Consider the following 288358-nt stretch of genomic DNA (forward strand, 5'->3'; position numbering starts at 1 on the left):
AATATTTTAAGCTAGGTTTTTAAACATTACGTTATTACATATTCATATACCAACATATACTACACGCATTACATATACATTTAAACGTTATGATTTATTTTACAGATTCTCTAAGGTGGTAATGCCTGGAAAGCTCTTTTCTGACATGAATTCGTTACTATCATAAAAGTAAAACAGGAATTAGGAGCATATTTAAATACTATACGAGGGACAAATAGGTAAATTTATTGACCTGGCTGTGAGGTGTCCATTGACTCCGCCTCCTGTTTTACTTTGATCTCCGGGAGGGTGGAGCTAAGCGCTGCTGTGCTACTGGCTGCTGGCTGAGTGGGAGAGGAGACAGCATTGGCCATAGAGGCAGGAACAGGAGGCGTTATGGCCATGGCTGCAGGGAGGGCAGACAGAACTGCTGCAGACTGAGAGGGAGGTGGAGGTATGGGTGGGGCAAGAAGAGCAGGAATAGCCTGTGATAGGTGCTGAGCTGGAGAGGAGAGGGGCTGTTGTTCACCACCATGAGTTGGCAGGGCCTCCACGGTGGCCATCACTGGAGGCGTCATGGCAACATGAATGTCAGGCTTGGGCTTCACTCTAACCACAAACAAAATAATTGTATTCAATGTTAACTTTTAATTGAATCATCTGTAAGGCCAGGCAAGGGCTCTAAGAGCATCACACACAGGAATATGAAGACAGTAACTTCTGGGAATAAACATCAGTCAGGTGTCCTTTTGTATTAATCTACATAAAGAAGGGTCAGCCTGAGCTTACCCCGCTGGTCGTGGGGATCCAGCAAGTCGCACGCCACTATCCACTCTTGCAGTACTAGGCTCGCTCGACTGCGCCTGGATCAAAGTTTTACGCACAGCCCTGGAAATACACCCCAAAAAGACCAGACTGACACTCCGACCCAGAAATACATCCCAAAACTTTATGGTTACTGGTAGGACTTTGGTTAATAAGATGGCACTATGGGATACACCCTGCTGCTTATACCTCTGCTAGGACCTCAGTGTGTCCCACAGTGAACTACACCTCAGTAGAACAAAATGAAATACACAATCACCAAAACAGGAACCAGTGTTTGTGCAGGTTTTGGGGATTGTATTTATGATACAGGAGGCACAACAGAAAATCTTTTAAATTTTTGTACGATGCCCAACATCCAGGGAAAATAAAATGCATCTTTTCACAAAATCAGTTAAAGCCATTATTAGAACCCAGAAGAGAATGGTCATGGGGTGGCCGAACATTCTAATGAACATTTTTAATTGACTAGAGACAATTTAATTTCTCCACCTAAGACTCCCAGACTGATCTAATACTCAAGTAGAAGCTCTGCTTTGAAGGTTATCTTTTACTTGCTAGACTGCTCAGACTCAATAGAGCCTGCTCAAGTGGTTCATTTGAAAAGCATCACGCTTACCATGTGATTTGTGAGGGAAAAGCTTACACTAGCTACAAAACGGGAGGAAGTCGTGGAAACCTTTAGACATCGCACTACTTTGTAAAGCATACCATGTGTCTATAAGACCAAAATGAACCCAGCTCAAGCTGAAATTGAAAGTGATGATTGAAGGAGCATAATTTATGCTCAGTAAATCTTACTGATTTAATAACAGCTCGCTTACCCCTCATTCACAGGTTTCTTGCGGAGGATGCTGGGTCTGGGTGAAGAGACTTGCGTGGGGGCACCTGTGCTTGTCCCCTGGGGGTGAGTCTGAACTATAGTGGTGACAGGCTGTGTAGGGCTGAATGTACTGCCAATTGGGTTGGTCACAAATGCAGTGCTCTCAGCCAGAACTACACCTGCTGAGAAATGCAATTTTCAAAAGTCATTTCAACAGTTTAAAACCAAAACGTCTGAAAATTCTGAAAAAATTGTTTGTTTATTTATACATTACTTGATTGTTTTGACTCTGCCTGTGGCTGTTGTGTGGTGACTGGTGCCTGCTGAATCCCCTGCGTACTGATTGGTGCTGTGGCATGCAGACCTTGTACTCCAATTGGTGCAGGTTGAATACCCTGTGGAGTCATGGAAGCTGCCTGGATATTTTGAGTACTGATCTGAGCTGACTGCAGGCCGATGCGATCCACAGCCATTAGCTGCATGGGATTTAAATGCACAGTGGTGGCCACACCCACACCAGCTTGAGCAGGAATTGCCGAGCTTGGAGCCTGTGCTGTGACTGGATAAAAGAGATACAATCAATAAATCAATCAAAATGTCTGTAAAGAAGTGTTTTTAGTAAAACTCTATTTGGGTAAAATATTAATTCCAATTCAGAAAGCTAAAAACTAGAGCATGTAAAACCTTAAACAACTTTATATACTTTATAAACTATAGCCGTATGCGACAGCAACAGTGGCTTACATATAGCCTTATTTTGCAAACAATGTTCTGAGAGTTACTGTGTTTACCTGGATAGGGTCGGATGGTGGAAACAGAGCTAGTGATTGGTGTATAGGTATGAGTGAGTGGATAGGCGTATGGTGGGTTCGTGGGTAAAAAGTACTGAAACTGGACAGGCACAGTGGGTCTACATGCAAACACACACAGAGAGAGAGAGAGAGAAAGAGAGACAGATATCAGCATGTGTATATCTGTAGTAAACAGGTTGTCTGAGACAGATCAATTTAAGTCTTCAAATAATTAATCAATCAGCACTTTAAAAACTTTATGTTAAAGACCAGGTGTTACCTATTGTCACTGCGGGCCTCCATAGTGACAGGGTTTGGGGACGAGCGGTGGCCAGAGATGGAGATCAGGTTTGTTCTTTCCCCGGAATATTCAGGTTGGATCCGAGGGGAAGTGTGGGCAATCGGTTGAGGAACGACTTTAGCTGCACCAAAAGACAGGTCAGAAACTTGTTAGAAGAAAGCACAAACAGGACAATGATGTAACAGATATAAGAACCAAACAAAGTGGGAACTTCGACTAGTTGGATGTTCAAAAAGCAATAAAAAGTAATGAAGCTGATAAACTGTTAAGTGCTTGTGCTTACCAACAGGAATTGTAGAGCTTGTTACAGCCGTTGCATGTGAAGAGTGGGAAGTCATCGTCATAGTGACTATTGTACTGCTGCTCATCTGGGTATGAGGTGCAGAACCTTTGGAACATAGGATGGATTCAGAATCAGTTTCTCACAGACTCGCACACATATGATAAGTGAATCCTGTTAGTAAATGGACAAAAAAAAAAGGTATACCTGTGGTGGCAGTTGATGGCACTGTATTGGTAGCTAGGATCGGGGCAACCGTTGCTGCAGCAACTGGAGCCACAGTGCTGAAAATAGACTTCTGAAAACAAGAATCTAATCATATATGGTATTTTTGTATTCCAAAATACATGGCTGGTTGTGATCACATTCACTAATTTGTTGTATTTGAGCATTACCTGTGTCATGGTGTGTGCAGGCTGGGCTTTTTGAGCTCCCATAGCTGGATGGGAAGGCAGTGTGATGCGTGCAGTTTCTCTTGGCGTTGGAGGCCTCTGGATACTGATGGTGGCAGGAGGAGGAACAGGATGGATTGTAAGCCCTGCACGCCTGCATAAGCAACAGTATCTTATTACAATGTTATGACAAATAAATTACCCAATGCAAGTAGTTTTGAAAGCAGGATAGTTTGAGATAGTAACAAACCCATACATTATTTCTGCAGTGTGTGTAACTGGAGGGCTGATAACAGGAGACTGGGTTCTGGCTGTTGAAATGGGGGCAACCACAGTAGGCAGCACAGCGGTGGAGGTGGTGGCTACAGGTCGAGACTGTAAAAATGTGCATTTGTAAAATTACAATGCTTATATTGCATTAAATATAACAAACAACCCAAGCAACTTGTTCGATAAACCAAAAACGATAGAGAGTAGGAAAACAAACAGTAGGAATAAAGCAGACAAATATTTAACAGTGGAAACTGAGTGTGCTGCTCTTAGTAGGATATTGGAGCAGGAAGTGTACCGAAATGGACTGGTGGTTGATGTGCTGTACAGCTGCAGGTTGACCAGGCGCTGCATTTGCTCCACACGCAGGTCTCAGTACAGTAGGGCCTTTAGTGCTCGACATCACGGCTGCAGCAGCTGCACCTGAAAATCCAAATTTTCAATTGCAACACACCTGCCATGAAACACCGTGCAAAATGTTTGCTTATTCAGGTTAACATTATGGCGAACAAAAAAGAAGTTATGTCGATTATCTTAATAAAAGTCAATAAAGTATACTTAAATAGTTTTACTTAATGAAATATTTTAAATGAATAAAGTTTACCTCACTACAGGACACTAATCTAAACTGAACTAATCGCTTTATTACTATCCTAAATCTGTTTTTTGCCCCCATTTTTCATATGTTGTACATGTAAACACTGACATACACAGTACATTTTGTGATGTATATTTAAGCTGACCTCTGGGCAGGTGGGAGGTGAAAGTGTGAGGGGAAGCAGTAGGAGAGCTGATCTGCAGTGCAGGTGTGTTGCCTCTAATAATCTGCACAGCGGTCAAGTGGTGCACATTACCCTGTCCCTGCAAGAAAGGATAACAGAAACGTTCATGTACCATCTCCACTTTAAGGACAGTGAGCAAGTAGAAATATTCCTAAAATGCCAATGTATTGGGCGTACCTGCTGACCGCTGATGGTTGCCACAGGGATGGAGGCTGGAGCCATACTGCTTTCTAGAGTAACAGTAATATGACCAGGGACCTTTGCTGGGCCGGGAAGGTGCCCTTGACTAGTAGCTGGAGCTGGTGCAATAAGTCGACTGGGCATACCAGGTTTTAGGCCAGCCTATAGGGAAAATCAGCCTGAATTACAATTCACACAGAAATTGGCTAAAAAAAAAAATATATATATATATATCATCAAGCTTAGATAACATTCAAAATTGTGCCCCTTTTCCTCAAGGCAGTTTGAGTGCTGGTTCAGGAAAAGTGGTTCTTAAGTAGCACCCAAACATTGCTGGTCTAGACTTAAGAACCGCTTGTGTCAGGGGCTGGGGGCGAGGTTACTGTGACCAACAAGACAATAGAGAATGTCATGAGTGCCATTTTTAAATCATTTTAAATCAGGATTTGCAGTGTATAGATGACAATGTAGGTTCGCAAAGCCATGAGCATTAACAGTAAAGCAACATCCGATGTTGTGTTTGCCGCTTCTGCACTAACGTTGCTGATGTTGCTGGTAAGACTTGGCTCTGTGATTGCTGTCTGTGATTGCTCATGGAAAAGCAAACCGGTTCTTAGTAGGCTCGCCAGTGGAACCAACTTTGAACCAGCACCAGCCCTGAACCAGCACCCAGTTCTTTCTGGTGGAAAGAAGGCATTGGTGTGCTTTTTTCATTACTCCATTCTGACAACATTCTTTCTTCTCCATTTTGGTTCTTATGAAAACTGGTTAATGAACAAAGAACAGCCTATTTAACATGCAATACTGGTACCTTGATTGCTCCATCAGTAAAGGGAGGCTGCTGGCCAGGGGCCAACTGAGCTGGTGGTGCAGCTACAGTGACTGTGGCACTCGGCTGGATAGACATGTGTTGCGCCAAAGCTGGAGTTTGGCTCAAAGTCTGCACTTGAGGATAGGGCCTAACCACTACTGTCTCCTGTTTATCATCACGAAACTGCAAAGCTGCTCCAGACAATCTGCCACTAGGCAGAGGGTCCTGAGGGTGGTCTGCATCTCTGGTGCCTTCTTCTCCACCTACAGGAAGTAGACAATGCAGTTTATTACAGTCAAATTTGTTAATCATAACAAATCATATGCAACTAAATGGTGTAACAAAAAAAAAAAAAAAACAGAATGGATATGGCATAATTTGAGCTTTAGCATTTAGCCACAGAAAAAGATTCATTAAATAATATCTTCTTTGAAAAAAAAAATGACTGAGGTATGACACGTTATTTTCCTAGAACAAGTTACAAGCAAGTTCAAATCAATTAACTATACACAAAGTCAAACGCATAAGGGTTAATGTGCCGGATAGCACAATAAGCATGTAAATAACATGTACTAAACTGTTCATTGACAGCAAATCAAAATATATGATACTATTGCTGGAACAAACTGGAAACAAGCCACTACCTGGTTGGCCTCCAGGAATGAGGGTGCTGTTGCCAGCAGGTGCTGGGCCTTGTCCCACTCCTGTAGGAGGCAAGGGTGCCCGTGGAAACTGCTGAGAACTCATTTTACCTCCAAAACCTACAAGCAGAGAATATCTAATGAGAGAAATACTTCAAGCTCTAACAATCGAAATACCAATTATCCATGTTAGTCAGAAATCATTTTGAATTCTGTACAGTGCAATTTTCAGGAATTCCAACTATTGTTAGAATATTTAATAATATTTAACACACTTCAGAAATCCCACAATGCACTGCGTCTGGTTACTCTCAGGAGAAATTAAATTAAACGCCCTGTGTGTGACTGTTTAATAGATTGGTGGTTTACATTATTTTCAGCTCCACCTGCATGTTCCCTCTTGGTAAATATGGTACCTGGATAAGAGGATTTTCCATATTCAGCATGTTGAATCTGAAAATGAACTGAAACTGTTCTGGTACCCATTATGGAATCCATACAATGTTGAATCTGAAAATGAACTGAAACTGTTCTGGTACCCATTATGGAATCCATACAATGTTGAATCTGAAAATGAACTGAAACTGTTCTGGTACCCATTATGGAATCCATACAATGTTGAATCTGAAAATGAACTGAAACTGTTCTGGTACCCATTATGGAATCCATACAATGTTGAATCTGAAAATGAACTGAAGCTGTTCTGGTACCAATTATGGAATCTGTACAATGTTGTCCCAGTGATGGTTCTCTCACACACACCTGTTAGTCCATCCAGTGCTACCAAATTAGAGAACTTGCCACTATATTCGATTAATTTTTAAACCTCTTTAATGAAAAAAGGAGATCCTAGCAACAATCTACTGACTTTTTGAACACAAGTGAATGTTTTGAACTTGAACATTTTGAACTTCTCCAGTGCAGATACATCAGTGTTGAGACCAGTCACTGAGCACCATTGCTCCTGACGCATCATTCTTCACTTTTAAACTTTCTTCTTGATGTTGTTTACTAAGCAACTGTTTACTTCGTGATTACTCACCTTTCACAGCTATATATGAATGTATAAAATCAAGATTAATTAAGGAAATAATATTATTTTCTATTCTGATAAATTCCTATTCTATTTTATTAGACTACGAGTCTTATAAATCTTTCATGTAACCTTATTTGGTATGCCAATGACCATCATGATTATTATCAATATGCCAATGGACACGTGACGTCATCACGTGACCCTTTTTCAGTACGTTAGAGCTCGTAGTCTTGCAGCAAATCTGCAAAACACAATTACAGCGTGTTCCTTCAGGCAGGTGAATCGATTCAGAGTCGAATCGCTTTAAAATGAATCACGACACGGTCGGATCAGAACCGGACCGAGACCACTAGGTTGTTTTGGTCTACATCCGAGTGTGTTTGTGGTGTTCTCATCTGTCCAAACTCACAAAAATAAAACAAAGAGGACAACATAACCAACAAAAAAGCCAGATCTACCAAACCGTACAGCAAACTAAAAATACAAATTTGGCTTTGACTCGGATTCAGCAAACTGGGGAAATGAGTCGTTAGCGACACAACAGTTCCTCTGGAGGTGTCTGAACTTCTCTGATGTCTTCGTGGTGCTTTTATACATGAAAACACTGTGTACTGATGATGATGATCTCCAAACACGTACGAGTAAACAACGCAGATCCATTACACTGCACAACACAAGCGCAGCTAACTTTAGACTATCTAGGTAGCTAGTTAGCTAATTGTAGCCTACCTAAAAATATATATAGCAAAATTTACCAAATGACCAAACGTTTTGTTTTGAACACAAAAACACAATTCATCGGTGCTTAGCCTTATAAGCAGCTCTTTAAAACGAAAATTAAGACGAATTTAACTGCAATAACAACAAAATATATAGTTGATAATCTCGCTAGCTAATTTCGAAATAGCACTGAGCTAGCCGTCGGTCTACTTCAATAAGTTTTACATTTTATAACATTAACAGCGAATAAAATATCAGGCATTTAACATGTAAACAACAACAACAAAATGCAAAACAAATACCTGAACTATACAGTTAGGTTTAGAGGCAGCGTCGGATTTAAGTAGGCTAGCGATGCTAACAAGTCACAATCTGATAACACACCAAGCTAAACGCTGACATGCTAAGCTAAACTAGATAATGCTACCATAAACAGAAGGTAACTACCGAGATAGATCGGTGTATTTATTGTCAATATGTCGCAAACAGAACTAATATATAAACAGCTCTGAAATCTAACGTCGGCTAGCTAACTTACTAGCTTGTTAGCTAAGTAACAATTAGCTAGTCGTTAAACGCTATAGCTAATAGTGATCTGTTTTATGTCGCACAGCATTTTTATATCATGCAACACAATTAGAAGAACTTGAAGTATTATTAGGAAAAAGATACCGTGAGTCCGTCATTTAGTTCTGCTCCATAACTAGGGGCTGAAAGTAGCAGCAATGCACCTGAGAGAAAATGGATAAAGGGACACGACTTTTTACAATAAAAGTCTAACGTAATAAAAGTCTAAGTCTCACTTATTATTCCTCGCATATATATTTAGTCTCATCAGTTATTCAAATTATTTATCATCACTATCTAATTTTTAATCTAATTAAAACGAACGACACCTAGCTGATATTTATTATTTATTTATATTAATAATACGTCAGTAATAATATTCTCATAATTTGATCGTGTTATTGTTTTAATAATAAAGGTTCTGTTTTGGCTTGACTATATAGAGTTTGACAAGAATAAAATTAAACAAAACCCAAAACAACAACCGTTGAATTAGTAACATCTTGCGACCAATCAGATTGCAGATTCGCTGTGTTTCTACAGCAGCGCTGTTAAATACTTGAATCTGATTGGTCGCGAGGTGTTGAGTATTTTCTATATCAGGTTTGATAATTGTGATGGCGGTAATTAAAAATCACAACTTTATATTAAGCCATACGGTGGTGACCCAGGGCCATATCCTAATAATTCATTGGCTTTTACCACGTTATTTAACAAAGACTTACATTACTTACAGTTTGACATTATAGCTACAATCTTCTGCAATGAGATGGAGCTTATTCAATATTTATATAAAGAGTCCCCAGTGTCAGGGCTTTGTAACTGTAAAAGTTGTTTTGTTTATTATTGCTATAGGAAAGACTTCAGGATCTCGATAACATGACAAGAAGTATTTTTTTAACCTCAAAAATATCCTTTGTAGCTTTTCTATCATAAATGATAACAGAAACTAACAGCAGATATTCAAGAGCAAATGTTTTGTCATTCAATCTAAAAGGGGCATGAATGACGTGTAGGTGAAGAATAACCCCAAAAGCATTTTCTAACTTCTATCACTAGATGGCAGAGTAAGATTAAAGGCCATTTTAAAAATTCCTGCATGACTTGTTTTCTGTAAGGTTTATGCTACACATGGTCGCCCAGAGCCTGGAGACTATCTCAGGGGATTCGGGGCACAAGGCAGAGGACAATCTGGATAAGATGCCAACCAATCGCAGGGGGCAATCCCACGCTACAGACAATTTAGAGATGCCAATCATCCTATAACTCATGTCACCAGAGTTTCACATCAATCCCTACAAAACCAGCATCCTGAAAGTGTGTGAAATTATAATTAAGAAAAAATGAAAAATATAAGAACATTATTATTTCTGTCTAGACATATTTACTTATTTCAAACTTAAATTTATCTTATTCTATTGGCAGATCATTTTGCTTATTTTCAGAAATGAATGCTTGAAATAAGCTGGCTGCAAAAAATGCCTGCCTGTAGAATAAGACCTTTTCAAGTTTAAAATCTAGTATTAAAAATAATTATGTCTTATATAAGTTTAGAAACAAAATGGAAAAATATTAGTTGTTAAATGTGTCTTTACACAAGTTATATTTACCTCCAAAGATGTGTACAAAATTCTTTCAGACATAGAATTTTAATTGTTTAATGTTAATTATGGAGCAGTTGTTCTGTAGAAACTGCTACATTTCAACAGAATGAAAAGATTTAGACTTCACTGTTTCTAATCTGGCAATCAGCGAGGAAGTGAGTTCTTCCTTTTTTGTCTAATGTGACATTGTTTCCCATTTTTTTGATTGCCGTAACACACTTCCGCATTCCACAGCACATTGTAACAAGCACAAAGCCTGGGTAGTTCCAGTGGAATTGAACAGCCATAGGCACCATTTGTATTTGTATAAGATACACTGTCATCTATTTTGTCATCTAAGTTAAATTCTATTGTTTTGTTGTATAAGAGGTTGACACAAAGAAGAAATCTTTTACGTCTTCAGTGGGATTATAAATCATTACTGTTATAAAATAGTTCTAAAAGTGTCCTGAGATGCGGACACCGGACAGTCTTTTTGGTAATAGCATCAATTCCTAGGTTCATATAAAGTATCCAGCTGTGAACATCCTCTGCAACAAGGGCAATAAACTGTTTTTGGGAAGTACAAACTTTAGGGTATGCAAGTGGAAACTGTCGTTTACTATCAGATAGGAGATAATAGATAACCAGATAAGAGCAGGAGTCCATCAAACGAGCTGAAAGATCCAAATAGAGGTTCAGGATAAATCAGGCAGCTCTGTAGGTCAAGAGAAGCCACAGCAGTAGAAGTGTGTATCAGATCATACAGCAGGATTCAGTACAGTTTATAGTAATAACCAATGTGTCAATGTAACTGCTATAATAAACACAAAATAACCAAACCAAGTCTACAGTCTCAGTGATTTGAGACTGGAGTTGTGTATATTGACCCAGAAGTTTCACAGGTCCCATGGCAGGAAGCCGTTTCCCAAAATATCTCATAGAGCGACTGTCCATAGAAACAGATCAGGAAAGCAAATGGTTCAGTACTTCCAGCTCACATTCCAGAGCCCTCCAATAATATTTACACAAGGCATTCCTCTATATTTCCCCTCAAAGTCAGTAGCATTTTTCATTCTATATCTAGTACATTAGAACCTTTATTATTTATGCTTTAATCAGCCAGGTAAGTTCCAATGAGATACAAGATCTCTTCTTTCAGAGAGCCCTGGACAAGACGGCAGAACAAACTGTTTCACATATAAGAACAATTTTACATATTAAAACCTGAACAATACATAAATCAACATAGGAGAAATAGCAAAATGGGAAATACATAAAGGCCACACCAGCTGTATGCATAACACCTTTCTCTTTAGGTCAATTGTGTAAAATAGCAATATTTTACATTTACAGCATTTGGCAGACGCCCTTATCCAGAGCGACTTACATTATCTCTTTTTTGAGCAACTGAGCAATTGAGGGTTAAGGGCCTTGCTCAGTGGGTGATTGGTAGCACAACACCATAACCACTAGGCTACCACATGTCCTACCTTTAGGGCAGTGTGTAAAAGGCCTTTGGGTTTCTAAGAAAATAATATTTTGCATTTAAATGAAGTAAATGACAGTAGACCTACTGCTATAATTGTTAATATGATAAGATAAAATGCTAAAGATTTAAATAAGTAATTTGTCTAAAGATATCTTGGCAATAAGTAATAATATGAGGTAAAAATGTTCTCCTTTGGTATAAAGAGGACCATCCTAGAGATTCAAATAAAATACAATGGTGAGTAAGTTAAGCTGAACTTGTAACAAGGCAAAATGCAGCATGATTATAGAGACAGAATCCAGTTTTTTATACACTGAAGAATAATTTTCACACATATAAATCACATCACCATAATCTAATACAGATAGAAATGTTCTTTGTACAATGTTCTTTCTTGGCTCATATAATCTAGTAAGAACAATGTGTCTACATCAGCTTTAATCATACTCGGTAGAATATGATAAGTATAATCCCAATAGACTTTCCACAGATGTGAACTAGGTTAATGTTAATAAAGTTAATGTAGATTTTCAACATTAACTTTATTAGTTTATTATTTTATTAGGATGTAGGACTAAATGCAGACTTTAGAAAACAGAAACAGAAAAAGAGGATGTATGAACACAGTATACACAAATCAGCAGATAATACATAACGATAACGACTTTGAAAGCTGTTCTTTTTAGCACTCCTCATGACTTCATGTCTGTAACAACTTGAGTTTTATCAACTCAGTATTAGAAATGTCAAAACTCAAAGTCATCTCGCATCGTATAAATTTTTTATTCTTCTGCTACAGGTGAAAGACAGATACCTTTCACTGTATGCAGTCAAAGGCATGATAAGTTCAGCATATGCACAAAAGCCCAAAGGATTGTTGGGACCATGATGTCAGGTGCATGACAGACCAATTTGGACCTCGAAGGCCTACAGCAATGTCATAGCTTCAGCATCAGGTTGCTATTACATCATCTGGATATCAGAGCAAGTTGGCAACCCCAGGGTGATGTGTGATCCGAGACGTTGTAGCTATTTTTCCAGAGGACTAGTGTGTTATTTATAGGGACGTGCATGCTATCCACGATCCCCCCTTGCAGATATCCAGCACCGAAACTCCTGAGAAAGGTGCTTCTGCATGATGCATGTGCTGATGCTACATCAGTCATAAAGTCCTTACCCTAAGCACCTTATTACAATTATATCCTCATTGTTAACCGTTTTTTTTCTTCAGTTTAATTTTAGTCCAAGTCAGAGACAGAGATGATTTAATCAATGTGCTTTTTGAAAAAAAAAAGAAAAGAAAATATTGTTTCTTTACATGTGTAAGCATTACAGTAATGCATTTTATAGCCTATTTCTCCCTGCATAATTTGGATTGTAATGGACAAATAATGAAGCCAAAAGGACAATAAAGTGTCCTTTTGGACACTTTACTATATGTGACGACAGTCACATATAGTAAAGTGTTCTTTACTATAAAGAACAACAAACAAGGTTTGCAGAGCCATATCCGACAAGTGATAAAACATTTATGACCATGTGTCCATAAAACCATTAACAATTTTATCAGTTGTGATTGAGGATAAACATAATTCAGTAAGAATGACCTTAGATTTTCCTAAATGTCTAGGGTGTTATTAAGCCAATACATAACTGAAACTGAACTTTGAAGTTTTTTAAACCTTCTTCCATAACAGAATGACATCTTTTTTACTCTGTTTACTCTGAAAAACGACAACCTTCACCTTTATGACTGTAGAAAAAAGACAGAGCAATAAAAGAGATTTGATGAATGCCAGATTTTCCTAAAGAATGCTCCTTTGCCCTACATGTGTAGACGATAATTTATCTATGAATGAATTACTTTCCAGGTTTCAGAGTGTTGCTGAGCCTTGCTGAACATTAAATATTTTTTGCGCAATGCTATGCTGCATGTTGGAATTCCTGGCAGCTTCACTGGGAGAAGTCATCAAATGGGAAACAGTGTACCAAATGATTAAAGATCTGATACTGTCCTGTTGAAGTAAATGATAAAAGCAAGACATCAACATGCAGGTGCTCTGAGCTAGAAACAAAGAATAATTGGAAAGAGGAGGGGGATGTCTGTGGTTCTAGGTGGACATTCATGTTTCTCATGATTTAAAAAAAAGGTTAGCATGGTTTAAATGACAAGTTTTTTTCTTTCTGTCTTTCACTGTTTAGTTATACTGCTAAGAAAAAAAGGTGGAAAAAATCTATTTTAGAATATGTATAATTTTAGAATGTTTAATCCACTAATTCACAGCAGCACTAATTCATATGTATGTGCTGTGATCTTTATTTTGAATTAGTATTCCATTGTTCAAATGGCACAATTATCGCAATTCACTTAAAGATAATACACAATTAATATTTATTCATTCATCTTCGGTAAACATTCAGAGTCACGGTTGATCTTAAGTATGTCCCATTTAATGCGCCATTCACATACACATTCACAATTGTGGGAAACCTGAAGACCTGCTACTGTCTTTGGCCCACCTTGAAACCAGACAATCTTGGGAAACCCATGCAAACCAATGGAGAACATGTTAAACTCCACGTAACAAGGGACCCTGGAGCTATGACGTAGCAATGTCATTATGCCAACCATGCAAAACCTGCTAACATTTCAGTGTTATAGTCTTCCTCCACTCTATAACTCACCACTCACAAGTTGCAGGAACTCCAAACATTTATGCTATTTAGGGGGCATTCGGTATTCCTGGGGCCAGTCATTTTGAGAACTATCCTCTAGGCTGAATAAATTGAAACAAACTCTGGGAATAAACTCACGTTATATATTTAAAATTTAAAAAAATTAAAAAAGGGAGTGTTTTGTATACATAAAACGAGTCATGTATCTTTAGGCATGCAGGTTACTTGAAGAAAACCTTTTCAGGGAAGGAACATTTTCATGTTAATGCAATAAATTGATTTTTGAATATACCCAGGAGAGTTCGGTCTGAAACTATGGGCTCTCACCCTGGAATTTAAATGGTGTTTTCAAGTATTAATAAGAAAATACAACAGCTGAAGAAGTTATACACATCAACAGAGGGAAAAACATTCCATAAAAATAAAACTATGATGGAAAATAACCTTTATAGCCTTTTGTGCTTTATTCTGTAAAATATTTCAGATTCTTCAAGGGGTTTAGGAAGTTGAAGGTGTGCATTGCTGGAAGGCACAAAATATCCATCAGTGTCTGCCGAGGTTCATCTGCAAGTAAAATGCACGTGCACATACTGTACCATCCATGCCTCCGTCCCGCACATGGGACCTTTGTCCGTATGAGGTCTGCATGTCTCCCTTAATGCTACATCACTGAAGTTATATGAAAACTGCCTCTTCTGTCCCTCAACCCTACCCGGCTACCAAACTCAAAAAGTGTGACCACAACCCCTAAATATGTGGCAGCATGCCTTTGCTCACCTGTCAGACTGTGGCTCTAATAGAGCTCTTGTGAAAGAGACATAGGGAACATTCCTGTGTGGAGCCAAATTCCTTACCAGCTTATTATACATGCTCATAAAATAGAAGGTGTGAATGAATAAGTCTCAAAAAGAAATATGATTCGGAATTGGTTACCTGATATAGGCATTAAGGCTACATAATATGTTGTTATTGGCCTTGTGATATGGGAATGGCTGCATTATACATATAAGCCTTTTAATCTACCAGTAATGTATTTATCCTGCAAGCTTCCTGACCAGTCCAAATGAATCAGGCACCAACACTACTTGATGTGCCAATATGCAGCACCTAATCACTGTATAGACTAGTATTATGACCATGTAACCCTATTATACAATAACATACCCAGCTATCCATTTTATGTATTGCATATCCTATGCAGGGTCAGGTGGTACAAGTGTACAAACCACTATCCCACTGTGCCCCCAACATTTCTTTATACACATAATACCTACCATAGATTGTCTTTATTATTAGATCATTATTGTCCTGTTTTCATCATATTTATTAACTCTTTATTACCTAGACACATTATTCCACATGACTCTGCATGCACTTATCCTACTTACTGACTTACAGATACATGTGGAATAAAGTGTCTAGGTAATAAAGAGTTAATAAATGAATGGCTGTAATCTGAAATGTCATGTATAATATCTGTAATTGTCTGTGACAAACATTACCAAAGGGCTCAATAAAGTATCTATCTATCTATCTATCTATCTATCTATCTATCTATCTATCTATCTATCTATCTATCTATCTATCTATCTATCTATCTATCTATCTATCTATCTATCTATCTATCTATCTATCTATCTATCTATCTATCCATCCATCCATCCATCCATCCATCCATCCATCCATCCATCCATCCATCCACTTACTACAGTACATGGCCAAAATTTTGTTGACACCTGATAATCACAGCCATATGTGGTTTTTCCCCAAACTATTACCACAAAATTGGAAACACAGAATTGTTCAGAATTAAAAGTTTTTCCTTCAATGGAACTAAAGGCCAAAATCTGCTCCAAGCATGACAAGACACCTGTACACAAATGGTTAGCTACAACAACAATGGTTGTTGTGGAAGAGCTCGAGTGGCTTGCGCAATGTCCTGACTGTAACCCCTTTGAACAAATTTGGGATGAACTGGAACACAGATGAACACCAGTGCCAAGCCTCACTGATGCTCTTGTGGCTGAATGTGATCCACTCCCTATGGCCACACACCAAAAACTAGTGGAAAGCCTTCCCAGAAGAGTAATCGTTATTATACTAGCAAACAGGGACTAAATCTGGAATGGGATGTTCAACAAGAGTGATGGATGATTAAACTGGTGTCCTCAGAACCCAGCTTGTTGGAGCCAAATAATTACTTACACAGTGCACCTGTATAGCAGGTATAAATAATACAATAGCAAATAATAGTGATTACATAGTGTACATTTAGGTAAAGGTTTTAACAAGGTTTACTAACTGGCAGAAGATTTACTGCTTCGGCCAACAAAGTAAATATGAAAAACTGTAACCGAGTTTTCCCATGGAAATTTTGGAGGTATGTTGCGTACAGTATATAAAACACTGCAATTGCACACCTGGTTTTGCGGTTCTGTGTCTCATTGCTTCACCAGTACATGGCAGCGTGACTCACAATCTGGTTCGGCTAATCTACACACTGCTAAAGTGCGAGACTCTGTTTCACTTCACCTAGATGTTACAGCTCAGACAGGAAGGCTTGTAAAACACTGTAATGCCAATTAATTTCTCATTTTCCTGTGTGAAAAATTTCTCTGTCTGGTGGAACTGTTTGACTCAGAGATGCACCATACCACTGGGATGTGTCGTTTGGGAACAAATGTATTTCACGGGTTACATGACACACTAGGATCTTAAGATAGTCCAGGAACAAGCAAAAAATAATGCAGAAAGGGTTTTTGGCGGTTTGGTTGTCTATGCAGCATTCGTTATGTAGTAAAATTAGACGTTGAAGGCAATATGATTTAATGTGTGTCTGACAAATAGATAGATAGAGATATAGATAAAAAGGTTGAGGCCAAATGACAGAGGAAGGGGAATTTTTCAGCAGGAGCAGGAAGAAGAGGAGTGGGGAGATGCATTCCATGCACAGACCAAGCAGGAAGTTTTGGAATCTCCATGGTAATCAAAGTACAACACAAGACTTTACTGAGCCATTTTGTCAAATATTTTTGGTAGAAATCTTGAACAAAATGTATGTGTAAAGGTCAACATCTCAAGCCAAAGCTCTGCTAGTTTCAATGTGTTTTGGATTACTGATGCTAATAGAGAAACAATGTAATAAAATCCAATAATATATTTTCTACTTGAATATAGAAATTAAATTTGGCCCTATTTTATTACCAGATTTATCGTCTCTGTGATTTGTATTTCCCTGGAAAACTAGTCATTTCTTGGTATGTATCTGAACAATGGCATTCTGCAGAAATTTTAAAGGAAAAAACTTTGATTTTGAGAAGGTTTCACACAAAGATCAGAAGATATTTACATCGAGTTGGTGAACATCTTATTAACAACATCACCTAAAGTGCAAAAGAAAGCTGCAGAAGATTCAAATGAATACTAAAAGCAGTCAAAGAGAGAAAGTGACCTTGAAGCATGCCTAGACCACCTTGTTCTGCTTAGTAAGGACAGAGTGAGACATTCCTCAAGTAACTTTGCTTCAGTTTCCCCTTCCTGAGCTGAGGAAAGTCACACCCATATGCCACAAATAAACCCACCACCCAAAAAACCTGCAAAACATTTAAGGAATGCGTAATTGCGTTTGTCAACAAAAAAACGCACTAAGGATTTCGTGTGAAAATCAAGACATTTTACTCATAACACACATAAGGCTTTAAACATGTGCAACACACACACACACACACACACACACACACACACACACACACACACACACACACACACACACACACACACACACACACACACATAAACAAAGTTCATCTCCTGCCTTGTGAATCAACCGTCTGAATTCTTGAGGTGACTATTTCAAAAATGTGCCGAATGCCTAGAGTAAAGAGTTCTTGTGAGATTATCGCTACAGAAAGAAGCCAAAAAGGGAGGAAAGGTGAAACCATTCCAGACAGATTGTCATCATTAATCACTGGAGTAGTTTCAACCATAATAAAAAAACAAAAAAAAAAACAAATGAAGTAGTGCTCTCACAGTGTTGCCTGAGGGAACAGTTACAAGCACTAAAATGTAATAAAATAAACCTTACTGTTGTGGGCTCACCAGGTTACTAACCTCAGTTCCCCACTGTTTTAGTGCAACATTTTACTGTATCAAGATAATATTAAATCCCAGATGTTCATTTGTAACTCAGTGAACATTCATTCCTCATTGTGCTAGATAAAGATCATTTGTCATTGTGTAAAGTGCTTTGTTTTTACCACTGCTACACTCAGAGTGTGAGTAATACTTTCCCAGTACAAGCTGAGCTGTGTTGTACTGGACCATTCACAGAGAACTCCACCCTGAAACATGTGAAATATGTTTATTTTAAAATATTTATGTTGTGCTTAGCAATTCTGGTGCTAATTATTGGTTGGTGCTGTATTTTTGTTATTGCTCTGTAATGTTTGTGGTTGTCTGCTGTGCTAACATTACACATGGACATGGATAGGTGGGGAAAAAATTTGAAAATATCAAGCATAATGGATAGGATAGCTGACAGGTTTCCTTGTTGGCTCCTCAGATCTAAAGTGTCTTTTTTTTATGTATTTAGTTATGTATTTAGGTTATTCAAAATAAAATAAAATAAATTTATAACAATAAAGTTATTTCAGTGAATGTATAAGCTGCTGCTCATTTTCTAATTTAGATTTCTAAAGGAGACACTGCCACGTGTGTAGAGCAAATTATGACACTGGGAGGAGTCTGTAATTTACATGACTGTGTTGAACAGTAATTTGGATAATTAAGAAAGCTAAGAAAGTCTTTTTTTCATTGGCGTCTGTATTCATCTTCTTATGTTCATTCTCATGTTAATGGCTTGAAATAAAATTTGTGTATGTAGAGATATATACATAATCAATTATGAATCACAATCATTAATATGTATATCGGAGAAGCATATGGAACAATAACAGCATTACTCTAAAGTAAAGTTATTAATACATTTTATACGTGAGGCAAATACCAATCTGTTTTAGGTTAGAGAAACTGAATGGTTCACAGAGACTTTTCTTTGTTTCATGCAAACTCTCCAAAAATTCCAGCTCACTGTGAGTAGTATGTGAGACCCTTTGTGTGAGCATTCTTGCTAAAGCATGGTGACTATAGGGGCATGAGTCGAACCTGAAGTGATGGAAATATTTTGAAATGCAGGGTTGCCCATTTGCACACAAGCTAGTGGTAGAATTGTTTTTCTCATAGCAAACCTGCTTTCTTTCGTGCATGGTGAAAGATACCATTCATGCCTATGAAGGGACTCAGATTAGAGAAGTTTGTACAGACTTGCACTGATGAAAAAAAGGCAGTTGGTCAGAGCACAACAATCCTCCTTCTTCCCCTGAGTACATTCCAAGCAAGTAGAAAAAAAACAGAGAGAAAGAAACAGAGAGAGAGAGAGAGAGAGAGAGAGAGAGAGAGAGAGAGAGAGAGAGAGAGAGAGAGAGAGAGAGAGAGAGAGAGAGAGAAAAGCAGGCAACACAAAATTTTTGAAAATATATATTAAAGTTTTATTCAATTAATGAAATGTTAATGGCATACAAAAATCCCATTCCAGAAGTTCACAGCAACATCTAAGTATGGGTCAACCAATTTGAGCAAGGTGTTTACACTTGACCTTACTAGTTCTAATATTCTTATTATATAACTTAATTGTAATGCAAATCTTTGGCATTATGTTCATGTCACTAGATACTATAAAGGCATAATAATATACAAAATATATTAACATCTTTTCTTTTCAAACAGCCCTTTCTGTAAACAGTCCAATTTGAGCGTAAAACATTATGCCTCCTACTACAAATAATTGGCCAGCAAATAATTTGTGTTGGAGACAGGGTGAGGGAGAAAAGTAGCACTCAGTGACAGTAAAGGACATGGTACAATACTGATTAACCACATTTCCAGTCTAGAGTGAGAATGGCTTTCCACAATGGACAAATGTGTCTACCCTTATTTTACCATCAAAATCCCACACAGCCTTACTAGAATTACTAGAAATAAATTCGCATCACACAGCTCACACATGCAGCCACTTTGACCACAGAAATGCAAGTTAGACAGTAACAATTTTATAATAATACCATATCATATCAACTACCATTTTAGCTGCATTCCCTATATAAAATGTATGTTTTTTATTATTAGTACTATAACAACCAAGATGATGAAACATGGTCAAATATGTTGTTGCATGTGGTAGAACCAGCTACCATAGCGCTGAAAAAATAAATAGACCCAGAAAGAGAATAATAATGTGAATGCCACTCATTTCACACAGACCAGAGGTCAGGCAGCAAAGAGCCTTTTTCACCAAGCAGGAACATTCTTGCATGTGAGACTGTAGCTCCAGCTTGTCAGGACAGAGGCATGCTGAGTAGATGCTGTAAGAGGCCCAAAATGATAATCTGGCATTTAAAACATCAGCCTCCCCTCTGTGCCTCAGACGAGTGACATCTCTTAAGTGTCACTAAAAGAGACAAGTATGTGCCCAGCAGCCTAAGTCCACAAAAGGAGGCTTCTCATTCCTCTGCTTAAAACAGGGTAAGAGAAGCCCATTGGCAGCCAATTATAATAAGAACACCAACTGTAATGTTAATTTAGTCAAAGGGAGTGTCAGAGTTCAGTCAATCGGTATTTACCCAACTATTCTGGTAAATGGTGTAACCCTAGGCCTGCCAGTTTACACTATACTTGGCTTTCCACAAACCTTATCGTTCTTTTTTGGGACACTTAATTGTCAGAGTGACCAAAGTGACTGTGTGTTTTATCCAGGAATGCAGGATAGTCTTACACAGAATGCTATACTAAGATGTTTCAAAAACACTGCCCTTGGATAATGCTTCAAGGAAAACTGGACAGTTGGGTGTCAAAAACAGACATAGAAAAAGGTCTTACTACAGTTGTTTCCTACTCACATACAACACTCTATATAAAATCTCACACAGTTCAGCAGCAATTATCATAAATAAAAATGCATGGCAAAAAGCTCACAGATATACTGTTTTATATGTTCTTATGCCATTTCACAGCAGCCTCTTGGAGTTCTGCACAGTCCTGTACAAGTACCTCAAATTTGGAGGTCAGCCAGGGGAGAGTTCCCAGCACTGTCTGTTTTATTTTAAGAAAAGGGAGCTCAGCTCTCCTCTCTGTGCTGGGCAGAAATCTGGGGTTCCTCACTCTCTTTTAGCTCATTTAGTCCATCACAAAGCAGGCCGGCTTCTCGAGCACCATTATAGATGAGAAGATTTTGCTTGGCGATCCTTACACATTTTTCACAGATTTAGTTGGCATCAAGCTGAATGCTATTAACGTGTACATGAGACAAAATCGGACTTGGTTGAGTGTAAGTTCCTTTCCAAGGTTTTTAGATGAGGATCTCCAACATATCACTCTCTGCACTCTTGGTAGCACTGACAGAAGTTTGGATCTGAGGCTTTTCTGTGGTAGCATCTGCAAAGATACACATCATCAGTTAACATACATATTTCGTAAAAGGTTGTAGAGAGTCCACTTTAGCTACAGGTTACTGTTCAACTTTGCTGTGTTCAAAAAAGAAAATATGTGCTGTCTTTGTTGGCAGAAGGAGCCACTAACCAAATAACCAAAAAATACTCATGTTTGTTTACTAATATAAAGTTCTGAATGAACTTCAAGGAGTACAGTATTGCCAGGTACACACCAGAGCTGGGTGCGGTTGTGTGTTGAGTAACATTTGTTGAAATGGTAGGCTCTGTCTGCTCTTCGCACTGGGTGCTGCAGTCTCGGTTCTGGGTCTTAACAAGTACATGAGCAGCAGAAGGCATCGTCACGGCTGCCGTCTGGTCATCTGAGAGGCTCTTCCCTGTCAACGAGACAGAAAAAGGAAGCAGTTTAATTGCTGGCTCCCACACACAAGTGTTCCTCCACCCTTCCCTTAAACACATCTGCTCTCCTGTAGACATCCCTATCTATTCTGGCTAGTCTATTCCAGAATGGTGAGTTGAAAGCGCATTCCAATTCACAAGACCAGGCCTATTTGAGGTGCATCAACGGCAGCCTCTGCAACATTATTTTGGAAAAGCACATTCTTTCCAGGGCAACTTTACATAGCTGTCTATTGAAGAAGCTACCAGTTGTCAGGATAAATGTACACACAGTATCACTGGCATTTCTAAGCCTGGCTTGCTAACCCCTGACCCTCTCACCTTTGGGCTGTGAAGTAGTTGTGGTGGCGATGGTGTTGATGGAGGGGACGGATCGGGCTGGGCGAAGACATGCAACTTCAGGACGAGCCTGCTCCCGCCGTGAGCGCTCCTGCAGGACCTTAATCATGGCATCCTTCTCCAGAAGCTTGGCATACAGGGCTCGGATTCTAGTCAAAAGAACACAATGGTTTGAACTGTCATGGTCGTGTACAAAAAGTTGTACTGGTAGCATAACCCTATTGTTTGTCATTCAACTGTGAATTAAAAAAGTACCTGTTCTCCATCTCCTGATGTCTGTGGTCAGATGATGGAAAGACTCCATTGAAGCTGTTATTGGGAGAGTGTCGGGGAGAATGGTTAATGATGGTTGTATCCCTGCAAGAAAGGAGTAAAATATATTACAGTCATGCTTAGAAGGTCAAGATAGTTAGATCTCTTTTTCTCTGAAGGCACGTTATTAGAAATACTGACCTCTGGGCAGCAGCAGTGGCTGCAGCATCCATGGCAAACTGTCGCATTGTGCTCTCCTCCAGATATTTCTGTTCCCAACGAGTGATGTCAGCCTCCAAAGCCAGGATGCGCTCTTCTCTCTCCCTTAACCTCTGCTGCAAAGAGATGACATTCAGACTTGATGTAGAAGTGCTGATTGGCTGCTGGCCTTGGGAGTTCCTCTGAAAATGAGAAAGAGAAATGGTTAGTTAGAAAAAAGAACGCCCAGCCAGACTGTTATTTCCAACATATGAGTGAGGATTTACCTGCTGTGCTCTGAGGCTCTTCAGCTCCTGCTCAAGTCGAGTGCGAAGCTTCATTTCCAGAGCCTCCCTTTTCTCACATGCGGCCTGTAGTTGGGCCAAAGCACTTTGCAGCCTCTCCACCTTCTCTACATATGCCCTCTTCTTACGCAGCTCTTCCTCCAGCTGTCTGTTTCGGGTCTGAGCAGATACCAAAGCCTGCTCTAGCACCTCACGACGCCGACACCACTCCTCCCCGGAAGCCCTTAGACACTGCAACTCACGCTCAAGTTGCTCCCGTTCTCTCTGATGCTCCTCACCTAAGCATACAACAAGAAAGAGACAGAATATGAGACTTGTTTTTTTTTTTGGGATTTTACAATACTACTACAGATGTACAACAGAAGCATTTTTGGCATGTATCCTCTTGTTCTCAACTTGAAATGAACTGCGTCATTGAGGCAGAGATACTGAGCATAGTTGTTAAGAGGGCCACAAAATGAATAGTAGCACTTAAGTTCTAGGGTGTGCCTGCAGCATTCCACAGGCCTCAGCTTCATTCTAACGGATCCTTATGAGACAACCTTCCCACAGGAGCTTGGAACAAAAGATGACTGCTTGATTTACACATGTCTGTCTGGACTGTCCTCTGACCCAACATTCCAGAGATCCGGCAAAATTCCCAGACTGTGTGCACCAAATTCAGCCACCCCAATTAGCACTTAACATCTTTTATTATCAAGAAAACACTATTTTTTGGGGCAGGATATGTTGCAATTAAGAAAAAAACAATACAGCGCATTAGTTATTCAGCTCTCCCCAGAACTCAAGCCCTGATTACATGACCCAAAATGCTGAACTGGAATGGAATGTAGACTTCCTCTTATCCACTTACTCACACAGGCACATCTTCATATCCAATGAGACTCTGGAATGCCTTTGGTCATGTGGTAAACAAGTAAAAGAAAAAGCTCCTCAAGGTCAAAGGAGTGTTATTGAATGACTTGCTTCAAGATATGAGGTGCTGAATCACCTTCACCCTTGAGCTAATAGTAAGATTCTAAAAGTAGATATCAGAATCTGCAATGCTGAAAAATGTCAACACTTGCATATTAATATTTATACGAATAGCCATGGTGCCTTTAAGACAAACATCTTAGTACTTCAGGGAAAGCTTTCCATCATATAACAAACTAGGATCACTTTGAGCAGATTACTTTCCAGCTCAAGGTCCAAATTAACATTCTTGTGAACGGGCCGAATTCACAAAGGGTCAAATCAAACAGCTTGGCCCGAGCAGCGGGGGTGAGCAACATACCAGAACATACCAGAACCCCTTCAGAGATGCCAGTGCCATCAGCAACTGAAAACCTCACTCAGCATTGCACAATAGCTGTTTACTCCATGCCTGTTTCTGCATTCTTTAACACCACTATGCCCAAACAAGGAATGAAAGTGAGCCAGGTATTGCTTAAATCTGGACTGGGTATCTTAGGCTTCCACAGAAGGGTAATCTGGGCCTCTTCCACTGAGCTGAGAGGGTGGGAGGCATTCCAGGAGCATGGAATAGCCCAAAATACCTGAAAATATTTCTGGAATCCAGGCCACATTTACTGACGCTGTTAATAATGGCTGGCTCTCAAGTTCTGAGAGCAGCTCCTTTAGTTGGATGAGAGCATGTTCTCCCTTTTACTGGGCCTCAGCTACCACAAACGAGCCACAACTCAACGTGCTACTATAATTTGTCACAGGAGAGCTGGCCTTTGCAATGCTAATGGGCGCGTAATCTTGGAATGTGATTTGTCAAAACAAAAGCTTTCTCAGGAATTACAGCTATCATAAACATGTAGAGGAGTGTTGCTTGAGGAATGTTAAGGTATGTACTAGTAATGACAAAAACTGCTACAGCATTCGTAGGGTTGAACAACAAATTAAAAGAACAATCATCCGAACTGAATTTTGTACGTACTTTGTTGAGCCAGTTTGGCAAAGGCATGCTGGCTGTGGTCTTGATCTTCCATGGCTGCTCTCTGTTTATTAGCCGTTTCCAGGCGGTCTAAAATAAGACACAGATGTAATGTAAATTCATATTTGGCAGAAATCAAAGCATGTAGCCAATGGCGCAATGTAAAACAATATGTTGTAAATCAAAACAGGATTAAGTGATGTATGAGAAACATCTTCCAAACAGAACTTACCCCTAAGGTCTCTGTTGAAGTCATGAAGTCTCTTGATTTCACATTCAAGCTTGTTCCTCATGGTTTTCTCGAGTGTCTCTCTCTTTGCCGATCCCCTCATAAGTGTCTCATATGCTTCGGATATCCTCTGAATCTCCTGCTCCAGCTAGGTGGAGAGGGAAAAAAAAGAAGCCTTAAGTCAAATATTTACTTTTTACATTTGATCACAGGAATTCCTCAGTGGCCACCTGAATAAGATTAAATTAAACTCTTTATGTGTTACACCTAAAGGTAATTGAGCTGCGATCAGTGAAAATGATAGACAGGGAAGTAAATGCTCAGCTCCAATGCTCATTGTGTTTCCTACAAGTGAATTATTCTCAGGCTCTTTGGGGACTGGGAATTGAATCAACATTCCAGAAAGAGTACTTATGGGTCCCAGGTGTTTGCACACTCATCTCTTCTGCATGACATGGCAAGTCAAAGGAACAAAGGAACAGGATACATTAAAGACATGCCATTCATTGTACACTTACTACATATACCAAAGAGATCAATCACAAGTACAGAACAGAAATGCTGCTTTGATTTGCCTGCTTTACAAACACAGCAAAAAAAAAAAAAAAGACAGAGGCTTCCATGTGGGGTCATGCTTTGGGGTAAAAGTGAAAGAGGCCATTCAGTCTGGGAATCCACAGCTGTGAGGTTCAACTAGTCAGTTACAGGCTGCCCAGTATCCTCTCTGTACTCACAGGAACACAGGGATGAGCTCAGACATCTGCTTTAACCAGCAGACAAAAGAAACCTCAGAAGAGCTCAGCAAAGCCCCTCCTTTTTGTTCAGTTTATGGGCTATTGATTTAGAGGAACATGGTCTGCTCTAGAGAATCTGCATTATCATAGGCAACCCACTTTTGGGACGAGATCAAATTAGTAGCCAAGGTAAATTTATTTTTTCTCCCTCGATTTACCATGCCATACCACATTTGGTACAGGCATAATCATATTACAAGAAGATTCAGGGAAATTCAGTTATAAGTGAATTTGTTGAGTCTTTGGACAATAAACAATATTCTAAATTATTGCACCCTGTTACTGAGAATGAAGGTGTTTTAAACTAAATTTAATGTGACTTCTGTACTGGTCATTTTATGGGGTAATGTGCTAATCTCCATGAAATGCAGAATGCTGGTTGTCATTAACACACTTCTTTCATCTATATCAAGTTCCAGTTATATAGCAATTGTTCAAAACCCAAAGTGACTACACAAATGCATAAAAACTAGAAAAAGACTAGTATGAAGAAGAAATGGAAACAAAAATAGGTATTTTTAAAGATGCTAGATTTAGCATTTTACCAAGCGATTACCTTTTGCAATCTTGCGGCTTTCTCACTGTAACTCTCCACTTCCTTCTTCAACCTCTCATTTTCTTTTATCAGCTGCTCCATTTGAGGAGAGGGAGCAGGGATACTGTAGCCTCCAACTATCACCTCCTGGCCAGCAGGGGTCATTGTAGGCAGGATGTTTTGTCGAGCCACCTGCGTTTGGGCCTGAACATACCTAGTACAAACATAGAGTCAGATTAGATTAATTTGATAAATACACTGAATATATTAAGTTGATGAATTCATTGTGGAATGTGTTGTACTGTAACGTGGCTGAATGCTGGCTCATGTACCTGTGATGCTGAGAATGGAAGGAAGGAGGTTCCCTGTAATAGAGTCCGTTCTCCTGAGAATGGCTCAGCATATATCCAGGGGCTTTAACCATAAATGGGTACTCTGGGGGTGGCCCACGTTGATCGGGCCCATCATGCACAACAACAGCAGCATTGCTGGACAGCTGGGGGAAGCTGTGTGATGAGCTTATAGACACCTGGTCATGGGCCCCATTCCTCTCCAGCGACAGCTGCATGAGGCGCTCACTCAGTGAACGCGCGTGCTCCCGTTTCATATCCCACATGATCTGGTCCTGTTCAAGACCTGAATCTGGACTGAGCATCTCTGGATGAGTCAGCTGAAGCCCAATCTGACCCCTCTGCGCAGCCAAGTACTGTGAGTGAGCCTTCGCCTCCTCGTAGGTAGGCAGCTCCTCTGTGTGGAGCTGGTAGAGATGGCACGCTGAGCTCTCTGAGTGCTGGTAGTCACTCTGGTGCTCTTGTCCTTGAGGCTCCTGACGCATGGATGTCTGGAGGAAGTGTGACTCCTCCTGTGTGAGGCTCTCCAGAGATGAGCGTGGGCTCCCAGTGCCTCCACCACTACTGCTGCTACTCCCACGAAGAGCTTGCTGCTGTATGGCCAGGAGAGCACGGGTGTCTGTAGGGTTTCCGTAGCGCAACTGCTCCTGGATGAGCCGGTGCAGCACCGTGCCTGATGACTCCTCTGCAGTTCTCATTTCAGTCAATTTGTTGCACAAAAAGAGCACTTTATGTACAGGTATTTCCCTATTTTGCCTGGTCAATCTGGAATAGAATAGGAAAAACATCTAGTTAGCACTACACAATCAATAACATAATTTGCATTGTGTACCGTTGGCGGTCTGAAAATATCCACAACAAAACAAATGTATTTTCTAGATCATGATCCTATTATGCAAAAATTCTGTTACAAAATACCCAGCAGACTATTGGACCTCAGGTCAATAGTGGAGAGTGAGTAGCATTTCTGCACCAGTCATTGCGTCAGTTGTTTCCTGCTGCAAACGTTTGCGAATTCTTTTCCATTGCCTCACCTTCTACAATATCTCTTGGATTATTGTGAAAAAGGCACTATTAGAAAATATATATATATATATATATATATATATATATATATATATATATATATATATATATATATATAAATTGCTTCATAACTTTAATCCAGAGGCTGTTGAGTGCAACGAGTCAACACTTGATTCATGTTTGAAAACCATTAGATTATAATTTATGCTCTTAGAGAACATTTTAAACATTTATGAACATACCTAGGATTACTCTTAAAGTACCAGCACTGAACATCAGGGGAAAATTTCCATTATGAACCACTTTTTTTTTTTTTTTTTTTTTTACTGTTTTTTATTTTTATTCAGCAAAGTGCATAAATAATAATCAAACAAACAAAAAGACTTTGATCCAGATGTTGCAGCACAGCTTCTGCAATCAGTCTATTCTAAAACATCTGTAACCTGAACTATAAAGTTCATTGTTAAGATCGCACGCTTTGGCTTCTGTGAAGCAACACAAAAATGCAAACCTGCGGGAGTTTCAGCGACTCTTCCATTTAAAAAGAAAAATAGAAAAACAGAAAAGTGGAAACTCACCGAAATCAGTCTCATCACGAATGAAAGAGAGGTTAGGACGGCGTTATAATTTCTGAAGAATATAATCCTAAACGAAGAGAAAACCCAGAGTATATATTCCCATTGGTGTTTCCCCGTTCAGCTCCTCCGGTAAAGTGAAGCCCGGAGAGCTGCGCCACTAATAAAGCGCGAGGCGCGATTGTTCGCCGCGTCTGGAATGTGTGGAATGCGGAGCTGCGCGCGCCCCCACCGGTCCAACACGCGGCCACGGGAGCGCAAAGAGGAGGGAGGAGGGGGAGGAGGAGGGGAGGGGGAGGGGGAGGGGTGGAGCGTGCGTACAAAGGGACCTACTACAACTCCACACTTACTTTCCCTGGCAATGCTATAATAATAATAATAACAGCAGCAGCAACAACAACAACAACAACAACAACAACAATAATAATAATAATAATATTACTACTACTACTACTACTACAAATAATAATAATAATAATAATAATAATAATAATAATAATAATAAAGTCGAATATATAACAATTGTAATATATACAAATATAAGTCGAATATATGTTTATTGATTAATTGAAACTTATTTTAGCCATTTCTTTTTCATATGCAGAAAACAAATGCTTATAGACTGTACACACCGTATGGAAAATAAAAGTACTATGAGTTTATGTATAAGACCCAATACAGATAAAGATGCTGCATCGTGTACTATAATAACCATTGTTTCTTATGTTAAATACGAGCAACCTCAGCAAACTTTTCCTTTCTTGTATTTTTTTTTTCACGCTGTTTGCAAAGTAATAAAAATATATATATATAAAAAATAATGAGTGAATGCTTGTTAGCCCTTAAAAATTATGGAGAATTTTTTTGTTAGTGAAGTGCTGAAAGATCATTGGGTCTTCTGTGGTGTCCTGTTCAATAAATGACAAATTAGGTAAAGAATTGGTTTTAAGCTTTTCTGTGTGTGTGTGTGTGTGTGTGTGTGTGTGTGTGTGTGTGTGTGTGTGTGTGTGTGTGTGTGTGTGTGTGTGTGTGTGTGTACATATATGTGTAGTTTTTGTGTTTGAGGCATGCTGCCTGCCAGCTGTCCATAGAGTGAAAAAGCCCACCCCCTTATTAAGCTTTCAGAGACACGTATTGTTATCCCCAAGGCAGACATTACAGCGAGAGGTCTACCATCTGCTCCTGAGAAGTCCAACCCCCATTACATCCTGATACGATTTACACACACATGCACCCACTGCTCCATCATTCACATATATACAATGTTAAAATGCATATATATATTCACCACCACTATTCACCACCATTTATGTGCTCTCTTACTCATAAATCCAAATGTTACCAAATGAGCTTTGTTATGGCTGAGTCTGATTTCATCGCAGTTACATAGAACATGCCTGAGGGACAGCAAACTGTACCAACAGCCACATGGCACGAGCAGGTTGAACACTGAATGAAAGCACATGGCTTGGGCACAGCAGCTATGTAGAAAGTTCTCACTTGTTATTGTGCGCAGTTACTTTCCTGAATGTGTAGGTACACACTGATCAAGGGATATGTTTCCAGACAGTGGGCAAAGCTGGACAGAAACATAAATACCTGATCGTAAAAGGAAAAGAATTTGTGTAGCAGGTTGGAAGTGTAGCAAAAATAAAGTTTATTATTAAGGCTATATCTGTATTTTACCAAATATAGTGATATATAAGAAATGCTTACAATATTATAATAAGATCTAACAAAGTTTAGTGGTCTTTAGTGGTGTTTAGTGGTGCTTATAGGACCACAGTTGTAGTAATTATGGGTTGTTGAATATTAGCCAAAGCACAAAAGAAGCAATTTTCTAAATGATCTATGAAGGTGGAATAATATATCTCTTTAGTTATTTTTGCTAATGTTAAAAGGCTAATGTTATGAACAAGTAGGGGGAGGTTATAGATACTAGATTAGCACTGTGTGTCTTAAAGTTCTTGTTTCAGAATATTTATTTTTATTTTATTTTAAAAAACTTTAAAAAACAATAGATATACATTTACATATTATTATGGAAGTACAGTATATGAACACATGTCAAAGTCCATCTTTAAACGTTGGGCCATGGCTCCTTCCTGACACTTTTGCCAAGTGAAAATATAAATATATGCTGAAAATGGTGGGATCTTTTATTGCTATGTGAAATACTGTTTTTTTATTAGAAGTTTTGTAATGTTTTAGCCTGTTGGCTATGTTAGCCATGAAGCTCCAGTGTAAAACTTAAAGAATTTAGAGGTAAGCAATTACCCTTAGAACATATTTAGTTCATTTATCTTTCAAAAGTAAACACATTAAAGTGTGTGCTCAGAGACAGGCACATACCGTCCGATTTTACAGTCCTTTGAATTACACTTGTCCATGTGTTAATGATTAACCATCACTAAAATGTGAATCACTGCACAAGCTTGAGAAATAATCCAATCCTCATAGTTTCTCTAATCGAGCTAGCGATTAAAATCATTACTGTATATTCAATCCATTTCTTCAGCTTGTGTAGTTGGCAGGTAATGATGATGATGCCCTCACGCCAGAAATTTGCTAATACATATAATTGTAATATGCTAAGGACATACTACGAATATGAACAGAGACACACAAGGCATCATTTGTCCAGCAAAGTTAGGTCAGAGGTGAGAGAAAGATGGACCCGACTGCCTCGACCTTGACTCTCTTTGTCTTCCTCCACAGGGAGGAAATGGCTGCATTCCACACATTAGCATGAGCAAAGGGGGTCGGCATGTTGGCTATTATGCCCAGTAGAAGCAGGGCGAGGAGGGGTGCTCACATTTTCTACTTAATTAGGCTTTTCTCTACAAACAACACTTCTGCACGCTTGAACGCCTGAGCTGCCACATGTACACCACACAATAGCAGCAGTGTGTGTGTGTGTGTGTGTGTGTGTGTGTGTGTGTGTGTGTGTGTGTGTGTGTGTGTGTGTGTGTCCTTAAGGGATAGAGATTACATCAGAGCAGAATTTACTTCTTTTACCATGGACTACATGATACATGAGATCATATCCATATAAAATTCAGATGAATCATTCAAATTTAATTCATGATTTAAAGTCATTAATACACAATCTTATATCTGACTAAGCGACATTCATAAGTCACATTCATTCATTCATTCTGAAGAGAATTAAAGAAATGTCAATTATATTGATTTTTTTTATTCATTGTTTATGTTGTTCATAGCTAAGAGTAATATTTTAAATAAACAATCTATTTGTTCTACAAGACATCTGAGCAAGAGCAGATTCTAAGAAATCTCCCTCTCATTTCTGTGCACATTCTTTCCTTTTGTCCCATTGCAGTGCAGCTGTGAAATATGTAGATAAGCACCTTTCAAAGTTATATAACACAATACAGTAATCAAGTGTGGCTTTTATGGCCGTGCTCAAACAATAAACGCATTCCTGTGACAATGTGAGCAGGAAATAAAACACAGCATTAATTAGTAAAAGTTTTTTCTTTTTTTTCACAAAAGTGCTAACTTTCTATACAATGTACATCAAGTATTTCATATAATAAGCAATAATAAAATTATTATTATTATTACTATTATTATTATTATTATTATTATTATTATTATTATTATTATTATTATTATTATTATTATTATTATTATCAGCACATTTTAACACAATAATTATGGTAACTAGGATGGTTCTAAATAAGAAATAAATAAAAGTTTAACAGCTTATCAGTTAAATACAATGGTAAACAATGTTTTCAAGAGTCTGATGAATGGCAAAGGTAGGGCGTTGTTGACTTTCTTGAATGAAAACAGAGCTCTTACTGTTTGCTAGGGCTGTAACAGACAAACAGCAAACACCAGAATAGCATGAGGAGTGTGTTAAACAACTGGTCTTAAACTGTATTTACACGAGCGTGTGCCGTTGAATAGACTCGCAGTGCACCTGCCTACAGCATGAATTCCTTACCAGAGCACTGAAGACAAACAGATCGTCCATTGAAAGCTGCTCAAGCAACTCACAGACCATTTCTATTAGCAACACATAGTGCTTTTTATATTTGTACTGACTTTATTTGTTAACTCAACAATTGAACACTGAATCACACAACACTCTTCCACTTAACCTACCCTCAATAGTGTAAGAGAACCTCTCTGCTCCTGAGACATTCATTAGTATGCAAAAAACTCTTCAAGCTCATTCAAACCTCTAAAACTGCCACGGTTTGGATTTGCATATTTCCCCTCAATGTCACAACCATTCGTTAGAGCTTATCAGAAAAGAGCTGTGCACCGAGCCACTGGGCCTAGAGGTCATATCTTATCAGGGGTCATAGTGCAGCTGCTAGAGGAGAGAAGATCCTTATCAACCATATTTCCCCTAGCCCATTGACCTCCTATTTGACTAACCAAATTCATCTTTGCCAGAGGGCCACCGTTGTCCTCTAATGGCTCAAGGAGCCCCCCACCCCCACACAAACACGACAGCTGCATGCGTCCTTGAGTCCCTCTTAGAAAACTGAAATTGTCTGTGACCATCCTCATCACTGGCCTGCATTGTCCTTGCCTCTGTCTGAGTAATCTTGCTGGTTTTCTCAGCTGTCACTCAGGTTCCCTACATCGTGCTCAGCATGTGTTCCTATTATGTATATCACAGGTCTGGCTGTTAACATTCTGAGCAGGTAGCACCACTCTATAAACAAGCAGTGTTTATAATACAGAGCCAAATCTACAATAGACTTTAGACAGGTGGAAAATGGAAGAAGAGGAGACTAATGAGAAAATCCCGGAAACTAACAACAACTGAAAGAGACTGTGGTAAAAACCTGTAGAAAAGCCACAGTTTAGATAGATAGATAGATAGATAGATAGATAGATAGATAGATAGATAGATAGATAGATAGATAGATAGATAGATAGATAGATAGATAGATAGATAGATAGATAGATAGATAGATAGATGCAACTTTATTGTCATTGCATAGTACAGGTACACATCAGTGATGTCAATGAGTCATAGGCTTGATACAGGAATTGTAAACAAATGATATACATTTAAGAGTTTGAAATTTTCTATTTATTTACAAGACTGATCTGATTCCATGTATTTTGCTAAAAATTGGGTGATTAGATATAAAAGGTTCTATACTTTATGTCTAATAAATTGTGTTCTATAACCAAACATATTTATTCCATGCTACCTAAAAATTGTTAACCAGAAAATGTTCAGTTACACTAATCTTTTCAGACTATGGCACTTGTGGTGATAAACTGTATATTTGTTGGCTTGTGTATGTTTATGATTTGTTGCCTGTTTATTGTAGGTTTTGTAATTGTACTAATACTAGTAAATCTTAAAGATTTTCATACATCACTGAAATGTGGATGCTGATCTGGGCCTGAAACCTAAATATCAGTATCAGTTCTCCAGGTGTATACTCAAAAATAAAGTTCATTTCCTGCCCTCTGTGACATATATATGACGTCTGCTCCTTCAGATCTTCAGTGGACCCAAATGTCCCACTGACAGCCACCTTCAAAGGCAGGTTACAACTTTCTCCTGGATCGTAAAAAGAGTACAAAGGCATCTTTGGCCTGTGCTTCAGAATCCACACAAAGAACAAAGAAGCAGTGTGTGTTTGGGACTGAAGCTCTGATCAGTAGGGCATACTTCCTGACATTTACTATAAAAAAACACAGGCAAGTCTGAATTGACATCTAATTATATACTTTTCATTAAACACCTTTACAAGTTAGAGAGGATTGTACGTCTGTGTTAAGTACAACCTGTCATGCAGTGTGGATGCAGTGTTTTACGTACTGGGTTGTGCTGATAGATTGTGTTTCATTTTTTTACAGTTTTATTTCTGTTTTAACCTTTGTGTTATTGGTACAACAACAGAACATCACGGATGCTGAACGTTCAAAAATGAGTCATGCTGGAACTTGTCCTTACTTTAACTGCAGGTAGGACATTCCATGACATCAGTGTCCCATAAAAGTATTCCAATACTCCGAGATCTCTTGTTTGTATTATAAACACAAGCTTTTAAAGTTCGGACAAGATTCCATTTTTTTTTATTATTATTATGATGTTTGAGGACAAAGCTAACCCATCATCAGGCAGTGTTTAGTATACACAGGGTCAATTTTTGGCTCTAAAAGCATGTGATTCATGTTTTAACTGATCAGTATGTGAGTCTACCAACATTAACAAATTCTAAAGGTTTACAGTGAAAGACGTGTTCCATTTAGGAAAAATAATACATTTAAAATATAACACATCACTTATGCATTGATGACATTTGTGTTTAACAGTTCATTAAGGGCTCTTTGAATGTCTTTTCAAAGACACAGGCATATTTGTGTCACATGTGCAGATGATTGGTGAGTGACTTTGGATGTGGGATTGGTGGGTGCTGCTGTTTTTGTGTAAACAATGCGAGAGGAAGTCGAGCCCACAGCTTTAGCAGGAGCTGCACCTGTTCATCCTCTAGCACCATATGGTGTGTGTGTGAGTGTGTGTACATGCAACATCGCTTTCTCTGTAATGTACTTTTACAGTGGGGAAAAACCTTACACATTATTCAGTTACACATTTTTAAAATTGAATGTAAATTGAAGTCACTTACAACACATCAGAAGGCTCTGTGGTATAAAAAACAGTCCATCACATTGATCCGCATTTCCTGGCTGACTTATTGCTGCTTTAAACTCGACTCCTTTAATGTGTTTACCAACAGTCCTCATCCCCCAGCCAGGCCCGGACAAAGCCGTAGCCGCAGCACCTGTCCTTCTCTAAGTAGCTTTATCAATGAGAGGTATTCTCTCACTTTCGCTCCACATTCCTCACGCCTATTAGAGCAGAAGCAGGTGGGAGAACAGCATGGTCTGAGGTGCCTTGTAGACTCTCTACTCTGTTTCACAGAACAACCAGCCTCCTCAACTTCATTACTGTACTTTGAAAACTTTGTTCAAATGTGTTATTTCTCAGCAGCCTATTTTTATTATTATATGAAATGATTTAAACATGGTGTGCTTAACAGAGTCCTGGTGACATAAGGATTTGTGGTATGTGATGTTTTCATTTCTGCTTAGTAGGTGTTCCATATAATTCCAAAAAACTTCCATCTATGGGCTAACATTTTTACACCTACACGGTTCATACATAAGTAAGCCAGAAAAAGGGTTTAATGTAAAATAAAACAGAGAAATTGTTTGGTATTTGTACTGCTCCTCAAAGCTTAACGACAAACATTATTTTATACAATATTTTATATAGTCTTATAACATACATGAATAATTGATACTAAATATTATTTAACAAATATAAAACAATTTTTTTCACTATTTCATAATTTTTTTTACAGAGTTTGCATAGTATGTATGTATGCATCTATGTATCAAGTCTTCTTCTTGAGCCTTAATATGCATTTGATCCTTGCTGAACATATCCACCCCCCCCCCCTCTATACAAAGGTTTAATATTATACAAAGATTTAAATATTATGAAATCTAATGATGGTTTACAATCTAAATTTGTGATCATTTGATTCTCATAACAGCACGCCTTCTCTTCATGTTTAGTGTGTGTTCTGTAAAGTGTGTGTGCTGTGCCACACCTGATATTATGTAGGAAATGGACGAAAAGGAGTTTTGCATGCTGTGCTTGTCCTACACTCCTGTTGTGTTATCTACACTAGAAAGAAAGAAAGAAAGAAAGAAAGAAAGAAAGAAAGAAAGAAAGAAAGAAAGAAAGAAAGAAAGAAAGAAAGAAAGAAAGAAAGAAAGAAATTTCATTCAAAAGAAAGAGAAAGAAAGAAAGAAAGAAATTTCATTCAAAAGAAAGAGAAAGAAAGAAAGAAAGAAAGAAAGAAAGAAAGAAAGAAAGAAAGAAAGAAAGAAAGAAAGAAAGAAAGAAATTTCATTCAAAAAAGAGAAAGAAAGAATGAAAGCAATAAGGAAATAAAGAAATTTCGTTCAAAAGAAAGAAAGAAAGAAAGAAAGAAAGAAAGAAAGAAAGAAAGAAAGAAAGAAAGAAAGAAAGAAAGAAAGAAAGAAAGAAAAATACATGTTCCGTCACCAAAGGCACATCCTCTAGCACCATATGGTGTGTGTGTGTGAGTGTGTGTACATGCAACAGAAAGAAAGAAAGAAAGAAAGAAAGAAAGAAAGAAAGAAAGAAAGAAAGAAAGAAAGAAAGAAAGAAAGAAAGAAAGAAAAATACATGTTCCGTCACCAAAGGCACATCCTCTAGCACCATATGGTGTGTGTGTGAGTGTGTGTACATGCAACAGAAAGAAAGAAAGAAAGAAAGAAAGAAAGAAAGAAAGAAAGAAAGAAAGAAAGAAAGAAAGAAAGAAAGAAAGAAAGAAAGAAAGAAAGAAAAATACATGTTCCGTCACCAAAGGCACATCCTCTAGCACCATATGGTGTGTGTGTGAGTGTGTGTACATGCAACAGAAAGAAAGAAAGAAAGAAAGAAAGAAAGAAAGAAAGAAAGAAAGAAAGAAAGAAAGAAAGAAAGAAAGAAAGAAAGAAAGAAAGAAAAATACATGTTCCGTCACCAAAGGCACATTCTGGTCTTTTCCTGTGGTAACTTGATCATATATCATGAGTAGAATTGACTTTAAACCTGCCTTTTGAGTTATTACGCCTAGCTTTGTCTTCAACAGAAGATCGATAATAGAAGGGATCAGCTTTCTTCTCTCTACAGATCCCTTTAAGACCAGATGGTCCACTAAGCGATCACTTCCAGGGCAGATAAAGTTGTCTCCCAAGGCCATACGGTCCAGAGAGCCTCAGGCACCACATCAACGGCTGAAATGAGATGGATGCTTTTAAGCTTGTAGCCTAGTGACAGTACACACACACACACGCCAGGTGGTGGGGTGGTGGGGATGGGCGGTGTGTCACAGCACCCAGCTGCTGAATGTAATCTCTTTGTATTGTGCAGAATGTTTACAGCATCTGGCATCTACAGCATACACATCATACAAGGGGCATTTACTTATTAGCTGATCTAAGTCTGAGTTTTTTGGACCATTGGCAAACTGAGACTTCTGAAATACATAATCAAGTCTGGAATGTGCTTTATTCATACTAAGATTTGATATAGTGAATGGTTCAACAATGATGTGTAAAAGACTAGCAGCTGGTTGTGTTGATTTCGATATGGCATGGTTTACATTTTCAATGCTATTTTATTTAACAATTTATTCAACAATATATATATATATATATATATATATATATATATATATATATATATATATATATATATATATATATATATAGTTTGTTATTTATTTATTTACTTATTTATTATTTACTTTCTTTCTTTCTTTCTTCTGTACACTGTATGTTTAGACCATAAGCTTTCAGTTTCTTGTTTGCCATTTTGCCTTTTTTTTGTCAGTTTATCTTATTAAAGCTAGCTGATAAGTTATCAGTTGCATATAAGCAGCACTTCACATTGTAATAATAATAACTATCATTTTTTGATGCTATAATTAACATTTCCTTAATTAAATGATAGGGGGGTCACGGTGGCTTAGTGGGTAGCACATTCGCTTCACACCTCCAGGGTCGGGGTTCGATTCCCTCCTCCCCCTTGTGTGTGTGGAGTTTGCATGTACTCCCCGTGCCTTGGGGTTTCCTCCGGGTACTCTGGTTTCCTCCCCCAGTCCAAAGACATGCATGGTAGGTTGATTGGCATCTCTGGAAAATTGTCCGGTTTGTGTGTGTGTGTGTGTGTGTGTGTGTGTGTGTGTGTGTGTGTGTGTGTGTGTGTGTGTGTGTGTGTGTGTGTCTGTGTGTCTGTGTGTGTGTGTGTGTGTGTGTGTGTATGTGTGTGTGTGTGTGTGTGTGTGTGTGTGTGTGTGTGTGTGTGTGTGTGTGTGTGTGTGTGTGTGTCGATGTCGATGAGTTGGCACTCCGTCCAGGGTGTATCCTGCCTTGATGCCCGATGACGCCTGAGATCGGCACAGGCTCCCCGTGACCCGAGGTAGTTCAGATAAAGCGGTAGAAAATGAGTGAGTGAGTAAGAGTAATTAAATGATAGTATGAAAGGTCTGCTTGGCTTTTTATACATTACTAAAAGGTAAAATTTGCATGTGGACAATTATGAATTTTCTTCCTGCTATTTTAAAGAGTAATTTCTGTAATTTTCCAGCCTGCCAAGCAGAGCAAGCACTTTTCACTGCACAGACTAGACTTTTTTTTATTGCTGGGTTTCTCTATTTGCAGTGATCACCCTTGTTGTACATGCTTTACAAGCATTCCTTTTTTTTAATGGAAGTCAAGAGAAATGAATGAAAAATGGTTTTATGTTTAATTTTGATTCTTACATTGAATTTACACCTAAGCACATCTCAGTGATTAGCAAATTGATCTAACAAAAACAAAAAAGAAAACAAGTACAAGAAAATGTTATATCCATAAATAAATAACACACAAAATTCACTTACTTTTAGCTAAAATGAGATCAATTGATCAAATGAGATCAGTTTTATCAACCGCAGTTGATACCACTGTATAGTCACCCAGAGTAAGTATGATTCCAGGATTGGGTACATTTACAACTATGTAAAAAGGTGAAAATCATTTAAGACATGGGTAAAGTGTCCTTCGCAATGTTCAGGTTTCAGCTTGAACCTATCTAAAGCATTTGTGCCTATCCCAGTTTGCTGTAACTGCTCTACACTTTTCTCAAAATATAATCATCAAAACACTAAAAAAATCATATTACGTTTGCATTAAAATTTTAATCCGTGCACAATCTATACTTCATGTATTGAAATACATAATATATATTCTTTTCTATGAGTCATTCATTAGTCCAGATTAGTGCACATTCACCCAGTTTAAATATTTGGAATGCACTACAGGTCATAATTTCAACAGGAATTTATATATATATATAAAAGAAAGATCGAAAAAACAGAACAAAAGACAGATAGAAAGCCTGTTGACTGAGATGTTAGACTTTCTTAATATTTAAAAATTAACTTTTAGTTTTGAGAGTTTGTACTAATCATGGAATCACCCAAGACAAACCACATGGTTATTGCATAAACATTGTTATATGCATTGTTATTTGGCCTTGCAATAACAGCAATGAATATTCTGTATGCCCAAATAATTTTCTGATTTATATCTATGGTATAAACATTAGATCCTGAAGGTAAACTTTGCATCTAGGTATTGTTGTGAATTGTGAGTGGTCCATCCTTCACTGCTGAATGTGGATGGGGGAGGAATAATAGCTCTGTGACTCTACAGCCCCCTCCACATCAAGCCGTCTGTCTGACTACGTGTTTCTGCCACTCTGCTCCCATTGTTCCCCACTTCCTGATAGGAGGCACTCGGGTCGGGAGGCTCACTCAACTGCAAAGGAATGCGGACAAAAATTACTGACAGTTCCTGAGATTTCAGGGCGTAATTCCTGTCGTTTTATAGCTCGCCGTCTGGAGCAAGCACTTCCGGCTATACACACGCACCCCTCAAATCTCGTGGTCGTGAAAGTGGGTCACGTACATCATGTGAGACAAATATGCACCCAAGGACAAAGAGAGTATGTGGATCAGTGTATGGGTGTAAAAAGGCTTTTGCAAGTAACAAAAGTTCATTAATGAATAACGCCCTGTGAAATAGCTTGCATAACTGTCTCACAAACACATCGCATGGAATTTCACTGGAAGAATTTTAGCTCTCTTGCAGGCTTTACTGCATCTGAAATTCAACTGTGGGCTGTTGAATGTCAGAAAAAAAGTATTTCTCATGCAGTCTAGACTGCCATGTAAAGAGATAATAACATGACCAGTCCCATCCTAGACATTCAGACCCCATGAAATTCACCTTTATTTTCTATCATTTCTCCAGTGGTGTTGTGTTTCTCATCAAAAGTCAACCCACCTTTTAACATTAGGACAATTAGCATTCAGTGGGCAGGAGGAAATGGGCCTCAGAGCCGCAGGCCAAGTGAGCACAAAGGAATCTCAGGGAAAGACAGTTCAATGCTTTTGACACCAAGTGTCTCACCAACCTTGGTGTCAATGACTCAAGCAGACTTTCTTTCTTACTGAAGTTACCTGAGACCAAAAAATTCTCACCCCTGAAACCCTTCCCAACCCCCAGGCAACAAAAGGAGCAACAGGAAACCAGAAGAGACATTTTAGGTAGAAATAGAGACTTACAGCTAGTGACATTTAAAGATCCACTTCTGCAAACGAGGAGTATTTTAGTGTCTATAAATCCTTTATTTTCTGAATGTTAATCATAATGAAGAACGATTCTCAATTTCCACAAATTAACAAAATGGTTTTGTGGCTTTTTATCATTTAAGTTTGAAAACTGACAGTTCCTTATATTGTAGATTAAAGCAGATAGGTCTTAAAATGGATTTATCTATTCTTTGATAACTGCATCTTAGTCACATTATCTTTCAAAATGTAAGTTAAGCTAAAGGAAAATTCTAAAATTAGACCAAGATAGATAAACACAGCAGAGAAGAGAGAAGATACTGCTCCTGAAATTGAGTGTCCACTACTGTGTGTTGTGCAACATCAATCAACCAATAAAGACTCTAAAATTCTATAATAAGGATTTCAGATTTATTATCACAAATAATTTAGGAGGAAAAAGTTGTTGGGCTTTAAACAACAAACAATCTTTTTTTGTGTTCAGTTTTATCTGGTAAGGCATCCTCCATCTGTGAAATATGCAGTAAGACCCAAAGAACTGCACTTTTCTAAGAACTGCAGCCTGATGTTCTTACTGTATGTCACTTCTCTGAAGTGTATTTTCTAGAATTACAAACACTCAGTCAAACAGAACCATCATACAATACAGCACTGTGCATAGACTATAAATAAAGTGTATATGAATAATGTTCACATAGTGTTATTAAGTGTGCATAAACCCTGGATGGAATGTGAAACAGTAAGAGAGGGTCACATGTTTAGCCGACATCACAATTTCATGTGTCACCTAGTAGGATGGTAAACTAGCTGAAAATAATGGTACCGCCAGTATGCATGTTTAGGGTAAAACATAGATATATGCTAATCGATGAAGTGACAGTTGGTTGTACTCAACTGGCATTATAAAGAAGGTTACATGGGAGAAGATAATCCCAACTGTACTAGAATTATGTGAACATTCTTGCTTTTACTTAATTTTACTCAAAACAGTTGGAAAATAAAATCTACCCAGCATAACCGTTATAGGGTCATGATTGAGGACAATGTCCCGTTCAGAGACAAGCTGTTTCGTGTTGAGGTTTTGTTCAAACCGACCATCAAAAATACCCTCTCTAATGAATGTTTTTTTCATTGGTTGTTGCGTTAAATCTTACCCAGATAGTGCTATTTTCTGATTGGCTATTGTGTAGCCTCTTTTTTTTGATTGACTGACAAATGTCATTCTCGATTAAGAACTCCAGGGGAGACACGCTTGATTCCTGCCCAGTTCCACAGAGACAGCGGTGCAGGCAGATACATTTTGGGCGCTGCGGCATATTAAATATATGATAAATAGTCAAAAAGTTTTTCTGTGTGAGAAATACGATGTGTGGCGGGAGAGCGTGACAAAAGAACCAAATGCATGACTGTCACCCTCAATGCATGACACTTGACAGCCCTGTGGAAAGGTTGTGCCAGGAAGGGCATCCAGCTTAAAAAACTGTGCCAAATCAAAAATATGTAGACTAGATGATCCCCTGTGGCGACCCCAAGCAGGGAGCAACAACAACAACATTAATGTAGACATTTATGATAACTAGCAAGCTAGTTATTTCCCGAAACAAAGAAAACCATGAATAGTAGACTAAGCAAACTCTAAAATCTTTTTTCAATGATTGTTGTTTTCTCAGTAAGAATGGTGTATTACTATTTAGAAGAGTCGAAATCTCATTGTTATAGCATACAAAAGCACATCGTACATTCACATCGTAATTGAAATTGAAAAATGTCACTGTTGATTATCTTCACTTATTGTCTTCACATATCATCTAATTTGGAACAGTATCTTTAGAGTAGTTTGCTTTTTTGTTTACTCTTAGTGAAGTCAGTTGACCCAACAAAAAGGTAATACAGCTTTAGCTTTGCTACTTTAAATCATGTAGCTTGTAGCTTTAAAAATTATAGTTGCAAATAAGCTTCCACAACACTTGCACTGGGCTATGAGGTCAATGGCATTGCTAACAAACTAAAGGAAGCTTTAATCACTGATTTAGCATTGTACAAACTACAAATTCTAAACTGACTTCAAACAGACTTGCTTATTGGTTTCTTCCACTAAATGAGCTAATAAATTGTCAACAAAATCAAGTCACATAGACGGACACAGTAAGAACAGCCATTTTGCAACCAGAATGTGTTCCTTCCTTGTTTTTATGAGGAAATTTCAAATGAACAGCTCACTTTTATGGTATTTTGTTGATGATTCTTAATATGTTGCAGTAGTTTGATTAGCAGCCAATGCTAAGTGTAATTATAGCTGTATGCTGGCTTTCATTAATAATCTATCAACACTTCTGAGGAAAATATTGATAATCCTGGTAATCCTGTTTTTCTTTTTCACTGTACATCTGCTTAGTTTTGATCATGATTGGATCCATATTTCTCAGTTGTCTAGTAACAGTTTACACACAAAATTATATCACATGCTCCACTAAATGTCAATGACAGAAATCTATAAGTTCCATTTGAATTAGTTTGTTTTCAATCTGCACAACTCTTGGGATTAAGTGTGGCTTTATAGTTAAAGATAAACTAAAGATGAACTGAAAAGAAAATAAATAGATAACAATGCTTCTGTGTTGAGGCACGAAAATCACAAAATTGGTTGGAAAAAAAACCAAAATGCTGGAATCTGGAAAAGGTGCTAGGGAATTTTGTGAACAGTGTATGAAGATTACAAAATCAAGCATGACATCTTTAGCGTTACAAAGTTTAGAGGAGTCATAATGTAAAATTCCATGTGAATTAAACCATCATTCCTTTCATATAAGCTGTCTTTCAAATTTTTTATCTGTGTTCCTGTCAGCATGATAGCTATATGAAACTTCCCTCTTCGAGGGTGAGTTTTCTCAGCATTAAACCTGAATTTCCACATTGTTGAGCAAAGGACGAGCAGAAACCGGTCTCATATGTCTCTGCTGTGTGTTTTTGTCATTTCACAGATAAGACTTTGCGGCATGAATATGTACCGTTAACGTGTGTAAACAGCACAGGAAGATTTTGTACATTCTGTACATTAACTGTCATGTTAATGTCCATAAAAATACTAAAAAATACTTTTATTTCACTGCTCTATTCAGTATGTAATATACAATTGACTCATCCTGTGAATTATATCATTGTACATCTGTAATATGTAATATGTAATAGGTAATAATAGAACAGTGCTGGACTAAGAGCCCTGCTAAAGACTAAGGCTCTCAAAGATGCTGAGACACAGTAACAGCAGCCGAATTTATCACCTTCCATGAACAATCCCTGAGCAGGGGATGAGTGGAGCTTGCTTCTCTATTCTGGCTGTATGCTAATTATGTCTGCTTATTTCTCAGCATTCCAGTGATGCAGCACGGAGTCTAAAAGTGGGAAGTGAAGGAGACTGGAACCGGAGACACAGGGACAGCATGTTTACTGTTCCGCACTGGTTTCCATTCCAGGGCCTTCCACCGTGTGCTACATTTGGCAGGAGGCTTTACATGACCGACATTCCTGTTCAGAGCAGCATGGACACTCACAAAAGCACACGTTTACAGCCAATAACCAGGCCTCAAGGTCGGAGCTAATATGACTCTTTCTGGCAAATAAGCTGTGCAAACATTAGCCTGGCTTAAAAATGCCTTTCTTAATAGATGTTATATATCTACAAGTTTAAACATTTTTGTATGTTTGAAAGAGTAGATAAAGATTAGTCTCATATATAAAATATACAGCAAATTGAGTATAACTATTCATAAACATTTTGTATTTTATCTGTATGGCTGAGTACAGTGCTTGTAAATAAAATGTGCTATACTTAATAAAAATAGATGAACACTTTTAAACAATTGGGCATCATTCTGTATTAATACATGACTTTTTAAACAGGTCAAAAACACACAAGGCTTTTCAAGCTAGGAAAATATAGATAGATGAACAATCTATCTATCTATCTCAAAGATGCTGAGACACAGTAACAGCAGCCGAATTTATCACCTTCCATGAACAATCCCTGAGCAGGTTGCTGAACATTCCTCCCTCAAGGTACAACCAATCACACAATGGTTTCATAAAACATTAGGAAGTTTACAACAGTTGTAACTTTGGCTTGCTTGTTACAGCCATGATAGCTAACAAGTTAGGAATCTCTGACAAATAATAGTAACTAATAGTATAATAGTAAAAGCACATTTGGTAGCATAAAATGACCACTGGCTTGGCCAGTTTAGAATGGAATATGTAAACATTAAAATGATAAAAGTTTGCTTCACAGAAAAATAGGGCAGTTTTGAAAACAGAACGCTTTTATTTTCAAGATGAAAAAGAGGATAAAAGCTGGAGAAAGTTAGAGAAAGGTGGTGCTTGTAAAGCATTATCAGACTCTCAGTATCGAGCTGTTTCCCTCTCATGAAGCATGTGTGACCCTCACAAGTACAGAGCTTGGCCTGAGAAAACACTGCGGGCCAACTGAGCAAACATCGTATGGTTGTCCATGGGAATGCTCCTGCTGACCCTTCATTAGTCCAAAATCACCAGAGCCAGAGAGGTGAAAGAGGGGAGGAATCAGGGGGTCTGTGACAGGAATGAGAAAACATACAAACACACACGTGCACACACATACACACAAGAGGTAAGAGGTCAGGAAAGTTCTGCATGTTCGAATGATGAGCTGTGACATCTTTTGTGCTCTGTGTGTGTGCGTGTGTGTGAGAGAGAGTGAGAGAGAGAAGTATTGTGAGGTATTGAGGGAGTAGAAGAGGAAGGAGAAGTGACTCTGACCCACTGATAGCCCTCGTCAGACGGCCGATGGAGCGGCTGATGTCATGCACAGGCCTGGAACTTTCTCAGGCAGCGCATCAGCAGGCGGCAGATAAGACGTGCTCTCAGTACCTCTGCCATCTGTCCATCAGACAGAGAACAAGAAAGAGGACATATCAGTAGAGAGAAGGCCGTGGGAAAGTGCCCAAGCCTGTTAAAAACACACCACTGCTTCTCCTGTTTTTCCATCCAACAAAACCAAACAAGAAACAAATCATAACATTCTAAAACTATGGATAACAGCCTTCCTTGAGCACACCGTGTGCATAATTATGAAAGTTTAAGAATGACTCAGAAAGGTGTGAATGTATAAATATGTCCACCATCCATCCGTGTGAACAATATAAAGATCAAAGTTAACAGCTGTCCTATTGACCATTAACTATGTAGGAGTTTGCAGGCTTTATGTGAGCACACATTAGCATTTTCACTACTATTGTATGCTATCCTGCTGGGGATCTGCATTCCTCAAATTCCTCTGGCTCACCCTACACATTCTAAGAAGCAATGTGCCATGATTTCCTGTTCATAGATGGATGGGACAGGATTGTATATGTGTCCTTTCCTATGCAGATGCTTCTTTCTCCCAAAATATTCTTTTTTCCTAAGCTCAGTCAGTCATATCTGTAATATACGCAGGATCGTTACTGAAAATAGTGTTGTTAAATTTTCACGTACTTAAGAAAAAAAACAACAACAGAAAACCAGTTTAGTTAAAAAAAAACTCAGGTTAGTTCTTGGCACAGACCATGCTGACAGTTTTGGCATTTCTATCTCTGGGTTTTTCCAGTGTTTCTATGTAACTGCAGATAAACATGCAGATATGAATATTTGGAGCACTAGATACAGACAATGGTATTCTGTTACACCCTATAAGCACATATTTTAAAATGTTCAGTTACAGAATACAACAACTGCTCATTGACTTCCATTATAAGAGAGTTTTATTTTTCTAATCATCCATGTACCAAAGAAGTGGTGGAAAGATTGTAGGCTGTAAGTTTCAGCACCTTTAACCCTTCATCTTTTTCTTTTTCATTGCATTGTTAATGTATTTGTTCAGGTACATTTGTCATGTGAGAATGTTAAATACATTCTTGAGACATACGATTTACGTCAGTCGGATTTATATACGGCTAGCCTGGCAGTGGGTGCAGCATTTGGATGTCAATCAAACTGATTCCACATAAAACTATTTATTTTCAGATTCTCTTCCAGCTCATGTCAAAGTATTGAAACATAACACTTTTTTTCAGAGAATCATCAGAGCATTGATAACAAGATAACACCTAATACCTACACCTAAATTAACCTACATAGCTTCTTGTCTCACTACATGTTGTCTGTAATGTTAGTTGTCACTAGGTTTGGTAGTTTGCAATTATATGAGTCATTCCTGCATTCTTGAGCTAATGATGTTGTTTGCTGAACACAATGATGTGACAGTTACATCCAGATTACAGACTAGAAATTAAGCTGGCTAGGACCCATTGTTTTCTGTAATTATTTTCAAGCATGGTAACAATATTCTTTTATTTATTTTCTCAGCAAACATACCTGGGAAAGTGATCGAGCGCCAAAGAAGGCCAGTGTGTTAGCGATCAGAGAAGCCATGCTGATTTATGGCAGAGTTCCTCAATGGAGTTTCCCCTGCAGGTGACTAAACTCTGCTCTCTCATCTTCTCAACGAAACACCACTTTATGATAGGCATAATGAAGGCTTTACAATACTATTAGGACTGAGTGGACATGAGCATAAAACAGAAAGAGAATCACTGGTATGCTTTTCTTACAATACACTGTTTTTGGAGGAATGAAAGAAGGGCTAAAAGTCAAACAAAGGAAAAGATGTGACAGTTTCAAGAAAGAAACACAGACATATGACTTAAAGACAAATGGCCAAAAAGCCTGAAAAAGTGACTCAAGCACTTTCTGAAAGAATCTAGAAAGCAAAAAATTATTAGCGTTTGCATCAATCCAAGCTGAAACGAATGTGAACAGGCAATGGCTGTCACCTTCACAGGCTTCTATGGATGTGCTGAAATGTTAGATATGTACAATGTGTGAAGATTGCTTGTATTTTACCCTTGCCGGCCTGGCACACCCTATTCTTATAGTGCTTTTTACATTCCAATACACAATCAAACTTCCTTTCCGCAGTTATTCTGGAGGGTAAACAAGTCTGTGACACAGGATCACCAACACTTGAGAGAGGAATGTACACCAGGTATTTTCTGGTTAAGATAAGGCCGAGGTCACGCGGCATTAAATCGTTGCATAACTTAACTCTGAATGATAGGTCGAGGCAGTTCTGCACTTCAAGCAATCAAATCTTAGTTACTACAGTATGACTTGCACCTACAATATTGTTTTATACAGTAGGTGAAAGTCTGCTACATGTGCAACACATCCAAGGAACTGCTATGGCTGCAAAGCTGTTCACAATTAAAAAGGAATCTGTTTCGCAAGGATTTAGGAATGATGACTATTTCCTTTTTTTCCTTCCAAAAAGACACGTCCCTGCATCTCAAACGCTCAGTGATTTCTGGATGTTAAATTTTGCAATTGATTCCTGACAGATGTGCTGAAAGAAGAACGAGGACATGGTGAAGTGAGGATTTTACTGGTAGCGTTATGGGTAGAAAAGCTAAAGACAGCAGTCATCAGATGGCTTGATTATGAATAGCTGCCTGTAGTTTGGACCTGAGCAGCTGGCATTCATTAGCAAATGAGCACATTCACATGTTTAACTGTTCCTTTAGTCTTTACTCAAAACAATGCAATCAAAGGGGTAACATTCCTCTACACACATTAACTCCAGTTACTTCAAACCCCCACACACACTCAGCCACAAGATATGTAGCATGCATTTTTTTTTTTTGCCGATTGGACTTACAGTACTTGTACAGTACAATACTATGGGAATTTGTGCTAAACAGGATGCTTAAGGTTGAGAGCTTGTGATATAACCCAAGGACAGAGCAGCGGAATGCTAACAAGGTTAGCATCCGTTAGTACACAAGGCATTCCAATGTAATTAAGGCCAGTATTCAAATGGTCGCCTTAATTAGTGGTCAAAGGGAGAGACACACAATACACTTTTGCATAACAGAAGCTGCTGCCAAGCGTTACTAAGGGTGTGCACTTGAATCTGAATGCAACAGGATATTTCTAAAGATGTCCTGAGGGGAGAAAAATACCTTGAAGAACAGAGCATGACAGTTTTCCTGTATTAACACTTAGGTATAAAGAACAACTCTTGACAACTATTTCATGAAAACTGTAAGAAAGGCACAATTTTAATCCGAACTGTCCTGAGACAAAGTGCAAGGGCCAATATGCAAGTTCTGACAAAAACACTACTAGTTAAAGATTTTTAAAAACCTCAAACATCATAAATAGGTGTTGTATTGATGTGAGGATTAAATAAGAAATCATATAAAATTATTAAAACTACAAAGGCAACTGATGTTTATACACAACTGATTTGAAATTCTGTACTGCTTATACTACACAATCAATTTCAAGATGCTAGACAGGCTTCAGTGCATATCTTTGGATTGGAAGAGGAAACAGAGTACCCAGCAGAAACCCTTAAAGCACACTTATGTGTATCTGTTAATTTCATCTTTTTATGTCAAGCGCTTTGAGATGCTACTTTTAAAGGGGCTATACAAAACAAAGTTGATTATTATTATTATTATTATTATTATTATTATTATTATTATTATTATTATTATTATTATTATTATTAGTCCACACACAGGCTAAATGCAAGAAAACAAAACCCCAATTCGAACCCCAAAGCAACAAGAATCCACTCAGTTTTGGATTTTTTTTTTTTAATTTTAAAGAATTTACTTTTTATCTAAATTTGGCAAAAAGAACCAGGAAGTGTGTAGTATGCTCCACCATTGTGTGTAAACAATGTGTTTCTTCACACACGTTTCACTCTATACTTCTTTCATTACTATGACCTGAAGGCTGATTATTGTGAATCAAAAGAATGTATTCATCCAGAGTGTGTGTAGATTCATTTCTGTGTACATTTCACCATGAGGGAGTATATGCTCATGCTTAGTTCGAAAGAATCCATACAGAAAGGGCTGAAAAACTGGAGAATGTTCCTTAGGAATTAAAATACTCAAACTGTGAAAATGACCAAAACCCAACTCTACAGCTTCTCTCTTCAGGAAAATAAGCTTAATAAGAAGCATAAGAGACATTTCTATGATTAATTCACCAATGTGTACATCAGGGCATCCATTGGCCGTTGACACAACAGGTATCTAACCTGAGGGACGTAATGCAAACAGCAATATATGTAGTTGGAGTTGATTTTGATCTAAAACACAACCACAACACCACAGCAGCACTAGGTGGCACTGTGCAAGTCTTCGTAGTCACTGAGAAAATTCACAGCATGTGTGTGTTAGTTTTGGAAATTTTTCTCCAGGCTTCCAGATACACATCTGTGCCATCTTTTTCACATTACTAACAGGCGCCAAAGTAATCTCCTCATTTCTCTCTCTTTCCTTCACATACACCACCACTACACATGCCATTCCATGGCCCAAGTCCCATAACTACAGCTATCTTCCAGCATGTTGCAGATTGGCATCAATCACCTATCTGATTTTCAGGGAGGCCTGTTTCCTATCTAGATACCAACAAAACACGGCTTGGCCCATTACCTTTTTATCGTGAGACACACTCCAAGTGTTTGCAGGAGGACTACTGTGGATATTAAACCATTAGTCAGTCGCATTCCAAATACACCTCTTCTATCTAGGTTACATGTAAGACTCAGATAAGAGGCAACTACAAATGGTGCTTACTGATGCTCGAACAGACTCCCCCTGGACTAAGAGATAAGAAAATGTAATCATAATGGGGTCAAATGGAACTAGACAAGAGAGGAATGACCATAGCACTGGAGAGGGTGTGTGTGTATGTGAAAGGGTGGAAGAGGTCATTTCCACATCTTTAGTTCTGAGAATCGCTGGCGTCTCTCACACACAAACATGCTCTCTTTGAATCACGCTGATAAGACACCCACCCTTCTGTCTCTGAAACTCTGTGAACGTCCTGTCGAGGACGTGTGGACAAGATTCCCGCTACACCGAATTCAGCAGGGATAAACGATAAAAGCGCAAACATGCAAACATACACAACAGGAAGTCGGTCAGGGATGCAAGGCAATGCCAGGTTGCAAGATGAATAAAATGGCATGAGTCACGGATGTACAGCGGCAGACAATCCTGGGAAAAAAGCTATCGCTTCAGGTCTTATCTCTCTGAGGAATGTCAGACAGTTATCCTAAAGCAGAAATATGCCCCAACACTTCCACTACATCAATGACCCAGAGAGGGTGTGTGAAAAATGTGTAAAGCAACACAAAAGAAACAACAATCATTTGTTGGTTAAATACTTAACTAAATCTGAAGAAAACCAGCACCACAGTGTCCTTCTACAAAGATCTAGGGCAAACTAAACTCTGTTTACCATTGGAGCTAGTGTAAGGGTAAACAGCCTTTATTTTACCCAGCATCTTTGCAGAAGGACACTGTGTGTACTAACACTTTATCTTTTTTTATGTGTTATACTTCAGTCACAGTCTAGCAGTAATTTTTTTTTTCATTTAGCTCTTGCTTTTATCTAAAGAGATTTATAACTGAGGCAAAATCCAATAATGAAATGAACTGACAGCAATACATACACTCGTTCTTCTTCAACCCTTTTAATCTGATCAGGGCTGTATTGGATTCGGAGAGATTCCAGAGAACGCTCGATGTGGAGGTGGGGATACACCATAAATTGAACAATCCATCACAGGGTAGCTTTCACAAAAACATTTACAACTAGGAATTTAGCATAGTTCACCCATCTGCCAGCATATTTTTGGACAGCAAAATCAGTTTTTGCCCATGAACCACCATGACCTCTGGCATGCTTGGTGAAAAATATAATAAGGACTGCATCTGATATCTTTTGTACATTATTTTGGTGGATTATTGATGCTTGGGTCCAAGACTTTAAATGTCGATTGATTGCATCATAAATGACTTAATAAGACCAAAAGTAAAAAGGTTGCCTTGTTTAAGAGCTACATGTATAAAGATACATTAAAATGTCCTCTAGGAGACATCTAAATAGACACAGAAACAGTTAACATAATCTTTGTGGATTTTTGGTATTACATTTTAATTAAAAACAGAGCTTCTGCATGCACAAAACTAATGATATAACCATACACTTTATTGATTGATGGATAATAATATAAAGAATTTAAACTAGCATGAAATGTTTTGTATGGAAGGAGGGTCCAAATTTAAAAAAAAAAAGTTATCCAGTTCGTTCAGATTTTAGAAGAAAAGACTCACTGATGTTGGTCACTGCCTTGGAGGCTTTGACAAATATTAACGTTGGGGGTCCCAGTAATTTCACAATGTGTTTAGAAGTAAAAAAAAAAAAAAAAAAGAAAGAAAGAAAAGAAGAAGAAGAATGTACTACTTGTGCCAATACTTTTGGAGAAGACTGAAGTACCACATGGTGGTGATATCCCCAGGCACCATTCACTCACAGTAACATTGGCCCTGGTGTGTAACTCCATATGAACACGATTACTCTGTCAGACTTGAGTAATCAGTGAACTGAGATAAAGAAATGCCGAGCATGTTTTATAGACACACTTCCTTCTCCATTCAGGGTTTTCAAAGGTAATTTGGCCTTGATAGAATAGTGTAGTCCAAGAGCTTAGAGAGAAGAATGTGTGGCTAAAAATATAAGCAGTGAAATATTTGCAACAAGCTGTTAACAGTTCGAAATCCACATTTTAATTATAAGAAACAGACTTGGGTTAAGCAGCTCCACAAGCTGTGAATTTATGGAACGAGGAAAACCCGTGGAGAAAAACAACTCGGCACGCCACAACGAGCAAAGATGTGGCAGGCATCTGGTTTGAGATATGACCCTGTTTGCTTTGGCTGGAGTCCTCAAATGTCCCAGTGAGCATCAGAATTCCCTTCCCTTCCCATGGCCACACAATATACAAAACTCTTGGACTTTCTATTGCTCAGCCAGGTCACCATATCATCAGAGCTTTTCTCTTGAGTTTATGCATGACATTGTGGGGAACGGCTTTTTGCAAGATTGTGGCTGTCTCAAATTGTTGGATAAACACAGGTCTGTTTGATTTGGATGATCAGGAGGTTAGCAAATACTCCAAATGCCTACCTCTTTCTGCAGGACATGTGATGAGAGAGAAAGTCCAGTGCTACATATTATTCTCATAGTAGCAATGTTTCATGAGCATTCTAGCCGTTATCCTCCATAATTAACTGCGCTTGGGTGAATAGTCAAGTACGCAGCATTCTGCACAATACAATCTGCTTCACAAGGCAGTATTGTATGCTGGAATGCAACTTTTATTACTTCGTTCCAGTTTGACAAAAATATGTTCTGTACAAACATATCACAGCAGATTTGTGATTGTGTGTTTCGGAATGTGGTAACCGTCATCTGAACTTGTTTTGAATGCTAGGTAAGCACAGGCAAGTGTGACAAGTGTGTGTATGTGGGATTGCACGTGTGACTGCATGAACAGATTAAAGAGGATTGTTGATATTTGGCAGAAACAGTGTTTAGGCATTGCAAGGAAGGGAGTTGACACCAGGAGTTGAAAACAACAGACTTGCAACAACACACTGTACAATACACACTCGAACATGTCCGTCTGTGCAGCCGATAAGACAGATGTGAATATTTAGATGTGAATCCAGCTGTGCTTTTGTCAACACCTAAGAAATGTGAAAGAAAACGAATAAAGGTCAAATCCAACAAAACACATATATGACACATCAGCACTGACGTGTGTGAAGCACGAGTGTTGTAAATCGTCACGATTCTCATTGAGCTACTGACAGATCTGACTTTAACTAACAGTCCCGTTACAATACTTTGATTACAAAGGTCTGGATTAGTGACGTGATGTAACACTGATAGCAGTTTAGTGCTAATGATTAGTTCATGGCTATAAATAAGACAATTAAACTACATATTTTTTAATATGTAGAACTTGATCAACATGATCAAGTACTACATATTTTTTAATATGTAGAACTTGATCAACATGATCTTTAATGTTTTTTCTTAGTGCCATATCTTCTGAATATCGTAACAACAAACATAAACTCCCTTATTCACTGACTCGGGCAGCAAAATTTAGTTTAGCATCAATCTGACCAACATGCAGCTACAACATGAGGAAATGTGTTACAGAAGAAAATAAGAATACAAGACTCTATATACCAGAAAAGAAGAAGAAATGTGAAGAAGAGTGAATTCATGACTCAGATCAGATGTAAATAAAATAAAAAATGGGAAATCTCTTTCGGACCCATACCCAGTTTCATCTCACTGTCTAGCTAGTCTTTGGTCTGATGAACTGCTTTAGATAAATAATTTACATAAGATTTTTCTGCTGTCACAAAGGTTCGTGTTTAAAAAAAACAACAAAAAAGTATAGGCAGTTTTATTATATGCTGATTAGCCCCTATATAGAGTATTTTATTATTTGAAGTATTTTAAGTACTTCAGTCTGCTGACATACTTTGCTGGGTCTGCATGTGGACCGGAGTCCACTTGTTAACAGCCCTTAGATTGTAGACCTTCTTTGTGTACAGTACATTCCTGCTCTTACTAAACACAGCTGGCTGTATGTTCACGCTTATCTTTAATCACTATAAACTGCACAACATACATACAGTGTTCTTCAGCCAAAGTGTTTGATCTTTACATATTCCTATTTAAATACAGTGCATTTCTCGAAGAGTGAGTTAGCAACTGGTGATTTAGGGTAAAGTAACTGCACCAGTTGAAGTTATGGTTATCATTTTGGCGCCCTCTATTGGGGGAACAGTAAAGACTGCAAAGGTAAAGCTTAGACATTTTTCATATATGGCCTGTTTAATGTACACCATTTAAAAATTGTAAGACTCCGTCATAAGAACACTGCATTACAACAGGCCACATCGTATTGACCAGATTATATGTCTGGAAAGTAGGTCTAGAAAAATTGTCATAATAAATTTGTCTGAATTTTAAAAACAGATGGTATTTATTACAAACAATTTTCCAAAGATTCCTTAAAATAAAGCAGCAGAAATCTCCATGGCACTAAAGATTAATCCTGATAGGATCCATTCTCGGTTCCGTACTCTGACATTCCGATGTCACTTAAATATCTGTGCAAGTCATTAGGTCTTTAAAATAATGCTGCAAATCAAAAACGGTTCTTTTTCTTCTTGAGAGACAGAGTCAGCGGCTATGCTGCCAAATTCCTCAACATTGTTTGTTGGGCCTTGCGGCTGTTGTAGCCTGGGTTACCAAATACCATTCGGAAAAGTGCTGGACTAAAGCCTAGCGAAACATACTTCCAGCACTTGGTAATCTTAGGAAATTAAGACTGAAGCAACAAAAAGGGGGAAAAAACACAGATTCCACCACAAAACAAATGGGGGATAATTGTAACCCCCTTCACTTGTACCTCATTATGACTAAAGCAGAGTTTCTCTTAAAAATGCCCATCGTGCATCACTGCTTCAATACATATGACTCTTTACCCTGTGCATCACATCAGTAATGGGCTATCTGGCCACATTACAAGTCCAAAATCCCACATGGATGCTATTAACATACCCCAACTGGTCTTATGACGTACAGTATCGTTTAGGACATCAAGACAGCTCTGGCGTGGCTTATACATTCTTAGAATGAAGCTTGGTTAAATGACTAAGATTACATAGTTTGACAGAATTATTGAGTCAGTAAGGACATAGAACAGAAGGGAAGGTCTGCGATGTGCACTGTTGATGTGTAATCCCCAAATGTGTCATAACTTACTTTCCCAGAGGACTTGTTTTTAGCTATACAATAGTAAATGTCTGTTTTCGGTCAAACAAAGCAATCTGATTTTAGAGAAATCTGCTGTTTACAACATAAGTGGAGTAATTATATGTTCAGTATAGCTGTTAGAAAGTGCACTGTTTAATGTCCACTCCAACCATGGTCCATCTCTAGATAGATTTCCGCAAAAGGTCTTGAAAAGTTCATGTGCATTGTCGGTGTATCACTAACAAAACTACCATCTACAAGTAAATAAATAATTATCAAGGAAAGTTTTTTTGTCCTGCCTTTTCTTTAAGGACATATCATAATTACTGCTTCAAACTTTTTCTCCTTTTTTTTTTTTGGGTGACCGCTCATGTTGTAAACTTTTGGTGTATTGTTATAATTTTTCAGAGCCCAACAATTTATAAATTATACATCTAAATCTACATCTTATACATAAATTTACAGGGTGTCCAATAAGACCAGCATCACAAAGATAATGTACACTAATGTTAATGTATTTTTTTATTACTGAAACTAGGAAAGACAAATCCAGATCATTATGTGCATGTTCCATAAATAAAACCTTTTATTTAGCCATTTTAGTTTTTTTTTCTTCATTGTTGCTGAACCATTAGAAAAACAACAGTTATTGTAAATTGTTTTTGCTCTTTGAGACCCTGTGTTACTCAGAATGACTGATACAGCAGTATGCGTGTGTGTGTATTTGACATCAGCCAGACATCTATATCCAAAGATGCGGCCTTCGTGACCACATGTAATATTTCATGTGCGGACCGCATTTCTCCCAAAAGCACCACCGTGACATGGAGGATGAATCATCTGCATAAACATATCCACTCCTATAAACACATTGCCAAAATAAGCTCATTTAATTCAGTCACTCCAACAGGCTCGTCAGAATATCAGAAAAATAATAAAAAATGCTAAATTTTTCAAACACATAAATATATACCATATCAAACAGAAGAGGAAGAGAAAAGGATAAAAAGTAAACAAAAAAAGGAGTAAGGCACAGAATAACATCATTCTAAAGTGCTACATAATAAAAGGAGAGACTACGGTCAGAAAACAAAACCTTGTAAATCTGTGGTCAGAGGTTAAAGGTCATAATGTAGGCCCACATCCAGGTCATTCAATAGTGCAATAGCTATAGAGGTATTGTAACCTTCAGTGGTGTGTGCGTAACTGCACAGGCTACCAAACATCCAGCAGTCAAAATACGGTCCCAATCAGTTTGGCCATTCTTCCTCTTTTTTTGTTTGGCAATAATCAGATTTACTGACAATGATTTTCACTTCCATGACACCGAATACAAATAAAATCCCTTAGCTGATTTTTAAAAGGCACATTGTGTAAGTGTGTGTAGGATCAGTGCTGGTTGCTGGGGCTGCTGTCTTTGGCTAGGTACTTGCGGACAGTCTTGACATTCTCCTGCCTCATGCTATGGATGTGGTGGTCCAGTCTCTGCAGCAACTCCTGAGAACGCTGTGTCTCTTCCTCTACAAATCGAGCAGCCACAGAGCCTGCTGGTGAGCCAACACAATGCTCCTGCATACCAGAGAGAGAGAGAGAGAGAGAGAGAGAGAGAGAGAGACAGACAGACAGAGAGAGTGAGAGGCTTACCAAATCTCTCACATTACTCACACTCATGTGTGCATCACAGTTTATGTGCAAGCCTTTATCTCTAATTTACCAAAGGCAGTGGGTCTCCAACAGAACCCGAGCCCTGAGTTCTCTCCTCTTTAGCTGCAGCGCTCAGTAGAGCCACTATCTTCTGTGCTTTACTAGCTGAGGAAGATGAGGATATGGAAGACGAAGCAGAGGGTGTTGGTGAGACGGCAGGTCTGCTCTCCTGTGATTGGCCATAGGGTCGGTGGGGAGAGGAGGAGGATGACAGGTCCTCCAGTTGCTTGAGAAGTGTCTGGATCTGAAGCTCATAGTGTGAGGAGCTCTCCTGCAAGCGACTCTTCATGGCCTTCATCTCCTCCTCACACCTGTAATACAGAACAGCTGGAGGAATCAACACGAATGCACTCGGAACAGAGGACTGGAACAAGGCTACAGGCCGTGTGTTGATAATTGGTTATACTATAAACTGCAATATTCAATAAGCAAAACATCATTGTCTGCAGTAGAACTAATGTTCTACCGTATTTTAGTCTCATATTATGGCTGTGTTGCATTTTTTATAACCATTTAAAATGATTTAATAATTATTTTAGTACTTTACCGCTGATATAATGAAGCCTTCTGTAAGGAGATGTTTATTTCACATGCAAGGAGTCTATAGTGTCAGCACTGGAGTAAGCATGCCTTCAGTATAGAGATTTAATTATAATCACGCTGTTTTTCTGGGTCTTACTAACTTTCTATAACAGCACACCATGTTTCTTGATAAATGTGTAGCTGGTAAACATACACTGATAAACAGACTCGGGGTATGTCCACGTTTAGACAGAACATTTGTCTACCTTTTTTTTATGTACCAAATGCAGAACATCATGAAACATTATTAAACAGACAACTAAATTTAAAATTTACTGAAGATAATATAGGATGCTCATTCAGCACAATCTAAACAACACTATTTGTGAAAAATCCTTATTCTATAATAAATAATATTCATAACATGCAGAATCCCCCCACCCCCCCCCACCCCAAAAAAAAAAAAAAACACTAATTATACACAACATTCTGACTGAGTAGACAAGAGTCTGTTCACATAATACTAAAAATGACCAGTGCAGATGCGCTCCTCTGAGTGGGCAGATTCAAATATACTGTGGTTCTACCCTCATCTGGTTGGTATCGGAACTACAAGAAACAAAATAAATCTTAGAACTCGCTCCAACATGGCTTTTTCTGGATTAATCAATGTTACAGTAAAATATTAATAACAATGGTTTCAAAATATAAATATAATATTAATGACAAACAAAAGCAAAAAAATTGTTGAGCAACACTTTATACTTCTGCTATTAGTAAATGGCCACATTGGCTAGTGTTGAGTACCTGTCATGGGTGTGCAAATTCTTGCTGTGGCTCTGCATCAGTGCTCTCTCATATTTGTCCTGCCAGGTCTGGTTGCTGGCGTCCATACGGGCACGAACTTCTGCCAAATCCTGCCTAAGCTGCTGATTCTCTTGCTCCAGACTGTTCAGAGAAGAAACATAACTGTCCCTCAAGCTCACCAGCTCCCCATCTGTCCTCTTAAAGAGAGAGAGAGAGAGAGAGAGAGAGAGAGAGAGAGAGAGAGAGAGAGAGAGAGAGAGAGAGAGAGAGAGAGAGAGAGAGAGAGAGAGAGAGAGAGAGAGAGAGAGAGACAGAGAGAGAGGGTTGTAAACAAACCTTTAAAAATGGCCAAAATAAGAAAAAATAAGTTTAAGATAAAGAGCATTATTTTTAAGATGGTAGTATGTACCTTTGGGGACCGGGACTCAACCCTCTCTAGCAGGTCATTCAGGTGCTGATTTTCCAGCTTTAGGGTTTCCAGCTGTACTTGTGTCATCTGCGATAAGCACTGAAAGTGTCTCAACACATTTTTGAATGACCTTAACCAGAGCTTCTTTGTCTAAAAATACTGTACCTTTAGTTCTGCTGCTCGGCGCTCTCCCCGCTCCACCTCAGCCCTCAACTGGCGTTCTACGCTGGAGGTGGATCCTGTAAGCGTGGCAATGGTGATATCACGCTGGTGTAGTTCACCTGTGAGCTGTGACACCTCCTTCCTCATTGCCTCTACCTCGGCACAGCGAGTCTGCTCAGCCTGCTGTAGTGCCTCACGTAGCTACACATACAACAACAAACAACAGAAAATTACAACAACAACAAAAAATTAGAACTAAAGTGAAATATCCAACAACAAACTTCTTTATTCACCCGCTTGATTTCGGTCGCAAACTGAGCATGCTCCTCTTCCAGCTTTCTCCATTCCTGCTCTCTTTTACTTCCTTCTGTTTTCTGCTTCCGTATGCTTTCAAGCCTGATCAAAAGTACAAACATAGCCACCTCTCAACTGGCACAACATTCACAAAGAATCTTACTAATTAGATCATTTAGAACTACTTGCTTTTCTCGGAGTCGGGAGACTTCAGTTTTCAGGTGTGCCTCACAGGTTTGAGAACAGTGAAGCCTTGTGATGATTTTCTCCAGTTCCTGTCTGATAGATGCCAGACCTGGAGAACTCCGAGAGGTCAAACACTCTTCCAGAGATCTGTAGTTAATAAAAGGACAAAAATAAGTGATCTATTGGCTTTCATCACATTGTTCTTTCTCAGTAAGCTTAAAACGATCCTGGGTTTCATCCAAATGACATCTTGCCATTGTATAAATTTTCATTATAAATACAATTTTTAACACTTACTTAATAACTCAAAGTATAATGTTGAAATATTTGGCTGATTAAGTAGAAAAAAAAACCCAGCAGCTTGTCAGTCCTGTGTACCTGATGACATGTTCCTTGGCCTGCAGCGCCTGGTTAAGGCGAGCCACCTCGTTGCGCAGCTGCTGATGTTGCAGATCTGAACTCCTCACAAAATGATCCTGAGCATCCAGTGTAGCTCTCAACTCCTCCCGCTCCTCACTCAGAATCTAATCAGTGACAACCATACAAAACATTCTCCAACTGCACACGAAATGTATTACTGAAGAAGGCTAGCAAGCAAGCAAGCAAGCTACAAATCATTCTATCATACTTTAAACTCTCCTAACATACCAACACTGCTGTATAGTTGCACAAGCTGCACCAATATTATGGCTTCCACCACCATTAACAGTGAAACTGCAATTTATTATGACTATTTTTCCTCACTAATCCCAAATGGCCCAATATATGCATGAGCCATAGTGGTGGCATACAAAGATTTATCAATTATAGACATTAGTAATTAATATAAACAGTAATAAAAAGTGAGTCTCAAACCGATATTGGTGCATCCTTTGCATAATCCTTGACCCTGTCTGACTCTACCTGGCATGAAGCATGAGCTGCAGCACCGCAGCTGACCTGCTGTTCTCTTCGGGAGTCTCCCAGTTCGTCCTGCAGCAGCCGTAATCTCTCTAGCTCTAGTTCTTGTGCATGTAGGGAGTCTTGAGCCCGCTGCAGCTGTGACCGCAACTGCTGTATTTCCCCCTGCTCCTGCAGCCATGTCGCACCCTGACTCTGAGGCTGAATAGAGGATGCACATATGCAAGATTCAGCCACTGTTATGTCTTGCTGATAATTTAGATGATCATTAATTGCTCCATAACTATTTGGGCCATTAACATCTGACTGCCTGACTCAAGAATTTGAGTTTCAGAACAGAAATGTTATAGTTCATATTGGAAATAAATAACACTCTGCGAGTGCTTTGTCCATTTTTACCATCACCTGCATTTTAGTGAACTGCTCTGCCAGGGTTTTCCTCTGGGCCTCTAATGACGCAACCTGCCGCTGATACTGAACCCGCTGCTGCTCCCACTCTGCTGAGCGCTGACGGAACTCCTGCAAATACAGGACATGTAATGAGACAATCTGGGGAAGACAGACCATATTTTAAGTTCACCCTGCACTTCATAAAACATAGTTATTAAGATTTTATTTTAATTCCTCTTTTTACATGAATTTATTGCAGTATGCAGACTGGTCAAGTATGAGAATTGCCACAGCAATAAAAAATAAAATACTTTACACACACTGACACATTAATTGGTGGATGGGTTATGATAATATGCCCAAAATGGGGACTAAATCTAAAATAGGATGTTCAAGAAGCACATATATTTTCAGTATATATTCCCCCTTAGTGTGGAACAGAGCAGACACAATGAGAACTGACAGTATCACTGTGACATTACTATCCCAATTTCACAATATGTACGACAATATAATACCATTGTGCAATATCATACTATGTGCAGTATGTTATTAGTTCTCTAGCACCTTTTTGTACTCTTTTTATGTACTTTTGTGCATATTTTGTATATCTAGAATATTTCATTATATTTACTTCTCTTGGAATCTGAAGCAGTCTCTGGCAAAAGAATTTCCTTCAGGATTAATAAAGTTCTATATTATCTTATATATGAGTTTCAGTGGTTACATATCTGCACACTTTGATTGCTAAGACATTAACAGATAAGAGACCAAAAGAAAACTTTTGGGAACGTGTGTATATCCTACTCCAACATGGTGAATGAAAAACGTGCAATTATTGCAAAAACTGAGCCATGCTGAATGCATCTCCAAATTACCTCCAGTTTTCTGTTCAGGTGCAGAACTTCACTCTTGTCCTCCTCTCTGCTTCGAACTCCTTCTCGTGCCTCCTTTATCTGCTTGCGCTGGAGTTTCTCATAGCTGCGCTTTAACTTGGACAACTAGAAGAAGTGGTTTTACTTTGATGTGAAAACAATCAACAATTATGTACATAAAGCCAGAGTTCTAATATACTGTGTATACCATAACACACACTCCATTATTTCAACTGCACTAATTTAATTGCCTAGCATCTAAAATTCTTGTTTTGTCATTTTACTCAGGTAATAACAAATGAATCACAATGTTAATTTAAAAAGTAACTCTAATAACCACTCTTTACAACCTTGGGTAGGAGAAAAGCATCTTATAACACACAGCATGTTGAACTGGAAGAGACTGGATACATGAGGATAAATGAGGATATGTACAAAAAATGGTCATGTTTGGCCAGTGGCCAATGAGTGTATGCTGAGTCTCAACATACAGCTTCATTTTAACTTTCAGTTAGAGATGTCATGTTGAAATTTCTTACCTCCTCTTTCACATGCTGCAGCTGCCCTTCATACTTTGTGACCAGTTCCTTTTTCCCAGCCTGCATCTCATCTAGCTGCTTTCCGAGCACTTGGACCTGACGGGTGGTTGTAGGGAATCGTAAAGCAAAGGAATAAAGTATGGATACAGTTCTTTATAGAAAGGATTACCCTATGAAACAAGTATGTTAGCTTCAGAATACCCTTTCTAAATATGATAGGAGTTTTATTTCCTGAAGCATTAATTCCACATATTCACACAACCTCTCTCGGGGTTATTTGGAAGATTAGTAGTTTTATTGATGCTTGAAATAAGGCAGATGTATATTCAGGGCCAGTCAAAGTACTAAATCTCAAGAGCTTGATAAAAGCTGAGAAATTAAGATGTTCATCACACTTTTATCCTGAGCACAGACATGGTGAGAGGTATTAGGGAATAAACCCTGCTGGCCATGCAGCTAAGAGCTTTCCTGTTCGGCAGCAACGTGCCATGCAGATTCACCTGCATTAATCCCTTCTCCACTACCAGACATAAATGCTGGAAGCCAGAGTCTTGGAGCTGCAGCAACGAGACAACAGCCTCTCTCACCCTTAGCATCTGCCGGGGTAAAGGATTAGGAGAACAGAAAGTGCCCAAACCAAACAACACCCTCAAATGTGTGGGAAATTTCTAAAATAGTTTTTTTGGTGCAACAACGCAAACTTGGTTTAAAAAAAAACAAAACATTTTACTGTATCCAAAAGAAGCAGCACAACTGAGTCACAATTTATACCGAAATATTTGGTATATGCTTTGTAATTCTGGTGCTCATTTGTCAATTTGTTGGTTACGCTGATATCACAGGTAAAAAAAAATTTTAAATAAGATTTTAATTCTAAATATAGATATGCAAGAAAATAAATCAGGGTTGATTTTTCTTTTAATGCGCATGTTACAAAAACCACATGTTCTTATATCTGCATTAGTAAGCAACTAATTGGGTTTGTTAACTTATTAAGCACCTCCAAGTTCCTTTTGTCCAGAAGGTCCCTGGCCGTCTGGAGCTCTTCCTGTCCATCACGCAGCCGCAAGTCCAAGGCTCGTACCTCTGCCTCCCATTCGCTGCGCTTGTGATTAACCATGAGATCAATCTGCCTCATGAGCTCCTGGAGTTCAGGCTCACAGGATGACAGGACAGAGCTGAGGATAACATGAAAAGAATCATATCATATATATGACCCACTGATTGAAGGCAAGAACAAATCACATAACAGCTGTGTTTTAAAGGTCTTACTTATCTGTCAGATACCTGACATCATGATCCTGAAGATTTCCCAAAAATGCATCCATTTGGTTGTCAGATACTTTCTAAAGACATCCTCATGAGAAGAATTTTCAGTTATGCTTATGAAACCATAAGGCTGATCATCATCTCATTGAGATGCACACTGGTTCCTCAGGACGAAAAGCTCTGTGGTGGCTTACACTGGTTCCTCAGGAAGAAGAGCTCTGCAGTGGCTCACACTGGTTCCTCAGGAAGAAGAGCTCTGCAGTGGCTCACAAAGGTTCCTCAGGAACACTGGTTCCTCAGGAAGAAGAGCTCTGCAGTGGCTCACACTGGTTCCTCAGGAAGAAGAGCTCTGCAGTGGCTCACACTGGTTCCTCAGGAAGAAGAGCTCTGCAGAGGCTCACATTGGTTCCTCAGGAAGAACTCTGACAGAATATAAACATGCACCATAGTGTTAAAGTATATAAACTAAACACTCCTTCACGCAACTCTAACTATACATCTCTAAATAATGAACTAATGTTAGCTGTGTTAGCAAGCAGCTTAGCAAACTACTTTAAACTTAAATAGACTCTTACAATGTAGATCATTGATGTCGGATGAGTTATAATAAAAGTGATATATAAAATATAACGACTTACATTTAAAGTCATCTTTAAACTAGATCAGCTTTAAGCGTTGTTTAGGAAGTTGGACCGATTGTGTAGTAGCGGCTGTAGGTTACGGTTAAGTGCAGAGCATTGTGGGTAAAATGTATTCTATTTTCAGTTGGCTAACTAGTTAGCTTAGCTTAGCTTAGCCGCTAAAAACAGCTGTCAGTAGTGTTTAAGGAAATCAAAATGGCGGATTTTGAAGCAACATTACATCTAACGAGTTTGTTTAACAGTTGGCACATAGAACCTGACAACGAATCGCATAATGTACACAGAACGATAAGTATTTATACACAAATTGGTCTCCATGGACCCAACATTAGTTTGGTTATATAGACTGAAATCGGCAGATTACACACGCGGCTCGTTGGTCTAGGGGTATGATTCTCGCTTCGGGTGCGAGAGGTCCCGGGTTCAAATCCCGGACGAGCCCAATTATTTTGGATCCACTTACTGAAACATTTCATCTTGGGAAAACTGCAGTCTAAGCTGTGTATGATGTAATTAGCAGTGATTTCGCGTGTAATGCTTAGATATAATAAGTGGTCCGTGCATCTTAATCTAAAATACAAGTTTAGGTTTTTATATTTTTACAAGTTTTTATGAACAACTGGAAATTCTATTATTCTGTATTCTACTGTTCTCAAATCAAATCATATTTTATTTGTCACATACACATACATACAGAGTACGACATACATTGAAATGCTTTTTATGTCTGTCCGGTATTCAAGCATAAAGTAATGGAATTAAAGATAAAAATATAACCAAAAGGAGGTAGATAAATAAAAAATATATACTATATAAAATATATGTGAAAATATATGTGAAAATATATGTATACATAAATGCGTATGGTTTAATGATTGTTGTGCAGAAAAAAAAGGAAAATGGAGGGAGAGGTCCAGTACTAGATCCTGGGGGTTTCCTGGCTTAAACTCCGAATGGCCTGCGGGAAGAAGCTTTTCCTCATTCTCTCTGTGTTTTCTTTCAAGGAGCGGAAGCGTTTTCCTGAACGCAACAAAGAAAAGAGCCCATTGTTGGGATGGCTGAGGTCTTTTACAATCTTCCTGGCCCTGGTCCGGCACCGCGTCCTGCAGGTCAGGGAGCTCGGTGTGGATGGTACGTTGCTGACCGCACCACCCTCTGGAGGGCTTGCCTGTCCTGCATGGTGCTGTTCCCGAACCAGGAAGTGATGCTAAACCGTCAGGACGCTCTCAACGGTGCAGGTGTAGAAAGTCTTTAGAACCTGAGAGGGTAGTTTGAAGTCCTTTAAGCGTCTCAGATTGTACAGATGCTGCCGGGCCTTCTTTACCAGGGTGTTGATGTGACAGGACCAAGAGAGGATCTCTGTGATGTGAACACCTAGGTACCGGAAATTGTCCACTCTCTCCACTGGGGTCCCATTGATGTTTAATGTTTGGTATGACCGCTCCTGCTTCTTGCTGAAGTCCACTATCAACTCCTTAGTCTTGCTGACTAGATTGCAGGAGAAGATTGTTCTCCTGGCACCAGCAAACTTGATGATGGTGGTGGTGTTGGAAGTGGCCACACAGTCATATGTGTACAGTGAGTACAGCAGGGGGCTCAGAACACAACCCTGTGGAGCTCCAGTGCTGAGGGTGAGGGTGGATGAGTTGTGTTTGCCCACCCGTATGGCTTGTGGTTTGTCTGTCTGGAAGACAGACATATATAAGACATAGACATATATATATATATTCTATATATTCTGTAGACATATGCTAGACATACACATAGACATATATATATATATTCTATATATTCTATCGACATATATAAGACATAGACATATATAAGACATAGACACACATCTATGTCTTATCTGATCTGATTTTATGTAATTGATTATGTAATTGTTGTGTAAACAAAATTTTGTAGTCCATTATGTGCTTCAAGTTATAGCTGAAGTAAAATTCTTAACAGAAAAAGAGATTGTCCTGGTCTGCAAGAAACCAAATATTCATTGAATTATATTAAGTGTTTAAATTAAACAGCATTCAAAAAAGTAGACATTCACATTTAATTATTATTTATTTTACAGAACTTATTGTTGGAGAAGTCAGTACAGTCCTCTTCAGGGGGCTGTCAGGAAAAATGCATCAAAAGATCATCACATCATCAGATCTATCAATGTCTGTCTGCATTTTACATTGTTTTTCAGTATCTTGCTTAAAACATGATTATTTCTGCTACAGCTTGAAGGTGGTCAGAAAGAAGGAACACTGGGACAAACTGTTAGCATTAAAAAGCTCCAAAGTAGCAGTATTTATTCTATTTATAAACATGCAGCATTTTACATTTTATTAACAACTTTGGATGCTTGTTTGGTCTTTAATTTTAATTCTAAAGTATGTCTCTGCTATGGGGCGGCAGTTCAGATTGACAGGTACTTTGTGTGAATGTGTGCAATCCTGTTTTTGTTATTATATAAGTAATTAAATAAATAACCGCATTTTTATTAGCTGCGAAATTTGTATTGTTATGAAGCGAAGCTGGCAATAGAACTGAGATATGTTCAGAATTTATCCACTGAATGAATATCTTGCATGTGCAGTTTTATTGAAGAGGTTTTGTTATTCGCGTTGTGAGAAAAATACTCTTCACTTTTACTTTTTATTTGACTTGAATTTTAGCAAGAGCCACAATAACGTAATCTATGTAATTGACTGCGTACAATCGATCTTTCACAGCGGCTCGTTGGTCTAGGGGTATGATTCTCGCTTTGGGTGCGAGAGGTCCCGGGTTCAAATCCCGGACGAGCCCAATTTTTTGTTATTCTTTCCAATGTACTTAAAAAATTATTATATACATTCTATAGTTGTTGTTTCAGGAGGAACATCTGTATATTCCGTGTGACATTCACTGAAAAAACCCAACCTATAACCAAGTAATAATAACATATTAACAAGTATATAGTCACTTGTTTATAGGTTATTATATATATATATATATATATATATATATATATATATATATATATATATATATATATATATATTCACATTTAAAATTATTGTTTATTTTACAAATTTTTTTATTAGAACTGTGAAACCTTTGAAACAAAATTGTTTGTGTTATCTGAAAATAGACATCAGAGGGCAGCATAGGCCATACTGCAGGCTCATTTTTTTTAGAAACTGAAGTTTACACCACAAAGTTCCACTGAAAGGTAAAGATTGTCGATTTTTAGTTTTCTGAAACTGCAAAGTTTCAGCTATATAATGTCGGAATGAAGAATTTCGGACACTTTTAGGATCACTATGACTTGTCTGGTGGCATAGACCTGCTTCCTTCGATCATGCCTTTCGTTTGAAGGGGTTTTGGGAACAGAACACAGTACACATATATTAACACACTTTGAAATAGTTATGCTTCAAAGAAAAAACAAAGAAATGCCTAGTACATTTATTTGCATTGGGGAAATTAGGGAATTTCTTCACACAAGCAAAATTACAGTAAGAAATGCTGCACTATACAATGTCTTTTAAACCTTTACAGCTAATTTGTGAGACACTACCTGCAACATAATTTGAGACCTGTATAAACCATGTTTACTAGTATGTAGTATTAAAGCAGTATGGAAAATTTGTTTTCTATATAGTAGTCTGATTAGTATTTCAGATCAAATTTAGTGAGGGAATATTTCCTGAAGCAGATATGCTGTTAATCTTCATTCCTTCATCTGAACAACACCCTACAGAGAAAACAACTAAGAAACATTTAACACATTATGTGTAAGTATGACACACTTACACTTCCAGTTAAAATCACTTTACTTCCTTTTATTTCATCATTTTTTTTAAAAGGTTGAAAGGTTTTTAATTTTTCCTCAACAATTCATTGGAATAAAGGGTATGTCTGAGTCAACTGGGTAATGAACTTCCGTCTTTTATTATAGAGAATATTATCCAATTTGCCATTAGGATCTGAGAGTAACTAGTTATTAAGCCTGTAAATAGGTCCTTAACATTAGGGGTAAGGTCCTTTGTGAATTTTTTATTTGTTTATTTATTTATTTTTTTGTCATTTTAATCATAAGGAACCGCCAGTGTTCAAAAATATTCCCTATCAAAATTCCATCCGATGTTAATGTAGCATTTTTGGTCTCCAGAGTCAGTGTTTTGTTCCAGTAAGATGTTCCTTTAAGTTTTCCAACACAAAAGTTTCCATGACAGAAATCTTTGTGGATCATTAATAGCATGGCAACATTATCCATTGTGTATATTGTGTAGCATCAGCGCTACACATAGTTTTGCATGTTCTCCACATTTGCATTTTTCCCCAATGCCAGGTATTTTTCCCCAAATGCAGGTAGGAAGACTGGCTACACTAAATAGCCCCAAATTTTAAACGAGTGGGTGAGTGTTTATGTGCGGGTGCATGGTGCCCTGTAATGGACTGGCATCCAATGGATGAACGAATGAATGAATGTATGAAGGCAAAACATCAAGAACAAACATGCCACACAGACTTCATTAGCAGTATACTAAAATAACCATGGATTAAATATTAGACTGAATGATTTGGCAAATTGCCATAACAAATCAAAACCATCTTCAAACATTATGTCAGATATGATCTTTGGTTTAAAGTAAACTTTGATCACTTCAGCAGTGCAGTGGTTGTAAACAATTTCTAGCCCACTATTGTATTCTGTTGTCCACAATTGATCTTATATTGCTATCATTAACCTGCACCTTTACTAGTGAAGTCAAATTAACTTTATTGTCATATAGTAAAGGATTCGTATGAAATGCCGATTGCAATCCATGTGACCTGTAAACAATGTGGAAGAATTTTACAGCATTATTACTGTACAAAATCACTAGTATCACTAACCTGATATTTTTGTACTGCTTATCTCCAAACCATTGCAATATATTATTTAACATTTCTTTATTAATTTAAACCAACTATAATCAGAGTTAGACTGCTTATCTGGTATCTCAATAACTCAAAAACAAGTGCATTACAGGGGAAAAACACTGGTTCTATATGATTGAACTGAATTGAACTCAGCATCAAACTCAGCACTTTGGCATGCTGCTATTTACTGTATAGTTCCCGTCAGTGGCAACATCCTCACCAGTTTTCATAATGTAATTGGTTATGAGCACACTATATTAATCACACTACTCTACATGATTCTAGTAACAAGTAGAAACCTGTTTAAATGACGTTTAGTATATGTACTGGAATCATGTTTTGATGAAAAACCTTTAATCTATACATAGTATAGATTCTCTGACCAACCACGTCCTCATTTCTTTCAGCGTAGGCTTATAAATAATATCACACCGATGTGTTATTTCAGTGGAAATTCAGAAGTAAATTGCTTTATGGTCTTGATATAAAAATATACACACATAATAATTTGACTATGTACCATAAAAATCCATATTGATAGTTGAAAGGTTCATAGTTTCAAAGTTCCTCTTGCTATATAAAGTTTAAAAACATCTGTTGTTATATTTGGACTGATGGTATATTGTGTCTGTGTCAGGGACGTTAAAAAACATTACACCAGACAATGTTCCATCCTCTATTTTAAATATAAATACAATCGACAAGATTTTTCTAGGAGAACATCACATGATATCATTTTATCTGTGTATCAGTCAGTGCATCCCAACCCCCAATTCCAAACATGCACACACTCCCCCAACACACTCTCCACCTGCTCCTGTGTGAACAAAGACAGACGCTGGTTACTGGGAAAGAGACCTCCCCTTCAACTTTTCATCTGATCCAGACTGTTACAAGGTCATCTCCTGCTCTGCCACTCTGTATGTAATGCAGGAGATCCCCCACCACTCCTACTACTCCACGCAGCCTTTAAAAACACACAGCAGGCAGTAACACATGAGGCAGAACTGGTTCTTCCTCTCACACTCACACACTGAGAGCCACTCAATTAAGCAACTGGCTGGAACGGAGAAAGGACAACAAGCACCTGACAGACAGCTGGTATAGAAGTGCTCTTTCTGCTGTAAGTAAGGCCTTATCCTCAGTTTCCTTTTATCCTTTTTTAACTTTAATGATACCTTTCTGTGTGTGGCTGAGTTTAGGCTTTAGATGACAGGACAAAAAAAGGTGGCATGAAGCATCCTTGAACTAGAAACCTAGATGGATATAGTAACACAATGGAAAAAAATGTTTCCTTCTCGAATCGAGAAAGTTTTTTTTCTGAGTTATCCATCTTTTAAAAGCAGAAGAAAGTTATTCCTTTATGAATTCAAAACAAAACAAAACATAGGGCTTAACTATCCAAAGAGATCATGAAGGATTATTTTTTCTATGTTTTATGTTTTTATGTTATGTTTTTATGTACAATTATGGTCTATGTTTACATGTTTAATTAATGTAAAAAAAAGGTTTACTACTAATAAGATGAGCTAATGAACTTGTCCAAATGTATTATTAGTACAAGCCTAATTCTATTGCTCAACAGTGTTTTTCTGCACTTGATAACATGCGACTTTTTAACATGCGACAGTTTTTACTTTAACAAATCTGCACACTGATATTTTCTGCCTGAAGGGCCACAACAGGTCAAAGGTTTCCCTCTCGAGGTCAAAATAAAATAAATAATTCTGGACTAACAGGTGGCCAGCATCTCCTGGGTAGAATAAAGTATTGTGATGGTAAATACTCTGTAGGACTGGCTTTAGGACAGACAACAGCCCTGCCATCTGCTCCTGAATTTTAATTATGATTTTAGTGACATTTAATACAGAGCAGCCTGTTAGCTTAACACAATATAGGACACAAAGAACAAGTGTAATCTGTAATAACATATCATTAATAATATTTTTATCCATCTATAACTCTGTTACTCAACACATTAGAAGTCATACGTAATTAAAGAGCGTTAGGGATTTCTGTTGTGTATTATGTGTAGGGGTTTAGAGATAATATACAAATGTATATTTAGGTATCATAAACCACTAGGTACATAATTTTTAGATTATGAGGTTTGACTTTAAATCGCAGCATGAAGTGAGTGCATTAGAAGTGAAAGAGTGTGTGAACTTAAAGTGGTAGTATAGAGAACAAATTCCATTGATTCCAAATATAAATGACCAACCCCAGATATTTGTTAGCTACAATAGCATTATTATGAATATGGGTGAATATGTGTGTGTGTGTGTGTGTGTGTGTGTGTGTGTGTGTGTGTGTGTGTGTGTGTGTGTGTGTGTGTGTGTGTGTGTGTGTGTGTGGTTTGTTTTTTGTGTGCCTGAGTGCATGAGTGTGCATGTGAGTGCCTGGTGCCCTGAAATAGTGTTGTATTTCCACCTCGCATCAATATTCCAGTAACTCTGACCAGGAAATATAGTTATTAAAGATGAATAATTGTATTTGTCTAGATGTTTTTTTTTTAGTTTAAGGTTCACATGCATTTAGTATGACATTGAATTTGCCTTTAGGAAAATGCTGCCACTGGACACATATAACAATGCTATGTTTTGTTTGTTCTTTGACAGGAATAACTCTTCTTCTGTTTAAAAAAAAAAATTTGGACCTATATAACAAGGAGCATTCTCTACTGTGGAACATATTTCAACTGGATCCTCATCCAGTTAATATCCTGCAGTTATTGACTTCTCTTGCTCCGCTGGTAACATCTGTCTCTGTGTCATGGGGCTGAGTGAAGATCATGAGTGCGGTGTGTGCTATGAGCGCTATTCCCGTAGCAAGCATGTTCCCAGAGTGCTCTTCTGCAACCACACATTTTGTGGCCCTTGCCTGGAGACCATGGCCACACAGCGGAGTGGCATGCTGAGTGTCAGATGTCCGCTGTGTCGCCAAGTTTCTTGCGTGCGCCGTGGTCTCTCTCTGGAGGAAGCCCTGTGGGTCAACAGCCGACTGTGGGACCACATACAAGAAGCTCAAGAGCTGGAAGTAAAGGAGGAGGATTTGGAAAAAGAATGTATGGAGGAGAAGAGAAAGAGTGATATCGCAGTGGCAGTATCTCCAGTGCAACCTCAGTGGTAAGCATTTGTCAAGCGGTTAGATACATGGTCATATGGGATAAAATAGACAATACAGTAAAACAATTTTCTAGCTTGAATACTAGAAAATCTGTATTCTGGTGATGTATTATGAAGACTTTAAGATCATACATTAGCTGGACTAGTTAACCATGGTGGGGAACCAATGGTTCCATGGTATATTTCAGTAATACATGCTAGTTACTGATGTACCAAGGACCCGGTGCGAGAAAAGAAACATTGTGTGTTACTTAATTTATTTATAATTTAAATAGTTATTTATCTTTTAGCAGGATAAGGCCATCACCCCAGCACGACCGACTCAGACTACGTCTCCCAGGGTTCCTGAGAAGAATGATTGTCCCCAGGCAGTCGCAGGAAAGAATAGTCCCTGGGTGTAATGTGTAAGTCATTCTCAATGCAACACCTACTGTAGCTCCACACCTTCTCTCAGATTGCTTCAGCAGATATTTTGTAACATTACAACAATAGTGATCAATGTTCACTTGACCACTGGATATTTCAGCAATGCGGTCTTATGCCTGTTTACCCCAGAGATGTGAAAAACATCTTTCTATTGGATTATTTAATGACTCACACTCGCATTCCTCTTTGACCAAGCACAGCATTAGGAGATTATATCGATATTATTGTGCAAAGTCAGGTTCTCAGAATCTGCGAAGTCAAGTTCTCTAACTTATTCTACACTGGACTATAAATCATAAACCTGTGCAATATTCTGATGTAACGACAGTGTGGTTTTGAGCAGTGCTCAGGTTAAAAAGGAGAAATAAGCAGATGTGTGAATAAGCTGTTTTAACAAATAGTACAAAACATCAACTGGCAAAACCACATTAGTCAAATCATGCTTTTAATCAAGTGTTATTTTAACCCCTCAATTCATGAAGCATGACTCAGGCTGAGAACCTCCCATCCATCAACAGGAAATTTAATTTGTCTCAAACATCTGCTACTCTAATGACAAAATGCTAATGCGCTTTCTTTCTTCACAGGCGAATGAAATCATGGCGAAGGCTGTCAGGAGAGGAAATGCCCTGAAATAGGTTATGCCAGATGATGCTGCACCCTTCTTTTGCCATTGTCATTGAAGACAACATACCACAGGCGTAGTCAGTAGTCTTTTGGATTACTAAACGAACAGGAGCCTCAGCATGCGACACTGCGCAGCAGTGAAAAACTGCAACACTCTGCTGACTGTGTTACTTGAACTGCAATTTTTGCATTAATGGTTTGACCGGTCTATCTGCACGGATCTTCTCATTAACCGTTTCATCCATAATCCTCTACAGCTGCTGTGATGGGATCTGTTTCAGCTGTTCCAAAACAGACAATGGGTGTAATGTAGGAAAAGAGAGGGGGTCCCAGATTTCAATATGAGGTGGAACAGATGGCATCCTTAGGCAGACCCCCTTTACTGAATTAAACTGCACCCCAGCTCAAACACAAACCATTTAATTTATTATTACTGTTCTTATTTGTTATTTCTAACTTATTTTCAATTAAATGTTTTTTTGCAGTGGGTGTGTCAGCGTTGTTCTTTGTGCTTCTCTTGGCTTTCTGGGGCTGTTTCAATCATGTTTGTAAGGGTTGAATACTTTTTATTTGTCCTACTGCTGTCTGTTTGGTTAGCTTAAATTAATGATGAAGTATTTATGCCATCTGGGAGGCTTTCTTGAGCCAAACCAGCCCTCCAGAGATGCCGGTTAATGCCAGTAAAAGGGACAGTTGTTCAGCCAAACCCACTGAGCTCCAGATCCACTGGCACTTAACTTGCAGTTAAGATTTTATTTATGCCTCTCTGCTCACTTTTGGCATGATACTCAGTCTCAACAGAATTGCACAAAGCAAATGTCACAGGCTTCTTATCAGAAAGAGTCTGCTTTCATATTCACCAGCCTGGCATTAAACATGGCAAACATCAGCATATGCTGTCTATCATTTATAGAAGAGTTTATTCACACTTGGGTGCACTTGATATCTGACCGATACTGTATGTAGGATGGTGTATATAAAACAAATCAATATTTTTGGATTCATAGCAGGCAAAATAAACATAAGTCAATAAAATAAGGTAAAAATATAGAATACAAATGGGGCTTCTTATCCAGAAATAGGGATCAATGTTTTAGAGCTTCTAGCTCTTAAGAATAAGCATGTTAACATTAAAGAATCAGGTTCATTGATATTATCAGAATACTATAACAATAGTTCAACAATTTATGCCTATTACTGTTTTCTTTACAAATACACATAAAAAAAAATACTCTAATCTTTTTCATCCTGATCTCTGCGCCACATACATAACATATATATTCTCAATTAAATTCATTGTCACAAAGCAGCTTTACTGAAATATCTAAAATCAGCAATTTTCATTTAATGAGCAAGTGGCAAGGATGAAGATCCCTTCCGAGGACCACAGATCTGGGTGAGGCAGGACATCAAAGCCTACAGCAGTTATTGCAGGGCTAGTTAATGTTAAAGCGAGTTAGCTTGCAAAAAATGATAGACACAGTATTAACAGCTAACTAGGATACTATCTTCTGACACAAGTGGAAAGATTAAAAAAAAAACCCAACAACAAGAAGAATGCAATAAAATATAAATAAACAGTAAGTCAGGGTACTTACTTACACATAGATTCTATCCAAGTCATGTAGCTACTAACAATTGCCTACTTCCTATTAAATAGCTTTGGGTCTGTTTTAAGGGTTTGTATTACACTCTGGTAACAGCATCCACCACATCGAAACCTAGGGTTAAACACTATTCTCTGTTATCTATTGTAGCTTTATTTGTGTTAGTGTTAGTAACCACACTTAGCTTCCAAAGAAGTAGTGTGATAAGAGTATATGTGAAAATACAAAATACACAAGACAAAATCTTGAACTCTAAACTCTAAAGTGGTAGCAGACTGGCTTGCTTTTTCAATTAGCTTGGTGCAGTGGGTTATGTTCACTCTTTGGACCTTTTGGTACTATTCGGATCAATAAGTCATTTAAACATATTGTCTTTATTGCAGTCCCAAACAATATAGATAATATTTTGCAATTAATTTTTACGATGAAAATCTTGTTTGTTTGTTTTTATAATTCAACTTACAATTTGTGTAACAAAATATGCTGTAATAAAGACATTGGCATAAATCTATTTTATAAAATAATCCATTATGTTACAATGCTTCAATCAACATTTGATATTTTTGAACTTGTTTATCAAATACAAGTGATGCACAAGAATAGAAATATGAGTAAGAAAAAATAATTGCAGTCACTGGCTATAAAATCTAACTAAAAAATTCTTCTGCAAATGTGGATGATTTACATATATAAATATAAAACTGGTCAATTAGACTTCAACACCACACAAGGGTTAATTTTTTATTAGACATTTATGATGGATGAAAGAACGTCAATAGACATTTATGATACACCGTAAGCCGAATTAGCAATGTAATCATTCACTTTGATTATACCATATCACATTCTAAAAATAACTGAAATATTTCTACATGAATTATAGTTTAACTACTTTCTCAATATATTGTATTGACACTATTGGGAGGTTCTCAGTGTTAGTAAATCAAAAAGCACAAGGAAAAAAACAAAGTTATGTCATAGTTTCATAGAATCTTGTCAAACCTGTGTAGCTCAAATGACTCAGTGTTGTTGTTGAAGAGCAACATGCTGTGACATGATTACGAGACTCTCAATAAGTCTTTATCTGCTTCCTCAGAATAAATACTTGACCTGATTAATGGCTTAGTTTTAAAAGGAAGTTTCTGCAGTTGGTGTTATTCGTTGACATGAAAAATACACTGAGCATTAATAAAACACAGCTAATGTTAACAAAGCAACAGCACAAGTTAATATGTATTAATGTTTAAATATTTATTTAACACACCTGCAGTGACTAAATTCAGGTTCAACTGCATGAAATCAGGTTTCGAAGTATAAGTTTTGGAACCTTTTTATCTGTTTTATAAGTTTTATCTGACCTGTTATTAATTTTTTTTTTTTTTAAAAAGAAAAGATTCTGTTATAGATGTTATTGACATTCTAAGGGATCAGAGATAGAACTGTATTTTTTTTTTTTAATTCACAGAACATTCAGGGTTCATAATTTTTTTTTTTTAAGGCTCCACCCACTTCAGGTTTAAAAAGATAGACAGATACAGATAGAGGCCCTACATTACAACCCTGCACTTGATATGTGTTAAAAGTAACCATCCATCCATCTATTCATTCATCCAGCTATCCATACATCTATCTTCTCTAGCGCTTTTCATACGCAGGGTTGAAGGGACTCTGGAGGATATCCTAGGGGACTCGGGTCACAAGGAGAAAGACGCCCTGGATGGGATACTATTCCATTGAACGGCACACACACACACACACACACACACACACACACACACACACACACACACACACACACACACACACACACACACACACACACACACACACACACACACATCCATTCACATACCTACACTACAGACAATTTAGGGATGTCAAGGAGCCTACAAATGTCTATGGACTTTGGGAGAAACACAGAGAACCCAGTGGAAACTGCCAAAGAATCAGGAGAACATGCAAACTCAGTGGGAATTGACCACCAACTTTGGAGGTGTTAGGCAACTGTGAATTAAATGAATTCTTATTAAAGAAATAAGAATTAAATCTACAAAGAAATCTACAAAGAAAGAAGAAAGTTATAGATCCACTTTGATCGTTTCGTTTATTAATCAGTACCTTAACATCACAGGATTGTCAGACATTTAACCAAATCAAAAGCAACAGAAGCCAGGAAGGTAATAAGACTTTTTTTATTGATTTTTATTTGTTCAGACAGACATGCTAGATCTCTGTACAGTGTGAATGGAGAGTGAACTCTGAATCAATCAGACTCAAATTGAAACATTTACACTAAGAATAGCCTCACTCTCCGAAGCAGGACCCGACACACAAACAGACGTTTTTTTTTTCTTCGTTTTTTTTGGCCAAGAATGGTGTGTATTACTGTGCCAACAGAAGAATGAACAAATCACAGATTCACTGTTGTTTTGGTACACACCTTATAAGGGATAGACTATATATACATCCTGTTCATGCCTAATGATATAATCGACTCTATCTACACAATTATGAATGAATAAATGAGGTGAAAGAGTGATACGGGGAGTAAACAAAAATGTAAACAAATATCAGAAGGTGCCAAATAAAACGGTTAAATAATAAACCAATAAATACCCTCAGTTTCAATCCCTACCATATGCTTACCGCTGGGCTTTCAGCATCCATGCCTTTAAAACGATCAGTGAAGGAATCAAGGAAATAACAGAGAGGGCAAAAATAAGATCAATGAATCAGTGCACAGTTGATGCTTGTTTTGATTCTTCCATGTACCAGGAGATCCTACAAGACAGTCAGGCAGGTGAGTTAATGCAAACAGTGATATAGCTCACAGACAATCCAATCAGAAAGCACAGATCTTGAGTAGAAGGAACAGGAAGTGGATATGATTCAATGTTGCAGGTGTAGATAAGAACAGACTTCAAAACCCTCTTCTGCAGATTTCACTGGAAACTCTTGTGTGTGTTATTTGGAATACGTTACATTCGTCAGTCTCTCAGATGTTTATTTTACAATTCAAACAACCGTTAACAACTTATCTGCTCTGTATTTTCAGAGAACTCTCTGGTTAGATTAGAACTGTTAAAAAATAAACAGAGAGAGAGAGAAAAATTTCTAATTGTAAACAGATAGCATAGCAGAACTAACAATGACTCATTTGTCTAATAGAGACCGATGAGATATTTTATACATCAACCCATTAACCTTGAAACATTTTTCTTTCAAAAGTGCATTAAAGATAGAAATCAAAAAGCAGTGTATCATACTACACTGTGTCTGACTTCACAACGCAGTGGAGGACCTCAATGTCACAGAGAGCTGTAAATTTAGAAAGCACCTACAGTACAGATCTCTGCATAACCCTAATTCTCAGTAGTCATCTAAGTGTGTTCGGAGGAATACTACATATTCTATCCATCTTAAAGCTTTATTTACAATGAAGCATGATTATACCATATCAATATGAAAAAGCTTACATGTTCCTGTTATCGTTTTTTTTTTTTTAAATAGGAATGTCAAAGTGATCGGCGTTTCGTGAGCTCTTCGGCTCTCTTCAGTCCTTATTACAAACTGGAGAGAAATCATACATCTAAGGTGTCTTAATAAACAGAAATGATTTTGATTCTAAAAATCATCCTCTCATTTTAAGTGGCTAAAATATGAGAAGTGTAAGAGAAGCTTGTGAAGAGAAGCCTGTGTGGTAATGAAAAATAAAACAGGACATTTCTCCAGGATGGGATTCAAAGTGTCTACATGGATGTCTACATCGATGAGCCTCAGTCTTCTACACTGGCTCTCTCTGAAATACATTAAAACACTTACAAACCTTAAAACATTGTGAAGATTTGATAGAGTTCATAAAGTCACGTGTGTGAGTAAGCATTTACATGGACATGTTCAAACTCGAGTACACATATGCCAGCTGACAACTGAGTGGAATAATGAAATTCAAAACCAGCGACAAAGTAAAAAGGTCGTGCATGCACTCTTGCTTTATATTTTCATCTGGTAATTATTGTTCAGGTTCCCTTCGAACTATCCTGGCTGCGTGATGCATCTACCTCAATCAAGTAGCAGTTATAATCCTGTCTTCCTTTCTTTCCTTGTTTTTTTTACACGAGATTTTCTTCGAGTGTACAAAAATAAAAAGTAAACGCGATAAATTTTTCTGTCCCCTTCAAATTTTTAAGACATTTTGGCAATTTTGTTAATAAAGTATACTATTTCACAACAGAAAATTGACTCAACACTGTTTTCAACTGGTGACCTTGTGGTCTAACATGAGTGCCAAATATCCAATTTCGAAAGACTCGAAAACTCAACTGGAACTTAACCAACAGAAAGCAACACAACAAGCATGTGGCGTAAATGAAGAGGCTTGATCAGCTGTGGGTTATTAACAGGAACATCCGCCTTCGGTGGTGGTCGGCTCTTGCGGTTTGTCCAGCTTGATATCAATCACTGATGAAGGTTGTTAAGGAAAATGAACAGCTTTATTACACATACTCCTTATTACTTTACACCAGCTACAATATTTTACTATTCACTCCTTTAGGTCTCTTCATTCATTTCAACTGTTCCACCTAGAAAAATCCTGATGTAATGTAATTCATCCTGGATGCAATTCACAGATGGTGAAAAATGAAAACTAATCATATGCATAATTTATTTAAAGGTCATACAGAATACTTTCACTCGTCTACTGATCCGGTAAAGCAGAAGTGTCAGGTCCTAGATGGCTGAAATGAGTGTTTTTTCCCCACTTTTCAGCTGGATAATTAGCTTGATGAAGTTAAATCAGGCGTGTTAAATGAGGCGTACCATGCTGTGGCCCTCCAGGCCTGCAGCCTGACACCCCTGCATTAAGGAACAATGTCAGGCAAACTGGCCATAAAATATAGATCATTATTGACCCCTGGAGGCAGAATGGCAATGTGCAGGCTGCTGTACTTTCTCATACTCTCAAGGAGACGCTGCATTCACGAACGCAACACAATCTGTTGTGGAAGGGACTTAAAATCCCCAATGATGCCATGTGCACTTTATAGTGAATCTAGAGCAGTGCTGTTTAAAGAGTATGATGGATTTGTCTTAATTCTTTAACGGTAATTTCACTTAACTCCTCTAATTCCTCATCACCCCTGGCAGCAATTACACAGCCTGACAATTCCTGTTGTCACTTTTCTTATTTGTAGGAAAAGCAAAATATAAAATGTAAATATTATTTTTTAGACAGTATTAGAACATTTCACAATATGTTCAAAATGGCACATTTTCTTATCGTGTTTTCTTTCCAAAATGAGTGACAGATCATTATCTGTCTTCTGTCAAAGCTGTCTTAGTCATCGACCGATATCCGATTACATCCTATCACTCAGATATCATTACTGTGACATGTGTCTGTCACAGTGATAGATAAAAAGTGGCTTGCTTTACCTTAGCTATAGAATAAATATAATTAAAGCATGTGTCTGACCCAGAGAGAGTCTTGCTTTATAATAGCTATAGAATTAATGTTATTATTGTGTCAAGAAATGTGTCTGAAGCCTGTTTTATTCCGTTTTTCTCTGGAGCTATCGTACATAGAAGGTTTGCACATCACTAAAAAACATTTCTAAATATTCATATAGTTGATTGAAATGACAGTGTTGAAATACATAATCATACTTAAACTAATATATTATAATGTAAAGTAGCAAGCATATTCTGTATCATTTATTTTGTGCTTTAGCTAGAACAGAAACTGTGCAGTATATCGTATTAATTTTATCCCCTCTAACCTTCTAGTAGAATTCTACCTTCAAGCATAAGGTCTCAGAAGGGCTCAGACTCAGGTGAAAGCCCAGAAAGAACCAGATAAAGATTAAGGAGGATAGTGATTAAAAAAAATTCCATTATGAAACAAAAGATCAAAAAATGAGCAGTTGATGGACCATGGACCCTCTCTGGGGTCTAGACGACATGCTTATTTTCACAGTTATAATTTAAGGCAAAATTCTTCTATCTAATATCTAATATCTAATATCTAACAAACTGCTCTTCAAAAACAGGTCACAGAGGACAAAACAGGGTTAAACCAGGGACAACTTATCTCACTAACACACAAACATACACACACACACACACACACACACACACACACACACACACACACACACACACACACACACACACACACACACACACACACACACACACACACACACACACACACAGAGCCCGCATGCTGCAGTACAAGTCTGTGACACAACATATAAATCAGAGAAGCTGCAAACACAGACAAACAAAGATAAACACAAACACACACACTTTAAATACACACCATGTAACACTGAAGATGCTGAGTCAGTCCAATGTGATGGAGTGTGATGGGGGATGAAACTGATTAGCAATTTGATCAATATACACTCAGCACACATACACAAAACTAATCCTTAAACTCTGCCAGTTGTGTTTCACACATAAATTGTGCTTTAATTTGTCATCTCAGTTTGTGTGTGCGTGCGTGTGTGCATTTGAGTGAGAGACAGAAAGAAAGAAAGAAAGAAAGAAAGAAAGAAAGAAAGAAAGAGATGCTGTCAGAGTGCACGGTTTAACTCAAATATAAATGAGAGAAACTGGGATTTAATATTCAGATAAAAACCAAGGAGTAGCAGGAGCTTTCTGGGACAAGAGCATTTGGAAGAGGAATCTTGCATCTCTCTCTCTCTCTCTCTCTCTCTCTCTCTCTCTCTCTCTCTCTCTCTCTCTCTCTCTCTCTCGCTTCCTCTGGATCGATACTAGGTAGAGTGCAATAACAGCAGGAGGCCTCAGTGCCATTAAGTCTACACAGTAAGATAGGGTTGGGTGAGCCATCAGGAAGGACTCTACATCATCCTGACAGGCTGTCATACACACACACACACACACACACACCACACCACACCACACCACACACACACACACACACACACACACACACACACACACACACACACACACACACACACACACACACACACACACACACACACACACACCACACACTCTGACTGTTTCTCCTAAAAAGACCTGTAACCTCAGAAACTAAAATGAAACATTTCATCTTGGTTAGCCTCTCAAACAAACATTTTTTTGGAAAACAAAAGACCAGAAAAATATTCTCATGATGTCCTATGTGTATGATCGTGGAGACATTTTGTCCCTACAAAAGACCATCACACACCGACTCACACACATCTCCAACAAATCAGCAACTGAACCCCCCACACACATACGTCACCGACCTGAGACGTCTAACCTTCAAACACGATCAATAAAAATCACACCCACAGGCACTCACAAACCCAGACAAAAGTGAGTTTACAGACTCACCTGCCAAGCTGATTAATTTCAGTGACTGGCAGTGCTCTGATTGCTAATGACACCTAGTTAAACTACCGGCAACAATTGAGTCCACTAATAACCTGGAGCATGTAAAACACCCCTGAACTTCTTGCCATTATACAGTAGCACACAACACATTGACTTCAGAAAATATAGCTCCACTTCCCCTGATCATCATTAACAGTTTGTAATTGCCCTGGATCATCCATCAGAAGCTTTATCCTACCTTGATGAAGCATTTCATAAAATTTCATCTACTGTGCAATTTTATACCACTGGGATAGACAGTGTTCTCCTTCAGTCTTTATCATCTGCCTCAGTATGTCATCATCCCAGGAATAGGGGAGGATTACGAGACACTAACAGGACAGGAGAGAAAATCGACACAAGCAGTCTGGAATCAATACAAAACCTATGTGTATGTGTGCAGGAAATAGCACTCATGTAAACATCCCACCTTAAAAATGGTCTACTCCAAATGGTCTACACAAACTGCATGCACAATCTGTATTAGTTTCTCTTAATCGTATTCAAACTTGTATGAGCTTTAGCATTCTGGTCCACTTCGACTCACGTTGAAACATACAATCTGAACCATATACAGTAATGATATCTTTATTTATCAATAAAAGCTTTTCTTGGGTCGTGTTCACAAGGCCATTTTAGCATTAACATGTGTTATTACTTGTAGGATTGTTTTTGTGGAGATGAGTAATGACTGATGAGGCACAATCCTTTTTAATCAGAAAACAGAATGGTTTTTTAATGCATTTCCATGGTATGAAGTGTGTTGTCTGTCTACATCAAATGCATCTGTTTCTAAACACCAAAAGGTCTTGGTGAGAGAATATATACAGTTTATACACGCTATAAATCCATTCAGTATGTGGAACTCCTTTTATTGGTAAATTAGTACACCCTTATCCAGAGCAACTTCCATATACAGTGATCCCTTGTTTATCGCGATTAATGGGGACCGGAACCCCTCGCGATAGGTGAAAATCCGCGAAGTAGGATTGGCCCTAAGTTTGACCTTTTCACTGATGGTCATCATCTTCCTCTTCCTCTTGGGCTCACTAGAGGAATCTTTCGCAGGGGCACGGCACTTAGGAGGCATTGTAAGGGCTTAACGAAAAGTTAATTTCAAACACAATACGCGAGACACAGTTGACAGCGTGAACGAGAGTGGCGAGATACAACAAGGGAAGAAGCTGGGAGAGGATGCGATGAGGCGCAGCCAATAAGCTCAGATCTCGCACCGGGAACCAATCATGTGACTTGTCTGAGTGCCCGTGGGTATGTACAAAGCCTCTGAGAGAGTTTCTCTCTTTGTCTGGCATCCTGGGAAAGCGTTTTTATTTTTATTTTTCGATGAAAATTTTTGAAAAATCAGCGAAGCACTGAGGCCGCGAAACTTGAACCGCGAAACTTGAACCATGAGGTGGCGAGGGAGTACTGTATCTTATTTTATACAACTAAGCAGCTGAGAGTTAAGGGCCTTGCTCAAGGGCCCATAGGTAGCAGCTTGGCAGATTTACTTTCACTGGAACTACAAATAACCATCACCCAGAATGTCAACATGAGAATCTTATTTGATATCCAGATACGGCTGTGATACACAAACCGAATACAGATTGGTCCAGTGTGAATACCATGCGCTACAAAAGTTCAACCATTCAAAAAACTTGTTTGATTTGTTGAGTTCTTAGGATTCTAATCTTCACTTCAAATCAAAAGCTTTCCCTGGAACATATTTGAAGAAGTGTGTACAAGTTGCATTCAGATTATTATCACCATATCAGTCAAGAATTCACTGTAATGCCAAAGAATTTTTCCTGAGTACTCTCTGCCAGCTTCGTTTCAGCATTTATGTCTGTAGATCTGTCAGCGGCACGCTAGGCATCACTGCGTGACCTTTCACAATTTAAAACTGTCTGAAAGTCAGCACTTTATTTCTTCAGTGTGTGAAAGGGCCAAACAAATGCCAGTCAACAGTTCCTATAGGTTACTCGCTAACATGCCATCTCTCTCACTGCAGTGGCTGTTCGCTACAGACATTTTATTCATTACTCATTATTCCACCTTGGCAGGATGACTTTTTTTTATGTTAAAGATTCAGATGGAGATTAATATGACTAAAGTGCAAGCTGTGCAATTACTGCCAGTTATACACTGAGAAAATCGGCGTATAAATGATTACAAATGGCAAACGTCCCTAGAGTTCCTTAATATAGCAAGGAAGGAGTTCATGGTGTTTACTAAGTAAAGGTCTCAGGAACCCCAACATTTAGTCTCTCCAGTTACTATCTTACCTAAACAAATCAAATACTGACTAAATACAATGAATACACAGAGTTCCTTTCATTTCTGTAACATTTCTGTCGTATACAGAAGCGAGAAAAGGATCCAAAGATGAAAATTCTTATTGACTTTTTGTACACCGCTGTCACAATTAATCAGACAGAAATGACCTGCATTTATACATGATGCAATTAAAATGCAACAAAAATCATTCGAACGATTGCTCCTGTTGATGGCACGGTACACATTCGATTACAAGTCAAGCTAAAAATAAAGAGTCAATAAAAATAATTATATATTTATAGCACCAGCATAACTGAAACCTGGTTCCCTGTAGTGCAAAGGTACATTTTTAAAATGTAAAAAATTTATAATATATTTTATAACATTTTTAAGATATTCCCAGTTTGCAAAAGCCAAGTATCATTCATTTGAATTAATATTCATATATCCCTTTTGGTGTTATTATTTTGCAGACTTTCCCTAAACATCTTTAACTTACATATAAGTATAAATGACATCTTCACACGTTGAGTTGTTTCTGACCGGATCTATACATTGTGTTAGGATATAAGAAATATTTCTTAAATGATGCCTCAGATCTTCAGTGATGGTTTACCATGCTATGGCACAAAACTTCCCTAAACATTCTAAATGCACTGTCCAAGAGACACATGTGTGATGTGTAAGAGAACAAAGTGTTCTGGGCTTTTAGAGTTTCTTTAGCTTGCCATCAAAATCCTGAAGATGTTTTGGAACATTGAGATCTGGGAATAATTTATCTGAAAATCCTCTTCCTTTTCTGACCAATTTATGCCTGAGAACCGTTTCGATAGTGTTTTGTGGTGTGTACCAAAGAGCGCACAGTGCTGTTTCGGAGGATACTGCCTTCTTTGCTTGTCTCCTGCATGCTCTCCATCCCAGGAAGGGCAGCGGCCACGCGTCGGAACAGCTGAAATACAGAAAGAAGAAAAAGAGAGAAACAGACACACATCTTTATTCACTGTTATTAAAGTCTTACAATTTGCTTTCATCCTCGGTTGGTCTACGTTCATCTGTCTCTCTCTCCATCTCTCTCTCTCTCTGTCATTCTCTGTCTCTCTCTCTGTCTGTATCTCACACACTCACACACAACATCAGAGATATTTCATTAATCCCTATGTGTCAAAAACATGCCACACAGTCCCTTAACCCAGTGCAATACTTTTCTTCTTTTTATATAACTTCTTTTTTTAATGTTTACTGCTTTGCTCATTGTTCTTACAGTAATTAATGGTCTCTGTTGAGCTCCCTGTACAAACAATCATTACACAAACAAATCTAGATCTAAATTGCATTTAAATGTAATACTCAGCACTGAAGCCTTGTATTCCTTCAAGGACAGCATGCAGGTGCTTTCACAACGTTATAAATGGAAACAAAAAATTCCACACGCAGACCATTTGCAAAGACAGAATCTGGTTCAGTTAGAAAACACTTTCAAGGGTCCATGGGTCAAAAAACAAGCAGACATCAAAAAGCACTTTTAAGGGCTTTTTGAGAATGAAGAACCCGTGGAGATCTGGTGACGAGACACGATGTCTGGATCTGTGCTATAATTTACCTCCATGCTCACACTGATTTATTCTGAATCACTTCATTATTAGCTGAATGATAACGAATGATGAGGTAAGATCCTATAGGGTAGAAATCCCTCTAACGCATACAGTACATATTTAGATTAAAAGACAATACACAGAATCCTGGGACACTGTAGATACACAGAATAATCAATCTCTCTTACACCCCGGCCTGTGTAACAGCACTTTAGTGTATGCACACATTCTGTGCCATCCATCACATCATGCTGACCAGGATGACAGTGGACTATTAGGCAGCAACAGACAGAGAAAAGGAAATGTTTGGTTGGTTTCCTCAAAGCAAAGGAAAAAACAAACAGAGCCATAAACACTTTCAAATGTAACTGGAAGAAAGACGAGAGAACATGAGCCAATCCAATTAGAAAACTCCCCCCCCCAACACACACACACACACACACACACACACACACACACACACACACACACACACACACACACACACACACACACACACACACACACACACACATGTGACTTTCATTAAGCAATAAATATGTGCACCTGATTTGCACTTAACTAAAAGACATTTATACATTTAATGGACTGGACTTGTTTGCTCAACAATGTGATCAAATGTCTGTGGCATTTGTTATATATATATGTATATATACACACACATGTACGTATCTGTACGTATCTTTTTATTTTTTAAGATGTTTCATTTACTTCTTAATTCTGTTTACAATTTATTAATTAAAAATTGTCCTTGCATGGGATGGAAATATTATTTTCCCCAATATAGAATCAGAAATTCTTCCAGATTTTGATGACACTGTACACACTGAAATTATAGTGTCTCATACGTATGTTATCTGTGTAGATAATATTCATTTTAAATACATATCTCACTCTAGTAGTCTTAGGCATACAGTATCTTTACATATCGAAATATCTTTAAAACAGACATTAGAATATTTTATTCACTTCTGATGACACACACACACACACACACACACACACACACACACACACACACACACACACACACACACACACACACACACACACACACACACACACATTTGCAAGTCTTGTAATATTGATTCCTATGTAATGATCCTGTTATGTAATTGTCATAGATGCATGGTTAAGTGACATATAAAGCAGCATGTTGTCAAAAAAGATGAAGCAGTAACTGCACACTAATTAATGAAGTGTATGTTGCTCCAATGAAACACAGATACACTGTTCTCATTCTTTACTTTAAAGCAATTTATTGTTGCTTTAATTGTTTTTTTTATAAAGATGGTGAAGGGTGATGATGATGCACAAATTCCTGACACCAATTGCTCTGATATCTCTCATTACAGACTGATCCACTCAGTGCTGTAAACAAAGGCATGATAGGCCTTATGTACAGTACAGACCAAAAGTTTGGACACACCTTCCAAAAGTTTGGACACACCACCTTTTCAACAGGACAATGACCCCAAACACACCTCCAGGCTGTGTAAGGGCTATTTGACCATGAAGGAGAGTGATGGGGTGCTGTGCCAGATGACCTGGCCGCCACAGTCACCGGACCTGAACCCAATCGAGATGGTTTGGGGTGAGCTGGACCGCAGAGTGAAGGCAAAAGGGCCAACAAGTGCTAAGCATCTCTGGGAACTCCTTCAAGACTGTTGGAAGACCATTTCAGGTGACTACATCTTGAAGCTCATCAAGAGAATGCCAAGAGTGTGCAAAGCAGTAATCAAAGCAAAAGGTGGCTACATTGAAGAACCTAGAATATGACATATTTTCAGTTGTTTCACACTTTTTTGTTATGTACGTATATAATTCCACATGTGTTAGTTCATAGTTTTGATGCCTTCAGTGTGAATCTACAATTTTCATAGTCATGAAAATAAAGAAAACTCTTTGAATGAGAAGGTGTCCAAACTTTTGGTCTGTACTGTATGCGAGTTTTGTCGCTCACATTAACCGATCATCAATGCACGGCTTGTCTTTGTTTCTGACTGACTGTAATAAAATAAATACAGAGGTTTTAGTTTGTGAGTCCTACAGCCTGGGTTTCATTAGTATGATAAAACTGCAATCAATAGATAGATTCGCTTATTTATCTTGCTTATCCTTAACACCAGCAAAGATGGATAAACAGATTACTGTGCAGAGGTAATTGAAAAACGATGGCCAATTCATTTCAATTCAATTCAAGCAACGCTGTATGATGCAGGGAAAATGGGAAAACTAAAAAGCTAGGCAACCTTTTTTAAAATGAACATGACTTTTGCAGGAACATGGCCCAGGCAAGGTTAAAAAATGAATAAAAAGCTACATGAGGTGTTGTACATTGTTTTCTAAAAGTAGATGTGCGAAAGAATGATGCAGAATTTCAAATTTAAAAAAAGATGAAGTTTTTAAAAACATTTGCATGTTTGCCGTTATTCAGTTACAGCAATATCCTATTATCTTTCCCAGGCCTCTGCACATAATCCTTCCATTAGCGGTTAGCTGCTAGCCTTGTAAATGGTACAAAAGTAAAGAAGTGGTACAAAAGTAAAGAAATAAACTTTATCCCCAACACATGTCTTTTTTTTTTGTCTGAGCTTCAGGTGTCAGGTGTTTTTTTTTTGTCTGAGCTTTTCCTTTGCATAAGAAAAACAGTCTGGTGTCGGCTGACTAATTAATATCGACTAATTACACAATATTAATTTTCAAAAGCTTAAAAAGAACATGAGTGAAATGATTCTAAATGTTTAACACATGCAAATAAAAGACAATAGAATGTGGACATAGATGGCTTATTCGACTGTATCAGTGATCTGAGAATAAGTGTCTCATGTATATGCAGCCTGTGATGCATATAAAACTGTGGCTTACACACGCATCTCAGCCCACTCAGTACAGAGAGAGCCAAACACCACACACACACACACACACACACGCACACACACACACACACACACACACACACACACACACACACACACACACACACAAACACGCGCATCAGTGGGGATGAGAGAAGATGAGAGACAGGGGGATGTGGCAGTGAGAGAGAAAGAAGAAAAAAGCAAATCAGTATTGGCGTCAGTTCTGCGTCTCTTCCACCTCTTTGCTTAGTCATTCTGACTCACTGCTTCGACTACACCTCAGACGACAAACCCGGAGAAAGGCAGACTGTTCCCACACCCACACACATACGCACACACTGCTCTTGTCCTTCTGCTGGCTGAATGTGGGCATTACGAAAAAAGCTCACCTGCTTGACGTTGTAGCCTGTCTTAGCACTGGTCTCGATAAACATCACGCTGAGCTCCTTCGCCCGCTGCTCTCCCTCCTCGATCGTGATCTGCCTGTGGAGAAAAAGGCTTATTTAGGTGCTCCGGCTTGTGTGGGTTCAGCATAAAATAGATGGTAATACACAGTGCCCAGCATAATGTAAAAAACAAAAACAAAAAACAGGCTAATCTGAGAACACGTTTAAATGACCAGCAAAGTTTCATTTTGTGAAATATTAACTGAATTAAGCTGTAAGAAAGGAGAGAACATTAACCCCACACAGTATCCTTCACCCTAGAATGGAAATGCATCTCGGGATCATTTTGAATAGAGTAAAGCGGATATACTAAATCCTAGGCATACATTATAAAATCAAAGGCAATCAAAACAGCAATCGACTCCCACAGCTAGCAAGTGTCATAATACCATGAAGTAATGAATGCAATGGAAGGATTAAGGAATGCACCGATTCTTTGCGATACATTTACAATATCAGATTTCAGAAAATCACTTGACACATGATACAGATTCAATAACATCCTTTTAGTAACCAAGCTGAATCTCTGCAAGCTCCTGTTGCCAAGTTACAGGAAACATTAGAGGCAAAATGGTGAAGTACTTTCTAATAAGTTACGTTCTATGCATGATCAGTGTCAGCATCTAATCTCGTGGGGCCAGATGTGATTTTGAAGGAAGGAGAAAACATGTCTGGAGTCACTAATGAGAAATAGTGGCTTTGGGAACATACTGGACATTTTAATGGCATTACTAGGTATGTCAGTGGAAGGCCAGTGTCAAAGAATCAAGCATTTTAGACTCTCACACTGACATTCATTATCAGATCAGTGGTAAAATTATTGGCCATTAAATCCATATGAGCTCTGGTAAAATATGGCTGAATAACACAGACTCAGACATGGCCTTATCAATCACTGTCTCAAACCACTCTCACAGTTGACTGATGTTAATTAACCCATGCTAAATCTGCACAAAAGGCTATCTCACTAATTAATCCACATTTCTGTGACACTCTCGCATATCAATCCATGTCCATTAGAGCAGAGAGCGTGTGCACAGAAAAAAGAATAGAGATAAGGGAAGAAAGATCAGCGACAGGAAGAAGACTAGAAAGACGAACAGACAGAGGTTGAGAAAGATGAAGGGAGAAATCGAAAGAGAAAGAGAAGTGAGCTGTGGAGCCCTGAGAGGACAGACATGACGTAACCAGCAATTTCCTTTGTTCTCGTCCACACACAGAAACACGTACCTGAGTTCAGTCGGCTCCACTTCCTCCCTAAAGCAAACACACACTGCATGGAGTTGCAGCATGCTAAATATAGCAACTACACATATCTCAGATCTGGGCTGTGAGAACATCTCTGTCTTTTGGGAAATCGGGAGAAGGATGCTGAGTCTTTTGTTTTGTGCTAGATCCATGAGGCTGATGTAGCTATACAGCAAACTTGGCTGTAATTTGTAATTTTTAAATTACAGCTATAAGTTCAGCATTGCTACATAACTCAGAGGCCAGATGTCTAATGAGTAGCAGTGAGTGATATGACAAAAAATATCATATCACGATACTAGAAGATGTTTCTATAGAATGTGATATGTCACAATATCCTGTATCAGTACCCTTTCTAAAGAACTGCCAGAATATAGTATGTTTAAAAAAAGAAGAAAAAACAAACCTTTACAATACCTAAACAGTATATTACTTTAAACTGAAATGGGTTAAAAAAAATCTAGAATTACAATTTTTTTTTTTACAAATTCTGTACTAAAGTTTAACATTAAATTATGTTATCAATATAACTGATATTTTAAAAAGTTATCATGTTTTGGGTCATATTTCACAAGAGTTCACATCACAAGTAATCACATTATCACAGTATATATATCACTGCACTAGCACTGAGCAAAGCAGAAGTGATAGCAGCAGCATCTCCCTGAGACAGGATAAGTAATAAAATTTTGCTGCCATATAGAGAAAATAAAGTGACTCTAGAATAGAGCAAACCATCAGTCTGTATGCACTGTTAACTTTTACAACCTGATATCTGTCTGTCAGACCAGAGCCAGGAACAAGCTGTCTATCACACTGGCATAAACACAAATTCAGCCAGTTCTTACCTGACGTGAGATATGATGAGGTTTAGTGTTATTGTTAAAGTTGGCCCACAACCCACTAAGCAGTGGGAATGTAGCTCTCTTACTCCCCTGTTGCCAGCTCTAATCAGTCTCTCTCACTTAGCAGTGATATCAACTGTTTGTCTCTCGCTCACTAACCCATGACACCCCCCCCCCCCCACACACACACACACATACACCCTCACACAAACCCCCACACACCCTGAGGACGTGAAGCACCAGACAGAATGCAAATGTAAGAATGGAGCCGTTTTATCAGAGCTGTGATCCTTTATTGCAGTGCATTGCATAAGTATCCACCCCCCTTAGCTTTTCCATATATTGCAGTGGTATTATCTTGGGAACATATGTCATGAATCCACACATAATTACATGTGTATGCAAATAAATTGTCAGGTGATCTGAAAAGTATCTATTCCATCAAGTCCCCAGAGTTCAAAATTTGAAAATCCGGCTGTGCATCATTAATTCAAAACATGAAAAAGAATATGGTACAGCCAAATGGCAGGAAAACATCACTCGATTTCTTTTTCCACTGATCTTTGTTCTAATGCCGGGCTATTCAACTGGCTGCCCGCGGGCCTGATCCGTCTGGCAAGGTATTTTTTTCCACCCCTTCATGTAGCCTACAGTAGTGTGAAAAAGACATCTCTCTAATAAATTTAGTTCAGTCGGGCAACAGTTATGAAGTGACGCTTCTCTGTTCCGTTCAGCACGAGCCGTAGTCGCGGCGCAGAGCAGAAGTCACGTGACATTAGGCGAGTGGCGCGAGCAGCCTCTCCTGAGAGACGTGATGACTGACAGGACCATGACAGATGAGAACTTTTGTTAGCATCATTTCTTCTGTTCATTTCTTCCTTCAGTTTTTCTTCACAAAAAAAATCTGTGAAACAGCATTAACCCTATTCTACTACCCTAGCTCTACTTACATATATGAATCGTCATTGTCACTTTGTGCAACTGTCACATTAAAACGAGTAATCACACAAGCCTCACCGTCCAGCACCAGTACCACTGTATGTGTATTACACTGACAACATACACCCGATTTTGCTCTTGTAAAATCTAAAAAATTTTATTTCTCTCATTAGAAGGCAGCATAAATGTTTGCCAAGTATTTGTAATGCATGTGAGAGTACTTATATAGTCATACTGAAATAATTTATTTTGATAAAAAAATACCATGAAACAATGATATTTTCCATATTTCATCAGGAGAAATGAGTGTTAAGAATCTGCACTTGTACAGATTTACACAAAGTTTTGTGTTGCCAAAAAGGATAAAGTGGAGAGCTGAGAATCACAAAGTTGCATGTGAAAGTTTTTTCGCTGAAAAGCGAAATCAGAAGAATGGCGTAAATAGAGCATGTGTGTTTTTTTATTTATATTGTGTACATCTGCTTGTGTGCTAAATGCCAATTAACTTGTGTGTTATGTCAGTTGAAACTTATATGCATGCTTTAAAAAATGGGACCCATGGCCATGAGTCTTTAGCGCTCACAGTCTCCAAAGATGTTGAAATATCAAGATGTCTTTTAGCGACATATAATTCCAGCTTACAATAAAATTAAAAAACAGTCTGCAAGTTTGACCTAGCGCCTGAGTAAAAAAGATTGCTGATATGGCAAAATGTCCTTCAAAACCTCCTGCGTGCTTGAAGAAGGAAAGCATCAACATGCCACGTAGTGTTTATCAATATTTTATAGCTCACCGGCTAAAACTCCAGCTCAGACATTCTGCATGAGCCATTCCGCCCCACAGGTTGACCGAGTACATGTTTCCTCTTCTGACCTTGTATTTCTGGCTGTTATTCAGGCTTTAAAAGATCAGGCTGCAACACTCTGTGTTATACTAGAGCAGTGCTCATGTAGAATAATTGCCTTATACAATGAAAAAAATGTTATTTGTCAGAGTGACAGGTAAGTGTTAAATTACTGTTTCATGTCTTTCTTTCTTTCTTTCTTTCTTTCTTTCTTTCTTTCTTTCTTTCTTTCTTTCCCTCTCTCTCATTGGCTAGAGGCCTGATATCTCACTGGGAGTCTGGAACAGATTCGTACCATCTGTTTTTCTGAGAGAATACATTTTCTCCACAAAAAAACAACTTATACAGTGTGAGACAAATGATGGCAACCCAAACGACCAACTGCTATAACCAATTGTCAATGAAGTGGAATTTTATTTGATTATTTATATTATGAATCTTGGTTTTCTTAGGACCACCATGTACAGCTAGCTGAGTATTTCAGGCAGAAAAATACTAAATCCATCTAAGAATGGGAAGGTATTGGGGTGACGGTGATTGCTTTAGGCACACCGGTAGAAAGCAAGCAAGCACCTGTCACAAGTGTGTGGATAAAAAATTGGCACATTGATATGTTCACTCAATGTTCCAGTGACAAAAGTCATTCCAGAAACATGTTCATACCTCATATTCATAATCATCAATCTGTATATTTACAAATCCACACACGCACACAAAAGAAATATTAATGCTCAGGCAAATGAGAAGAGACGGCCGGCAGTGCTGTGCTACGTTAGCATTGTGCTAACCGGGTTCATTATCATCGAATTACTCCACAGCAGCCACCTACACCTGTCACATTCCATCACAGTTGTCGTGGAAACGGACACAGGGCTGCATTCGTGTACACTAACACTGCAGAAGAGTCTGCAGTTCTCCAGAAGTGGCTTATTACAAAATGACCACACTCAATTTGAATAAAGTTAAGCGTTGAGGGCGGATAAACTGCTATGACATCATGGTTATTCATTTATGTCGGCTTGTCCCGAGCTTAGCCAATTCAGGTCAAATCAATCTATCAACTACTGTGTACTGGGAATAACCATTGTGCCTCCAGAGCCACAGAACAACATCTAAGACCCTACAGTAGCTCTAAAATAAAACATATTTTGTTTTAAAAAATACAAGACAAAAACGGGCATATATATATATATATATATATATATATATATATATATATATATATATATATATATATATATATATATATAAAATTATTAGCTAGCCATCCTACAAATGGAAATTTCACTGTGCCAACCCAGACCAATGTTTTGGTTACCCTTAAATCCTCTGCTAAATCATAGTGTAAAAATGGACTGTTAGCTAGTCAGTTAGTTAATTTCATTATTACAGACTAATGCTACATTCATACATACTTGCAGCTACAAAAAAACAGCCATTCTTAAATCTCTCCAGAGATGTTCAATAGGGTTTAAGCCAGGGTTCTGGCTGGGCCACTCTATTCCATTTACAGAGTAAATGTAGAAATGGTATTGGGACATCAGACCAGAGAATCTTGTTCCTTACAGTCTGAGTCCTTCAGATGCTTTCTAGCAAACTCTAAGCAGGCTTTCGTGTGTTTTGCACTGAGGAGAGGCTTCCGTCTAGCTGCTCTACCACAGCCCAGATTGGCGGAGGGCTGCAGAGATGGTTGTTCGTCTGGAACTGGTTCTTGGTCACTGCTCTTACTAAGCCCCTTCTCCCTGATTGCTCAGTTTGGCCTGAACGACCAGCTCTTTGAAGAGTCTTGGTTGTGCCAAACGTCTCCCATTCAGAATTATGGAGGCCGCTGTGTTCTTGGGAATCTTCAGTGAAGCAGAATTCTTTTTGTAGCCTTCCTCAGATCTTGCGACAATCTTGTCTCTGAGCTCTGCAGGCAGTTCCTCAGTGACCTTATGGCTTGATTTATGCTTAGATATTCATTGTCAGCTGTGAGGCCTTCTGTTGAGAGGTGTGTGCCAAATTCCTGTGACTAATTCACAATAAGAGAAGCAAAGAATATGAATTGCTCATGACGAGACTATGTGTAGCCATAGTCCTCACCTGATCTGACCTGATCTGATTATTTAATGTTTGTGAACATGACAAAAAGTTGTTGGCAAACATTTGGGCTATGAACTGCAGTGTTCTCTCCTCATATCACAAGAAAAATAATTGTTTGTGGTTTTTTTCCCCTTCTATATGTTTAATTATGAGTTCATATACTAGCTGTACATTTGGTCATTTTTATCAGTTTCCACATACATTTTTACAATTGTGTCTGACTCCTGAAAAGATAACATGTCATCTGTGTATCATGATTCTACCACAATATTGTAGCGTATGCTGGTGGTAGGATTCAGAACTAATAGCACATAGTGTATTATTAGTGCATCATAAGGACATTTAAACATACTGTACGTATCAAAACTTTTTTTTTTCTGAAGAAATCCGTAACAAGTGAATTATTTTTTTTCACTATAGCAAACTACAAACAAAAAAACTAATATCTTGAAAATGAAAGCTGCTTGCTTCAGGTGCCCAGGCGATTAGTCCAGCTTGTACTGTACTGTATATGATGAAATATTCACTTCCACACAATGTTTTGTTACTATAAACATTAGTAATATAGTTCCTATATAGTATGTTTCAATTTCCAGTAAACAAATTGTGTATCCCTTATTATAGTGGCACTAATTTAGCTATTTCTTTTTTCTTTATAGACCCCCACCTTACCCACCCAGATGTTTTAACTCGTTTCAAAGGCAGTCATGTTTTCTATACATTACCATGTGACCAAAGGCTTTCATGCCACCGCCTCTTGGTTCAAGACTACCGGCATCTGGTTTGGTTCCAACACCAACAGCTCCTCAGCAAAAAGATTAAACGGTATACCTCCAGATGAGGGGTGCCTCATACAAAGGTTGCTCGATTGACAAATAATGCCGTAAGGAAAACCCACAATCTTCTCTGCTTACAATCTACCTAAACACATTTACTATCTAATATCAGATTCAATGAACTGAAGCCATGCTTACACTCAGCTTGAATCACACCATTATGCACAAATGCACTGTACCTTCTGATATGGCCCGATAGTTCAAAGACTGTGAGTCAAGCCTGCTCGATCCTTTAAAAGATAGAGTCTGCCATTTTAAATCAACCAAGACTCTTTGAGATGATACACGAAGATCAAGCTACAAGCCATGGATAAAAAACCTTAGGGATGGTGGATCAGAGACTGAAAAACAGTTAAGTCAAAAAAAGAACAACTCAATATCCCTTTGAGTAGTATGTCACTGTATACAGTTTATAGCTTATATGTTCAATGACCTACACTTCTGTTCTACCGTATATATTTTTCTGTAAGTAAAAAAAAAGAGCCATTTTTACTGTACATTTCTAAGTCATATGTGAGTAGAAACATGTCAGGCTCATTTGCCCCTGATCTTTCCTCATGTTCTGGATGATGATAATGAATGCAGGACCACTGCTCATTAGGAGGTGGGAGTGCTCGGCATGAGAGTGAGTATGATTAAGCGCAGGGTGCAGATGCTTTATAACAGAAATGTGAGGACAGTTGATTAGTCATCTAGCTATCTCTCCTGGGAGGAATCTTTCTTAGCTCTCTTCACAGGGCTTTTTTCTCTTTGTTCCCCTGTTCCCACTGGAACTGGAGATTTAAAACCCTACTCAAAAGTTGTCAGTTAGAACAAGATCATATTTCTCCTTCTAGTTGTACATTTTACATACTGGAGTAAGTAACATACGAGCAAAAGGCAGCAGGTGCTTAAAATGCTGCACACAGCACTTGCACGCACCAGCTGTAGGGAGAGTACACCTACATTTACTTTACTGGCTGCCTGTTTCATTTATAATTGATTTCAAAATCCTTTTATTGGTTTTCAGGGCTCTTACTGGCTTATCTCCTTCATGCATCCCAGAATGCCAAGCATACTATGCTTCTCCAAATCAAGTTATAAGTATCGTCAAGTACTTAGGGGTCATTCTAAAACTCACAGCCAGTCTTTACACTTTGTATACAATGTAATCCTGCTTATTTGTTAAATAAATAATTCTCCTTTCCTCTTTGTTTTATTGACTTTTCTTGATTTTTCTTTCTTTCTTTTTTAAAAAATATAAGTAGGGTTATATAATTGTATTTAATTTAGAATGAAAGCTTAGTGGTTAGCACATTTGCCTTTCACCTTGATTTTAATGCAGAGATGGTTCCCATCTGAAGGCTGATGGCTGAATGGCATCACTCAATTGTCTATAGTGTGTGTATTAATGTGTTTTGTGTATGTGTGTGTGTTTAATAGGCTCTTTCTGAGGCACTGCAACAGATTGGTACCCCATCCATGGTGTCCCCTGACCTTTGCCCCAAATCTTGGGATAGTCTCCAGGCACCCTGTAACCCTGTGGAAAATGGATGGATGGATGGATGGATGGATCAGCTGAAGGTATCATACTGATTCTTATGCTGTTTTACACTGCAGTGTAACACACTGGGAAGTAAACGCTATCTACCCTCTTCTACTGTACATACATGAGCTCCCAGACATCCACTATAACTGACAGATTGGAGAGAGAGAGTGTACTCCTTCCCACCCAGTGAGCACGGCCATTAAAGACGGCGATGGCATCATAGTGACAAAAAGAAATTGTATACACTCCTTTAAGCTACTTGTGCTACCTGTATGCAGTAGCTCTAATTTGTAAAGCTAAAGAAACTACAATGCAGTGAGCTGCAACCAAGTGCACTCTTAATCCAGTTCCTGAGTAGGAGTGTCACAGGATTCTTTATTAAACAGAAGCTTGCAGATTTGTGTGCAGTAGGACTAACCTCTTATCAGCCAGGTCTGTTTTATTCCCCACAAGCATAATGATGACATCACTTCCTCGCTCTGTTCTGACATCATCAATCCATTTGGAGGTTTGCTGGAATGAATTCACATCTGAGAGAGAGAGAGAGAGAGAGAGAGAGAGAGAGAGAGAGAGAGAGAGAGAGAGAGAGAGAGAGAGAGAGGGAGAGATAGAGAGAGGGAGAGAGAGAGAGAGAGAGAGAGAGAGAGAGAGAGAGAGAGAGAGAGAGAGAGAGAAATGGATAGGAGAGACCTTTCAGACAATTTAACCATAAGTTGATCTATAGCTATATGGTTACTAGCGTTCTACAGCTCACTTCATAGGTCACCAATAAGAGCTCGTTGGGGCAGTTGTAGTACATTCATTAAGATGTTTGACTACTGATCAGAAGTTTGTAAGTTTCAAATCCAATGCCACCAACCTGCCATTACTGGGCCCCTGAGAAAGGCCCTTAACCCTCAACTACTCAGTTGTGTACACAGAAATGAGATAAATTTGAGGTCTATCGAAGGGCTTTGACCAAATGACATAAATGTAAATGATTCTCAATATCTTTCTTTCGATTTGTTTCCAAAAATGACCAAAGTTTAACCGAATTTAGTGTCAAAGACAAAGAAATACTTTCTCAAATAAGAAATAATTATCCCTGTATTATTATTTATTATGCTGCTTCACTTGTGCTTTAACGTCCCTTAGTAGAATTCAATATCATCGTGATACCTTTCCCAATACATTATACACGATTTATACAACAAGCAGCAGTGCAGTCAGAACTTCATGCTGCTTCACGTATACACTCAAAGGCTCTACATGGTTATCCTGTGCCAAACAATTCAGATGCTAATAAGATTATCTTAATGTGCTTCAGTTGCACTTTAGCTCTAATGACATTAAAAGCATTAGAGAATAATAAATACAAAATACTAAAGAATTTTTAGCAGTAGAGCTTTGCTCCTGATTTTGCTCCCTATGTTCATCCGAAAGAGTCGACTCTTTGCAAATGACGCATCAGTACTTTACACACAGTACACACAGTACTACACAAAAGTAATAGTAGTATCATTTCTCTTGAATACTAACCCGCTTTAAACATATCAGTTCCTGTCCAAAATGACAAGGAAAGACATTTCAAAACCATCTTCAATGCCTTAAGTAAGACTGCTACAGGAAGATTTGATTAGCTTGTGACTCCAAGATAAAAGTCTGGATCTAGTCTCAGAATGACTGTAACGGCCTTGCTGCTGTGTCAAGGTCGAACTGACTCTGTGTCTCAGAGTGTGTCGCTTATAAAATCACAGATTGCTATTCATCTCCCCAGGGTGGTACACATCCCACCCCCCACGTTCTTCTGTGCATGCACTGTGTAGTGGGATTTAAAATCAATAAACCTTTCATCTTTTTACAGGACAGAATAAAATGAAACAGTGGGTCTCTGGAGATCGAAAAGTCGACAATTAGGTGAGGTTTAACATGGAAATCGTTTTTTTGATGTCCTAAAAGGAACCATGAAACCTTTGTGTACATTGTGTTATACTTTAAATTTAGTCATAGACCAGTAAATTTACAGATTTCACATTTATATCTGGATTTTTGTGAAGCCGCATTGTGACAATGTCACATAAAAAATAAACCTTATTCGTCCGTGGGAAGTCTTCTCTGTTTATATTATGCAGTTTGTGTAGGAACACAAAACGTGCAGTTTAACATCTGAGCACGCTAGTATGCATTATCACTTTAAAAAGACACAAAAGAGCCGTCTTTTTCTTTTCAATGTAACAGGGGATAAATCAGTCGAGATTGATATGGGCAGATGTTTAGACCATTTTAATAATAACTGACACATTGTCAGTGGCACCCTGTGCTTTCTGTCATTTACAGAATGTTTTCAGTTGATCAGTATGAATTAAAAGCTACAAATCTTTGACAGTATGTTTGGCTTAGCTAACATTAAAATGAAAATTTTCTCTCTTTTTTCTCTGTCAGGTGAAAACATTTGTCTGAACATGGTCACAAATACCACTTTTGGTTTTTGTACCAAAGTAGTAAAAAAGGAAAAAAATAAAATAAGAAATGTCAACAAATGTTCAGACGTAACACGTTAATGCTGAATAATAGTGATGTTAATTAGAAAGTGATTAAATACTGTACACTTTTTCCCTGTCCTGTGCTTATCGGTGTGCTGACACATTCAAATGCCTCCTATACTTTCTTAGGCTCTGGACTGTTAGATATATCATTTCTTTTTTTATTCAGCTTGTAAACTGCAAGTGGGAAACAAATAATATTGTACAAGCCAAGATCAGTTAAATGCGTTCTAAATACTTTTTATAATATGGAGCACGTCCTAATAACAATGATTCATGAACAGTATTCGTTGCTTGATAATCTTTATAACAATACCGATATTACAGAAAAAAAATATTTTTAATAACTCTTTCCACTGCTCTGTGAGATAAGATTTTGGTGAGTCTTTTGAGTATTGAATAGCTGTGATTTTTTTGGCCATATAAATACTATTCATTTGTATGGATTCTTTAATGAACGAATCATCATAAAACATATAATGTGTGAAAACTATATGTACGATATGTAACACAAAACTCACTTGTGATATCGTAAACCACCACAGCCACGGTGGAGTCTCGTATGTAGCTGGGAATGAGGCTCCTGAAGCGCTCCTGTCCTGCCGTGTCCCACAACTGCAACCGCACCTGCAAGGGACAACAAACAGTCTGGATGACTTAACTCCAAATACACACCCACCCACACACACATTTCCTGTCAAGCAACACAAGATGGAATGATTGTAATAGCACAGTAACAGAAAGCAGAAATGCTAACCTCTTCTATAAATTCGATTACATGCAATTATATGCAAATGTATCTTTTCAAATGCATCAAGTATTTTTCACACTGCGATTAACCTCGGGTTATTATTGTTCTAAACACCACTTTTAACCCGGTAGAGAAATGTTTCACACTTGTAATAAACAGCTATATACAGTCTTTTCTTCACCAGCCTCAGTTTTTTCCCTCGGAAATGCTTCCAAAATCTTTGCAATGATTACACGTATTGCATTTCAATTTATATGACACATTTGCAAATACTTGTGTTTGGTATTGCTATAGAACAATATAACTGCATTAAAATCAAGTAGTGATTTTTCTTGCAGCTGGGGCTACTGTCTGAACGGCTGGTAAAGAAAATGAATAAAGACCTTCTGACCAATCAGAGTCAAGCATTCAACAGTTCTGTGCTATAAAGCACTAAAAGGAAAAAACAGGAACCTCAGAAGCACTCAGAATGTAAGAGACTTACCGTTCTGTCCTCCAGGTACATGGTTTTTGACAGGAAGTCTATTCCAATCGTCGCCTAGAGGTATGTAAAAAAAAAAAGATACATGTAAACAAGACTGATCTTATCATCCAGGCTTGTTAAAGACTGAAATTGAAAATGCAGAAATTACAAATACAGAAGTTGTTATGAGCTTTTCTTTGCATGACACACCATAGGGAGCTGTTGATTATGTAATTAGGGTCTGTAAGAATTGACAATGACAGCCATAACCTCTCATCTGTCATGCTAATGAGAGGTATATCTGTGTTATTGATTTATTAAAGTATCTCCAAACAGCCTTTTCTTTATCAATTTGTATCATATTTTTACTTGTATACACATTTTATAAATCCCCATTACTGCTTTGTAACGGTTTATGCTAACAATAAAAAAAAACATTGAACAATTCATGAATGCATACTTCCATGTCCGTGGGGGTCTGAGAATAATTTTCTTTTAACTTGCATCCACTAAGACATGTTTTTGGGTATAATATATGATTTTCTAAAAGATGTATGGAACATTTCCTGATTGGCAGTCTTTAATTAGGTAATCACAGCTATCACTGAAATATGTCCGATATTTCCATATTAGGTGTCACATTTGTCATTTTACATGCCTTGGTGGTGGTACAGAAAACCCCAAAAATGGTTTCTGCTTTCTCTGTGACAGCAAAGTGATGGATGGAGAGGAGGTGAGTCAAACTGGCAGGTAGAACCTTATGTCTCTCACTTTTGTTTTAGACCAAAACTGAGCAGTACAGAGCTGTGTGTGTGTGTGTGTGTGTGTGTGTGTGTGTGTGTGTGTGTGTGTGTGTGTGTGTGTGTGTGTGTGTGTGTGTGTGTGTGTGTGTGTGTGTGTTAAACCCACTGAAAAGCGATAGCATGTAATAAAAGTAAAAATAAAGTATCCATTGAGTTCTCCAAAACCTCCTTTCTCCTCATTCCTGACCCAGTCCAAGAAACTGTAACACTTACAAAATGTAAAAAAATATATCAAATCACTACAGGGGTAAGAATGTGAGACATGTCTTGAATCTCAAGGAAACATCTGAGTAGAACTGAGGTCTCTTCAGTTGGTAAATGGTTGTTGATGTTTTTTCCTCTTCAGGTCACCACAGTAAATGATCCGATTCTCAAATTTGATTTTGGCACAGCTTTTTCCCTGGATGCCCTTTGTTGACAAAACCCTCTCATTTTATCCAGGCTTGGGACCTAAAGTTAACCCCTTAATGGCTGGGTTGGTTTCCTACCCGGGAATCAAACCTGGTGTTATGTGTTATGTGATCAATTAGTATATGAGCTACAGTATGAAAACAAGTCTAGCTATTAGAATTTTCTTGTTTGCAGTGTTGGTAACTGTGCTCATTAGCTTCACAAGTACAAAAGTATAAATTACTGTATATGCACCTACTATATTATACCAGATGTTGTCACAATTGTTGCAAAACACATCTATTGTTGCAAAAAGTTACTCCCAATTAAGACAAACTCTTTTTTAAAAACATTTTGCACAGCGTGCAGTGTTTAATTGTGGTGTTAGAGGCTGAACAGCTGCAAGCACTAAAGAAGCATAAGCACAGATCGGATACAGTGTAGAGTTTTTTCGTTCTACGGTATGCTGCACTGCACTACATTACATCTCTATTAGGATTGTAAGCAGCTTAGTGAAAAAGGTATGGATAAGGCTTGCTGCTGATGGACTGTGGTGCCCCCGGTAGTATGTTGAGACGGATCGATGCAGAAGAGACGATCTTCGGTGTAATCTCTGACAGCAGATAAACCAGGAGCTTGTGCTTTTCTGTCTGTTGGTGTGTTAGGCCTGATGCAACACAAAAGAGCTGATAAACAGGACAAGAAGTGGCTAAACTGCTGCACTGAATGGCCAACAGCTGCCACTGCTCTGCGTGTGTGTGTGTGTGTGTGTGTGTGTGTGTGTGTGTGTGTGTGTGTGTGTGTGTGTGTGTGTGTGTATATGTGTGTGTATATGTGTGTGTGTGTGTCAGTACTGCATCTATTTTATATACCGGATATTATATATTTTATATATTAAAACTTTTTAATGAATGTGCGAGTTATAATAGCGATATAAAAGCGATATAAGGTCAGGACTCTATACAGCTCTCAGCTCTCCGTTCTGGTATTTCACTAAGGGTGTTTGATGGGAACAAAAAACTACATGTAATTCTATCAAATTTCAAACATTAAAGATTTTTGAAGATCTAGCACTAATTTTTAACATCAAATTAGCTGCTTCCAACGGTTTTTAATTGTTATTTAAAAAATACATTATAAATAAAAAGTAAATAAAATACACAATACACCCAAAGTGTATTATGACAGAATATATCATGATATTTATATTACATCATCACGTCATTCAGCCCTAGCTCACACCATGGATGTAGACGTAACATGCTTTTTGTTTGTCTTACGCAACGCTCACAAGTCGCTATACCAGTCGTTTCTATTACTGGTTGCCATAGTAATAATGTGTGCCACCAGTACTCCACTTCACAACAAATTTGTTTTCTTGTAGCTATAATGAAATATTCTGGAGAGAGATTTGGAGTTATACATGCTGCTGTTCCCAATTGCTAATTTCACTAGAAGTCAGCAGATCTCATTGAAAATGAAGGCTCTTAGTTGATTTGTTGCTGCAAGCCCTTGTATGCGTGAACATAGCATTACCATGCATACAATATTTACTTATTTGAGAATGCATATAGGGTCTTTTAATTTATCCTTCAGTTTTCTGTTATGTGAATATTCTGTCAAACATTATGAATAATCACTAATCAAACTAATATCATACTGCTGCTTCTGCTTTGTTTTATGTTCTTTAGACACTGAATTCAAACTTTCTGTACTCAAAAACAAACAGTAAATAAAAAAAATGGCAGAGAGAGAGAAAGAACTTGTACTACCTCTATAGCTCTAAATATAGAATTCAGCACAGTAAGAGAGGTGGTCATATGAATGTATCCAGAACAAATTATTCATACTCATTTAAATAATTAAGTAGCCCAGATGCTTGGTCTAATACAGTGCTGTTTCCTCCTTCCACTTCCCAAGCATCACAGGACAGGAAACGGGGAAAGAGCTTCTAATGGAGCAGGAAAGAAAATGAGTTCCTGACACAGCTAAAACGCATTTAGGCCAGTCTACCTGCTGCAGCATTTCATGTGATGTATATATAGCGCAGTATACATCTAACTGTAAAAAGTCTAATGCTATCATGTGCTTAATTCACGTTTCAAGTCATTTCAGCATTACAACATTTCAGCATTACTAACCCACAACATGTCTCTTTGCTTGCACAAGCTCATCATTAATGTGCTGTATATCTGGTCATGTGATATTTTAGGGAAAAACATTAAAAAAGTAGTAAACCGATGTACAAAACGACGTGTCATGCTATTATTGAAAAATCTTATAACAGCACTCTCCGAAGTGTTTTATTCATCTTATACCACACCAATTAGTTGACACTAAAAATAATCATTTACAATCATCCTTTTTTTAATGTTATTTATTTGTTTTTTATTTAATATTGTTGAACCTCTTCAAGCTAGTTCCTGTTCTCACTTACATTATAGCAGCTGTAAACATTATCAGCTTCCTTTTTCCTCGCTCAGGTTCAATAAAGCTAAAGTGCACTGTGTTTTGTTATGAAAACCCAAAGCCTTCTGTCCTATATTTTACATTATAGAAAACATAAGGAACAGCTTTACCTCTAAAGGACACTGGAGATTTCTTTGTAAATGTTAAATAAATGTTTCCAGGCACAAAACTTCATAATAACAATTTTTATGTGTAAAACAAATTTGACACACTTTTTTAAATTGAAAGTAGAAAGTAAGATAAAAAATGGTAAGATTCAGTAAGTTTTATACTAGTAATAGTACATTAATATAAACTTTTGATTTGTCTTGTGACCAGCCCTACTGTCAGCGACTGTTTATATAAAATTAATCCACACCTTCTGACCAATTGAGAAGGGGGTATAAAGTTATATAACAGTATTGGATGTCATATTACACGGTCTGACTTTTTGAAAGAAGACACATTTTCAACAAAATCTGAATATCTACCTGTGACTTTCGTGATATAAGGTGTTTGCGCGCGGAAATATAATAAAATATATTTAACGTATTCAGAACACAACATAAGTTTAAATGTGGTTCGAGGCTCAAAGATACATTGTGAGTACACAGAATTATTAGCTGCATCAGCTTCTGGTAATATAAATAAGAAATTTATTTAGTTATTGGTGAGAACTGAACTAAACAGTTCCTGAAACTACAGAGATCACGAGACTGTGTGTTTAAACTTTGTATTAAAGGAATACAAGGAATTATTGTACTCCAGGAATTAAAAATAAACAACTTTAACTATATAATTTCAGTAAGAAAGTTTTTAAATTATTTGATTCGAGTGGCATTTTAATAAAATAATTTTTGTCTGATGTTAAAAAGCGTCATAATCTAATCATAAACTATAGCTAGCCGAGACACAAGGAATAATCATCCTGTTATTATTTTTGATAAGAATTTTATATTTCTTATCTTATTTATTAGGTTTGCTTAGTTTATAGTTTGACCTTTCGAAATACAAAATAATACCTTTGATTCTCTCATGAGCATATGATGCTCTGGCACACAATTAAGCTCCATGAAAAGAACAATTAAGAACATAAACAGAACTAATCTTTTTTTCCCCAAACAAGGAAATAGTGTTTATCTGTTTATCAGCATTGTCAAAGTGCTTCAAATGCTGCTATATCACACTGAAACTCTGAAGCACAGAAACACTGAAACAAAAGAAAAAAAAACACTATCCCAATGCTAATTAGCCAAATGCTAGCCTAAGGCTTACCTGCTGGAATGGACAACAGTATGTGTGAAATGTGTGTAAAATGCCAGGTCTTTGAATTCATCGAACAAAACCTCTTGCACTACCACCTACAGAGCATAATGTACATGGCTGAGATTGGGTGTTTGTTCTTAGACGTGATGTCATCCTTCTTTATTAGCACTGTATTGAGCTGCTTCCTTCTGATCAATAAGGCTTAATTAAATGCTTTTTTCCTGTTACATGGCTATTTGTCGTCAGATATTCCTGCTGATCTATGTCGAAACGTGCTGTCAGCACCGGCTAATACTGACTTAATTAACTACAGTAAACATATTGCACAGGTAGAACTTATACTTTAAATACTAATAGATCCAATATCATAATTATAAATATGCATTACAGGGACGGATGAAGGGATAGATGCTGGCTTTAAAAATTGAAAAGATAAAAGGTACATTACTATCATAAACAATCCTTTTAGACATGACTCAATGTCTTCCAGTCTCTGAATACAGACAAAACAGGCAGAATTTCTTACATTTCTTACATTTTGTTCAGTATAGTGATTTGTCCGATTATAGTGTTTACCTGTATATTGCTTTACCTCATTAGTTTAAAGTGTTTAAAGGGATGTCTAGACAAGCAGGAGCCACAACTGACTTTGGAACTTGTTTAACTTGTTTAATCTTAGCTTACAATAGCCATTTGCAGATAAAAGTAAACACCATTGGTTTATATGCTTTCATGTGGGTTTGAAAACTCTAGCCATGCAATTTGTTGCCTTGCAATCAGAGTATTTGTTTGTTATCTCACCCAGTTCTTAATTTTTCATTGTGAAAATAGTTATATGATTATGGATAATCTTTTGAACACTTTCCTGCCTCTAACATTTATGGATTATAGATAATCTTTCAGCTGTAGTTTGGGGTGCAATACTGCCAGGACTAGCAGGGAGACACTGTTCGACCTCTAAGCAAGACCTGTAACCCTCAAGTGCTCATATATTTGCTTGGAATGGCTTCTGCTTTAATTTTAATTTACTTTGAATAAAAGTGCCTGCCAACTAAATGGATATAAAGCAAGGAGGGATATAAGATCTGACCAACATCACCTCATCTGATTACTTTATCTGAGTCAGCTCTTAGTTCCTCTTTACTTCTGCATCCTGCACGCAGTCTGACTTTTCAGATGCATGCTCTTCATTTTGGAGTATTTAGGAGTCTTCTTGTCTCTAAACACCTCAACAGTTCTCTCAACTATTTAGACTCTCAACTATTTTTGCTGGCCACCTCTCTTTCTTCCCTTATCTCAGCTCCTCACTGATTTCCTTCTTTGTTTTCGCTACTTATTTCACTCAACATTCTGTCGTCCATTGTTTCTACATTTATCTGGAACAGACATCTGGAACAGAGGTACAACATGAAAAAGTCTCCATATTCCCTTAGCTTACTGAGAGGTAAAGCAATAAAGCCTGTGTCAATGCATGTGTTTTCAGAAAGACAGTTGTGTGAAAGAAATACAGCTACCGCTGTTCACTGCTCACTAATTAACAGCCACTGATCTCTGGAGGCTGAGCAGACAGAGAAGGGCTCACTAAAAGCTACCAGACTGTTACGCCTCACCAAGCCAAGCAGCAGGGAGTATACCCGCATCATAACTCCCGGCTTCAGAAAGACCCTGTTACACACACACACACACACACACACACACACACACACACACACACACACACACACACACACACACACACACACACACACACACAAAATTAAACTAGACACAATTAAACAGCTAGTATATTTATTTTTTCCCTTCATATCAGAATCTCACATCTAACCCAATCAGGCTCATTAAATTATAATTTCCTTCAAAATCACCAGCACTAGCTGACAAATCTCTCATAGGCAAATGCACTGACAATCTCATATGACAAACCAGAATGATACATCTGACAGACAGCCTTGCACCAAGACGTCTTAAGGTCAGTATGCATGTTATTATCTGAGATTATATTAAAAGATGTAGACACATTGGAATCTATTGTTTTAAAGATGTTTGAGTTTTAAAATTCAATGAAACACCCATCTGCCTAATGTTCCATCCTCAGTCACACCTTCAAGACTAGAACACTAGCATTCTTGAGCAAGAGGAGAAATCTTAAAAAAAATACCAGACAATATGATTGAGGAATCTGAACTGCAGTGCTAATGGAGTGTAGTCCATACCAGTTTAACCAAAGATAGCTCTGGATTCACTAAACTCTTCCTACTCAGAGAGAGATGACATCACAAAAACTTTTTCATTCTAACAGATGTAACACCTGACCAGTTTATGCTGCTTGTATCTGAAGTAGAAGTGTGCACATGGACTGGGATCTCACAGGACCAATTAAAAACATGCAGAGTGGGTGGTTTTTACTCTTATGCAGGTGGCAGTGGGCGAACAGATATGAAGGTTGCTAGACAAATAAAAGCCCCATTCATTTACAAGACAGGATACTAGGTGCTTTAGTGTAACATGATTAAATTAGCTTATTTGTGTTTTGTTCTGAATTCCTTTGGGAGTAAAATAAATAAATAAATCACTTGCTACGGCTCTAGAGGGGTGCAACAGAAAAATATTTGCACTGTCATCTGGAGTTCATAAGTTTGAACACTGATGATGATGCCTGACTTTCACTGGCACCAGCTTTCCATGGACCGGAATCCAAGATAGCACAATTGGCTGTGGGCGGGATAGCATCACTTCATCCCTTCAATCAGAAAGACACCAGACAATCATGAGTGTCTGTGAGCTTGTGTATGTATAGCAGATCTCGACTTGTAACCATCGGACACCACAGAAACACGACCACACCATGGATGATCAAAATCTTGGTCTATTCCTTTAACAAAAGTAGCATTGGGAAAAATTAGCATACACATAATGGAAGGCCTACTCTCGCATCCCTCCATTTGCCCAAAACTTAAATAATATAGACCTATGGTGCACCACTAATTACGGCCCCACCTACAACAATTAGTAGAAACCTCTAACAATCATTAAGCAGTGAATGTAAACTTTAGTTAAAAGCAAAAATTACATTTAACAAGTTTTGATGAAGTGTCATTTCCCAATCAACCGACTACATATGCAGAAGAGTTTTCATAAGTCTTGATTTTCTAGATAAAATCTAGAATGAGATTATCCTCATAAAAATGCTTTTATTAGATAATTAAATCTAATCCGATTTAAACAGCCTTTAAAGACACAGGTGAGCAGCATCCTTGTGCCTTTAATGTTTAGACTTATTTGGGCTGTGTGAACTTTTCTGTGATGCAATTTTCACATCAAGAGATTGAGAGATGCAAGCATAAAAAGTAGCTAGGTGACAAGATTTCTGCAGTAGTACAGCTTCAACCTATAATGGATACACAGACACAACAGTTCATATATCAGCACAGCTAAATTTACTCTAAATGAGTGCACTGTTTTAATTGTATTAGACTGAGAAAGCAGACAGTGTAAGAGCATGTCCCTTCATCCCTGAGACAGCAAGCGCTACAACAGTGATCAGCTCTCAAAGTGTTTGTGTAATCTTGTTACAGCATAACGCTTTATTAATACAGCATGTGTCTAAAAGGAGCCGCTTAGGTCATGACACAACCCCATCCTCAGCTACAGGAGGGCGAGCAAGCACTCGAGGGGAGTATGTGTGTGTGTGTGTGTGTGTGTGTGTGTGTGTGTGTGTGTGTGTGTGTGTGTGTGTGTGTGTGTGTGTGTGTGTGTGTGTGTGTGTGTGAAATGGGATGTAATAGTAAGGATTGACAGCGCAAGTGTGGGATGATGAGATTAAGGTTTTAATTTCGTGCAAGACACAATTTTATTCATTTGTGCAGAATATTCCCTTTGATACAGCACTTCGAAAAATCCTATTCATGTATTATTCTAGTGTGGAAAGGATATATAAAATTCAGAATAAAAGGAAATAAATTTAAGGGGAGAAGGGGAAATGGAAATAGTGCAAGAAAATGAAGATAGATAGATAGATAGATAGATAGATAGATAGATAGATAGATAGATAGATAGATAGATAGACAGACAGACAGACAGACAGACAGACAGACAGACAGACAGACAGACAGATAGATAGATAGATAGATAGATAGATAGATAGATAGATAGATAGATAGATAGATAGATAGATAGATAGAGGGTTATAGATAGAGGGTTGTAGTCAGGAGAATGAGCTTCTGAATGCCATATAGCTATACAGGATTCTGAGATGTCTGTGAACTTTCATGTTTAAATCTTCTTTTACCCTCCATTCTCTCTCTCTCTCTCTCTCTCTCTCTCTCTCTCTCTCTCTCTCTCTCTCTCTCTCTCTCACACACACACACACACACACACACACACACACACTCGGAAACACACACACGCATGTATCTCAATGTATCCAAGCTCCATTCTCTTCCCTATGAAAGTGCCTTGCAGGTTTAATTTGAAAATATGAACCTCAGTTACCTCAAGAGATTTAAAACAACCTGTGCTTTCTTCCTCCTACCCTACACTAAGAAAACAATAACTGCTAGAGCTGAATGGTCTGCATGCCACATGCATATTTACTGGCAACATATCCAGTTGGTCACGTAATTATGTGTGTGTGTGTGTGTGTGGTAGCTCAGATGTCATGCTCATACTTATGTCCATTTTAAGACACTTGCACTGCTTGATATTATAGTACATAGTTACAGAAGATAAATTGTTTATTTTCATTATTTATGTAGATGTATATCGCTTCTGACATGCACGTTAAGGATAAATTCTTAAGTAAAGATTTAGATCCGGATTTCTGTAAAGATGTCCAATGTTAAAACTGTTAAACAAATAAAACTGTACTGTATTGATGTCACTGTGTCACTTAAATCATTTAATTCTCCGAAATCAAACAAAAATGACAAAAAAGCTGTTTATACAACTGAGCAGTTTGCCTTAATCAGAGGTCCAGAAGTGTTGGCTTGTTGGTCCTGGGATACAAAACAATAGTCCAATGCCCTAACCACTGAGCTACCACTTTCCACAATCACTCAGTCTATATAATACACGTGTGGAAGAAAACTGTAAGCAGTTAGTAATGGCCATGGTTTTATAATGGGAGGTTTAAGACGCACATACGGATGTGATGGTCAGGTGTCCACATATTTATGGCTACACAGTGTATAATGTTTTATCTACTTTTAGAAACCACAATTATATCTCCTCAATCTATAAACCTTTATAACCCTTAATTAACCTTTTTACTTGCCTAGGCTTTGTGCAGACATCATCTGAGATAGATAAGAAGTCTTTTCTTTAAATAGCCTTTTCTCTTTTTTTCCTCTCTATTTTAACCACACGTCAATCACTTCCCAGCAGCCAGCTCTCCCCATTATATGACCGTAACCAACCATGAAGCTAAAGACTAACACATGCTATGTGTCAGACACGTTGCTCAGTGTAGCATCACAGAGCAACATGTAACCAAGTCAGAGGAAAGCATTATCAACCCCTTGTACATACAGTAGCGTAAAGATGTCCAAGAACGACCAATGCTGTGATAACCAGGGACAAAGTATGACCGCTCCCTCTTCCCTCCTCCCACTGAGCACTTTACTTTCCTGACCCCTGAGGAAGACTATGGCAACATCGGGGTTTGAACCCTATATGAATATCCCAACAAGAGCAATAGTATATATTTAATTAAAAAAAAAAGTGCCTCCAGCTCTAAGCGACACAGTTGGTTATTACTTATAAGCGTAACAGTACGTGGAGAATCACTTTTGATATCAACATCTATATTAAATTGTAATATAGTCTCGCTTTTATATACACATATTGTACTTTTTATACAGTTTCAAGCCAAATAACAAGTAAAAAAAATTACAAAAGAATGAATCGACCTTCTAAACAGTCTCATTCAGAATGTCTAAATTTTGTGAAGGCAGAAGATGGCTGAGGTCTGTTCCCTGGTTCTGTAATCGGTTGTCACTTCACTACTCCTCCTACATGAGTGACTTCTGTGTTGAATATTTAGAGTGTGACAGTCCTTTGACTCTGTACTGTGGGTTAGTAATGAAGGAAGATGAACCGAAGCGGCTGACAGGATGACGGCGGAATAAAGCTTCCTACCTGATATGTGTTGTCGAAGCTGTCATACATGAACCGTGTGATCAGAGACGTCTTTCCAACTGCAAGAGAACAAAGAGGGGAGAAGCGTTAAAATGGCAGGCATTCAGAAACAGACAGGCACACTGAGGCATTTTGGGACGGCTGAGGACTCGGTCTGAATTGATTCGATGGCGGTGTGGAACAGAGTGTCATGAATCATACGACTGCCAAGGGACCTAATTAATGATTGCAAGGATGACCAGAGGACTGAAGATGATGCCAACGAGCATACAATACAGTAATTATAATGATGACCAGTGCAACATCATTGTTTAGGCACAAACTGAGGCAGAAATAACAATCAAAAAGGATTAACACTAAGGAAAGAAAATATTTAATCAGCAAATAGCCTGTCACACTGTGACAGACTAAAGAAAATATTTATAAATTTATCATTTCATTTCTGTAATATTCATATATTAAAAGATAACCAGGCTATAAGGATGTCACATTGCTAGAGTTCCATCAATGACATCTTTAAAAACAGCTAGATGGGTGAAGAGGATGCTGAGCATTTCCTTTACATTTCCTTTACATTTCCTTTACATTTTAAAGAAAATGAGAACAAATAAAAGCTGCCCGTCTTACTGCTAACTTGTACACCTGAAATACTCTTATAATAGTATTATAAACAAATTATTGAAGAAATATTTGACCTTGCTGTAACCTTGACCCTGTTTAGATCAGTTCCAAAATCATATCAATTCATGTCTGCTTTAATTGAAATGAACAAATATATATCCGTCTTAATTCCTGCAAACATTCAGCCACTCGTTCGTATACAACAAACCACTCCATCTTGAGATATCACGCTACAGAGAATTTCAGATAGCTTCACAGACCGGCGCACAGACAAACAGAAAAAATAATCCTTTCATCACATAGTGGCTGAAGCAGAAAAAGATGAAGTGCAATGTGAAATTAGCAGCGTACTAACTACTGGCCTTATGCCTTGTGAGCCGCATTCAGAGTCAGACACTTAGTCCAAACAATATGTCATTAAACAAGCGGGAAATTCTGATCTGTGCTCAGCGGGTGCTTAAACGTCCCATTCACATTATTCAAATGAACATTCATTCAAATCAATTGCATAGCAGGGAAAGAGCTCTTGTAAATACAGCCTGGAAAGCTTAGATGTTGAAAAAACTCTGCCTCCTGTGGTGGCAAAGTGTAGCATACATGCCTCCATAACCACAAGATCATGGTATGGATCATGAAATGGCTATTATACTGTTATATTTCCCAACCCTTAATTCTTGTGATACAGAACTGACTGGTAAAGCAAACAAGAACACACATGCACGCATACACACACACATACAGGTAGTTTGTTCAGTGCATCAGAAGAACGGGCCGAACGCTGTATTTCTCGGGACTAAAAGAACTTCACAGTGTGTTAGCGATGCCATGCAGCTGCAGGTCACAAGTCATTTAAATGCTAATTTGTCCTAAGACACATAGATCTGACTCTGTTTCACAGCACACATGATTGAAGCCAGGGTTCATCTAAAGCTTTTCAGTAAACACAGAAGTATGATTTTAGTTTTGCCATGCTGCTCTTTCAAACAGAGCATGACTATTGATCTTGTGTGGAGTGCATGCGCCTGTGTGTGTGTGTGTGTGTGTGTTTTCTCAGGGTGTGGTGCTCACAGTGGGGAGATAATGGCTTACCAGAAGAGCAGTCATGCAGAAGATGCTGAGAGGAAAGCAATGGGAAAATCCTTAAAGATCGCTTACATTAAATATGAGCAACTCTCTGAGCATGTTCAAGGCACTTAGACATCTGATTTTTTCACCCCCGCTCACTTTTTAAAAAAAATAATAAACCGGAAAAAATCGAAAGCAAGATGGTTGAGTTTTCTGTTGAATAAAACTCAATTTATACTAAAATCCTTTTAAGGCAGGTGGGACAGTCATGCTTCATAACAATAAAAAGTCCTGACAATATCGCCGCCCCAGCCTTCTCTCTAAGGGCCGTCTTCACGGAGTCTGGATACACAAAGAGCTCATACTGTGCTACTGATGGATAGTACAGCAGCAGGCACCTAATTTTAGTCCTGTTAAATATTTAATACCGTGTCATTTAGTGAGGTAGGAGGGCACATGACATTTTTTCAGTTAATCACCCATACTAGACAGGAAAGGGATGGCCCAATTCAGTGGGTAACATTTCCTCTGATAGATTGTGTGTTTGCAAAATCATGTTCCAGCCTCCCTCCAAGCTTTGCCATTAGCAGAACAGTGCCAGATAATGGCTTATAAAATCTGTGAGAAAACAAGGTGGGGAGGACTTAAGTAATTCTTTGAAAATAAGTAAACAAATACCACAGAGTAGGAGTTGGAGTAATAAATGCTATGAAATATGATCCAGACACCATTATTTTCCATTGTGTTTTTGCCAAAAGCGATAACGTTAACTTGTTATATAAATATCATTTTACTTCACTATGACTACCACGATGTCCATCTAGGACCTGCTTGAAACAACAGCGTACGATTATATAAGCTTTTGTGATTAGCTTCATCAGTGAAGCCCACGGAACATATGCATGCAGTTCCATCTCTCACCACAAGGGGCATCAGAATACTCTTTAGGTGCCAGTATATCCATTAATTCATCCTCCATAAGGTAACAGAGTTCATGCTCAAGCTTTCTCACTGACTGTGATGCAGTGAAGTACAGAGGAGCTCAAATGTGTCGTTTGCTAGCGCTTCACTGAGACAGAAAAGCAGCTTGTGAGATTCTCTCCTGAGACACTCCTTCTAGATCAAACAACACTCTCCAAGTGAGCTCATTTTTCTGTCAAAAACGAACTACATGTACCTTAAAGCTTCACTGCATCTGTGATTTAGGAAATTATTCTTTCCGAAATAGAATTTGCTCAGTGAGAAAAAAAATGAGACTCAGTGCTGATTGAATTTATAATAACGTATAAATTCCAAACAAAGGGTTTTCTTGCATGGATATTAACTAATAAAAAGCATGGTTTACTGGTTTAGGGTAAACTGGTTTATTTTGCTAGAAAATACGTAACTCGGTTATTGTGGTTCTTGTTGTTTATCTAGTTCTTGTTGTTTGTCTAGTTCTTGTTGTTTGTCTAGTTGTTTGTCTTATTACAGACAAAACTTTCTGGTCAGCTATATTTAGATATTTAGTCATAGGGAGTAGTAGCCATTTTGTTCTCTGTTCTGTGGTGACATTAATGGTGTACATTTACAAAATTGAAGGAAAGAAATAGGACAGGAAAATAACGATTTGGCCTAAAGGCTGCAATATGAAAGGGGTTGTGGTAAACAGAAACACAAAAGCAATTTTGGCTTGAAAATAACCGTACAGCATGCTGTGCTACTCCACCTGTATCAGCACTGTAGCTGATGGCCAACGGAAATAGCACCTGAGTGCAAAGAGGGACAAAAGCTATTAGCAGAATTGTACTCCTTGATCAGACCAGTGCCTTCTTTTCTATCTTTGTCCTTATGGCACAATCATTTCCAAAACAGTCATTCAATCAATCAACCATTAAATAGATAAATAAATAAGAATATGATCTTTATAAGAGGACTGAATTTAAATGTGGTGTTTATGAATCTCAAGCTCAGACCCTAGGACAATCAGATGATGTGTCCAGGTTATCAGTTTTTTGTACACAGTTTATATAGTGGTAAAGATTGTCAACTACAGTATGTACTGTAGCAAAAGGGACCTAGAGGAACGTTGTTTTCTTTCACTGTGTACTGCATCAGCTATATATGGTCAAAATGACAATAAAAGCTTCTTGAAACAAGAAATCACACTATCAAATTAAATTTGCTATTATTGATCACACATTTGTAAATTAAAGACTAAGAATCGTCTGCTCCTCAAGAATTTAAATACTCACTTATTTACAAGATTGTATAAATGCACTTAGCTAGTAAACCATCTTGTAATAATTAGAGGTTTAATTACATTAACTACCATTTTCCATCCTAGTTAGTTAGCATTCTTGTCAAACTGTATATTATAGCTCTTATTGAAACTTATATCATAATATCTAGAGATTATTGTTATATCTACAGATTATGTCCCATTTAATTACTGTTTTTTTCTCAGTCCAAAGTGTGAGCAGAGCACTTGTGACATGGATGTCTGTCAGCTGTGTGTATCACCTCAAAAATGAGCCCACAGCACTGTTAATTAAAAGAGATTATCCAAAGTGCACTTATCAGTCTGACTAATTATCTTCATTTGGGCCCTCTTTTTGTTCCTGTATCTGTTGGGATCTCATTTAACGCAGTAATTGAAGATTATGCTAATGAACATGTTCGTATTTATCGATATCTGTGCATGTTTGGAAACAGAGGGTCACACTGAGTCTCTCACTGAGCTTAAACATGTTTGCATTTGAGAATCTGCACTACACTTGATTCCAGTAAAGAAATTAGAGACATTCAAAAGGAAGGCGCAGAAAACTGTATGAGCATCGCCGAACACAGGGGAACTCTCAGATGTATCCATGGAGACAGTTACTGTACCTTGTTCTCATCTCTCTGTGCTGTCGCTGTTTTATTTTTCTGCAGAGCTCAGCCAACGTTGTACTATGGACTGTAAAACCAGTATACACAGGAGCCAAAGGAATGAAATAAGGCTTGGAGAACAATTAGAGGACCATTATTCCAAGAGGCTCTTCAGTCGGCAGTTAAGGGTATCAAGGCAATGGACGCTTTCTGGAGAGAAGGGGCGGTGTGGAAGTGATGAAGCACCTCTACCTCTCCATCTTACACCACTGTCATTCTGTCACTGAGTACCAGGAAGGGTTCAATCTTAAAGTGGCAGCTGGTGAAAGGAAGTACTCTGTAGCTTTGCACATACGTGTCTAATTCCTTACTCTAGCTGTTTCATGCATTTCAGTACTATGTTTTACATGCCCTTCATCACTCAGAAGTGTGCATCACACAGGACGCCACTGGCTGTCACGGCAGATGGGATAAGAAAGTAACAAGGAGTAGCGTGTGGTTTAACTGGGACTCTCATTCCACTTTTTTCCTCATAAGTTTGTTAACCATCATGTATAGGTAGAACAGTTTGATAGATTAAAAACAATATTTTGCTAACTTTATTAGCTCCTTTCAAACAAGGTTACATCCATCCTTTTCTACACCGCTTATTCTACCAGGTTTGTGGGGAACCTGGAGCAAATACCAGGAGAACCAAGGCACAAGGCATTGCACACCCTGGACAGGATGTCAGTATATTGTAGGGCACAATCACACACACCACAGACAATTGTGGAGCTCATCCTACAATGCATGACTGGGGGAGAAAACCAAAGGACAAAGAGGAAAAACCCCTGAGGCACAGTGAGAACATGTAAACTCTACATAGACACAGTGTAGCAGCGAATCAAACCAACTATCCTGGAGGTTTGAGGCAAGCATGCTAACTACCTAGCCACCACACTCCTCGCAACCAAGGTTTTGGTTTGATATTATTTTTAGAACCAGAACTATTTGTCCAAGCATAAGAAATTATTTAATGAAGATGCTAAACCACCTCAGAAAGTGCAATAGATAAGAGTGTAAACTTTGAAATTTGAAAAGTATTAACATCTTTTTAAATAAGTAGCATACTGTTGTTTCTTAGACATATATACAGGCATTACTACTGATAAATGATAAAATTTGTAGCAGCTATGTAACCACCTTGGTTCAAGCTTTGTCCAACTTCCAGCACCAAAAAACAAACCACCTGCACACGTGGTTAAACTCTTCCTCTGATTTTGTACAACTAGGTAAAAAGTGAACTGGTGTGATTTGCAGAAGCTATGATAACATGTATCACCGTGACATACCAGAGCCGGTCCAACGTAGAAGATACATGATAGGACCAAAAGACCTGAGCATCACACCCATATGTGCGTCTGTTGCCACAACGTGGAAAGCACACAGTTGTCTACAATGACTTTGTATGCTGTAGCATTACAATTTCTCTTCATTAGAGCTAAGGAGTCTAAACATGTTTCAGCATGACAAAGACCCTTCTCTAAGGTCTATGAAGACATGGTGTGCCAAGTTTGATGTTGAAGAACTTCAAGTGGTCTGCGCAGAGCTCCGACTTCAACCCCGACGGAACACCTTTGGGATGAATCGAATGCTGACTGTGCCTCAGGCCACTTCACAGTGCATCAGTAATGCTTTTGTGGCTGAATGAACCCAAATCCCCACAGACACTCTCTAAAATCTACTGGAAAGAGAATGGTGGTATTTATAACAGCAAAAAGGTAGCAAATCTGTAATGGGATGTTCAACATATGGGTGTGATGGTCAGGTGTCCGCAAACATTTAGCTACATCAAACTGATGTGCTTTACATTTCACTGGTGTTAACGGATGTAGAAACTGTATTAATGCAGGATACATGTGGCATTGACACAATAACAGTGGCATTTTTGTATCTCTCTAGTGCTTCGATTATTCATACCTGTTTTGCATTCATATATAAACTCAAAGAGGGCATAGTTTTTATAGAATTTTTGTGTGTGTGTGGATTTCTTGAGTCATAGTTTGGCAGAGAATTTTGCTGAAACTTGCAATACTCCTCAAAATCTGTCAAGAGCTGTTCCTATTTTTCCATATCTGAATTTATATTAATTTAGGATGCATCTGTTAAAGGTGAATAATGGTTCTGTATTCATTTACAGCTCTTGGGGATACACAGGATATGTATGGTAGCTTTTTTGTATTATAATACTGCATTCCCAGTTAAAAGCAAGTATAATCCTGGCCATAAAAAACTCTTTCTTTCTTTTTTGCGCTGCAGCATTATTCACTCAGACCTCCAAAGGCTCATCTAATGAACTTCACTTTGGGTGATGAAGTTACGAAGCAGTGGACAGGCACCAGGAATTAAACCAAGTCAACAAGGGATCCCGATTTGCTGTCATGTGTATGATTATTTGCTGACTTCTCAGTATGTTTAATAGCGGTAACCTACTTTACTGCAGTTAGAAAAAAAAAACTTTTTAGAGTCAAGTGCTCCAAGCTTGATTCTGTATTGCTACTGAAGCAGTGTGAATTTGTGGTCTTGGGCTGCACATAGGACCACACCACATAATGAACACACAAGACCATCCAAGCAGTGAATGTCCCATTTGTTCAGTATGTCTGAGGTGGAACTCGAAGAGCCCTGAATCCAGTTAGAGACTGGCTGAATGACCGGCTATATCATCTGTTACCCTAGAAAAATGGAACGAAAAGTGTGATAGTATCTGGAAGTGTGACCCAGTTAGGAGAAAGCTATTTCCCTGAGAGAGTGAAGGCCATTGAAAATCAATGTTTCTGAACCTGAAGATAGATAGCTTCCTTTTACTGCCTTAGCAAACACCTGTGCAAGGGTCGGGACCATAAAGCAGACTCTAAACTAACAGACGTTACATTAAAAGACCTCAAGAGTGACATGAATTAACACCCACCCCAGGTGGAAAATTGTGTCATTGTCTCGAGTGCCATAAAGCCACACAGTTATAATAGAGCTCATGGTGACTCCAGCAGACACAGCATGGGAATGAGTTTTCTGTATTCAGAAAGTGTGCCACATGTCACATGAGACCAAAATCACAATCAAACCTCTTGGTGATATACACAGTGCAGGACAGAACAATGTTACAAAATGGAGACGAAATGAACCTGTGATTATTAATGATCATTAAACAATAACAACTTTAATCACCATTTACAAATATGGATTGTCAAAGTGTGCCAGGTGTCAGGCTTTCAAATAGCTCGGTTAGTATTTTGTGTTTATCTAGTTTTTGTAAGACAAAAGGTTAATTTTTATACAAAAGCACAAAAGTGTCGATGGCATCAGCACTGTAACTTTTCGACAATTACCTCCCTGCTCATTTATATGTCAAGTATTTAAATATGATCTTGATGGGAAACTGTGCTTTTTCTTCAGCTAGTCGGTTATTAGCTCATGTAAAAACAATGTGCTTAAAAGTGTTTTCTGAAACCTCCTTAATCTCTTCTGTTTTGTGAGAAGGGAGCATGATAAAGCTTTTTTTTTTTCATTAAATTCTAATCAACATTATAACACAAATAGTTTCTGATAAAAAAAATTAATGGCCCTGTGCTATATGATAGCTATTTGAAACAACACACTGTATCGTTACACCCCTATCTGTTTCATTAACAAATCTGGAGCAAAGCCACTGAGGCATTAAAGCTTTGAGGCTTTGAATAAATTGTATACTAGGGGCTTAATGGTTGAGGAAGAATTAAGAAGCAAACCAATAGGCAAAGAAATGGCTTGAAAATCATTACAAAATATTCTGTCAGTGAAAATATTGAGAATATAATTGAATTTTAATGCATCCTTGTATTAATTAATCAAACTTTCAGTGTGTGTGATCCCTATTAAGATTAACAGCTGGTCTAGATGAAAAGAAATAAGAATCACCATTAAATGTGATAAAAAAAATTTCCTTGTCTCTGGTAATTTTGTGCTTATAATGAACATCTTTGAAAACTGGATCATTCTCATATCTGTGTTATAAATTCTGATCAGCTCAGGGATGTTGTCCAAAATGCCTGTACTTAAATGTATGTACGTAATGCTCATACAGCTCTTAAAAAAAACGGAGAGTGTGTTTTATCTCTCTAATCCTAAACAATGGATCAGAAATGAAGGAATATTTGAAGTTAAAGTGCATGCAGTCCTCTTTGCAAAATGCTTTACATGACGCTACTACATGTAAGATGTAGAGCCATTTCTACCGTAGCAGAACCCTAGTGTTCCATTGCGAAAATTTCCATTTTCCGAGTTTTCAATCAGCATGAACCACTGATTTATTTTATCCCTACAAGTCTGTTATAAGATTGGTTAAGACACTGTTGAGTTTCTGTAGAGTATTATGTATCATACTCTGTCATAGTGGTGAGCAGTGTGATGAGAAATGGGAGAGGCTTGAACCCCGTACTCTACTTTTTTGATAGTGAAATCCTGTATCTAGCTGCCACAAGGAAAATTATGCCATTCTGCGGTGTGTCACAATTACATCACAATTAAATGCAGTGCTGAACACCACCAAAACAGGCAGAAATTCCATTTTTATTAATACATTTGAATGCATTTATTTAGTCATCATGAATAACTGCAAAGTGAATTTTGTTTGTGAATTTTCTTGGCCAAATGTGTGGTAATGCAAAAAAAAAAAAAAAAAGAAACCCTTATAAGGCTCCTAACCAGAGGCCCAAATAAATAGACTCAGTAGACTCAGGTGTGGTTTCTGCTTGGTTGGAAGAAACCTGCACCCACGACGCTTCTTTCCAGATAAAATTGGACAGCAGGGGTGTGGGTGCAGGTTTTTATTCCAACCAAGCAGAAACCACAACTGAGTCTACTGAAAGCCAAAAGCAACTGATTAACAGGTGTGGCCTCTGCTTGACTGGAATAAAAACCTGCACTGGCGCTGTGTGAATAAGACTGGACACCCTTGATGTAAATAATTAACAGATATAGTTAGGCAGAAATGTAGTATACAACTTTAGATAAGTAGCAATTTATATTTGCACTGTCTGGTGTCTGCATTGTCGACATTAAAAATGTATTTAAGATTTTTACTTGTCACGTACACAGTTATATACAGCATGCAACTTGCATTAGAATGAAAACCCTACCTACTCCACCTAGACTGTACAATTAAATAAAAATGAATGAATAGAATAAGACAGGGGGCACGGTGGCTTAGTGGTTAGCATGTTCGCCTCACACCTCCAGTGTTGGGGTTCGATTCCCGCCTCCGCCTTGTGTGTGTGGAGTTAACATGTTCTCCCCGTGCCTCGGGGGTTTCCTCCCCCTGTCCAAAGACATGCATGGTAGGTTGATTGGCATCTCTGGGAAATTGTCCCTAGTGTGTGATTGTGTGAGTGAATGAGAGTGTGTGTGTCCTGCGATGGGTTGGCACTCTGTCCAGGGTGTATCCTGCCTTGATGCCCGATGACACCTGAGCTAGGCACAGGCTTCCTGTGACCCGAGAAGTTCGGATAAGTGGTATAAAATGAGTGAGAGTGAATACAATTAGAAGAAACAAGAAAAGGAAATAGAATGTGATGTGTAACATGTTACCTGCAGGTAACATGCTAAAAAAATATGTATTAGTTAAGTTAATTAGTAAGCCAAAGGCTAAAAGGATGAAATAGACATATATCTGTTGTTCTCGGACGGCTGAGGTCATTGTAAATGAGAACTGGTTCTCAACTCACCTGGTTAAATAAAGAAAGAAAAAAGAAATCAGCTTTTAAAACAACAATGCCTTAAAATAGCTGAAAATTTCTGGTACATTTTAATTTATTAATGCTAGAAATAAACAATCATGTTGAGAATTTGTTAATTATTAAAATATTTTTTTAGGTATGCTGGCCTGTGCACAGAGTTTGGTTTGCATAGGCTTTATTCAGCCTAAGCCCTATATAATTATTTTTTATTATTTTGTAAATTTTGGGCCAGTTTGTATACACATATGGCACCAATATGGCTGGGCTACTGCAGTGCTGCTTCTATTCATATCTATAACGCTCATATCTCTGGATAAGGGTATCTTCCAAATGCTAGAAATGTAAATGTCTGTAACAACTAGTTCATTCTGAGTAGTGTATTTTTATCCAGTTACATGACTAATTTATCTTCCTGGTACTTGTGGATGCTTTTGTTTGTGTAGTAAACATTACAGATTTACATTAAGCTGCATTAACACAATAAACGTTGGTGTCTCTAAGTGCAGTCACATGTTCCAGTGTGATCGCATGAAACCTGGAAATGTTTCTGAATGTCCACTGAGTGTGTATTTTATAATCCCCACAAAAAAACATTGATGGCCTGAAGTACAATGCATTTTCACTCGCTTTTCACTTGCATAATTAAGGTCCATTGTGGCCAAAAATATGGATGCATAAAACTGATGCACACAGAGTCTAAACACACAGTTTAAGCACCTTGAACTCAACGACTTTTCTCCCTTACAGAGCACATTTGCATTTGACTGAGGATCTGGCAAAAAAGTGCCAAGTCAACACAAAAAGAGGCCGGAAGTGCAGCTACATATTACAGTGTTTGCAATGTACTAAACTTTGGGCAACTGCTGGCAGCCAATTTTTATGACATTGGCACTGCAAAAGTTCCAAATGTTATATGCGGAAACTAATGGAATAAGGTTTAATTTCATATTTACACAAAGTGTATTCTGTATGCACACAGAATCTTTGCATACAAAAAATGTAGCATCATTAACAATGCCCTCCTCACTGTTTGCTGGTTCATTATTTAATAAACGCATCATTAGTTAAGATAAATAATACATTATCTGCATTACAGACTTTGCTTTTCTTTACTGCTGATGTTTCTAATAGCTCTGTGATTGACCATTTCCACAACACTGGCATTTATTCCAGATACAGTACATTCTAAGAGCATTTTACAGTTGCATCAATCTTCATCCTGATGTAGTGTACATACATATTGCCTTATTAGGGAAGAAAAGACTGTAACAAAAGATGGACTGGAAATACTTCCAGTCATGTAAAAAAAATAAAATAAAATATTTATTATATATATATATATATATATATATATATATATATATATATATATATATATATATATATATAACACATATAAGGTATTTCATGTTAAATTGTAATAAATGTAAAAAAAATCATTACTATATATATATATATATATATATATATATATATATACACTGTATATATATATATATATATATATATACACTGTATATATATATATATATATATATATATATATATATATATATAGTAATGATTTTTTTTTAAATTTATTACAATTTAACATGAAATACCCTATATGTGTATGTAACATGTTATGTTATGTTATGATGTCCTTTTGACTGCATTGATTTCTGCTGTAAGACATATTCTTAATTTCCTCTCTTGCTAATTCTTCCACTAAGCAGCAAAAGCTGTGAAAGACTGTTTCATCTTGACATTTGGGTAAATCAATATCTACTTTTTTCTTCCCCAGAGTCTGGCATGTATCGATCACCATTAACCTCGAATTAAGGTGGAGAAGGACACTGAGCTCTCTCAGCCACTGGGAACAACAATGGTTTTGAGGAATTCAGCCCCCACAAGCAGCATTACTTTTAAAGCTGTAGTGTGGGTCAGATTCACCATGAACGTAGTTCAATTTTATATGTGTAGCACTTTTAATAATTGACATTGTTACAAAGGAGCTTTACAAAAATATGTACATTCAGGATTTAAATTGATAAATGTATACCAGAGGTGATTGTGGCACGGAAAAACTCCCTGAGACCGCATGAAGAAGAAACCTTAAGAGGAACTAGACTCAAAAGGCAACACATCCTCATCTGAGTGACACTTGACAGTATGTTTAAAAAAAAATTCCTTCGATAACTGTGTAGAATATAATCAAAATTTTCTTTGAGTGCAATACTTTTTCAAGGAAATTGCCATGTAACCACCACACTACCAGTATTCATTCATTCATTCATTCATTCATTCATTCATTCATTCATATATTTATTTATATTATGTACAAGAACAAGAAGAAATGCTAAATAAAAGTAGTACTACAAGGATAATAACAAATAAGTTCATGAAGTATTTATCAAGTTTTACAGGTCCTCGAACTCAGCTCACTCATTTCATAATTAACTTTTCTATCTAATGCAACTGAGTAAGTTAAGAAAGAAAATTGAAAGAAAATGTGTGTTTATGTCAGGTAGTCATTGTAAATGAGAACTGGTTCTCAACTGACTCACCTGGTTAAATAAAGAAAGAGAAAAGAAATTAAAACAACAATAAAACAACAATGCCTTAAAATAGCTGAAAATTTCAATGACAAGTCAATGACAGGATGCTGTTCTGTATTAGTATTTCATTTAAATGCACATATTATTTTCTGGCAAATTTTAATTTACTAATGCTAGAAATAATTATTAAAATATTTTTAGGTATGCTGGCCTGTGCACAGAGTTTGGTCTGCATAGGCTTTATACAGCCTAAGCTCTATATAATTTTTTTTTTCTCTTTTGGGCCAGTTTGTATACACAGTATGGCTGGGCTACTGCAGTGCTGCTTCTATTCATATCTGTAACGCTCATATCTCGGGATAAGGGTATCTTCCAAATGCTAGAAATGTAAATGTAAATGTAAATGTCTGTAACAACTAGTTCATTCTGAGTAGTGTATTTTTATCCACTTACATTAATTTATCTTCCTGGTATTTGTGGATGCTTTTGTTTGTGTAGTAAACATTACAGCTTTACATTAAGCTGCATTAACACAACAAACGTTGGTATCTCTAAGTGCAGTCACATACCATGTTGTTTTGGTCTAATATGTGCACGACTGAATAGTACAGGTGCATCTGTATTTGTGTTCATGTCCCATCATTCCAGCCTAGCTGCAGATGATGTAACCATGACCAATGCCAGGTTTTGTTCATTTTTCTGGTCACAAGCTTCAACATCTTGAAGGTTTGCAATCTGACTGCCTTTTCAGCATTGCTGTGTATACAAACTTCCACAGTGTTTTTCAGGGTTAGAAATAAACTTTTTATTACTGTCTGGAGTTTTATTTCATATTTTTGGCCATTTATTTCTCACCATATAAAACACAAACACAGAACTCTTTGTATTGTTATGTGTATTCATTTTCATTGCAGGTTTATTGGTTAAAGATACACTTAATTACCCCTGTTAATTTCCGATCCGATTCCGACAGAACGTTTATACACAGTGTGGTTTCAGAGGAAAATATAATAACTGGAAGTGTCCTCTTCCTGTAAAAGACAGCATGTAACAGTCCCTAGGAAAAAAACATTACCGGTCTGTGAATATTAGGGAATAGTAATATTGCAACATTACGTTTTCTCATCTCTACAATCCCACTATCTGGTAACAGGCAGAAGAGGATGTGTTCCCTTTCAAGTCTGGTTCCTCAAGGAGTTTCTCCTCACAACTGTCACCGTTGGGGAACTCAGCCTGTATCCAGAATTCTGTAAAGCTGCTTTGTGACAATGACTTTTGTTAAATACACAAATATTTTGTTTAATTATACAATATTTTATAGTGTTACACCATTAAAATAAAATAAAATGAAGTCTCAGTGTTATTATGCACCCCAATTTCCATTACATAGTCATGTCATTTGCATATGGAAATAAAACTACCACATCGCTGCTTTAGTTAAAGTTGGGCATTGCCACAGTGAACTGGCATGTAATTTTCTGTGAAATTTTGGCATTTTTAGTGTAATTTAATCCCCTGCTGCAACACTTTGGCATAAAGGCCAAAAAACAACTGGTAATTTGCTTAAGCAACAACGTAGCATGAGCTAATTGCTTTAATCCATAGTCTATAGGGACCTACTTAATTTTGTATTTTGTATTGCAGAAATATTAAGAATGTACCTAAAACTAATCTTATCAGCTGTAATTGTCTGATCTTCCTGGCAAGACCTTGTACAGGCCTTAAGAATACACAAAGAAAACTATTTGAGAAAGGAACAGCCGGTATTGCCTACAATGCCCCTGGTTTGTGTTCGAATCACTTGGCCCATGGGAGGTCACTGGCAAACAATCAATTATGCAGAAAAATCATAGACAGCTTAATAAACAGGGACGATGGGCTGAGTCTGGCAGTCCATCAGTTAATAGGCCTCTCCTTTAATTATGGCCATCCCCTATCAGGCTGTTCAAAGGAACTACAGAGGGAGTCTAATCGTCATGAGGGCCAATTACGGCTGAAAAGGGAACATCTGCTGCCCATGAAAAGCCACCCGTGAGCATGTTAACCTGCCGAGCTCCTAGACACTAGCTTAGACTGACTAGACTGAACCCAGATGCAAAAAACAGTGAGCACTCGTCTGCCAGACGTGAAGCTACAGACACTTCGAATGTGTATGTGTACTCTGAAAAAAGATAAACAAATATATAAAATGTTATGATTTTGAGGTGGAAGGTAGTCTGGATCTAATGATATTCAAATACGAGTTTACAGCACAGACTGACTCGCTCTAATTAAAGTCTGTTTGTTGAAAAACAAGGAAAAGGTCACTTGTTTATGCTGTTTTCTTTTTTACTGTCTAGGCTTGGTTCTTCTTAGCCTAGATGACTTGAATATTAGCAACCCACATATTGTTTGCTTTGAATAAAATGTGTCTTGCAGGACATGGAGGCACTCAAGTAGAAAAAATGTGTATAAATAAAGCCACTGGGCTATAAACCACGTTTGTAACTATTCATGAGCCAGTAAAAGGATTATGGCGAATGATTCACACGCTGAGTAAATTCAGGAGAGACATTTTCACTGTGCAGAGCTTTGTTTATTGATTTATCTAGAAAGAACACTCTTTTTGAATATTCTAAGCAATATGCGCTTACTAACAAAAGATACTCAGTGTCTCATTGTAGAGTTTACTCCACCAACAAGCTGTTTATTAAAAAAACTCTTCTTTGAATTGTTTAAGGATTTCTAGTTTTTACTGAAGATTCGGCCACCCGAATAGACTACATCAAACAAGAAACAAACAAACAAATAAATTAATTAACAAGCATGGGCTCTTAACACTTTGGAAAACCAGAGACACTAGTAACTGTAAATTAATTCAGAGGCTCCTACCAGAACAACCAACTACTTAAATATCAGTGTACAATATTTTGAATATTTGCATCCAAAGAGCTTTTTAATTCCTGAAAGTTCCACCAAGAGACCACACCATGTCCCGGTTAAAAACTTCCATAAGCAGAGGAACAGAAAAACTTTTACCCTTTCATCAGGACCACATTACAGTCATCCTTGGCCGAGAGTCCATCCATTTGTTAATCCACCTGATTTCTGTACCACTTATCCTACATAGGATTGCAAGGAACCTTGAGCCGATTCCAGGGGACTCAAGGCACAGGGCATGGGACACCTTGGATCGGAAGCCAAGCATCACAGGGCACAATCACACACCCATTAACACACTATGGACACTTTAGAGATGCCAGTCAGCCTACAGCACATGTCTTTGGACCAGAGGAGGAAACCAGAGAACCTGGAGGAAACCACTGACCAAAGGGATGAACATACTTTTCACGAACACAGAGCGTTGCCGGAAATCAAACATCCAACCACAGAGGTGCTATCAGGGTGGTTGGTATAACATTACTCACCCTCCTCTGTGAATTAGAGTGACACTAGGCAATCACGAGTAGCTGTGAGCTCATGTATGTGGAAGACGGTACATAGCGCTTTCCTCCAAGTGTGTTTTGTTGGGGTTGGCAGGGTTGGCTTTGGGTGTCTCGGTAGACACATGTTTGCATAACCATCCCAGGTTCATGAATGTCATTTGATAAAGGTAAGTGGTTAGGATTGTGGCAAGATCAAATAAGGAGAAAATCTGTGTAGGAAGCCCAAACATGACTACATATTTCACAGAACTCGGTACTAAATACAAACCCCCACTATATCCTAATTGTATCTTTTACTTAAAAATCTTCCAGACATAGTCTTCAACTTTGTTAAGGCAAGAGGAATAAACTGACAGTCAGTGGATAAAGATATTTTAGCACACTGATGTTGAGATAGACATATCCCTAAACAGCATCCTTTACCTAACCATGTGAATTCAGAGTGTCAAGCGTATTGATTGATAGAGCTTTGAGAGGCTCCACTGTACATCTCACGGCTGTCTCTCTCTACTCAGATAGATGCATTTCCTCATTAGAGCCTAAGCTCATCCCCCCACGACTGGTGATTTAAGAGAAAGGAACCTTTTAGTGAGCTAATGCTGACGCACAGCCTCAGCATGAAAGTGGAGTACATGGTGCGCTGACATTGGTAAGAACAGCCACAATACCTTCTAGGATTTGTTTGTATGACATTGAACTCAACAAATATTATCTGCAACCATATAATAATAATGTTATAATAATGGGAATAATAATACTTACTTCATTTTCAATGACTACAAGCATAAAAATGGGCACTTTTTTGAATCATATGTTTTCGTCCACTCTTTTTACCACAGCAAAATCAACACCTCTCCCTGTGGAACAGAATGGCACCAGCTCATCCCTGTGGGCTTCGTCATCAAGCAAAATCCTGAGACAACAAACCAATCCGAAGCCTTGGCCACTCCCTGGCACTGCTTCCCACTCGCAAAGAAGAAGATAAAAATAAACGAGGGTAGGGCAGGCATCTTGGCCCTGGCTCCCACACAAGCTTGGTGACACAGGGAGGAAATTCAGGGAGGGACAGAGCTATAATATGTAAGAGAGATATCAGCACTGTTTTATATTTCTCTAGGAATGTCAGGACAAATCTAGTAGCATGTAGCCTAGAAAAGCTGAAAAGCAAATAAACCCGGCTGAAATTTCCTTTTAAATCTAAACTGTAATGACACCCAACCCTAAGAACTGTACAGAATCCCTCTCATGTCTAACATCCCTCTCAGTGCAAATTACAACATATTCTTAACGTTGCATTATTTAAACAGCCAAAAGATCTCGAATGATATTCCTTCAAACAAAATTCATGATATAAAATATGGAGATAGCTCCAATTTTGCTTTATTTACAAAACTACATAGTTTAAAAAATCACGATTCAAAAACAGCACAAGCCAACAAGGTAATTACACTTGAAAAAACAACAACAACTGACTATTCAACACAGAGGGTCGCAAGACAGTGGATTTGTGCATGAGACACACTGGCACACTATGGAAATTTAGAGGAAGGAAAGTGAATTGCACAGCTCCAAAGTGGATTTGGTGTGTAATGTGTTTTCAGAGGAGGAAGTGCATGCTTAATTAACACAGGAGACATGCAGGTGGGTCTGCAATAACCTGCTTCCTGCTAACCACACATTCAGAATGAAGAGCACAGGTGTTAAGCTTTGCACCGTCTCTGAGAGGTCTGTATTTTAGCTAAATGTGTTCCTATAAATATTCCTGTACAACTGAATGTGTGTAATATTCACTTGTTTTGTTTAAAAAAAAATTATAGAGAGCAGCTTACGACCGCTTTATATTCCAGCCACGCAGGCTCATTCCTCCCTTTGCTACCGGCGCCTCATGGGGTTACAGGGGTATTAAAATTTGAGTTCCAGAAAGCACATTTAATACCAAAACACTGCATTTAGTCCGTCACTGTTAATAAACGATGATGACCGAGAACAACATAGTCGGTCATTTTTAAGTTCAGGATCTTTTGTCATGTTATTTGTGTTGTAGGAAGATACTGTCACTGTCATGGAAGATGGCTGTCATTTCATATGGTCTGTTCATTAGTGTACACACATTAGTTTTACACTAACCCTACATCACACGGTATCACCTGGTATCAGATGCTGGTGCTGGGGCAATCTGTTATGAATGCAAGTATATGCTTGGACTTTATGGACTTTAGAGGGTAAAGCAAGAGCGGCCCACATACACGAGGTTTGTAAAATGTCCACTTCTGCTTCGCTTTCACACTTTCCAGATCTCTATAAGAGCAACTCAATTAGAGTACATTGGACATGACAGCTAATGAAACACTGGTTCCGAGGTGTGTTCCCACCTTAAACCCAATTGTGCCTGGAATAGATTGCAGATCCACAAGGACCCTGATAGAATGAAGCTGAAGTTGAATAAATAGATGAATGAACGAAAGAAACAAAAGTTGCCACTTCTGTAGTCTAGAGGATTGATAAGTAAGCAGGAAGAAAAAAAATATTATATATATATATATATATATATATATATATATATATATATATATATATATATATATATATATATATATATAAAAATGCAAAGCTTTGGCCCAAATTAATTAATTAAAACAATCCACCCCCCACACACACACACATCCACACACACTTTTTTGTTCACTAGAAACAGCCCTCAGTAGAGTCATCATCTCTTCTTGTGAAGCCTAATGAAGCTTCTCTCTCTCTCTCTCTCTCTCTCTCTCTCTCTCTCTCTCTCTCTCTCTCTCTCTCTCTCTCCCTCTCTCTCTAAATCTCGCCTTCTAAAGAAGTAACTACAAATTTCAAATGTATAACTGGTAGGTTTGGAAGTCTTTATGTGTCTGTTTTTTCTCCAGCCATCAAGAGGCTGGCACCAGGTTTCAATGTTTAAATTAGATTCCTGTCGTTCATGTCTGCCGTCTGACAGCACTTTGGGAATGAAAAAAAAAAAAACTCTCCCTCTGAGTGTGTCCAATACGATCATTTGAGTGTTCCTGCTGAGACTGCCAGAGACCTAAAGAATCTCAGGAGCCGCAGTAAAGCACGGCTCTCACGGGAAAAGCAGGTCTATTGCACCTCTTTACATGCATCAGAATGTCTAATACTGTGTGGGAGTATAAGTTAAATATGTCTGCATGAGGAGAGCAAACAGGCTTAAACCAGTGTCTGTGGAGACATCATAGTCAGTGTGACAATGAAGACACTCAAATCAAATCCATGAGGAATCAATTGATAGATCAGACTAAGTAAGATCATGATAATTTCAAGGAATCTCCATTAATGAGAATGAGCATTTAGAAGAAACAGTTTATCTCTCTCTATCTATCTCTGTGTCTCTATGCCTCATTAAACTGAGTTGTTCGAATGTTTGCTTTCTCTGGCTCGGTGAACACGGAAGGAAAAAGGAAAACGACTGAGACACACCTGAGGGGACTGAACACAGAGTGACCGCCAGGCATAATTATCGATCTGTCTGTCATTTTACAATACCAGTGGAATTCACAAACCTGCTTGACACATTATTAACATGAGCAAATGGTCCCCAAATGGACTGTGTCCAAAAATGCAATACCCGCATCTGTCGACATGCACAGTCGCATGCATTAAGGACACACTCCAAGGTCATGAGGCATCTCAAGAGCAATGACAACCTGACTTCTTCCACTTTGTTATTTTTTGCCCATTATTATATTGTATGGACTTAGACCGCTCTGACTTTATTCGTTGTTTGAGACTGATGGCAACACAAGGGCCTGTCACGGTCTTGACACAAGTCAAATTACAAGACACATTCTGGAGTGTTAATTATACAGGAGGGTTTCCAGGGAGCTCTGTAGAGACTCACCAACCCCCGTCATGTCTCTGAAGCGTACACGTCCTGTCATACTCAGTGAAGGCCAGCTATGTGTTATGGGATTTAGACTCCCCTCTGTCTGTAGATGAACCACTCCATACTCATGTTTTATTTGAGTCTTTTTGTGATGTTAAATAAGCACTGGGATCAGCCTACTTTCTTTTCTTGCCTTGTGGTAGGTTTTCAATGTACATGCAATAATCGATGAGGTGTGCATAAGAAAACCTGAAATGGAAACGCTAGAAATGTTTCAAAATCCCTAAATGCTGTTACAAAAAGAATAAAAAGTGTAAAGACAAGACAGAAAATAAAACAGTGATGAAAAGAGACATCTTAGAAATAAGGTTTCACATGTCGACTTAATGGGGTCTTTGGTCTTTCTGCCAAATGCTGTAAATGTCTTTCCCTCCATACAACAGAGGGTTTATTTTTAACAGAAGTTTCCAAGTAACTCATTTTAATAAATTGTACCCTGTATACAAGGACTAACTAATGCACCAGGATAAACTATTATACAGAAAATGTAGGGGATCTATTGGGACTGGAGAAAGGGACAGGCAATATTTATGTAAATGACCATACTGGACATGGTGGCTTCTCATGCACTGCTGCATGAAGTTTTTACTGTGTTCATTAAGTCATCTTCACTAACTTTTTTGAATAGACAATGCCACTTAGTAGCTTTACAATATCCAGATCCAGATCCGGATTTAAATTTAGATCACTAATGGTGAAAGTGGCAATTCCCAGACATGATTGAAGAAGAAACCTTGAAAGGATCCGTATCAGAAGGGAACCCATCCTTTGTACATACACCTATAAAATCAATGAGACTACCTAAAATTCACATACACAAGTAATTCAATATAATAGAATACCAATATATACTTTATATTAATTCGTAAGCCCTACTGTTTAGTACAGTACAATATGGTTTAAGACGAAGTTACAGTATATGACAGCATTTGACAACATTTCTCTGACGCCTTTTCAGAATATTCACATAAGTGTAGACACACAACAGGAAACTCCTGTTGCTTAAAAATGTGTGAAATATCAAACATCACACATTTACACAATGTACAGTATAAATCTATCACATCTCTAACTAGTTTATGAAGTGAAGCATTACAGCTAAGCTCCTTCTGTCAGATTTTAGCCTACAGCCAAGGCATCAGAAATCATCTCCTCACGTAGCTGCCTGTGTCTTCACCCCCTAGATCATCGGCCCCATCTGTGTCGAACTGGTCCCCGTCTGCAGCCCAACTGCTCCTCCAATACACCACATTGTGTGGCTCAAGGACATGAGGAAAAGACAGCTATGGGTCAATGTAATGATGTGAGCTCAGATATTTGGGGCAGAATGCGCTAGATGATGAAGGGAAGGGTGATGTTCTCCCCATGGTTCAGGGGTTTCCTCCAGTTTTTCAGTTTCCTCCCACAGTCCAAAAAGATGCTGATCGGCATTTTTAAACTGTCTATAGTGTGGGTGTAATTGTGCGATGAGCTGGCGTGTAGCCTGCCTACCCGAGTACCCTGGGATTGGCTCCAGGCTCCACATGACACTGTGCAGTATAAACAGCTCAGAAAATTGCTGGACGGATGGATGGATAGTAATTGGGTGTGAATTTCAGTGCTAGCCTCATGTGTTATGATAGAGCCATGAGTGACAGAGTTATCAAATATCGATTTCTTATTATAATTGTTCAGCTGTAATTGGGGTCAGTGGCCCGTCAATATCAGCAGGTAGCAGGCAAGCAAGCCACAGCTGGAGTCATTTATATTGGCTGGGATATAATACGTCTAAAATGGGATATCATCACAATTGTAGGTGAATTTGCTTTTCATTTGAGTTGTCTGCCTGTAGCCTGGAGAGAAATTAAAGAGAAAGTTGCATTAAGAGAGATTAAGAGAGAAACTGCAACAGGGACTGACTAGAGGGAAAAAAGTGAAATAAAACACTGCATTCAGCATCATTGCTAAGAGAACTGTGGTGGTCTTTAGAGGAGTCAAAAAGAATAATCGTCCCTGTGCTTCTTTCCCCAGGCATCTCACACATGCCTGCAAATGCTGAAGCCAGCCATCCTTCATCCTGTCAGAAATCTATTTTTGAGAAATAAAGCAAATATTGAACAGACTTCATTTCATAAATTGTAATCTGTCTGGTCTCAGTCATGCTTGTTAACATACAGTATACACTGCCAATCAAACCTCTGGAGACAACACACCTTTCAAACCAGCCTTAAAAATAAGAATTTTCTTCTTCGGTTTGCATAAACGTAACATATAAAAGACTAACCGGGTCTAATTAGAGAAAAACTGTTACACAGTACTGTTTAGACTTTTACTTTTAGCTACATAAAAAATGTTGTAAAGCAAATTGCCTTCATTTTCCCCATAAAATGTCTAATAAGAAATAAAAGAAAAAATAATAAATAAAATCAGTAGTGTCAGGAACAGTTTACAATGTTTTACAAGAACATTAGCTGGTAAAATTTACTGAGTATCTGTCGCTGTTCTTCCTAAAACTTTGAGTGGTACACTTGCTTCCTTTCTTAGTATACAACACATGCATTTTTTGTTTGAAAAGTGGTCTGTAATGTAATAAGTTGCATTCCTTACTGACAATTTTTGTACTGTAACATCTGTTGGAAAATGCTTGGAAATGTGCAATGTTTTTTTTTAATGATAATTCAGAAGCCATAAAAGAAACATCTATTTGCATAATACTGTATATATTATAGCAGCTTAATAATTAAGAATCCTACAAAACTGCCCTCATCGTCTCTAAATGCGTGTTGACATTTGGTTCATATATTTCCCAGTAGTGGTGTATAATATTATTATTATTATTATTATTATTATTATTATTATTATTATTATTATTATTATTATTAATAATAATAATAATAAAGTTACAATTGTTCATGAATAATATTTATTATTATTATCATTATCATTATTATTGTTATTGTTATTATTATTAATAATAATAACAATAACAATAATAATAATAATGATAATAATAATAAATATTATTCATGAACAATTGTAACTTTATTATTTTAGAACTTTTAAATAATTATTTTATTTGAATTCTTTATATTTAAAATTATTATTCATATTTGTTTTTGAAAATCATTTGAATTATTTTATGTTACTAATTAATAAATTAATAGATCAAGTACAACATTTTTACATCAGCTGCTTCCCATTTGTAAATATAGGTTTATATTTCTGAATTTATTTTTTTTATTATGATTAGTATTTATAGTATAGTATATTTTTTATTATGATTAGTATTTATAGTATATTAGAAAAGAGATATCATAAAATCTTTGTGATCTCAGAAAAGTATATTGTGACAGAATTGATCACTCAATTTATATTATGGTCATATTTCCCAGACCGGGTAAAAAAGGTGATTACAAAATGTTAATGTGATCCTGTAATAACACACAGTCATATTGCCTTTCAAACACTTAATTGGGAGAAGAAAAAAGCTGCTAGTCAGAATGAAATAACATATTTGTTAAATTATTTCTAATTGAAACCCCACCCTGTTTCATCCAAACACTTCATGAGCTTCAGGTCTGCTGGAAACACTGCAGTAATTTAAACTCCTAACAAAAATATACATTCCTGTAACATTCATTCATTCATTCATTCATTCATTCATTTTCTACCACTTATCCGAACTTCTCGGTCACGGGGAGCCTGAGCCTGTGTATCTCAGGCGTCATCGGGCATCAAGGCAGGATACACCCTGGACGGAGTGCCAACCCATCGCAGGTCACACACACTCTCATTATTCCTGTAACATGTTAAAATTAATTTTAAACCATGTAAAATAAAGATATTAGTGCTTTCATATTGTGATTTTTGCTGTATTTTCTAGATTGAAAACATGTCAGTGCATGACTAGTCCTTTAACACTGCCTGGTGAGGATATTGGCTTAGCAAATGTTGTAATTTATTTGTTTGAATTTCTGTGACTCCACAAATCCTGAGTGTGAATAATGGAATTATTTTGGGCCTGGGCAGAGATACAGTGGTGCTGAAATACACAACCGGATTCAGCATAGCAACCAGCAGCGTTCTCTGATGTTAAGTCCAAATGCTGTCACGCACAAAATGAGAGAGATTCTTAGAGCTGAAAACAGCTAGACGTTCTGAAGGGCTGCATTAATATTCAGTGTCTCACTTCACAGGAAGAAACAATAAACATTTCTTGTCTTTCCAGTCATTTCAACTCCACATCCATCTCACTGTTAGCGTCTCCGGTTGGACCAGGAGTGGGTTAATTAAGCATCGAGTGTGTTTCAGCCAGTCCCAGCAGCTCATCATTTGTGAGTGAGTATGTTTCTCCCTCTCTTCTCCTGTCCTTCCCAAGAGAAAAGCAGAGAGTGTACACACACTAAATGAGGTGTTGAAATGGAAATAAGTTTGTTTCCCTAAATTTACCATCTGGCTGGTGTGTACTGAGCCTGGAGGTCAGACCTGCTTGTACAACACCTGGGAGTATAAACTGCACAAAACAGCAGAGAAACAGTCCTGTTGAAACAGTGCTCTCTCTAAATAGGTCTTTCACCACAAAAAAATGGCTTATAGATCATCTCCTAACTGAACATCATTCTCTGTAGGACCCAAAGCTAAAAGCAGGGCTGCAGTTGTGCGGTGTGCAGGGTCATGAGGTCGAAGCCCGGTGTTAGACAGCAGGAGATCATTAGGCTGCTCAGTGCTGTGTGAGAGCTGGATGAAGGATGTGATCAACACTGGCTCACTGACCAAGGGGCTCATCTCAGAGGGGTGAGCTGAGAAAGACAGTAAATACTCACACACTGCAGAAGTCACTAAAGCAGAACTTAGTCAGCATAGCACAGTTAGCATAGTAGTGCAGCATGGGGCTCAGCTGGACCAGTCACGGTCATTTGTTATTATAATAAAACCTTGGACTGCAAAGACAAAACACCAAAGCTAGACCATTTACTGACTACTGCATTCACTTACACAAAACTGGTAGAGAGAAGATACAATATGTTTTAGTGCAATGCCCATTAACGAATTCCTGGAAGCCAAATAGAAAATAATTAATCAAATTATAGCTAAATGGAGGACCGCTCTTCAAGAATAAAGAGAACAAGTATTCCTATCACTATGGAAACATGAAAGCATTCAGAAAGCTAATAAGCATTATACATTAAGAAAAAACCTTAATAAAGCCAAAGTGGCAGTGAAGCAGGATCTAATCCATGATTCTAAGATTACGTTCCCTCATACAACAACTCACAGTGACAAAGTGATCGGAGAATCTTCATTTTCTCAGAACTGGCGATTTCCGCTAACATGAGCGACAGTAACCATTGACAACTAAATGTAGGCGTGTCCAGTGACACAGTCAATTGTGAAGAGCACACATTGCTTTATACACTGATAAATATTTTACACAAATGTCAAATCTCCCTCCAGAATATTTCATTTTTTTGCCAAGAAAACGGATTTGTTGTGAAGTGGAATGCTTAATGTGCCACCCACTGAGAAACAGTATTACTATGGCAACAAGTAGTAGGAACACCTACTGACGACTTCATAATACAGCGACTTAAGACTCACGGCAATAAAATCACTGTATGTGTGAATGAAAATATCATCGGATGATAAACAGGTGTTTACGTAGATGTTTTTATATCAGATACTGTATATAGGCACATTTTTGGCAGTCAATTTATGTCCCTCTGGTCGAATCTAGGACATGAAAAGAATGTGCTGTAACAATAACAAAAAGAACCTTAGAGACTCAGAGCAAATATCCTGCAACATTCCAACAGAGAACTGGTATCAGCTACGATAAACAATGAGGAACTTCTAAAGGGATGTATTTGTTGTGAACTTTTTGGTACATGGTTTGGGTATAACAAATCATGCCAAGGACCAGTTTTGTATGCAGGATCTAATGCTATATAGATGAAAACATTATCAATTTTAGAGAAAATTTAATATATTTTGGTATAGATTGTTTCAAGACATAAAATTATGCATATTGCATAAGATTTTATCCATATTGGCCTGCCATGGTATTTACTAAACAGCTAAGTGTTTGCATCTCATGTAGCGTCTTGCTTCAAATGACAATGTGAAGCTCTGTAATCTGCGTAATTAAAATATCACTTGAAACATTTCCAGCACAATTCCACCATTTTGGAAGTTTTGGAAACTTGTGTCATAAGAGGCCCCTAATATATTACAGCATTTTTTTTACTTTTCCAGATTAAAGAAAGTCACAGTATGTCCTTAAGCACCAGCAGGTATCCTGAACTTTGGTTACTGTCTGCATGGATTAACATGGTTTAACATTTTCCTCCATGTCATCATGGGTTTCCTCTTGGTTGTCTGGGGTTTCCAGGTTCACTAAGTCTGAACGAGGGTGTGAATGTCTGTACATTTTAACTAGAGATAAACTGGTGTATTTTAATGACAGTGTGTATTCATGAATCTAAATGCTAGTCGGCTGGAAAGGCTGACGTTCAACACAAATTCTGATTTTGAATGTCCTCAGTGTTTCTTTTCCATGTCAGTTTTTTTAGGTATGATAATGGAGGTAGAGGCTGGAATCCCACTGGAGGCTGGAATCAAGACTCACTGAAGCGTGTAGCATATGTACTGCACTGCTTGCTATTCAACAGCAGGAAGATTGCTCACTTCAAAAATCAAGGGCAACCCACCAGTTCAGAGGGGAAACACACACACACACACACACACACACACACACACACCTTACGGAGGAAGGCACATCATACTAATATATGCTGTCAATTACACGGTTAATTATTAAATGCGTCCAGGCACATGCCATCCAGCTTTAATTGCTCAATAAATCCGTTTGCTTCCTCTCATATCTCAGCAACCCTGTAATGCAGTGAGAGATTTATGGGAATTCGTAGAAAATATTCTGGCATACTTCATAGCCACTAAGTAAATATTTAAAAAAAGGTCCTACAATGTGGCTCTTAAATTATTAGAGAAGCCATTTGAGATGCAAAGCAATGCAGAAGGTTCTAGAAAGGATGACTATCTCAAACAGAGCGGAAGACAAAAAAGACACAGCTGAGTTTTATAGCTCGTGATCAATTACCGCCTATTAACTTGCAGCTGAGTCAATCGATATTGGATCAAAGCTGAAAGGGGGCTACGCCCCACAATCCATTTGACAGGGCAGGGCACTGCTGCGAGAGATGGACACTGAGTTGAAAACATCCAGTGTTATCTTAAGATGCATCGGAAACTGAAACCCGGCCATTCTGCAGCTTTTGCTCCTAACATGAAAAAAAAATACTTTTTCCCCTCTGTTAAATACACACAAACCATAGACATGTCTACTACAGTCACGTTGGATTAGGGCTTGTTTAATGCTGCAGCAGATGGGACAGCTCTATTTCCTCAGCAGAAGCTTGGCCCAGACTCTGATATCCCATTTTTGCACGGGAAACAAAATCTTCTGAAATAAGAAAGGACTCCTCATAAAAAATAAAAAGAAATAAATAAAAATCAAATGCACTCCAGCTCTCTTTTACAAACTAAAAGAAAATGGGTTTTTAAAAGTAATAAATGGCTGGCCAAGAGCTCACAAATCCACTGGCACGACTAAATCCTGCGCCTGCCCCTGTGGTCCTCTGCACTGCCAACTCATCGCTAAGCCTGTCATATCCCAGCCCTCGCCTTAATTTGGTTCAGCAGGTTCATGAATTATTGCAGGGAGAAAGCTGGAGACCTGCTTCATGTCCTTCTCCATCATGGCTGAGGGCCAGCATAACTGCTCTGCACCACACCGGCACCAGAGCAGAGACGAGATAAGCCTAAGCACTCTGCATTTCAGCAAGGATTTATTTGTCCATTTCAGCCTGAGATAGCGTGCTGTGGGGGCAGTAATAGTGTTTAGTATGCTTGTAGCATTGATCCTGGTCACTCTGGATCAAACAAAGAAGTGGAATCCTGAGGCTGTATGACTAGAAATATTTAAATAATCAACCGGTAATTTGAAAACTGGTCCAGGTCACGGTTATTATTATATGAGGTAACACACATACTCCAGAAACTCATATCTTCGAAAACGAAAAAAATAATATGCAAAATAGTATATCTGTGTACCAATTGACCCTATTTAAGTTCTTAAAAAACATTTGGCAAATGAGAGCATGCAGCATGGAGACAAAGATCCTTATTCTCAATTTAAGGACAAATGAAGAATGTAGCAGAGCCTGAATGGTTTCTTACCATGTTCAACTCCAGCCTTGGAAGAGCCTGAATACTAGACTGAGTCGCCCCTTTCAGCTGACATGCACTGCTAATCTGATTCTAAACTAGCTGAGTAGCATTGAATAGTGATGTGAGAGCTACAGCTCACACAGCCTGGGACACAAAGGCATTCACAATGGAAGTCACAGTGTATAGATTTTAAGATGTAAACTTGTTTAGCTTTAAAGGACCACAGGAGCAGAATTAAAAAAATAAAACCCCTGCACTACATGCAGCATGATATCAGTGTTATCAGATGTAAGTGTTATCAATCCATTAAAGCAAAAGTAAATATACACTTTTCCCAGTGGTGAGTTGTGCACCTGACTGTGGGATTGACTTTATCTTGTCTGATCATATTTTTTTAAAGTGAATTTATTCACCATTTTCACCGCCTGCCTCAGTTATTTCGACTTTCCTGAACCGTCAAAATCTCCCCACAAGAGTGACTAGTGACGTGACATGAGTAGTTGAATGATGTGTAGTAATTAGTTAATAATTACACCAAGAAGATTTAGTTTTGAAAGCAAACGCAAAATCTGCTATACGTATGCAATAAACCTGATTAAACTGGCAGTACAAATAGATATCTCTGTTTAGCAGTTTAGTGTAAGCCTCACCTCCACAAAGTGCTCATGCGCTTCCAGCAAACAGTGAATCACCATAAGGAAATTACAACCCACACATTATTCTAATCATTCCTCACTTTTATTGGTGAGGTTTCATTACGTTCAGCCATATAATCAATACTGTAATTACAGATAGCCAGGCTTATTAAAACCAAACAGAATCCAATAGAAAATGTTTAAGGTGTTGTGGGGTCAAAAGGGCACAAAGAAAGTAGAAGAAATGGCAACTCCGGAGTGACAAACTACATCCATTTGCATAAAGTTGCAGGAGTTTTCAAGATTTTTTGCTGTCGCAGACAAACATTCCACAACTTAAAACAATTCTTTGGTCATGTGTTTAGATTAGTGAACTAAGAACATGTGATGTGACATGCTCTCAATTTTATGACACTGAAAGCAAATATTACAGAATTAAAAACTCAGAGCATCAATGGTGCTATGAAGCTCATCTAAAAGCAACCAGTAGTACTGTGGCAGAAAATGATCTACATTTCAAAATCATTTTCATACAGTACAACAGTAAATTAAAAAAAAATAATAATTGTGGTTTCTTCGTGATCAGAACTACTCACATTCTGGGATAAATTTTGTTTTCTTTTTTTCTTTTGTCATATAAATGAAATAAATAAATAAAGTCTGAAATAAAACAATATAGTTTCATTGGTAACTATTAGCTTTTCTCATAAGACTCTTTCTCTCTCGGTCAGTTTCTTACTCATTTTAAACACAACCAGCACGAACAAGAATAATCCTGGTCAACTTTACAGCAACTTTTGTCTAATGACACTGTCTGATCAAGCCACAATAAATACTTAGAATTATCATATTAACCTCTGCAATACTGATAAAACAGAAATAAGCAGTTTGTTGATTAGACTTCCATTTTAAATCATTTAATTTACATTTATTGTGATCTGTGAGCAGCCGAATCATCTAAATATCAATAATTAAACATCAAATGAATAAAATATTAATTTTGTTACTGGAGCCCAATCATTCACTGTGACATATTACAGATTTACTAGTTACTTTTAATATATTACACAGCATAGAGCTATAAAAATCTATGTCTGTCTCAATTACTCAATAAGTGGTTATCCTGAGCAAAGCATTATGGGAAATCTAGGATAAATGACTCCATCTCTCCTGTCACTATGGTGTTTACTTTGCAATTTACAGCTCTGGCTTCTCAGAGTGCTCTAGTTTGGTTATGATGCTGCTGACCTCGACCTCTGAATCAATACACTCTTCTCTATAGCGGTCTCCATCAGCAGGCATCTAGAAAAGGTCAAAGCATTACTATATTAACTACGTTACTGTAGAACATACACGGTTCCTGTACGAGGCAAAGAGCTCTTCTTCACCAATTATCATCCAAATGCTGAAAGATTCCTTCCCAGATCATTTCTGCCATTTGCACAGTGAAGGCGTGCCAGGTTTGGTTCGGCTGCCAGCAAAAAATAGAGGAAAAAAAAATTGCCAATAAATTCAAAGAATGGAAATATCAAGGGAAACCTCAAAATTCTTTATTTTATAGATTCTGACTGGTGCTCGTAAACAGTTTCAAGGTTTGCCTGCCTGTGAGGACTTATATCAAGACAGCTCTGATAATGGCTTCTGGAGAACTGAGACTTTCTCTCCTACCATGAACCAATCCTGTGCAGAGAAACTGCCCACATGGAAAACAGGCGAGACCTGCTGCATTCCCAGAAGGTGACGTAATTTATCAAGCATGTCCAATAAATGAAGCTGGCTGTAATGATTATGGAAATACAGCAATCCTCGATCAAATATGCATTTTCTTTGTCGGCATGTATATCCAGATGATGAATACGATATTAAATAAATTCTTGCAAAGGTTAAAATGAATAAAATGTGATAAATAAATGGAGAGTTTATATTTCTGTACTCATTTTTATCAGTCTGCTGGTGACATTTTCAATTGTGATGGGTTCGGTATTATTACAATTCAAAGGGTTCAGTTAAATTTCACAGAAAACATCGGAAAGTAATATCTGTGACTTTGATCGTGGCATTGTTGTTGGTACCTGATGGGTTGGTCTGTGTATTTTGGAAACTGCTGATCTCCTGGAAATCTCCTGGAAGTTTACACAAAATGGTACAAAAAAATAAATAAAAAATCCTGTGAGCAGAGAGTCTGCGGGATGCAACACCTTGTTGATAAGAGAGATCAGAGGAGAATGACCAGCTTGGTCTGAGCTGACAGGAAGTCGATAGTAACTCGAATTATCACTCTCACATCCATGCTCGGAGAAAAAAAGCTTCTCAGCAGGCACAAAACATCAAATTTTGACATGTATGTGCTACAACAGCTGTAGACCACATCAGGCTGCACTCCTGTCAGCCAAGAAACGGAATCTAAGGCATGGGCACAGACTCACCCAATCCAGACAGCTGAAGATTCGAAAAACACCAGATGATATATCTTTTTATCGTCAACTGTGCAGTTCGGGTGAGTCTGTGCCCAGGATTGCCTCAGATTCCTTTTTTGTCTGAAAAGAGTGGATCAAAATGCTAAAAATCGTAACACAATTGGTACACACTCATACACACACAAACCAGCTAATTCATGCAAATTAACATAAGAAAACAAAATAGCATTAATTTAAACTCTTTTAAGCAGCCAGCCAAATGTCCAGCCAAATTTCCTAAAAAAAGGTTAAAGTGTAAACAGATATTGCTATCCTCCATGTGATTTTGGGTTCTCCACGCACATATAATAGCATGTTTTCTACAGCTGCTATTGAGAAAACTTATACAGTATATTGAAAATTTTGAAAAACAATCTCAACTGGGAAATACAATCTGCCACTTTCCTTGTGAACTGCAGGGATTATTGTGTTTTGGGACAAGGCCAGCAGCAATTCTCCTCTTGTGATAGCCTTGAATATCACCTGTAACCATAGTGACTAGCTCGGAGACATATTTCAACAAGAAATCGCTCTAACATTAAAGATAACAGGATGACAACATTTTGTTTCCCAAAGCTTTATGGCATTATTATAGCTTTATAGCACTATTACTGCAACACTGGCCTTTGCCATAATGAAACAGCAACATGCAAGCGAGCCTCTAACTACAATAAATACATTCATTAATAATAGTCTTGTTTAATGCAAAATAAGTAGCACATGCCCCACCCAAAAGTGCTGACATGAGTTCAACAATTCTTCTAGTGCATCTCCATGCAGGATTACATACAGCAACACATAATGGAGCATGGTCTTTAAATGTGCACAGAATTAAGAATAGAATTTTCCAAAAAAACATAATGACATCACATTTTAGAACAGAAATAAAGGTTAAGGGTTTGAAAAATGTTTTTTGCAACTCACTTTGGGAACCATTTGTTTTATATAAATAGTGAAGAGGGAGTGAGAAGACAAAGAAAACTCACCATGTGAATCTCATTAAAATGCAAGAGGGAACCACCGAGCACTAAAGAGAAAAGCAAGCTGTGAAGCAATAGACTGTGCATTTTGTAGCCACACACACACACACACCACACACATACACACACACACTTACATGCAAAGTATTTGAACATATAGGCTCCCGCAGGGGCAAAACCAGACTTTCCAAGCCTGACCAATCAAGTAAGAGTGATGTATAATTAAAAAGAGATTTGCAAGGATGCAGAAAACAAGACTCTGGGGAGGAAAGAGTTAACATGTTGTTGCAAAGGTTCTCAGTTCCAGTCCTGGAGAGCCACTGCTGTGCCCAGTGTGATGAATTCCCTGCTCCTAGTACACTTGACCCAGCTCCTGAAGAGCTTGATAATTAGCTAATCAGCTGGGTCAGATGTGTATCAGCAGTACAGAAAAGCTTGTCTTGTACACTATTCTCAGTAGCCATGTCTGGAGTTACTGTAACAATCTCTACAAACAGCTATGAAAAATTAATGTTTAAAACACAGCTCAAAAAATGTCTAATTGTATAGATTTACTGTATTTGGTTCCATTAGACTTCTTTGCTATATACTGTAGCATGTTTTTCACTTATGAACCCCTTCCCCCTCTTTAAAAAAACCCAGTAGAATTGCCTTACTGTTCTCATAGGTTTTTGACTGTGAGGTAATTTAATACATAACTGAATTTATCTGCATGTCAAGTAAAAATGGCCACAACATAATGAATCGCTGTCCCAGGAGCCAATGTAATTGTGTCTAGATCAAGGTTTAAAAAACAACAATTATTTTCTCTCAGCTTATAAAAGATGAGACAGTTTGGAGTTCTGTTATTGGATTTTTGTGGTTATTATACAGAAGGTGTAAACGGGACAGAGAACAGTTTCTACCTCATTTCACAGCTCTCATTTTGAATTGTGAATGAAGCCAACAGTTTGGGAAAATAAAATAGGAGTGAAATTAAAATCTGATGAAGGTCATGTTATTTTATGCATCTGATAAAAAAAAAAGTGAAATAAGTCAGTTAAATGTAACACTTGAGATCGGGGCTTTTAAACACCAAGGCACACATTTGGACTAATCCGGCATACATGATTAAAAACCCTGCTTCATTCATTTTTTCCAAAGAAAAAAAAACACACCAAAGGAGCTGCTCAGATTATTCAGTAATACAAACAATAATTCCCACCAAAAGGTTCAGGCGATTGGGCACTGTTTCATCTCTCCACTGTCTGAGAGCTCTTCACAAATCAAACAGCGAAAATGAGCAAAGTGTTTATCTCAGCCATTATCATTAAGATCCTGAGTAAACATCAGAGCAAATCAATAGGCAGGATGGTGGAGTCACATGCGCCAAGTGTACAGAACATTCCAGCTTTCATTTGCCGTTTGATTTGCAGAATACTGTTGCCTGGAGACGTGTTGATTAACAGATTTGCCACCTGATCAGAGTCTCTGTGAGCAACCCGATGAATCAGTAAACCACATATTGCCACTAGCAACTCTGTCACTGCAAAATTTATCTGCTGAATTATAATATTATCATTTCATTGAAACTACCTGAATGACCTAATATTGACTAGACTTGAGAGCAGGACCTTCTGCTGACTGGGTGTCGAGGTGGACTAAGTAATTGGTGTGAACCATTTTCACAATAGCCTTGTTCATTACAGTGAGACAGGAAGTTGGCAAGAGATCACTTTGTCTCTGAGACTCAGCAACTGAGACTTCTGAGCAAAAAAATACAAATCCCTAACTGACAAAAAAAAAATACATCCCTAACTGACTTAACAACTGGCTAGAAATTCCATGAATTTAACTACAGAAGCCATTCCAATGTGGATGACAGCCAGAGAAATAGAGGACAAAGTCCTCGACAAGTCATTCATCATGTATCTCATTGAATATTCCGACGCTCCTGTCCTCATTCTCCTCATTCTCCTCAGTCTGAGCCATCATTCTTGATTTCGACTCTTACAAGACGCGTCATATTCAAGTTGCAAATGAACTGTGTCTTATTAATGAAGCTTGCTATCTGACAGGCTAAAGCAAAAGGAGTTGCCAGATTGCAGCTGACAATCGTTTGGATAGTCCTGCTGCGAAAAAAAAATCTTCCACTGAGTTTCTCAACTATACAAACAGACAGAAATATTTCACATAAGTAGTTGTCTAATATTTACCCATCATGCACAGACAGGGCTCGGGTGTAAAAACCGACAAATCCAAAAGCAAAATAAGCCCAAATCAATGTCAAAAGCCAGGCAAAGTGTGAGGTGATCAGCAGAAAGAGTTAACTAAATAAGCAAAACAGACAAGGTCAATACCAGACAAGTGTGTACACATACAAAAGCCTTAATGTGAGGGGAAAAACTTCAGAAAGATCCACAAAGTCCGAGTCATTTACAGGGATGGTACTGATTAGGACCAGACGGGTGGGGCCAGAAGTACAGCATAGTAGAACTATGTAATGAGACAAGTGACTGGATTTGCAGATTATTGTGAGGATTTTGAGTTTATGGCAAAGGAGATATTACCAGAACTCTATAGACTAGAACATATTGTTATGCTTTCTGTGTGTTCATGCATCACCACTATCAATGGTGAGAGTAAACGATGCCATATGACCAGGTGGGATTCATGGCTGTCTGGCCACCAGCAGGCCACCAATGGAGGGAGCCAATCAAAGTTTGTTCTGGCTTGTCTGCCCAGCATCATCTAAACACAGAAGGAGGAAGGAGAACGTCCCTGAGGCAGTCTGGTGTGCCAGAGCATGATAAGTAACGTTATCTCACCCAGCCTAACCGACGACCAGGAGACTGCCTCTGTCTCCTCGAGTCATCTGTTGAAATGCTTAATTCAGAGCAGCATCTTGTTTTCAGAATTACAAATAGGCTGGGTTGAGCTGCATGGGCAGCTTCTTCTAAAGAGTCTTCTAATCTCCCACCCTGTTTACCGGGAGACTCCTCTCCGCCCGATGGATTGCCTCCGGTCAATTTCTTCTCTTCTTTCTCATCCTCAATCCCCTTATCTGCCTCCTTCTCCAGTCTGACTCTTCTATATTTTTCTTTCTCTTCCCATGCCTTTTGTATCCCTTGAGACTGGTCTAACAATAAAATGCTGCAGGACTTGTTTATATTTCAAAGTATCACCGCTACTAAATGCTATAAATTATCAATGTGTGGAAAAGAACATAAATTGTCTAAGAGAGAAAATACACAGTGGTACTGAAATTAGCCGTCAGGCAAAAAGAGTCAGGATGATTCCCGGAACATGCCAAGAAAAACAGCACAAATCAGCAAATGCTTACAGGTTGAATTATGAAATAAATAATAATAACAGAATAACAACGTATGCCAGTAAACACAGATTAAAATTATTCAACTATAGGATAATCTTTACAAAGAACACTGACAACAAAGCCTGTTTAATCTGCTACAGCAGGGCCAAACATGCCCTTACTTACTTCCCATTATCCATGAAAGTACATTTTACAAAGGATTTCCTTACCGTTTTTCAAAGGTGCATTTTCAGCATGATTGTGGACAGACGCAAAACACAGGCTTGCAACCAAAATCAATATAATGTCTCAAACTGTGAGAACAAAATCGTGTGGTGTTACTGCTTCACCAGCCATTACAAAGAGAGCTGTTGCAGAGGATATTGACTAAGCATCAAGTCTAATGGCAGAAATCTGTTCCAGGTAACACAACAGACCAAGGCTGTCCTTCATGGAAATAAAAAAAAACATATTAGTTCATGGGCCTTCCATGTGACATGTTTTAAAGCAGCAATCGGAAACTAACCGTAGGCTATTCTTCACCTACTAGAACCACTCACAATTTCTACATAATTATCTAACTACAATTACATTGCTAATCGGGACAGAAGTATTGCAATTAATCCTTAGATTTCGGTCACGTTTCCACACAAATATAATCAGTCCATAAACATTTGTCTTATCTCCAATAGATTATTCATATGAATGCTTTGTAACTGTTTGTTCATGTATTAAATAATATTCAATGGCCTTGCAAATCAGCCACAATTGTTGAATTGATATGAACACATACAACACAGCATAGCTTTTGTTGCACTCCAAAAGGACTGGCGACTGCAGTAAAGATGGATAAAGAAGATTTTGAAAAAAATCTTTATGGTTAATTAGCTTCTTAGAAGTAAAATAAACCTTGAACTGAGGTAAAATTTTGTATGATTTTTTTCATTAATAGGCCAATATAAAAATTATTGGCACTGATAGGACTTATAGAGCAAAATGTAAAAAGTATATTCCTACTGTAAAGTATGTTCCTACTGTAGTTAAATCATCCTTTAATTTAATCCATGATTTAGGAACTTTTAAATAGTCATTCATGGCCACTGAGGTAACAAAGAGACCAAACTGCCTCAGTCATACATTAACCTAGTGAAGGTTAGAGAATATACAAATGGTGGCTGGGAAATCAGGAAATGGCCATATCTAATGTTAGGATAATCTTTAAGAAGATGTGTATTTTGCCTCCAAACACAGCAAGAATGATGGTTAAAAAGGTAAGAATCTCTCCAAGGATCACTGCTGGAGATTTGCAGAAGATGGCAGCATTTTGGGTCACCAACCGTCCAAATCCACAATTAGATCTATTATATGGCTCCTGCATGCCAACTATTTGAAAGATATGCCAGAGGGGAGCAAGAGTTTTTTGTCAACTCTGAAGCTGGTTTTGGCAGCTTGAGATATGTAGATACAGATATAGGAGATGCAGGAGCCACTCCCCACTGTTAATGTGGTGGGCCTGTTTGTTTTACATACAATGATCTGCAAACCTTGTTAGGTTCACGACATCATTGATTCCATAATGTATTTGGAAATTTCTGGCTTCCTCAGAAAGAGGCTACTGTATATCTGGTTCAAAATCTGATCTTCAAAAGATTCCAGAAGATCCTCCAAATCCTACATCCAAATCCTTACAAAAAATGACCACAGACTCAACCTTCTGACATGACCATGCCAGTCTTCTGAACAAAACTCCATTGAAATCCAGTGAAGTGAGCTGAAGAGAAGTGAACAGGAGTGCTCACTTGAATTCTCATCTCATGAAGCATTACAGAAGAAGACTCAGTACATTTTATGCTATCATATATTATGTAATGCTATATTATGAAGTATATGTAATTTACTTCCCTCATATTTTTCAGTGTGGAATTCAATTTAAATCAAAACCAGTAAATGACATTAGATTAGCAATCTGAATGCTCTGCAATGACTGTGCACCAAAATGAATGCAAATTATATTTTGCAATCTTTCAGATGAATTAAACCAAATTTTTCACTCAGATAAAATGTAATCATCGTCTGCCGTTTACATTACAATAATTCCCAAAATGTCAGTGGAAGGTCTTATTTGATTAGTGTACACTGCAATATGTATCCTTTTGCCTTTTATCATCCCCCAACCAATCCAGAGACATAAACCATGTAACCCCCATGTCGTACCCTAGTATGACCAATCATTTTATATGTCACAGTGACAGAAGAATCCTTCCCGTGCTATGTTACTTCCTCTTCATCAACCAGCGCCTGGACTAAGCACTAATGACCAGAGAACGGCAAATAATCCATCATCAGGGACTTTTTAGTTGTGCCAAAGTGTCTGAGGCTTAGTCACAAAATGATTTATTGGTTAGCACAAATTCTCCTTGGCTATACAAATCCAAGTGACATGCAGAAGAGGCCACGTCTTATGCTGATCACCATGTCTAGGGTGAGCTTTAGCTTTACTCCTCATTGTTCCTCAAGACATTGAAGACCAAACGGAGGCAAGATGACATTCCCCGGAGCAGATCCATGGCAACATTATTCCATTGCATGCAAATCTCCATCTCTGGTGAGGCATACAACCAATCATCAGTCCATTCATCTGAATAGGAGCAAGCCAGGGCTCTGTATAGATGATTCATTCAATATACAGCCAAACTGCTCTATTCTGATGAATGCTTATTTGTCTAGACACCATCTCCAAGTTCTCCCGATTATCCACGAGAACCTTTTTACATGCAAATGACCAATTTGACATGGAGACATGGTCATCCCCATCACCAGTATTAGAGACATGGCTATAGATGTCGATATAAACCATCCTACAAGATACAGCTACACAAGTTCAGTTCAGCCACCAACGCTCTGGGTGTGTCTCAGCATCCCCATTATTTATATATTTATTTACACATCCATCCTATACCAAGTGCAGCAGCTATAATATAGGAGGCATAAGAGAAATGTCAGACATTGAAACAGATTCTTTACAAAATTTACACTGAATTGTGGTTGTTTTGTTGTTTTTTTTTCCATCTGCATCTTATTTACTGCAGTAAGGAAACAGAGAGTCAGATGAATGAACAGCATCACATAACTTTGCAACACTGAACATCTAAGCATTTTTAACACATGCAAAAAAAAACAAAAAACAAAAAAAAAAACAAGGCTTGACACCATAAAGTGTAACAAAGAGAAACTTAGTAAGTTGTCCAGGTTCAGTGTGTAAATACACACACAACTTATTCCACACTGACACTCACCGCTTTGCTCTCCAAGAAACACAAGCTTGAATTTCCTTAAGGGGTTCCCGAAGTCGTTGGCCACAGACATGTTTGTAAATGTTGTCCTTGTTGTTGTTTTTTGTTTGTGTGTGCGTGTGTGTGTGTGTGTGTGTGTGTGTGTGCGTGTGTGCGTGTGTGCGCGCGCACGAGTTTACACTGATTCAGCCTCGCGCACTCAGAGCGCTGCTTGGACTAACGGTGCTCCTGCGACGCTGCGCCGGACCGCCTGATAGAGTCACAGCTGCTGCGCACGCGCAGTCTGCAAGAGGCTCCACCCTCTATCTACACATAACGTCATGCTGGAACGGCAGTAGGTTTCCTTATTATTTGTTTGTTTGTTTGTTTGTTTGTTTGTTTATCGTTGTAGTATTATGAACATATAATATTTGCGCATTCAATTAAAGGCAATAATATAATAATAATAATAATAATAATAATAATAATTATTATTATTATTATATTTAAAATAATAGTAGTATATTGTTTATTATATATATTTATATTATTATTATTATTATTATTTATATACTATATATATATTTAAAATATATATCTATATTTAAAATAATAGTAATATATATATTTATATATACTATTATTAATTATTATTATTTATATTATTTTAGATATATTTAAAATAATAGTAGTATAGATTTTTATTATATATATTTAAAATAATAGTTTTTATTTAGTATATAGTATTTATTTTCATTATATATTTATATATATTATTTATTATTATTATTTATTTATATATTATTATATATTTAAAATAATAGTAGTATATATTTTTTTCTATTTTATTCCAATAAATTTTGTGTATTGCACTTTATGCATTTATTCATTAAACTGATTAGATGTTTTCTGGGGTGTGTTGCATTGGATCCAGAGCCAACAACAGGAAAAGTTATATGTTTACTGTATAGTATTACTGTGATATTCAGTAAAAGTAATTACTGTGTATTACTGTGTTAATAAAGTATTACTGTGATATTTACTGTGCTGCAGATACGTTTTTTTTAAAAGGCACAAGCAAAGCAGAGGCAACTTGTGATTGCAATATTTTATTATTTGTGAAAAAAATTAAGGTTATAGAATATAACATTCCTAACTTATATATAAAAATACATATTTACAGTACAAATATTTAAGACACCCATTTCCTAATAATGCATCAATAACACTAACATTTTAGGATTAAAAAAGCTTAAATTGCATGACCAATTATAGGCCTCTTAAATATAGTAACACTATTATAGACAATATACCTACAAATGTGTAAAAAACATATTGTAACATATTTCAGTTATTCTTCACATATCCACCAAAGGAAAGGTGAAACCTCTTAATCATGGGCCCACCATAATACATTCAGTACATTTAATACAGACTGAACAGAGGTACAGGATTCTTCTTTTTCATGAGTGGATAACCAGAACATTTCAACCAGCAGCATAATGTTTTGTTGTCTAAAATTTAGTAGTATCATGTGATTATTACGAATATTAAACTAACAGTTCATAAAATGAAAAGATGAAACACTGGCACAAAGTCTCATGGTTTAAAAAGGTTCATCTGTAGGATATGTTTGCAAGTCAGTGCAAAGTGTATCATAGCATCCATCCATGCATTACCAAGATGCTCTTGTAGCAGGGCTATAATGAAGAGGACATGTCATAAAAGGTGTCAATGGCCTGGTTTGCTGAATGGATCCTTGAATATGCCCATCTCCTACAGAATGAGTGTGCTCAGAGGGACTGGAACATCACAGCGGCCCCTCTGGTTTTTTCTCCAGACTGTAGTCTCTGGTTCTTCCAACCTTCCAGCCTACCAGACCCAGCATGGCGACGCCCGTAATTTTAAACAACACTTGTAAACCAATGTACCTGCAACCCACAGGCATTTCTATCATCATCTTGAATATCACCAACATCATCATTATTCACTGTCACTATACAATATTACTGTCATCTCATTCTCATTGCATAACACAGACAAACTGGTGAAGGTGATTCCTTCGCCACTTAATTGTGACTGCAGTTCATTTTTCTCAAAAATATACATGTGTAACAATCATTACTTTATGATTTCCAGCACAATATATACCCTCATATGTATTTAGGTCAAGTCAGAACATTCCCATACCTGTTTCTAAAGAGGTTGTTGTCATAGTAACCACAGCTGAGATTTTTCTCACAGATGCGTTTCCACCAAATGCAGGTAGTGTCAATAGTCATCCCAAAAACTGCAGGGGCTGGTAGCCACACTGCACATACACACAGAAAAGCAATTATTAATTACTAATACAGGTTTTAAATGAAGTAAACAGAGCCCATTTACCTGAAGCTTTTAATGCCCGAGGGAGGGCGAGGTAGACATTAATGCCCATTTTTACCATATATGTTTTTAATCCTGTGAATCAGAGCGACAGTCTTCTTAGTAAGAGATCGGTGGTTAAACTAATGCACGCATGTAAGTCTTGACTAATGAAAGAAATGTCATTTATGGCTGTAGGCTGTTTATGAACCCACTGCTCTCTAATAAGGATTCTAACTCACTTTGCTTTTGTATTGTACTTATGCATTTACAATCGTGTCATATTACACTTAAATACCATGATAAATTTCCCTATTGGAAGAATAATGTAAGCCATAAAGTAACGTACACACACAGTGGAACAACGTATCTGGAACTGGAAGTATTACTTGTAATGCCCTGTTATTTTGTTGTACAATATTTATCAAGTACATTTACTATTAGCATTCAATACAGTTGTAAACATTTGAAGTGGTTCATTTGTGTAAATTTAGTTATTAATTTGTCTTGTTTTGTGGACTATATTTAACTTTTGTTATGTAAAATAAACTAATGTTATGTAAAATAGCTTATTCTGGGCAGAACTAAATGAACAAAAACTGTAATTTATACAATCTCTCTTATATTATTTAAAATTATTAACATGTTTCAGATACAAAAGGATCATCGTGAGTGAACCATGGATTATCAGTATTATCTAATTTACCCAGTTGAGGGTTGGTTAAGGACCTTGTATATGTTGTGTTATAGCACTTAGTCCAGACTTCCTTATTCCTTACTGTAATTATACATATTTTCTATTACTGGTATAAACTAAATCACTGAAACTTTCTAATGCATAACAATTAAGTAAGAAGTAACAAAGTAAATAACCCCGAACTTTAAGGATTTAAGACACATCCAGAGAATTATATAGCATTAGCTGTTTCAGGTATATAAAGATCGCAGGGTCATTAGACTGAGAATAGATCTAGTCAGAAATGTCTAGATTCTAAAGTAATATTGCACATATTCTCATTACATAAAAAAAAACAAAAAAACAATTAATGTCTCTTGTAGTTTCACTTTATGTTCCACTGAACTAATATAAACACTGTTAAATTACATAATAAAAACTGTCTAAACAAGTTTAATTAACAGTGGAAAATACGTATGTAACCATGTAACACCACTAGGGGGTGCGATAATACCTACAATAAATACAATACAATAATTTTTTCCAGCTCTAAACACTGATAACTGTAGGGAGTTCTCTCCCTGTGTAAACTTAACCCATTCCCTTGGTTCAGAACTTTAAAAAGGCATTTTTCTTTTGTGTGACTCATCCTTATCTATGTCTACTGAATTCTAGCTTATCATCCCTATTCATGTTCCAGTAGGAGACATCCCAAATGCTCTCAAACCTGCTGCATGTCTACAGAAAGACAGAACACATGCTTAACTAGTAGTGAGTGATATTTCTACTTACCAAGAACTCTCATGAGTAGGAACTGAATTCCTATGGCAAAAGATTTCTCCTCCTGTGGCACCGTTCTGCATTAAACAACGTATACAAACGTCAGACTTTGACTAGGTTTCAAGCATTTTTACATCATCCTTAAAATCTAAAATCTGGGTCTTGCAATTTTTTAAACAATTTATTTATACCACAGAGATTGAATGCTTGATTCTGATTGATCAGGGGGTGCTGATTAATATTCTGTAACTGCAGCTCTGACAATAGTTGCAGCTACAGGGATTACAGTAATATGATCTTGTATGTTTTTTTTTAAGCAACATACACAGAGACATATATGTATGAGGCCTGTAAGTATTTGGTAGAGACATTTATTCAGCATTTTTTTCTATGCATGTTTATCTTATTAATATCTAAAGATAGAAAAAACTGTTAATGAAAAGAAAAGACTGTTAATGGCTATGATAATTGATAACAGGAATTAACTTGTCTTGCATAAGATTAAACCCTAACAATGAATGAATAAATGTATTACATGTTGTTCTTTTATGAATCTGTGCCAAATTGCTGTGGATTATTATACTATTCCTTACTTCAGTGACTCATTTTCACTTAAATATGCTACAATACTGTGTGTGTGTGTGTGTGTGTGTGTGTGTGTGTGTGTGTGTGTGTGTGTGTGTGTGTGTGTGTGTGTGTGTGTGTGTGTGTGTGTGTGTGTGTGTATGCGTGCGTGCGTGCGTGCGTGCATGTGGGTGTGTGTGGGTGTGTGTGTGTGTGTGCGCGCGTGTGTACCTGAGCACCATCATGTAGATTGGGTTGTGTGTGAGGCTTGCAATGAGGGCTGCTATAGAGATTAGGAAGATAACAGGCAGAAGGAGGTGAGGGCAGTTGTTGGCACAGGGACCAGGACGTGCCCCACCCATGCCTGCGCCCCCCATCACACAGCTGCAGTTACGGAAGGACTGTGTAGACAAATAGATGGGCTGTTAGTATGTGTTTACTACATTTGAAGTCACAATTTCCCAAATGTTCATCAACCTTTGTAGATTAAAATGCGGTAAGTTAATTGAATGTGTTTTTCTGAAAATGGCTTGTTATTTGTTTCTGGTGGTCTATGATGATTGATTAGTGGAATGTGGTCTTCCTAATGGTTCCTGGTGGCTTATATAATTGTATTCTTATGATAATCATCTATGAAAGGAGGCCCCATTTAGTCCTGGTGGTATGTGATAGTAAATCCCTAATGAAAACCTTATTTTTTGGGGGAAACATTTAAGCCAATTCTCATTAAGATCTATTATGTTATTTTTTTTTCTCGTACACTATACACAGACTTGTACTCACATAAGAACGTGATATTACTGGAGCATAATCATTAAGCGTAATATTAGCTAGCTTGATAGAGATGCTGGCTATAGGTTTGCACAATATTGTAGTTTAAATCACAGTTTTTAGAATATAACATGTCAGCATCTTGTTAGCACACTTAGAAAGCCACGAATGTCAAATAGCTAATGTTGCTGAAGAAGTAGTGTTTGATTAGCTAACTACTTAACTTTCAATATCAGCATCATGTAGTGTTTATGTAGCTGGTTAGCTTAGCTAATGTTGCTTGTGAAGGATGCACGTTTTTGTGACTTTGTTAGGAGATTTAGCAACAGGCTAATGGATCAAGGCTTCTCACCTGAATGCGAAATTTGTTTTTGGGGTCTTTTGTAAAGCTGGTGCAGCCTGCATGGCACGGGGAAATGTATTCAATGTTGTCATTCCCACATACTGGATTGTAAACAGACGTCTGACATGAGCAGTTGTAATTGCAGGCGAAAGTCCTGTAGGACATCAGGATAAAAAACATGTATGGTCTTAAGCACAATATCTATGAAGAAGACTTAGTAGCATTAATATAGACCACAAAAAATGTAGGTCATGCCTTTAAGCAAATGAATATTATGGTGAGGTGTTTTTGTAATTCAGCACAAAAATATCTGTCCATCACATACTAATCAAGTACCTGGAATTTAACTTCATAGTACTATTGGAAAAGTTACATCCCTGTATATTTTCCCAATTTTCACAAATGGCATGGCATATAATATTCTGCCTCCTTTCAGAAACACTTACTCAGAACAGAAAGGACATTGCAATACTATGCCCTAGTTCTCATGGACCAATCACTGGTCACCATTGTTTTCAACAACCGATCCCTGATTATGTTGTACAGAATGACAACCGCTGATCACTGTTGCACCCACCAACCAATCACTGATTTCCACTGATCCCAATGACCAATCACTGTCATTCCCAACAGCAAATCACTGCTCACTGTGGCTCCCACCAACCAATCACTGATCACTATTGTTCCCAGTGATCAATTAGTGATCACCACTGTCCCTAACAACCAATATCTGTAGTTCCTAACAATTAATCACTAATCACTATTGTTCCTAACAGCCAATTGCTGAGCACTGCTGTCTGTCCTAACCATAAATGTCTTATTATTTGGTTTGGACTCTCTTCTAAAATCAATTTTCTGTAATTGTTTCCAACATTACTCCGGTTTCCTCCCCCGGTCCAAAGCCATGCAGGGTAGGTTGATTGGCATCTCTGGAAAATTGTCCGTAGTGTGTGATTTCGTGAGTGAATGAGAAGTGTGTGTGTGCCCTGCGATGGGTTGGTACTCTGTCCAGGGTGTATCCTGCCTTGATGCCCGATGACGCCTGAGATAGGCACAAGCTCCCCGTGACCCGAGGTAGTTCGGATAAAGCGGTAGAAAATGAATGAATGAATTTTCCAACATGTCTATTTCCCAACTACAATCCTATTACACCATTTTGTAAAAATATTTAAACTAGCCTTTGTTTATAAGAAAAAAAGTCTGTGTTTACTTTCTGTGTTACCACCCAACAAAATGGACTACAGTAATACGTAGTCCATGACCTAAAAAACCACTCACTCTCTCACTCACTCATTTTCTACCGCTTATCCGAACTTGTCGGGTCAAGGGTTAGGACTTGTCTAACCCTAACCCTAACCCTAGGCTGTGCCTATCTCAGGCGTCATCGGGCATCGAGGCAGGATACACCCTGGACGGAGTGCCAACCCATCGCAGGGCACCTAACAAACCAGTATCAATATATTTATTGATAAACTTCAAAAGCATGTCTGAAAGTCACTTTGGGTAAGGGCTCTGTTAAACATCATAAATGTAAATGCAAAAACCAAATAAATATGCAAATTAGTCTATGGTGTCATATGGCATCTCACTTTTAACGAGTTCCTGTACTGCTGGTCAAAACCAGCGAGCAGCACACAACCAGCTGTACAGTCCAAAAGAGACAGCTGTCCATTTACAGAACAAGCCAAAATGACCAATTTATTTAAGCACTGCTTATAAAAATGCATGAAATCATTCATCTGAAAGAGATCTCATAAATCACTGAGAACTGTCATCACTGAGATTCCAAGTAAAACACAACGACACTACGATACTGCTGGATACAGTCAGAGACATGCTGCATAAAAATGAATAGAAACTGGGTCAATTCACACGGAAGTTGTGTTGTAGTATGCTTATATAGGTTTGCACAAAATACATTTGGGTGCAAATGGTTATTTTTCTTTAATTAATTTCTCATTAGCCCAAGTGTAGGATTGAACTGCGAATCCTTCACCAACCACATTGCCATCTGGTTTAACCAACTATTTTTACTAATGTCTCCACTTTACCTCACCAGAGTAAACCCTAAATGGAAGACTGTGTAGAAAAAAGGCTTTAAATTACTATTTTAATGTAATTTACTATTATTATATTATTATTGTTTCACTTCTTTCCCAGAAACAACAGGTAGTAATCAGAAGTCATAAACATTCAGATCAGGCAATCAGCAAACTGGTATACTCTAGCCCAGGGGTCTGCAACCTTCAACATCAAAAGAGCTGTTTTTGCCTCTTTCTCACCAAATAAAATGCACATATAGCCACAAATTCCAGTTTGAATATTTTATTTCTGTCTAAACTTTCTGTCTAAAGTTGGAGAATGTACCAATGCATTACTTTAGTTAAAGTTAATGTTAAAACATTTACAATTGCGTAAAATAGAGAAATTTTCCCCAAAACACTTATATTACTATAATAGCACTTTCTACTTTTACCCAGGTAACAATGTTGATGTTAACATTAGCAAAAACATTTCCTAACTAATGACATTGTTATCCTAACATTGGCCCAAAAGCACTTTATATAACAACCCAAAGGCATCCAACAGTGAACCGATGGAGTGGCTGATGTTAGCAAATCTTGGCACAATGAGTGCATTTATATTTAAAGCATTAATCTAGACTTATTTTTGAATTACTTTTGTTACTACACACCAATGCCTGAGAGTAATAATTTATTCAAATGTCTGGTGTTTGCAAATGTGAAACAAAAAGGTGCTTTGGGGTCTCTGTTACACATTTATTTTTTATTTACAATCCTGTCCCATGCTGTTTATATTGCTGATAGCTATGAGGTAGTTTAAGTTTAAGATATATTTTACAACCTTACTGCTATAAAATCTAAAGTAATTGCTTATGTCATTGGGACCTTCATTTGCATGAGTAAACAGATCACGAGGGTTAAGCAGTGGATGCTATGTATATTTGTGTATTTATAAGCTTGCTGTGTTTCACTCACCCATTGGATCCACTGGGTGGAAAAACCCCAGAGACTGTTTGAGTGGAACAGCCCATGAAGAACAGGGGAACACACAACACTGTGGAAAGGGTGAGCAATGCCATAGAGAAACGTGGAATGACTCGAAGTGACAGGCCCCATCGTTTCATTATTATACCACCCAACAGCATCCCAATGGCTGCTGAAGGCAGATTCACAGCACCTGGACAAGCAACACACACGTTTTCAGTCATCATGCGTAAAATTGCTTTTGTATTCTATGTAATGATGCTATGTACAGAGACCATGTTTTAGTACTCCATACCATTTCTTTGCATGATGCTATAACACACCTATGAGAAGACTGCTGTAAGCTGCTGAGGTGCCGTACTGCCTCTCCAGGAACTTGTTGAGGAAGGTGGCTAGTCCGGCCATCACGAAGGAGAAGCAGCACTGGGTCAAAACCAGCAGCAAGAAGAGCGGACTGAGCAACAACCTCACAAACAGTCGTGGGAACACTGAGCAAAAAACATGTACATGTCTTTAATAAGTCATACTGTCAGAGCTGCTAAACCCCTAATATGTAGTCAGATCCTGTTTCAGCAGAACTCAAAGCAAGTATGAGTCAAGAAAAAAGCCTGGCAGGCTGCACACTGTGCAATCTATAAATATATAGGCAATAAATATATGACTGCTTACAACCTGGGAGCCAGGAGTCATGTCACTGTGGATGTGTGGTGTAAATCCTTGTCAGTTTTATTTATTTTATTTCTAAGTGTCCAAGCGTGTCACAGTTCCACAAAATGAACCATTCATGATCAGGAGCAGTGTACTTACTTTTGAGGAAATCCAGCATGGAGATGTCAGAACTCTTGTGGCTGTCTTTCAAAATGTCCCTCTTGTTTGCAATGCTCTGCAAAATAACACAGTGGTGAAATAATGTTGTTTTTGCTAATGACCAGTATGTAGTGCTCGTAGACTCAGAATCCCATAAAGCTTTAGGCACTTTTGTGACACATAGAAGTTGTTTTTTTAACAGGAAGAACAACATTCTGCAGAAAATGTCGATGATAACAGTAATCTCACATGAGTGACAACAGACAAGGTTATAGGTTCAGACTATAAGAGGAGACCATTTTCTCAGTGTATCAATGTTTCAGAAGCAGCTAGGTACACATTCATTTAATTCCTGCAGTGGCTTTAAAAACAAATGCCATATTACAGGGATTAAGATTAAAACAGTACAAAGTCTCTCTGTATAGTAGCACTGTATTGGCAATATTGGTAATATGATAGCGTGATAACATGGTAGCATAACTCACATTATCCACATGCATGGCCCTAGGAAAGAAAAAGTAGGGGATGGAGGTGAGGAACATCCCCCCAGCTGAGACCAGCAAACCCATCCACCAAGCTCCGACCCAGCGAGGGTCGATAGGAGTCAACTCCAGAGCCCCTGCTACAAATAAAAGAAAGCATGAGAAGGGGTTAAAGGAGGGGTGCAAGGTTTTTAACTCCTAGATTTCTTTTCGGTTGAAATGTCTTTTTTCAAAAAATTTTAGCTCAGGCATAATACGATTTTCAGAAATGCTCAGCAAATATGTATGTAAATATATAGTATAACTATATTTTAAAGATAAAATTATTTAAAATATAAGCAAAACGCCCTTAGACCACTCCACCTCTGGATATAAAAAGTTTACACAAACTTGTTATAAACAAACAAACAAACAAACAAACAAATAAATAAATACAATGACTATAATGAAATACAAATAGAAACATATATCAAAGAAAAAAAGGTTTACGTGAAAGTAATCGCACAAGTATGAACGCCCCTTGACTAATACTTTGTTACAGCAGCTTTTGTGTATACTACTGCACTCAGACTTTCTGGGTAAGAATCTTCCTTTGCAGCACATCTTTAAGTTAACAATTTTATTCCACTATTTCTTGCGAAAATGTCAGATCTATGAAATTGGATTCGTGTTTTGGATTGTTATCGTGCTGGAAGATCTACCCATAATTCCCTTTAACTCCTAGAGCCCCAGCTGAAGAGTAGCAACCCCATAACATGTTTCTGCCACCATCATGCTTCATTGTGTATGGTTTGGGGTGATTCCGTCTAGTCACCGTACCCTAATATCTTAGATGTAGGAATAAAGTAAGAGATAGTTGTTGAATATAGAGAATGACACTATATGGCCAAATATTTGTGGACTCCTTGCCACCACATTTATGTGTGCTTTTTGAACATCCCCCATGGAACTTGGCTTTGAGGATTGGTGCATTCAGCCATAAGATCATTAATGATGTCAGGCACTGTTGTTGGAAGAGAAGGTACACAATTGACATTCCTATTCATTCAAAGGTGTTCACTGGGGTTCATTGTTCAATGTCATGGCTCTGTGCAGGACATGCAAGTTCTTCTACATCAACTTCGGCAAACAACATTTTTCATTCACCTTGCTTCATGCACAGGTTGCTGAGACACAGTTGATCCCCTTGCAGTGAAATTTTTAATACTATGGTATATTAAGAAAACCTGCATAATAATTGTGTGCTTCCAATTTTCTAATACCTACATATGGGTGCGAAGGCTATAATGTATCCCATATGTTTTGGAGGGATGCCCTGTTCTTTCTATGTCACTGAGGTAGCTTATAAATGTTCGCTTGATGATGGCCTTTATGTTGTTCCATGATGCATCTAATGTTTTGGAAATTCTTTTATTCTCCTCTCTGTATTGATACCAGCAGCCAGATGAAACCGATGTAATCGTAGTAATGAAGAAATTCTTACACAAACAGCTGATATTTATTTGGGGTTAATCAGAATCACTTCATTGATGACAGGTGTTTGACAATTACTTTTCATGAGTATGAATGCGATTGGTTATTTCTGAGCACAGCTCCATTACAAAAGGATGTGCAGCCTCCTGAAATTGTTTCCATTTGTGTTCCACTTGAGTTTTGTTGATTGTTATATGACATTGAAGGTAAAAATTTATCTTCTTTTTTTACATCATAAATCATGCGATTTTAAATTGATGTGTAAAAGTTTTAGATCCACTTTATGTTTGTGTTTCTGAAGAAAAAAATTTTTTTTTTAATAAAAATGTGTAGTAAGCACTTTTTTTGCCATTCCCAACCCACTATAACTACACTTAAAAACGTTATCATTAAAATACTTCACCAATCTTATTTTTGCATTCACTGAACGCTGTTACAAGAAAACTTTCATCCCTACAAAATATTTGCAAATTCCACAAAAAGGTGCAAGTTCTCTCAGTATTTCTCTTATATTTTCAGTGATTTTGACCAATGAGAACACTGCTATCAAATACATATTTAATGTTTACCATAACCCATTTGCTTTGCCATTTTCTCCCTAGAAACACCAGCTGTGTATCAGATCTGAGCATACTATCATGCCTGAGATTTAGCAGGTATATCACTAAAGATTAGATAGACAGAAACATCCTGTCCATCTAATGAGATATCTGGCATATGTCTCCAAACTGACGCACCAGCAGAGCTGAAATCAGGACAAGGGCTGTATAAGTATGTTAAAGATGGAAGAAGCATTTCATTTAGAAATCCTGTGTTCTGTACACTTTTGTCTGCTCCATGCTAACATCATCCAGTTCATGAGCCAATTATCAAGCATTTCATCAGGAACTTTGATCATGAGGGGTGAAAAAAGAATATTTACATTTCAGGAATTTAGCAGACACCTTTATCCAGAGTGACTTACATTTGAGGGTTAAAAACCTTGCTTAGGGACCCAGCAGTGGCAGCTTGGTCTACCTGGGATTCAAACTCATGACCCTCTGATCAATAGTCCTACACCTTAAACTTTAGGCTATCACATCCCCCAATATAAATATGATTCACTGCTGAAAAAGAAACTGTACCTCCATTTACTCTGTCTACGTCCACGTAGATTCTCAGTACCACAGATCCTAGGAGATAGCCAAAGGCAGGCCCAAACACAGACACGGCAAACAGTATGGCTGGAGCAAAGAAATGCAGACTTAATATATGCTGGAATATAGTCTTCAAAAAGAATATCACAGAACAGAACAGATAAAGTAGCTACCGATGTAGAGAGGGGAGTTGCCTGGCCCAGCGAAATCATCCACATATGAGATCCCAAAGGGTTGAATTGGGACGGAGCCAATTCCAAACAGCACTTGGGCCATGGCCATGAGTACCCACAGCTTTGTATTGTCCATAAGCTTATGGGTGTCCTTCTGATCACATAAGGATGCATTGAGACGAGGAGCATGGACATTGCACATGTCCTGCCTGCTGTCTGTGGGACAAAATAAACACATGTGACCATGAGTAAATTTGTACATGAGTAAAGTTGTACCAAAGTACAAAGTGCAATATACATTAAACAACCACAAACAAGAACAGCAAAAACAAAAACACAACCACAAATCGAGAAACCAAACATTAACTGAAAATGGTTCGGTCCTTATTAAATGTCACACACTCGCTCCTGATTGGCTATAGTGTGAGTCTGTCTGAGAGACATGTTTGAATTTGCCTATGACATGTCTGACTACCACGACTGTTTGGTTGCATTCATACACTAAAATGTAAGCCAAAATAAAGGGTTCACAACATATTTTCTCACTGGTACTACCAAGTACTAAATTGAGCAGTAAGTGAACGTGATAACGAGAGAAATGGGAGGAAAAATAGGGGAGGAAATATGTGCTAACCATAATTCCAGGGAGCTCTAATCTTACCTTTTTTGTATTTTTTTTCCTTCTATATTGAGATAAATGTCTTGCAGCTAATTCCTGTTGGGACACAGCCCTTGGAACATTTTGAATACACTTCACAAAACCTTTTTAATTTTCAGTCTCCTCTTTAATTCTGCCAACATTTCTTATTTTCAGAACTCATTTATTTTATTTTTTTGTACTTTACTCTTGTTCTAGTTCTCAGACTTTTTTGCTGCATACATACGTGTGGTGAAGAGAAGATGCAGCTCACAAGGGTTCAGAGGCTCTAAAGCTACTTCCTGTTGCTGAAGGTACAGGAGAGATCTTAATACCTTGTCCCGTTTACAATGTCTTTCTCAGTGGTGGATGTTATTTTAGACCCCCGCTATGTTTTGTCTAGTTTTCTAGACTGCTTTTTGATTCTAGTGGATGTTATTATTTTTATGAGTTCATGGCCCTGAAGGTGTGTTTTTAGCTTATGGATAATACAGAGAAATATTAAACATTATTGAGCCAGTCTAGCCTTTTCCCTTGAACATGTCACTATGGAATGATAGCAATAAGCTGACTATCACAGGCATGATGTAAACCATAGCTTAGTCTTTGCCAACCTTCACCCAAAAATGTAATGGCTGTTCACTATTTTTTATTTTGCAGTGGTGCTTCAACTACAAAAGTTTAAGACCTCTGTTTGGAATCTGATTTAGGTCATTAATCTTTGAACATTATTTCCTGAGCTAATCTCTAGCCCTGCTGATGGTCTCTGGTCTAATCAGTTAAATAATTGACATAATTGTATGTGATTTGCTACAAAAGTTATTCAGTTCAAGTTCAGAAAATGAAAGTATGTTTTCAATCCTCCTGGTTGAAACTCTATTATACAGTATTTGGCACAAAACTGTCTTCAGACAATTCACGTTCATTCACGACCATGTGACAATAAGCGAAGATGCAGGTGGCAGTGTGCGCTCACCTTTTAAGACAGAGTCATAGGTGTATGGTGGAGACAGGAAGTGAGGTAATGTCAGTATCATGGCACTAATGGACATCAGCAGGCCTCCTAGCCCAATAAGACGAGGTCGATGGACACGACTTCCAAGATAGCTGACAAACACTATCAGCACCATGTTCCCCACCTACACAGAGAACACACACACAAACACACACATCTCATTACAGTGCTTATATACTGTAGGACAGGCTAAACTCAAATAAACTTAAACTCTATTTACATCTGGTTTCCTGCTGAATTGCTAAACAGTAGCAAGGTAAATGATGCTCATATAGGCTATTCTAACTGATTTTTATCTCTGAACTAAAAATTCTGAGGTAAAAAAAGATTGTGGCAATGTTTCAGCAAATCTTGACTGGGGGTTTAAATTAACATGAACTAACATGAATTATTCATTACAGACATTACTTCAAACAGGATGAACCTTCAGAAGGAAATTTGCTCCTGGTGAGAAATATGGCACCATTACATTTTATGTTCAGTTGGAAATTTTACGATTACCATTTGAATCAATCTTAGGATGAAAAGTTCCCAGTATATGTGTACGTGTCACTTTATTCGCACCTTATGACATCTACTGGAGTTCCTGTTCCTATGACCTACATGGCAATGTCAAGATGATGTAAGATGTTTTGTAATAATGTCTGCAGTGTCTGCTTGAAAGGAAATCATCATGACTGTCATGAAAAACCATGTGTGGTCATAGAAAGTGAAACTTAAAAAAAAATATGACGATTAGTTAAGTGAAACACTAATATTGCCAAATCAGTAAGAACTGGAAAGAGCAAAATTCAAGCCTTAAACTTTTCTTTTCTTGACATTGAACTCAATCCAATTCTGTGCTGGTGTTGTTCTGTTTGTGTATTGAGTACCTCATGAAGGGATGAGATGGTTCCTGAAGACAGACTGTCAAGGCCAAAGCGTCTCTCGATGGTGGTAATGGTGCTCTTAAAGTATGCTGTGTGCAGAAGCTGGGTGAGCTGGAGCAGGCCATGGCACAAGACAAAGAACTAGAAGAGAAGAGGAGAGGGCAAGAACTCAGAATAAATAAATATGATACAACACACATTTTACTGTTTGCACTGTATCTGGTTAAATCAACATACTGTCTAAATAAATAGAGATAATGCAGCTGAAAGGTCAGTATGAATACATTAGCCAGAGAGATTTAGTAAGGTCTTTTTTCACTTTTATGCCAGTAATTGGATTAGTGATCCTAAATTACCCATATGTTTGTGTGCATTGGGAATAGGACCAATACACAATGATTCAGTCTGAATATATAATGTGCTTTAACCAAATACAGATAAAAATAAGAGGCATAATATTGTTTTGTTTTTAAAACAGATATGAACATATGAAGCACTGAACAGAGTGGTTTTGAGTTACATCACTAATGTGTACGTTGCCTTGCACTGGACTAAAGTCCAATCCCAAGTGTATTCAGTGATGATGATGATAAACAAGTCTTACAGAGAATAATCTCAACCTCAGGGAGAAAACAGATGGGTTCCTCAGAAACATTCCTAGAAAAGTACTAAGTCTCCTGAATAGACGTGAACACAACACTTTGTGCAAAGTAGTCACATTGTGTTTGAACAGAGTGTATTTAAAATGGAAAGTTGGAACGGGAAGCTGTCTGTTTTAAATTACCCAGATAAACAGCTTTGTCTTCATTCGAGCCCAAAGGCACAACCGGCTCTAAGTGTGAAAATCTTTGAAGAATCTTTAGTTTCCATCTGCACTAACAGGCTATTGAAGTATGACTGTGTGATAAGGCAAAGATGAACTCCCTAAAGGTACAGAGTAGAAAGGTGAAATCAGTGCCCATAAGAGCCATGTGCCAGTAAGTGTTTAAACACAGTAAAACACAATGTAAAATCTGTGCTTTGCAGCCAGGAGTTCTAAACTGTTCTAGAGGCATTGTTTGCTTTGAGGACGTTTATTCACATCTATGACGAAGATATGGCAGGGATCAAAGCTCATCAATTCGAACCCGTTCCCAGAACACTCAGAGGAGGATAGAGAGAAGGAGATACACGAAGATGCTTCATTTTCTCGTGTTCATTTCTGGTTAGAAGGATTCTTAAAAATCACAGAAACAAGAAGAAATCTCATAGCACAGGTTTGGACTGGATTTATTCCCCAAAACAGAAGACGACTCTTTTGTTTTGTTCGGTGCCAGCTACAGGCAGGCGCTAAGCCTCCCATCATCTCCTGGAAAAGGTGCTCATTATTTGGTTTATGGTTTGTTGGTGCACACAATAAGCCCTTTTATACCCTTTTTGGTTGTAAAAACGTTGTCTGTGTTATTCAGAAAATGAGTTTTCATATTCAGATATGCTTTAACAGTCTTGTCATAGTCAACCAGCCTTAACCAATGCCTTTGTTAGCTTTCTGTATATCAGCTATATGTCTTCAGCAGTGTGATATGACGTCCTTTTAGTTCGCTCTATAAACAGACTAGGAAAATGTTCTTTATTTAGCCTGATTGTGCCAGAGCAAGCCTGGATCATTTCAAGTTCAGTGCTGCAATAAAGTTGTAGAGAATGTGTTCATCTTTTCAACAGCTGAAGGCTCTCAGATTGACACCACAATTATAGACAGATAGTTTATCTCCTGAGACATAAGTGTTCATCCTGAATTCAGTGTACACTCCAAATTAGCTCCCAGACTTGAAATGGGATCTCTTGCAAGCTTCAGCTGGCAAGTTCATTCTCTAACTTTCTGGAAGACAGTGTGGCGATGACACCTGTACTTATCGCTCATTGTGTCATTAACGACAATCTTACAGCCGCCTCGGGTGAGCACAGACCGCACATATTACTTTCCTTTGTAATGAAGTGATTGTGCAAATAACTTGCAGAGTCTTGGAGGAAAACCAGAACCACGCATTTTCGTAAAGATTGTTTTCAGATACATATTTCTGTTATCCTCCTTTCAAGCAGTTATGCCCTGGCAGGCCTGTACACTGCTGTCTAGGAAGCTATAAAATGGAAAGACAGCTTAAATCTGAGGTTTTTTTTTGCATTTTTTTTCTGCCTCTACTCTGGTTAGTCTCCAAACTATATACTGTAAAGTCTTGCTAATTGTTATGTTGGTGATACTCTATTGTTTTTTGGGTTTTTTTATCATAATTTTTAATTTATTTTTTATTAGTCAATTTTTTTTCTTTTTTCTCTGTTCTGGGTGTAGCTCCATCTGAAGGTTTTTTCATCCTGAGACCACGTTAGATGTGATGGGAGGAGAGCCTCACATCTTGCAAAAGCATCTCATCCATTGTGGTGATTTCAGAGCCCCACTGTGAATGAAGAATCAAGGGAAAGGCAAGCTACAAAATTCTTGAATACTTCTCTTATCTAATGCTCAGATGAGAAAAGACAGTTCTGTGTGCCGGATATATTTAGAACAACAAATAACTCAAAAGTTTTACAGTTTTACAGTCCTTATTTGAAACTTAAAATAATCAATGTGCTCCCTCGCCCAGGATTTAGGCTCAATTTAGAACATCTTCTTAAGACCCAATTAGGAAAAAAGGCCAGTCTGCTTCTCCAGATGAGATTAATAGAAGACATCCCGTCATATCATTTACAGGCACTGAAGTATTTGCTGTCATAAATTAATACCATGTCTACTGGTATTTCATCACAGTGGAGTTTAATGCAAAAACAACTTCCAGGAATTACAGTGACCAGCCAAACGTATACAGAATGGGTCAGGTTTGCACAAGAGGAAAGACCAGTTCCTGACTTTGACGCCATCGTGGGCTAACCTCTTCCCCAGATACATGACACACCTACACCTGTACTACTTTACACGTGTGTACTTTTGCAAATGTCAAACTCAAGAAAATGTAAACAATGCAGGGTTGAAATTTTGGCACACATTCATTTCCAGAACAAAAACGTGACAAATCCTTATCTGTATTCTTTTCACTCGCTCACTCGCGTACTCACTCAGCATGACATATATTCATTTAGAAAATTTACAATGGTCTTGTTTTATTTTTGAAAGCAGTATATCTCCTGCTTACACATTTAGATTTTAACTGAGGTGAATATGTTGCTAGCACACCGGCTGCGTCAATCCTTTAAGGTTTAGTAATAATCAGGTTTTCATCTTCATGCTTATTGATCAATAGATCATGTAGTAATAAGAACAAACAACCATTGTTGTTGAAACTAACAAGCATTTGAGACCATGGAATTATAAGGCTCATGTGTTTTTTTTTCTTTCTTTCAAAAATGAGTTTCTGTTATAAATATGTTAAAGAAACTGTATCTGTATTGATCTTATTAAGATTTAAGATCAAATTTCTGGCTCTGAATCAAAATCATACTGATTCACCGATTCCTTGGCAAAATGACCAGCCGTGTAAATAACCCCTGCAGCAGAGAGTTAACACTATATCAAAGTGTTGAATTAAAACTTGCAGTGTTGATTTACCCACTAGCTCTTTGTATTCATTTATATCAGGATGTTAGCAGATGTTAATTCAACACGAGCTACTGTGCTGCTACACCTATTCTGGAAGCTTTTTGAATGTGATACATGCGTGTACGATGTACCAAGACACAGAGGATGAGGCGTAACCCCCCAAGCATACAGCAGTGATTTAGATATAAACAATCCTGAGTTCAGCATTCTGACTAAGAGAATATTTGGAAATTAGAGTGAATTCTATCTTAGTTATTAAGCTGAGAAGAGTCACTGCAACACTGTGATCTAATACTGAGACCAGAACATCAAGGTCAAGGACAAACCCTCTTGGCACAACACTGCTATAAATATAAAGAACTTGTATATTTCCAGGATACATTTCTCCATTGATGCTTAAACCCTACTAACACAGGTCCAGAGCACAATTCATGTAATCCCAGGATTTATTTATTATTATGTTTTTTTAATAATGTGTAATTATGGATATTACTGATAAGAGGACAGCAGGATCCTGATAAACTAAAGCTGCATATTAAAGGTTTGCAAATCCACTTTTAATGTCAGCTGAACTACAATGAACTCTCATTCGGTGCCAGAAAAAAATGTTGGCTTTGAATTTAATGGCAACTGATCAAAAAAGCAAGACATACAAGCAAGTAGGAAACCCAAATAAATTTTCTCATGAAAAATGGATAAACTGATGATTTTTGAAGGTTTAGAATACAGCAGTGTAATATAGTAATATAAGCACAGTTAAACACACAACAACAAACAACAACAACAACAACAAAAACAATGTACATTCAGAATTGTGAATGAAAGCATGCAGGAGGAATAAAAGTTTTTCATTTGTTGTATAGTTCGTTCGGGACAAACACAGCCTTCAGTGCTTACAACATTTAAAGCATGAAGGCTGTAAATGAATATTTTGTCAAGTATTCCCTTAATGTCTGAGGAAGATCATTAAATCTTCAACTCTAGACAGACTACAGTTGATTATGTAATGCCAAATTCCAGATCACAGTCAGAGCCTAGGAATAAAATGCATTTTGTTTTCAAAGGAATTACAACCAGCTCTTTTCCATAAGAACATTTTTGATAAATGTCCAATGCTCAATATTATGTAGTTTCAGTGCAAGACTCAGCAGCAGTCTGTGCAATAGAGAAGTGATAAATAAAAGCAGGGTTCTCAGCTCCAGCGTTTTGGACACACTGTCCCACACACTCAGGTTTTTACCTGTTTAACACACCTGATCCAGGTCATGCAGGGTTTGGTAATGAGTAGATGATTTGGATGAGTGGTGACCACAGCGTAAACCTTACTTTGTGCAGGACACTGAGAGCTGAGAGACTCTGAACTATTGCATTAGACATGCTGGTGCCAAAAAGTCAGCCTTGGCTACATTTCAAGTTGGTTAATAGGCTCCTATTGCAGGATACACTTGTAAACCCATTACAGTATAAATTAAATGTTTTTTGTTTTTTTAATGAAGAAAAAAAAAGTCAAGTCTTACAACATACACCGACAATAATAATAATCATTTACCTTGATGTTACAAAATACAGAAGGCTTGGGCTTCTTAATGTCTTTGCTGTATATCTCCATGTTTGGTCCTGTTGTGGTCCCTTTGGTAAAGTATAGTTGACTCAGTTGCACAGTGTGAATGTGTGTATATGTGTGTGTGAGTGTGTGTATATGAGTCCGGGGTTCTGCACTCCGCCGTGGGGTTTTATTGCATGCGGTGATGTAACACGGGACTCTACCCACAGCCGCACGCGCTACTATTGTCGAACATCTCGTTCGGCTCGAGTGATTCATTATGACTCAACTTTAAACGAGTCTTGATTCGTTTGATTCACCAATCGGAAAAAGGTGCATCCAATGTGAATTACACCGTGTTTGTCATGCAGCACATGTATATCCACACGTATATCCTGTATATGTGTACCAACGATTATGTGTGTGTGTGTGTGTGTGTGTGTGTGTGTGTGTGTGTGTGTATATATATATATATATATATATATATATATATATATATATATATATATATATATATATATATATATATATATATATATAGAGGTATATATCAGGTTTGTGACTATGTGTTCGCCAATTTTTATTATATATATATAGAGGTATATATCAGGTATATATCAGGTTTGTGACTACTATGTGTTTGCCAATTTTTTCATATGGCTATGTTTGATATACTGTATATATACAGTATATACATATATAGTGTGTGTGTATGTGTATATATATATATATATATATATATATATATATATATATATATATATATATATATATATATATATATATATATATATATATACACCGGTATATACACATATACATACATACATATTTAGGTATATATCAGGTTTATGTGCGTGCGTGTGTATTATATATAATATACACCTGGGCTAAGTGCCAGAATGTATAGTAGAATGCTAAATAAGCATAAGGACAGACAGGACATGAGCCATTATATGGAAGGAAACAGTGCGGTTTGGGACGTGTTTTGTCTGCTTGAAGGTAAACGACGCGTTTTACACCGCGGATGCTTCCGTGTTGTCATTTCTGCAAACTGTTGCCTCCTCAGCACGCTGTTATTACAAGCCGTGTGCCGCACTTAAGTCAAGTCTTTGCGTCATGCGCAAAGTTAATTCCGGTTTACCTTCTAAGGACTCGTGGGATTTGTTAATGAGCTCGGTAACGTCATAGCACTTTGATTAGTCTTGCTGGTTCCTGAAAGTTCTGCAGTTCTTGTCATTTGCTACCACATCACATGATCACTGCTCAGGCTGGTACAAGTGTACAGTTAACACCCCAGGGTTTGTTTTACTGTTTATGTTTAATATACTCTGCATGGCCAAAAGTATACGGACATGTAACCATCACACATATATGAACATGGTGGGCATTCCATCCCAAAGCTATGGGCATTAATATAGTGTTTCCCCATAACTCCACTGTTGTAGCTATAACAGCCTCCACTCTTCTCTTTGTGCAGTCAAATAGTGTCTGGCACTCAATGGATGAGAAGGTCAGCATTCCATTTCACCAAAAACGTGTTTAATGGGGTTGAGGTTGTGGCTTTGTGAAGTCCACTGGAGTTCTTACACACTTGTCAAACCATGTCTTTATAAAAATCCTTTTTAAACTGTTGCAACAACACTGGAAGAATATAAGAAGAAAATATCTTTGCATGCTGGTGCATTAAAATTACCGTACAATGGTACTAAGAGGCCTAAAAAATGATCCCTCTTCTGCCAGACTTTCTTTTGGTACTATGCATACAGATCAGTAGCTTTTTTTGGACCATGATTCATAATTCCAGAGAACACGTTTCCACTGTTGCAAGTTCAGTGATATGGCATATTTTTCTCCCCTTCATCGAATGCTTGTCCAGAGTACATCTAGCAGAACAGAAATTTCACAAAATTGTGGCAAAGGTGACATCGCTGAGCTCTTCAGTGTGACATATTCTTCTGAAAATGTTTGTATATGCATACAAACACATATGGCTGTGTTTGATTTTATTCACCTGTTGGTAATGAGTGTTATTCATTAGGTAGGGCATCCACATATTTCTGGGCTCATAGTGTATACCTACAGCGTTAATTAATAATTAACAGATGTTGAATTAATTTGTGTTAAGATTCCTTAATTAATTATTCAAAGCAGTAGTTAACCATATTCAATTCAAACCATGAACTATAGAATTAATAAATAATAAATACTGTTAATGCTATTAAAATTTCTAATACTTTGACACCTGAAAAACACTCACTGCAGAGGATAGCACTGAAGATCAGTGACATTACTGTGGATGGTACCATGTAGAAACTGTTAAAATGCCTTAAGACTGTAAATCACTATGAACAGCTTTTCAGTCGCTCACATTTCAGTCGCTGATGTTAATGAATTCAGTAATGATTCTAATTGTCAGATTCATAATTTCCTCGTAACACAATTGCACCTTTTGGCCATACACACATATAGAAGGGAAATTATATATAATTACACTATCTGCTGTCATCTGGATGAGGATGGGTTTCCTTTAGAGTCTGGTTCCTCCCAGGGTTTCTTCCTCATATCGGCCCAATGAGTTGCAACCATGACCTATGGCTTGCTCTTAAGATATGCACGAACAAATGCTTTTCATAATAATAATATTTTGTCCATGAGTAAAATCTCTACAAGAACCAACATGATCTAATATCTCAGTTAACATGTCGGTGGTGGTTCTTTCAAACGATTGACATTTATATACCCAGTGACAAGAGTGAGAGTACTTTTTGACATTGGAGAGATGTTGTAATTTAATTTAAGATAATTCATGTTAAAGTGCTTTATCTGGGTGGCTGAAACTTGGACATGAGGCAGGAACCTTGGATACATCCAAACGTGCATACACATACGCACACTCATTAGCACCGAGGGCCATTTTATTGTAGTCAGTTGACTTACTGGTATGTTTCTGAGCAGAGCGAGGAAATCAGAGACCCAAAGGAAACCTATGCAGAGATGTGGAGAGAAAAGCAAAACTCTTCACACACAGTAACCTGAAGGCAGAAACAAACTGGAACAACACGGTGCTATGAGCCACTGTGCCACCATTACACTGTGCTTGTTTTCTTATCAGGAAAATGAACATGCATTTATGTTTGGGTTAAATATATAGTAAACTATTAAACATTAATTAAGGACAGACTTTTTCAGCTTAAATTTTGTGTATTAAGGCTGAATGGTAATGGATGCTGTAAATCATTTTGGTTAAAAGAGTTCAATTGTATAAGCATTTAAAAGTAGGATTTTTGCTGTGCACATAGTGTTACCATAAAATATCATAACGTACTGGATAAAATGTTCCTTTCTATGAATAGGGTTTTGGAAATATTTACTGTTCAGTTGCTTTATCCTCTTTGAGGTTAAGTATGGACACTGGAGAACACCGTGTCTAGTTTCGGATCTTTGGTATAAGTGTGTTTATAGACGCAGTACAAATCAGACATCATTACACAACACCGGAACACTTCAGGTCAACGTAAGTTACAGAACGATTAAGAAACAGAATGTCACCATAGCACCTTATATGTCATATTCAGATGTTCAATAGTTTTAACATGTGAGAAATGGACACTTATATTTATATGAAATCACTAGATGGAGAAGTTCTGGCAGTCTTAGGGTTTCTCCTTTACAGTCTTAATATCACTCCTCAAAGCAAAACTCATCAACATCGAAGCCACTTTCATCCCAAACAGCTCAAACTGGCAAGCATCAGAGTTTGAAGGAAAAAAAAAGGTACAGTGAATACTAATGTCTACTTAAATGTATTGTATAAATTTGTATACATTTACATTATTGTATAAATGTGTATACATTTTACTGATAGTTCCAGGTGCAAGCCTTTGTTGTAGCATTGTCTCTTATCCACAATTGTGGTGATGATGTCTCTATGGGACTGTTTTTGAAATCCCCCATTCCCATTTGCTCCAAAAGAAATCTGAGCAATTCCACCCACTGTCACTATCAGTGTTTTGTTTTGTTTTGTTCTCCTTCTCAGCATTTTCTAATTGACGTAATTGCAAAGCATACCTATAAATGTATTACACAATACAGTACAAATACCAGCTCACCAAGTTAACCAAGAGCTTTTTTGGGTCTAATTCCTGTCAGGTTGTGTGGGATCCCAGGATCAGTGTAAACTCCACAGGTCTTGAGACACTTGTCAATGTTGGCTTATGTTACAGCTCTGTGACTGCTTGGGATTCATCTGTAGGTAACCTTTTATAAAACCATTACATCTGGCAAATAAATCAAGAAATATGAAAGCTTAGTCATGCTAATCTGTTTTCCCTTTTTATTTGTAACTGATTTACAGACTTGCTAGACAAGCCGAGTGAGGACTGAAAATCTTTGGAAGAATATATTTGCCAGAGATCACAGAAAAGGATTTGTTTTATTGTTGCATCTGTATTTTTTGTTCGGAGAAACATGGTTGAACTGAATATTATAGTAATAAATATTTCAGCACGCTTCTGTGCATGCGAGAACTTGGAAACATAATACATTAAACATAAGGTCACAAACACAAAGAGGCCACAGAAGAGTAAATGTAAATGAGATCAAAAGTAGAACCACATTCATTGAGACAAAAATGGAATCAACATTACTGGAAGCCTCCCAAGTCAAACAAGAAACTGTTTGCAGGAGCACCATGTGTTAATCAACCAGAGTTAAACAAGGATCCCTTTGGGGAAAAAATGCTATAAAGAAAAGAACTCAAAATAAACTAAATAAAGTCCAGCTTTAAATAAAATCTTGGTCCAAATCCTATAAAGATTCAGTGCTTCAAATGTACAGAGAATAGACCAAGCATGAACTTGTGCACATATCGATCAATGCTCTGAAACTAAATACACACCTTGAAATCAAACAGAATCAGCCTTTGTGTGAACTGTCTGCTAGAATCTACACAGAGGAAAATATTGTTTAATAATCGCCTGTATTAATGAATGAACTGTAACAATGTTCTTTTTGTATTCAACTGGACTGATAAGAAACTGTCAGTTGTGTGATAGGAGCTGTTAATAGCATGAGCGTTCATGAAGCTCTGTTCTTTCAGCTTGCTCGTTCATTATGCAGCCGTATGTTTCAGAGCTTTTCTCACTTTCAAACTACAATCGACTTTTACACAATTATATCATACATTTATAATGAATTTGCAAAAAAGTAATAAAAAAATCATAATAATAAGAATATTATGAAATTATGCAGTCCGTATCAATTAAAACAGGGATGCTCAACGTTTATTCAGCCACAGACCCTTTTTATGTCTGCATGCTGTTCATAAACTATGTATACCTTTTAGCCATAACATTAAATCCGCCTGCCTAATACAGTGCAAATCCCACTTTTGCTGCAAAAACAGACGTAACAACAGATCCTGAAGTCCTGTAAGTTGTGAGGTGGGTCCGCCATGGATTTCACTTTGTCCAGCACATTCCACAGATACTTGATCGAATTGAGATCTGGGTAATTTGGAGGCTAAGTCAACACTTTGTAATGTTCCTCAAATGACGTCTGAACAGTGTTTGCATGGTGACCGGGAGCATTATCCTGCCATTGTCGAATTCTGTTGCCAAAAAGAGGTGTACTTGGTCTGCAACAATATTTTGGTAGGTGGTCCATGTCATCCATAAATGCCTGCACCCAATGTTTCCAAGCACACAACACACACACACACACACACACACAAAACACCACCACCACACTGGCTATGCTTCATGACCCCCAGAGGATCCTGAGAACTCACGTTGAGAATAATAGAAAGAGAATAGAATGAAACAAGGAAAACATTTTAGCAACTTGAGCAACCAGCTTTTGTTGCCAATTCATTCTGGAATTCTCAATAGATTTTAGATTTTAAATAGCTTTCCATTACATCATCAAAAACTAGTAGAAGAGCTCTAATCCATTACTTGGTGCCAAAAAGACAAAGTAAGACTGATGCAATATGTGCTCATAGAAAAAGAAAATGCAACAGCTTTGTGGTGGATACATATGTTAAGTACTAACATCACAGTTTAGCTAACATGATCTGCAGTCATTAAAGCAAAAAGGACAACAGTATAAGAGTTTGGACACCAGAGTCCTAACTTGAATCTCTTGCTTACATCAGAAGCAAACCTAGAAGCTGAATATTTACACTGCGGATTCTCAGTTAGTGTGCTGTTGAAATCGAGTGGCCACACACCGTCAATGGTCTGGTGTTGCAAAACAGCCAACAAATACTTCAAGGAAACATTGAGTTCCTGTATCTAAATAAGGAATAGATGTATCAGTGAGATGTGAAGAAGTAAGAAATTAACACTCAACCACCTCTTGAAAGTTCCCATTAAATCTTGCTTGCAGTGCATTATGGGAAACATACGGTCACAGTTTATGTTCAGGCACCGAGTTGGTGGAATGAACTTCCTCAATATGTCCAAACAGCTGAGTTACTTGATATCTCCAAACAACGGGTGTCCTACCTCTTCCTGAAATACAACTTCTTTTCCGTGTATGGTACGTGTGTATCTAAAAAAACAGCAGTTTTTGGTTGATTTTATCCTGTCTATAACCTAGTGAACCAGTGTTAATTTATTCATCAATAGATACTTAACAGCACTTTTGTATGTCACTCTGTATAAGAGCGTCTGCTAAATGCCGTAAATTTCACATTTGTTTTAAGTGAGCATCACTTAAAAAATCTAAATGACTCAAAGAAAATTAGTTTTGAAGTTTTATCTGGTCGATTTGTAATATTTATATTGTAATGTGGGAATATTGTCTAGGAAATATTTCTGAAGAACTCAGTTCAATTCGAGTTTATTTGTATAGTGCTTTTTACAATAGACATTGTCTCAAAGCAGAGCAAGTCTGAGGTGACTCAGGCAGGAACTGTATCGGTTTATCAGTTATGGAAGTGCTATGTTGAAAAGAAAAAAAAAGTGACTGTTAAAAAGCCACCACTTCCTGCAGAATTACATGTAAAAAAAAGTGTGTGGGCAGTTGAGTAGAAAAACAAGATCACCAGTTACAGTGAATTCAATAAATTACGATTATTGAACATTAAAAATAAACATTAGCTTTTATGGACCAAGCAATATCTGTGCAGAGTTTAGTTCCTAGTCAAATCTTACTCCCTTGCCTTAGCTGGGCGCAGTGTCCTGATTACTGAAACAGATGTGGTAGACTGAGGACAGAGGTAAACGCTGCAAGAATGCAAATTATTCTACAAGCAAAGGGATTGGTAACCACTGCCATAAAACTTTTTGTAGTTATATAAAACAATGCCCCTCTGATCCATCTGACATATGGAACAAGGAAATGTAACACAGGCGATAAATTACAGGCCCTGAATCAATTACCAGTCTTCCTTCCTCATGTATCACCGCAGGAGTTGTTTATTGTAGCTCCTGAAGGAAAAGAAAAGGACACTGGCACTGCACCAGAGAGTAAAACAAACTTTCATGTCCAAATGGCTGTATCAGCGCAGTCAGAAAGTATTCCGGCTTTTGTCAGTCTACAACAATAAATAAATATATAATGAAAAAAAGTTGGGTCAATTTCATTCATCTTCAGTAACCTTTCCCCCCCTAGTCAGGGTTGTTGTGGATCCAGAATCAAAAATGGAATAAACTCTTGATGTGATATCGGTCTATTGCAAAGCAACAATCACACACATTCACACACTTTCTAACCTAGGTGCAAATTAGTGCAGTTTGTTTACATAATGGCTTGTTTTTTGGTAGATAAGATGAAACCAGAGAACCTGGAGGAAACCCACTTTAGACACAGGAAGAGCCACGTGAAACACCACAGACACACTAACCTGAGGTCAGGATCAAGCCGGAAACCATGAAGCTCAAGTTTTTCTAGAAATTTCTCCGAGTCTCTTTTTGTTTACTGGCAAAGCTCTAAATTTTGGTGATCTCAGTATACAAAAGGAGAATGAATAACATGAGTTTCCATTCTAAATTTTCTTGGTGCTCCTCATCATAGGTCCCACTAACAAGTTTACATCATATCTGGAAGGAACTTGCATTTGGTATCAGTTTTAGCAAGGTGCTTACAGTTACCATAAGTGGAGCTGTATCTGATTATAATCTTTATTGCACTGAATTTCAAACATACACAAATTCTGACATTAGTGAACCACTATTTGATGTACAATGTGATCGATTCCAACTCGAATAATTCATGGATTAATATACTCAGTGGGCTACCATGAACAGCGGAATGCACCTTGGATGAGGAAGAACATGGCAGCAGAACTTGGCGGAGGTGCATTACCTAGTAGTAGAGGCATAAAAAATTAGGTTAGCGATTTTATGGTGCAGTGAACAACCCCAACAGTGTGATCATAAATGGCAAAAATAAATATTCCTTAGGTCTTCTGTGCATCATAGAGAAAATAATTAGTATCAGACTGGAATGATCACAAGCAGAGAAGCATATATACACCGAAAACTTTAATACACAAGTGTTACAGTAGAAATTAACAAATGTATGGGCTACTTAGGTTAGGGTTCAAAATGATCAAAATCCATGTACCTGATTGAGAAGCCCTTACTAAACCTAATAATTTATAACTCAGTTTGGCCACTGTTAAGCTTAAGCGAAAAAAAAAACAAAAAACGCATCATAATTATGACCCAACTTCAACATGATTTAATTTTTTGTGAAAAAGGTCCGAACAGCTCTCTTTTTCTAAGAAAAAAAAAATTAGCATTAGAAGCATCACAGTACATAATTAACACAGGGTAAAAAGCTTGCTTAATCAGTACTAAGTTTAACAGTACCATTACTAGTTTATGGAGACTCTTCCAAGCCTAGAAGTTCAGAGGTCATTGCCATTAGGGAAAACCTCTTGTTCTGCAAATATGTAACATTCATATAAATGCCAGGATCAAAGGTTTCCCAGCAGAAACATTATGTCCATCTGTCCTTGCAGATCCTGAGAAACCTGACAGTCCCTTCTTCTGAATAGAAGCCCCATAGCATGATGCTAAGCACTACCCTGCTTCAAACTATGGATGGAATTGGCCAAGTGTTTAGCATTGCCTGGTGTCCCTCGCATGTATTGCAAGAAACAGGATGCACCTGTTCAGAGTCTCTAGAATCCTAGATTCTCTGTGAAATCTACGGTCTGCTGCAGTCATCTTAAGGTTCAAAAAGTCTTCACACAGTAGGCGATGAAGGATTTCCATTTGAAGTATCCTGTTTTTCAAAGCATTTTGCATAATTGTGCATTGAGGTCATAATGGGAAAATGGTCAAAGGATGGAAAAAAAAGGCAATAAACAGCAATTCAACATTGAAAACCCATTTTATTTTGGGTTCTTTTTTTAATTGGTAGGTATGAGTTCAGGAAACATTTTACATAATACCTTTTCAAATCAACATGCACTTGTCAACATCAAGAGAAGTCTATAAATGCTAGGGAAAAAGAAACACGGATAGAAACCGTTTTTAACATAGGCCGTACACTTTGATTATTCACAGTGACTGGTGTGTCTTTATGCATTCTTTAAAAAAAAATACAAAAAGGAGGACTTTGTTCTGACACAGAACAAACATTAAAAAACTTTATGAATAAGTAATAACCCTGTAAGAAATTTGACTATTATTGTAATTATTCACTTCTTTTGCTGATCGACTGTAATTCAAAACATTGTAATATCAATCTTTTGGATGAAATAGCTGTCTTGGTGCTGTAATAGGTACCACAAGCCAGTTTAACACTGGTTTTAAGTAACTTTGTACAGTTCTGCATATCCACTGCCTGAAGAAAATGAAATACTTGTCGCAGTAAGCGGATTTCCTCCTGATAGCCAGTGGTAGAACTATACTTGAGCTCATTTAAGCTGAATAAATGGAAAAAGATTATTTTGGCAAATGTACAAGTACCAACAAGAGGACAGACAAATGTGATCTGTGCACATATTTTATCCTGCACAAACACACACTGTAAAGAAAACCGTTTTCCATTTCAGAGCAGTGTTTTAGATCCAACACAGTAGAGACTTCCTCTCACTGAAGACTCAAAAACAACATATAACTCAATCCAAGCAAGCAATGTCTGAAAAATCAGACAGTAACCATAGTGAAATAAACTGGAAATGGTTCTGTGCTGAAATGAACAAAAGCTTCCCATGAACACATTAACATCAGCATTGTTAAGAAAAGGGTGCACTGTGGTAAGGCCATAGGTGTTTGGTCTTCAACAGTGGAAACACATGGAGATCTACTATTCCATGTAGGGAGAAATGGGTGACTTCTCCAAAAAGCAGAAAAGAGTCTCAGGGACAGCATTTTCCCCCCAAAAATTCACTGATATGAGAGACACGTTTTATTTACTCAGGTGCTGTTTTTCCTGTTGTGGGATAGTGCTGGTCAATGACCAGGGGCCCAGAACAAAACCTGAGGCTGGAGTTTAAACATAAGCCCCTAAAGCCGCGTGGAACTCTGTGAGGCACTGGACAAGCTGCTGGAACTTCGGCCTCTCTTCTGGATCCAGTGCCCAGCAGCACGCCATTACTGCAAACCTGAAACGGCACAGACAACAACACTTTGATTTTCACTCAATTTCTTATCATTAAGATCAGGGGCAAGAAAAACATCAACTGGTGTAAAATCCTATTCATTTTGTTTATTATTCTCGGACCTTGTTGTACTTGTGGACTGAAAAAACTTGTTTCTTAAGTCCAACTGCTGAAACCTATTAGTCGTATTAATGCTTATGAATGAGCATTTCCTGTTCTCCACTAGGCTTTGACCTGACAAAGCCTGCCATGTTCAGGTTAGAAACAGGGCCAGCAGCAACTCAAATTGAGTGTTTCTGATTTCTTAGTAGCATGCAGGATACAGATAAGAGTGCTCCCATTATTCTGTACCAATCTGTACCACTGATCCCCAAAGAAAAAGTCATAAGTTATAAATTAGAGTGCATAATATAAACACAATGGCCACTTTCTCAGATACACCCAGCTTTTAGCACTTAATATATATACAGTTCCAGCTATTTATGGAAACACTGACCCAATGTTATTTGGCAGGGCTTCACACTCATTACAGCAAACATGGTAGTGTCTTATTAATGTGTCTTACACTGATATGAGTATCAGGTACAGCAGAGTTGACTGAGTACTTCTGCAGCTTTTCTCTAGTTTTATTTTCCTACTTTCACCCTTGTGACAGTCTTGCCCAATTCTAACCCTTGTTCAGTGGACAATATAACCTGTAGAGTACAGATTATATGTTCCTATATAATTTGGGCATGCTCCTGATGAGCTAGAGCAGTGGTCCCCAACACCCCGGCCGCACAAGGGACATTAAATGGTACCGGGCCGCCCAAGGAACATTAATTTCTCTCGGGTTTGTGCGACTTTCCATGGACGAGAGGTTAACCGGGAGCTGAGAGACGTCACCTAAAGCCGCACCAATACCGCGCATGCGCAAAACATCATTATATCAGGCCGGGTTTAGGTGACGTCTGGAGCTGAGCGGCTGCAAGCGGCAGTGGTGTTGTAGCTTTGTGTATCACACTTCTCTCTGTTCACCGGTACTTTCTCACGTTTAACAGTGCTTGGTGTACGTGTACATTGTGTGAAGCGGGGTTTTCTGCAGTGACGGCAATCAAAACAAAACAACGGAATAAACTGGACATGAGCAACACACGTCGGGTGTCATTGTCTCCTATTACCCCCAGATGAAACCGTCTCGTTGCAAAGAAACAAGCTCAGGGTGCTCATTGATTTAGCATTGTAGTGAGTTAAAAAGGCATGTTTATATACAATTAAATTAAAATGATTAATTTTAATTTAATTGTATAGCCGCCACCCCCAGCGGGCTGCGGTAAAATGATCAAACATTGACCGGTCCGCGGCGAAAAAAGGTTGGGGACCACTGAGCTAGAGAATGGGGTCCTTGTGAATCTCCTCCCAGACCTGAATCAGGGCATCAGTAAGCTCCTGATATAGTCTGTGGTGCTACTTAGTGGCTCCGATACATGCCAGAATTTCTCAAGTGGATTCAAGTCTGGGGAACGTGAGGGCCAGTCAATGGCATCATAATCCAGATACTACCCTACACCATATGGCCACATGAGGCCAGGCAATGTCATCCAACAGGAGAAACCCAGGTTACACTGCATCAGCGTACAGTCTTACAATAGCTCTGGGGATTTCATGGTGGTACCTAACAGCAGTAAGAGTATTGTTGGCTAGCATGTGAAGGTCTGTGTGACCCTCCAAGGATATTCCTCCCCAGACCATCATTGACCAACCACCAAACTGTCCATGTTGAATGATGTTGGAGGCAGCACAATATTCCCAATAGCATTTCCAGACTCCATCATAACTCTCATCTCTAAAGGGAACTAGGCACCAATGGTGCCAGTTCTGGTGTTCTCTGGCAAATGCCAATCAAGCTGCAAGCACAGTCCCACTAGAGGATGTCAAGCCTGCACACCACCCACATGGTATGCAACCTAGTGAACCAGACTGTTTCTGACCATTTGATCAAAACATGCACCCCAGTACCCTGATGGAGACCATTTCCTAGGGTTCTGACAGTGCTCTACATGTGCACCTTGATCGAGTTGCTGGTACTGCTGCATGCCACAAGTAGTGACAAGGACAAACAAAACATAAAACTAGGAGAGAGCAAGTGTCTGTGGCCACCATCTTGAAAAACCATTCCCTTTTAGTGGATCATCTTGCTGTTGCCTCTCCAGTGCACCTGCTGTCACGTTCATTTGCCTCAAAGCAAGTGACACTGATTCACAATCACTTATGCTTCCTAACAGCAGAGATATTGCTGTAGTTTAATTGACCTGGTGTTATACTTTAATCCGTAAAATAAAGTTCTCTTCATTTTCCTGAGCAGCGTGTGTGTTTATTTATTGAGAAGTAAATTATTTAATAAGAAGAATTAAATGATTTAATTATACTTACAGCTCATCAGGACAGTTGATGGGCTGTGCTATTCTGTAGCCATCCTTCAAGTAGGCAGCCATCTCAAATGGGTCAATGTCGACATAAGGAGTCTGTCCCAGTGTCATCAATTCCCACAGAGTCACCCCAAAAGCCCACTGTGAAGAGAGGACACAAAGCTATAAATAAACCCACTGTGTACAGACAGATGACAAGAAAGAGTTGGAAATATGAACATTCCCTTGAGATGAGATTATCAAATAAGATACTGTTAGGTAATCAGACAGACTGTGTATACAGACTAGTGTACATGAGACCATCAAGAGTACATGAGAACATCCCCAGTGCTGATGGTCCTGGCTTAAACATATTAGGCATGTCTGTAAAATATCTCCACATTGTACACAAAATCGCCCCCTATCTAATGGGAGTCAACTCCTGGTCACTGTACACCATCAGAACATTTTAGAAACAAACTATTGAAAAGAAAAAAAAACATTTCAAGAAAAACTGAATTTACTATCTAACATCCATTTTTTTGGGCCTATGCTAGCTCAACCTTCTCCTTCTATCAAATGTTACGTCTTGCAAATTTTTCGGAACAGCCATGTTGTGATGAGGATACAACACCAGAGCTGTAGTGTAGAGGCCACCCATTCTGGATGGCGGCTGTACATCATGAGTGAGCTCGCATCTCACCTACCAGTTCCAAAATGCTGCTTAACCTCAACCCATATTAGAGGTGTGTAGAAAAACCTTTTGTTTTTCTACACAGTGACACTAACAGAATCATACAGATATAAAATAAATTGTATTATTACTCAAATATAACATTTATTTAACAACAAAAAAAATGCCTTGTGCCCAAGATTACCAACATAGGATCTAGATCTTAGGAACAGGATTCCAGAGGATTTAAAGATAAAAAAAGACAGAAGAATTGTTTTTTGTGAAATCACTTGTGAGTCCGAGACTATATTTTCAGCAAAAGCAACATCAAGAACTGACAGAAAATCTTGGCAAAATGTAGCCTTCCCAAGACAACATCTAATAAACTCCACATGGATATTTTGGACTCTAAGACTTAATCTGTGTTTGAGAGAGTAGCACTTAAACCACTTCAGTGTGACAAAAATGGTATAAGCATTTGAGAACCCATGCCCTGCATTGTTTCTTATTTCCCCATCCTCCAATATACACAGTTTAAGCCAGTTCAGGCTTGTTAGTTAGCGAACACTGAATTAAGTACGTTTCATTAGTTTTGAAAACATTATTCATTTAAAAAAAAATGCAATTGCTTCCCTACAGTGTTTTTTTTTATAGCTTTGTTTTCCAGGCAGTTTCTGCCCCAACAGTATAAATCCTCAAGCAATTATTATATTTAAATCCAGGTTTAATGTCATGATATTCATGGGCTATTTACAAAAGAACAGACTCTATGTACATAATTGAACAAGCAGTAATAAAATCAAGCAAGCAAACTACAATCTAGGCCTCCTCTTCATGCCTCTCTTAGTTACTGCTGTGATGCCCTCAATAATGTTTGTCAGATTGGGCAAACTACAGCAAAGTATGGTACTATTTAATACCTGCTTTCTCAGAAAGTGCAAGATGGGTGCAGAAGCTGCCGCTAGGCGTGTTTCGTTTTGACTAGCCCAGTGGATAAAAACCCTATCCTGTATGGCACAACTCCTGAACAAATATGCCATTTACTTAGAAAGAGTTCGCAATGCTTTTACATGCGTCATTTTTATTCTGCTGGTAAACAGGTGAGACCTGAGAGTCATTACACTTAAATGATCACTGACAACTTGAACTGTTTAACCTGTACTGTTGTCAAGAGCAAATCTGAGGCACTTTGCTTATAAAGAAAGAACACATTCTGTACTACACCTAAAATTGTTGGCATACCTTTATGAAGACAGAAGCCAAGTGGGTGGCAACCGTAATTTGAATTTAAAATAGGATTTGAAATAAACACAGGGAAATAGATTAAACCTTTACCCGCCCCAATATCACCGGTCTCCATTGTATTCTTGAAGAATATGTTTTTTCTCATAGGCTCTACTTTACACTAATGAGCCTTCCATTCATTCCTGACCAATGCTTAGCACCAGCCTCTATTGTTTTTCATGTCCCCTGGGCTGCAGAAGTGAGCTGGCAGCAAGCTGGCTGTGTGTGTATTCTTAATAAAAGAGACAGAACATCTAGCTTACTGTCTACAGCCCATTTCCTTTGAAATGGCAATTAACCCGGAGATGAACAGGAACAGAATGTGGCACCACACCCAGAAATGTACACTTAACTTTACTGTCACTCTTCTCTTGCAGTGGAACAAGATCTGTCATGGGCGGTGATGTAGATTCTGTGAGAGTGGCTACTGCACAATTTCAGAGCACGCATGTATATACAAAGTAAGAGAGTCTATAAACACAGCCTAAAAGAAATCTCATGAGATATCTCACTGCCTCTGGAGTAAAGATGTGTCATGTCTCAACCTGCCCATGAGCCTTTGTGTGCTGATTACACTGCTGTTTTCATCACAATGCGTAAGACCTGTCAGTATGACGTTAACAGTTTGGCCATATGAACCTAAAACAATCTAAACAAGATGAACTGATTCACCTACAGTGAGTCGGGACATTCGTGTTCAAATGTCATTTACACGGCATGTAACTCTTAACTATACTGCTGGTTTTCACAGGCTTAATAAGTGCTAGACATGTAAAAAATGTGAAGTCAAAAATGGCAACCCCTTCTTCACTGAAAGCTTTTCTGAAGCATATTTTCTTTCATCTGTACCAATCACATCTTGCAGCAGACATCTGAAACTCTGTGGTAATAACAGGTTATTTAATGCTTTGGAACGCTTTTCCATTTTGATAGTTTGCACGAAGAGGTTTAAAAAAAAAAAAAAAAAAGACGTTTTATTCTTTTACACTGTCCTCATCCTTGCATCTAACAATAAGTTTATAACTTGATCCTCTTACACTCCTAAGATTGTCATCAAAAACAGTGTATATACTGCAAATTGGTTTAGTAAACACTAATGTGCAGAAATGAAATGAAGCACATATAAAGGCTAAACTCAGAGAGTGAGATTCTCACCACATCACTGGCACTGGAGAAGTCGTTGTTGAGCAAGCTTTCCAGGGCCATCCAGCGCACGGGCCTATTCTCATTATCCCCTAGGCAGTGATAGTCCATGGGGAAGAGGTCTCGAGCAAGTGCATTATCAGTGATCTTCACCTGCATGCTGTCATCAATGCTGGGGGAAGCACAACAGAAAACCATTGAGTCAGTGAGCATATGCAAACAATTACACAAGCCACTGGCCATTAAAGTCCACGTGCTTGGCTTAAGGCTTCAGTACAGAAAGTGTTCAAACAGACCGCGTGTGTTAGACTACTAATCAAGCCTCTGGTCTTGCAGCTGGACACAATTATTAAAGGTGGCCCAGACACCACAAGTCAGGTGAGAAACAAGTATGTAGAAAATTGTGTGTGTGTGTGCCTGTGTGTGCCCATCTTAAATGGCCAACATACACACAGTTCCTGGCAGCCAAGTCTTTGTGGATAACCTCTCTTCGTGCCAGATAGCTCATACCACATGCGATTTGGATAGCCATATGAACAAGGTCCTGCTGGGAGATAGCCTGCTCAGAGAGAGTGAGAGAAAGAGGATAAAGAGAGGAAGAAAGAACATTGAGAAACAATACAGATTTATTTATATCTGTAACATTCCAGTGGTTACTGCGGGTGAAGGGTCAGTGTGTGTAAGGAAATAACTCACAATTTAATTCACAAACTGACTGTGATTGCATGAAAGGAAATAACTTACTATGCCAACAGTAGCTTAGAACAAAATAGTTTGTAAAAAACAGTATGCCACATACACCGCTATCACAGCTGGTTTGATTGCCAGCTTAGAATTTAAATTGTTCACTATTTCAAAGAAAACAAATAAAAGAATAACGTTTTAAAAATGATATACACCAGAATATGGTGGAGACTTGCTTTGGTTATGCATTGATTTGCTGGGCAAACAGCCAGTAAGAACACCACCAACATCTTATGAAGTAAAAGTGCAGATGTACAGTAAGTCTTATACGCTATAAGGTGTTGGTACTGATTATGTTTGCCTCTCCTCTATTCTGTCTGGTTTGCGCAAGCTTCCTATAAGTTACACAAGGCTACATAACTGCTTACAAATCTATAGAGACTAGCCAAACTTGTAGAACAGTACTGACACATGTTTAGATAAGCTACTCACACACCCTTACACAACACTCACAGCTTATAGGTCATGGTTCACATAATGGGAAAAGGAACAGATTTGTTTATATTCTGCCATGATGATGATGGTTTCATTCTGAAACCAAGGAGAAGTTCAAAAAAAAAAAAAGTTCAAATTTTACTTCAACTGAACATGTTTCTTGAGTTTTTGCCAAACTAGATGCCCAACTCATCAATGAGTTTGGAGATGTGACATGTGCAAGTACTTGTATAGTTTCTTCAGTGATGCTACACTGTGCATTTATAGGCTTTGACGATTTACATTTTAAGCCTGTTCAGACAAATTCCTTCAGTAACACAGGGAGAAGATGGAATGATTTTTTTTTAAACTGCTAGCAAGCAGAGTCTTGCTTTGGAAAAATTGTTAGCTTGAAGTTATGCCTTGAGAAATTCCAGTAGTGAGTGCACTGATCAAATCACCAACCTCCTGTCCTGTACCTGAAGAAGGTGTGATGCCATCTGGATCAGAGCCACATGGGGTTAACCAGCACAAAGTACTCATTGTGCTCTCCCCCTCTCCAGTAAAGCACCACTTCCTTTAAGCTGCACACTCTGCTACTTTAGATCAAGCAGACCTCAGTACAACACTTTCATTGTTACAAAGAATCCAATTAAATTGACTAATTCTCAGGTGTTGTGCTGGAGGGTCAAGAGCAGTTTCAAGCTTTCAGCATTTTTTTAATAGTAACATAACAGCAGCCACATCCAGTCTATCATTTTGAAAGCAATACTTAAATTGGTGTTTTTCTGTTTGAATCTGTCCTGAGTGTTAGACAGGTCTCACCAGCTTAAACAGAAGCAGCTTTGTTTGCTCTATAAATCTCAAGCAAGTGCTCGGCATGCATTACAGGTATGAAGATGAGGGCTGAAGTTGCAGACTTACCTGAGGATTGTTGGCTTCTGCGAGCTTGCACTGGCGAAGGAAGAGCTTGAGATTGCCCCAGTTCATATAGGGTAGCAGGACCATGGGCTTCTCTCCATCCTCTGTGCACACGTGACTAATAGGCAACAGGTTCCTGAGAATGTGGATGCAGAAACATGTTGCACAGTGTTAGAAATACAATGACAATAAGCGTGTTACGATTTGAAAAGGCCAGGGTCTGATAACCTGATCTAAGAAAGACAAATTAGTGACCACTTAACCACTGTCGAGCAATAGTGGAAAAGAAAAAAAGATTAAAAGGTTAATAGCTCAAAAAGATAAAAAGGTTAAACTTTGTACAAGACTGATTTTTCACTCCATTGTACATTCATAACAAAATACATTGATAAATGTCCAAAAAAATTATTTGTGTATTAAAAAAACCAACTAAACTAATTACGCTAGAGGCTGATGGTATTAAACACAGATATAAAATTACTAATCCCTATCAACCCTGATTACAAACCTCTCCTGTGACACAAAAGCTTAAGAACTAATGAATTCTGTGAAAGGTCATAAGTTAATGAAAGGGGAAGAGCAAGTAGAGAAATATCTAATTGCAGCAGAGTCAGCAGGTCTAGTTAACTGTGAGCACTTAAGGAAATGCTTCTTGGAAACCACTCTGATGTTCAAAGCATGGATCCATCCTGTAGTATTCTCCAATTGTGATGTATAAAAAGACCTGACGGTACCTAGCAGGATCTGATCTTTGACCTCAGACAGGGCCTGGCCTGAACACCATCCTCCCAATACTCAAGACAGGATGTGGAACATCTGCCCGGCAACCAAATGCCAGAGCAAATAATCACAAACACAAGGAAAGCCCCTGGTCCCTTAAGTGCTATCCACACCTTTTATAGAAGCCTAGTCATGGTTCTGATCGAGCCCAAAGAAAATCATTATTTCAATATTAAATACAATATATTTTATTACAAAAGAAACAGAGTATTTTAAATAAATAGGTAACCTAAACTGTTAAAATGCATGACCAACTACATTTTCTCTTCCCTGTTATGAAACTGATGCTGAATCAGGAAATACAGAAACTTGCTCTTAAAATGAAGAAGAGGAGAAAAAAAAAAAGGGAAAAAAAAAAAAAAAAAAAAACCCACATCCTAAATCTTTCTGCTGGGGAAATGTAGAGGTCACTGCTGTTGTTGAAGTGCCCTTACTTCACTGTCACGATATTCTGTCATTATCCAACCTGGCCACACAAGTGTTTCCAACATTAGTATACTCTACGCTTGTGTTTTTTTAATTCACAGGATCTACAGGACATGAAGTGGATACCCAAAATTTCCAGTAGACAGCCACGGCGCTTTCCTGCCATGCCTTCCTTGATCACTTATCAAGCAGGAGTGATCGGACTTGTCCTGAATTTACTAATCACAACTCACTTTAGCACGAGAGACCCGAGCGCTGGATTACTGATAAGTTGGTAACGCTCAGTTCCAGGCTCTGTAAAGGAGTGGCTGTTCTACTCATAACAGCTACAATAACTGATCCACTCACTGTTGAACCTTTCAGACAAGCCGTGGAAAGTCTCTGACATTTAAAACCACAAAGGCGAGTTTTGATCTCTAATCATGCAACTCGTATATGTAAATAATGTAATATAAAGTTAATTATATAGTCGTAAATATTACTCACCTGTGGTTACAACCTTATAAACAGATTAACAGTAAAATGTACTGCTTTTGATTAAAAAAGCTGACAAAACAGCTTTGGGCAAATCACGATAGACAAATGCTAATAAAGGTTGCTTCATCAGTGAAAACATTTAATGTCCAAAATTATTGGCACCCTTGCTAAAAAAAAAAAAAAAAGGATAATAGGATTCTTTCCAGAATATATGCCCTTATTTCAATATCTTATTTGGCAATTTTTGTTTTATATCTTGCTGTTATTCTATACAGGGACAAACGATTAATTAAATGTAAGAGTACCAAAACCTCTGAAAACACGCAATACTGTGTTATTGCCGGTGTCTGTCTTTTTTTTTTAACACATAAATTTCAACTAATTCTCATGAAGGATATTACAATAAATACTCTAGTGAAAGAGGAAGTAACAAAAGACGACATTACTTCCCTAAATCTCAGCTGAAGCAAAATATAAATAGAACCACACTTCAGTCAACAACTTCTCCTGGTGCAAAGACCTGACATTCGATTGCAAAATATTTTATGTAGGTTATTTTTCCTACCTTTATGATCAGGGTGTGCTAATAATTCCTGAATGTGACCATTATATGCGCAGGTTAGGCAATAAAAACCGCTCAAACCTGATCAGGTTGCCAGCTGAGGAAGAGCTACGGAGTGGGGAGGTACAGCCAATAAATGAAGTGCGGTGGCTCACCTGTGATGAAGCCCTCGCAGCTTACAGCTCTCCGTCAGCATCATAGTCACCTGTACCTCCGAGGCATGATCTGCAAAAACAAACACAAGAACCAACAGGGGAATTACACTGTATAAGCCATTAGTCATTATTTTGAATTACAAGGTGAGAAGACAGATGGATTTTGACAAGTTAATTCTCCATTAATTCAGAAGATTTTTGGTTGAGATTTAGAGGGAAGTGCAGAACAACATTTATTATAGCTTGGAAACAAGTATATCTAACATGAATTCTGGTGCTACTGAAATACATATACTTCCAAGCTCTACCCTGTAATTGCCCTCAATGCTTCCATAACGTCTAACAGAGACTGTGGCCAGAATGCTTTGTCGAGTTAAGTGCAATATGGTTTTATCTTGACATACAGATTTTGGCTGCTTTGCATTTGCAGGTAACCTACATTGTGTTCTGCCCCATGGGTACGGCCAGGGGAAGTTGAAGGGTTTACTACATACTCGGACTGGCATGGAGCATTGTTTGCCAGCAGGCACCAGCCCTGCCCACGGGAATAAGGGGCAGGAGGGCAAAGAAATGTCATGTTAATATCAGTGAAGCCCAACATTTTCTTGTGCCACAATTCATTTGAAATACATTTGTCATGATTTATCAAGTTCATCTTCTAATCATGTGCAAGTCATTTGGTTGAAATGCTTTAGACTGGCAGATTAAAGGCAATCTGCCAGAAACACAGAGAAAAAAAAAAACAGACCTTTCCCAGAATGCGAGATGTTTCATAAAAGTCTCCTCTCTAGTACTTGGAGGGAGAGTTCATTTCAAACACATGTTAACAGTAATTTATATGGATGTGTTAACCACCATGTTTTGGGTGATTTAAAACAATATGCACCAGGCTAGCTCTCTGTGCGCCCAATTAAGAGACCGAACAATACATGTTTTTCTTCTTCTATTTATTCTTCTTCTTCTTATTATTTTTATTATATCAGAGCACTGATGAATTATTGATTTCAAGTGGTGAACTGGTTTTGACCAATGCATTTTGTAGAACAACAACTCTCATGAAGGTCCTGACTGTAACCCAGACAACAGGTTTTGATTAATGCTCTCATTTTAACACACTATTGTGTCTATATTAATATATGATTATAATATAGTTAATTCTAATATAATAAATATATTAATATCTATAGTCTTCTATCATAATTGATTAACAGTAAATAATAATAGTAAAAAAATCCACCCATTTAAAGTGGCGCATCTGCTTTAAAATCTCTGATGTATTAGCTGTTACTATAAAAACAACTCATGGACATTAACACCTTAATGTTAATGTTAGTTTCTCATTCAAAGATACTATCGTAATCAGATAATGTTTATATGCGCTATTTCTGTGCACAACACTATAGCGGTTTCTTCGTCTACTGTATCACCGTGTTGTAGTATTTCTATAATATAGAGATGCTCAGCTCTTCTCAGCACAATTCACACTTTCCCCATTGAAAGTATACAAGCAATTAGTTCATGTATTTTTTCCTGACTATGTGCAGCGCACACGTAGCCATGCCACTACGCTTAAACAACACAATGGCATTCTGGGAGTTTAAAGAAGAACATTATTAAATGTTTAACTTCCTTTATTTCAGAAATCCATTTAATTTTGATGTGTTACTGCAATGGCCACATCTCCACTGTACAGACATGGTCACTGACTAATTGCTAGGCCAATTTCTTAAGTTTGCATTGACATTAACCCCAAAATATCAATATAAACAAAACTTGACAATGCATTCTGGCCACAGTCTCTGTTAGACTCTATGAAAGCATTGAGGGCAATTACAGGGTAGAGCTTGGAAGCAGGTGTATTTCAGTAGTGCCAGAATTAATGCTATATGTGCTTGTTTAAAAGAAGAACCCTATATTTATGCCACATATGCGACATAAAACTCTTTCTTCGCATAAATCAACTTCGGAGGTTGGGTCCAGCACAGGATCAGTCATGAATCAGGTTTAGAGCCTTGCTCAGGGACCCAGCAGTGGCAGATTGGCAGTGCTGGTGTTTCAACCCCGAACTGATCAACAACCCGGTGCCTTAACCACTTGAAACACTATTGCCCCAGTGCTGTTAGAAGAACATAAAATAACAAGCAGTACCTTTAACTGTTTTCACAAATACTTGTTTCTCTTTACTTGGGTCCTTCTCGTCAAGCAAGACACCATGGAATATCCGTCCAAAGGTTCCTGTGAAATGCAAACAGTCATCAAATTTAAACAAAGAATGAGCGGAGCCAAGTGCCCGTGAAACAGACATCACCACCTTCTCTCTCTCACACACACGCACACACACACACACACACACACACACACACACACACACACACACACACACACACACACACACACACACACACACACACACACACAGGCTCCATGCTTCACTGCCCTGCAGAAATACACCCATACAGGTTTTATAAAGGTCGATCTTTCTTCTTCAGGGACAGAATCTAAATGACAGCGGGCCCAAACATGGCCATTCAGAGTTGACCTTAGTGCGCCAAGTGAAGCAGAGCACCGCAGGCAGACGTATTTAACACCATTGTTGGAACATTCTACTTTTTTTTTGTTTTTTTTTTCCCCTGCTGCTGCTCCAAACCTCAGCTGCTGCAAGCTAAGATAACATTTGAGAGTTGTAATGTGTTGTAAATCATTTAGCTCTTAGTCGTAGGAACGCTTGACCCTGTACATTTACAAAAATGTTTTTAAGACAGAATTTACAGATTAGATTGCTAACAAAATGAACCAGAGTCAAGAGTGACAGGAAAAACTTTGAAACAACAGGAAGAAACATGAAGCGTTATTTGTCTAAACATAAAAGGCGAAAATAAACAACTCTCTTCTTATAGTGGAATTTTAAAATAAATTTCTAGACAGAAGTAATAAATATAACAAGGATATTTAGGATGCTAAATGTAGGCATTATAGAGAAGTTACATGACCATAGAGTAAGGTAGGTGATCTGAAATATCGCATCATCACAGGTGACGTAGTAAGGTGAAATATTTGGGCAAATAACTACTTTATGCAGATGCAGGAGGAACCGCAGCAAAAGGTAAAGCTATGAATGTTGTCGCTATAATAGTCAACTGTATAGGGGTGATGGGGTGGTGGAGGGCCTATAAGTGTATGTTTGACTTGAACATTAGAGCAATTTACAGTTCCAACAAAAACAGAGCTACTTTGAAGTGTCAAAAATTTATTACTTCCTTCATCTCCCAGAAAGCCATCTTACATTTTCCATTTTATGTCCATGACCATGTCTGCATTGTACAGACATTTTCACAGACTAATAGCTGAGACACTTTTATGCTATCTGATTGCTGGAGATGTAGACTGATGGAGTGTGAACTGAACTAGAGGGGTAATAGCTCAAAGCATGAGAGTGGTTTTGATCAAGGGATTAGGATTAGGGGGGTTGGGTGGGTGGGTTGGGGGGGTCCCTCCTGATGCGCAGCTCAAGACAGAGATCAGGAAAAAGGCTTGCCTAAAGCGCAAATATTACTTGGCTCAGTAGTTCACTGACGTATATAAATGATGTAATGTAATTTGGTCAGGACTGAACGTGCCAGATGTTTTTACACAAACGCAATGTAGATTTATCTTCTGACCTGGGAATGGTTTCTCTGGGAATAAACACTATCAAACTGACACAGGACGAAAATACTTTTAAAATGCAATTCTTCATGCATGAAAATTCAGGTGTACATCATATACCAGAAGCTAAGAAAGGGGAAAAAGGACACACCTTCATGCAAAACGTCTCGGAGTGTGACTCTCTCTCTAGAGATGGCGATGTCCTTAACCTTTGCCTTGGCTTCAAGTAGGGTCACGCTTCTCAGGTCATTTTTCTCTATCCGCAATGAAGGGTAGGCTAACACAAACACACATAGGACCATTAATGATTAGCACATCTTTGATAAAATCAGTAATGCTTCAAAAACACGTTATGCAAGGACATTAATGACTTGATTTTGGCACTCGCTTCATTTTGTGCGTGACTGTATGCCTGTTTTTATGCAGGTTCTGAGAACACATTGTTTCTCGTATGTGAAGCTTTCTCCAAGCACTAATGTTAAATGTCACATGCACACAACGCAACACATCTAGTTAGTGCAATGTGCTTCTCATCCTGTTTTTGTGTAGTTTTAGCTAAATATATATATATATACATACAATTTGCCAACAAAACAAACAAGTAATATACATAAACGTACAACATTTAGGTTGAGAAACATCTCCATGGGGAGCAGTATGATTGTAGATTGACAGATTTTTCTTTTGAACTTTTCTCTAACATTTCTCCTTAAAACAACAATTAAATGGGGATGTGTGTGTGTGTGGGAAGGGTATTTTCCTAATATAGTCTTAAATTCAGACTGAATAAGGAAGATTATACTCTTAACACTGTAAATGTTTTATTCAGAGCTGAAGCTTAAGTGTGCCTCCAAGTGGTCATAGTATAAAAATGAGCTTCAGTCTAATCTCTAAAGTCTTTATTACTAACAAAAAAAAAAAGTTAGAAAATCTGTAGTGTTTTCCATCTTATAACAAAGAAAAGAATCATCCATATATTCATATATTTATCTACATCAAACATACATGAAAATAATAGATATTAATACAAATATTTATATACAGTATTTCACAAAAGTGAATACACCCCTCACATTTCAGCAACTATTTTATTATACATGTCCTCAAGGGACAAAACCATAGAAATTAAAATAGGATATACCTTACAGTAGTTAGTGTGCAACTTGTATAGCAGTATAGATTTACTGTACTCTAAAAATAACAACGTACAGCCATTATTGTCTAAATAATGGAAACAAAAGTGAGTACACCCTAAGTGAACATGTCAAAACTGTGTCCAAAGTGTCAATATTTTGTATTGACCTCTGCACCACTGGCATCAACCACTGCCTTAATCCTCCAGGGCATGGAATTCATCAGAGATGCACAGGTTGTTGCTGGGATCTGCTTCCACTCCTCCATAATGACATCACAGAGCTGCTGGATGTTAGACACATCGCTGACCTTCTGCTTGTCCTTCTCCAACCTCTAAAGCAATGCTGGCAGCACTCATACATCTGTTTTTTTTTTTTTTTTTTTTTTTTTTTTTTTTGCACGAAGGCTTGAGGATTCTTCGATAAACCCTTGCGAGTTCTGTTCCAAGTGGAACCAATCTTAGAAAACCTCTGTATGACCCTGGACACTGTACTGTAACCCAGTTTCAGGGTGTTACCAATCTTCTAATAGCCTAGGCCATCTTTATGGAGATCAAGAATTCTCAAATCCTCAGAGAGTTCTTTGCCATGAGGCAGGATGTTCAACATGCAGTGGTCAGTATGAGAGAACTGTTCTCTAAGCACCAAATTTTAACTGCTCTAATACAAGATACACATATTTGTATGGTCCTGTCAAGCAGGATAGGTTGAACGATGTACAGCTGATATCTATTAGGGAGTACTTACTTTTGTTGCCAGCTATTTTGGCAACAATGGCTGTATGTCGAGATATTTTCAGAGGATAGTAAATCTATACTGCTTTACAAGCTCCATATTGACTACTCTACAATAGATCCAAATTTCATTTCTATAATATTGTCCCTGGAGAAGATATAATAAAATGGTTGCTGAAATGTGAGGGATGTGCTCACTTTTGTGAGATACTGTTTCTCCATTTGTATTGGAGATACAGTCACTCAAACGCCTTTTTTATTTGGGCAAATTAAAGTAAATGATGGTTTAGCCATTCTCACAGACCCATTACAAAAAAACTGCCGATCAAAACGATCATAAATGATTAAGACATTGACACTGATTAAAGACACAAATCAAGTAAAGGCAAGCATAAAACTTATTTAAACCTTACAGTGATGCGGGGGCCGGCTGCAAGCGCAAATTCAGGCAGCACATTCGTCAAAGCTCAAGTGCTAGGTGTGGTTAGAAAGGTTTATAAAAGGCTTCATTCCCTTTTAAGCTGTGGAGACAGTGACGATGGCTATAATTCTGGCTCTCTGGTGACTTATAAGTGCAAAGCAGGACTTACTTTTGTTTTCGTGGGAGGGAGCACCAGGGTGGGGAAAAGAGGCCCCTGAGAGCTGCAGCATGGGAGCAGAGCCAGTGTGAACGTCTGATGGAGGGATGGAGGAAGAGACAGAGGGTTTTGGGGAGGAAGAGATGAGAACAGGGAAGGGGGAGAGAGATGGGAAAAGGATGGGTAACTATGATAATTAAACGGTGTCTATGCTAATAACACGTGAAAGCAAATGTCAGTGGCATGGAGGAAACAAAAACAAAAATGGAAGGCAGACATACGCAACACAGTGAAGAGATGAGAAAGTGAATATATGGCCACCAGGGGGCGACAGCATGATAAAAATGCAGACTATGGTTAGGGAAAGAAAAACAAATACTGCAGTCCCTCAATGATATGTGGACTGCAGTCCCTCAGGCATTAAAATATTGATCACTACTAGCAGTTTCTTGTTTGTTTGTTTTGGGGGTCTTTTCATTACTATATTTAGAACAGCTTATATAAGACATCATTGCTTCACCACCTACAAAAATAAGTCTAATCTTAGCCCAATCAAGCCCATTTGAGGTAATGTATGCCTAACCACTAAGAAAACACAAGAGAAACCAAAAATAACACTTCCTGTCGTTCTGTCGGATATGTGGGTTAAAAAGATGGTGGTGAAATGTGCTCTGTGTTTTCTCAGTCATTCGATAGGTTTGCTTTGCAAAAATGATCGGGTGGAATTTGAGTAAAAATACCAAAACTGTTGTGATGAGTGGGGTATGTTGTAGACCCCTTCATACATAGTACTGCTTTGCCTTGTTCTTGCTGGCCACACGCATAGCACAAAGATTATTCTAGATATTATACTTTGAGGACTGGCTGGTTGCCAGATGTGTTTATTTCCGGGACCTTCTTGATTCCTGTTTAGCTCATCACAAATTTACAAATCACCTTGTTAAATGGAGAAATGTGTGGACACGAAAAGGTCTGAAGACCATCATACCACTTTACTTAATCAGCTTAGTGGGAAGTGTGTGTAGAGAAGATGGGGAGAATAAGAGGATTGTTGGTGCATAATTTATGTTGGCACCAGGTGACTATAAAAGCATGTTGCCATCAGAAATGTGTTTGCACTGCAGTAAACGATTGGAGGACCAGAGGGACACTAAATAAAGCCAGCATCACCAGCCACCAACCGTGTTTGGGGTAAACAGCAAACTGTGTGTATTATTCATTAAGCAAAAATGCACAGGCATATAGATAAAAATGCTTGCTTTGACCGTGGGAGAATGGCGATTACGTTCATGGATGGTCAATGTGTGTGCTGCTGTAGGTCTTACTGGTGATGGAGGTGGCGTTGTTCGGTGTGTCTGCTCTCAGATACTGTGTGGTCTGTGTCGAGGGTTGAGAAAGACCCTGGGAGCTCCCACTGTCACTCTCACTAGAAGAAAATACAGAATGTTCACAAAATGGTACTGTATGCTCAAGAGTATGTCCATGTACTCATCTAACACTACAGTAATACAGTGATGATTTAACCAGATTGCACCAGTCGGTTAACCACCTGAATCTACAGCTAATACAGGCAATAACAATCAACAATGTTAATAGTTTGTAGTTTATAGGAACAAGTGAGAAACCAAAAAGGACAGAGATGACAGTTTCTAATCTGCATGAGGTCATCGAAACTGTTTTTAGACCAATCGCTTAGCTATAGTTAACAACAGGGATTTCATATCTGCCCAATCCATACTTGTTACAGTTCTTAATGCATTAGACAGCAGTAACAAATGTAGAACGCTGTGCAAGACACTGTATTTTGTCCAAGCTGTTCTTTTCTTTATTCTCCGACATTGCTAAGGAAGAATGAAGATGAAAATGAGGAGAAAAAGAATTGGACTGCTCCAAGGTTGTCTAAATGTCTAAAAATGCGAGTATAATCAGATACAAATGTGACTTAAATTCAATTTTGTCTATTTTTGCCAAACTTTTCCAGGCCTGAATGAATATACACTTTTGCCATTGCCAGCAAAAACTGCACCTTCTGCTGGGTAAGATAATTTTTTTCCCCAGCTGTAGAATTTCTCCATCTCTCTTGCCACAATATCTCCATCATTCAATTTTCCTGCTTCTCGAAGATCGTGTCATCACTTCACCTTCTAACCCTATAGCCTTCATAACACTAAAGTGTTGTATAATGATGGCGATTAGCAGAATTATCCTCCAGCTTCAGAGGTTAATTCAACAGAAGGTCCTTGAGGAGCAAACAAATATCCTCAGACAGCACAGATTCAACCGGCCTTTTGGAACCCACTGATCCCAATCATGCACTAATGTCATTTACTCAATATAAGAACTATCAAAGAGCTGCTGTGTGCTCGAACGTACACTCATCTCTTGAGCTGTTGCCACTATGGGCAAAACAAGTACGTCATAGGTTTATGTACTGACTTCAGACCAAAATTAGCTTTGACCCGAGTATAGATAAGATAATAATACCAATTTCAAAACAAGCTTCTATCACTCAGGAAAATTGCACTAGAAGTCTGAAGTGACTCCTGGAAAAGATTTAGTTTTCTCTAAGATACAAAGGTTAAAAACACCAGGATGCAATACATCAAGATGACACTTGAATGTGAATATAAAACAAAGTAGTATATAAAATTATTCAAGCCCACAACTCCCTTTCAAATCTACAATTTCTCTCAGTCCCATTGCTCCTAGTGCTCCCTGTGTAAAATTCTGCCCAAACGCCAGCACTCGGGGAGATGACGACCCACCTGTCATCCACCTCAATTCTTTTCATGCTGTGCAGGTGTAACACAGCAAGGATGATTGCAACTAGGAAGATGACAGCACAACACACTCCAACGCTGATGTAGAACACTCTGGTGGAGGTTGTAGGGGCGCTGTCTACTGAGGGAAATACACAGAGCACAGGTCAAAGACAGATATCCAACAAAAGTAAGCATCTATGATTACAATTAAATACCCTAGAGCAGGGGTGTCACACTCTGGCCAGCGGGCCAAATAATCAAATGTGCATTACAGCTGGCTAGCCGCATGCTCCGCTAATACTACAAATCCCAGAATACCTTGCCACTGTATTGACACGTAGTCACGAACAGCAAGCGCCCCTGATCCTCAGTCATTAACAACCATGCTACAGTCACATCAGGCAAGTTAATTCACTCTCCAGAAAAACGGCCAAACAAAAGATGGACAAAAGAGCTTTCAAGACAGGAGGGAGGCAAATTACCCGTTCATGAATATAAAGGACAGACCTGTTTGTCTTGTGTGCTAACGGAGCTAACGTGTCTGTAAGGAAAGAATATAACATAAGAAGACACTATGAAACGAAACATTATGAGAAGTATAAGGACCTGGACGTAAAGCAGAAGCTCCAGAAGGCGGAGGAGATGAAAAAAGGTCTGGTTTCCCGGCAGACTATGTTCATGAAAGCAAAATCAAAAAGTGAAGCTGCTGTAAAGGCTGTAAAGCTTTATTGTGGCAGCAGAGACTGCAAAATCTGCCCTTTAATGAGGGAGAGTTTGTCAAAAAGTGTATGGTCAAAGTTTGTGAAACAAACACGACTGATGTGTCTTTTATTTCAAATTTAATTTCTTGTGTGTTTGTAATATCAAGCTCTGGTTGTTCCAAATCATGTGGTTAAGCAAAACTAAAGTTTGTTTCCATATGAAAAAGGTTGAACATTACATCTCAGTTGCAGTTAATTTTTCAATAAATATTGTTTGGCCTGTGACTTTCTCTCAGTTTTATATTTTGGCCCACTGTGAATTTGAGTTTGACACCCCTGCCCTAAAGGATCACATTACTGAAATTAATTTAATTTTAACTATTTAAGCGCATTAGTGGAAAGTACTTACAGTCTGGTCCTGTTTTGTTGGAGAATGGAAGGAGGATTCTGGGGGAATCTGGCTGTTCCATTCCTGATAAAATATAATAGAAAATGTATTCATAGATGAAATCTCTCTTATCAAAAGACAAGTGATTACCTAATCACTGACTATATTTTTCTATGGTCTTGTACTTGTCTAAACCACAAATAAGAACCGAAAAATAAACTGATATGGTGGGTACAAATTTCAATCAAAATTTTGCAATAAAAGAAATTCCATTCTTTCTGAAAACAGACGGTGGGAACAATATACACATTTGGTTAAATAAGCTATGTGTAAATTTATAGCTTGCTTCCTCAAGGGATGCATGAGACTGTGTTATTATCGTCACTGTGACACTTTCAGCATTGTAGAGTGAAAGCCATGTCAACTTTACTATTCTTATTACAGCTCACATTGTAAAAGATTGGCAAAAGGATAGGTTCAGACAATAGACAAAAAATGGACACTTTTGTGTGGAATACACACTCTGAGACAAATGCAAGCACTAATATATTATATACAGGTCTTACTTCTGTAGCACATTTTCCTGCGCTTGAAGTTGAGTACTGTGAAATTGTTGGCATGGATCGTCAGATTCAGCTGCACGGTCAGAATGGCCTCGCCGTCCACTTTCCCAGAACAAAAGAGGTCCACTCTGAAGACTATGAAAAATATACAAATAGACTAATGATTTACATCTAATAATAATAAAAATAACAATAATAATAAACACTGGTGGCTGTTCCTATACTTAGAAAAATCCAGTGCATGGAATAAAGACCAACTTTGTACTTATCTGACAATTAGAGCACCAGTTATCAAACTTTAGCCAGGGACACAACAGCACTACAACAGTGATATTAAAATAGACAACAGTAAAATTTGGGACTCTATCTTGGGTTTGGAAGGGGCATGAACCTCCTCTACTTCGCTAACAGCAGCTGCAGAAGAACGGCTCTAGAAGAGTGTGCAAGTGTGTGTGTGAGAAAGTGATACCAGAGCGTGTGAGTGGGACCTCCCCACTGGCTGAAATGTTGCTATGAGGCTGGTCCATAGCTGTGGGGTTCTCCACCTGGAAACCCAACCTGTAGTCCACCTGCACAGAGCAAAAAAAATCAAAGTACCACATAAGCATGAGGAGCGTAACTGGATTTGGATTTAAACCCAACCCCGTAAGTGTGTTTGTACTTCACTTTCTAGTCCACCTCGATTTAGAATAATCACCAGGTGGCAGTATGGAGACGAGGGAAGCCGGGAACCACTCGTTTTTTTTAACAACAAATTATGTCACAACAACCACAGCTCCATATTTACAAAGATTCTCCTCTTTACAGCAATGGTGTTAAACCTTTGAGAGTAACGTTTATCAAAGAAATCCAAAGTGCAGTGAACGATGTGGTTTCCACACTGCCAATGCAGCCGATAGATGCTGATCAATGACAGGCTTTGAATTTCACATTTAATTCGCTTTCATTTCTGAGTCATTTCATTTTCACGGTCTATATTCTGTATCATTTTAAAGCTCTTCCTTATTAAATATTATGCACTAATTGATTGCCAGTGGAAAACAAGCATTAGCGGTCCTACGATCTGTTTTAGCACTGTACTGCATGTGATCAGCTTGATCCCCCAGCTAGAACTACATTTATTCTATGGATACTGTGTGATAAAAAGCCCTGATGTACAGCTAGAATTGCACTGGAAAGGTGGTATTTCACTATTTTACTGATTATTATAAAATTAATAATGTTCTTTTTTTTGGACTGATAATTCATGGTTCCATTTAATCTCACTCTACTACTACTATTAGTTTCATACCAGAAACTTTTAAATCAGTAATGTCTATAACAAATAATAAGAAACAAAAAAAAAGTACACTACAAAAAAAAATTACTTAAAGTATTTCATTTTGTACTAATCCCAGACCCAGTACCTCTAAACAGGTCATGAGAAATATGTTTTGTAATATACAGTACATTCAAAACCAGCTGTAACATTTGCATGCCTAATAGTCGTTATTCAAAACTCCAGCTGAGTTACAGTACATGTGTACTATCGAGTCCCTTCGGAATTTCACAGCTCCTTGGCACATTTTGAACACTTCTTCCCCCTGTGCTGCATGTTCATGCACCTACAACAAATCTAACTTAAAGCCAGGTGTCACAAGCTGCAGATATTAAAACCACTATAACAAACAAATACAAATAATTCAAATGCTGATAACAACAGAAGCTTGTGGCACTGTTGAGTCAGTGATTACTGTATGCTATAGTTTAAGATCATGAAATGCTTAATATGTGACAGTGTGACAGAAACTTCATGTTAATAGGGCTGAGAACAACACTGTTAAAAGTCTAGATACTTCATGAATGATGAACAATTTTTAAAATGCAACTTATTTATTTTTGACTTATTAGAAAGGGCTTTGGAAAATGTAGATGTGTAACAAAAGAAACAGCAGCATCAACAACAACAATGCAAAAGAAATTTAGGATATATTTATTACAAGGTTTATTGATGTTCACCTTCCCACCCTTCAAGAACTGTATATATCCAGGGTGAGGAAAAGGGCTCAGAAAATCACTCTGGATCCTTCACATCTAAGTCATCCACTTTTTGAACTTTTACCATCTGGCCGGTGCTACAGAGCCCTGAATATCTGCTCAACCAGACACAAGAACAGCTTTTCCCCAGGCAATCAGTCTCATGAACAGTTAAATGTTCCCCCATTATGCAAGAACAATGTGCAATAACCTTACATTTATTTGTTACCACCTCCATCCTAGTACATCCCTGCATCTCATTCTATTCTATTCCATTCAATCATCTATAGCACAACTGTACATACAATTTATTTACTTTCCAATTTATGTTCCTTGTATTGTTGGCAATAAAGCTCTTTCCGATTCTGATAAAATTGTTTGCACTATATGCTATAGATGGCGCTGGTGCTGCTTTTGCACAACTGAACCGGTCTTTCTCAATTGGGTAAACTGGGGCGTGTCTCTCGAGACATGCCACTGCAATGCATAAACCATGTTTACGGACTAATGTCAAATCAGCATGGATACACAAAGTATCAGATACAAACGTCTTAGCGTTAACCAGTTATACTGTATATACACTATATAGATTTAGTTTAATCAACATGTATTTGTTTGATAAACCTAAAATGCTGACTATACAAAAATGCTAAATGTTTATCTTGGTTTAAGGTTAAGTAAATCACCTTTCATTCATATTAGTTTCAAATGTTAAAAAGCATTTATGGATGTTATAAATAAAAAATTTAATTTGTTTAATTTGATCAATTTTTTATGCCTAAAAAAGCAACAAAAAAAACAACAACTACTGAGTAAACTCTATTCTTAAATAGTTGCAGGAGATATTATGGAGCTGAAGTTCTGAAGAAGAGTTGGTGTACCTTGTTGTTGGAGTGCCAGGTGAAGTGCAGGCTGTTGGTCTCGCTGGGTACTGGCAGCACGAAGGTGAGAGCATAATGATTCACCACATCGTCCCTCACATAATACAGCTCGGCATCCAAACCTGGAAGCAGACAAAAAAATCTAATGACTGATACACATACAATTAAAACAAAAAGCGTATCTTCATCAACTTTGTTCTCTTCAGCATTTAAAATACAATTTCATGATTTGGGGTCCATATAAATTCTGTATTTCACTACCAAAAAAAAAAATCCCTTATGCACTCATTTAAAGACTAATGGATTTTGCAGGGCTTCGAAGTCTCTGGGAAGAGAAAACCACAGCAGCACAAAAACATTTCTCAAAGCAGCAAACCATGACAACGCGTGGACACCATATGCCAACACACCATCCTCCCTTAGCATCAAGGAGGACAAATAAAACATGTGAATTGACTAAATCATACTATGAAGGTCAGAAAAGTGACAAAATGCAAGCAGAATTTCCAACCTGAATATGTGGGTTTGAATGGAAAATAATAAATCTATCATAAATCTATTACTGAGCCAAGACCTACATGCAACTGCCAAAATAATGAACTTCCACTTTCCTCAACCTCCGTGCATTTCAAGCCTGAAAGTACAATGTCATCCTTTAAGCCACTTGTAATTCATACATTATGCTAGTTATTGCTGATATATACCGTGAAAAAATATCCCAGCTTGAGGATGTTTATGTTTGAGGTCCTCAGCCTTCACGATCACCAAACAGCCTTTCTCCCCTCCCCTTTCTAATAACTCAGCCTTAAGATGTGGTAATCTAAACAAACTCTTGGTCACAGCTGCATTCCTCGAGCATATCCAACCTGAGCAGCTCTCTCCCAGACTGTGCCGCACACCTGTGCCCTAAAGAAGGATGCATTTATCCCCATTAGCAGGGAGAGCGGGTGCTGATAGATAGGTGGCTGGGGTTTCAAGCTGGGGGCCGATTCCCACACTGCCGCGGCACAGGAACACATGAAGTTGAGTGACGGATGAAATCTCTAGCCGTGCCCTGGGGCAATCCTATCTCAGCCGTGGGACTATGGCTGGGTTGAGTGGAGCCGGTCTATCAGCCTGTTAGGGACTGTCTTTAAACAAGGGGGATGGGGACTGCACTTCCTTCCCCCCACTCGTACAGGACAGCAATAAAGAGTACGAAGAAAATCAGTTTCAGGATTTTATTATAGCCGCCTGGTAAAACTCTTCACAGTCACATTTTGTCTAAGTTTTTTTTTGATGGGAAATATTTTTCGCATGTACATCAGCATGAAGTACAGTTTATTTATCCCACTGGAACCCATAAGCTATAAAACAGATATAAAAATCCTATTTTTATCCAAAGATTTCCTTCCAGTTCCACTGAAAGACACCACACCATCTCTGTATTTATAACCTATTCTTAAAGACTAAAAATTTTTAAAAGATTGTACGTTTACAGTAAGATATGGGACAACAGAGTGATTAAAATTGGTAAAGACATCATTATTTGTCTCATCACCTGAAGAAAGACTCACTGGCGGCATTTAAACACTCGTGGACGGTTCTAAGCGCCGACCTGGTAAAGGCAAGGTTAGGAATAAACCTAAATAAATTAATTTCTATGTCATTTTGATCAAATGTTTTCTAACAGTAGAGATCTCAAAGTATATTCTTGAAATTTTTGGCTGTTTTCCAGAATTTTGTGGGTTTCTGAAGCCCACAGTGGACTTAAATGTGGTGTGGTATGTACAATGATCAATATCTATTGGTTATTTTACTAATATCTAAAGAGTAAAATATCTTTACTACTTGATTGCAAATACCATGAACAATAATCATCATCAGTTGTCCATCATCTCCCCTGCCAGGCATCTTATGCAGTCATTTTATTTCTTGCTTTTTTTCTTGCTCTTTCTTCATTCAGATGTTTCAGTCTCTGAAATGCAACTCTGGGTGGGTGAATGACTTGGCCAGTAAAGAACATTCCACTTTGAGCTCAGAAAACCTCCACTGTGACTTGATTACTATGTTCTGGACTTTGAGGTATTCAGTGGGAGCCATGTTTTAAACCTTGGGCTCTTCAACATTAGCTGTTTCCATAATTCCAGAAACAGAGCCTGCTGGATTGATGGACACCCACATCACCAAGCTGACCACTTGTGAAGGGACATTTCACAACTCCAGACCCGGTCAGCTGACTGTGCCAGGACACAGCAGCTGTGTACTTCACTGATGAATAGTCACTGTGGAAATAAAAAAAGAAAATCTTTTTCCCTTGAAGTGTGAGGAAGACCAGGCTAACCCAGAGAATTTCACTTGGTGTAATTGCCCTGCATAGGGTCTGTGAATTTTCTGTTCTAACTTTTGTTCTGTACCACTTAAACGCAGATTGCTGGGAAAGTGAGAGGAACGACTAGGGTAGGAGAGGACTGGGTGAGTGGAGAGGGTTCTGTAGTCTAAGCATTTCTCTTCTTTACCTTAAATGCCCGCTTTGTAGGTTCTAATCAGCTTCATGCTGAAACAAGAGTTGGTGGGAATAGCAAACCACCACCAGCTCATGGGGGACAAACTGAATGTGAGTGTCTGAAGGGGTTGAGGGTGCTTGACCCAGTGCTTTAATGGATCACTCTAATGCAGCGGTGACAACCCAAGAAGTGGTATGAAAAGGAGATGGGAGGAACCAGAGAGAACAGAGAATGAAAAAAAGAAGCAGAATGAACTCATCGATAACAAAAACAGCCAAACAAAACCCTCCCTTGAACACACAGTGATGGCTAGCAGAGTTAACTAAGTTTACTATAAAACCTCTACAGTCTTTTCACTCCACTGTATTTTGTGGGAAGCATTTCATCTCTCTCTCTGCTTTCTGAAACGAGTAACAACAAGTTGCTTTGAACAGCTCCGTGGTCAACCACACAGGCTTAAAAAAAAGCTCACTAGTGGTTTCCGTTTTCTCTGACACCAGTCCTTAACTAAGCGCTACCATGAGGGGGATGCAGTGTCTTTTTATATGGCTTCAAAACCCCTTTTATGCTTGAGCTGCATCCACTGTTCTGAAAAAGCCAACAGTCCAAGGAGAAAACAAGTCTAGTGATTAAAAATCCTGTGGTTGATCTTGCTTTGGGAAAAAAAAAGCTTCAAAGCTCTCCAGCAGTATATCTTGTTACTATATCTTATCTTCAGATTGGTGGGTGTGAGTCTTGCTGGGTGGGACAGAGAAGCTTTAGAAAATCCATGATGTAGGAGGGAGAAGATGAAAAGGAAGATGTAGAGACTTAGGCTCAATCATTAAAACATGCAAATACAATGTCTTCGGATTAAGGATGTCATTAAATAAAAGCACATTATTCAGACTGAACAGTTGATGCTTACAAAATAGGTCCTAAAGGGATCTGGTTGAAACTAGAAGAAAGAAGGCGGCCACAACAACTTCTGGTTAAAATCTGAATACAGATGCAGACAACTGGAGGATTAAATACATACAGATACTCCCCTATTCCATACAGAAACTTTGTTTGGGTGTAACAATGAAAGGCCCCAGAGACAAACAGAGTCCTTAGAGAGCCGATGGCATTACCTCACTTCTGACCTGGGTGTTGCTGAAACTGAGTCATAAAGTGAAATGACCCACCTTCTATATCTATTATGTATGTAAACACAAACACAGTGTGTTATGGTCGATAGAAATCACCAAAAACTAATAGACAATCTAGTATTTTTCCCCTCGCATATCCCAGCACTTTTCCTTACACCTCACTTTCATGCACTTGCTTTTTCTTAAGGTTCAATAAGAGTGAAAAAAAAAAACAGCTCGTTGTGTTAGAGAAAACCGTTCAGAAACCATTACATACCATTACAAAACACTGAATGATATCATAATTGCTATAATGTTAACTCGCAGAAAATGTAATCAAATTGCAGACTAGATGTTTTTCTCTTAGTTTAAGTGTATCCACACCAGTCCCTGTGAGCAAACACTAGCACAAATATAAACTTGTGATCGGGACTACAGATGGAATACTGACAGAGAAAATTAATCAACACTAAACAAATCGGTTTCAAGCTTAAATTATACACTAAATAATAATTAAAAAAATTAATAAATACTTGCCTTTATGTGACAAAAAAAATTGTTGATTTTTTAAAAATATTTTCCTTATATTATTTTGCAAGCAAGCTGACAGAAGGTACACACTCTGCTGATGTGCGATGTATAACTGAAAAGAAAATCTCAGAACTTTGAGTATTTTAATACTATTTACTGTTTATTTAAAGAAGAGCATCAGAATAAACAACTCTATTTATTTTTTTAGAAATTTATTTTGGACAGGACCCATGCAATACTTCAGGCAAACTGAATATCATGCTGCAGACTTTGTAGGCCGGGTGTAGAAGCATGTGAGACAAAAGCCTTGCTGTCCTAAAAAAGCTTATCTTTCATGCCCGAGTGTGCAGCATGTAAGCAGTGGTGGTGCTTATGGAAGATCAGGGACAAAGCTTGGGGGTAGAGACGGTGCTTCTATTACAATTTTATCCATCAGCGCTTCAAACCAACCCCAGAAGACAGAGTCAGGGCTGACAAACATTAAAGGAGAGCATATATTTTTTCAGATTCAGAAAAGGATTACGTGGATGTTTATGTTTGAACATGCGTGAGCAAGATGAGATTTATTCATTATCCCTTCTCTAATCATATTCTTCTCTTGCAAGGAGTATTGCTAACAGGATGTGGTAGGATATAGGATTTGCATGCTTGATACTGCAGGGAAAAGGAAATGAGTGGTTTGGGTACCTACAGACTGGCCAAATACTTTACCGTGACAAACACACAACCTGTCTGGTTTTTATTAGGAAAAAGACAACCGGTCACCAGATGAAAATTAAAGGAAAAATGAACTTTGCTGAACAAGCTTTAACATGAGCGGGCATTAGAATGGCACAAAAAACAAAATACATTGAAAGTATTGTAATCTAATACAGGTGAGGTTATACAAAATTCAACAAACATGCAAACAAAAAGACAACTAAATATACAAACACACACCCCAACAATACCAACAGGTTATTAACCTCCTTATGAATACACAAAGACTGAGCTTCATTCACCTGCATACACAAATACTAAAATGTTTGCACACATGTGCCTAAAAAAATATTTTTCCAAATATGAGCCCACTTCCCATATAAATCTATTCAGAGCCAACATTTTTTAGGCATAAAAACCTACTCTACATGACAGTAGTTTTCATGGTATCAAAATGTATATTATTTTTTTTAATCACATAAGAAAAAAACTAAATAAATACATCAATAAATTCCAAATGTCTCCTTATTTACAAAATCATCCTCTACATGATTGCCAGTTCTTTGTAAACATACATGATGTCTGTACTACTCGTGATGAACTTGTGTTAACACATCTGGTTGTGCAACTAATTGCCCTTTGAATATGTTCCGTTAAATGATCTTAAGTGCTGTATCCTTTCTTGGGACACCATGGTTATTCTCTTCGGTCAAAGGAAATTGGAAATGTTATTTTATATATATATATATACACATGTGTATATATATACATATATATATACACACACAAACACACTTACATACATACATACACATACATTTTCTACAGTGTGCTTGCTAGCCAGTTTGTATGATAAAGTTAAGAACGTGCTAGGAGTGGCAGCAGAGGTAGCAATCTAACACATTTACAACAGCAGCAAATTACATAGCCCAAGGGGTTTTAGAGCAGTCGTGTTCCATGCATAAAGCGAACTAGAGGTTTCTGTAGTACGATTTAGGGAAAATCTAAAAGGAAATGAAATCCTGCCATTTGAAAGGAGTCAGAGAATAGATCAGAATCAATGCATTAAGGAAGTATAAAAATAAAAAAGAAAAGAAAAACTGATGAGAAACCATAATAGATGGAGATGCATTTCAACTAGTATTTTAATATTCATAAGAAAGATAATGATGATAATACAATGTAAGTAACTGTGAAATCATTGCACCATAACAACCGTACAAAAGATTTGTCACCTTTACCAATACTGACAATAGGATACTGAAGATATTGTAGGTCTAAACCGTAGCTAGACCTCTTGAACATGTACCTCAATCAATCATGTGCTTGTCTGTGACTGTACATACTACTGTAAAGTAAGCAGTTGTGCTCTTGATGTTTTCACAATTCATAACTCAAGAGCCAAGAAAGGCTGGGTTCACACATCGCTGGAAAAGCACAGTACTGGGAAAGATGTCAAGTTTAATCTGGATTTTGGAGGGGAAAAAACTGCAGGGAGGGACTCTACTCATGTTTTGCTGTAGTGTTTAGGCCTAATTATCATAGAAAAAAGGTGGAATAGCTGCTGGTGGAAAATCCTCACTGCTCGGATTGCCCTATCAGCACAGATGGTCAGGAGGGCAGGCAATCAGCGTAATACCAAACAGGTGTGGGCTAAAAGTAACCGAGAAGCCAGCAGGCAGACCAACTTAGACCTGAGCAGCGCAGCAGACAGAAAACTACTTTCAGATGGGACTACCATTTCCATGTCACACCATTAGAGGAAAGACATGAAAAGCAGCACGCTGGTCTGGCTCGCAGCAGAGAACCAAGGGGCAGGAAAAACTGCCACGGTGTCACAGCTATCTCGATTAGTGAAAGTAAGGCAAATGGCAATGCAAAACAAAGCAAAATACTTGCAGGCACTTGGTGTTGGTCCTGGACCTTTGTAGTGTAGTAAAGAATCAAGAACACACACACACACACACACACACACACACAATATATATATATCTCTATATAAAAAACACATGGTCTACACGTTCCTCTTATAAACGTCTCTTATAAGCAAAACATCCAAACAGAATAAGCAGTCTCTTAGAGAATCAGAGCCATTGCACCAGAACTATTAGGCAGAAGTTATAATTCATACACGATTTTGTGGCTTTGTTTGGCTGTGTACACTTCACACACGGAGGATTAAAAAAAAATTGTTTTCGACATTTCGGACAGATCAGTGCCAAAAAGTACCTTACCAGCACCAGAATACCTATGACCGCTTCCTTCCACTGCACACGGTAAACCGGGAAGATAAAAAGAGGTGAAGAAGCTATAATAAATTTTATAGTAACATCCTACCAGTGAGAAGAGAACTAACCAATAAAAAGCCTTGTTACACTGAAATTGCACAAGGACTTCTTGTGTACAAAAACCCTATCCTTACCTCCACATAATGTTGGAATAACGTGGGTTTTTATACCAAGGATGCAGTCAAATTTAACAACAGGGCCATTCTTAGCTTTAAGGCTACACCCTGTTTTCACACTAAATGCTCTATGAAAGCCTTTGGATTGATGGTGACATGATGAGAGTAAACAAATTTAAGCACTCCACAGGCTATATTGGTACAACGCGTTTCCTATATTTTTTAATAAAAGAAACTACACAAGAAATGACAGTTTCTTTGAGGTAGTGAACGCTACTGAGAGTAAAGTGGATTTACATGGAAAAATGTTTTCTAAACCAATAGGCTTGCAAATTTTTGTTCTAGCCAAAAGGGACAGTGGAATTAGAATTGCATTGCTGCTTCGCTAAAACACTGCCACAAAGTCCTCCAACAAGTGCTAAAAAGTCCAAAAAAGGAAGTGTGGAGAAAAAGCAGGTGCTGAAAACACATTCTTGGCTGCTGGAGCTGTGTACTGCATGCAAAACATACCAGAGGGAGGGAAGACAGGGGAGTCCTTCTGCGTTCACTGTGGCACTTTGAAAAGGACAGGCACAGAAATGTGAATAGTACTGACAATCATTCCTCTCCTATTCACTGCCTCCTTTTGTCAACGCTCCCTACTCGTCTTTCAGTTCGCTCCCCTTGAAAGCCTCCCTCCTCCTTTTCTTTCTGGCTCTGGGCGCATGTTCAAGTTGAGCTGCCTATATGGCTGCTGCAAAAGCCTCTGTCAATAGCGTGGAGCATCGGCATGATATTTAAGAGGCAGCTTTATGTAAGGTTTAACAGCAAAATGATTTCACTTGATACCAGGATGTTCAGTGATTATGGGTTCTGTGACATTCCAAGGGACTGTTATCAGATCTTCCATCACAAGTGCGATATTTGATATTGTGTTTTGAGCAAGAGGAAGAAAAAAAAAAGAAAGAAAAGAAAAGCTCTGTAGGGTCCCATGTTCCGCTTCTCTCTAAGGGTGAATGGTCCTATACACATACCCAGCATTATGATGGAGCTATTATGCTACAGAAAGCTAAGGAAGACCAGGCATTTTAGCATTTTAGAATATTAGCACAGACCACAGATACAAGAATACGTGAGACTCGGCAGGACTTTTGCACCAGATCACACAATACAGATCTTGCCTCAGTTTACTTCACACAACTTCCTCAGATACCGTTGTACATTAATGAAGAAAGGAAGGTCCAAGGTGCAATCGCAAATAACATTGCTGAGTGTCAACGTTTGTCAGCATGTCTAAATTCACACACCTATAGCAGTCTGTTATAACCATGCAAACAGAAACACAAGCACAGAGACAAACGTATTGCCTAAGAGGATATGTTTTCTGATCTCTGGCAGTCATTAGAGGTGTTTTTCTTACATGGTTTTGGAAAAGCCATTAAAATGCATTGGAGACAGCACAGAAAAAACCCAGCAGGGCCACTCTAATTCATCGCTTTACTCAACAGCTTGTGTGCCAGAAGTAATGCACGATGGAGAGGCACCAGCTAATCCAAACATCTGCCGTGGTCCCAAGAACAGTCATTCGCATATTCATGTCCTTCTGATGACTGGTGCTGCTTTTATTAAAAGGGGGGTAAAAAGCCTTGTGATGCTTTTCTTTGACCACCCACTATTCAGCACACAAAACTGTGGAAGTGTTTCAGATTTGTGGCATGTGGGCCAAACAGGTGCAGTACAGGTTTCCACTTGGTGTCAAATGTTCTCAATAACCCGAGCCCTAGTTTGACACGATATTTCTCATTCAGACAGCGTTACGTTTAACCAGATATAGACAGACATGCCAACAGAGACGAAAAGGCTATGACGCTGTTGGTTTCAATGCCAAAATTTCTGCTGTTTGAACACACAGCGAAACAAAAACATTCATATCACAATGAAAAATTTTTTAACGAGGGTTGGGTGAAATCTACTCATCTGATATGATGACTTCCTTCCTGCCCCATAATGAATCTTTACTATGCACATTTGTTTTGCATACTTCACTTCTTGTTTGTCAAAGTACATTTCACGGTCACTGTAAAAGTGCATTTATGATGTAACAAACAACTTGCATTTCCCCCCCTCATATGCCACTACTTCAGTGAAATTTTAGAAATTTAGTGAATCCATCTGCTACATTCGGCTGTATATTTGTGGCCTTCACTGTTCACAAGATTGATCATTTGTTGTACTGATCATTTGTTGTACATTACTTCGGTAAGCTGCTGTTACCCGTCTGCTGTTACCCGTCTCAGGCCTGACTCTGTGAAAGTACAAATAAAATAACGTTTTATGTGCTACAAACAAGACAGGTGTTTGTGGAGAGGTTTTTCTCTACCCATGATTTGAATGAACTGCTATTACCTCTTACGAGGCACCTTGAACATAGCATCAGTCATTGCTGACAGCGTAACACAATCATAATAAAAATCAAGCCAATAAAAAGTTAACTGAAGTTTACAAGTATAAAATCCTTAGTAACTAACAAGTTTTCTTTCACTCAGAGACAAGCAAAGACAATAAATAAACCCAAAACCTTCAAGTTACATACATCTCCCAAGGCTTTCAACATTCAGACAATCTCTTTTCAAAGTAATGGATTTTGCCAAGATGGAGGTATTATGCATAAGCGTTTAAAGCCATCTCTACTGAAGCCACATGACCCAAGGGCTTGAAAATGCTTTATAGTACCGTGTACTGAGAGTGTGTGCAGCAATTCAGCACAAAGACATGAAACCACATCTAAGTCTGCGGATCCTGGTGCACCTAAAGAAGCCTTAATGACTTACACATACAGCTCCATAGTGAAATTTTTGTCATAATTCAATCAAAAGCCATCCCTTACAGATCAATGCAACTAACATGTGCTTCAGGTCTACTGATTTGAATTTGTTCTGGTGTTCAGCTCATTACCGACCATACATTTCCTACAGAGGTGTCTCGGCCGTTTCAAATCAAGTGAATCAAGAAGCTATTTATTGTCATTTCAACCATATAGCTGTTGCAGTACACAGTGAAATGAGAAAGTTTCTCCAGGACCATGGTGCTACATAAAACAAAAACAGAGCTAAGGACTTAGTAAGTATTCTTAGCCACATAAAGTGCATCTGTGCAACCTGGTGCAAACAGTGCAAGACAAAAGTCAGTGCAAACAAAAAATACAAGGCATGACACAAAAGACAATACACAAAAGCAGCGCCAACCAGTGTACACACTATGTTCTATACTGCATGTGCAGAAATACAGGAATGAACACTTAATATTATATTTATATTATATAATATACTTATATTATATTTAATATAATAGCCTGGAAACTCAGCGACACATTTTGGAAATACCACTGTTTTCAGGATGAAGAATACAGATTATTATGGTTCAGTTGTGGCAGCTTGGTAATGAATCCAGCCTGGCCTTCACTTTATTAATTATAACCAGATGAGTCATTCCTCCATCTGCCATCTCGTTCATGCAAAGTTTCTTTTTACAGGGGGCTTTAGACTAAAAGTGGACGGAGGGGGCAAACCACCAAAATGTGTAATTGGGTGTGACAATTCAAAAGTCTAGGTTTGATCAGTAAACCAACTACTACATTCCCAGATGCTGAACAAAGATCTGGTTCATTTCACTGCAAGATGACAGAAAATTCAAAGTCAACTCATGAGTGCATGTGCATGCCTGATGGTGACAACGGACACAGAATGATGGACCAAAAGAAACCGCAAAAAAATGTTTTTGGTTGGCTGAGTGATGGCGATGAAAGCTGTAAGAAGTGTGCTTAAGAGTCTACATCATAGGGCTCGGTGATAAAACGATAACGATATGTATCGCGATAGACACGTGATGGATAGCGATATAAAATGTGCTCGATTAGAAGTTCAATGTTTTTTATTCTTCGTCGGAAGAAAACAGAAGTTGCAAAGCAAGTTTGGTTGCATTAACAAAGGCGCTCACTCTCTGGTAACCTAGCAACATGGGTAGTGATACTAACAGCCAATCATGTAACAGAATCAAGTTTGGATGCGCCATATTGTTGTCTCGTGCCGGTGCCGGATTCCTCTTCAGTAACTGGCGACTGATAAGCAGAAAATGAGCGCCGCAGCGAGCGAGAAAATTGTAAATAAAAGAGGAAAAGTCATCTCGCCGGTATGGCAGTTGTTTGGATATTATAACTAGGGCTGAAACGATTCCTCGAGTAACTTGATTGCAGAAATTGTTTGAGGCAAATTCCTCTGCCTCGAAGCCTCTTTTAATTCATTTTAAATCTCACATCACGTTATTGTTCAATTATTTTGTGTGCGCGCGACAACGCGCTTACAAGTATGTAAAAGCGGAAGAAGACGCGTGGAGTTAGCGGTCTTTTGATTTGAGTGCACGTGCGGGCTGCAAAATGGAAGGGCGCGATAATGTCAATGAGCAAAGAGAAGAAACAAACAGGAGAAAACGACCGAAAATGTCCAAGTTTTGGGACAGCATCTGTTTTCAATAGCAGGAAACATTTCTTCAGAGCGCAGGGCAAGCCTCAATTCTGAGCATGTTGATACCTTTTTCGTTGCAATCACATGCTCCTTTAAAGACTTTTAAAGCACACACGTGTTGAGAGAGAGAGAGAGAGAGAGATTTATATTCTGATAAATATATATGTATATACTTAAAGCACTTGGTGTAAAACCATGCATGGCCTCTAGGTCCAAGGTTCCTGTCCATATTTTTTTTGCCTCTTAAATACCACAAAGCATTCCAAATTAGACAGTAAAGGTTTGTTATTGCTGAGCTGTAGATTTTGAATCTTTTAGTTCTGAAAGTTGTATGACTTAAAGGCAATATTTTTGTATTATTATTACTATTTATTTTAATGTATGCCTTAGTTTTGTTACTTTAAACAAGTAATTTGAAAATATTTTTTTTTATTTTTGCATCTCAGAAAGGGGTTCATTTAAAACCCAGAATGTATGACACTTAAATGCACTTAATGCTTCTCAGTCAACTTTGTCATTGTTCACAGTACAAGTACAGAAAGAGAAACAATGGGTATCTAAATGTTTATTTTTGATAGAAAATATTGTTGTATGCATTGTATGCTATGCATTTAAAAATAAAAGTTCAAGTTATTAACCAATTAGTTATTCATTTTAAGAGACCCGTCTTATTTTCTCTTGTATGTTTAATATCGCTCTTTAATTAAGCAAATATTACCGATTACTCGATAAAACTTTATTAATCGATGTCATTTTTGGTAGAATACGTGATTACTAATATATTCGATAGCTACAGCCCTAATTATAAGTCTACTTTTTCATATTTCTGCAGGTTTTATATTTCAAACAATGGTACTGTACTGTATCAGGTTTGTTTTTCATATTACAGTTGTATCTCAGTCTACCTCAGTTTTATTTCTGTTTACACTGCACATATTTTAAAACACTTTATTCACCAGAAGGTGAACAGCTAGTGAACTTCCTAGTACTAAACTTGCACTAAATTCTCAGGTTTCTCTATGTTTATATTTAACACTTTGCACTATTTTATTACATTTTAATTAAGCATTTCTTACATTTTATTTCATTTTGCACCTTAAATCTTAAGAGATAATTGTTAAGTGTTCACTGTGACTTTAGACTTATATTTACATTTTATTTATTTGAGTTTTCTTGGTTGTTGACATTTCTGTCTTAATAACTGAGGGGATTATGATCAGAGGAACGTTATGCTTAAAATAAAAATGTTTAAATGTAATATATTTGACGCCTGGACCTTATTTTAAGTGGGAATAAAAAAGTTCAATATATCGATATCGACCGATATGAAACACTGATATCGTGATACAGTTTTCGGCCATATCGCACAGCCATACTACATCACATATTTTCTTCATAGGATGAACAGGATTTTTACAGAAAGGGGCAACAGTGCGGTCATGGAGCCCCGGTCATAGACAGCATAGCTCAAGTCAGAATTTCAAATGTGTCACCCTTAATAAAAAAGATAATTTATTACTTGACCAGTCTTGCATACACAATGCAATTATATATGTAAATAAAACCACACACAATGCTGTATGCTGCACCATTAAGATTCCCCTTCACTGGAATACCTCCAGCAAGAAAATGCCCCCATGCACAAAGCATGCACCATGAAGACACTGCTCAACACATCCCTCTGAACACCTTTGCAATGAACTGAAGTGCAGACTAACACCCATGGCCACCTTAATCAATCTCCTGCCTGACCTCAGTAATGCTCTTCAGGCTGAAATCTAGTAAAACAAATCTAGAGGAAACCCCTCCCAGAAGAATGGAGCCTATTATTCTTAAATCTGACTAAATCTGAAAACGGATATTCAACACTCTCATTCGTGTGATGGTTAGGTTTGCATAAAATGGTATAGTTAAAGTGAAATCATATTGTAGCTTTACAGCGGTCAGTAAAGTTACCGTATGTGCCGCTACCATAGAAAAAGCAGTAGGTGAAAATCTGCTGGCTGAAACAGCTAATGATTTTTAGCCCACCTCATTTTGAAAAATGTGATGAAATCTTGCTGCTAAAACATGTGATACACATACAAAACACTGTAACTTTACGAGTTGTTGATGTTTAACGTCATTTCTTTATCTGCCACCCCATTTGCAGAGACTGAGTCCCACACACACACACACACACACACACACACACACACACACACACACACACACACACACAAAGAGGCTCTTTTGTTTTTTTAAATAACAGTGAAGTCATATAGTTTGGGGCTATAAACTGTAACTGATGGAACATGAATGAATGTTCCTTAAAAGTTTTACAAGACTGTTGCACTTCTCTTTTTTTTTCTGTTTTATCCCATCAAATATTAATTACAATCAATGATGCTGTCTATATGGTATTCAAATCAAAAGAGGTCAAAAATGTGCAGAAGAACAGTTTGTTTAACCACTACAGCACATCGCATGTGGTAATTAAAGGCAGTTAAAGTGCGACACTCCTGTATATAAACTTTATATCCACTTGCTTGTGAAAGAATTACAACCTATGACTACACAAAACCTTTTAAATACAATTATAACTCATAAAATGGTTTTCCATAGGCACATGAGGCTCTTTCAAGCTTTCAAATGACACATTCCAGGCTCCATTAACAATCTCCACATATCCACACAGACAGCGACTGCTTCTCATCTCTGTCCTCCCTCTTTCAGGAGTCAGGACCTTTTTTCTCACAAAGAGATTCACATAATTTATCCCCTTCCTTCAGTGCTAGGACACCTACTGATAAGACGTGGACTTGAGGAGTTGTACCTTCACTCCCTACGACTGTCAAATCTAACAAGAAATTTAAGAGAGTGACTTGAAAGGACATGAAAGGATGAGGTCAAGGGTCAATGTCAACTCAAAGTGAGCAGAGGGCACAGGGAGGAGTAAGAGTGGAGACACGTTGACCGTCTGGACTGCCATATTGTTTTAATAAGAGATCTGTCCATTTATTTAATTAATCCCATGGAATGTCCAGTCTGCCAACTTTGTCCTGTCTGACAACACCCAAGAAACTTCCAACACAGTGAACAGAAGTGGGACACAACAGAAAGTAAATATTAAGTTAACAATCCTTTTAGGCTTAGCAGCATTATGAATCTATGCCAAAAAAACAACAAAAGTAAGTAAACAAGTCAGGTTTTGACTTAGTCACACCCTCAGGCATTGGCAACATGTGAACAGACAGCAGTGCGGAGAGAACACATCCAGGAAAACAATAAAGCAGTCGTAGGTATAGTGGTAATGTTTATGAATTTGCATTATGTAAATTAAATTAAAATAAAAAGGCAGAGTTCTGAAGTTAATATTGTGTCTAGTTCTGAATTGTTTTCTCTGCTCAAAGACACACCACTGACACAAAGTCAGCATTCAATTAGAACAGAAATCACCAGAACTCTTGTCTCCAGAACTGGAACTGCTGGCCTATAATATAAACCATATTGTCTGATAATCAGGGTGGGCAAGTCACTAGCCCAGACACCCAGGAAAAGCTGATTTCCCAACGTTAGGTTGTTATTTTTACCCAACCACCAAGTAACACATATTGGATAGTTTAGTTGGGTTATTTCAATGTTGAGTAAAATTAATAACAATCGAACATGTACGCTTAGATAAGTCTTGTGAAGGCATGTTTATAATTTAGTGGTCCTGCTTGGACTAGAGCTATTTAATTAGTTCCGTCACAGGAGCCAGTTCATGAAAAACATCCCAGAGGGGCCAGAGATATCTGGTTCACAATATGAGCAATGACAACAATATAAGAGCCTATATGTTGTATTTTTGCCACCATAAAACAACCAAGTAAAGTCATGTTGTGTTTTTAAACTGCATTACAACATCACTGCATTGTGAGACACACAAGTAAGCTTTTTTTCTACATTCAAATGGTAAATCAGAGCGCCATTTCACACTCATAACTGAGACTTAAGTGCACATCATAAAAAAAGTTCAAAATATGAAAAATATAATCGTTCAAGGTATTTTTGGTCAAAAATTATTTTAGTATATTTTAGCCATCTCAATAACTGTCAAACATTTAAGCTGCCTTTTAATGAGAAATAACTTTTTATTTTATTTCACAAGAGCAGTAAAATCGGGTGCATGTTGTCAGTGCAGTACATATACAGTGGTGTGGGTGCTGGACTGTGAGGGATGTGTGATTACTCGTTTTTACGACGTGTTAGAATGAAGGAAGAAATGAACAGAAGAAATGATACTAACAAAAGTTCTCATCTGTCATGGTCCTGTCAGTCATCGCACCTCTCAGGAGTGGCTGCATGTGCCACTCGCCTAATGTCACTTGAATTCTGTTCTGTGCTGTGACTGTGGCTCGTGGTGAATGGAACAGATGCAAGTCACTTCATAATTGTAGGTCCGTTGTCCGACTGAACTAAAATTATTATAGAGATGTCTTTTTCACACTAGGCTACACGAAGGGCAGAATACAAAACATCTTGCCACCAACTGAATAGCCTATTTGGAAGGAATTGTTATGTCTTTAATACTACTAGCAATACTGCTACTACTAACAGTAATATACAATATAATTAAACTGTTGGGTTATTATTAACCACATAGATTGTGCTTACACAAACAGCTTTAATGTGCCATGTGGAAAGAACAATGCAACTTCTAAACATAAATGATTGTGCTACGTTAAAAAGTTGGTTAAGCATAATGATTATTCTTTTCTGTTTTGCTTATATTAGTGCAGTAAATGTGCTAACTAGTTCAACAAATATTACATTGCTATTATTTTAACCTGATCAGTCAGGATTCGAGGAAACTAAACACCGAAACTGCAAAATACAGCTTTTACTTGACTAATTTGTTTATTACTAGTTAGTAAACTAAATAGTTTATAATTTTTCCACCCCTGACTCATAATAAATGTTAAAAATCCAGAAGAAACAGATTCCAGGTAGGTGTGTGTGAAGTCAAAGACGATGGAAGGGCTTACTAGCCGTAGCACCTCAAAATAACCTCCAGTTTTGGTGGAGCATCAAGTAGTAATCATGCATGAAACCAAAATGGGTTTTAAAAATGCCTAAGGCAGTGAAGTGCAACGACTGCATTGTTGTTTATCATGGAATGTTGAAACACAAGCTCTATAGTTTGTTAATTTCTTATTAAAACACACTTTCTCTAGACAAACTGTTGTCAGAGAACAGCAAACAACAAACACAGTCAATTACACCATTATATAAACCCTGTGACTACAATGATGTGAGCAAGATGACATTCTTGTTGTGTGTCTAATTAATGCCACGGATAGTCTGGTGTTCGTTAATTTCGAGGCATTATATCTAGTAAACAAATCACTGGGATTGTGCACTGCCTAGAAAAATACAAGAAATTCCACTTTTTTTTTTTTTTTGCAGACCACAACTATTTTCCACCTTCGTTAGACTGCCGGATGTTTAACAATACAATACATACAATGTTAATTTTGTTGCTATTCATCTGTTAGGCCAATAAATTACTAAATTAACTGCCCTCTGCTGCAAGCCAACAGACATTCAAATCACCAATATATTAGTATGAACATGGCTGCCGTGAAGAAACTGCTAAGCTTAAGCAATAGTTTCCAACTGAAAAGTTTGTCTTAACACCAATAACATCTCTTTAATCAGATCATCACACTGAGTATACTCCAGGGTTTAGAGGGAAATAGGAAGAAGGGCAGCTCCAGAAGGGGCACAGGAAATGTTCCTGCCCAAACCACAGAACCAGCCACTAAAAAGAATCAACACAAAAAAAGATCAGAAGAACAATTAAAAGCTCAGCTGTATGCAGAACGATCCTACAGAAGGGCAATGTATTAAATGCACATGCTAAATAGATCAGGAACAGCAGCATGGTGGAACTGGATGCAGGAATGTATTGAAGTCCTGACCAACTGGAGAAATGTTCTTTTATAGTATACAATAAAATACAACCACACTGCAAAGGAACGGCAATGATTCAGTATTTAACCATTTTATAACATCATCAAATCATGTTGCATTAAAATTTAAATCAGTGTATTTACAGTTTACAGTTTCCCTTTCATACCAATTCACTGTACTCCCTGCCTTTTTGAATCTTGTAAATACAAGGAAACTACTCATTGGTAAACAACAGTGCATCTGCAAGCCATACATGTGGGACTGCTGAGGGCCATTGGGCTTTTTAGTTAAAGGAAACACAAGTGACATTGCTCTGTAGTAAATCACTGAGGGCATCCTCCCTGACCACAGTGTTCACGTGCCATCGTCATCCACCCCCCAGAATAACATGGACATGAGAGTGTAGACAGAGTCTTACAGGGTTCTTATTCTTGTGTCATGTTGGACACGGGAGGCCAGGTCTATGCGCTCTCCTTCAGCTCGGCTCATCTCATCTCAAACAAACAGAGACAGTGATGTCATGCAGGAAGCAATGAAACCTTACATGGAAAAGGTATGCTGCAACAAACAAAGCTGGATGTTTAGCTAAAAGTATAAACGCAGGGATCTGACATCCTGGTGCACATGTTGTTGACCTCATTGCTTAAATAAAATAATACGCTATCAGGTGTTCTGGAATAGAAAAAACTACTTAACACAGCATTTTTTGCCATTCACACTGCTTGTTTCCACCAACACAGAAAACAGCTTACATGGCTCAACCTGATACAAAAAAGAAGATATATGTAACTTGACTCTGTCGTGGAATAAATTGGTGGAATTGATTTATGCCAGGACATCCGACTGCCCACACAGCATGCTGGAAACGCTGGTTGTGTACAAATAAATACAGAAAACCCAACTCTTCCCTTAAAACTTGAATGAGCATTAAAATAAATGCTTTAAGCTTAAAACTTTTCTTAGACTCTAAACGATTAGTACCAACACAGAGGATATGTTTCTAATAAGTCACTCTGTAAAATTCTGTCTACTATTTGCTGATCGTGTTCATCTCCTTTACACTAAATATGCTCTCTCATCCATTAGATGATTAGCTAAACTATGAAAAGCTTGAAGACCAGATAATCGTTCCTAATTCAAATGGAAAACCAACATAAGGCTCACACTTTTTTGCCATGGGCCATAAGCATTACGACACATTAAACCACTGCGTGCCATTCAGCAGGAATTTGTTAGCATAAGCAATTTGTGGAAAGCGGTTTCAAGACGGGAAACGAGTTTTAGCAACCAATTTCAACAAATGCCATATAATGCTACCAGTGAAGTCCACATGAAAATTAAAGCCCTTTTTCCACATGTTTACTGTATGTCAGGCTGAGCTGAATGCTGTGGTTTTGAAAACTCAATGTCATGCAAATGTAAATGAACAAAAAATAAATACAGGCATTAGATGACAAATTTCATCACCTGGCAATCACCCCCTGTTTACGAGACAATAAAGTACTGTGTACATGATTAAGGGGTGCAGAAGCCACCTTGATGTATTTTTAAGAAGGGATAAAACTGATGAAACTATTTGCTCTGCAGAAGAGGCCTTCAAAAAAGCAAATAAATAAATAAAACTGCCTCAAGATTAAGATCTGTGAAAGGAATTACAGACCAAGAAGAGGGACAAAAAGGAAATAACAGGGAGTCATGTGCGGTGGGGGGTGTAGGGAGAAACAGGGAGAAGGGTTCGCTTATGTTGTCTGGCAGCACTTATTGACATAACTTTGGCAAATGTGAAACCTTAAATTCAACATGTGCTCAAATACACACAGCATCTACGTATCTGAAGCCATGTCAACGTCAAACTGGGAAAAGTAAACAGTCCAAACAATAATCAGACGTCAGAAAAGGCAGCTCATGCTATGGCTCTGTAACTATAAAGTAAAAACTTGTAAGAGGCAGAATTTGATCCTCACAGTCACCCTACAAGCTCTTTAAACCACATCAGAAGCAATGAGATTCCAGCCTTGCACAATAGGCACCTGATTCTCTCAGGCAGTAAGAAGCTATTATTGAGCCTGTCAGCGACTCACAGATAAGAGCACTGCGATCCTGACTCAAGTTTTTTACCCCCTCAGTACTGAGACTCTAACAAGCACTCTTAGTCTACTTCTGGCAAAATAACAAAGCAGATACCAACAGTCTCTAAATCTTTTAGTATAATGTAGTAAGAGAAAAAAAATAAAAGCGCCCAGATGAAAACCCATCACAACCCACCAAAAACAGCATAGATCATCTGTTAGACTCTGCAAAATAGCTAGAGTAATGTTTTAGGTGGACATGGTCCCAACTTCTTCAGTAAAATAGGTCAGCTAGACCTTTTCATTGACTCTGGTTTATTAAAGAATGAGCTTCCTGTCCCCATTTGTGTTTCCCCAAATACAAATAAAGTTTGATTCATCTACTCAAATAAAACAAAAGGACCCTTAGACAAGGCAAGTTAGACACAAGATACCTACAACTATATGCCATGTTAGTTTTATTTAATTAGATCTTTTAGATAATAATTGCCATACAAATAATTGTTATTTTTTTCTCTTTCTTGCAAATTAGCAACTACTGCATATTCTACAAATGTCAAATTTCCATACAAATCTGAACACATCTGAATATTAATGAGCCTATACTTTTGTACTTCCACAAATAACCTGGAGATTTAATGTCTCACAGTTACACTGTAAAGTTATTTCGTGTTCTTATCACTACACAAACAACAAGGATATAAATTGTAATTTATTTTTCAGATTTGGTTCTGACATTTGATTATGTTTTTTTACATTTATTTGGTAATGCAGGATCCCCATTAGTCAGTTTCCACTCCACATAGGAATCATTTTTATGCTTAAAATAAACTCTCACAACTTTACAGGCTGAATTCAAAATGGCTTTGTGGGAACCATGAGGGTCACAACATATTAAACAATTAGATACAGTATGTAAATGTAGAACCAAACAGAAAGCTTTTTGTAATCAGTAATGATTCCAGTAAGATTCCTAATGATTTTAATTGTTGTAATAAACTTTGGGTAGTTTGTTTGTTATTCTAGGTTTCTTAAATGGAAGAATTAACTGTCATAAATAAAGAAAACTAAATATTCAGCATTGCTGGTTTTGTTCAGCTAACATGCCTGAAATGTTCCATCCTCAGTCAACCCACAAACCCAAACTAAAACATTAAAATACAAGGGAAAACTTGTTTCACCAAAAGCCATTAAATAATCTGATTGCAAACTCACTAGACACTACTAACCTGCAAGCAGGATACACAAAAACACAATTTTGAATCAGCGACAGAGACACAAACAGGAAGACTAGAATCTGACACAGATTACTTCTGCACTTGGTAAAACGTAACCCGTTTTTCCCCCCAGCATACTAACTCACAAGACAGATGACAGCACTCAACAGAAAACTACAGGCTACATGCTGATATTTATAATCACATTATAAGCATCAAAGGGTTTAAAGGCCCTCAATGGTCTTCATCAATCAGCACTGATGAGAGACAGAAACACCAAGCACAGACACAGCCGTAGAATCGCTGTAAATACAACAAAAAGTAATATTTGCTTTCAGTTGTATTTCTCAAAAACAAGTTATGAAACCTCTAAAGAGCAGCTGATCATGAGCCAACAATCAAAACACTTGGGTGATAAACAACGATGGATACTAAAAGGTAAACATCTATGCTGAAACACATTAAACATGTTTATATTGAGGTACTGGTGATGTACATTGTGAATGACGTGTTAAAACTGGTGGCTCATACAGATTTTTCAGAATTTCTGTGAGATGTTAGTACTTGTGTGCTGTCTTTATGTCAGAGAGGAGATTGCTAGTGCTGTTATGGGGGAGGAATCAACCCTCTCAAACTTATTAAAGACAATAATGATGTAAAAGTAGTCGAGACAGCAAACACTCTTGTAGCAATTAAGCCACAGGACAGAGTTTAGCTCACAGCAGAGACTCGGTCAGTAGGAGCTCACAAGCCTAATAGCACTGAAAGTGACACTATCAGTTAATTTAAAGCTTTGGAAACTGATCTGTTTGAGCAGAGTGCATAGATGAGGCCGCGGGCAGACAAAAGCACTAAAGCGCTGCTGCATCATTCTCCTTAGCTTATGAGATGAAGCAAGTGCTCAGTGATGATAGTCATCCAGGGGCCGGATAGTATCAGGGTGTGCAAAAGTGTGAAATAATCCAACATATCAGTAAAAGGTTAAACTAAATCTTATTACAAAATACATCTTGGATGAGAGTCAACATCACATTGTGATAGTGTTATATCCTTCTTTTATATACTACGATCTCCTTTATATTCAAGTTACTGCATGAAGTGATGCAGTTTATAAGGAAATAACTTAATAACGTAAAATAAATGGATAATTAGGCATCATTTAAATTCCAGTATGAAAATCAACTTGCTGTTTACAGTAAACACTCAGAGTGCACTCCTGAAGCCATCAGACACCAAGATTATACAGTATGAGGATTATTAAGAAAAACAAAATGTTAGAAAAGTCAACTCTACAAGCAATAGACACAACTTATCCTATAAGGGACATACCCTAGATTTTAATCAGAAAAAAACAAAAACATTTCAGGCTAGATTCCTCCAATGTGAGCTACTCCCAGTTCTCTCATTTCCTGGAATACCACAAGCTTTGCATTAGCATGTCTACTGTGACATTTGTGATGGTAATAATAGGTCATAGACAAAAGCACCAACGCCTAGCAATTAACAATCATCAAACAATTCACACTTCTACAGAAAGCTTCGTCTGCCTTCCTGTGAACATTAGTAGATGACACCAGCTGCCTGTCTTTAACAAAGCCACGACATAGCTGTTAAACTAAAGGTGATTTGGTTTATAAGTCAGCCAGGCTCACCAAGTTCTTCAAAATGTCCTAACAAATCTAAACAGCGACCACATGAGTGGGGCATGACCCGAGTCACATAGCACAGGATAATTTCTCTCAAGCCAGCACAATGTAGGTCCTGTCCTTTTTTTCATATGCTTCCCATTAGTGTCAGAAGCAAAGCAAGGCAATACGAACAATCATGCTATATACAACATGCAGCATAAAACATCCCCAGCATCAATGACACATCAAATTTCCTTTTGATGTGTAAATTACCATTTACAGTGCATGCATATGTATAATCACTAGACTGTAATGTTGCATTGAAGATAGTAACAGACAGTAAAAGAATGATGACTATGCACCAGATAACACGAGTTACAACCAGCCCTGATTTACAGATAAAAGAATTTCCTGGTAGCCAAAAAAAAAAAAAAAAAAAAAAAAAAAATCAGCATCCTCCTTTCATCAATGGAGCAATACAAACGTCCTTAGGTACTGATTTTGTGACCAGAACATTTCAGACATGAATATATGTCTACAAATATTTAGGACTATATCTGACTCTGAATCGGTTCAGAACCGAATCGGAGTTATTTTGATTACTGAAGGCTGCTCTTCATGTCAACATTGAATGCAGATTTGTATTGACTTGAGCATTATATATCATAATTATTATTCATTATTATAAGAAAACGAGCAGAAGAAGAAGCACTGCACAACAAACTAAAAACATCTAAACACAAACCGTGTTTGAACGTGACACGCAACTTCGGCTAAAAAGTTTTGGGACGGTCGAATCCCAAATGCCTCCCATATCCCTACATAACCGCACCTTATAACACACACAAAGTCTTCTACATAAGTGCACTCGATGTCCAACCGGGAGCCGTTTGGGATCGGGCCTGTTCTTTCGCATGCGCAATAGCGTTCGTTTGTAGCTGTGTTGCTAACTACCAATGTCCAATGAATTCGAGCTGAAACGCAGTTTAAAACAAATACCCGGAAAATACAAATGTTTATACAAACTAAAACATCACTCGTGTGTACACTAATTCTTGTTAAGACGTTAAATTACTTTGTATACTAAAAGTATAATAAGCTAATAAGTACACAAAGCAAAAATTGACTGAACCAAACAAACTCACCCAGAAGTTTCTTCACCTCATCTTCACTCATGTAAACATTGACATTCGGGTGGTTGTTGTTATTGCTGATTATTCCGCCGGGTCTGGCGAGGCACAGGGCCGCCTGGAGCAGCAGGAGCAACACGTAGCCCCCGGGTGTCCTGAGGGCTGGAAGCGGCCGAGTGAGGAACCCGGACCGGCGACCCCCAGAGCCCCGTGGCTCCTTCTGCCCCAGCATCACACCTTCACTCTGCCCTTACACTGCTTTACCCTCGGTCTTTACCCTCATCCAAAACTCGAGTGACCTCCTGAGAGCGACATTATATAGAGAGTAAATGTTGATAACGTTTCGAGTCCGTTCTTCGGTTGTTCCTGGCTAAGACCTAGCAAGCTAACTTGGTTCAGTCGGCGCTCACTCTCGGTTTTTACATCTGGACGGATACAAGACGGCTTTTTAATATGTTTACACTTCTTCTGTACAAACTATGAACCTACAGTTAGACAGAAAAACCCGTTCTGAACGCGAAAATAACCTTTAAAGTATCGTCCCGGTCTTTCCTTTCACGGTCCCACCAACACCACCCCCACTGTAATCTCAGTTTTCACGGGAGAAAGGGGGCGGGGCCCGGATAAAGGAGCGCGCGCGTGCAGAGCAGAAGCCTGGATACTGAGTGCGCGCACGCGTGGCCTGCGGCACATTAAGGCCACACACACACACACACACACACACACACACACACACACACACACACACACCACACACACACCACACACACACACACACACACACACACACACACACACACACACACACACACACACACACACACACACACACACAGAGACAACAGTTGGTCTTTTTCTCTGTTGGACACTCCAAACTGTCACTTTTATACTAAAATGAATAAATAAAAATTTCCTGATCACCAAGAGGTTAAAAACTGAATATTATTTCAAATGTGTAATAATCTAAAATATCTATTGCATGGCTACTTTAGGAGATTAGAAGAACTCAACTATACACAATATCACCTCATTCACATGGGTTGGGTGGAGCTATGGGGTAGCCAATGCCATGAACTAAGGGGAAACTCAGGGCATCATTATTATTATTATTATTATTATTATTAGTAGTAGTAGTAGTAGTAGTAGTAGTAGTAGTATTTTTTATTGTATTTATTATTATTATTATTATTATTATTATTATTATTATTATTATTATTATTATTATTACCTATCAATTAATTAACTTGAATAATAAAACCTCATACAACGTCTCTGGGAAATGTGAATGCTCATTTTTCATTGTACAGTGGTGAGAAGTGGAGTGAATTATTCCCTAACGCAAGTGACAATAACAATAAGCTAAGGTGTAGTCTGATGTTCTTTTAGCTATGACATTATTGTAGTCTGCTAGATGATGAACAAATGTTAACTAGGTGTGTGTCTTTTATGTCTGATGGGACCCTTATCCAGAGCAACTTACATTTCATACAACTTACAACTGAGCAATTGAGGGTTAAGGGCCTTGCTCAGGTGCCCAGCACTGGCAGCTTGGTGGACCTGGGAATTGAACTCACAACCTTCCGATTGGTAGTCCAGCAACTTAACCACCAGTCTAACACAATAGGTAGAAAAATTATAGTGCGAAAAAAAGTAATTGAAAAAACTTTTCACATTCAAGCGCATATAAAACAGTGCCACCTTGTGGTAAATTGAAACCAGGCATAGAGTTTAATAAACCTGAATTCTGTTAAGTTTGCTGAACCCAAATCAAGGACTACTTTATAATGTTGTAATGACTTGAAATCTTTTACACGCTTAAATGCTTATAAGTTCTACTTGCTTTTAAATTTTGCATTTAAATGCAGTGTTAACTAATATACAGCATACTTGCAAAGTTCTTGAAATAGAGATTTCCATAGCTCCATATCTCCGAGCTAAAGTCTGATGGCATTGCAACTGGACAATTTATAGTTTTCATTTCTTAAAAACATCAATTTCCTTAATCATTGAAAAGCCTGATTTTGAGCAGAGCCAAAGATAAAAAAAAAAAAGACAGGTTATTTTTAATTATTTTATTATTAAAATATTCACCTACAAAACACACCTATAAACACTATTTACAGGATAGCTGGCAGAGAAGTTGGATTTATACAAAAACAGAGACATGTGAGATGCTTCCATTAATTGTTTGTGCTTTTGTTAAGTGGATGAGGCAAAAAGATTTTGAAGAGTACCAGATCTAATAAGATGTCGCTGCCGAAGGGAGATGCAATGGGGCCAGGGTTTAAAGAAAAATTCCCTGAGGGTCTACACAGCCATGTAGTGTCTACATTACTAATCCATTCCAGTTGAGGTATGCTATTGATGCAGGGTAACTCCCAGGATGTATAGTACAAGGTGATCTACAGAAAGAGAGGTCGAAAAAACTTGGCCATAAAACTGTCTGTGTAAGCAATTCACGGTTTCATTTTTTGTATGAAGACGAGGAGTCTGTGCTTCACCAAGTTACTACATTTTCCTGAAAAAACAAAACAAAACAAATATTAAATATTAATTACATAATTCAGCAGTCAAATTTCTGTTAAGGATAAGCATTAGATTCCATTATTTGCATGACAAAAGAAAAGGACCAGTCACCTCTATTGCTGTCTTTGTGTTCTGCGGTCTAAAAGAAAGCAAGAATAAAGAAAAAAGGTTATAGTTGCTATCAATTGTTTAACTCATTATCTTATACTGTACACAATCCTAACCTATTAAGAAGTTTAAAAAATTTTAAATGTTACATTTTTTTAACTTTTGCCATTCATATCTCATGGGCATTCACTTTTTTACAAGCTCTGACATTCTTAATATTTAAAACAGAAGTTTTTATTATAGCAAACAGCAGTATTGTTCCTTTGTCAGCTTTTATGGTGTGATTTTGCACATTCTTCTACCACTATTACTCCGACTGCATCAACAAATAAAGTCGTTAGAGATGTGAGACATGCTAGTTGTGATTTTGTGACTAGGTGTTGAGAACCATAGATCTTAGCCCAGTGTAGTTGGTGATTGACCAGTTAGACAAGGGAGTTCTTCACTGGGAGGTAAATCGGGTCACTTTTGTCAAGGTTAGGTTTGAGACATCAATCGGTAAGAGTTGTTGAAAAAGCTGTCTGAAAACCTCAGAGACTTAAGAGGTGGATGAAGGAATAATAGAATAATGTTCTTTGCCATGAGCATAGCAGTGTTAAGAGAAGTCAAATGATTTAGTATTGAACCCTGCACCACTCTAGTAATGAGGCTTGTGTGGTGATGAAACTGTACCGAGCATTGCTTCTGTAGGTATGATGATGTAGGACAGATGATGCTGATCTGATTATTCACAGTGTCAAAAACAGCAGACAGGTTGATTATGATGATGAGCACAGAACATAAAGAGTTCTTTGTGGCTTTGTGTAAAGGCTTGGTGACTGCAAAGAGGGCTGTTTCTGCAAATTAGCTTTGTGACCAGACTGGCTGGCCTCCAGAAGGTCATTATTTGAAAATGTGAAGACAGCTGTGTGAAAACATCAAATCTAGGGTCTTGGATAGGAACGGATATAAGGAAACAGGTCTGTAGTTAACAGTAGTGATGCCAAATGTGGGATTCCTAAGCAGATGTTTCACATAAGAAGACTGGAATGTGGAAGGAACTCAATTTTGAGAAATTGATCATAGTGATCACATACAGTATGTGGTTTCTGGACATTGTATGGAGAAATGTGGATGGTACTCGTGCAAACATGTAGGTTGTTGGATGATTTGTGGTTCTTTTATGAACAGCTTCAAGGTGTAAGAGCTTGGAGCAAAATTGTTAATTCAGCTGTGGTAAAATTAACTTGTAAGAACAAAGGAATCTGAGAGAATATAAAGTGCCTCATGTAGTCATCAGCAGTATAGCGGCCTATAGAAGGGAAAAAAGAGAAGATAGAGAAGAATTTATGTTCATCAGAAATACGTGTGTGGACTTCAGAGTGATACAAGGCAGTATTGGTGGTGGCAACAGATGAGGAAAAGAAGACAAGCACCTCCCAATACTTATGTGACAAATCAGATTTACTCCATTTCCTCTCAGCAGTGGTATCAGCCAGAAGATCTGAAAATGAAAACATTAGTGGAGGGACATGAGCCCTGTATGGGGAAATGAAAATATGGACAGGATTTTATTGTTTCTTCAATAAAAAGGAGGGAAGTGGAGATTTGAACAAAGAATTTGTCAAATACATGAAGAGAAGTTATCGCCTGCTTTCGTGTTATGCTGCCTGCTTTGGTGCTGGCTGTAAATAGCTCAGACCAAGGAATCAGATTTGGTGGATATCTATGGACATGATGCTGATTTGGAGATAAAAGTCTAAAGCAGGACCAGGAGGGTGCTATCCTATGGAAATGAAGAGAGAAGAGAATCAAGCTCATCTGAGAAGTGGCCAGAAAGACAATGATATGACAATTACAAAAAGTAACAGCGTGAAATTCAAATCATAGTGGTACTGCATATCGTCTTCAATTATTGTAAGTTCAGGAAGACAAGATAAGATGAAAAGGAAAGACTTTGGAGATGCAGCAAATTCTCTGGTTTGGTCCAGGTCTCTTACAGGTGAGTGCCAAGAGGTGAAGGGAAAGACTAGCAACATGGGCTAGTCAGTATGGCACACTGACTTGCACCATTAGAGACTTCCAATATAAGGGGGCTCCACAGCTTCAGATCTGGATGTACTGTATAAGATTAGTGTGTGTGTAGAGCATAATCTGTAATGAGCAGAAGTGAGGATGGAAGTCCTTACATGTTTAAGAGATATGAAAATGAAATTATTCGATCAATTCAGGAATATCAGACAAACCAACAGAGTGATACTGTTCTTTCTCAGTAACCTCCTGTAGATAGACTCCTGTGTCTGAGATTCTTCTCTCAACTCGTAAACTCTTTCGTCTTTAAGCAACCAAGTCTCATCCCATAGGTAGACGCCCTTGCCTTTAATTGACAAAGAAATACTCAACAAATAACTAACAAGCTTGAGGAGCCACCAGCTAGGAAAGTATAATTTGCTTAACAACTACTCAGCTATGAAGGTAAGACTCGAATTTCCTGACTGCTTTATGGAAGACAATATGATGGCTGTTTGAGCAGAGTTTTCTCTACCTCTCCAGTAAAACCCTATATGATTTAATTACCTCTCTCACCAAATGGACACTTGCAAGCTTCACCCACCCTCCATCTCCTCACATCCAGTGCACCCACTTACATGATCAGATTTCCCCATAAGCATTAGCATCTTAAAAAAGCCATAACTCATTCCATCCTAAATAACTACAGCTCAGTCTCCCTTTCTCCAGTTCCTTAAACCAATCCAGTACCACGAGTACAGTTTGCCTCATTGGCTGTTGTAGACAGATTTTGAGTACTGTCTAGTTCTCGGCTCATTGACCAGTGAATCTAGCAAAATTTGGTATATTGAAGGAGGCTTTTACCATGTTCAAGTCTTCTAGTCAAATATATATATATATAAATCCCTGAACAGTTTTAGGTTGATGGTATCCTAAGTCTTTAACCTAGTGAACCAGTGTTAATGTATTCAATGATAGAGACTTAAAAGCACATTTGTATGTCGAGCCTGATAAGGGCATCAAGTGCCATAGATGTAAATGTAATGTAACTATCCTACAGAGTAATGTCCTAATGACATGAAATCAATTATCAGAGCTTACACTGCAATGCCTCTGGTGATACCATCACATCATGACGCATAGTCTCAAACCAGTGTGTTCTCATTGGTATCAGGTGCAGTTGTCATAATCCCTTTTTTGTTTTAGTTCCTCTTTCCAGAAAAAGAACTGAATATTAAAACAAAACACTGACATCTCCTCGACTCTGCACATGAGTGTCTGTATTTGCTTTTTAAGTAAGTCTTGTTTTTATTGATTTTTTTTTAATGTTCATTCTCATAGATTTCATTGTTTCTTTATATTTATGCTCCCTTGCTTCATACTGTAGTACTATGTATCAATACACCAAGACTTGGCAATAAAGGTGATTCTGATGAAATATTGCTAGTGTATTATTATTTATCAAGATTTTATCTGTACTTCAGCTGATTTGTAAAAAGCATGTGTAACATTCCTTAGTATTTGCACATACTCTAAAATCGGTGTTCCTTTTGGCCCAAGCTACTGACTTGCTTCTGTTTTACTGGTGCAAATTGTAGCCTCGCTTACAAATCATTTGCATGTATAGCATTGAGATGTCCTTATTCACAGATACAGTATGCTTTGGAGTCTCTTGCATGAAAGATTAAAGAAGCTTCTGAAGTTTGGATCATGTGCAAAAGGCTTTAAATATGTGTTCTGTCGAAAACATGTAGATCTGGTACAAGAAACATGATAAATGAGATATCACAAGCAACCTGAACATCTCAATAACGAGCTCTGATTATGTGATAGTTTTGGCTGGAGCTAATGAAATGTAACAGATATTGGTATTCTGGTTATACATTAGAATTATAAATCATCTGATTGACAAGCTGGCCGAGAGGCATGAATGTCTGGCACATCTCTTTATATTTTATCCAGTCCAAGTCATTTTAAGCTTGCCTAGTCTTCAGTCGTAAAATGTTACACAAGACAGCAACATAAGGTCCAATTGTTGTAGCTTGTCTGATGGATACTTACTGGGGATTTTCTTACTGAGCACAGGTTCACAGATCTCTCTAAAACAAACATCTTGCTGTACTTTATATGTTCTTTTATATCTGGGAAGCAAAACAGAAGAAAAAAAAACATTACAGAAAAACTTGGATAAAAAGCAGAATAAATACAAAAGCTGTATGCAAAAGTTTGGCCACTCCAGTTATGCTACATGTTTTTAAATAACTCTAGCTATTAAAACTACCATTTTGCTGTGACAGTATGTATATATCTGGGGGGCTTTTAAATACATCACGGCAATTTTTGTCTGAAAAAAAAACTGATTTCTGTAAACTTTACATAACAGGCACTCACTCACAAACACCCAGTGGGTGTGAGACGGGAATTTGTAATGCATACATAACACGTGTCCTCGCACACAGGCAAAATTTTCCTGGGAACACTTGGTGTGATGTAGGAATATGCCATACATGCACAGTTATCTAGTAGCTCATATTTTTAGCTCAGCCAATTCATCTACCAGCATGTTCTTGGGAGATGGGAGGAGTAAAATCCCATGGACACAGGGAGGACATGTGAAACTTCACATAGATCAAAACCAAGGACTCTGAAGCTGTGAGGCTGTGCCGTGCCACTGTGCCTCCTGTGTCACGCTAAAGGAATTCTTGCTTTCATGTTCAATCTAAGCTACAATACAGAAGAGAGAAAAAAAAATCACTTACAGATAATGGCAGACTCCATCCTCCCATACAGGCACGCTCTTTGTTTCAGAATAGAGGCGGGTACATGGATGCTTTACTCGTTGGCAATCTATGGGCAAAAATGTGTGTGTGTGTGTGTGTGTGTGTGTGTGTGTGTGTGTGTGTGTGTGTGTGTGTGTGTGTGTGTGTGTGTGTGAGAGAGAGAGAGAGAGAGAGAGAGAGAGAGAGAGAGAGAGAGAGAGAGAGGCATACATGTGTTAATCAAGCAACAATGTGTGGACACAAATCTCTGAAGCTATTTTAGGAACACATTATCAAAGCATAACACTAGATAACAAAGTGCACTAATGTGGTAAGAGAGTTAAGTTAGCAACCTTGAAAAATATTTTTCTTAACTGAGAGAATGAGAGGGTGTGATAAAGATTAACTTGCTGGTTGAACTTACACAGTTCACACTGTCTGCCCTTAAAACTTGTAGCGCATTCACAGCTGAAAGTGTCTCCACTCTGTATGCAGGTCCCCCCATTCTGACATGGCTGAGTCCTGCAGTCATGCTGAAACTCTGCAACACACACAAACACTCATTTTACAACAAACCATACATGGTTATATCTGTCTGCTCCCTCATAATCTGATCTTAATTTGATACCTTCCAAAAAGAATCCTGATAAAACACACACACAAAAAAAAAATAGACTGAGAAGAATTAAAGATATTTAATAGAACATTAATTATATGACTGTAATGATGTGTGCCGTACAGCTTTACCTTGACGGATTGTCAGTTTCGGCGTCAGCTGGCAGCAATTATAGGGTCAAAATATCACTTACAGAGCTAAAGCAGAATCTGAAGAAATCTGCTGTTTCTTAAGATAATGCTTATGATTCAATGAAAGAAACACCTACCACTTTTCCTCTTCGTCACTTCTTCAGGGATCTCCAGAGCCAGACTGATTTTGTTGGTTGTCTCCTCCATCCTCTCTAATTTAATTGGTTCAGGTTCTGTATAAAATTACAATGCAGAGGAGTTCAAGTTCCTGTATTATTGAGTATTACAATAAAAATATACAGTAGATACTTTCATGGTGGATCAAATTATTCAGCTACTATGGCTAATCTAATAAGAAGGCTATATAGGCAAGTGAGAAATCACTGAAAGTCAGACCTCATCATTTGGTCCTGAGAGTTTTAAGTCAGAAAGTCAGAACAGTCAAACGACATCCTGCCAGCTCATGTAAAGTCATGTAAAAGCAAATGCTGGTCTTTTCAAAATCATAACTGACTTGTGCGATGGCGAATGGCTTTGCGCTGTGAGTTGGTGAATTTGGCTGTTATCCTCCCCCGACCGTCTATCAGCTCTGTGTATCTGTGAGACACCAGAAAGAAAGTTTCATTTGTATGGCACCAGTTCAAATATCATGCACTAAAAAGAAACATATCTAAAGATTATGAAAAATGTATTTTATCTTTCCAACATACAGTATACCTACCTGGGCAGTTCTTCTGAATGTTCCCTGGTTTTATCAGAAGTTTGATGCTGTAGTTTAGTGCGATTAAGAGATCGCCTGCTAGAGGTGTCCCGACCTCCCTGAGCTCTCTCAGGCTTCCCCTGTGGCTCCTCAAGAGGTACTGCACATGATTAAACTTTTATTTATACACTTGGCCAGAGCATTACTGACAACTATTTACATTATTATTTGAAAGAATCAATTCTAAGTAAAAATACGTGGATTTGATAGCCTTAAATGTCCAACGGTGTTTGTGTATGTCAATGTCAATTTCTGAACACAATGTACAACAGTAGCTGATTCTTGTGACTCACGTGTGGTGAAGGCTAAGTGCTGGGCCTCGCTGTGTATCTGCTCATGGCCTGTGTTGCGCACAGCGATCAGGGCGAGCCGATAGTGCTGCCCAGGGCTCAGATCACGGATGGTGTACATGCTCAGAGTTCCATCAGGCAGGTAGCGGCTCCGAGTGGTTAGGCCACGTGTCACATTTACCACAAAGCCATCAGAGATGCTCCTTGGATGCCGGTCCCATGTGACTCGTGCAGTGCTGGAGCTCACATGGGATAGAGAAAGGTTCTGTGGAGGCAAAGGTTCTGACAGAAAGAAAATAGGATTAGAACATATAGAACATAAGCATTCTATTGATATATGCACTGTGTGTGTGCGTTTATTGTGATTTCTTGTACAGCCAACAGAGAGTGGCAAAACTAGACAAAAAAAGATAAAATCTTACTTGTCCAGAAGTGCAGGGGTCCAGAAGAGTGGCTGGTGGAGGGCAGGTCCTCAGAACGAAGCCCACTCTGTGTCAGCACATCTGCAGTGTACATTTGACCTGGAAGAAGAGAACTGTGACACACACATTAGACTTTTTTGACTAGTCTTCTTTCAGAGTGTAGTGCAGATATAAAAGAAAAAAGCTGCCTAAATGCTATAAACAAGGCCTCAAGTGAGACATCTACTGGTTAAAATAAATGTATCTAAGTAGTGGATTCTAGTACTGATCAACCGTCATAATGACATTAACCTAACATTTTGATCATGGCTGACCTGAAGCTGTATTCTGTAACAGTGGCATTCAGGACAGCAGTGCGAGAGCCGCCGCCATCTGAAGGCACCAGAGATACCCGCACCAGGTCGACAGCAGCATGCCAGCCTGCCTGCATTAGCCACTGCAGCCACACCTGGGAGGAGGAGACATTCACCACCTGCAGCTGATCCACCTTCCGAGGCCCTTAATCACAAGAGACATGGCAGGTTCCATTCTCATTGACACTGTAAAGGTAGCTTCGAAGGTTCTACACAAATAATTGTAAAAAAGCTGGGAGTGGAAATACATACACCAGGACACCTTTAACCCTCTGGACCTTCCTATCCCAAACAATAAACATGCCAGTTGCTTCTTTTGGTTGTTCTTTCGGCTCCTTCCTCTTTAGGGTCATCACTGCGGATCATCCCATTGCTAATTTTGCTAATATTAACTAATATCCATGCAAGAGTGGTGAAAAGAGCTCTATGGTTAAAAGTAATACTAATCTATATTCTACTTGTGAATAAATGGGTCTATGTAAGAAATGAGTTATTTAATAGCCCTATGCATTATTTTTCCTCACAGTTGTGGTCAACATTTGGTCAATTTCCAGTCACAGGCCAGAGCTTTACTGTAGCAGGTCAACTACTAACCAGGATGTTGTGACACAGTCTGAATATGATCCATGAGCAATAAGGTAAACGCTTAAGGTAACCCTTTTTACCAGTACTCTGGTGTTTCCTTCTGACAATCAAGTAAACACAAATGAAATATTTTATCACCACAAGTCTAATATAATTAGTCAGGACACTAACTGGCTTTCAGTTTAAGACATTTTTATCTGTTTGGTTGAATAACAGCTAAACATTTTAGATGCTTATAATCAAGCACTTAAAAAAATTCTTTTTTAATATCACCATTTACTTTAAAGATATTTTTTTGTAACTTTTCTACGAACCCGTTGTCTCTAGGTGGCTAGATAAAAAAGAAATACTTATAAAAACATTCTTAAAACTATGAGAGTCTTTTTTCTAATGAGCCACTAACCACCACTACCTACAAAGAAACTCAATGCTGAACATAAATACACCAAGCTGGCAGAAATTTAGTTTGAAAAATAGTTATGCAAATGTTGTATTAAAAAAATATAATTAATAAAAAAATCATCCACTGATCACACCTTACTGGTGAAGTTTTATGTAGTTTCAACGATGATGCATACAAAACATACTACTGTAGATTAAGAGGTCCCCTTTGGGATACTCTTCAACAAGTAAAATAAGAATAAATCAGCTACGATTAAAAAAATGGTTCAAAGTATTTTGGGGAAATATTTTTATAGGGAAAGTGGTCTCACTTGTGCGTATGAGGGCAATCGCGGGCTGGCTGATGTCGTTGCTGTTGGAATTGCGTTTGATTGAGTAGGTGGAGATGTTGTAAAGCTGTCCTGGACTTAGGCCCTGCAGCACGTAGGTTGAATGCTGCCTTTCCAGGAAGTCTGTTTTTCGTGGGCTGCGTCCAATCGGAGCGTAAGTGATGGCAAAACCACTGATCAGGTTCTGATTAATATCAGCTTCATCCCATCGTAGTTCTACCTCACTATCCTCAACTCTCAGCACGTGCAGGCCAGATGGAGGAAGGAGATCTGTGGACATGAAGGATGTGCTCATTTAATTATAATTCAGGCTTCAAAATTGTGTTTGATCAGTATTTTTGGGTAACATTTGAACTTTCGTGTGAAAGGGGGAATTAGGACAGGTATTTTCTGAAGATTACATTCAGAAAGCATTCCAGTAATTCTATTCTTCAGAGTTAGACAGACACGGTGGACAAAACTTTCAAATCAACTGTAGCTTAATTTATTACTATAAATGTACCAATTTAAAATGCACATTAAATTGTGTGTAAATGATAAGAATCCTGTATCATGAAATCCTCCACACGCTTATACTCATCCATACCTGAAGTTCCATCTTATTTTATTTTTTAGTAGTAAGTCAGTATGACTTTTGTGATATGTAAGATACGAATGTGAATGTTTCATCACATATCTAAACTTGATCAGATGAAAATGAAACTTTATGGGCACACATTAAGGATTAAGTAATCTGTACTGTTAATATCAGCTCTAACTTTAACATTTGAAGTATAAATTGATTCTACATTTAATTAAGCATTAATTACACTTAATCACACACTGTACCTCTCTCACAGTCTCGGCCTGTGTGTCCCACCCTGCAGGCGCAGCTGTAATTTCCTCTCCTGTCACTGCGACAGAATCCTCTGTTCCCACACGGCTGTAATACACACGGGTTTTCCACTAGAGGGCGATAAGAGATTTGTCTAACAGTGCTCAGTCACCTTGCATGTCCAGAAGGCTTCAGCAGTGTGACCATAGTACTTGAAAGTGATGTTCAACATACAAGTCTGGCAGCGATCCCCAATATAGCCCTCTTTACACACACACAGATGCCTCCTCCTGTAGCCTCGGCACACACCTCCGTTCTGGCAGGGATTGGATTCGCATCCATCCTGCTCTACAGATAAAGCACAAAAATTTAAGTAAGGTCATATCAGTAAAGACAAACAGCCTTAACACCATCACAGTTATCAGATGATTAAAAAGATAACATAAAAAGATTTATGGAAAAAAAAACTATCTTACATTGAAATGCTTCATAATTCGTAATAAATGAATCCATTTAACAGCTTGTTCTCAAAACATCCTTTTCCATGAGTCATCCATCATATGTTCCCAAAAACATAAAAATTTCAGCTCTGTCCTGCAGCATTCATTCAACCTCAGAGCTACCTGAACACAGTCACCCACATGAAATATCTATAGTATCCTACAAATCACATGTTCAACAGGAAAATGCATCACCGGAACCTCCTTAAGATCATCTTAAGAAAAAATTTCTTGAGTTCTCTTTTCCTTCTTCTTTTCCTTTTTTCCCCCCAGTGATGTTGACTAATATAAATCACATCAATGTCCTCTTTCTATTATTATACACGTTTCTTACACACATTTTGTGTATTTGCTTATTTTTATGTTCCTCGCTGGTACTCATTTAAGAGCAAAATGTAGCCATTGTAGGCAAAGCATACCATGAGATGAAAAATGAATGATTACTACAAAACACATGACTCATTAATGCATTTCAATATCCTTTATAAAGCTTAGAAATTATATATTGTTTTAATTCCACTTGTTTATATCTATTTAAAAGAAGATTAAAAATCTTGATTGTTGAATTTATGTACAATTCTTCTTTCTTTTTTTTTGACATTGTCTTAAACAATAAACAAATTTCTTTTAAGGCTGAAGGAAAAAATATTGGTGCATTCACAGCAAAGTAAATTTTTTCATACTAACAAACGTCTAGTTTTTTTGGCATATATCAATTCATACATACTCTATATATTAAGTCAAAGCCTCACTTGCATAAATGTACTAGCTTGAATCATTAATCAGCTGGCAAAGACTGTGATATGTATGTTATTCAAAGATATATATGTTTTAAAATGTATATCCTGAATGTATATATTTCTGTAAAGCCAGGTTAAGTAAGAACTACATTTTATAATCATGCACAGGACTGCTGATTGTAGCTTCCTACACTGTCATACAAGCTTAGCAATTAACTTAAGTGGTTAAAGCTCTGGGTTGTTGATCAGAGGATTACTGATCTGGCCCCAGCACTGCCAAGCTTACACTGTTGGGCCCTTGAGCAAGGCCCTTAACCCTCTCTATTCCAAGGGGCTCTGTATCATGGCTGACCCTGTGCTCTGACTCCAACCTCCAAAGTTGGGATATGTGAAGAAAGAATCTCACTGTGCTGTAATGTAAATGTGACAAAAATAGAGTAAGAGGAAATTCTATTTCTCTTTACACAAGAACTAACTTGTGTAACTTCTCACTCAGTAATTAGATGATTAAGTAAACCAGACATTAGGGAAACAAATTAATCATCAGTAAATCAACTCCACAGACTTCCAAGCCCTTCGATCCATTACTGTTTTAACATGCCATTGTCAACTTTGTGTCTCACCATTTTGCTTTACAGACAGGCCTTGTTGTTAGGTTGGATACAAGTCTGGCCAGGTACAACAAAACTTTGTAACACTATTATCCCCTTGTTCCATCCCTTTTGGATTAATGTCATTATGTATAGCTCACGATGTCTGTTACCGATAACCGTTTGCTGATTGTGCTTGGATAGATTGATAGAGAGAGAGAGAGAGAGAGAGAGAGAGAGAGAGAGAGAGAGAGAGAGAGAGAGAGAGAGAGAGAGAGAGAGAGAAAACAAAAAACAGCTGTGATAACAGAACAGTTGCTAAGCATGAAAAGATATCCAGGGATAATATACATTTGAGCTTATAATCATTGGGGACTGTGTAAAATTTTAATGATGTTATGTCATACCAGGCTAATGCGGTAACTAGCTAGCTGGCTAACATTTTTATGTGTTTTTTTCTTGTGTTGCAGCCAAGGTTTTATTTTCTTTCTTTCTTTCTTTCTTTCTTTCTTTCTTTCTTTCTTTCTTTCTTTCTTTCTTTCTTTCTTTCTTTCTTTCTTTCTTTCTTTCTTTCTTTCTTTCTTTCTTTGCTTTCTTTCTTTCTTTCTTTCAAATCAATCCATCTTTAATGGAAATCACAAGTTCACTTTAAAAGCCATTCCATTGCTTTATCAGATGGTAGCCATGCTCTTGAAAAACCCTGAGAAAGGCCGAGTTGATGTAGAGCATGAGAGCACAATTTTGATTTTGATCTGATGCTATTTCTTTTTATCAACACCTGCCATTTGCTGAATTTAAAATCATTTAATGTAGGATCTATATAAGGCATATGTTTATGACCTGATTTGACTCTTGAAAAATCCACTTCTGAAAAATCCACTTCTCACTACACCAGTGATAAAGAAAGTCACCAAGTAAATGTTGAAAAAAGTATTAGAACACAGATCAGGACTTGGGTCTGCTACTGCCGCTATATAAATAAACTCTAACACATAGCAGATGTCATCCACTATCTCTAAAAGAGTCATCAAATTACCAATAAATTGAGAATGATGGTGGATAAGTAGGCTGTAGTCACCTGTCTGACAGCGTTGGCCAGTAAATCCAGATTCACACTCACACAGGAAGGAGGCTACTCGGTCTCGACACGTGCCTCCGTTCATACACGGCTGAGACAAGCACTCGTTTATTTCTGAGAAGTAAAACAGAAAGTCGTTGACTTACAAACCACTTGAAGATGAGTTGCTAAAACGAGTCACTAAATTCTTTCAAATAGATTTAGGGTGTTTTTTTTTTTTATAGAAAGATGAGTCTTATGATTGTTAATAGAGTTTTTTTTTATTTTATTTTTTTTTAGAAAAACTATTCATCCCAGAAAAAGGAAAGCCATAATAAACACACATCTCATGGCAAGCAGAAATTTTATACTGAAGGAATTTTGATAAAAACACAGAGCGCACTAAATCAGGGATTTTGTGACAAGTTCTGACTTATTCTTATAGCAACTGAGAAAGAAAATTGTATATCGACAAATCAAAGTCACCATCTGGCTGCTCCGTCATCTCACTGGTTGAATAAAATAACCTGTTTTTGTATTTACAGTGGTGACAATGATGTATTGTCCACATTTCTGGAATGACTTTACTAGAATGTCTTTAGTTTATGACCTGTAGAGAGACCACAGATTGGTATGCATGTGTGTGTCTGTGTGTGCGTGTTAGGGTGTACAATATTCTACACCATGCTTCGAAATGCCACAACATGAACTTAAATATTAATGCATGTATGTAGCACCTAAGTTACAACTCTGAAAAGGTTATGTTTGTAGCTAGTGCTGAACAACTTGTATTTGTGTTACTTGGTCAGAAGGCTTTCCACTTGATGTCCCAGAGCTGGCGTTTTTGGCAAATGTTAAATGTCAGGGTTTTAGGCAGGTTTCCCATGAGTTTCACGGCAAAGAGGCACTTCTGTGTTTGTGTATGTATCCCCCTTCACATTGCAGATCCCATGGCAATGAGTGCCATGTGCTTATGTGTGTTTTTGTTTCTGTTCCTGTCTGCACCCCTGCTCTGTCATTTGCTTATTTCTTGATTGTGTCTAGCTGTGCTATATCACTAAGATTTGCAATGTCTTGTTCCATGCTATTGTGTGTATTTGTTTTGTCCTTTCTGGATTTGACCATTAAACAAGCATCACATTAGTTCTGGCAGGCAACGTCATCAAGCGTGCATCAGCTGTTAATCAGCTGTCTACGACGTGCACCAATCCGGTTACGACATTCATATTACCCGTTCATATTACCCCTTCATATTCATATTGCTGCTGCGATTTAAACTCCCTCCTCCAACCCCGACTCCACCATGCTGGAACCTGTGTTCGTTGTACGATTTTATATCTTAAATCTCCACATATTTTTCTCTCTCTCTCCCTCTCTCTCTAATTATTTCATTATTTATTTATTCATTTATTATTTGCCAAAAAAAAAAAAATGTATGATTATGCATGATTAACGGTTCTGTTATGGGGTGGGGTGTGGGGTGTGTGTGTCTATTCTATTTTCTAGTTGCTACTCTCCCCGCTTGGTCCATGCATGCGCACGGACGGGCGCATGGATTCCTGCCCAGAACAGAACCATACCGCCAACACTAACTGTATGCTATCATCTAATAAATTCTCATTTGACAAAGTGGTCCTGACAGAACTGACTATTCTGATTGTGAGATGAATTGACCTCCAATAAGCCTGTCAGCCTGTCCTATAAACCCTGCTCGGACTTCTCAAGAAGATTTTATTGCCATTTCAACCATATATTCCCCATTATAAACAACACTGCCTACAATGTGATATTACACTCACCATCACAGACTGGAGGCTGAGTCCAGGAACCATGGCTGCAGATGCTCTGTGTGGCTCTCGGGTTGGTAGTGTAACCAGGGTGGCACGAATACAGAGCCAAGGAGCCAGGGCTGGAGGAAGAGAACTGTACCTCAGCATGTCTCACCTTCGGAGGGGGACCACAATCATTTCCTACAAAAAAATGATTAGGATTTTGCTAAATCTGGAGTTTATCCCACCAGTAGGAATGGCCACTATTCAAATCCCAGGGCATCACACAAGCACACACACACACAGTAAAAACTAGGGGCAGATTGTGGACAGTCCACATTTAGCATGTTTTAGGGAGATAAGAAGACACCAGAAACTCTGGAGGAATATTCCATCCATATTTCATCCATATATCCATTTTCTGTACTGTTTATCCTACGCAGGCTTACAGGGTGCCTGGAGGCTCTCCCATGGGGAGTCTTAACATAAGGTGGGGGACACCCAGGGCACAATGACACACAATACAAACTGCAAACAACTGCTAATCAGCCGACAACACACACACACACACACACACACACACACACACACACACACACACACACACACACACACACACACACACAAACACACACAGACAAACACACACACTTTGGATGAGGCGAGAATCCAATCCACAACCACAGAGATGTAAGTCAAACATGTTAACCGCTAAGCCACTATGCCAACTCCCTGGCCCATGACATATTACCCTTTGTTACTAGTTATATAATATAGATTTTTGAAAAATATACCAATACACTATTGATATACAATATAATGAAATGCATGGGATCAAGACAGTTCATAATTTATCAAACTTAGAATGCAGTAATACGTAATACAAGGCTCATATCCTACATTGAGGTTATGAATTACAAACAACATAATACATCAACCAAATATATCTATCTGATTAATTCTAATTATATGTTGTAAATATTAGGTTATCAGTCAATAATAGTATGGCAGCGGTAATTACAACCAAAATATAGGAGGGAAAGTGGTAGCTCAGGGGTTAAGAATGGTTGACTACTGATTGGGAGGTTGTGAGTTCCCAGGTACAACAAGCTGCCACTCCTGGGCCCATGATCGAGGCCCTTCATTCACACATCATAGACAATTTAGAGATGTCAATCAGCCTAAAACACATGTCTTTGTGCCGGGGGAGGACACCAGAGTACCTGGAGGAATCCTCTGAGGCATGGGGAGAACATGCAAACTCCACACACATAGTGAAGACAGGAATCAAACCCCCAGTCCTGGAGGTGTGAGGCAACCACTAGTACACTACATTTCTAGTAATGTATCTATATTTTTTATAATGTTGAGTTAGCACTGAGATTACACTGGTGACTGTTTGTGTTTCTTCAATGGTTTTAATAACATCTATACTAGCCAAAAAGTAGCAACATTTACAGTAATTGAGATGTATTTTTTTCAACAGCTGCAACACATAAAAAGATTGTTATTTTCCCCCTAAACTAGAACCACTAGGACTTTGATTGCACTCTTCCTCTAAACAGCGAGGAATAATTAAAAATTGTAAACATCAATATTGTGAAATGTTCCCGATGACATGTGGCTGATTTTTTCCTTGTGCAAGAGTGTACCAGCAACACTCGATTGCAACCTTACCTTGTGGAAAACCCACAAACCCTGAAATAGCGATGTCAGTGTCAAGAATTACAACCACCATTCAGAATGAGGATCAGATTTACAGAACACTTCTTCCGGCTCTCTTTCCCTCTGGGGAGGAGAGCTAGGGCCAAGTACCCCAGGAGGTACTGGCATGCATTAACTCTTCCTGGCATCGTCTCCTATTCTCCCTCTAACCTCCCCATAAGCTGTGCTTACTGCGATGAATGTTTTAGCTATTGTAGGGGGAAAGATGTCATATGAAATTGATTACTGTATTACAATCTCTGGGGTATTTCTAATGAAAGACAAGAGAAGAGGCTTACCGTCCAAAGCCGGACTGGCTCCTTTGCTGATCTCACAGTGTCTTCCCATGAAGGATCCAGGACACTCGCACTTGTATTTGCCAATGTAATGGAAACACGTTCCTCCATTCATGCACGGGCCAGATGCACACGGGTCTGGTTTTCCTGCACACAAATGCACAGCCTAGACTCAACACTTGTATTATCCAAGCGTTTGTGTACAGCTTCAATCTGTTTTATGCAGAGGCCCTAATCTATTATGACCCCAAATTAAAAAGTGCTAATCAGTGCATGCAATCTGATAGATTGCATATGCAGTTGCGGTTGATTTACAAGGAACAATCGTGTAAATGACATCACACATAGTAGGAGAAATCAGTACGTAAATCTGGAATGAGCATGTGTGAATTTTTCTTTGCAGTTGTGCCAAGTTCATATTTACTGGACGAGTAAAACAGTGAAGCTGAAACTTCTCACATTTATTCGTAATTACACATTACATCTTAAGCCTAATACAGTAAATGCTTCATATTTACAGTTTTAAAATATTATAGACATGAATCTATGTTTTGTTTATTAGGTATATGAACAAAGGTTATATTTAAATGCTGATGGAAGCAGAAGTAATCCTACATGATATTTTATCACTTATTTCAGATATTTCTTATATTATATATCAATACAATTTACATTTTACTTCAAATGAAAGAAAAAATAAAAAATTTAATACCCGTCCTTTGGGTCGATCAATTTGTATCAAGTAGGATGCAGTAAATCACATTGTGAGTGCTAACTTTAGATATTTGCATACTGTAGTAACAGCTAGTAATCACCTAGTCATCTCACCTTTAGGTAGAAAGGCTCTAATTTGTACATTCATTACAGCAAACATGCAAGACATGTCTAGCTTACTTAAAAATGGGAAAAATCCATACCAAAGCCCAGCCCTTTAAAATACATGTCTAGGCCCGAACGTCAGAATGTTAGAATGAAGCCATCAGCTTCAGTGGTCTGATTGTTTGGATGCATTTTTTTTTATTCCTGTATCATTTGATATTTCTTCACTTTAGAGAGAAAATCATGCTAGAGTTTTTCTTCCAGGCAAATATTATTGACAGCTGCTGCAATGTTCATTTCTGAATTAAAAAAAATTAAAAAATGTAAAAATCAGTTTAAAATGCTTTAGATGCATAGTTTTTTTTTTTATTGAACTTGAATAAAATACTGACAAGCATCAGTGCAACTACGGGTCAGAAGTCGTGCTTTAGTATGAGCAACGACCTTTTGTTCTATTCAATAAAAGCATGAGCATAATCCAAAGAGAGTGTTGTGAGAATATCTGTAATTATTTGTATGTGAACATATGATCAATCTGAGCGTGTGCAAATATTTGTATCTACAGTTTGTGCAGATGTGGTGTTTCGACATGTGTGAGCAGTCATTAATCATTACAGTAGCTCTGAGAAAGAGCTACACAGCATTTGCAGCCGTTTTTGTTCCAGTACATGAAGGATCCAAGTCTTGAATGTTTTCCAGCACACCGAATCTCTCTACACGGCCAAACAGGCCAAACGGTTGCACAACTCGAATATAAGACAAAGTCAGGATAATGAGATTCCTAAGATGAAAAGCCTCTTGGCTTTGAGGTGCTGCTTTTTCTTTGCAGGGATTTTATGGCACTGCGTATACGGAAGCGCAGTTGTCCAAACATGAATGAAAGCAGATTGCACACTTCTTCTACTTGAAAGGAAAAGCGCAGCGTTAGAGCTATACTGAATAATTTGTGAAAGGATAATTCGCTGAGAAAAGTCCTGCCAAAACACTTGCACATGAGCCTTTAATTGTGGTCATCAAACTCATAAAACAGAAGTATAGTTGTGCAAAATTCTCTCCAACACCTTAAAGCTCTTGGCACAAAAATGATGTCACCCTTTAGTACTCACCCACTTCACAGTGTTTTCCTGTAAACCGGTAAGGACACACACAGTAGTAGCTTCCTGCCTCTTCCTTACAGGACCCGCCATTTCGGCAGGGACTAGAGGCACACATACTTAATCTGACTGAGGATAAAAAAAGGAAGAGACAAATCAAGGCTGCATGTATCACTAAGCGTTTCGTATGAGTGCCATATTACAACACATCACACAGGCGAATAGAACAACAATGCAGCTTGTACACACTAATGTCCGTTATTACCTTTTTCACAGTTTTTCCCTCTGTAGCCATGCTCACACTCGCAGGTGTAGCCTCCATCCTGCTCATAGCAGTAACCCCCATTTTGACATGGTGAAGAATCGCAGGCCGATTGGGGCTGTACTGGAAAACACATACACCAACTTGACCACGTTCCATCACTCCAGGAGAGTGCTGGTAACTTTTATTTGCACTTGTGGGAATGTTTAATTTGTTTGAATGGGTATTACATCAAATGGTAAAACCAGATGGCTAAAAAAGAGCCAATGTATATGAAAATTTACAGCTGTTGTAAAGATTGTATAAGGTTGTATAATTCAAGACAACTTTTCTCACCCGATTTGTGAAATAAAGATTAATTAAAACCAATGCCAACTTAAGCTCTTATTTTGCCATATATATACATATATACATGAATAATGTTTTAATTATTTAAGTACTGTGAGTGCTTAAAGTTTTTGAAGTGCCCTGGCTATAATTGCTGTGTATATCACCTTCATGTTCTCCAGCACTTACCATAAGGGTAGAAGTCTTTGTGATCATGCTCAAAGTCAATTCCTGTTTGGCATGTGCAAAGGTATGTGCCCCCATATTCCAAACATGGACCCCCATCTGGACACGGCCTGCTGTTACTGCATGGTGTCTGTGTGACCTCTATAAACAAACGGCACAGTTAGAGAGTGGACGTGAGCTGGGCAACACTCACGTGTTTCATCTGGCTTTATTAATCATCTCCACAGAGGATCACCCACTCAGAATGTAATGAATTTGTCAATAATGATGTTTTTGGTTATTAAATACACAAAGAGGTTGGGAGCAAAAATGTAAAATCTCCTTTACAGGAAAGTCACGTGAACTTCACATGTGAAATAGTGACATAAGTAAATGTGTTATGTTTCACCCTTTTTACACATATACAACATTTTCTAATATGTATAAGTACACAGTGTTTTATTTTCACAGATATTTTTTTTAGACCATTCATGTATCTTCAGATGTTAATTGTATAGCAGGGTGTGTAAATTAATAGCAGGTGATTTAACATTTTATTTTTAATGTTCATTTTTCACATGTACTTGAGATTTTTCCATCTGATCACATATTGTTCACATAAATTCACATGTTTAATTCAGTTCATAACAAGTACAGGACAGTACAGTACATCTTAAATTCTTGTATGATTTCACTGTAAGGGCATAATGTCTATTTTTGGAGCTGTGTTTATAACCAACACTCCCAAATAGGTTCACAAGCTAGTATCCTTTCACAGTCTTAATCCTAAATTGGATTAAATCTTTCATGTGAAATGTGATTTTGACTACGTTTTGTGATGTATGATGTACATTTATGATGTAACTGTTTCAAAACGCTTCTACAAAACTCATCACTAAACGAATTACAGGGCAGACACACTTCACTTCTTATATGCTTGCTATAAAAAAGAAACTGAATTAATTAGTTCGGTCTGACGTAGTACCGTATTTCTCTGAACTGCTGCCCCTCAAGTTTAATGTAAACTTACAGTGAGCACAATTCGATTTGTCTTTAAAGGAGTCTATGAAAAAAAGAAACTGGATCAAAATAAATGTGTTCTATTCATAATTTAAATAGAAACTAAAATCAATTCCATTTTGAACCGAATGATTAAAAGCAATCATGTGAATGTGTTTAGGAAGGAGAAAATATGTTGTTATTCATTGTCATGTCCCAGTCTAAAGAATCTTATTTAAACATTGCTTACGATTTCTGTACATACCAAACTGACAGTAGAGGCCGATGAAACCCGTTGGACATTCGCATGTGCCGTTCGCATCAATACAAGCACCTCCATTCTGGCAGAGACACTCTTCTGCAGGGAAGATAGACGCAAGCAGAGAGAACAAGAAAGGTTCTTAAAGGAGGTCATTAAAAGTTTTAATGGACGAAAAAAAGGCAAACATTTTAAATATTCCCAAAAATGTTTCTTTTTTTTTGTACCTTACTCATCATGACACTAAGTGTCAATATACAGCAAACATGTGTTGGAATGGAAATGTGTTGCAATAACACAACGCAGGACCGGAATTTTTTTGTGTTTGTTTTCTCTTGGGTCACTCTTTCTCACGTCTTTTCTCACACAGTTCACTGGGTTCAGGAAGACTGTCAGTATTCTGCATTTATCTTTCATACTAACTGCATGACTGTTTTTATTTTTCTCCTCTCCCTGAGCGTAATTGCAGAAATGGATCAAAGAACATGGCAGTATCACTGCTAAATGGCTTCCTTTTGAAGTCCAGGGGGTTTGCGTGAGGGTATTATTTTTCTGATAATACGAAACATGCTTTTTGATCAGAGCGTACGACCCTGCGGGCAATTAATAGAATGTTAATTCAGCAGAGCAGTTTTCATAGGCCCTCCGTGAGGCCCTCAGCTTTGATCTCAGTGGCCGATTAGGCGCTTCTGTGTTCTGCCTGTGGGCCGCTGCCTCCTCTTCCACTGAGGACCATGTGCGCCTTTTTCCACTGAGTCTTCCAAGTTCGCCCGGGCAGGAAGGTATTCAGGAGATTTAAGAGAGCCCATATAAATGCTGATAGTTATTTCAGCTCATGGATGAAAAGTAGTGTGAATTTGCAATGGCTCACATACTATTAAAGTCTTTTAAGAGCGAGAATTCTAGATGAAAACCCTCAGTGGATGATCTGAGAGTGGGAACCTGGATTCTGATGCTTTCATTTAGGAATGCATTGACCAAAAGCATGAATTCTCATTGAAGACTGGATTTACACACATTTTCACACTCAGAAGGATCTAATCACATGGCGAAGGGTTTAGTGGAGACAGCAGCAATGTACCTTACAGTAGCTGATGTTGGCAGTGACAGGTTAACCATTCAATTGACTGTCACCACACTATGGAGTGTTACTTTCATCCAAGCATGTATGATTTATCAGATATGAAGCATGCAGGAGAAATAAAGACCAAATTCTTTAACCCGAACATGCTTGTATTTTGAAAATGAACTATTTTCATTGAGTTAACAAACTAAATTGTCTTTCCATTCAAATGAAGTGTAAAAAAAATTATGTGTTCTTTTAAAATATGTTTTTTCCTTAACTTTTTTTTTTAAATCTCTTTGAATTACAACAGCATCAATACATTGCTGGATGACGTGATGGCTTAAAAATGGTGGTATTCCTGATTGGTCTCCAATGAGGTTTTATTTTTTTTTTTTTTTTACCAAATTTCCCTGTTATCTTTGTCCTTGGAATAGCAGCAGACATCGAGTAAGAGCTATTGGTGGACCCCTAAATGTGCTGATGTAACCAATACACATCAAATTGGGCCATATAAAACAAACAGCTCTAGATGTGGCATTGCCGTCCTTCAGGATATCAAGAGTTCTTTCCTATGCTGCCTAAGAGGCAAAAGTTAAAGCTGGTATCTTCATTAAACCACACATAAAGATGATCATGGAGGGCAAAAAATTCACAGGAATTCACAGAAGAAGTAGAAGGATGGCTTGGAACAGATTTGTTGCAGTGGCTTGGGTCTTTCTGGGCGATCATCAAGCTGAAATCAACATGGAGCTGATTGAGACTCTGGTGAAGAACCACAGCACAGTGGGCTGCAGGATGTCTTTCAAAGTCCATATCCTTGATGTACATCTTGGTAAACTCAACAAGAACATGGGAGCATGGTCAAAGGCACAAGGCAAGTGCTTCCACCAGGATATATTGGACTTCTAATGCTGCTACTGAACAGCTTTGTAAAAGTGATTCACAGTAAATGTTAATAGTCGATTGTAACGTGTTTTGATTTTTCTGACCATGTGAAGCAAACACGCAAATTCTAATTTTTTCTCAATGAAAATTTCTAAATTTCAAAATACCATTGTTCTGGTCACAAAAGCAATGTTTAATATTTATTTTCTCTACTTTTGGGAGATACGTACATCTTAATACCTAAAAACAAGAATTGTGTTTCATAGTGTTATGAACTTGAGTGAAATAGCTGAGATTAAGGAACTTTCAGAGCCACAATTCACAATTCTGACAGAACTGGTATCTGAATCAGTAACTCCTCTGAATCCAGCACCCCTACCCACCTACCCCACACTCCTCTGTGAAAAGAAAAGAAGTATTTACAAAAACAAACCAAAACAATTCAGCCAAACCTAGAAGAAAAAAAGATGTAACCCAGATGATTCATTGTTTTCTTATTGAGGACAAAAAGAAATTTATGAAGCTCTAACCACAGACCTCAGAAAACATATGCTTTTCAAAATCATTATAGACCGGTTAATTCGGTTGCACATCAGACAAACCAAACAACCGCTCTTACCAAAACCAAACTCCTAAACCAAATACTGCTGCATTAGGCAGCATAAACTATCACATCCACAGGACTTAAAGCCTGGATTTCACTGGCTGTACATCTTTACCATAATGTCTGAAAAGTGAATTCCAACCAGAGGTGCCATCTCATAAAATCCGGGCCCTTTCAAGTCTAGACAGGAGGCCTTTCCACTTTTTGGTAAACTAATAAAAGGTGCTGTAAAGCAATTATTTTGGAACATCAAGCACCTATCGCTGTGAGGCCTGCATAATAAAAAGGGTGAGGCCATGTCAGTTTGGATAATTAAGCTCATCCAACACGGCGGCATCGTCTTCACGGGCAGCACTCCAAATTCCTGTGGCATAGTGCTGTCTGACACAAACTCCTGCACTGTGCTGCATTCTTGCCCACCTAAGAAGGAGAGACAGTGTGGAAGACAAGCACCATGTCGATCGTACCTTCACACTGGTCTCCGTAGTAGCCTGGCTTGCAGGTGCAGTTGTAATTTCCAGGGCTGATTTGCTTGCAGGTCTTGCAGCCTTCCTGCTCACAAGAAGCTGAAAAAGTTAAGAATTCAAAGATCAGGGCAAATTTTGATCAGTGATAAAGAATAAGAATTAAACATGTTGAAGCTCACCTGTTTGATTCGCAATTTCAGTGCTGGAGGAATTGGTGGTGATTACTATTTCTGTTGGAAAGGAAGCAATTTGGAAGCATTTGTGACACTTTGCATTATTATTGAGTATTATCTGCATTATCTCTTGACTACATCTTGACAAAGGATTTATAATACAATTAATATAATTGTCTCAGATCAAAGGTGCAGTGTACAAATATTGAGAAGGGAAAAGGAAACGGAGAAGAAACCTTCCTGCATGTCCCCATGATGTTGTTGTAATATTAAGTTATTATTTTTAAAATCATTGCAGTCAGGTTGCCAGGGTAGATTTGACAATGTTTTCAGGAACATATTTCATATAAGATAATGGGTGCTGCATACACCTTTATGCTTCAAACATTTTGGCTCCCAATTAAATAGCCTTGTTTCACACAAAGCTAATGATAGTGAGCTAGCTGGCTAACAGTCCAACAACAGCACATGCATTCTCCTGGCATAATGTCATAACAAGGTAAGTGTCTTTTTTCAGAACGTTTGTCAAGTTATTGCTAATTAAATATTTTTTGCTAGTTGCTAGCCATTTCCTACCAAGGAGGGGTCTAAACTCTTAAACCTACATCAGGTAGATTTAAAATGATTGTCTGTGTTAAAGAGTGACTTGTGCTAAACTCACTAAGATGCACTAAAATGAACTGCCTTAGACCTGGACAATGCTGCAGAAGCTTTTTGAAAAGACACGTGGTCAGTGATTCAGACATACAACCAGATGCTGCAGTCATCCCAGCTCGTCTTCTCCATTTATTCAGAATTTCAATTTTGGATAGTGTGTGTCTGTTTGCGACGGAAAAATGTTACAATGGAGGAAGGAAAAAAAAAGAGAAAAGAGAAAGTAGGTCTGGCTGGGTGAATTTTCAATCATGAAACATTTTTCCCATTGCAAAGGGAAATAAAAACAAAAGGTTGGAAAATGCTTAGTGTCTGGCGTACAGAGAGTAGAAAAAAAGAGCAGTCTCCAGACAGGACGTTCAAAATGTACTCACCTGTCTCACACCAGCTCCCAGTGAAGTTTGCTGTACAGGTGCATGTGTAATTATTCACCTTGTCCTCGCACACACCTCCGTTTACACATGGCATGGACGCGCACTCGTTTATATCTGGATCAGCAAGCACAAAAACACAAGCTTCATTCACCAGCGCTAGCAGTACAGGACATTTAGGGAGTAAACTTCCAGAACAGCTCTTTATTGAATTTATATTGAAATCTTAAGACTTGAGGATGTCTTGCAGGTGCATGGTTACACTGAGCAGGTGTCTAGCATTAAGAATAATCCAGTCTTATGTAGAAACAAGGCAACATAATATTTGCAGGGCCAACACTTTAATACCTATGGTGTTTCCCAACCGGGTTTGCATTTCATCAATAAGCTCTGCTCAGGCAAGTCCAATTTGTTAAGCAAGAAGATCATGTCACCCCGAAATGTCATGTCAAGGACAGAATCTTGCAGTCCAGATTATGTGTAACATAACACATGACCCCAAATGAAAACCCAAGAGGGGAAAAATGGAAGTAACCAATGATAAGCTCTCAGTAATGGCTTTCAGTTCAAACCGCCACAAGGGATGTGTGCCAGATGAATACTAGTAGAACTAATGTGGAAAGCAGGCTTTGTTCCCCAGTGAATACACTGCCAGCTCAGTAACACTGTTTAATACCACACTCACCTGTCTCACATACAGATCCGGTGTAACCCGCTTGGCAATGGCAGGTAAAGCTCCCTTCGCCCTCGATGCATCGTGCTCCATTGAGGCATGGATTCTCCTGGCACTCGTCAATGTCTGCAGGCAACACACGTACACACACACACACAGGATATTTACTCAGCTGATTAATATATCCGCCACACCATTCCCCTCACTCTGAAAGTATGTGCTTCTGGCTGTGAAAAGTATTAGAGGTTTGATACATCTCCGCAGGCTGGACTGTGGGAACGAGAGGGAGCCTGCAGCCAGTGTAGCACCCGGAGAGGGGGACAGAAGAGGTGGAAGAGAAATGGAAAAAGAGAAAGAGGCCACATCATAGCGTAAAGCTTACATTTACATTTATGGCATTTGGCAGACGCTTTAATCCAAACTGACTTCCAGAATGCTTGATAATCAACCTGGAAAGCATTTCCTTATGCTAGTTCAGATTGGCCCAAGGCTAAGGATACCAACATGGTGCTGCTGGGGACAGGATGAGTGATGATACAGGAGAAAATAAGTAATTTATTTTAATAGATGTGATAAGTGTTCATTTAGATGGGTCATGTCTGAATTTCAAGCCTGCACTGGAGTGTTCGGCTTATCCCACCACCAGGAAAGTGGCACATAGGAGACTAGATGCTTCTTTGTTCCTTGATGAGTGGTAGGTGAAGATGTACCAAACTTAATTTGAATGATGTGAAGGACTGCCATGAGGTGTGTGGAATTTTTTGGTTTATTTGCATGCATCTGAACCCTACAAGCCTCTTTTGTATGCCGTTTTGCTGATGTTTTGTGGAATACAACAAGTGGGAAAAAAGACAATTTGTTACTATACTTATGTAGTATAATTTTGCCTCAGATTTATTACATTTATTTTATTTTATCGAGTTTTTGGGTCCTTTTCCCCAACACGCTTGTATGTAAGGGGCCCCTAAACAAAGCCCTTAACCCCCTCTGCTCCAGAGGTACTACATCATGGCTGTTCCTGCACTCTGACCCCAACATCGAAAGCAAAGAAAATAATTTCACTGTGCTGTAATGTATATGTGACAAAAATATCCTTTCAAATACTTGAATGACTTGAATGTTGTTTTCTAAACCTCTAGATTCTGTGAAGGGTTTCATACTTTAACATGACTACTGTTTGCATGTTTTGTAAGTAGCTCTGGATTAGAGTGTCTGCCAGATAATTAAATGTAAATGCCATGTGTAGCCCACAGAGATGATTGCAATAAGGTATGGTGGGGTTCATCTACAGTATTACAGGAGCCAAAAAGTGTGAACTGTGGACTGAGGATGATGGATAGATAAAATTAAAAAAAGAGAAAATTCAGAATAGGCATGCAAGTGCATGTACATGTTTAAGCGTACATATCTTTATCCATTCTGTCATATTTAGGAAAATATGCCACTTTTGGTCAATGATTTTCTGACACAACACATTATATACTTGGTATATACATTATATAAAATGGTTGTCTAGTATATTATAATATCATTCTGGACATAGGCTCTGGTATAGTGTTTATATTTCAAGATGCTGTGCTATATCACACCAGAATATTATTGTCTAGATTCATTCATTCATTCATTAATTTTCTACCGCTTATCCGAACTACCTCGAGTCACGGGGAGCCTGTGCCTATCTCAGGCGTCATCGGGCATCAAGGCAGGATACAGAGTGCCAACCCATCGCAGGGCACACACACACTCTCATTCACTCACGCACTCACACACTATGGACAATTTTCCAGAGATGCCAATCAACCTACCATGCATGTCTTTGGACCGGGGGAGGAAACCGGAGTACCCGGAGGAAACCCCTGAGGCACGGGGAGAACATGCAAACTCCACACACACAAAGCGGAGCCTCCACACCCTGGAGGTGTGAGGCAAAACGTGCTAACCACTAAGCCATCGTGCCCCCCTTGTCTAGGGTTAGTTAACAGTTATTATAAAGGTTCATATATATACTGTATTGTGAAAGGTTACGCATGTAACAATACCTAATAATGAGCATTTACACAGGCTTGTCAGGTTTGTTACAGTAGAATGAACGTTACGAACCACGTTAATGCATTTATAATTAATACGAGTTCGAAGGAGTTCAAAGGATGTTGATCTTACCTGTTTCACAGAGAACTCCTGTGAATCCTGGTGGACAGTAGCAGGTAAAGCTGTTCACTCCATCTGTACACTTGCCATCATTCTGACAGGGATATGAGGAGCACTCGTCAATATCTATACAAACACACAGGACAAAAAAAAAAAACGGCACGACTTCACACGACATGTGACCACTGTTATATGTGTACTTAGAAATACAAACATAGGGAAATTTGTTAGTGTTGGTGTTTTAGGGTACTGTCACTTTATTTTTTTTTTTACCTATCTGGCACGTACGGCCAGTGAAGCCAGCCAGGCATGAGCAAGTGAAAGAAGGATTTCCAGTGATGCAATCATCAATGCAACGGCCGCCATTCAGACACGGCCTCAGGTGTGGACAGACTGACGCTGAAAATAAATGCAGGCACTTTAAATCGTATTATATTATACTGTACTGTATATCTAGGTTCTTGACACTGTTTACATTTGCAGATGTTCACTTTCTTTTTGATTTATCTCTCATATCATATCGTACCTGAATCATTGCAGCTGCCCACTTCTACCTGAGCATCATCAATGCGAAAGACCCAGCGGCCGGGATAGCCCACGTTTGTTGTGGTCTCCACCTCTACTACATCAGCAGTCCGAGACCCTGGGATGTTGAAATAGCGCCTCCCGTCGCCAGCATTAAAACCTGCCTAGGAAGAGAGCATAGAGGTGGGACAGTTCTTTCAGAGGGTCTGAATTTCCTAGTAAAATAAATTTAAATAAAATAAACAGTATCAGTGCATAGATAATATTCAAATAGATGTGTGATTGTTTTGTTCTGGCATCATGGTCCTGGAGGTGCAATCTATATGTATACAAGCTATATAATTCTAATGTATACAAGCTATATAGAGGAATGACACAAAAACCCACTTGACGTGACGACTGAATCAGCTGATTTGGGAAATATTATTCACCAAATAAGTTCCATTAACTTTCCATGAACTTTATGCAACTTATTTAAGTCCTTAAAAATATGTTTTAAAATACAACACAACATTAATAATATAAAATATCGGTAATTGGATACAATATTTATCCAGCTAATTAGTGTGGGACTTAAGGCCCAGACTTCTTTCCCATTTGTGGTTCTTTGTACCTTTACGCTCCTATATTAAGTAAATTTATGAGCTTAAATGACTAACACCACTATTTATGTCTCTGTGTTCACACCCTGTAGACAGGTCACTCAAAAAAAACACAGTCAAGTTCTCAGCTTGTATCAATAAAGTGTATGAGAGAATTTGTCAAGCATGTCACGAATGTGAACAAAGTTTATGACAGATGCTCGTCTGAGTATTTAAAATTCTCCTGAGATCCTAAACCAACCAGGGCACATTGTTTGAGAAAATGTCTTGTTAAAAATGTCTTGCTTATTAGGAGCTCTTAATTTTGTATAATCTCATAAATTACAGTCTATTACTGTATGTTCTGACTTGGGAAAGACATACAGTCTTGATGGGCAAGTTCAGATTTATAATTTATGTCATTTGTGTATAAGTAAGCATAAACTGTTAGTTTTAGTGGAAGGAGAGATGGATTTTAAAATCTAAGCCATTTCTTCTCATTATTTTGCTACTATCTAATTGTTTAATTCAATTCAATTCTATTTGTATAGCACTTTTTACAATAGACATTGTTACAAAACAGTTTTAAGGGATAAATAAACTGGATATAAATTATACATTTTAACTTTAAATGGTCCCTAATGAGAAAGCCATAGATGACATTGACAAAAAAACAACAACAAGAACTCCCTAAGACAATATTAAGAAGAAACAAATATGAAAAGAAAAAAAGAAAAAGGGGTTAGAAAATTAGGGTTTTTTTTGCCTTTGTTTGCCTAGTTCCATTTTTGGTGTGTTCTTGTAGAACAATTTTGTTACCGTCAGCATCTTAGAGCAACAGAGTCATAGCTACAGGACTGGCAAGACTGGTAATTTCTTGGCACCACCCGAAGGTTGACATGAAATTGTCAAATTGTGTTGGAATTCCCTAAATCAGCGGTGTCCAATCTTCTCCAAAAAGGGCCAGTGTGGGTGCAGGTTTTCATCCCAACCAAGCAGAAGCCACACCAGAGTCTACTAAAAGCCAAGAACAACTGATTAAACAGGTGGAATCAGGTATAGCTTCTGCCTGGTTGGTATTAAAACCTGCACCCACAGGAAAAGATTGGACACCGCTGCCCTAAAATCATCTGATTGGTAACATACAAAAGTATACTACAAATCCCCTTAAAATGAGCCCCATCTTGCTTGATTGTGAAGAAATAACTGTGGAGATTATATATTAAAAAAACAAAACAAAACAAAAAGACATTACATGAGGTAATGTAGCATGACATAACAATGCTTTATCTATTCTGAAAGCTTTACCACTACATCCAAAATGCAGAAACTTTTCAGACAGTTATTCTCTAGTTGGCTCATGGTATAGTAGTATAGTATAGATTCTTTATTATGGCATCTGGGTAGCATAATGTCAATAAACAGGGGAATATGGCAAGAGAGCTGCTTGCATTTTCCTGCCTGGGGCCCACACAGTCCCTAGAATCACCTCTGTATGGGATTTTCAGAATGAAATAACAGTGCTATAAATGACTTCTGTTTTTTAACCTTAAAATCCCTCAATATCTTAGTTATACATGATAGTAGTAACTTTTCAAATCTTAGTTCCTCTAGAGAGACCCTTTTGGTCCACTGAACTCAAGAAACTCCTGGATCCTCTCCTCACTCTTGTAATACGTAAGATTAATGTAATTTTACATTTTTTCTGTCACTAATGGATAATAATTCTTTGTCTTTGTAATATACAAACACCAACGAGTATGAGAGGTGCTGAGTGCACAGTGTCCATAGACCATTGACGCAAAGGTCATTAATATTGCATCAAACTGAGAATGTCAAGTATGTCACGAATGTGAACTAAGTTCTTGAGAGATGCCTGTCTGAGAATTTAAAATCCTCTTGAGAGCCTAATCCTAAGAGAGTATTGCGTTCCTTTGTTTATTTTTATTTTTTTTTATGCATGTCTTGTTTAGTGTTTTATTCAGAAGAAACACAGTGAAACATTTTGAAGTGTCTTAAAAACTACAGGCTGTATTTGTATCTGTATATTTTATCACTGGTGTACTGGTTACATATAAATCACTAAGTGTGTTGCTACTAGTAACATGATCAGTATCTGATTCCAGCCATTCCAGGCTGCTAATGTAAACACTATAGTAAGGTATCATAAGGGATTACATCTGCTAAAGCATATTTCATGGAATAAAAATTGTGAATTTAAAGGAAATAATCAGATTGTATCTTATGGATTTATGGAATCTGTGCATAAAAAACAGACACCATTACAAACCAATAAAGATTAAAATAAATGTTTGTATTTTACATGATTTCTCAGTGGGGGCACGGTGGCTTAGTGGTTAGCACGTTCGCCTCACACCTCCAGGGTTGGGGGTTTGATTCCCGCCTCCGCCTTGTGTGTGTGGAGTTTGCATGTTCTCCCTGTGCCTCGGGGGTTTCCTCCGGGTACTCCGGTTTCCTCCCCCGGTCCAAACACATGCATGGTAGGTTGACTGGCATCTCTGGAAAATTGTCCCTAGTGTGTGATTGCGTGAGTGAATAAGAGTGTGTGTGTCGTGCGATGGGTTGGCACTCCGTCCAGGGTGTATCCTGCCTTGATGCCCGATGACGCCTGAGATAGGCACAGGCTCTGCGTGACCTGAGGTAGTTCGGATAAGCGGTAGTGAATGAGTGAGTGAGAGTGATTTCTCAGCGGTCCCCAACCACTGGAGCCAGTCTGTGTGTTATTTGGTACCAGACCACCGAACCCCCTTTTAATAACACCTGTCTGTTCCTCCTGACACATACCAGTTTCAGTCATGTGATGCCAAAAATTAAGCCAACAAACTAGATAAAAGTAGTCAAAAACAACCGTCTGGAGAGGTGCTTTGCAAAGGGAAAAAGGAGCAGTGTTGAGACAGAGGAAGAGCCTATGACTGCCAAGAAAAAAACGCTACATTTAACAGAAAATATCAGGAGTTGTACATAAAAGACAGGTTTATTCCGACAGGTGTTTCTGATTCGCCAATCCCTCTCTGTATAATATGTACCGATAGTGTGTAAATAAGGCAGTTATGAAGAAAAACAAACCTGATTTGTAAATGGTGAAGCTAGTTGCAACACCTAATGAGAAATGTTATTATTATGTCAACCAGTAGTAGGACAGCGACTTGAGAGTTGCAACTATAGCCTTAAGTCTTAAGGTTTAAGACTTAAGTCTAATTTTGTAGTTTGCTTACTTATGTAGCTTGCACTAGGCCAAAACATTAATCAGCATAATTTTTGACACATGTGCAAATTGTGTACAAACTGGGGCAATACATTTTCTGAAAAGATTAATTCATTTTACTTTTGAAAACCTCATAACCTGCATAAAAATAGCACTCTTCAATAATGGCATCTGACCCTCTAGTTTGCAATTTTTTCTTTTTAAAAAAATCCAAAACTAGAAGGACAGATGCAATTATTGAAGGTCACCACACCAACAAACTTGTGTGTGCAAAAAACGTCTCATTGCAGAAAACAAGCTGATTCTCCATTATTGGTGAGTGGTATTTTTATGCACTTTGTGTTTGTTATTATGCTTGTTGTATGGTTATGCTTGGTGTATGTATACCTTGTGTACATTGTGTGTATAAAAAGAAATATGATTATTTTTAAATTAATTCTGGGTTTCTGTAAATGCAGGAGTTTGTTATAAGTATTCTTAAAAGTGCCATACAAATCTGATGCTGAGGTTTTCCAGTGTAGGATGAATGAAACTCTTCAAACAAATTATTGCCCCAATTTGTACACAATTGGTACATTTGTTATAAAATTATGCTGGTTAACATTTTGGCCTGGTGCAAACTACATCAGTAAGCAAACCACAAAATTAGACTTAAGTCTTAAGCCTTAAAGGCAGGGTCAGTATTTTTGAGAAATGCTTCAGAAAACTGAGTCGGGCCGATAATAAACAGAAATCAAAACAAAAATCAAAACAAACGTGTAGTCAATGAGCAGAAAGGGGCGGGGCTTGTCAATATACGTGGAGAGAGTGTTCAGTGCGCATGTGTGACATTAGCAGAAAGTGGTTTTAACATTGACATGGAGGATAAAAACATACAAAGAAAGCAAAGAAAGTGATGTTTGTATACAGAAAAAATTCAGCAATGTAAATAAGCATAATATCACACGAGATGACTTGGTAGGATCGTAAATCACGTACTCACATTGGTAGTCGCTACAGTAAAATGGTCCATGTTTGCATCAAGTTACACTATTCTCAACTTTGAATCTCTGGACACACTCACATAGAGTCACCAGCTCTCTCTGGAAGTCACCAGCTCTTATTCATTGAGAATTAATAGTCTCTGGTTTTGCCACTGCTAGTCACTGTATGTTTGACCACAGCATCAGGCAGAGGGTGTATAATGGGCTGTAGAAGGGGTGAATTGGGACACTACCTGTGCTGCGATGCCCCCCAGGCCTGAACGATCTCCCCCGCTGCTTGCATGCATTCCTGTGGTCCATGTGACATTGTGGTACTGGAAGATTGTGAAGGAGAGCTCCCCATCTGTAATCAGCACTACTTGAAATGTGTTCACCTTAAAAAGAGGAAGCAGTACTTAGAAATCACAGAAATCAACAAGAGTATAAGAATAACTCAGGATTGAGGAAAACTCACCATAAGAACGTGACTCGCTTTACTTTTATAATACATTTGCCATTGTGCCATCTTATTTACTGCAGATTTTTTATGTATATATATTTTATGTACATAGACTGTATATACAGTACTTAGTGTTATTCTTTGCTCTATAAGTACATTTTGCACCCAAACACAATCCACAATGGCATTCTGTTTGTTCTGTTTGTATTTATTGAAATGATTGAAGAAGGTGTTTGTTTGATTCTGTTCTATCTGTGTCTTACCTGTGAGTTTCCAGAGCCTCACCACAAGCATTTCAATGTGCAGCTGCCTCAGGCATTTGGTACAGATGGCAAAATAAAATGACTTTGCAGTTACCAGACTATTTTGAACATGAAACCCCACTTACTAATGGGACATATAAGACTCATCATAAGACTGAGTCTTTTGAGATGTGGCATAGTCCCTGCCTTTTAGATATGTCTGCGAGTCATATCCGTCATGGAAACACAGTAAGATCACAACTTTTATCAGAGGTTCATCCTATCATCCTAATTATGTATGATATGTATGCAAGGGTTCTCCACACTTGGTCCTGGACTATTTTCTATCCTAACCAGGCCTGGGAAGCTGTGTTATTATAAATATACAAGTGCCCTTACCGGAGTAACTGGGCTTCCACCAAAAAAAGTGACAATATGCCAAGTGGCAACAAGGACCCATGTTGCTGTGAATGAGGGGAATTCTGGGAAATAGTAGTGGATGTCTTCTGTAGCTCTCTTTAGGATCGCAGGATCTTTGCTTTCTCTGTAAAACACTGTCCCCGCTTGCCGGTTGTCTACATCAGCCCAGAACGGCGCTACTACCCTGCGGTCTCCAGCGATGGGGAAGGCCACTGGGGTGAACTGGGACACTTCCCTTAGAAAAGACACAAGGCCATTGTTGTTGACCTGAATAAAACAAGAGCAGAGGAAATACAGGATTAAAATAGTTGGTACACAGAGATTCATTCAGCTTTTTCCTCTGACTGCAAGCCTCCTTTTTAATGGAGCATATATGAATCATACGCACCAGTAGGCTTGCCTTTTTTTTTTTTTTTTTAAAGTTTAGTGAATCTTTAGCAACTATTTTATCCTGGTCCTGGATCTCAGTGGATTCAAAGCCTATCCTGGGAACACAGCAGGAAGGAACACAACTGGAATGGGACAACAGTTCATCACAGGGCATCAAACACACTTACACACTCATTCATCTATGGGAAAGTTGTAGGCACTGAGCCAAATCGTGGCATACTGGTGGGATGTCAGGGGTACTGAAGAAACCCCAATAGACAGCAGAGCTGTGAGGTGGCAATGTGACATCTGTAATTTGTTTAGTAGAAATTCATGACAAAACTTCAAGCATGTAAAAAAGCCTAAACTCCAAGCCCAGTTTTGTACTTTACCGAGAATTATGCTGCAAAGCAATGTTGTGAAAGTGATGTATGAGAGGCTCTGAGAGCTGAATGTATGGAAAATGTTGATAAAGGGGATGTAGTGTAAGACGCCCAGTTGTCTAGCAGTGTGTTGACACGCTGCATGGTGTGTTCAGTGCTTCAGGATCAAAGCTTGAGAAATGCTTCCGTGGCCCATGTATCCACTTCCCATCAGGGAACAGACACTTCCCTTGTTTCACCAGAGGTCCATGTCCACAGCTGAGAAAACTAGATCTCTCTCTCTCTTTCCCTCTCTCTCTCTCTCTTTCCCTCTCTCTCTCTCTCTCTCTCTCTCTCTCTCTCTCTCTCTCTCTCTCTCTCTCTCTCTCTCTCTCTCTCTCTCTCTCTCTCTCTCTCTCTCTCTCTCCAAACACACACCCTCACACCTGCCCTTGGTGCTGTCCTCTGCCAAAACAGGAAGTGGTTTAAATCCTCAGAACCTTTTTAACCAGTTTGACTGGTCTGTCTGTGTAAAACAGCATGATCCATGATAAAGAGGTCAAGACATCCTTCATGCCTGTAAAGTCCCATTAGTGTTTCTATTGATCTTAAGAAACTTTCCATGTTTTGAATTCTGCATTCTGTTTTTTTATAGTGTCGTTGACGGTTCTTTTTTAAAAAAAAAAAAAAAAGCTGTTTAAGTTCAAGTTCATCAATTCCCATGGCAACCAGTCGAACAGAAAAAAACCCCAAAGGAATTGTCCTTCAATATGGACAGTTCACCTAAGCTGATCTTCTCCAACTCTCATTCTTCCTCACATTACCACTCAGGCACCTCTGTGTCATTTTGTTGGCGGCTCCTGGCAGCAAAACGAAGCAGTGATAGAAGTGATGGCTGACACGTAGTTCTTCCTCTCCCCTTTGCTGCTCGTATGGAACCCATAATTCAGATACCTTAGCTGTAAAAACAGCAGAGGAAGTTTTGCTTGGCCCGACGAGGGTGCGTGGTTAATTGGCTGACCGCAGTCTTCCCCTCTCTGCATCAGTGAGTTGCAGCGTGAGTCTGGTGGATGCAGAGAAATAGAGTGCAAACTGCAGGTCCACACATGGGGTCAAACAGAGGAGACCTGAGAGAGAGAGAGAGAGAGAGAGAGAGAGAGAGAGAGAGAGAGAGAGAGAGAGAGAGAGAGAGAGAGAGAGAGAGAGAGACGGCAAGCAAAGGCTGGATAGAGTAAGAAAACAAAAGAGAGATGAAGGAGAAGAAAGGCAGTGAGAGGCTTTAGAAGGAGAGGAAATGATACTAAAGGTGAGTTAGATAGAGAGAATGAAGGACTGCTAAGCTTTTAGTATTAGCGCAGATTGTGACCCCGACAGATACATGATTAATAACCAGGATGCCATTAATAGTAAATGCTTTACAGATGGCTGCAACGCTTTCTGCATGTTCACATGGTTCATAGTGGAAATCTGGATTATTAAAGCAGTGTAGAAGCAATCTAAGCTTAGGGTTATAGTTGCCGTATTGACCAGACCAACCTCAGTGTAGGATTAGTGAGCTCTAAATTAACACTGACATTTTAACTGATCAGTTAAAGAATCTGGAAGAGGTTGAATAAGCAATTTTCCTACTGTGTCAAAGTACTGTTAAATAAGCAGGCTTAAAGCGACTCAAATCAAATACAGACACTACTCAGCTAGTTGGCTATCTAGGACAAGAAAAAAGCCTGCTAAAAAAAAATATACTGTGTTGTAAGAGGATGTCATTAATTTAACAATTCCGCCGAGTATTGTAACCGTAAAGCCGTAAATGTTTTTTTAAAAGGAAAATTCTAGCTATTGTTTTGAGGGACACCAACGTTTTCTCTCTCTCACACTCAGTCTTACTTAGTGTCAATCTGCTCATCTAGCCTGGTGTTGAATTCTGCACTGAAAAAAGTCTTGCTTTCTTTGGAACAGAGTAATTTATAGACTCTCTATAAACTTTCATCTGGGAGACGTCAGGCTAAAACAAATCCCTACCCCCAAAAATATTTTAAAAAAAGGTGCCCAGAGATGAAGTTCAAGAAAACATTGAATGTTCCCTGTCAGAGGGGGGCTTTCACCATGTTTCTAGAGAGGAAAAAGTGAAAATGTTTTTGCACCCATAACCTTCACGCTGATCCTTACCTTCACTTTCCATAAGCATCAAGCGCCACTATGCCAATCCTGCCAGCATTGACCCATAACAACCCTTAAATTCTGAGTAATATTCATAATACCTCTCAAAAATATACAGGGAAGTCCTGGTGCTGGATAAATAACTCAGTGCTCAGTGGAGGGAAATTAATTTTCAGATTCCTGCCCCTCTGTAGCACTGAATCTGGGATATCGTTTTTATGATTTTAAATGATATAAAGCACCATGAATAAAAGTGCTCAGTCTCATAAACACCCTTCTACAACAGCCATTCACACTTCCACAGAAATATTTGGGTCATTTCAGTGTCACACACCAAGGGAGAAGAATATATCTCTCAAGGTCGAAGATTTTCTCTCAACAGTTGCGCAAACGTTGCGTAGAAGTGGCGAGGATGAGCATTAGCAGATGTGCGTGATGCAGGCAGCTCGGACAGAGCGGTTTCTCTCTGACACTTTCCCATCATCATCACGCTCTTTTGTTCCCTCTCATCTTATAATGAAACATCCATTTTACAGTTTAATAGACAAAATAGATTTTTGATTTATTTGTTGAACCAAAATCTCTTTAATCATCCAAGTTCAAAACTCTCGCTCTGCTTTGAAGCTGATTTCTGTTTCCCAACTTCAGACCTCATTCCCTGTTTTCTTCGTTCTAGGCGTTTGCAAGATTAGTTATTCAAGGGTTGTTTGTCGTCCCTGAGACACTTCACAGATGCATCTGTGTTCTGTTAAAGGGATCTCGACTCTGTGCAGCCCAGCAGCTGGACGGGTCCAGAGGGAAGACCCCTGCACTAGTTATCTGGAGGAGGAGGAGGAGGAGGAGAAGAAGAAAAGAAGGGAGGTTGATGATGGTCAAGGGGCAGAATGTGAACAAAGGTTTCAAAAATCAAAATAAAACCAAAGTTCCAAAAACAAGCTCCTGAAGGGTCTGATGTGGTGAAGGGAATGTCAGTGGGGTCAGAGATTTAGGATGCTGCAAAATGTACAGAATGCCTTCAGATCCCCATCACCTCATCCATCCCACTGAATCTGGTGTGAAAAAAGGGAGAAGACTGTGTTTCTGTAACCTTAAATTAATCAGTGAAGTGTGAGCAGCAGTAAATCCAAAGAGATGCCATTTTCTTTAAAGGAGAAGAAAAAGAAGGAGACAAAGAAGGCGGATCAGGATGAAGAGGAGGGCGTAGAGGTGGATGAGGAGAAGAGATATGAGGATGAGAGAGTGAGTGAAAAGGAAAAAGAGAACAAGATCAAGTAGAAGAAGAAATAGAATAGGTGACAAGAAAAAAGATGAGGTGGTGGATGAGGTGAAAGAAAGAATGAAAGAAAAAAGAAAGAAAGAAAGAAAAATAATTATATAAAGCATCAAGAAGAAGAAGAAGAGAAAGAGAAAAAGAAGACAGAGGAAGAAAAGGGGGAATGAGAAGGAGGAATGTCAAAGATTTTGGGAAAAGCAGGCCGCCATGAATTTCTCCTTTCGAGACACTCTGACATCAAAATGAGACTCAAAAATGCCACCTCAAATCAAATCCTTTTCTTTTTCCATGGCCCAAAGTTTTCTCAGCATTAGTCCCTGTAGCTCTTGTGAAATCTCACCTGCTTGAAGTGGCTGTGTTGTGTTAAACACAAACACGTGTTGGACATGCAATAAAGCTGAAGAATAATTCACTCGCTTCAAACAGCTGTGTTAAAGGCGTCGTTAGTGCAGTCTTAAGCACTCATCACACACATCGTTGCCTTTGTGACTTGTGAGATTGGGTTACGGTTGACCTGCAGTCACCTCCTGCGCTTCTACTTGACGCATCACGGTGCAGAAGCCTCAGAAGCCTCACCCCAAGCTCGAAGCACATGGCTAATCTAATCTTAGATCTCCGCCGCTATCTGCAGCGTGTCTTATCTTGTCTCTAGCACACATTAATATTTACATTGCTCTGTGATATGTGAGATGCCACATGCTAACAGGCATGCTTCTGACTCGCTCAGTTTCTTACACTTGATTCACACACACACACACACACACACACACACACACACACACACACACACACACACACACACACACACACACACACACACACACACACACACACACACACACACACACACACACACACACTAAAAACTCTGGGCTATTTCAGCTTTTCTTGCCAAGACACAAATCCATCTGACTTCATTATTCTGAGAAGGATTAAGGCAGAAATACAATATTAAAGTCATGAACACAGTTGTTTGAATGGCATCTTGTGGTCAGGGACACGGCTGTGTAGTGGCATGTCTGCCGTGTCACAGGACGCTGCTTTGGGGTTGTGACTTCACTCATCTTTTCTTAGAGAAACGGGACCTCAATCACTGCCCATTGTTGCCATGGCACCTCGGTCAGGTTTGGCAAGGCACTAGAGGACAGAGAAAGGGCAGATCAATGGAGATCTGTGTGGTATTTTGGGGAGATAAATTTGGGGATGCCGCAGGTGGCACTGATATAGAGGAGTGTGTATGAGACCAAAAGCATCCTGCATATCTAATTCTAAGATATATGATTGTACAGCATGCTGTCTAAGAGTGTAAACCCCATGCACATGTCAAAGCATCCAAGCCGTGTGTCTCTGACACACACACACACACACACACACACACATACACATGCCAATAAAGCCGCTGAGTGAAAGAGCTGATTCTCTGGCTTAACTTACTCTTACTCACTCTCTCTCTAACACACACACATTCCAAAACTCACATAGAGCCCAGTGTGTCGATCGCCAAAGAAAGGGAACGCCACTGAGATCTCCACCAGACCTGATCCTCCATCATCCTGTTTGATGGTCTGAGAGTCGCCCTGTTCTTGTCCAAATGGATAAAAGTCCTTCAGGGGGACAGCTGGCATCACGCCGCTTGGCATGAAGAGCCACAGCAGCGTGCACAAGCAGAGAAGCAGTTGCCTCAGTCGTCCCATCACTCACTCTGCACCGGGACCCTAAGCACCCTAAATGGGGCAAACAGGACACAGCTGGACTCTCCAGCTCCTAAAATTCTTTAGGATTTTTTTTTCTTTTCTTCACTTTATCTTCTCTGCCCTCTGTGTGTTTCTTCTTTCCCAAGCCGCTGCTGCTCTTACTGGAGCTTCTGCTTTACTGAAGAGAAGCAGATTCCTTGCATTCTGTGTGCTGCTGGGTGCTGGAGAGCTGGAGAGCTGCTGTGCTCCGTTGCTGCTCACTGAAGTGAACCAACTGAGAGAGGGAGTGAAAATAAAGTGAGAGAGAGAGAGAGAGAGAGAGAGAGAGAGAGAGAGAGAGAGAGAGAGAGAGAGAGAGAGAGAGAGAGAGAGAGGCAGCGAAATGATTTGGATTTTTTTTTTTTACAATCCTGAAATTTGGTCCCTGATGGTTAGCTTAGAAATATCCTCAATAAAACCTCTATTCTGCCTGCCAAAGGAGTTCTTTCAGGACGGGCCCCACCCCCCTGGGGATTCACTACCTCGCATAATTAGGAGCACACAGCCAATCACAGAGAAGGGGCTGGTAACTGGATAAGGAATGGGTGGAGCTATGATAATCAAAGGCGTGCATTAGAGACACTGACAGGGCATTTGGGCTTACTCACACTATGGAAAGCATGCTGATTCCACTGCCTGTCTACACACACACACACACACACACACACACACACACACACACACACACACACACACACACACACACACACACACACACACACACACACACACACACACACTTGAGAGCAGCAGACACTCCAGCAATATAAGAGCAACACTAGAACGCCAATCATGTCAAGTGAACTCAGTGGCTCTTATGTAGGCCTCGCATGAGATGCCAGTTCAAAGCAAGCAATGTATGCGAAGTCCCTCTGGTTTGGATTACCGTAGTCTTTTTTTTCTGTTCCTGAAAATCAATTTCCCAAGTGAATTTATCATGCAGTGCGTGAGATGTCTAATTTCAAAGGCATATGAAATAACTGTGTTTAAACAAAAGCACAGCAAGGTTTGGCTGGCTGCAATACAGACACTATCAGGCAATAATCTGTATATGAAGGCTTTTGTGCTAAGTCTCTTTTGGCAGTAAACTCTGAGGACCACGGTCGTCTCAGAGGAAGAGAAAAAAATATCTTTTTTTACAAAGTGGGTTATTAGTAATACTAATCAAAACCTGCAGCCAAGCTGCCACAAAGGAACTTCTGAGGCAGTTTTTAACTTGTGCACACACATCAAAACAAGTCAGTGTAATTATTCACATGGCAAAGCCAACGTAAATATAGCAGCTCCACAAACTCCACACATCAATCTGATCATTGTTTCATCACTCATTGTGGGTTTATTGGCTCATAAAAAATCATTTCATGGAGTAGATCTGGGGGAAAAAAACCCAAAACACATGCAATTTCTTCTTAATTGTTCACAAAAGATCAAGAAGCATGTTTGAACATTAACACAGTACTGAAATGATCGTGATATTAAATCAACTGACATTAAGTCATTAAATATGATAAAAAAAAAATCTAAATGGCTTCACTAGGTTGTAATGAATGCTACGCTTTGATTCTGACCTTAAAAGTGACCTAAACATTGACAGATGAAAACGTTTGGCTCTAATTATCATTAAGCTTGATGCCGTTACATGTAATAAACGTATTAAATACATGACGCACGACAAAGTGTATAAAAGGGTAGAATATTCCTTTGGATTGTGTGTGTGTGTGTGTGTGTGTGTGTGTGTGTGTGTGTGTGTGTGTGTGTGTGTGTGTGTGTGTGTGTGTGTGTGTGTGTGTGTGTGAGGTATGTTTTTTATATCTTGGTGGGGATTATTTTGAACTTTTGGGAAAAATTGAGGAAAAATATGAGAAAATGTAGCTTTTAATAAAAAAAATTTGTTTATGGAGATTAAGGTTAGATGTAGATGCAGGGATTACACAAATGATCTATATTAATCTTCACTGGAAGATTCTTACAAGGATAGTAAGAAAAACGTGAGTGCTTACGAGTGTGTGTGTGTGTGTGTGTGTGTGTGTGTGTGTGTGTGTGTGTGTGTGTGTGTGTGTGTGTGTGTGTGTGTGTGTGTGTGTGTGTGTGTGTGTGTGTGTGTGTGTGTGTGCGTGTGTGTGTGTGCGTGTGTAAAAGGTAACCCAGCGGTTGACATCCTCACATTGTAGCGATCATCATCAGGCCAACAAGGACACACAGGGCACACTCAGCCGCATGCCGAGCAAATCCTTAAAACAATTTGGCACTTGCCGAGCGTTTTGGGGAAACAGTGATCTCTTTGTTTGTTGTTGTTGGGTTTTTTTACCATGTCAATCAGGATTACTGAGGGGATTTGTGCTCATGTAGTCCAACAGTCCTGCGAGTGATTTCTTGTTCTTTGAGTAAGAGAGTGTGTGTGTGGTGTGTGTGTATGTCGGGGTGGGGGGCTTGGTGTTCGCGTGTGTCAGTTAAAACCTCTTATTATGTGGACATCCGTCTGAATAGCCACTGTGAGCCATGCTGGCCCAACTCCATAATGAGACGGCAGAGAGAGTGTGTGAAGACACATGAGCTTCACACACACACACACACACACACACACACACACACACACACACACACACACACACACACACACACACACACACACACACACACACACACACGTTTAGGACCCAGGCTTCAACATTTGGCTCATGTAGGTCTGTCTCCTGCGCATCTCCTGTTCCAGCTGCTCCTTCAGTGTGGACACCTGATACACACACACACACACACACACACACACACACACACACACACACACACACACACACACACACACACACACACACTACAGTTGATCACAGCATGACCAGTCTCTACTTCAGCCCCAGAATTCTTTCAGTTTGTTTGGATTATTGTTTTGATTAAACATCAGACTGAACTCATCAGCTTATTAGCTCCTAGGGTGTGGACTTGGTGTTTTAGAGCACAATCAACACTACACAGTGTACCGAGGGCCTTGGTTTGACCCTGCTGTTATAAAACAACAACATTTATTACGTATAATGTTCTATGCACAGTACCAGAAATTATAATTAGTTATTGACAAACAATAGCAATTTGTTCAGTTTGATATTGACTAATAGATTGTAAATACTACAACTGATTAAAGGCAATTTTCAGCATGTTTGAGAAGCTTTCCTGTCAAATTCATTCACTTTTATCAAAAGTAATCTGAATATCTGCATGAAATGGACAGTTTGATTTGTAAGCACGGTCAGATATTGTGTTATACAATGTAGAGGTCTTCACGGGTCCACTTAGATCTGAAAACCTGAGGCCCGACCCGATACCTGAGACCCGAGCGGGTTCAGGTCTAAAAGTCTCACGTGTGCCTCGGACACGTGTCGGGCCTAATAATAGCGGCATCGGGTCTCGGGTAATTTAAAATAAATATGTTTTTACCGAACGGACCCGAGAAGACCCGAACTACTGTATCTCGCGTGTGTGCATTGACTCGAGTCCTTTTCCAACCGCTCCTCTGTTTGCCAAGACCGCTTGCGACATCATGTGACTGTCTGATTTCGTTGAATCAGACCTGTCAATCAATTTTGAATCCACTCTGTAGCGGTTACTTTAGTGTAGAGTTACGCAACATTCGGGTCCAGTCGGGTTAAAAAAAAATTGCCATCGGGGCGGACTCGGGTCTAATTTTTTTCGGGTTTGTCTCGGGTCGGGTATTTATTAAAAAAAAGAATAAGTTATGCACGTCGGGTTTGGGTAAAAAGTTCTTCGGGTCACTTCGGGTCGGGTACATTTTTTTTAGACCCGAGAAGACCTCTAATACATTGCCATTTTTATATCAGTATGACACTATTCAGAAATTTTACAAAATGTTTTGTGCAAAAGCATCTTAAATTTATTTTAAACGTTTCTTATCTCAAGGATTTTTTTTAATGGTTAAAATAATGTACAAAATCGTAAGCATCGCAAATAAGTGCTTGGTAAGCTTTATTAGATTGATTTATTAGTTGGACAACTCAAAGCAGGCCACATGCAACAATATCACTATTTTCTAGTCTCCAAGCATAGAGATTAGTAGACATCGGTAGCAATCTTGTCCACTGATATCAACAAATCTGAATGGGCTGCTTACAAAATCTACTTATGTGCCTGAAAAAAAACAACTCTGAATATGAGGAACTTTTCCCAGGGACATTTTCACATGATTTTGGAACTTAAGTCACCAACTCTGATTTATGTCCATTTTCTATCTCACTTATTCTATTCAATTTTATTTGTATAGCGCTTTTAACAATTTACATTGTCCCAAAGCATCTTGACAGAAATAAAAAGAATTGTGAATAAAAATGAGAAAGTTTAAAATAAAATGTATATTTAACACTAATAAGCAAGTCTGAGGCTTTGGTGGCTAGAAAACCTCCCTAAGACAATATGAGGAAGAAACCTTGAGAGGAATCAGACTGAAAAGGAGACACCAGAGAGTGTGATAATAAATAATGTCTTTTAACCACTGCTTATCTTACACAGGGTCATGGGGAACCTGAAGTCTATCCCAGGGGACTTGGGGCACAAAGCAGGGGACACCCTGGGCCCATCACGGTTCACTACACAGACTCACTTACACACTACAAACAATTTAAAGATGCCAATGTGGCTACAATGAGTGTCTTTAGATTGGGAAAGGAAACACGGATTGTCATCTTATGAATTATGTATCATGTTATTGCCTGTTATCTAGAGTTATGACTATGTCCTGATTGCTGAGCTCTGTGAACTCTGTCTTCTGAGTTTAGTTGTGTGATTCTGAGCTCCACAGGTGCGTCCACTGATTTTTGACCCCTTACGCGTACCCACCTGCTCCTCAAGGCAACGGACTCTCTGGCGATGAGCTTTCTCTCGAGCTTCCAGTGCTCGCTCTGCCTGCTGTTGGGCACCACGCAGACGCCCTGTCTCCAGCTCTAGTTCCTGTCTGTGGTGAGTTGTTACCTCCAGGAGTCGCTGCACATGAGCCTGCTCCATATGGGAAAGCTGAGACTAGAGAGAGACAGACACACAGACACAGACACAGACACAGACACAGACACACACACACACACACACACACACACACACACACACACACACACACACACACACACACACACACACACACACACACACACTGTCTCATTTTGCTAAAGAGACCTGGAGGCTAACCAGTAAAGGATGCTTAGAGTGCAAATGGAATTTTGATGGAGTATATTTCTCACAGCTCGGGTTTCAGTGGAACGGAGGTTCAGGTGACTGGATACTGATTTATCCACTAATTTATCCACAACTATTTAAATTTATCTCTCTTTTTCACTTGCTCTATGCCTATCCGTCTTTCTCTCACTCATGTTTTATCTTTGCCTTTGCCTCTTCTTCTCTCTAACCTTCAGAGTGTTGGTTTCTGCTTGTGTCTCATGCAGTTCCCGTTCCAGACTGCACACTGTCTGCTCCAGCTGCTCCTTCTGATGACCAACACACACCGCCTGCTCTTCCCGCCTCCGTCGCTCCTGCTCCACCTGATACATACACATGCCCATGCATTGAAACACACAACAAACGTGTTTCATGTTTAGGATTGATGTCCTTGTACATGCTGTTGTTTTTACAGTATTATTGATTCTTGGCTCTATAATTAAGATGCATTTTGATAACATGTATTTTGATTCCCATAATACCAGAGACACAGCATTAAGAAGTCGATCCAGGAGCTTGTAATTTTTCACAACTAAACAGATTTTCTGTAGATTTGAGCCAATTAGTGTGGTGTGATGTCAATTTATCGTGAGTTCTCTTCAATTCATGTGCAATGAACATGAGTACAGATATCAGAGAAAGTAATTACATATCTGTCTTCACTGGAAGTATTTTAAAAGAAGAATCCTATGCTTGCAATCTTACTGCTTTGAGTAGTCTAACAAAAAAACACACAACTCATAGCTACAAGCAAACTCCCTGAGAGGACATAAGGAAGAAACCACGAAAGGTACAAGACTCAGAAGGGAACCCATCCTCATATGGGTGACACTGGACAGTAAATAATGTAAATGTAAATAATTTCCATTCTACAACAGTTTATAATAGTGCAAGCGAGAGCTCCTGAGGAACTAATGGGGCAGCACTAACTCTGAGTTCACCGTGGACCCAACACTAATTCCTTCCTGCCAAAATCTTTAAATGATTGTTGATAAAGACACACACAAAAAAGCACTGTAAATTAAGCACTGTAAATATACAGTGCTTATTTTACTGAAATACGTAAAATGACACACGCTAATGTAAATTAGATTCAAACGTGCACTACAAACGTTAATGCTTAAGATTATAACCCGGCATTGTACCTTCTCGAGTGTGCGTTTCAGGGAGGACTTGTCTTTGCCAAGGCGAACGAGCGTCTTCTCTAGCTGTGTCTTGTCCTCCTGCAGGCCCTGAAGCGAGCCATGTAGCAAGTTCACACTCTCCTCTAGCTCTCCTTTCTCCCTCCGCAGAAATGCACAACCATTCTGGGCCTCCTGTATCTCCTGTTCCTTCTGCCGCAGGGCCTAAGATTGACGAGGGTTAGCAAAGTCGCAATATAAATAAAGATCTTATGGAAGATTCTCGGGACATGGAAAGTGATGCAGAAGCTATAATGCTGCTGATGGGCATTTCTCACTGTAATTGTGTGTCTGTTACCTCCTGCAGGCTGCGTATGTGTTTGTCCAGTTCTGTGATTCTGAGCTCAAATTCATCCTGATTCCTCAGCAGGTTCTGCAGCTTGTCGTTCAGGACGTGATTCTGCTTCTTAGAGTTTAAAAGAACGTCTCGTGCCTTGTCCAGCTGCTCCTGTACTCACATAAATATTATTTCATTTTCTTTCCCATTCTCTCTAACTCATTCCCTTCCACCTTTCCATCCAAACCCAGCATTTGTACCATTCCTTTTCTCCATCTCAATAGTGCTAAAGAGTTTTAAGAACCACAGATAGTATTTTTTTTTTCCTTTTTATTGGCAAGGTCTGACAGGTCATGGGCAGACTGGAGGAGATTTATACCAAGTGCAGTGTTTTTGTTTGCACAGCATCTTTAAAACTCTGTTTCAATTGAAAGCTTGAAAGCCCTCCAGAGATGCTGGGAGAGAAGTAACGACCCTGCTGCGGTGGTTTATAGCACAGTTATCCCACCATGCTGACGGCTCATGGGAAGAAAAGAAGCCCTCAAAACTGGAAAAGTTATTGCATGATGGAGCAACTTACCTGGAGCCGTGGCTGTGTGACTCAATCGATCAATTCAGTCTGAAAGCTTCATTTAAGGTTTAGTGCATATATTTTACATCAGGTCACAATCAGAGCCTTTGTGACTGTGTGGTCAAGCCAGAGCGAATTAGCATGTTCGTTAGCTAAGGACAGGGCAATGTTAGACGCTGTATAAAGCTATTAATTTTGCTACTACAGTACATGGCAAGGTTGAGGGTGTAAGTTGATATTCTAAACACTTATTAGACAAAGTGCTGTAAGACAACCTCCTGCTGTAAATACTGAATTAAGGGAAAATAATGCAAAGTGATTCCAGAGAATCTACTGACTTTTCATTCTTTTAGCAATGGTGTTTATCCTTACAGTGCACAAGCATGAACATGAACGTTTTCATACTTCTGCATATTTTTGTATAGTAATTTACAAAGCTTAATAATAGTGCTGCATACATTCATATATACAGTGATTAAATCACTGCAAGTCTCCAGTCACTGTAATATGACATCCTAGTACTGGTTGCCATAGTAATAATATTTATCAATGGGTGCTGCAATTTGCATTCCATATCGGTTGCCGTAGGATGAAACGTTTTGGAGGGAGATTTGGTGTTTTGAGGTAAAGGAGAAGTGTGGATCACATGTGCTCTAATGTCTAACCTGCAACTTGTAATCACTGCACAAAGTCACTCAATTTTTGCAGAAAGTTAGACTATTCTCAACTTTCTCATGTTGCTGGACATCCCCACATATAATCTGTAACAATTGCAGTTGCTCATGTGCGCTCACTGATAAAAATCTCCATTCTCCAGCCATTTTGTTTTTGCGAGACACAGTATGAGTGAAAACAGCATAAATCTAACAAAGCCCACTGACCTGTAGTGTCCTACGATCATGCTCGCTTGCAGAGAGAGCGCTCTGAAGCTGAGCGGCCTGCTCTTGTGCAGCTCCTGTGCTGCTGTTACTCTCACTCAGAGCTGCTGTCAGGTTCTGCAGCTTCTCATGCAACTGAGTCTCCTGAAGTTCAGCACGAGCAAGAGCCATCGCTGCTCTCTCACTCTCCACCTGTAACATGAACAGGAGAACTTGAAAGTCTCTGTCAAAGCATGCTGGCTCACGCCCTTTACCTGATGTGAATATAATAGCTGAACAGAGCAATTAGCACATTAAATGCTGAATTTCCAGACCCCTGAAGGCTAGGTAAATACTGATATGAGATCAATGACAGTGTCACGTAATGTGCCATCTAATAGCAGGTTGTAAGAAAGTGTTTTTTTTTTTTTTAAATACTCATCGTAACATTCACCTTGAGTAGAGCTGTGCGCTGCTCACTCTCCCCTAGTTCCCTCCGTAGACTGGACACTCTCTCCAGAAGAGCTGCTCGCTCGGCTTCCAGCTCTCCAGTGTGGAGCCGTGAGCGTTGTAGCTCACCTTCTATAGCACGATGGTTGATCTCAAACTTGGACACTCGTTCCTCTGTGGTCTTACACGCCTCATTTAGCTTCCTGCACTCCTCAACCAGACTTGCCTCAGACGCCTCGGCCCGCTCCAGCTTCTCCTACACATACAATATGTTTAACAGTGAGATTAACTTATTATTATTTAAGTTAATTTAATCATGACACCTTTCAGAATAGATCTAATAGATTTTATTAAAGGAAATGGAGTGTAGATAGGTTTGGGCTTGGAGGATTATATCTGCTATGGAGCTGCTCATCCAGCTAATATCTTAGTGCTTGGGATATGGAATTATAGCCGATTGGCTTAACTGCATTTAATACATCAAATTATTATTTAAACAACATGGTGATAGAGGTAGATACTGTATTGTTCAATGATATTGTTACATTAATATGTGCTTTTGACAGAGTATTGATATTCTTTATATAGAAGGTACTTCATTTAGGTTGCATGAGACTTGCAGGAGAGGTTGGGTTTTGTCTGTACTTACACAGAATACATGAATAGAAAAGGCAGACATTTGAAAAATGGCTAAATATCTTAACTTTCTGCTTAGATGAAATGAAGACAAGTGTGTTTATAAAGAAAAAAGGCATGAGTTGATAGAAACATATTAGAATTTATTGATATATAGAATTTTCTCCTATTTTGTTGTGTCTATGATTTTCTGTCACTTTCTTTCTGTCACACCGGCCTATATGAAATGTATGTAGTGTGTGTTTTTTTATAATCACTATGGGGCAAGTCGTGGCCTAATGGTTAGAGAGTCTGACTCGTAATCCTAAGGTTGTGGGTTCAAGTCTCGGGCCGGCCACGACTGAGGTGCCCCTGAGGAAGGCACAGAACACCCCAACTGCTCCCCGGGCGCCATAGCATAAATGGCTGTCCACTGCTCTGGGTGTGTGTTCACGGTGTGTGTGTGTTCGCTGCTGTGTGTGTGCACTTTGGATGGGTCAAATGCAGAGAACAAATTCTGAGTATGGGTCCAAGATAAGTAGATTTCAGTGTACTGGTAAAAAGGGTTAAATTATAGTACAGCAAGTGTATATTCCAGTCTGTCCTTTTGATTATAGCAACTCCTTAATCCTCTTCAGAATATTCAGAATGTGTTTGAGTGACAGAGTGATACCTGTAAAGCTCTGGTTCTTGCTTCAGCTGATTGCAGGCTACTCTTCAGCCTGGACAGCTCCTCTCCCATGATCCTCCTCTCTCTGTCTCCACACTGCACTGCATCCTCCTGTAGTGCGACTGAGGCCTGAGCTAGCTCTAAACGTTCTGCCAAATCATGTTTCCCTAAATACACACACACACACACACACACACACACACACACACACACACACACACACACAATAATTTAATGTTTTATTATTAAAGTCATGACAGTTCAGTGTTCTGTGGAATTGGAAGTCAGGAGTCATACCCTGCTCCAGCTCTCTTAGTGTATGCTTCATCTGCTGGACTTGTGCATTGCTCTTCTCCTGACTAGCCTGTAGATCTGTCACTTGCCTGCTCAGATTCAGCACCTGAGACTGGGCCTCGTCCTTTAAGAGAAAGATGCGATTTCAGTTTACATTTAGTACAAACTAGGCATTTCAGTCCAATTTCATTACAACAAATGAATTACTGCCTACATAAAGTATAAAATATCACAGGAAAGGGAAGTCCTGTTTTAGTACATAGGAAAAAATTCTGTCTGCATTCAGAATAAAGCAGACATTTAAGTCTAGATCAAGTAAAACAGTGACAATTTTGTCAAATAGGAAACATACCTTGTTTCCTCTAAACGGATTAATAAATAAAATGGTATTTTGTATAAAGGTTGTAATTCATTTGGCGGCTTGTCAGAATACCTGGGCTCCCAGTCACCTATGAATGAGAAACACTGCTTACAGTGTCCTGAGGTATTTTATGGTTATATTAAAGTGTTGTGTGTGTGTGTGTGTGTGTGTGTGTGTGTGTGTGTGTGTGTGTGTGTGTGTGTGTGTGTGTGTGTGTGTGTGTGTGTGTGTGTATGTGTGTGTGTGTGTGTGTGTGTATGTGTGTGTGTGTGTGTGTGTGTGTTTGTGTGTGTGTGTGTGTGTGTGTGTGTGTGTGTGTGTGTGTGTGTGTGTGTGTGTGTGTGTGTGTGTGAGCCCTACCCTCTCTCTCTGGGAGTCCCTGAGCTCCTGCTGGAAGCTGCGCAGTGCCACTTGAACAGAATCCAGATCCAGCTCTCCATCTTCTCCAACGGAACGAGTTGGAGAAGAGCTGGACACAGGATCACCTCCTAAACACAAATATAAACACAAACAAACAGACAACATAATCTTACATGACTTTTTATAATGTTTGAAACTATTTATTTTCTTGTAACTTGTAAAAAAAAGCACCAAAACCATTGTTTTCACATTGTTTTACATGCTAAAATGGTTAGGGTTAGGGTTAGGGTTAATACTTATTGCTTAAAGACCACCAAGTTCCTATTTGTATTGTTTTAGAATATTCTTTAGTATTTATGCACAAGTTGTATTTGTATGTTTGTATTTTATTTTTCTAATTGAACTTTTTCTACTTTTTAATTGTGCTGAACCTTTGGAAGGAGAGTGAGCTCTCCACGGTGATGGGTTCCTCCCTCTTGGTCTTGGGGTGGGTGACCTCACCCTGTGGCCGATGCCCAGAGTGCGTCGAAGGGCAGATGTTAGACCGCTCAGCTTGCGCTCTAGATCAGTGCGTGTAGCATCAGTCTTTGCCAGCTGCTCCTCCAGACCGTGAACTCGTCCCTGTGCTAGGCTCAACTCCACAGTCAGATCCCTAAGCTGCACCTGGGCCTCCTGTAGAGCCCCCTCTATGCGGGTGATCTTTTCCTGCTGGCTCTGCTGGCTGTGTTGAATGCTGAGATCCCGCTGACGTTGGCTATCCCTTTCGACACTCTGTGCCTCCTCCAGCTCAGACACACGCCGCTGCAGGCCTGACACCTGCCAGGAACACACATGTACAGATATACAAATAACATGTGCATTGTCTAGTTGTTCTAATTAGATGTGTAGTGTGTGTGTTTGTGTTATTGCCTGACTCACCTCCTTCAGTGCTGCCTCTCTTCCAGCATCGCTCTCCAAGACTCTCTGTTTGAGGGCAAAGTTGTCTCTTCTGCTTTCCTCCTCTTTCTGCTCCTCCTGAGTTAGACGAGCCTGAACTTCTCTCAGCTCTTTACTCCGCTGGGTACAGTCTGCCTCTAGAGTCTTTACCTGTACATGTGCGCACACACACACAAAGGTAAGCAGGCTCCTACTTGATAATGTCTAAGTGACAAATCTAATATTTTGCTCAGTGACTTTTCACTGGCTAGATATATAGTACAGGGTAAAACGTTTGAATACACCTGACCATTAAACCCATATGTTTTTGTGCATTGCAGTCTTAATTCCCCGTGCTGTTATAATAACCTCCACTCTTCTGGGAAGGCCTTCCACTAGATTCTAGAGTGTGACTGTGGGAACATTAGTAAGATCAGGCACTGATTTCAGGTGAGAAGGCTTGGAATATACTCATGTTCAATTCAAATAGTAGGTATCTGTGTAGGACACTGGAGTTCCTCCACACCAACCTGTTCAAACCATGTCTTCAAGGACCTCAGTTTGTGCACAGGAGGAAAAATATTATGCTACAGCCTACAAATACATCCAAAACAATTGTGTGCATCCAATGTTTTGACAACAGTTTAGGGATGCCCACATACTGTATGGGTCTGATGGTCATGTTGCAAAAACATTTTGGCCAAATAGTGAATGCAGATGCACCTTGCGGCGTAATTCTTGCAGTTCACGGCGCGCATGCAGGTGAGATTTCTCAAGATCACGCAGACTGGACCTCAGTTTCAATGCCTCCTGCTGAAGGGAGGACTTACACTCCTCAAGAACTGCCAGTTTCTGCTCCCTCTCCTCCAGAGATCTCTTCAGACTAAGTGAGACAATGACAATCAGCTTTAATGTGAGACAATGACAGTCAGCTTTAATATATGTCCAGCATAATAAATTGCAATATGTATAATTTGTTTATTGATGCATGAGTCTTTGCCGTTTTCTCATTCACATATTATCCTGTTAGTCTAAACAATACCTGTATCATCTTTTGCATTTTAGTAACATCTTATACAGCAAAGAAAAGCAATAATCTACATCCAGCTGAAAACCTCCTGTCCTGAGTACTCTACAGAGGTACGTGAGTGAGGCACACGCAGGTAAATGTAATGAACCGAACAGATTAAATGTAAATTGTCCTCAAATCATTTAGGCGGTAGTTTAGCTGAATTGCTGTCATTTATTTGTGAATGAACTCCCACCCTTCCTAAGTCCTCAGTCTCTGTTGCATGCATTAAAGCTAAAGTAATTTAAATCCTGACATGAAGTTTTGACCTAAAAACCTCTAATTGGCCAAAACGGTAACAAGAGCATCAATCAGAAAACCAGAACAGTATTAGAAATAAGAAGCTAAGATCGACATTCAGATCTAATGTCTCTGTTAATGTCAGCTCGGGGCTACTGAACTATTAATGTTCATGTGGGTCAGGATGAGGTTGAATTTTGAGGCTGCACACAAAGCAAATCATTTGTAACCGCTTGATGGTGGTTAATGATAAAGGATGATGTTTGATAATAATTATCTTCCCACTGGTCTGAGAAAACCTTAACCTTTTGAACATCCGGGCAAACTCGAAATGAGAATTTGGATGCTAGTAAAAACCCTTAACCGAAAACACTGTGATTCATGGATTGAGTTTAATCTGTTTTGAATGTATACAGTAACAGGATATCTGATGTAGTCCTCTTCTTTCACACTTATAGACTACTTATCCTCTATTATTGCATACTGTCTATAGAATATAATCAGCCACCCTACAAATACCAAAGGCCAAATGTTTTTAACTCACTAATTTCACGTCACCTTACATTTACATTGTTTTAATTCAAATGTATTTCAATAAAAAGTCATTTTAAAATGGACAAAGAGACAGGCATATTTTAGCTTTTATATCTAGATTTTTATTGGGTCAGATGTTTACAGAGATGTGTATTATATATAGCAATTGGTAGCTTTGAATTTTAATGGCTTAATTTGAATCGAACTCATGATGCAGCCTTTTACAAGCTATTGTAAGTTTAACTTTAAGTTTAAGTTTAACTGGTACATTAGCCATTCTAATGCCCTTTCACACATGTGACATTTATTTATTTGTTTGTTTGTTTGTTTGTTTATCTATTTATTTATTTAATAAGAACATCATTTATTAATTCATTATTTTATTACTGAATTAGCATTTTCTCTAAAGCCTGAGATGTTTGGAGGTTCTGTGGTTTAACCATTACACAGCAGTTTTAGTCAAAATGAATGCATTTGTATATGAAACATTAATGTCAGATATACTATTCATACAATTTGTAGCTTTGTGATGTCACGCTTGGCGATACATCTCTTCATGTATGTACCTCTATATACACATGATTAAAATGGATGGGATGATTTCTATTAGAAGACACCCATGCTAGTTTTAACCTTAGTGCCAATGCTTGCATAGTAGGATGGGCTATACAGTATGCATAGGCAGGTGTAAATATAAGCATGTTTGTGTGCTGGAGTGCATTAAACCTGTTATTGTCACTCTCAGCTCTTTTGACAGCAGCTCGGAGTTCCTGGTTGGAGGTGTGGATGGCCTCCCTCTCTCGGCCCTCATCTCCCAGAGCTCTTTTTAGCTCCAGACTTTCTCTACGCTGGGCATCTCTTTCCTGAACACACTCACGAAGCTGCCGATGAGCCTCAATCAGCTCCCTCCTTCCGGCATCTCGGCTTTCCTCTGCCTCAACCAGTTCCCTCCGCAATCGCTCCACCTGAGAAGAAAACAAAAGGACAGAAGAGAAGAGAAATGACATTTGAAGCAATATTGCAAAGTTCTAAAGCTGCTTAATCTGTATACAATCACTATACTGTGGCACCCATATGGATAGGTTTCCTTTTGTGTCTGATTCCTGACAAGGTTTGTTCCATATCTGTTTGTACCATATAGTCTGGCTAGTTCATTAGGAATAATGATTATACTTTACTATATGCTTTATGTCATTTCAACCATATATATATATATATATATATATATATATATATATATATATATATATATATATATATATATATATATATATATATATATATATATATTTGACCATGGTATAATATACTGTATCTGTGTACACTGATGAGGAATTTTGTTGTCAGATTATATTAGCTCATAGTAAAGGTGAATAATCCAGACAGTTGTATTCCATACGTGGCATAGAAGATGGGTGTGCAAGGACGGCTCCCGTTCCACTTTCCATGGTTTGAATGAAATGGAAACACACTCTATTAGTAAAATTCCACTGCTCTCTCCTATTCATTTCTCAATGCTTTTGAGCACCGCACTCCTCCAAGCAGGTCCACTACAATTCACAATGCTATAACGGCATCGAAAATAGTTTTAGATTGTACGAGAAATAAATCAGAGGTACAGATTGGCTCTGTTACACACTTGCATTAGACTCGCTCAAGTTGTGGCTCGTTGTCCCTGAACTGCGTAACCTACATTCAGGTAATGGTTTGGCAGCTGCTCTTTGTTTTATGGTGCAGATTTCTGGGGCTCAGTAACCAAAGTTCAACCACAAAGACAAAATGAGAAACACAAGAAAACGAGAGAAAAAAGGAGCGAGAGAGAGTGAGACAGACAACCCTTCCAACCATTGCTGATTTCAGCAGCATGATGGGAAACATCAGCCCTTTGTGAGTGAAAATGAGAGTGTGTGTGCATGTGGGTGTGTTTTGGGGAGAATTTGTGTTAACAGGGCCACACAAGAAGGTTTCTGCTCATAAATTCTAACGTGAGAAAAACAATGCTGTACCATTCAGGCCCAGGGTGTCTGTCTTTAGTTCATTGATTTGGAAGGTGAATGGTGTAATATGTATATATGTGTATATATGTGTGTTTGTGTGTGTGTGTGTGTGTATGTGTGTGTGTGTGTTAGAGAGAAAAAGAAAAAGATAATACACTGGTGGGGAGGGAATAGCTTAAAGGGGTCAGGGTGAATATGGCTAGTACTTTGCAAGGAGAAAATAAACTTTCTGACACACGGGAATTTATGAAGACGGCTAAATCCATCGCTAAGGCAGGCGTCGTCTCTTTTCTCACTCCTCCCGACCACCACACACTCTCTCACTGCTGGCAGTTAGTCAACATCTGACCTGGCAAGTCAGAGGAGGATCAGTAAAAATAATCAAATACAAGGAGAGAAAGGCACAGGCCACCGGGGCCAAGAGAAAGATCACACATACACACACTTGAAGGAAGACTAAAACAGAAGAAAACCACAACCAGAGTTAACAAGCTTGCCAGAGCCACTGCGTTGAAATCGGCTCTTCTTCTGTGGTCAGAAAGATTTTAACTTTACACTAATAAGACATATTGCCATACTGACTCACATAAACAGAAATGGTGTTTAACAAACCAACCAGTGGCATTCTAGGCCTATTTAACTGCAGCATAGCAAAGCCAACATCAACAGCGTGCAGTGGTAAACGCTTCTCCACAGTACTGGTACTAATTGGTCTAAACTGGGCTCCCACAGGACTCTTGCTGCCTTCTGAGCCTATTCCTCCTTCCAATGCAAATAAATTGACCTCCCAAGATGCAAAATATTTGCTTTCCTGGCCATCTCAGGTTTTTTCCATGCTAATGACAATACAATTGAATTAATGAAGCATTCTGATGATCTGATGATTCAGGACCACTGGTCTCACCTCCTGCTGAGCCTCATGCCTGTGCAGAGATACTTCTCTGATCTGCTCGTTCAGTCTCTTCTCTGAGATCTCTCGAGACCTGAGAGACTCTTCAAAACGCGAGCGAAGCTGCTGCAGCTCGCTCTGCAGACTTTCCATTGTATCCTGCAGGGAACAAGGCATTTGGCATGTTAACCTCCTGTAAAAACAAAACTGATGCCTAGTATTTTCTCTGCATTTACCTTATCCTGTTCCTGTTTGCTTAGAAAGTCCCGGTGCATGCGCTCCATCTCCAATGCACCCGCTTCAAGGTCCTGCTGCAGCATGAGAATACGTTCAGCCAGAGCTGCCTTTTCTGCCTCTTTCTCAGACAGTGCCTAAAAAATGACAACAGCAGAACGATTGGCT

At 38.3% G+C, this 288358-nt stretch overlaps 9 protein-coding genes, 1 long non-coding RNA gene and 2 other non-coding genes across 31 annotated transcripts in view; 3 read left to right on the forward strand and 9 right to left on the reverse strand.

Annotated features, from left to right (window-relative positions):
• Nucleotides 1–8652, reverse strand: part of sap130a (Sin3A-associated protein a) — a 13305-nt gene extending 4653 nt beyond the window's left edge. The window contains exons 1-17 of one of the 10 annotated variants that reach the window (XM_047813739.1): nt 6579–6633; nt 6492–6521; nt 6079–6195; nt 5435–5697; nt 4621–4785; nt 4405–4522; nt 3960–4084; nt 3642–3766; nt 3395–3545; nt 3207–3297; nt 3003–3107; nt 2699–2840; nt 2419–2537; nt 1902–2186; nt 1629–1809; nt 769–867; nt 233–588 (exon numbers count right to left, since the gene is read on the reverse strand). In XM_047813739.1, coding sequence (XP_047669695.1) covers nt 233–588; nt 769–867; nt 1629–1809; nt 1902–2186; nt 2419–2537; nt 2699–2840; nt 3003–3107; nt 3207–3297; nt 3395–3545; nt 3642–3766; nt 3960–4084; nt 4405–4522; nt 4621–4785; nt 5435–5697; nt 6079–6195; nt 6492–6521; nt 6579–6630 — 2524 coding nt within the window. In that variant the 5' untranslated portion in view covers nt 6631–6633. Of the gene's footprint in view, nt 1–232; nt 589–768; nt 868–1628; nt 1810–1901; nt 2187–2418; nt 2538–2698; nt 2841–3002; nt 3108–3206; nt 3298–3394; nt 3546–3641; nt 3767–3959; nt 4085–4404; nt 4523–4620; nt 4786–5434; nt 5698–6078; nt 6196–6444; nt 6470–6491; nt 7080–8133; nt 8458–8503 lie in introns of those variants that run through there. The other 9 variants (XM_047813742.1, XM_047813744.1, XM_047813738.1 and 6 more) reach the window with 9 other exon arrangements.
• Nucleotides 8653–19671: 11019 nt separating this feature from the next.
• amotl2a (angiomotin like 2a) lies at nt 19672–28790 on the reverse strand. The gene is made up of 11 exons (XM_027147196.2): nt 28581–28790; nt 26959–27741; nt 26648–26840; nt 25301–25445; nt 25072–25158; nt 23127–23422; nt 22843–23042; nt 22645–22746; nt 22372–22538; nt 21867–22028; nt 19672–21637 (listed from the first exon to the last, which is right to left on the reverse strand). Exons 2-11 carry the CDS (start codon nt 27672–27674, stop codon nt 21552–21554), a joined length of 2154 nt encoding a protein of 717 aa, XP_027002997.2. The 5' UTR covers nt 27675–27741; nt 28581–28790; the 3' UTR covers nt 19672–21551.
• A 16338-nt stretch (nt 28791–45128) lies between these two features.
• Nucleotides 45129–47261, reverse strand: LOC113642662. The gene is made up of 3 exons (XR_003440634.2): nt 47171–47261; nt 45575–45694; nt 45129–45367 (listed from the first exon to the last, which is right to left on the reverse strand). It is a non-coding gene; the product is annotated as an uncharacterized LOC113642662 (long non-coding RNA).
• An 8743-nt stretch (nt 47262–56004) lies between these two features.
• On the reverse strand, nt 56005–64376 carry cep63 (centrosomal protein 63). Of its 3 annotated transcripts, none has more exons than XM_027147294.2 (15): nt 64203–64376; nt 63568–63986; nt 63296–63473; nt 62296–62391; nt 61760–61882; nt 60897–61010; nt 60531–60692; nt 59970–60115; nt 59595–59738; nt 59405–59507; nt 59115–59312; nt 58950–59036; nt 58541–58737; nt 57222–57522; nt 56005–57076 (listed from the first exon to the last, which is right to left on the reverse strand). In XM_027147294.2, exons 2-15 carry the CDS (start codon nt 63621–63623, stop codon nt 56897–56899), a joined length of 2085 nt encoding a protein of 694 aa, XP_027003095.1. In that variant the 5' UTR covers nt 63624–63986; nt 64203–64376; the 3' UTR covers nt 56005–56896. The 3 variants fall into 3 exon arrangements, with proteins under 3 accessions (XP_027003095.1, XP_027003093.1, XP_027003094.1); XM_027147292.2 differs by having other exon boundaries at nt 60495–60692; nt 64203–64369; XM_027147293.2 differs by having other exon boundaries at nt 60495–60692; nt 63583–63986; nt 64203–64367.
• A 199-nt stretch (nt 64377–64575) lies between these two features.
• Nucleotides 64576–64647, forward strand: trnap-cgg. The gene has a single exon. It is a non-coding gene; the product is annotated as a tRNA-Pro (tRNA).
• Nucleotides 64648–66926: 2279 nt separating this feature from the next.
• Nucleotides 66927–66998, forward strand: trnap-ugg. The gene has a single exon. It is a non-coding gene; the product is annotated as a tRNA-Pro (tRNA).
• A 2908-nt stretch (nt 66999–69906) lies between these two features.
• im:7152348 (uncharacterized protein LOC559250 homolog) lies at nt 69907–73763 on the forward strand. Of its 2 annotated transcripts, none has more exons than XM_047813157.1 (4): nt 69907–70224; nt 71720–72226; nt 72520–72630; nt 73240–73763. In XM_047813157.1, exons 2-4 carry the CDS (start codon nt 71874–71876, stop codon nt 73283–73285), a joined length of 510 nt encoding a protein of 169 aa, XP_047669113.1. In that variant the 5' UTR covers nt 69907–70224; nt 71720–71873; the 3' UTR covers nt 73286–73763. The 2 variants fall into 2 exon arrangements, with proteins under 2 accessions (XP_047669113.1, XP_047669112.1); XM_047813156.1 differs by having other exon boundaries at nt 69926–70224; nt 72517–72630.
• Nucleotides 73764–77064: 3301 nt separating this feature from the next.
• On the reverse strand, nt 77065–151873 carry rab6ba (RAB6B, member RAS oncogene family a). Its single transcript, XM_027147256.2, has 8 exons — nt 151628–151873; nt 112555–112613; nt 101534–101587; nt 100820–100925; nt 98195–98306; nt 89398–89491; nt 85438–85504; nt 77065–79347 (listed from the first exon to the last, which is right to left on the reverse strand). The coding sequence occupies exons 1-8, from the start codon at nt 151695–151697 to the stop codon at nt 79283–79285; spliced, it is 627 nt and encodes a 208-aa protein (XP_027003057.1). The 5' UTR covers nt 151698–151873; the 3' UTR covers nt 77065–79282.
• Nucleotides 151874–152696: 823 nt separating this feature from the next.
• slco2a1 (solute carrier organic anion transporter family, member 2A1) lies at nt 152697–172060 on the reverse strand. Of its 2 annotated transcripts, none has more exons than XM_027147288.2 (14): nt 171816–172060; nt 166702–166839; nt 165791–165953; nt 164178–164393; nt 163993–164091; nt 161399–161535; nt 160914–160989; nt 160430–160594; nt 160098–160299; nt 157108–157252; nt 156216–156385; nt 155433–155497; nt 153794–153914; nt 152697–153534 (listed from the first exon to the last, which is right to left on the reverse strand). In XM_027147288.2, exons 1-14 carry the CDS (start codon nt 171873–171875, stop codon nt 153414–153416), a joined length of 1878 nt encoding a protein of 625 aa, XP_027003089.2. In that variant the 5' UTR covers nt 171876–172060; the 3' UTR covers nt 152697–153413. The 2 variants fall into 2 exon arrangements, with proteins under 2 accessions (XP_027003089.2, XP_027003090.2); XM_027147289.2 differs by lacking the exon at nt 171816–172060 and adding an exon at nt 171507–171613.
• A 9078-nt stretch (nt 172061–181138) lies between these two features.
• ryk (receptor like tyrosine kinase) lies at nt 181139–230108 on the reverse strand. 3 transcript variants are annotated; one of them, XM_027146945.2, is made up of 16 exons: nt 229465–230107; nt 205741–205862; nt 203313–203412; nt 202847–202978; nt 202302–202364; nt 201195–201327; nt 199755–199855; nt 198442–198525; nt 196136–196261; nt 194488–194574; nt 192340–192409; nt 189943–190075; nt 188310–188419; nt 187873–188032; nt 184786–184922; nt 181139–182376 (listed from the first exon to the last, which is right to left on the reverse strand). In XM_027146945.2, exons 1-16 carry the CDS (start codon nt 229679–229681, stop codon nt 182265–182267), a joined length of 1887 nt encoding a protein of 628 aa, XP_027002746.1. In that variant the 5' UTR covers nt 229682–230107; the 3' UTR covers nt 181139–182264. The 3 variants fall into 3 exon arrangements, with proteins under 3 accessions (XP_027002746.1, XP_027002745.1, XP_027002747.1); XM_027146944.2 differs by having other exon boundaries at nt 201195–201330; XM_027146946.2 differs by lacking the exon at nt 198442–198525 and having other exon boundaries at nt 201195–201330; nt 229465–230108.
• A 1398-nt stretch (nt 230109–231506) lies between these two features.
• Nucleotides 231507–271718, reverse strand: sned1 (sushi, nidogen and EGF-like domains 1). Of its 4 annotated transcripts, none has more exons than XM_027146655.2 (31): nt 271211–271718; nt 265551–265838; nt 264704–264844; nt 259682–259844; nt 259429–259554; nt 259168–259281; nt 257020–257133; nt 256338–256451; nt 255316–255366; nt 255137–255235; nt 252121–252213; nt 250881–251018; nt 250368–250487; nt 250115–250231; nt 248193–248336; nt 246220–246390; nt 244442–244555; nt 241768–241881; nt 241548–241664; nt 240702–240989; nt 239365–239548; nt 239051–239163; nt 238632–238910; nt 238300–238438; nt 238093–238175; nt 237716–237811; nt 237256–237372; nt 236832–236919; nt 236134–236213; nt 232087–232114; nt 231507–231967 (listed from the first exon to the last, which is right to left on the reverse strand). In XM_027146655.2, exons 1-30 carry the CDS (start codon nt 271424–271426, stop codon nt 232089–232091), a joined length of 4047 nt encoding a protein of 1348 aa, XP_027002456.2. In that variant the 5' UTR covers nt 271427–271718; the 3' UTR covers nt 231507–231967; nt 232087–232088. The 4 variants fall into 4 exon arrangements, with proteins under 4 accessions (XP_027002456.2, XP_027002457.2, XP_047669473.1 ...); XM_027146656.2 differs by lacking the exon at nt 271211–271718 and adding an exon at nt 265960–269725; XM_047813517.1 differs by lacking the exon at nt 244442–244555.
• Nucleotides 271719–273172: 1454 nt separating this feature from the next.
• The window catches only part of crocc2 (ciliary rootlet coiled-coil, rootletin family member 2), a 58940-nt gene continuing 43754 nt past the window's right edge, over nt 273173–288358 (reverse strand). For both annotated transcript variants that reach the window (XM_027146654.2, XM_047813516.1), the window contains exons 22-37: nt 288193–288327; nt 287972–288115; nt 285797–286035; nt 283951–284110; nt 283231–283398; nt 282744–283128; nt 282313–282440; nt 281595–281715; nt 281301–281464; nt 280017–280268; nt 279587–279775; nt 278156–278305; nt 277822–278022; nt 276868–276999; nt 276308–276487; nt 273173–274199 (exon numbers count right to left, since the gene is read on the reverse strand). In XM_027146654.2, coding sequence (XP_027002455.2) covers nt 274116–274199; nt 276308–276487; nt 276868–276999; nt 277822–278022; nt 278156–278305; nt 279587–279775; nt 280017–280268; nt 281301–281464; nt 281595–281715; nt 282313–282440; nt 282744–283128; nt 283231–283398; nt 283951–284110; nt 285797–286035; nt 287972–288115; nt 288193–288327 — 2832 coding nt within the window. In that variant the 3' untranslated portion in view covers nt 273173–274115. The remainder of the gene's footprint in view (nt 274200–276307; nt 276488–276867; nt 277000–277821; nt 278023–278155; nt 278306–279586; nt 279776–280016; nt 280269–281300; nt 281465–281594; nt 281716–282312; nt 282441–282743; nt 283129–283230; nt 283399–283950; nt 284111–285796; nt 286036–287971; nt 288116–288192; nt 288328–288358) is intronic.

Source organism: Tachysurus fulvidraco, chromosome 5, assembly GCF_022655615.1.
Source record: "Tachysurus fulvidraco isolate hzauxx_2018 chromosome 5, HZAU_PFXX_2.0, whole genome shotgun sequence".
Taxonomy (NCBI): domain Eukaryota; kingdom Metazoa; phylum Chordata; class Actinopteri; order Siluriformes; family Bagridae; genus Tachysurus; species Tachysurus fulvidraco.

Excerpts from the sequence above, each read along its gene's own strand:
- sned1 (XM_027146655.2), bottom strand. The coding sequence starts at position 271,426 with ATGGGACGACTGAGGCAACTGCTTCTCTGCTTGTGCACGCTGCTGTGG. Across the intron at positions 251,019-252,120 it reads CGGCCTCTACTGTCAGTTTG|AGGTCACACAGACACCATGC; the intron begins GTATGTACAGAA and ends GTTTGTTTATAG. Across the intron at positions 236,920-237,255 it reads GGGCAGACAGTGTGAACTGT|ATTGCCAACGAGTAAAGCAT; the intron begins GTAAGTTCAACC and ends TTTTGCCCATAG.
- rab6ba (XM_027147256.2), bottom strand. The coding sequence starts at position 151,697 with ATGTCTGTGGCCAACGACTTCGGGAACCCCTTAAGGAAATTCAAGCTT. Across the intron at positions 112,614-151,627 it reads GTTTCTTGGAGAGCAAAGCG|TTGGAAAGACGTCTCTGATC; the intron begins GTGAGTGTCAGT and ends GTTCTCTTGCAG. Across the intron at positions 101,588-112,554 it reads GCTTCGACAACACATATCAG|GCGACGATTGGAATAGACTT; the intron begins GTAGGAAGCTTT and ends ACATACCTCTAG.
- cep63 (XM_027147292.2), bottom strand. The coding sequence starts at position 63,623 with ATGGATGCATTTTTGGGAAATCTTCAGGATCATGATGTCAGGTATCTG. Across the intron at positions 59,313-59,404 it reads TTGCGACCGAAATCAAGCGG|CTACGTGAGGCACTACAGCA; the intron begins GTGAATAAAGAA and ends TTGTATGTGTAG. Across the intron at positions 58,738-58,949 it reads TTGAGTCCCGGTCCCCAAAG|AGGACAGATGGGGAGCTGGT; the intron begins GTACATACTACC and ends TCTCTCTTTAAG.
- ryk (XM_027146944.2), bottom strand. The coding sequence starts at position 229,681 with ATGCTGGGGCAGAAGGAGCCACGGGGCTCTGGGGGTCGCCGGTCCGGG. Across the intron at positions 203,413-205,740 it reads CCTGGCACTCCAACAACAAG|GTGGACTACAGGTTGGGTTT; the intron begins GTACACCAACTC and ends TGCTCTGTGCAG. Across the intron at positions 188,420-189,942 it reads CAGAAGCCAACAATCCTCAG|GCTATCTCCCAGCAGGACCT; the intron begins GTAAGTCTGCAA and ends CTCTCTGAGCAG.
- amotl2a (XM_027147196.2), bottom strand. The coding sequence starts at position 27,674 with ATGAGAACTGCAGAGGAGTCATCAGGCACGGTGCTGCACCGGCTCATC. Across the intron at positions 22,029-22,371 it reads AACTACTTCACAGCCCAAAG|GGAAGAGCCTCTCAGATGAC; the intron begins GTGAGAGGGTCA and ends TCTCGTTGACAG. Across the intron at positions 21,638-21,866 it reads CACAACCGCACCCAGCTCTG|ATGCTACCACAGAAAAGCCT; the intron begins GTGTGTACCTGG and ends GTATCTTTGCAG.
- slco2a1 (XM_027147288.2), bottom strand. The coding sequence starts at position 171,875 with ATGGAGATATACAGCAAAGACATTAAGAAGCCCAAGCCTTCTGTATTT. Across the intron at positions 164,394-165,790 it reads CTATGACTCTGTCTTAAAAG|ACAGCAGGCAGGACATGTGC; the intron begins GTGAGCGCACAC and ends TTTGTCCCACAG. Across the intron at positions 161,536-163,992 it reads CGTAGACAGAGTAAATGGAG|CAGGGGCTCTGGAGTTGACT; the intron begins GTACAGTTTCTT and ends TTTTATTTGTAG.
- im:7152348 (XM_047813156.1), top strand. The coding sequence starts at position 71,874 with ATGGGGCTGAGTGAAGATCATGAGTGCGGTGTGTGCTATGAGCGCTAT. Across the intron at positions 72,227-72,516 it reads TCTCCAGTGCAACCTCAGTG|CAGGATAAGGCCATCACCCC; the intron begins GTAAGCATTTGT and ends TTTATCTTTTAG. Across the intron at positions 72,631-73,239 it reads ATAGTCCCTGGGTGTAATGT|GCGAATGAAATCATGGCGAA; the intron begins GTAAGTCATTCT and ends CTTTCTTCACAG.